This window comes from Elephas maximus, chromosome 11, assembly GCF_024166365.1.
Source record: "Elephas maximus indicus isolate mEleMax1 chromosome 11, mEleMax1 primary haplotype, whole genome shotgun sequence".
NCBI classification, from domain to species: Eukaryota; Metazoa; Chordata; class Mammalia; order Proboscidea; family Elephantidae; genus Elephas; species Elephas maximus.
The window spans coordinates 22,910,194-23,198,551 of record NC_064829.1 but is presented as its reverse complement, the minus strand read 5'-3'; the positions used below and the strand labels follow the sequence as shown (position 1 = coordinate 23,198,551).

Below are 288,358 nucleotides of genomic sequence, written 5' to 3'. Positions count from 1 at the left end.
TGCATCGTTCTCATTCTTGATGTCCTCATGTTTGAATACACTCTGGCACTTTTTTAAAATTGGATTTTTCTTGTATTCTTTTATTCTAGTAATATGTTTTGCCTACTGATATAAACATAAATGACTACTATACACGTGAATCTCCCTGGATGGAATACACAGGGAACACATTAACTACATCTATGGAAAGAATAGATAGGGACCCTCAGTGTCATCAGTCAGAACAAGGCCAGGGCTGACTATGGAAAAGGCCATCAATTGCTCCGATGAGAGTTCAAGATGAAGCTGAAGAAAATTAAAACAAGCCCATTACACCCAAAGTATGAACTTGAGTATACCCCACCTGAATTTAGAGACCATCTCAAGAATAGAGGTGGCACATTGAACACTAATGACCAAAGACCAGGCAAGTTGTAGGATGACATCAAGGACATCATACAAGAAGAAAGCAGAGGGTCGGGGCTAAGATGGCTGACTGGGTAGACGCTACCTTGGATCCCTCTTGCAACAAAGACTCAGAAAAACAAGTGAATCGATCACATACATGACAATCTACGAACCCTGAACAACAAACACAGATTTAAAGAGTTGACCTGAGTGACAGAGACTGAGAACGAACAACTACGGGGAAGCAGCGACTGTTTTCGGAGCCTGGAGCCAGCGTCCCAGTCAGGTAACCTTGGCACCGGGCTTAGGACTGGGCGCAGGGGAGCTGAACACGACATCTGTGACGGCGCAAACACGGGCACAGCCCTAGCCCCCTGAACTGACCCCGGGAGGGGGCCCAGCCAGTCCGCACGGGTGGCACGGCCACATGGCTGGTGGGAGGAGAAGTCCCCGGGAGGCAGTGACTGGTTTTGGAGCCGGGAGTGCAGCGTCCCAGCCGGGGAACCTTGGCGCTGGACTTTGGATTGGGCACAGGGGAGCTGAACGTGGCATCCGGTCACAGGGCAAACACGGGGCGCAGCCCTACTCCCCTGAACTAACACCGGGAGGGGGCCCAGCCGGTCCGTGAGGGCGGTGCGGTGACGCGGCTGGTGGGACGAGAAGTCCCCAGGAGGCAGCGACTGATTTTGGAGCCGGGAGTGCAGCGTCCCAGCAGGGAAACATTGACGCTGGGCTTTGGACTGGCAGCGAAGGATCTGACCGTGGCTTCAGTGGACCAGACCCTCAGGGACAATCTCCACACAGCCAGCACACATAGGTGACACGCCCCTCGGGAATCTCAGATAAAATAGTCATCCCAAGCAAGATAAGCAACTTTTTACTCTCTGCTGTTTTCCTGAACGCTCCCCTCCCCTTCCCAGGCGGCTTCATTAACATTGGAATTTCCTAAGCCAGAGGGAGAACGGCTCCAGCTCCATGGATTTGCTTTCCCCTTTTTTTTTTGGTCTTTTCCTAACCCATTCTTCCGGCCTGAGAGAAGCAATCACAAAAAACCCAGGGACCAAAAATCCTTCCCTAATTGGACTAAAAACACAGAACCAGCTCCAGCCAAGCATATATGACCCAAATCTCAGGCTTTCATCCTTACAGGGAACAAGGTGGCTGTTATAATGCAAAGGCAGTTCTCATAGGGATCTGACTGCATTTTTTTTAGCGGATTTACTGGAAAAACAAGTTCCCCAGGTCTGATATTTCTGTTTATTCAACAGAGCCCTAACTGACCCACAACAGGGAACTGAGGGCTGAAGCTCCCCTCAGACCACCTAGCCTCTTGCCTTAGGGGTCTAAGGAGGGTGACACGTACCAGTCAGTAGAGGTACTTGCATTGGGGGCCTAAGGTACAGCTGCAGAGCCCTCCCACCCAGGTGCTATAGGAATAGAGACACATCTACCTCACTGACACTTGGGGGAAGCCTGTCAGCATCCTGCCCCCCCGGAGTGTGAACCCCAGCTGCTAATAGAATCTGGTGCACACAACTATCACCACTACTTCTTGAGGTGGATAGGTGTTAGGGTGCAGCATACACTTGATGACACAAAATTCGGATTCTACTCAAGAATAGTGAATAGACTCAGGCATATATATCTGGCAACAGCCCAAACCAGCTGGTAATACGTCATAAGTAAGTCAAGGACTACAACAAACAAGACAGCACAATCTAGTAGCCCATCCACGTATATTGAAAGAAAACAAAACAAGACAAGACTCAGTGAGCAAATATAGAATAAATCACTACTATATCAAGAAAATTTTTTTTTTATATGAAGTGATGGCTCGGAGACAGCAGTCGATATCAAACCACATAAAGAAGCAGACCATGACAGCTTCTCCAACCCCCCAAACAAAAGAATCAAAATCTTTCCCAAATGAAGATACACTCCTGGAATTATCAGATACAGAATATAAAAAACTAATTTACAGAATGCTTCAAGACATCAGGGATGACCTCAGAAATGAAATAAGGCAAACTGCAGAAAAAGCCAAGGAACACACTGATAAAACAGTTGAAGAACTCAAAAAGATTATTCAAGAACATAGTGGAAAAATTAATAAGCTGCAAGAATCCAGAGAGAGACAGCATGCAGAAATCCAAAAGATTAACAATAAAATTACAGAATTAGACAACGCAATAGGAAGTCAGAGGAGCAGACTCGAGCAATTAGAATGCAGACTGGGACATCTGGAGGACCAGGGAATTAACACCAACATAGCTGAAAAAAAAAATCAGATAAAAGAATTAAAAAAAATGAAGAAACCCTAAGACTCATGTGGGACTCTATCAAGAAGGATAACTTGCGTGTGATTGGAGTCCCAGAACAGGGAGAGAGGACAGAAAACAGAGAAAATAGTTGAAGATCTGCTGACACAAAACTTCCCTGACATCATGAAAGACAAAAGGATATCTATCCAAGATGCTCATCGAACCCCATTTAAGATTGATCCAAAAAGAAAAACACCAAGACATATTATCATCGAACTTGCCAAAACCAAAGATAAAGAGAAAATTTTAAAAGCAGCCAGGGAGAAAAGAAAGGTTTCCTTCAAGGGAGAATCAATAAGAATAAGTTCAGACTACTCAGCAGAAACCATGCAGGCAAGAAGGCAATGGGATGACATATACAGAACACTGAAGGAGAAAAACTGCCAGCCAAGGATCATATATCCAGCAAAACTCTCTCTGACATATGAAGGAGAAATTAAGATATTTACGGATAAACACAAGCTTAGAGAATTTGCAAAAACCAAACCAAAGCTACAAGAAATACTAAAGGAAATTGTTTGGTCAGAAAACCAATAATATCAGATACCAGCACAACACAAGGTCACAGAACAGAACATCCTGATATCAACTCAAATAGGGAAACCACAAAAACTAATTAAGAGTAATTTAAAAAAAAATGCTCAAAACAGGGAGTCATTGAAGTCAATATGTAAAAGATCACAGTAATCAAAAAGAGGGACTAAATACAGGTGGCATAGAACTGCCATATGGAGAGGGATACAAGGCGACATAGGACAATACAAGTTAGGTTTTTACTTAGAAAAATAGGGGTTAATCCTAAGGTAACCACAAAGAGGTATAACAACTCCATAACTCAAGATAAAAGCCAAGAAAAACGTAACGACTCAACAAACATAAAGTCAAATACTATGAAAATGAGGATCTCACAATTTACAAAGAAAAACGTCTCAGCACAAAAAAGTAACTGGAAAAATGAAATTGTCAACAACACACATAAAAAGGCATCAAAATGACACCACTAAACACTTAAAAAATAATAATTTTTTTTAAACACTTATCTATAATTACACTGAATGTAAATGGACTAAATGCACCAATAAAGAGACAGAGAGTCTCGGACTGGATAAAGAAACACGATCTGGCTATATGCTGCCTACAAGAGACACACCTTAGACTTAGAGACACAAACAAACTAAAACTCAAAGGATGGAAAAAATATATTAAGCAAACAATAAGCAAAAAAGAAGAGGAGTAGCAATATTAATTTCTGACAAAATAGACCTTAAACTTAAATCCACCACAAAGGATAAAGAAGGACACTACATAGTGATAAAAGGGACAATTGATCAGGAAGATATAACCATATTAAATATTTATGCACCCAATGACAGGGCTGCAAGATACATAAATCAAATTTTAACAGAACTGAAAACTGAGATAGAAACCTCCACAATTATAGTAGGAGACTTCAAGACACCACTTTCGGAGAAGGACAGGACATCCAGTAAGAAGCTCAACAGAGAAACGGAAGATCTAATTACAACAATGAACCAACTTGACCTCATTGACTTATACAGAACTCTCCACCCAACTGCTACAAAGTATACTTTTTTTTCTAGCGTACATGGAACATTCTCTAGAATAGAACACATATTAGGTCATAAAACAAACCTTTGCAGAATCCAAAACATCGAAATATTACAAAGCATCTTCTCAGACCACAAGGCAATGAAGCTAGAAATCAATAACAGAAAAACTAGGGAAAAGAAATCAAATACTTGGAAAATGAACAATACCCTCCTGAAAAAAGACTGGGTTATAGAAGACATCAAGGAGGGAATAAGGAAATTCATAGAATGCAACGAGAATGAAAATACTTCCTATCAAAACCTCTGGGACACAGCAAAAGCAGTGCTCAGAGGCCAATTTATATCGATAGATGCACACATACAAAAAGAAGAAAGAGCCAAAATCAGAGAACTGTCCCTACAACTTGAACAAATAGAAAGTGAGCAACAAAAGAATCCATCAGGCACCAGAAGAAAACAAATAATAAAAATTAGAGCTGAACTAAATGAATTAGAGAACAGAAAAACAATTGAAAGAATTAACAAAGCCAAAAGCTGATTCTTTGAAAAACTTAACAAAATCGATAAACCATTGGCTAGACTGACTAAAGAAATACTGGAAAGGAAACAAATAACCCGAATAAGAAACGAGAAGGGCCACATCACAACAGACCCAACTGAAATTAAAAGAATCATATCAGTTTATTATGAAAAATTGTACTCTAACAAATTTGCAAACCTAGAAGAAATGGATGAATTCCTGGAAAAACACTACCTACCTAAACTAACACAATCAGAAGTAGAACAACTAAATAGACCCATAACAAAAAAAGAGATTGAAACGGTAATCAAAAAACTCCCAACAAAAAAAAAGCCCTGGCCTGGATGGCTATCCTGCAGGGTTCTACAAAACTTTCAGAGAAGAGATAACACCACTACTACTAAAGGGATTTCAAAGCATAGAAAATGATGGAATACTACCCAACTCATTCTATGAAGCCACCATCTCCCTGATACCAAAACCAGGTAAAGACACCACAAAAAAAGAAAATTACAGACCTATATCCCTCATGAACATAGATGCAAAAATTCTCAACAAAATTCTAGCCAATAGAATTCAACAACACATCAAAAAAATAATTCACCACGACCAAGTGGGATTTATACCAGGTATGCAAGGCTGGTTTAATATTAGAAAATAATGGAATCCACCATATAAATAAAACAATAGACAAAAACCACATGATCTTATCAATTGATGAAGAAAAGGCATTTGACAAAGTCCAACACCCATTTATGATAAAAACTCTCACCAAAATAGGAATTGAAGGAAAATTCCTCAACATAATAAAGGGCATCTATACAAAGCCAACAGCCAACATCACTCTAAATGGAGAGAGCCTGAAAGCATTTCCCTTGAGAACGGGAACCAGGCAAGGATGCCTTTTATCACTGCTCTTATTCAACATTGTGCTAGAAGTCCTAGCCAGAGCAATTAGGCTAGACAAAGAAATAAAGGGCATCCGGATTGGCAAGGAGGAAGTAAAATTATCTCTATTTGCAGATGACATGATCTTATACACAGAAAACCCCAAGGAATCCTCCAGAAAACTACTAAAACTAATAGAAGAGTTTGGCAGAGTCTCAGGTTATAAGATAAACATACAAAAATCACTTGGATTCCTCTACATCAACAAAAAGAACACCGAAGAGGAAATAACCAAATCAATACCATTCACAGTAGCCCCCAAGAAGATAAAATACTTAGGAATAAATCTTACCAAGGATGTAAAAGACCTATACAAAGAAAACTACAAAGCTCTACTACAAGAAATTCAAAAGGACCTACTTAAGTGGCAAAACATACCTTGCTCATGGATAGGAAGATTTAACATAGTAAAAATGTCTCTTCTACCAAAAGCCATCTATACATACAATGCACTTCTGATCCAAAATCCAATGCCATTTTTTAAGGTGATAGAGAAACAAATCACCAACTTCATATGGAAGGGAAAGAAGCCTCGGATAAGCAAAGCATTACTGAAAAAGAAGAAGAAAGTGGGAGGCCTCACTCTACTTGATTTCAGAACCTATTGTACAGCCACAGTAGTCAAAACAGCCTGGTACTGGTACAACAACAGGCACATAGACCAGTGGAACAGAATTGAGAACCCAGATATAAATCCATCCACATATGAGCAGCTGATATTTGACAAAGGCTCAGTGTCAGTTAATTGGGGAAAAGATAGTCTTTTTAACAAATGGTGCTGGCATAACTGGATATCCATTTGCAAAAAAATGAAACAGGACCATACCTCACACGATGCACAAAAACTAACTCCAAGTGGATCAAAGACCTAAACATAAAGACTAAAACGATAAAGATCATGGAAGAAAAAATAGGGACAACCCTAGGAGCCCTAATACAAGGCATAAACAGAATACAAAACATTACCAAAAATGACAAAGAGAAACCAGATAACTGGGAGCTCCTAAAAATCAAACACCTATGCTCATCTAAAGACTTCACCAAAAGAGTAAAAAGACCACCTACAGACTGGGAAAGAATTTTCAGCTATGACATCTCCGACCAGTGCCTGATCTCTAAAATCTACATGGTTCTGTCAAAACTCAACCACAAAAAGACAAACAACCCAATCAAGAAGTGGGCAAAGGATATGAACATACACTTCACTAAAGAAGATATTCAGGCAGCTAACAGATACACGAGAAAATGCTCTCGATCATTATCCATTAGATAAATGCAAATTAAAACTACAATGAGATTCAATCTCACTCCAACAAGGCTGGCATTAATCCAAAAAACACAAAATAATAAATGTTGGAGAGGCTGCGGAGAGATTGGAACTCTTATACACTGCTGGTGGGAACGTAAAATGGTACAACCACTTTGGAAATCTATCTGGCGTTATCTTAAACAGTTAGAAATAGAACTACCATACAACCCAGAAATCCCACTCCTCGGAATATACCCTAGAGATACAAGAGCCTTCACACAAACAGATATATGCATACCCATGTTTATTGCAGCTCTGTTTACAATAGCAAAAAGCTAGAAGCAACCAAGGTGTCCGTCAACGGATGAATGGTTAAATAAATTGTGGTATATTCACACAATGGAATACTATGCATCGATAAAGAACAGTGGGGAATCTGTGAAACATTTCATAACATGGAGGAACCTGGAAGGCATTATGCTGAGCGAAATTAGTCAGAGGCAAAAGGACAAATATTGTATAAGACCACTATTATAAGATCTTGAGAAATAGTATAAACTGAGAGGAACACATACTTTTGTGGTTACGAGGGGGGGAGGGAGGGAGGGAGGAAGAGGGTTTTTTACTGATTAATTAGTAGATAAGAACTGCTTTAGATGAAGGGAAGGACAATACTCAATACATGGAAGGTCAGCTCAACTGGACTGGACCAAAAGCAAAGAAGTTTCCAGGATAAAATAAATGCTTCAAAGGTCAGCGGAGCAATGGCGGGGGTTTGGGGACCATGGTTTAAGGGGACTTCTAAGTCAGTTGGCAAAATAATTCTATTATGAAAACATTCTGCATCCCACTTTGAAATGTGGGGTCTGGGGTCTTAAATGCTAACAAGCGGCCAACTAAGATGCATCAATTGGTCTCAACCCACCTGGAGCAAAGGAGAATGAAGAACACCAAGGTCACACGATAACTAAGAGCCCAAGAGACAGAAAGGGCCACATGAACCAGAGACCTACATCATCCTGAGACCAGAAGAACTAGTTGGTGCCCGGCCATAACCGATGTCTGCCCTGACAGGGAGCACAACAGAGAACCCCTAAGGGAGCAGGAGATCAGTGGGATGCAGACCCCAAATTCTCATAAAAAGACCAGACTTAGTGGTCTGACTGAGACTAGAGGAATCCCGGCGGTCATGGTCCCCAAACCTTCTGTTGGCCCAGGACAGGAACCATTCCCGAAGACAACTCATCAGACCTGAAAGGGACTGGACAGTGGGTAGGAGAGAGATGCTGATGAAGAGTGAGCTAATTATATCAGGTGGACACTTGAGACTGTGTTGGCATCTCCTGTCTGGAGGGGGGATGGGAGGATAGAGAGAGTTGGAAGCTGGCAAAATTGTCACGAAAGGAGAGACTGGAAGGGCTGACTCATTAGGGGGAGAGCAAGTGGGAGTACGGAGTAAGGTGTATATAAACTTATATATGACAGTCTGACTTGATTTGTAAACGTTCAGTTGAAGCTCAATAAAAGTTAATAAAAAAAAAAAAGAAGAAAGCAAAAGGTCATTAAAATGACAATAAAGAAAAGACCAAAATTGATGTCAGAAGAGACTCAAACTTACTCTTCAATGTAGACTAGCGAATGGAAGAAATGATGAAGTAAAAGAGCTGAACAAAAGATTTCAAAGGATGGCTCAAGAGGACAAAGTAAAGTACTGTAATGAAATGTACAAAGACCTGAAGCTAGAAAACCAAAAGGGAAGAATATGCTTGGCATTTCTCAAGCTAAAAGAACTGAAGAAAATGTTCAAGCCTCAACTTGCAGTATTGAAGGATTCAATGGGCAAAAAATTGAACGACGCAAGAAGCATCAAAAGAATATTTTAAAAAAAGGTGGAAAATTGCCTCCTTTGCCGTGAGACCATAAGAACTGGATGGTGCCCAACTACCATCACTGAACATTTTGATCAAAGATCCCATAGAAGAATCCTGATCTAAAGGGGAGAAATCCAGAACAGAATTTCAAATTCTCATGGACTCCAGATTTTCTGGAGCCATGGAGGCTGGATAAACCTTCAAAACTATTGCCCTGATATTAAAAGTTTGTGAGTGGCCATCTAAGATACTCCACCGGTCTCACCCTGTCTAGAGCAAGGGTGAATGAAGAAAACCAAAGACATAAGGGAAAAATAAGTCCAAATGACTAATGAACCACAAGTAACTACAGCCTCCACTAGCCTGACTCAAACACAACCAAACGGTGCCCAGAAACCACCACTGGCTGCTCTGACAGAGGTCACAATAGAAGTTCCTGGACACAGCTGGTGAAAAATGTAGAACAAAATTCTAACTCACACACACACAAAAAAACAGACTTAGTGGTTTAGCAGAGACTGAGGAAACCTGAAAGTATGGCCCCTGGGGATCCTTTCAGCTCGGTAATGAAGTCACTCCTGAGGTTCACCCTTCAGCCAAAGATTAGACGGGCCCATAAAACAAAATGAGACTAAATGGGTACACCAGCCCAGGGGCAAGGATGAGAAGGCAGGAGGGGACAAGAAATCTGGTAATAGGGAACCCAAGGTCGAGAAGGGGAGAATGTTGACATGTTGTGGGGTTAGCAACCAATGTCACAAAACAATATGTGTACTAATTGTTTAATGAGAAGCTAGTTTGTTCTGTAAACATTCATCTAAAGTACAATAAAAAAGACAGAGAAAAGAAAATGCAAAATGAACTGGAAACAAAACAAAACAAAAAAAAACTATTGCCTTGAGATAACCTTTAAACTTTAAACCAAACATATTCCCTGCAGTCTTCTTAAAACCAAATGATAGTTTAGCTTAACTAGTAAAAAAAGATCTGCCTTGAGCATTATGCTCTTTTAAGAACTATCTATATGAGATGAAATTGACAACAGCAACTTGAAAGATCAGATAGGAACCTTAGGTGGCAGTGAATTTATGCTCATGAGGGAACAAAAACTCAGAAAAGGTGGGTGAGAATGGTTGCACAACTTGAAGAATGTAATCAATGTCACTAAATGTTACGTGTAGAAATGGTTAATTGGTGCTTGTTTTGCTGTGTATATTCTTGACAACAACAACAAAATAAATAGAACTATATATTTTAAAAAAAGAATACGTAGGGCCTAAGGTTAGGGGAAAACAAGTTAATAAGCTGGCTAACGGTCAGTGCTCAAGTAAGCAGTAGTAGATTTTGCCACATAATTACATGCTGCATAGCTAGAAGAGTAATATTCCATTGGTAGGTTTAAAGATGTACGTCATTGGAACCTTTGAGAAGTGCCATGTTTTCAAGCAAATGCTAATAAATATTTTTAGTTCTAAAATAAAAGAAAAAGAAGACAATGGGAAGAATACACAGTCTCTGTACCAAAAAGAATTGGTTGGTGTTCAGCCATTTCAGGAGGTAGCATATGAACAAGAACCAATGGTATTGAAGGAAGAAGTCCAAGCTGCACTGAAAGCATTGGTGAAAAACGAGGCTCCAGGAATTGACAGAATACCAACTGAGATGTTTCAACAAACGGACACAATGCTGGAAGCACTTACTCATCTATGCTAAGAAATTTGGAGGACAGCTACCTGGCCGACTGACTGGAAGAGATCCATATACATGCCCATTTCAAAGAAAGGTGATCCAACAGAATGCAGAAATTATTGAACAATGTCATCAATATCACATGCAAGTAAAATTATGCTGAAGATAATTCAAAAACGATTGCAGCAGTACATCAACAAGGAACGGCCAGAAATTCAAGCTAGATTCAGAAGAGGACATGGAATGAGGGATATTATTGCTGATATCAAATGGGTCTTGGCTGAAAGCAGAGAATACCAGAAAGATGTTTACCTGTGTTTTATTGCTATCCAAAGGCATTCAACAGTGTGGATCATAACAAATTATGGATAACATTGCAAAAAACGGGAATTCCAAAACACTTCATTGTGCTCATGTGGAACCTGTATATAGACCAAGAGGTTGTCGTTCAAACAGAACGAGGGGATACTGCAGTGTTTAAAATTAGAAAAGGTGCTCACCAGGGTTGTATCTTTCCACCAGATTTATTCAGTCTGTAGGCTGAGCAAATAATCACAGAAGCTGGACCATATGAAGAACATGCCATCAGGATTAGAGGAAGGCTCACTAAAAACCTGTGATATGCAGATGACACAACTTCGCTTGCTGAAAGTGAAGAGGACTTGTAGTACTCACTTATGAAGATCAAAGAACACAGTCTTCAGTATGAATTACACCTCATCATAAAGAAAACAAAAATTCTCACAAATTGACCAATAAGCAACATCATGATAAGTGGAGAAAATATTGAAGTTATCAAGGATTTCATTTTACTTGGGTCCACAATCAACGCCCATGGAAGTAGTAGTCAAGAAATCTAAATGACTCATTGCATTGGGCACATCTGCTGCAAAAGACCTCTTAAAAGTGTTAAAAGCAAAGATGTCACTTTAAAGACTAAGTTGGACTGGAGCCATGGTGTTTTCAATCACCTCGTATGCATGCGAAGACTATACAATGAATGAAGAAGATTGAAGAAGAATTGATGCCTTTGAATTATGGTGTTGGCAAAGAATATTGAATATATCATGGACTGCTAGAAGAACGAACATATCTGTCCTAGAAGAAGTACAGCCAGAATGCTTCTTAGAAGTGAGAATGGTGAGACTTGTCTTATTACTTTGGACATGTTAACAGGAGAGACCAGTCCCTGCAGAAGGACATCATGCTTGGTAAACTACAGGGTCGCCAAAAAAGAGGAACATCCTCAATGAGATGGATTGACACAGTAGCTGCAATAATTAGCTCAAGCATAGCAATCACTGTGAGGATGGCGCAGGACTGGGCAACATTTCATCCTGTTGTACACAGGGTCGCTATTAGTCGGAACCGACTTGATGGCACCTAACGCAACTGATATATTTGCCTCAAATGAATAAGTCTAGCTGAGAACGAGAATATTTAGTTGACCGGTAAAAGCACATGTCATATGGGAAAAGTATTAAGTTAATCCATTGCAGTTGATGTATTGATTATGTGGGATTTCCCTGCCTGCTTTTTACTGGAGAGAAATTATAGACCAAATTAACAAAACTGAACTATATTTGCTTTCAAAAATTATGGGCTTGACAAAACATATAACCATAGCTTTTTATCACTGGAAAGCATCTTAGAGCTTATCTAGCCCATATTTCATGCTTTAAACATAGTTAAATGACGTGTCTAGAGGGCACGTCTTTACAAAAATCTCGTAAACCCAGTCTAATCATGAGAAAAACATCAGCCAAACCCAGATTTGGGGAACTCTGTACAGGATATCTGGCCTGAGGTAACCTGATGATACTACTTCTCAAGAATGTCATGGTCTTAAAACTAAGGAAAAGATTGAGAAGCTGTACAGTGCGAAAACTGGGAGACAGGACAACTAAATGCAATGTTTTACCCTGGATTGGATCGTGGATTGGAAAGGAGCCCTGGTGGCACAATGGTTAAGTGCTCAACTGCTAACTGAAAGGTCGGTGGATCAAACCCACCAGCTGCTCTGTGGAATATGTGGCCATCTGCTTGCTTAAAGATTACAGCCTTGGAAACCTATGGGGCAGTTCTACTTCTTCCTATAGGGTCACTATGAGTCACAATCAAGCCAATGGCAGTGGGTTTTGTTTTGTTTTGGACCGTGGAAAGCAGATGTTAATGGAAAAACTGGTGAAATCCAAATAAAGTCTGGAGTTTAGTTAATAATAATGCACCAATGCTAGTCTCTTAGTTTTGCCCAGTGTACCATGGTGATGTAAGATGGGAACGATGGGGGAAATTGGAGGAGGGATATATGGGAACTCTCTGTACTATTTCTGCAACTTTTCTATAAATCTAAATTCATTCCAAAATAAAAATTTATTAAAAAATAGTTATAAACTTCCAATATAAATAATTACCTTTTTTGTGTGGAACACTGCTCTAGTGCTGGCTTACTGTATACACCCTTACATGCTCCAGAGACCAAGTGGACATATTAGTAAATATATATTCCCCCTTGGATGGGAGACTTAACATCAGCATGACTAACTGCTCTACGTTTTTTAAGAATTTATTTCTTATTCACACATTTCTCCTCGAGAATTTGTTTTAATAATTCTATATACAATTTTACAAACAATGGAATGGATACATTAAATGAATTTTTCAAATAGATATTTAATGTTTAAACATAGTGTAGACTTTTTCAGGATTCCCTGGATGGTGCAAACACTTAAGCTACTTATCAAATGGTTGGCGATTTGAGTCTACCAGAGGTGCCTCAGAAGAAAGGCATGGTTATCTACTGCCAAAAAATCAGCCATTGAAAACACTACTGTGACACACACGGAGTCACCGTGAGTTGGAATCAACTCCACAGCAGCTGGTTTAGACGTTTTCAAAATGATCATTTTAGAAATATAATCTCTGTCAGTCTGAAACTGAAGACTTTACATGAAAAGCTGATGACATAGTTTGTCTAATCATTTCCTTTTCTACTTATTTAAAAGGTTTAAATATTAGCTCTGAAAAGATGCATGTGTCTTTATAAATTCCTTAAGCCTTCAGTTGAATTGTTTCTTTTTTAACTGTGAAGATTGAGGCCTTAACTTTTATTAATATCAGATAAGAGAAGCATGGGAAAATATATTAGCCTGTTCCTTAGTCATAAAGATCACCACGCAATATTTAAGGTCACCTGTTACTTTTATTTTACCCTGGTGGTGTAGTGGTTAAGTGCTATGGCTGCTAAGAGGTCAGCAGTTCGAATCCACCAGGTGCTCCTTGGAAACTCTATGGGGGAGTTCTCCTCGGTCCTATAGGGTCGCTATGAGTCGGAATCTACTCAATGGCAATGGGTTTTTTTGTTTCTTTCTTTCTTTCATTGTTCTACATTTTAATAGAGTAGCAGATAACGAATTAACTGGCTTAAATTCATCCTTGGCCTATTCATTCCAAAGGAAAAACTGGAAGTTAGATTCAATATGGCAACTAGTTATTCAGACATATCTGCTTGATTCCCCAAAAAATTATGAGAGAAAACAACTTTTACTTGTTCAACTCAACCTCATCTGTAGTCATATTTGTAATGGAAGGTAAGGAATGGCTACTTCCCAGACAGGACTCTGGGCTGACCATGGATTGTTGGACGAATGTTATCTTGAATGGAGTAAAGAATTCCACTGAGATATTTGTATCAGTTTATTGTTAATTACATCCTGCAGACCTTGTTAGTTGTGCCAGAATTTAAGCATTGGAGGCCAAGGAATGAAGCCAACAGTGGACATTTGTAACAGCTGACAGCATGCCAAGAATTATGCTAATCTCTTAAAGACATCGTTTTGTGTAAACCCCTCAACAACCCTGAATGGCCTCTGAATGCTCCCCTCACCTTTGTGCTTGAAGGTAGTGGTTTTCCACCTTGGTTGTACATTAGAATCACCTGGACAGCTATTAAAATGCCTGGTAACTCAGGCCACACCCCAAACCAATTACTTAATCAGAATTTCTGAGAGTAGACCTCGGTGATCACAATCTGGGGATTATTCCTCCCAGGGGACTGCAGTGTGCAGCCAAGGCGAGAAGGGCCACTCTACTTGAACCTGTTTTCACGCAAGACATGGCTTCCCCTGGATCCCTCTCCAGTCGTGATAGTCTTTACTACTCACTGCCTGGGGTGCAGCAGGAGACCTGCTTTCCTTTCCAAACTTTTGCCCCGCCTTCTCTACAAACGGAGCCCTGGTGGCACAGTGGTAAAGAGCTGAGCTGCTAATCAAAAGGTCAGCAGTTCGAATCCACCAGCCACTCCTCGGAAACCCTATGGGGCAGTACTACTCTGTCCTATAAGGGCTGCCATGAGTCAGAGTCAACTTGACCGCAATGGGTTTTCTTCCTCTGTAAAAGCCCCTAGCTTTGACTCAGACCCTCAGACTCTACAACCCACTACCTCTCCTTGTCTCTGTCACTGTACACCCATTGCCCCCTCCCTACCGCTGTCACTCCTTTTTCTTTAGAGATATTTGTTCCTGGAGCTCTCGTTAAGCCATGCTAGAATTTCCCCAGAAATATAGAAAATCACTGTTAAATTATGGTGTGTTGTACATTTAATGTTCAACAAATCTACACACAATAACTCAGTGGAAAATTGAAACAAAAACTCTCATCTGTCATCTGTCCCTTATAGACTGATGCAGAGTCAAGGATGGGCACGTGTACCTTGTGCTTCCTTGAACAGCACAGGTAGGCTTCAACCACAGGACATTGGTGCTTGCTAGACTTGTCTTCCTTCACGGCTTTTTACCACGGTATTTACTCAACTAGCCCCTCTCCTACTCAGGTCTCTGCTGTAATGTTGCCTTCTCTGTGAGGCTTTTCCGGACCACTTAGTTTGAAATTGCTAGCCCTCATTTCCAGCCTTCCCATTTTCTTCCCTGTGGGATTTGTCCCCATAGCACTTATCACTGGATGACATGATGTGTATTTCAATTACTTATCTGTTTACTGTCTCCCTCCCAGTCACATGTGCTGTTTGATGCTGTTTCCTTCCAGTGCCTACAATACCTGGCACAAAGTGAGCGCTCACAACGATTTACTGCATTAATTAATTAACTCTATAAAAAAATTTTTTTTTTTTTTTATAAGGTCAGTACAGAGAGGTCACTGAATCTGGAACCATAATTTGCCCAAAGTACATTGGCTAATAAATGTTAGGGGTAGGATCCAAATTCAGCACACGCAGCCGGGGCAATGGCTCACTAATTACCCCACGCTGCTTTTCTTCCATGTGTTCCTGGCGGACTTTGTCTTCTAGCTTTGTAAAAAAAAAAAAAAAAAAAAACCTGTTGCGCTCAAGTCAATTCCAACTCATAGTGATCCTATACGGCAGAGCAGGACTGCCCCATAGGGCTTCCTAGGAGCACCTGGTGGATTCAAACTGCCAACCTTTTGGTTAACAGCTGAGCTCTTAATCACTGTGCCACCCACACTTTGTGAAGGAAGGTTGAATTTTCAGGTCAATGAGAAATTAAAGAATCTATATTGACAGGTTTGGACTGTCTCAAATAGCTATTTAACCAACTATCACAGTTTTATTTAGACAATAAGAACATGAAATACACATTAGCACTTCGCCCTGAATATCCTAAAGGTACACAGGGACCTGAGGGGAAACAGGCCTGGTGTGTCTGCGCAAGAACAAAGTATTGGGGGGAGGGAAGCGGTGGTACAAAGATGTACATAAACACTTTGCACATATTTATGAGAACAGATGCCAGTTAGAGAACTTTTCATTTCAATTTGTCACTGAGCTACTTATATGAAGAATGAAGTCTTACGATTGAGAAGACAGCGTAGTTTTTTGATTCAACCAAAGAGGAAACCATAATTTCATCTTATCAGACCTAAGGATAAATGCATTAACATTTCAGCTTCTTTTGAAAATTTTTACTGTGGTAAAATATACATAACACAAATCTTGCCACTCTATTTTTAAGTGTACAATTCAGTGACATTAATAGTATTTACATCGTCGTCTAACCCACCACCACCATCTGCCTTCAAAACATCTTGTCATCTGAAACTCAGTATCCATTAAACCCGTAACTCTCCATTCCTCCCCCCCCCAGCTTCTGCTAATCACCCATCTACTTTTGTCTCTGTACATTTTTCTGTTCATATAAGCAGGATCGTACAATACTTCTCCTTTTGTGTCCAACTTATTTCACTTAATGTAATGTTTTCAAGGTTCATCCATGTATCAGGACTGCACTTCTCTTTATGACGATGCATTGCAGTTTTTGAACTGCAGAAACAATATTTGGCACTATGCTGATAGCTGTGTTATAAATTAAAATATCATATCCTAAACCAAACTGATCAGCTGTTCTATATTTGACAGGTACACTACAACAAAGAGTGACAGGACACCAGAAATAGTGTAACACATAATTTAGATATTATAGGCTGACTATGTCAATATGATAGGAGACCAGTTTCAATAAAGTAGCAGAAAAATGACCATAAGCAGTTCTGGTTGCTGGGAAAGAATTTGCTGTGAGTAGGAATTTGGTACTTATTTCTACTTACTTTTTTTTTTTATTAAGAATAGAAGACTTAACTTGAATTCCGGTTATAAAATTAGCAAACTGTCACTCCTCTGGAGTGCAATGGCTCCAACAGCCTGGAGCATCGTGCATTCTGACACTGTTCCAGAGTGCGGAAAATGATTGGCAGGCATCAGCCCGTGGGATGGATGAAGTGCCATTCCATACTTTGCAAGTGTTCACGTAAAACAAGCCCAGGGCGGACCAGTTGCATCTTTGGGTACAGGCTGGCTCCAAGAGAATAAAATATTTTGGACATAAATATAAGAATACGAGTTTCACTCTAGGGAATTAAGTATGCTTTGCTCAGGGAGAAAAGTCAAATCTTAAGGTTTGTCCTCCAGAGATGAGAAAAACTCTCAGCTGTAGATAGCACCAGTTGATAGATCAATGATCCGCTCTGGTGTAAACCAAGTAACTGAGCTTTGCGACTGACACAAGGTAGAGAAAAGAACGGCAACCAAAATTATTCTGAGTTTTTAGGAATGCAAGAATGTAAGATGATAACAGTATTCCATGGTAATGGGGAAGGCTATAGCAAGGAAGAGAGGGAGTCTTGCCCTTGATGTACTAAACTTAAAATGATGCAAAACATTCCAACAGAGAAACTTTACCAGAGCACAAATCACAGAACTTGAAAAAAGACCAGTATTGGTGTGAAAGAATAAAAAAACAGGTTAAGAAATAAATGACAAATGAACAGCTCCATGACAGCTAAATGCAGTGGGTAATCCTGGATCGGATCCTGGACAAGGAAAGAAAAAAAAAAGCTATAGGCTATAGCAGACCTTGTTGGTACAATTGATGAAATGTGAATACAGACTGTGGATGAAATAATAGCATTGTATCAATGTTGTATACTTGATTTTAATTGCACCATGCTTGTGTAAGAGACTTTCCTTCTTTTTAGGAAATACATACTGAAGTATTTACGGAAACGGGACTTGATATCCACAACCTATTCTTAAAAAATGGTTCAGAAAAAAAAAAAAAAGGGATGTGTACGTGTGTGTATATGTGTGTGTCCATGCAAGGGCGAATGGAGAAGTAGAGAGAGAGAAAAAAAATGATTAAGCAAATGAGGGCAAAATGTTAATGATTGGTAAACAAGGATAAAGGTAAAGGGCATGTAGGAGCTCCTTTTACTATATTCTTGCAAATTTCCTATAAGTTAGAATTATATTAAAATAAAAAGTTATCCAAGTAAATAAATAAAAATTCCCACATAATTGGGAAAAAATAGTATTATCAATCACACTCGGGTTAAAAATGAGTAAATAACACAGGTTAAAAAAGAAGTCATAAAGGAAACTAAGAGATACTACTGAATGCAAATCAAAACTTCATGTAAAAATGTTGGTAAAGCAAAAGTAGTCCCTGAGGAGGAAATTTATTCTTTTTAGGTGCCATTGAGTCAGTTCTGACCCACAGCAACCCTATGAGGTTTCTTATTATATTGTTCAATAATTCCTGCATTCTGTTGGATCACCTTTCTTTGGAATGGGCACAGGTATGGATCTCTTCCAGTCAGTTGGCCAGGTACCTGTCTTCCAAATTTCTTGGCATAGACAAGTGAGCGCTTCCAGCACTGAATCTGTTTGTTGAAACATATCAATTGGTATTCCGTCAATCCCTGGAGCCTTGTTTGTCACCACTGTCTTCAGTGCAGCTTAGACTCCTCCCTTCAGTGCCATCGGTTTCTGATCATACACTACCTCCTGAAATGATTGAATGTCAACCAGTTCTTTTTGGTACAGTGACTCCATGTATCCCTTCCAAATTTATAGCTCTTTAAAATAATGTGTCAGAAAATATGACCACATCTCACTAAACTGGCAGGGAATTTACCAGTTTGCCACTTTTTTTTTTTTTTTTTTCTAGTCCTTCCACCACATGGCTGTAGATGTGGGCAGAACCCTGGAAGTGCACATCTTCCGGGGATTTAGGGAGGTTAAGTAACACCCCAGTTTTCTGGCTGGAGCATTGGAAAAGAAAGCTTCAGGAAGCCACAGAATACCAGTGAAATCATAGAGAAGGAGTAGAAATCCCATAAAGCTGTTTATGAACTCCTGGTCTCACCTTTGAGCTGCAGACTTTATTGTAGAATCTGAACTAAAAAAATCTACGTCGTAGCACTGGGTCACATTTTTGCTGAGTTTTGAACCCTCCTCAGCAGACGCAGGGAGGGTTGGGGGCATGGGTAGGATGGTGCTGGGGCCAGATGGATCACTGTCCAATCACCTCCTCACCAGACAAACTGATGCACCAACTACGAGGCCTCCAAGTCAGAGTGCGAGGGAGAAAATGCCGCTCAGGATGTGAAAGAGTGAGCCTGAGGCCCAAGCGTTGGGAAGAGGATGCTTAAGGAAACCCAAATCCGAAGTCCTCCACTGACCCCTAGAAACCATATAGAGACATACAGAGATCAGGAATCTGTAAGACTACCTGCCCCCCCCCCCGCCTCCCCCCCCCCCCCCCCCCGCCAGCCACCAAAAGGCCAAGAACCGCTGCAATAGTGAAATCCGCATGTGTAAGATAGGGGAAACAGAAGCCCAAAGAAGCGCTGTGATAGCCCTGGACAGGATGCGGTGAAGCCCAGCTATGTGCCTAGTGTGGCACACTGACCGGCTGTACTGGGAGAACGGGTAGAGCAGGGCACCCACATTCTGGTCACTGGGCGTCACTGCCTGCAGACCCATCATGTGGAGTGGAATGGTAGTGCGTGGGGCATAGGAACGGTGGGGCTGGCCCTTCCCGAGCTCCGAGGGAGGCAGGTGCATGTGTGGTCTCCACTCTTCGCTGCGGCTGGGGGCACCATATCACAGGGACCTACTGGCTGCCAGCGGCTGTTCAAGGACCCGCTGCGGCACCTGCATACGTAGGGAAGCAAGCGAGGACCATCGTGGGCCGGAACACCGTGTCACATTGTTCCTGATAGACATTACCAGGGTTAGGGTATACATAAGTCAGACATTTGTAACCCAGGCATTGCCTATGTTGTTAAAATTCTCCAATAAGCAATTATAAACACTCTTCAAACAAATAAAAAGAATTAAAAAGTCCCAGCAAAGAAATAAAAACTATTCAAATAAATCAAATGGAAATATTTGAACTGAAAATAATACTGAAATGAACAAACTCACTGTATGGGTTAAATAGCAGAATGCAGAGGACAAAAGAAGTCAGTGTACTTGAAGATGCCTCAATAGGAATTACTCAATCTGAATGACAGAAGGAAAAAATATCTTTAAAGTGCCCCTGCTCTTAAACCCATTACCTTAGCGTGGACAACTCATATTACACCTCAAGCAAATATTTGAGCTAAGCAATTAGCTGGGTATTGTTTCATTTAATCCTCACAACTGCCATATTAGATGCTTTCCTTATCTCCATTTTAGAGAATAAGACGCTGAGATCTATTTATCCAATGTTTGAACTGGATATGTCTGACTCTAGAATTGATCTATTTTATCTGGCCTCATGCATTAGACCTACTAGCCTCCATGCTTGGGTGAACATCATAACGGATGTGTATGAAAGTTTTTCAGTGGTTGCCAGGGAATGGTGGAAAGGGGAAATGGGGAATTGTTGCTTGAGGAGTACTGGGTTTCTGTTTGGGATGATCAAAAAAAAAAAAAAAGGAAATGGATAGTGGTGACAGTTGTATAGCATGGTGAATGCGATTAATGTCACTGAATTGTACACCTAGGAGTGCTTGAAACAGCAAGTTTTGTGTGTGATACATATTTTACCACAATTAAAGAAAAAAAGGATGTGTATAAAAGCACCTTCTGAAACATTAAACAAATGTCAATGTTACAAAATGAACTGAGGCGGTACAAAGTTTCTTTCAAAAAATTAATACGGCCAAGTGTAACAGCATTGCCTAAATGTTTATTACGTACATGGCACTGCTCTAACTACTTTACAGGCATTATCTCAATCTCCACACAATTCCAGGAAGAAGGCCCTGCTGTAACTTTCAGATATTAAATTACGCATGTTTTTATTACACGCTGTTTTAAAGCACCTAAGCGTCTCTTAGGGATGGGGTATTGCTGACAGGCTTCCTATGTTTAGGTGAGCAGAAAACGCGGGAGCAGGAGGGACTTCCCAGGTCTAGATGCCTGCACAGACCCAGCCACCTCTTCACAGGCAACGCGACATTGTTTCAAAAGCAATGGAGCCATTACTTTGGCTGAGCAGAAATACAGACACAACGCTGGGGTAGCAGAGCTCTCCGAGGGAGCTTCAAATGAAACCGACTTCAGGCTTAAGACTGCCAGAGATGGGCTACCGCCTCCAGCCCCCGTGACATTTCCTTGAAGTGTTCCGGTAAAAGCGAGAATGTGAGGGCGACCTGGGGTCGCCCCTCGCACTCCAAATGTGAAATATCAGCATTACATTATTCTGCAAATGTTTACTTCCCACTGCAGCGCCTACTATTACCCGGACATAATGTTGCGGCAGCGACACCAGCCAAGACCGTGCGCCCGCGAGCGCGCGTCCCAGAATCGGCAGGCGTGCACGAAGAAAGCTGGTACAGGGCGCGCCCGCCCCACGAGCCGCGGCCAAGCCACGCAGCCGCGACGTCCGGCCTGCGCGCGGCCGAGCCCAGCCCCAGCGTGCACATTGGCAGCACCCACGCACACGCACACGCATGGGAGCTCCGGGCCCCGCGTCCCCAGAGCTGGGCCTAGACTGGGTGCGCGAGTCCGCATCTCGAGCTTTCCGCGCCTGGAGCAGGAGGGAGCCAAGGCGGAGAGTGGGAGGCGGGCACTCGCAAGGGGGCGGGTGCCCGCGACAGCGCTCGTGCATCCGCTCGGCTCCCCCTGAAGTCCCGCCCCACCCCGCCCACTTCTTCTCCCGCGCGCGGGCTCCGCGCGCTCCAAGTCGCGCGCGTGCGCGCGCGTGCGCAGGCCAGGGCTCTACGGGGGCGGCCTCTCAGACTTCAACGAAAGCATCGGCAAGGTCCCGGATTAACTCTTCCCCTGCTCGCCCACTTGGAGGCCCGATTGGGTTCCGTGCCTGCGCAAGCCGGCGGCGCGCCTTCCCCCCAGCCCACACCGCGCATGCACGGGAAGGTGGGGGGGTGCCGGTGGGGGTGTTCACAGCCCGCTAGACATTCTGTGCTCGTGCAGGAGGGCTGCTACCATCAGGGACGTGCACGACTCCCCTCACCCCGCCCCCTCCCCAAACTAAAAAAAAAAAAAAAAATCCAAAACACACTGCCACCCACCGTACCCCCGCGCCCCGCGTCCATCCTGCCCCCGGCCTGCATATTAGTGAGCGCGGGGAGCCCACGGGGAGGTCTGTGGCTGTGCCAGGCTGCAGGTAAGCGCGGGCGGGGGTGCGGAAGGGGCCGAGGGCCGTCTGCGAACGGGCGCGGGGGCGGCCGCAGCTGGCGCGGCGGGGCGGCCCGGAGGAAGCGCGTTCTCGCCGCGCTCTGGGGCACCAGCCAGTTCCAGGATGTGCGAGCGGCCGCCGGCGGCGCGGTGCGAGCGCAGGCGGGCGTGGGCCGCCGAAGACGGGCATGGCAGGGCCGGGCGTCCGGGGGCCGCGCAGGCCGGCGGGCGAGCTCGGGGCGCGACGGGCGGCGCCGGCGCGCGCTCTCGCTGAGCCTCTGCGCCGGGGCTCATGGCCGCCCGCTCGCACCGCCGCAATGCGCCGCGGTGGGGTGGGCACGGCCTCGAGCCCGGTGCCGAGCGCGGCCCGCCGGGCGCCGCCCCTCGGTGCCGCGGGATCCGCCGCGCCCGCCCCTACCTGCGGGAAGGAGGGGACCCGGACCTCGCGCACGCACGCCCGGGTGCGCCCGCCGACTCGAGGCGCCAGTCCCCAGGCCGCGCGCCGCCCCCGCCTCCGGCCAGGGCGGGCGGGGGAGGGCCCGGCGCGAGCCGGCGGGGAGTGCGCGGGGCGCGAGCGCGGGGCTCGCGGGCGGCGCGGGGCGCGGCGCGGGGCTGCGGAACCCGGCCGCACGCCCGCTCTCGCTCCCGGCCGGGCCCGCCCTAGCTCACCCGCCCCGAGCCGTGGTGGGACGGTACCAGCGTCCTGCCAGCGTCCAGAAGTCCGATCCTGGAAGGGGACGTAGCCACCTTCCTCTGCCCGGCTGAGGCGCAGCGAGCTATTGTTTCCGAAGGAATCCAAACGGCCTGTCCGCTCCCCCACCATAAAGGTGGCCGAAAAAAATTACAGCGAGGGCCAGATGGCCCTTCAAGGCTCCTGGGGTCATGCCCTGCGTTCCCTGCCTCCTCCCCATTCTGAAGTTGCTGGTTTTCAACAGGGAAGTAGTGCGGCAGCCATGGCTGCTGGCTGAACCGGGTGGGGAAGCTGCTACCGCCTCTTATGTAAGTTTGGCTGTTGCAGGAAACCCCGCTCCTAACCCCCTGCTGTGTAATGACAGCAGTTGTCCCAGCGATCTGAAGAAGAGTTCAGGAGGAGTAGCTTTATTCTGAAGGTGTAATTGGGGCTACTTCTTTCCCTACCCCTACACAGATGCTGGCAACGGGTATCTTCTAGTTTGACTCACCTGAACTTAGCAGTTGGAACCTCACGATAATAAGAAAAATGGGCCGATGGACGTAAGGTCTCTCCTTTCCGGTCCTCAGACATCATGAAGGAGGGGGGATGGCAAAATAAACACTACCTTCCGTCCCGCACCAAATTATTTTAAGCACATTATTTTGTTGCGATGACTATACGGCCGCTACCCTCCCTAGTCCCGTGCACTTCTATGCCATAAGCCCTGGGAGAGTTGCTAACAAAGTTAAGCAGGAGCTGGTAGGAAGATTTTCCCTAGGCCGCCTTTCCTCTCGGGCACTATAGGCTGGGGTGCACTCAGGGAACAGGGAGGCGGAGACACACAAGATATTAAAGTTGGAAGCATCCTTGCAAATAATTTTGCCCAACTCTCACACTGGGCAGATGAGAAGAGCCTTGCCGCTTTAGGCAGATTTGGTGATGGGTTCACTTTTCTGGAGAGGAAATTCTTTTATGGTTTTTCGGATGTTGGTCTCTAGGATTGAGTCTTACACTCCAGTTTTTTTTTTTTTTATAAGACTATTAACAGCCTGGTCGTTTGCTCCTAACCACACCAAACAGCTTATTTGTGGCTACTGTTCAGTAGAGGAAACTTTTTATGTTTTTCAGGATATTGGTCTGCAGGATGGAGTCCCTCTGGTAAGAGTTAAAACTCACACAGAGCTAAAATTCTTTGAGCCTCCGTGTAGGGATAGAGGTAAAAACACCAGGGTCTCTCAAATGCAAGCTTAAAGACCAGTGTGGCTTAACTGACCGGTGTTAGTTGCATTACACAGAGGTGGGGGTTGGGGGGTACTACTATTTCCTTTCCTCCCATGTTAGCAGTTGGGTGTGGGTACATCTACAACTTTATATTTATGAGAATATATAGTCCTAGATGTTTTTGTGAGCCTAGAGAAAAATGTGAAGGCTGCATAAAAACCCGTTGCTATCAGGTTGATTCTGACTCATGTAACCCCATGTGTGTCAGAATAGAACTGTGCCCTGGGTTTTTAGTGGCCGATTGTTTGGAAGTAGATTGCTGGCCTCTGGATTTGAACCTCCAACCTTGCCGGTGTTAACTCTTTGCACCACCCAGGGACTCCAGAGGTTAAATACCCAGCAGTAAATGGTGGGGCAGGGTGTGTTTATTGGGTTTCTTTTAAGCTGTATAGCTGTCAACATCTATACAAATCCTGACATGGGCTTTGGAAGAAGAACTTACTCAGTGGTTCTCCCACCATCCTTTAATTCTCAGTGCACATCCCAAACTGGTCCATGGGAAGCTTCAAGTGCTGTAGCCCTTACCTCTGCTGCTCATATGTGCTCAGAGCGGCCAGCTGCCTCCTCTTTGCTTACAACCTGAAAATGGGTATATGTGCAAATGGCAAGACAAATCAGGAAGGTATTTAAATCTTGAAAACATTCTTGGCTTGGAATTTGGGAGAGAGGAAGAAACTCCCTTACTCTTGTTCTTTTCTCTTGCAGGTCTGGCGTGTGCCTGATCAGAATTATTCTGATCTGAAGAATTTGGTGTTTAAAGCTATAAGATAATAGCCTTCAGTTGTTCATGGTAATTATAACTTTGAATATTAAGCCTTGAGATTATGACTTAGTGTTTGCTTTAAAATATATGTATCAATTCTGATTATGCATTAGCGGTTCTGTTTCTTTGGGGCAAATGTTTGTGTTTCCCAGATTTTTATTTTGTTGAATTAATTCTCATATCTATTCTTTGTTGAATGAAAGGAAAGCAATGTTTTATAAAACACATAGACTACATTATTTTTAAAAGATCATTTCTTTAATATGGTAACATGTCTTTTATGCCAATTCTAAATCTCTTTTGCCTATAAAATACCTGCAGTCTTTGTCAAGTACACCTAATATTGGTGACACTTTTATCTGGAAGGCAGATAGATTGGCATCCAGGGGAATGAAGCCACTCTTTACTGTCTTCCCAGATGTCATTTAATTCTTCGAGGGCCGTATTAAATCTTAACCCTCTCGTTCAGAAGTGGCTGTAAACTGGTGTGGAAAAACTAGAAGACAACTCTGACAGGAATGTTGGCGATAATGTCCCTCTCTAGTGCAGTCACAGTGATTTGTCTCTTCTATCAAGGGGTGATGGTGGTTCAAGAGCAGATGTCCCACCTTCCATACGGGAGCCCCGTGTTTGATTCCCGGCTACCGCGCCTCACGTGCAGTTGCCACTCGTCTGTCAGTAGAGGCTTCCGTGTTGCTGTGATGCTGAACAGGTTTCAGCAGAGCTTCCAGACTAAGATGGACTCGGAAAAAAAGGCTTGGTGACCTGCTTCTGAAAATCAGCCAGTGAAAACCCTGTAGATGACAACAACCTGATCCCCAACTTATGGGGATGACACAGGACCGGGCAGGGTTTTGTTCCCTTGGACATGGGCTTGCCGACTCAATGGCAGTTAACAACAGTGATTAAGGTGGTGTAACTCTGAACAACATTGATATCTTACTTGTCATATATGCCTGCAATTAGAGTAGACACCACAGACAGGACTAGAGAATCCTTGCCATGAACCTGTTTCTTAAACCTTGAAGTTGAGCTATTTGTCGTTATTACCCCTAGCTGTTAGGAAGCAGAGGCCATGGAGCTAGATTGATTGGATTCGAATCCCAGATCCTCCACCCAGTTGAATATTTGACAAGTTTCTGACCTCATCTTTAAAGTAGGGATAGTGATACACCCCCCCCGCCCCCCCAACAAGGCTTAATTAAGACACGTAGAGGATATAGGACAATACCTGGCATGTATTATGAGCTCAGTAAGAGTTGCTACTATTATTATTATCACTACTACTAACCAGTTCCCACTGAATCACTTCTGACTTACGGCAACCCCATGTATGTCTGTAGAACTGTGCTCCATAGGGTTTTCAGTAGCTGATTTTTGGGGGAGTAGATTGGCAAGTCTTTCTTCCGAGACATCTCTGGGTGGACTTAAACCTCCAACCTTTTGGTTAGCAGTCAAGCGCATTGACCGTTTACACCACCCATTAGAGCCTCTGCTACTACTACTGCTGGGCAAATACTTAGTAAACTGAAGATAAAGAGAAGTAACAATATGGAATGCCATAAGTTGGGATCAATCTTTTCTGCTCACAGAGTTGAACCAGACTCTTGACGTTGATTTTCTGAGATATTTAGGTACCAAAAATTGATCAGAAGATGAAAACAAATCTAGCTGTATTTTGTGTATGGGAAAGTATTATGCATAATGACCAAACTTTCTTTTTTAAAAATCTTTGTAGGAGTTTTTCATCAGTATGTCTGAAACCATTAAATATAATGATGATGATCATAAAACTCTGTTTCTGAAAACACTAAATGAACAGCGTCTGGAAGGAGAATTTTGTGATATTGCTATTGTGGTTGAAGATGTAAAATTCCGAGCACACAGATGTGTCCTCGCCGCCTGTAGCACCTACTTTAAAAAGCTCTTCAAGAAGCTTGAGGTTGATAGCTCTTCAGTAATAGAAATAGATTTTCTTCGTTCTGATATATTTGAAGAGGTCCTGAACTACATGTACACAGCAAAGATTTCCGTCAAAAAAGAAGATGTCAACCTAATGATGTCATCGGGTCAGATTCTTGGTATCCGATTTTTGGATAAACTCTGTTCTCAAAAGCGTGATGTATCTAGTCCTGATGAAAATAACGGCCAGTCCAAAAGCAAGTATTGCCTCAAAATAAACCGCCCCATTGGTGATGCTGCTGACACTCAGGATGACGATGTGGAGGAAATTGGAGACCAGGATGACAGCCCTTCTGACGACACAGTAGAAGGCACCCCCCCGAGCCAGGAGGACGGCAAGTCGCCCACAACTACGCTCAGGGTTCAGGAAGCTATTTTGAAAGAGCTGGGGAGCGAGGAAGTTCGCAAAGTAAATTGCTACGGCCAGGAAGTAGAGTCCATGGAGACCCCAGAGTCAAAAGATTTGGGGTCCCAGACCCCTCAAGCCTTAACTTTTAATGATGGAATGAGTGAAGTGAAAGATGAACAAACCCCAGGGTGGACGACAGCCACCAGCGACATGAAGTTTGAGTATTTGCTTTATGGGCACCACCGCGAGCAGATTGCCTGCCAAGCCTGTGGCAAGACATTTTCTGATGAAGGCAGATTGAGGAAGCATGAAAAACTCCACACGGCAGACAGGCCGTTTGTTTGTGAAATGTGTACAAAAGGTTTTACCACACAGGCCCACTTGAAAGAACACCTAAAAATCCACACAGGATACAAGCCCTACAGTTGTGAGGTGTGTGGAAAATCCTTCATTCGTGCTCCAGACCTAAAGAAGCATGAGCGTGTGCACAGTAACGAAAGACCCTTTGCATGCCACATGTGTGACAAAGCCTTCAAACACAAGTCCCACCTCAAGGATCACGAGAGGAGACACAGAGGGGAAAAGCCTTTTGTGTGTGGTTCCTGCACCAAGGCCTTTGCCAAGGCATCCGATCTGAAAAGGCACGAGAACAATATGCACAGTGAAAGGAAGCAGGTGACCCCCAGTGCCATCCAGAGTGAGACAGAACAGTTGCAGGCGGCAGCCATGGCTGCCGAAGCTGAGCAGCAGTTGGAAACAATAGCCTGTAGCTAGAGGTGTTGGAACCAGAGCGCTCTGCCTGGGTGGCAGAGGCTGAGGGGACAGGGAGCCTAATCAGTGAATGCCAGTCCCTGTATTTTTGTGGAAACTTAACGGGGCATTGTACTCACTGGACTCAAGGCAGTGCTTGGTTAGGTATTTTTAAAACTTTTCCAGGAAATACGTTCCTAGGTTCTGACCAAACCGTTTCACTGTCGTGTCCAGTGTTTGGTATTAATGTTGCTAGTAAGTCCCATGCATCCCCACATCCCCTTTTTTATGGTTTTAATTTGAGAACTCCGGTGTCTAGTTTAGAAGTGAGAGACTTCTGTTCCATTTTTAACTCCTCTCTTGCTGCACTGTTGAGTGCACTGTGCAGAATCAGAATTGAGTAAATTGATTTCTTAATCATCACACCGACATGTGACTTACGGTCAAAACAGCAGTTTTAATAACAAAGTTACTTCATGTAGACGTAGAAAGTGTTGCTGGGTGGTTGACACCAGCAACGCTGTGCAAATAAGAAAACAAGTCCTGAAAATCTCGAATGGTATTACTTTTATATTTGGTTTGTTAATTTTATATCACTGTTTTTCACTTGTTTTTTGCAGACAAATAATGGTTGCTTTGCTGAAGTGTTTCTTTCGCCATTTGGATTGCCCTGTACCTACTCCAAAAGATGTAGTCGTATGTACCGGAGCCTGAGCAAACCTCCAGATTTCGGTGATCTTGGGGCCAGGTTCTAATCTTCCTTATCTTTCTGGCATAGCTGCAGACAGGCTGGGTTTATTCAGGAGAGCAGTCTTTAGAGGAATATCAAAGAGTAAATAAGAACCTGGCCCTTAGAGACAAGCTTACCACATTGGCGACAATCCCAAGATTTTACAGATCAAAAAATTGTTAATTGATTTTGAAATTGGATTTTTATTTAGGATCAGAATTAGGACAAGCACAGATATGCTCCTTCAAATACATTTGTATAAATTAACTGAAAGTCATCAAGCTTTTGGGCTCTCTACAGCACCTGCTATACCCATAAGAGAGATGCAATATGCTTAATTAACTTAAAATCTTTTACGTGTGTAAATAGTATAGAACTGTTGGTCTTACGTATTTCAAGTAAAAGTAGACAGCTGCACTCTTTTTTTGCACATTGGATTAAAATAACCTCCATCAGCAACAAACATCAGACTGTCAGACCAAACGTTTGTTTTTGAATTATATTTCACCACAGGAAACAGTTTTAAATAGAAGTTGATTGCCTTTTCCTAGCCGTAAATCAGAATTACCAACTCTGTTACAATTTTGGTGTACTGAATGTTCCTTTTAACTCTTTCTTTGGGAATATATTGAAATGCCAACAATAGTTTGAATTATGTTCTTTAATAAAGTACTAATCCGTTAAATTAGAATATGTACAGTTTTAGAAAAATGTCAACTTTTGATTCATTTTTTTGTTGCTAGGATTTTGTTTTTTAAAAGAAGATACATTAAAGTAATCTCCTATCATAGCTTGTTGCGTTTACAGCTGTAATTACCCTTGTGGGAGAAACTTGGTTTTGTAAATTGATGTGTATGTTATGCCCGGGATTGTAGGATGAAGATGCTACCTTTTAAAGAATTTATTTATTGGTAAAATGTTTAATTTAGTTTAATTTAATTTGTTTTTTCAAAGATTGTCTGTTCTGTACTAAAAGTAGTCCTGTCACTGTGTTTATATGCTGTTAGTAGAAGGGGAACTGGTGGATGTTCCGAGGCTGTTTTAACCAAAGCAAGGGAAAAATAATTTAACATCCTGTCAATAGCTACTTCAACAAACCATTTTTTGGGCCTTCATTTTTGTATATAAAAGAAAATATGCTTATATCATTTCTGTTTCCATTTTTTCGTAGCAGCCTTTCACACATCCATGTTTCTTCAGCACGTAATGTCTAAACTTTCTTCGTCATAGTTTTATAAAGCTCTGAGCTAAGCCTGTAGTATCAACCCTAGTTGAAGTCACATAATCACGGTGGTGCCCTCCCAAAGGAAGCTTGGTTTTCACACTTGTTTTGTATTATGCAGGTATTTATCATTTGGCTCTTTTGCTTGAGAAGTATTTTTGTGTTGTAACTTGTATCCCCACTACTAGGTCCTTGTGTGTGTTAGGGTGTGTCTTTTTTGCTTGTTTGGTGCAAGCAAAGTCGTAACATGGCTGTTCTGCTGCTTGCTGGGCCCTAGTCACCAGGACAGCCTCTCCTGATCCAGCAGCCTTTGATGATTCTGGGATGCTGAAGCAAGCATGGTAGCTTCTTCAAGGGGACCCCTAGCACCATGGGGAGTTACTTCTGGAATGTGCCTACCCTGAATCTGAGGGTGGGGTGGAAGGACGTTTTAAGTGTCGATATTATTACCTTTTCATTATTTACAAATTCTCTACTTCTTTCTGTACAAAGAGAAGGTCCACAAGCTTGATATTGACTTTTATGCCAACTTGCACTGTATTGGAACTGATTGAGGAAGGGCATTTTAGGAAGTCTAAATTTCAGGTAATTTGTTTGCTAATTAACTTGGCCACTAGGTGAGAATTGCTAGAAATTATTGGGGTAGCCACGAGGTGAGCCTGATACTTCCTCTTATTTTGCTGGGGGTGGGGGGAGATTATGATGAGGGAGGGTGATGCAAATTTATGGAGTTTCCAACTTAGTGGCTTATCTTGTGTAAGATCCTCTGTAACTCCGTCCTTTGGAGTTCATTTTCCTGTCGTAGTGCTGTTAGCGGTGGTTAGTTCCCAGGGTAGCCTTGAAAAGCCTACTGCGTAAGTAGTAGAACTAGTATAATAAGGATTATAGTCGTGAATTCAGAGTCACAGGAGTCAGAGCCGTGGCTTTCAGGAGAGAATGGATAGGTCTCTCGCTTTCCTCTCTGCTTTTTACATTTAATATTTCCCTCCGTTTCTCCATTACCCACCTCCACAAATGTATGGGAGATAAATAAGACACCAGACTGGAGGCAGGGTAACCATTTACAGTGATCAGAGATGATGGCCCGAGTAAATTCTCATGCTTCCTTCTAATACGTAACCCAAATCAGCAAGGGCTGTCAGTGATGGGGAGCTCACTCCCTACCACGTTGTGTGTTCCACTTTGAGACAGCTCAAGCTGCTCTACTGTTTTTTGAAGTCGGCCTCCATTTTTGCACACCCCCTTGTAACTGGGAACTTTCTCTCCCTTGGACTTAGAATAAGTGCAGTCTTGCATCCACTTGACAGCACTTCAGATGTGTACAGAGCACATCGCTCGTTCCACAGGTGTTCAGCGTCATGCCCCAGGCACTGGACTGGGCGCTGGAGATACCAAGGCAGAAGAGGTTTAGCTCCTGCCTACCAGAACTTGTGCCTTTTCCCATGCTTCTCTTGGCATTCTTCTTGAAAAATGAGAATGGTATTTGCCCATCCCTGTTATCCGTGATTCCTTAAAGGTTGCAACCTAGATCTCATTCCAAGGTCCCTGAGTCTCATTTATCTGGGTCATGACAGATGCCCTCAGTTGGTGTGTTTTCATGATCTCTTCAAGAGATATTCCCAGTTACCAATATACATTTAAGTCTTTTCAGTATAAGGAGGAAGTGTGGTTTAGTGGAAAGAGTTGGGAGTAAAATGTGGATTTGAATCCTGGTTCTGCTGCTCAATTAACATGTACATTTGGGCAAGTTCTTAACTTCCCTGAGCCTTAGTTTCATCATCTCTAAAGCAGTGGTAGAGATTTCTGCTTGATGGACTCCTGCGGAGACTAAATGTGATAGCCAGTACAAAGCATCAGCTCAGCACCCAGCATTTTTTAGGTGCTCCACAAATACGCGCTTCTTCCTAAACAGCATTCTCAGCAAAGAAGGGAAATTGAAGTTCTGTTTTCATTCAAACATCTGTCAGTTCTATAGTCATTGGCCATGAGCTGTAGACCTTGTTTTGTCTTAACTGAAAATATCTGTAGAAGCTGTTCTTAGCATTTACGTAAGCTTGCATCCCTTTGGGGCTTTTTTCTTAGGAAGCTGAGTAGTCATTTTATGGTTTTCTTTGGTTTGGCCTTGTAATCCCCCACTATTTGTGCACATTTTTAAGTAGGTCACTGAAGTGTAGTCACGTGGAAACACTGGCTTCTGTAGCCGACTCCCTGTTTTTCCTTGGGAATATTTGTGAAGGCAGAATCAGAATTGCAATTTTGAGAGCTGACTTTTTTCCTTGAGTCTCAGGACATGAAATCGTGCATTTTGGGGGGATATTTTTATATTTGGTTTTCTGAAAACTGGCGTGTATTTCAGAAACTTTTGTGGTGCAATGGTTAAAGTGCTTGGTTGCTATCTGAAAGGTCAATGGTTCAAACCCACCAGCAGCTCCACAAGAAAAAGGCGTGGCAGCCTGCGATTTACAGCCTTGGAAAACCCTATGGGACAGTTGTACTCTGCCCTACTGGTCACTGTGAGTCGGAGTCCACTTGATGACAGTGGATTTGGCATGGGTTTGGGAGTGTATTTCAGACTACACTCAGCCTTTCTTTTTCTGGTTTTGTATGAATTCTAGGGTGTCTAGGGTGATCTGTCATCTTCTCCCCAAAGGGACATGGACTACTACCCAAGAACTTGATTTTTCATTTTAGTTCCAAAAATAACAGTTTACTTAATTACTTTGCTGCTCTTTGGAAGATGTTTCCATTTATCTATATAAAAGTATTTTCTATAGAGTGGGATTAATGTATTACCGGTCAGCAAATACATAACAAGTGATTTCTGTGTGCCAGGCATTGGATTACGTGTGAGGGCTGCAACATTTGAAGAAGACATAAACCTTCCTGCCCTCACAGAGCTGCTGGCCCAGGATGGAGCTAAACGATGACCTTCCCAAGGTTTACAAACATTGACACAAGTTTACAAATAATTTTTTTAATCTTCTGTGGTATATATTTTAATTCAGTTCATGAAACATCACTTTAGAACAGAATTAAGGGTTTTTTTTAACTAAATAGTCCCAAATTTAGCGGTAACAAAATAAACATTCTCAAATAATTTTTTGAATGTATACTGAGAAAATGTTTATTAAACATTACATTCCAAAGAGTGATTCTCATTTTCTCTCATTGATCCTGCATTTCAGAAAGAAGAATGGTAATATGAGGCTAAGGTTCTATATATTTATTAAAATCGTAGTTACTGGTATCGAAAAGGGTGCTAATGCAAAGAAAATTAGAGGAGTAAAAGAACGATAACCTGGGCTTCCAGCAGCTATAAACAAGGATATTAATAACCCAGAAGGCTTTAAGGCCAGGACGCAGCATGAGAGAAGATGGGGCACACTCAGCTGTGGTTCAGAAATGACTGAGCTCTTCCTGAGAGGCGGTAAGTGTCCCTTAGCGCCAGCCGACCTGTCAAGGATGGTAATTGATACAGAGTAGGTCTATATAATCTATGTACATCAAGAGATTTGTTTTAAGGAATTGACCCACATGATTATGGGGGCCAACGAATCTGAAATCCCTAGAGCAGAGCCCAGCAAGCTGGAAACTCAACGCGGGAGTTGAGGCCGCAGTCTTGCAGAATTGCTTCTTTGGGAAACCTCAGTTTTTGCCCTTAAGACCTTAAACTTTTTGGGTGGGCCCACCCATATTTTCGAAAGCAGCCTCTTTTATGTAAAGTCATGTAGATGCAGTTCACACCTACAAAATATCTTTACAGCAACACCTAAACTAGTTTTTGACAAAAAACTGGTCTAGCCAAGTCTTGTAAATAAAACTAACCACAGTAGGACAGCAAGTTAGTTAATGAAAACCTGAAAAGAAAATGTAGTTCTTCGGCTGGTTTTAGATTATCTGAGGCTACCTGTCATTTTGATGGAGTTCTGTGAAAGTGTTCTATACTATTAAATTCTCATGTGGAATATAGTCATTTTCTGTTTCCAATTGGAAGCCAGAAGCTTTGTGACTCATACAGGTCATTACTGGCTTTTCTGGCTTTCCTTGTTTCCCCTTCATTCTCACTTTGGACCTCAGTACAAGGAGAGACAGCCAAGAGAATCAGTACTTTTAATAATAATGAAGCCTAGCATATGTTGACGAGGCATGAATCACCATGTATTAAATCTCTTTGTATACTTTATGGCAACCCTGTCAGGCAGGAATTATTACTGATGAAGATACTGAGATTCAAAGAAATTAAATACCCTGCCCAACACCAAGTAGCTATCAGGTAGTCCAGGAGAGCTGGTCCATCTGTCTCCAGAGCCTGTGTCCTTAACCCCTGGGTCTCAAACCAGGAAGGCAGCCACCATGGCCCTGCACACCCTCACTGAGTTCAGCACACTCTTGAGGAGGTGGTGCTGGGGGAGTACCAGAGGCATTCATCTGAGCAGCTGCCCCTATGTTTCTGTAATAAACTGGGCCCAATATTTTGATTTCTTTAAGACATCTCCCATACAGGGGACCAGATACTAAACAAACACTGTATTATTTTGTTCAGGTTTAGAGGCTGCCCCAAAGTAATAAGGAAACTACACATAGAATGTCATTGTCTTAGGCTGGCTTCTCTAGAGAAGCAAAACTAGTGAAGCATATACATACACATATATAGAGAGAGAATTATATCAAGGAAAATGCTCGAGCGGTTACAGAGGCTAGAAAGTCCCAAGTCAGTGGGCCAGGATAGAGGCTTCTCCCGAGTGACGTAGCTGCAGGGGCTGGCGAACCCAAGATTGGCAGGTCAGGGAGCAGGGCTCTTGTTCACAGGCCGTGAAGATCGATGAATCCCAAGATTGGCAGGCAAGACCGCAGGTAAGCTGCTAGCTCAAGTCCCAAGAACTGGAGGTCAGAAGAACAGGAGCCAGCTGCAGGATCCAGAAGAAGCAAAAAGCCTCCAAGCCCTGCCAGGATGTCCACCCACACTCAATGCAGGCCACATGCCTAAGGAAATGCCCTTCAACTAATTGGCTGCTCACAGCAGATCCCGTGATGGGTGTGATCACATATCAAATCTCAACAGGGTAGTGACCACAACATCACACAACTGCCAAAACACTGAGAATCATGGCCCAGCCAAGTTGACACAAAATCTCAACCATCACAGCCATAGACTGCAATGCAACACAAAGCTGCCCCTGGACTTCATTCACATGTCCCATTATATAAGTGGGTCAGGGAAGCCACCCTCCCCTCCAACAAAAAAAAAAAAAAGAAACTAAGGTCGCTTAGTTTGGTGCCAGAATTAACTATGTATGTAAAAATGGTCATGTGTCTGTGTTACCTAGTGCTGCTGTACACAAACACCTTAAGCGGGTGGCTTTAAAAAACAAAAATTTATTTTCTCACAGTTCTGGAGGCTAACATTCCAAATCAGAGTCTCAGCCTTGATACCTTCCATGTGGGCAGCCCCAGGCATCCCTTGGTTCCTTGGCTTATAGATGATCTTCACATGGCATCTGTCTTCCCCCTTGTGTCTATGTGTCTATCCTGGTCTTTTTATAACTGAGAAGTGATTAGCTTTGGGATCCACCCTACGCTGGTATGATCTAATTAACATACCAAAAGAGGCAACCCTCGTTCCAAACAAGATCACATCCACAAGTATGAGGGCCAGGAATTCAACACGTATTTTGGGTGGACACAATTCAATCCATAACATAATGGTTCTCTGTGTTTGGAATCCTCCTTCCCCAACCACATGAAAGGAATTAGAAAATTTGTGTTCAGCTTCCACCTCCACTGCTGTCAATCTGTGCAACCTTGGGCTGGTTGCATCATCTTTCCTAATTTCTTCAACCAAAATGCAAATAATAATCCCTGCCCGGTTTACACCATTCTTGCTTATTATTCCAAAATGTCGTTTTTCTTTTCTAAGTAATAGATAAGAAATTTAGCTTAAAAACATTACTGGCCTCAAACAGGATGACAGATAATGATGAGTAAAAGCTTAAGCATTGGGGGGTTTAACTATACTTCATTCTTAGGCTGTTTACATCTAGTTAAATGAAGGGTATGTGTATGAGTGCTATTTCTCCTAAATTTTGGAGATTTGGCTGTTCTGTTGTTTCTGCAATCTTCAAGTAACCTTTCATTTATTAAGAAACAATATATTAACCAGATTGGAAGGCTACTGGATCAGTTGACAGTGTAAACATGATTATATTTAATAGTCTGGACACCCTGTAATAAAATACGGGGTTGAGAAAAGAGGAATGAAAAAAGGTAGGGATGAATTAATTTTAGGTGCTACATTTCCTAAAATCATTGTTTTCCCTAATTCACTGCTGTGAATTATGAGATCACGAGTTATTTTTTTAGTGGTATGTTTTATGTTAATAGTGCACAGAAAGCAACTTTAACTTTAGTAATAGGCTAGAACTAGAGTGTGTACTAATTAATATGATAACTGATATCTGCACGATGCTCTATGGTTTACGTTATTGCATTAGTCCACAATATTATGAGGTATTATTATTCTTATTTTATGGACAAAAAATAATAGGCTCAACCTAGGATCTTTGATTCTGATAATTGCAATAATATTAATCCTTGATTATAAGCAGCCTGAAATAGAATAATTACATATGTATAGGGCCTATTAGGAAACCCTGGTGGCGTAGTGGTTAAGTGCTACAGCTGCCAACCAAAGTGTTGGCAGTTCAAATCCACCAAGCGCTCCTTGAAAACTCTATGGAGCAGTTCTACTCTGGCCTATAGGGTCCCTATGAGTAGGAATCGACTCGATGGCATTGGGTTTTGGTTTAGGGTCTATTAAGGAGCCCTGGTGGTACAAACAGTTATGCACTTGGCTACTAACCAAAAGGTTGGTGATTCAAGCTCACCCAACAACTCCACAAACAAAGACATCTGGTGATCTGCTCTCGTAAAGATTACAGCCCTTATGGGGCAGTTCTATTCTGTCACATGGGATTGCTATGACTCAGAATCAACTCAATGGCACCTAACAACAGGCGTCTATTTGGTATATATGAAGTTTTGGCACTTTCAAAACTTTCTAATACAACAGATTACAGTTTGAAACATTGAATTTCAAACTCCTGACTTCCAAAGTTTTGTTTTTTTTTTTATTTTTAGTATATATGACTAGATTTATGAGTTATCCTCCAATATTCATTCTACCCTTTTTCTATAGCAGCTGGATTTTTAGCTGGACACTGAACTTCTGACTTTACAAAACCTCTAAAACTAGTTTCCCTCCCCACCCCCCCCACCCCCGGGAAATCTTTAAAAATATTTGTATCAGCGACACAATCAAGTCTAATGATTTAGAGTGTGGGATCTGGGTTTAGACTGCCTGGGTGTGAATTCTGATATCAGCACTAACTGGGTGACCTTGGGCAAGTTATTGAAACTTTTTAGTTTTCAGTTTTGTTGTCTGTAAAATTGAGATAATGTGAGAATTAAGTGAGATGATCTATGGAAAGTTCTTACAAATGGCAAACGCTATAATTTTATTGTTATTTTCTATCAATATCAAAGAAAAGATGGGACTCCTGGATTTCAATCTCTTCGCAGCCATTAACTTATAGTGAGCTTTGAACAACTGATTTGATCTTCCTGAGTCATTTCCTCATTTTAAAGAAGGGACTTGTATTAGATGATCTTTAAATTTATTGCAGGATTCGAGCCTTTTACTCTATTTAATTAGTTGACGTAACAACTTGCAGACATTTTTTAATGCAATTACTTGAAATTTGCCTGTCTTCTAACTTCAAATGTGGCCACGAGATCCAGGCTTCTCTTTATACCTATGAGAGGTAATAGGAGAAGGGTGTTCAGAAGGTGGTGATCATCCTCAAATTTGTGCCATTGTTTAAAATGAAGGAAATGTGGACGATTCCATGAAAACAGTCACAGCTCAGCAAAATAATTCAAGCCACATTTGATGTAACCTGGGCTTTCCTGCTCCTATTTTAAAAGCATTCTCAGACTTTGGAGATGCTTCCAAAAGAACTGTAAATCTTACTCCAAATTGTATGGAAAAATAATATAGATATGGACAAAAGTTCTGTTGAAGAAGTGTCAACAAAGAAGCAGATCACACTGCAACACTTAAAACTTCATTTTACATTTCTTCCCCTTCAAAGACCCATTTCTTTTAGCAGCTTCTCATTTCACCCTTCCATTCTCTCAGCCCCAATCTAAAATGTCCTCTTCTTTCCCTGAGTATGTTTTTACTTCCTTCTTCTTCAACCTTTTCCTCTATCATCATTTTGCATATAAAGTAATTGTATCTATTGTCAGAATCGGCCATTTGCTTCCCTTACCCCTCTTTGGAATTAATTTCAGGATTGTCTTAGTTACCAACTGCTGCCATAACAAAAATTACCATAAGCAGGTAGCTTTAAAGAACAGAAATTTGTTTTCTCACCGTTCAGGATGGTAGACATCAAAATTCAGGGTGTGGCTTTAGGGGGAGGTCTTTCTTTGTCTATTTTGTCTTCTAGTAGCTGGTGGTCCTTGGAGTTCCTGGGCTTGCAGATGTGTTTATGGTGTGTGTCTGTCTTCATACGAAATGATGGGTAAGCTACAAAAGAGAATAGCAACAACCAAAAAAAAAAAAAAAAAAGAGCACTTAACTTTCTTGTACTCTATTTTCTTCTCTGTTGTTATGTATGAACTTAAACCCCTAAAATCACTATCAGAATAATGACACCCTGATGCTACACCCAGTTTTCAGATAAAGTACAGATTGTTGTTGTTGCATTGAGTTGGCTCTGACTCATAGTTACAGAATGAAACACTGCCTTGTCCTGCACCATCTTCACAATTCTTACTATGTTTGAGCCCATTGTGGCAGCCACTGTGTCAATCCATCTCATTGAGGGTTTCCTCTTTTTCACTGACCCTCTACTTTACCAAGCATGATGTCAGCAGCCTGAAAAGATTTACAGCCTTGAAACAGAACCCCCACAGTGCTGTATTCTTTACCTGGCTTCCTCCCCTACCATGTTGTATTACAATATTGTTTTCTTTACTGGGCTCTCCCCTTCCCTCCTCAGCTTTGCATTTGAATCCTGCTTTTGCTTGGAGGTTATATGTAAACCCCATTGCGCCTGTGTAGTGTGATTAAGAATGTTGCTGACTTGTATGAACTCTCTACTTGTAACCCCTTTTAAAAGTAACCTGCCTACACACCCCTGGCAAGCAGTCTTGGCAGCAGTAAGCACCAACTGACTCCACTTTCTTGTACAATGAAATAAAGGTGCCTTTTTGTTCATCCACCTGGGTCTCTTGCTTATTGGCGAACACGAGTCATGCTGAGTAAGAACCTGGGGTTTCCAACTGGTAACAGCCTTAGAAACCTTATGGGGCAGTTCTGGTCCATCCTATAGTGTTTGTATGAGTTGGAATCGACTTGATGGCAGAGGGTTTTGTTTGGGTTTGGAAAAGCTACACATATACTTCCACTTACTGTTCCACTCTGATCTGATCCTCTGCCTTCCTCTTTTCCTTGCTCAAATAAACTCTCAGTTAATCAGTCATTAAACAAGCAAGGCCCTGAGCTTTAGGTACTGGGAAGAAAAAACAATACAAAGTGGAATAAGACACGGTCCCTTATGTCAAGTCTAGAAGGAGAGAAAAATACATATAAGGTATCCAAAGAGTAGTCTGCTCCTGTTAACAACTTAGTTTTTGCACAATGAGCTTCAGCATTGAAAACTGCTGAAATTTTCTCTCTATGGGCCCTTTTTTTTTTATGGGCCCAAACCATTATAACAGTTATAAACTGTTCAATTCTCAGTTATTATCACTGTTAATATTTGGCCTTATTATACCATATTGTTTGGAACTACACTCTCTTTTCTAGGCCTACGTAAGTTTGTTAGAAGGAAACGTTTGTGTCTGTGTTTATGAGTGTTTCTGTTTAGTCCCTTTAAGTATGAAAGCTATGGATCTTCTGAAGGATTGAGGCTAAATCATAATTCAAAATGAAATTGTAGTTAATTCATTAATAAAACTATGATTCTCAAATTTAGGGTTTTACATGGGTAGATATTCACATAAAGAGTTCTAGCAGTGGAATGGTTAAGTACTCAGCTGCTAATCTAAAGATTCCTGGTTAGAACTCACCCAGCAGCTCCATGGGAGAAAAGCCTAGCGAGCTGATTCCATGAAGATTATAGCCTAGAAAATCATACAAGGCAGTTCTACTCTGTCATATGGTGTCACTATGAGTTGAATCGACTTGATGGCACCCAACAAGATGCTCATGTATGTAATAGATTTTCCTAGCATGCCATTCCTGTTCCAGGAAATTATGCACATAAGTGTAGCTCTGATACAAGTCAACAACACTGACCCCTCTTCACCATCCCCAGCAAAGAATTTGGCAAGTATCAGAGTTTCTAAGCAAACCTAGTTGTGTTTCAGAGCAGGGACAGTACCTAGTCTGAGAGGTTGATTTGGGAACTAGGCAGGGTAATCAGATAAGCTGGAGAACGGGGCCTGGTCTTAAGGACAAACTCAGGGAGATGGGGTATCAGAGACTTGGTGCCCTGGTTGCTAAGGGGCCTTTGACGTCAGATCTCACGTCAGTGGAAGTCAGACTAGGCAGACAAAGCTTAGGCGTCTAGGTGGAGCCCTTTAGGGTAGTTTCAGGAGTTTGGGGAGACAGAAGGTGAGACTAAATTCTGTCTGATAAGGCCTTAATGGCCTCATTCAGGCATGTTTTTTTCCTGAGGAAAGTAGAAAATGTGTCAGAATCTGACAATTCATCGTTATATTGTTCAGATTAGTTTAATGAATGTACAAAAAAAAAAAAAACAAAAACCAAACCCATTGCTGTTGAGTCGATTCCAACTCATAGGGACCCTATAGGCTGGAGTAAACTGGCCCATAGAGTTTCCATGGAGCGCCTGGTGGATTCAAGCTGCCGACCTTTTGGTTAGCAGCCATCACTCTTAACCAGGGTTTCCAATGAATGCAAAAGAGGACATGAAAGATCCACAACTTTTACTGTCCTGAGAAATTCACCACAAAAGAGGTGGAGAGGAGTAGTATGATCTTCTCCACATTTCTCTATATTTTACTAAGTTTCTATAGTAAGCATGTATCATCTTATTATAAAAAGTTATTAAATCTCTGTGAAATATTCAAGGGCTGTACTGAAACACAAAGTGAACAAAATGTCATAGATAGTATTTAAACATTATATCTAGGTAATGTTACTTATTTTTAGAAGAGACCTTAGAAATATGCCAATCTAAGTTCTTGTTTAAAAAAGGAGAAGGCTGAAACTCAGAGCAGAGAACTTCACAGCCCTCTCATAGCCAGTGGTGGATCGAGAACCAAGCTTTTCTCACTCACACTGTAGCATGCTTTCCCACATATTGCCAAAATTGTATTTCTCAGATACAAAGTCATATAAATAACTCTATTGGGAATCATTAAATTGTGTCCAAAACTAATTGGATACCAAGTTGTCCTAAAAGAAAATCCTGCAAAAGCTAAATAGATATATATCCTTGAAAGAAATTAGACACCAAAATGTCATTACACTATTTGGAAGGAATCTGTTAACTGCTATCGTCCTAAACAATTAGAAAATAAATTACGCCTGAAAACAAGATACACTGGTGTAAAGATTTTTGTCAGTTTGGAAATTAAAGAGAGATAATGTGTCAGCTACCAAAGTCCTTTCATTGCTGACTAGTGGAAATGAACTTGAGCACTTGTCTTGGATCTTAAAAATCCTTTTGACTGCAGGGTGCTTTTTGACTGAATGTTCAGGTTCACAAAGGGAGCAAAATCAATTAAAAAAAAGGAGATGCTCAAATTAAGTTTTACGCATAATATTTTTGGAAGGGTTATTATTTGTAGCTTAAAGACATTTTTTTCTTTTGCATTCAAAAGTAGCTTATTTTGAAACAAAAAGTAAATGTCACCCATGATGTATCTTGTTTATTTTGGCACAGTATTTTCATTTCAAAATCTCCTTTCAATTTTATTACCCTTCTTTGCCTTGGCTCAGTCTTTCATCTTTTTTCAATTGAACTATTAATAGTTGTTTAAAAAAAAAAAAAACTAATCTGTCTTTAGTATTCTACTACACACATGGGGTTGCCATGGATCAGAATCAGCTGGCAGTGATGGGTTTTGGTACCCTGTATAATCCATTCTCTACACTGTTTCCAGATTTACCTTTCTTTAAAAACATTTACTATAATTATCTTTCTAAAACATAAACCTGATTATCACCTGCCCTGCCTCAGAAACTGTTAATTTCTCACTGTCTGAAGTTCATGGCGTGGTCCTTAAAAGCCTGCCTGGTAATCATGCTGATTCTTTGAGTCCACCACCACCTGATTCTGAAGGTCTGGCCTAGAGTCCAGGAATCTTTTTAGCAAGCCACAGAGGATTATTTTACACACATTTAAGAACTGCTGATCTATAAAATAATTTGGCTAGTATGGAATTAAAGATCTTCATGGCCAGATCATGCAGGCCTTATAAGGTAGAGGCACTGCGAGGAAATACATCTTGGGAGTGAGTCTGGGATGAAGCTGGGCCCAGGACCTAGCCTTTACCATTAGTTGGTAGGGAACCCAACCCATTGCTCCTGAGTTGATTCCAACTCATAGTGACCCTGTAGGACAGGGTAGAACTGCCCCATATTGTTTCCAAGGAGCGTCTGTTGGATTCAGACCACCAGCCAACCTTTTGATTAGCAGCCGTAGCTCTTAACCACTATGCCAACAGGGTTTAAATAAGCCTCAAAATGGTGTTACTTAAGGCTTATTTTCACTTCTTTCCTTAGTCTTAACAGCCATCACATAAACATGCTGCCTAAGAAATTGTTGAAGAGGCTCCAAATTTGCAATGTCCTTAGGTGGGTGGTTTTAGAGGGGCTGTTCCTCTACTCCCAAACAACCCCTTCTCACCCTCCAGTCTCAAGCTCTTTCCTTGAAGCCCATGTTACTATCTTTGTCTAAATCCTGAGACCAATAGACACCCAGTAAAGGATTTTAAGAAAGAAAGTGACAACATTAGAATATACACATCAGTCTGATTGGAATCAGATGCCTGATCCTAATCATTTCCTTACGACCCCATCCAGCCAAGAGTTGTTGTTGTTGGCTGCTGTGGAGTCAGCCCCCAACTCATGGTCACCCCATGAACAATAGGATTGGACCATCATGATCCACAGGGTTTTCATGGGCTGATTTTTGGAGGCCAGCAGCACTTTCTTCCTTGTTTGTCTTAGTCTGGATGCTCTGCTGAAACCTATCAGATCTTTGCTAAATTCAATTTCAAATGGAGGATTTGGGATTTTTTTCTTCATAGGCAATCTGCCAGACCGCTTTTCCCTCATAGTCTATTTCACATTTTGCCGTTCTGTCGATTTATTGCCAGCTAATCGACTTTAATCAGTTACAATATAAAAAATGAGTTAATTTTAAATACATTCTATATTCTTACTTGCTATTGATGACATTTTACAAATCATTCCTTGTTATGTTTTCCAAGCACTCAGAAATTGTAAGATCATCAATAACTCATGAAAATACATTATTTATTTTCAACATGCTTATTAGTCAAGCTTCATATATTTTCTTGGACTTTTTGCTTGTCTTCTTTAATTATCCTGCTCTTTTGGGGCTTGGTATAACTTTAAAGGTCAGGCAATGCATTTTTTATAACTTTAATTAATTTTCTTTTTTAATAAGCCTTTCAAAGATGGAAAATATCTCCATCAACCTATTCTTCTCTGAGTTTTAAAACAGCTCAGTTTCTGTATGGCTTTATTCTTTTTGTTTTTATATTACTTTAGATGAAGGCGTACAGAACAAACCAGCTTTCCGTTAAACAATTAGTACACATATTGCTTTGTAACATTTATTGCCAACTCCACAACATGTCAACACTCTCCCCTTCTCAACCCAGGGTTCCCCACCACGAGTTTTTCTGTCACCCCCTGCCACCCCCATGCCCCTGCCCCATCCCTATTTAGACTTATTTTGTTTCATGGGCCTGTTCAGTCTTTGGCTGAAGGATGAAACTCAGGAGGGACTTCACTACTGAGCTAAAAGGTCATCTGGGACCATACTCTTGGAGTTCCCTCAGTCTCCATCAGACAGCTTTATTCTTTTGATGCAGATATTTATGGGCTTCTAATATTGGGTTGAGAGCAATGGTGGTTGAATGGTAGAATTCTCACTTTCCTTGTGGGAAACCCTGGTCCATATCAATGATCAAATCCCTCTGAGAAGAAAGTGAAGACTCTCTGTTTTATACAGGAATGAGTACCTTGCTTAGCCACACTGGTTGTCTCTCGTTAAGCTCTCTTATCCCCTGTCCTTTGTGTCCCTATCTGTCTTAGGCTGGGCTCTCTATAGCAGCAAACTCAGTGAAGCATATACATAAATATATAGAGAGAGATTTATTTCAAGGAAGTGGCTCATGAAATTGTGGAGGCTGGCAAGTCCCAAATCTGTTGGTCAGACAGCAGACTGGAGGCTTCTCCTGACTCATCTGGTTGCAGGGGCTGATGAACCCAAAGTCTGCAGGTCAGGAGGCAGGCTGTTGGCTCACAGGGCTTGCGGGGGCATGCGAATCCAAAATCTACAGGTCAGATGGCAGGCTGCTGGCTCACATCCTAAGAACTGGAGGTCAGAGGATAATGAATCAAATGTAGGATCAAGAGAGCAAGCAAGTTTGTCAGAACATTTCTATATATTGGATGCAGGCCACACTCTGAAGGAAACTCCTTTTCCAACTGATTGGCTGCTAACATCAAATCACAAAATGGAAGATGATTACATAATATCTGCCAAGCCACTAAGAACCATGGCCTAGCCAAGTTGACACAGAACATTAACCATCACAGACCACCCTTTGTCAACTTGATACCTGTACACATGTTCTTAAACCACACATTATATCTAAAAAAAAAAACCATTATAAAGTCATACTTGTGCCTAACATGATATGACTAGCAGGCATGCAACCGAAAATGCACTAGTCCTTTTTACATCTTATGTGTTATAATAAGTAATGGAATAAGCCCCCACGTGTCTGTCAGTTTGTCATACTGTGGGGGCTTGCATATTGCTGTGATGCTGGAAGTTATGCCACTGGTATTCAAATACCAGCAGGGTCACCCATGGCAGACAAGTTTTCAGCTGAGCTTCCAGACTAAGACAGACTAGGAAGAAGGGCCTGGCAGTCTACTTCTGAAAAGATTTAGCCAGTGAAAGCTTTATGAATAGCAGCAGAATATTGTCTGATACAGTGATTGAAGATGAGTCCCACAGGTTGGAAGGCACTCAAAAGATGACTGGGGAAGAGCTGCCTCCTCAAAGTAGAGTTGACCTTAATGACGTGGATGGAGTCAAGCTTTGCGGACCTTCATTTGCTCATGTAGCAAGTTTCAAAATGAGAAGAAACAGCTGCACATATCCATTAATAATTGGAACATGGGATGTACAAAGTATAAATCTAGGAAAATTGGAAGTCATTAAAAATGAAATGGAACTCATAAACATTGATATCCTAGGCTTTAGTGAGCTGAAATGAGCTAGTATTGGCCATTTTGAATTGGACAATCATGTGGTCTACTGTGCCAGGAACTACAACTTGAAGAGGAATGGTGCTGTATTCATCATCAAAAAGAACATTTCAAGATCTATACTGAAGTACAACACTGTCAGTGATAGAATAATATCCATACACCTGTAAGGAAGGCCAGTTAATACGAATATTATTCAAATTTCTGCACCAACCACTAAGGCCAAAGATGAAGAAATTGAAGATTTTGACCAACGTTTGCAGCCTAAAATTGATCAAACATGCAGTTAGGATGCACTGATAATTACTGGAGATTGGAATGCAAAATTTAAAAATAAAGAAGAAGGATCGGTAGTTGGAAAATATGGCCTTGGTGAGAGAAACAATGCTGGAGATCGAATGATAGAATTTTGCAAGACCAATGACTTCTTCATTGCAAATACCTTTTTTCATGAACATGAACAGCAACTATACACGTGGACCTCACCGGATGGAATACACAGAAATCAAATCGACTACATCTGTGTGAAGACACAATGGAAAAGCTCGATATCATCAGCCAGAACAAGGCCGAGGTTAACTGTGGACCATCAACTGCTCATATGCAAATTCAAGCTGAAACTAAGAAAATTAGAACAAGTTGACAAGAGCCAAAGTACCACCTTGAGTGTATCCCTCCTGAATTTAGAGACCTTCTCAAGAATAGATTTGATATGTTGCATGCTAATAGCTAAAGGCCAGATGAGTTGTGTAATGGCATCAAAGACATCACACATGAAGAAAGCAGGAGGTCATTAAAAAGACAGGAAAGAAAGTAAAGACCAAAATGGACGTCAGAAGAAACTCTGAAACTTGCTCTTGAACATAGAGTAGCTAAAGCTAAAGGAAGAAATGATGAAGTAAAAGAGTTGAACAGAAGATTTCAAAGGGTGGCTCGAGAAGACAAAGTAAAATATAATGACATGTGCAAAGACCTGAAGATGGAAAACCAAAAGGGAAGAACACACTCTACATTTCTCAAGCTGAAAGAACTGAAGAAAAAATTCAAGCCTCAAGTTGTAATATTGAAGGATTTTGTGGGGAAATATTAAAAGACTCAGGAAACATCAAAAGAAGATGGAAGGAATACACAGAGTCACTATACCAAAAAGGATTGGTTGACATTCAACCATTTCAGGAGGTACCATATGAGCAGGAACCAATGATAATAAAGGAAGAAGTCTAAGCTGCACTGAAAACATTGGTGAAAAATGAGGCTCTGGAAATTGATGGAATACCAATTGAGATGTTTCAACAAATGGGTGCAGTGCTGGAAGTACTCACTTGCCTATGCCAACAAATTTGGAGAACAGCTACCTGGCCAACCAACTGGAAGAGATCTATATTTATGCCTATTCCCAAGAAAGGTGATCTCACCAAATTTTGAAAATTATCGAACAATGTCAATACCACATGCAAGTAAAATTTCTCTGAAGTTCGTCCAAAAGCAGCTGCAGTAGTATATCAACAGGGAACTGCCAGAAATTCAAGCCAGATTGAGGAGAGGACAAGGAACCAGGGATATCATTGCTGATGCCAGATGGATCCTGGCTGAAAGCAGAGAATACCAGAAAGATGTTTACCTGTGTTTTATTGACTCTGCACAGGCATTTGACTATGTGGATCATAGCAAATTATGGATAACATTGCAAATAATGGGAATTTCAGAACACTTAATTGGGCTCATGAGGAACCTGTACGTAGATCAAGAGGCAGTTGTTTGAACAGAACAAGTGAATACTGGGTGGTTTAAAATCAGGAATGGTGTGCATGAGGGTTGTATCCTTTCACCAGACCTATTCAATCTGTATGCTGGGCAAATAGTTCGAGAAGCTGGACTATATGAAGAAGAATGGGGCATCAGGATTGGAGGAATTCATTAACAACCTGTGTTATGCAGATGACACAACCTTGCTTGCTGAAAGTGAAGAAGGCTTGAGCCCTTACTGATGAAGATCACAGCCTTCAGTAGGGATTACAACTCAACAAAAAGAAAACAAATATCTTCACAACTGGACCAATAAGCAACATCATGATAAACAGGGAAAAGATTGAAGTTGTCAAGGATTCCATTTTACTTGGATCCACAATCAACACCTATGGAAGCAGCAGTTCAAGAAATCCAAAAAATGCATTGCATTGGGCAAATGTGCTGCAAAAGACCTCCTTAAAGTGTTGAAAAGCCAAAATGTCACCTTGAACACTAAGGTGCCCCTGACTCAAGCTATGGTGTTTTCAGTTGCCTCATATGCATGTGAAAGCTGGACGATGAATAAAGAAGACTGAAGAAGAATTGACGCTTTTGAACTGTGGTGCTGGAGAAGAATATTGAATATACCACGGACTGTCAAAAGAACGAACAAATGCGTCTTGGAAGAAGTACAACCAAAATGCTTCTTAGAAGCAAGGATGGCGAGACTACATCTCACATACTTTGGACATGTCAGGAGGGATCAGTCCCTGGAGAAGGACATAATGCTTGGTAAGGTGGAGGGTCAGTGAAAAAGAGGATGAAAAGATGGATTGACATGGTGGCTGTCACAATGGGCTTAAGCATGACAACGATTTTGAGAATGGTGCAGGACCAGTCAGTGTTTTGTTCTATTGTACATAGGGTCAGTATGAGTTGGAACTGACTCGATGGCACCTAAAAACAACACCAAGAATGGAATAAGGGAGGGAAGAAAATGAAGATATTTACTATACACACACACACACACACACACACAACAAAACAAGGAAAGGAAGAAATACTCATAACAATTGCAGTCCTGCTTTCAGCAACTGGCCACATGGTCGTAGCTGGCATTTAGAGCTACTTCCTTCTACCACCCATTCCACAGTCCCTTTGCTCTCAGCATGCACCTCAGCCAGTCATCATTCTTTCCTGGTAGGGTGATGCAAACCTTTATTCCTGAAGAGTCTGGGCCATTAGTAGTCGTGTTGGAATTGGGTTGCTGTAGTTTTCCATCGACTTTTAATCATAGGGCGTGGTAGAACTACAAGATGTCCTAAGAGAGCTCCTCATTCCAGGCATGTTCTTTACCTCCATTAGGTAATATCGATCCGATTTCCTCTTGGTAATCAGGATCAATAACACAAGCCAATAGCCATGAGGAGCCCAAAGTGGCCAAGTGGCATTCTTAACTTCCAGTTCAATGGAATCAGTGTTGTATTTCGTGGTGGGGGCATTCCTCTCTCTGGAACTAAGAGCTCTAGGGGTTGCAGGAAAAGGAACAAAAATATTGCAAGTGGGTCATTAGGGGTAAAAGTGAGCAGTGCCACTCCCATTTCCACCTCTCGAGTCCTGGAGCCATGAATCCTGGCTATGGGAGAAATAGCACCATACACAGGATGCTGGTTTAGAGAATATAGAACCCTGTGGAGAACACTGGCCCAATCCTACAAGATATTGCCACCTAGCTGGTGCCATAATTGTGTCTTTAGAAGATTATTGCCAAAATGGTACAGCCATTGTAGAAAACAGTGTGGCGGTTCCTGAAAAAACTAAAAATACAATGACCATATGAACCAGCAATTCCACTTCAAGGTATATAACCAAAAGATTTGAAAGCAAAGACTCGTATACCAATGTTCATTGCAGCACTATTCACAATAGCCAAAAGGTAGAAACAACCTAAATATCCACCAATACATGAATAGATAAACAAAATTTGGTACATACGTACAATGGAGTACTACTTAGCCAGTAGGAGAAGCGAAGTCTTGATACATGCTACAATATGAATGGAGCTGTAAGACATTATGCTGAGTGAAATAAGTCAATCACAAAAGGATAAATACCATATGACCTCATTTATATAAAAAGACAAGAAAAGGCAAATGTATAGAGAACAAAGTTTGCTAATGATTACCAGGGGATGGAGGGAGAGGGATAAAGGAGGATGAGAATGAGAATAGTTCCAGAAATTGAAGAATGTAATCAATGTCACTAAGTTGTACGTGGAGAAACTTTTTAATTGATATATGCTTTCCTGTGTATATTCTGAACAACAACAAAGTAAAAAAACTACAAAAAAAAAAAAGGAAAGAGGGAGAGGGTTAACTGTGATGGAAAAATCACATTGATTAAGGATAGAGTTTTACAGTCAATTATTGTAATTGCTGTCAATAAGTTGTACACCCGTAAAAATTTGAATTGTCAAAAGTTGTGTGATATAGTACAACAACGACAGAAAAAAAGTAACTGCTGAGGCTGCTTATGTACAACAAAAAAACCTCATGTGATTTGATTTCTTGGTTTGGAAGATTAGGGTCATGGTTTCATGGTACATCCCAGTTAATTGGCCTAATAACATGTTTAGTGCTTCTCTTTTACCTCTTGGTTCATTGCCTAGTGTCTGGAGTCTTAAAAGCCTGTAAGCAACCATCCATGGCACAATTGGTCTCTATTTGCCTGGAGCAACAGGGGAAGAAGAAGAGTCAAGGATAGAAAGAGGATATAAAATGTGTCTAATAGCTTCCGTGAATAACTGCCTCTTTTGCCATGAGACCAGAAGAAATGGATGGTGCCTAGCTACCATTAATGAACATTTTTATCAAAGATTCCATAAAGGAATCCTGCTCAAAAGGAGGAAAATGCAGACAGAATTTCAAATTCTCATGGACTGCAGAATTTGTAGAGCCAAGGGGGTTGGATGAACCTCTGAAACTATTGCCCTGAGATAATCTTTAAACCCTACACCAAAATATTCCCTGAAGTCTTCTTAAAACCAAGCAATAGTTTAGCCTACCTGGTAAAAAAAAGTCTGCCTTGAGCATTAGGCTCTTTAAGAACTATCTATATGGATCAAATTGACAACAGCAACCCAAAAGATTAGATAGGAACTTTAGGGGACAGTGAATTTATGTTAATGGAGGAGAGACTACAGAGAAAAGGAGGGTGAGAATGAGAATAGTTCCAGAAATTGAAGAATGTAATCAATGTCACTAAGTTGTACGTGGAGAAACCTTTTAATTGATATATGTTTTCCTGTGTATATTCTGAACAACAACAAAGTAAATAAAACTACAAAAAAAAAAAAAAAAAGAAAGACCATTCCATCATTCTATCAAGGCAGCTTCGTCAGGATGATGGGGAACATGGTAAAACCAGTGAATTCCATGAGCATGGTCCCATTGCCACACTTCATTTGCTGGGAAATGAGTTCCTTGATCCAAGACAACGCTGTGTGAGATACCATGATGGTGGATAAGGCATTCTGTAAGCCCATAGATGGTAGTTTTAGCAGAAGCATTGCACATAGGAAAGGCAAATCCAAATTCAGACTAAGTGTCTATCCAAACAAGAGCAAAATGCTGCCCTTTCTACGTTGGAAGTGGTCCGATGTAATCAACCTACCACCAGGTTGCTGCCTGATTGCTTCGAGGAATGGTGCCATATTGGGGACTCAGTGTTGGTCTCTGCTGCTGGCATATTGGTCATTCAGCAGTGATGTAGCCAAGTCAGCCTTGGTGAGTGAAAGTCCATGTTGCTGAGCCCATGCATAATCTCTGTTCCTGCCACCATGGCCACTTTGTTCATGAACTCTTTGGGCAATGACAGGAGTACCTGGAGAAATAAGATGACTGGTTTCCACAGAATGCATCATCCTATCCACTTGGTTGTTAAAATCCTCCTCTGCCGAGGTCACCCTTTGGTGAGCATTCATGTGAGACACAAATATCTTCACTTCTTTGGCCCATTCAGAGAGGTCTATCCACATACCTCTTCCCCATACCTCCTTGTCACCAACTTCCCAATCTTGGTCCTTCAAAGTCCCTGACCATCCAATCAAATCATTGGCCACAGCCTATGAATCAGTATACAATCTCACACCTGGCCATCTCTACTTCCAAGCAAAAGCAACAACCAGGTGCACTACTCAACGTTCTGACCACTGAGATGATTTCCCTTCACCACTGACCTCAAGGAGTTTCCAGAAAGGAGCTGCAGTGCTGCCACTGTCCACTTTCAAGTGGTGCCTGCATATGGTGCAGAACCATCTGTAACCAGGCATGTGTTTTCTCTTCCTCAGTCAATTGATCATTAGAAACTCCCCATGAGGCCATAGGTGCAGACTGAGAGAGGGAAGGTAATATGACAGGAGTGGGGACCATGGACATTTGGGCCACTTCCTCCCTTAACTTATGTCTTCAGGTCCTGCTTGAGCCCAGTCTTGTATATGCCACTTCCATTTAATGGTGGAGTGCTTCTGTGCATATCCAACTTCATGACTCTGTGGGTCAGACAACATCCAGTTCATGATGGGCAGCTCAGGTTGCATGGTGACTTCGTGGCCTGTGGCTAAACATTCAGTCTCTACTAAGGCCCAGTAATAAGCCAAAAGATGTTTCTCAAAAGGAGAGTAGTTATCTGTAGAGGCGAGCAGAGCTTTGCTCCAAAATCCTAAGTGTTTGCACTGTGATTCACCAGTAGCAGCCTGCAAACACTCCAAACAGCATCTCTATCTGCCACTGACACTTTAATCACCATTGGATCAGCTGGATCATATGGCCCCAGTGGCAGAGCGGCTTGCACAGCAGCCCGAACCTGTTGCACAGCTTTCTCTTGTTCTGGGCCACACTGAAAACTAGCAGTTTTTAAGTCACTTGATAAATATGCCTGGGTAGCACTGCCAAATGAGGGATATGCTGCCTCCAGAATCCAAAGAAGCCCACCAGGCATTGGGTCTCCTTTTTAGTTGTAGGAGGGGCCAGATATAACATCTTATCCTTCACTTTAGAAGAAATATCTCAACATACTCCACACCACTGTACCCCTAGAAGAATCACTGAGGTGGAAGGTGGCTAAGTTTTAGTCAATTAGTTTCCCACACTCTAGCACACAAATGTCTTACCAATAAGTCTTGAGTCGTTGATGCTTCTTCCATACTAGCTCCAATCAACATAATGTCATCAATGTAATGGACCAGAGTGATGTCTTGTGGAAGGGAAAGGCCATCAGGTTCCCTGCAGATTAAATCATGAAATTGGGCTGGAGAGTTGTTATGGCAATGAAGGGGTGTTGCTGGCCTTGCCAGCTGAAGGCAGACTGCTTCTGATGGTCCTCATAAAGTGGAATAGAGAAAAAGGCATAGGTCATCTCACAGCTGCATACCAGGTACCTGGAGATGCATTAATATACTTAAGCAATGAAATCACATCTGGAACAGCAGCTACAATTGCAGTCACCATCAGGTTAAGTTTATGATAATCCACTGTCATTCTCCAAGATCCATCTGGTTTTTGCATAGGCCAGATGGGTGGGTTGAATGGGGATGTGATGTGAATCACCATCCCCGCATGCTTCAAGTCCTTGATGGTGGCAGGAATCTCTGCAATCCCTCCAGGAATGTGGTATTGTATTGCCTTTGGTTTACTATTTTCCTAGGTAGGGGCAGTTCTAATGGCTCCCACTTGGCCTTTCCAACCATAATAGCCCTTACTCCACATGTCAGGGATCCAATGTGGGGGTTCCACCAATTGCTGAATCACTACAAGATGGGTTTGGGGACCCACTGGACCCACTGTGAGATGGGCATGAGCTAAGATTCCATTAATAACTTGACCTCCATACACTGCTACTCTGAGTGGTGGGGCACAGTGACATTTTGGATCCCCTGGATTAGTGTCAGTTCAGAGCCAGTGTCCAGTAATCCGTGAAATCTTTGAATATTTCCTTTTCTCCAATGAACAGTTGCTCTCATAGAAGGCCATAGATCCCTTTGGGGAAGGCTGGGAGAAAGACCAACAGCATAAATTTTTGGCAGTGTAGCAGGTTCCTTCCTTAAGGGAACCTCCCTTTCATTAAAGGGGTTGTGGGTCTGAAACTGGCTCAAATATGGGAATTGATTGAGGGGCTGTGACTCTCTATTCTGGCAATTCAAGTTAGACCGCCATTCACTTGACCTAGAACTCTTCCGCTTGCACAGATCAAGTAAATATTTAATACTGCTCCCATCTATTTCACTCCTAGAGACACCATGACCAAATAGCTAATGCCATAAGTCCATACCAGTCAGACTATTCTGATTACTGCTTTGACTCTGCTGTCCATTATGGTAATCATGCACACCATTCTTTGGCAATTAAGTACTGCCACTTAGCCCCTACTACCCTGGGGTCCAGTTAGCCCTATTGTAGCTAGGTGTCTTAATTCAGTTAGGATAGTTCCCACTGTCAAACCTGACTTACATAAAGTAGCAATCACAGCAGTCTTCAGGATGCTGAGGCTGTTTTCACAAATTTGCTCCTCACCGTTGTGGTGAGAGGTATGCCCTTTAATCATACCCTGGTGGTGTAGTGGTTAAATGCTATGGCTGCTAACCAAAAGGTCAGCAGTTTGAATCTACCAGGCGCTCTTTGGAAACTCTTTGGGACAGTTCTCCTCCACCCTACAGAGTTGCTATGAATTGGAATTGACTCGATGGCAATGTTTTTTTTTTTTTTCCTAAGCACTCCATGGGTGGGTCTGTGGGTCCAACCTGATAAATACATTGTAATATGCCAATTTCCCTAAGCCTTTGGACACCTTCTACAGTATACCAAGACAATTCTGGCCCTTCTACTTGATTTAATGTTGGTCACCGCTTAATCCACGGTTCAGTGAATGAACCAAATTAACTATTAAATCCTTTTCTAACCTCTTGAGCTGACACACTGAATGTAGGATCTGTGCTTAGTCAGTCCATACCAATAAACTCAGACTAATCCAACTTTATGTTCCTTGCACATTATCCCACACTCTTAATAGCCATTCCCACACATATTCCCTGGGTTTCTGTTTGTATGTATGTCCAGGCATAGATCAGTAACGTAAAATTTGCCTCTAAAAATGAAGGGTGCTGAGAGACCAATGAAAGAGATGGGCAACTCCAGGGTGGCAGCAAAGGAGTTTATTAGGGAGACTTACATACAAGTCAAGTTCTGGGTGGCTGCAGGAGAAATGCAGATCTCCATGCTCCACAGTGGAAAGGCAGAGGTTTTATAGTGGTGTTGGACAATAGAGGCTACAAGCCAAGGATTTACATAAGAACGACTCAGCAAATTGTAGTGAACTAGCGGACCACATGAGGCGTTCACAGTCAGCCTCATAAAGAACTTGTTTCCCCATTCTGCACATCCTCCAAGGCTGACTTTTACAATCTGATACGTTTTCTGACCCCATTCCCTTCCCACCGGGAACAGATATAGAAGGGAGGTTGGCCAAGTGCTGTGTGGTGCTTGCCCATATGCAAGAGATAGAGATAGTTACTGTGTGCCCAGAACAGGGGGAAGCCTTCTCTGATAACGAGAAGGAACTGGGAGAGAAAGAGTGATCCAATTCCTAGCCTCTTTATCTGAGAATGTTTTGGGCCCAAAGCCTTTCTTAGGCAGCCTGGATGGGAGGCATAAAGGGACACCATTCCCCTAACTGTCTACCCCATGACTCCTGTCAGGGTGCCAAAAAAAGAAGGAAAGCAGTACTAAGTCCTGGTATGCCCATGACCCATTTTGGACATTGAGCTGAATGTCTGTGGTTTGGTGCATAACTCTGGTGGATGTTATACCTGTGTATCATTTGAGGCAACATTTAATGATGGCTGCTAGTAGGACTGTCTCCAGCAGATTTATCAGGCCTACTTAGAGGAGAGATCCCAACCAGCCATCCCAGTTCTGGCTTAATCCAAGCCAATTGAATAGATCGAAGGGCTACATTTGTCCAATCTTATGTCTATATATCATATCCTGATTCGTTTATGTAAAAACAGTGTATTTCTCCCAACATGGCACATTTTATGAACAATACACATTTCAGTATAAGTAATAGAAAAACTCTCTTTCTCAGCACAATTGACCAAGGTGTTAGCACTGCCAGACCAGGCTAATTCAGACTTAGTGCAGTCAGTCAGTGTACATTGGACACCTGGTCATATTCTGTAAGTTCTCCATGTCCAGAGTAATGGCAAACTCAGTCTTAAAAGTACCATTCTCAGTGTTAAACCAGCTAGTCCTGTGCTGTTTACATTTTTAACACACAGAGAGAAATTTCCATCTAAATTTGGAGCATTCCCACAGGCAGCTTTCATACTTCAAAAGATACTTTCCACGAGGAGTGGAGTCAACTGTATTCTTTTATCAGATGATTTCCTAGTATACCAGGTTACACATTCAGTTGTTCTAAGAGGTTTCCTCCTTGTTGACAGGTCAGCTTGAGCAATGTAGGGAGATGACTTGTCATCTTGGTTCAAATGTTGACAGAAGCCAACAGTTAGTCTTACTGGTAGATCAAGCAAAAGCCTGTATCACTGAGGCCCATGGAGGAGGGGCCTATCCATCATAGTGAGATAATCTGTGAAGAAAAAGTTACAACATTAACAATTCTTCCCTCCCCTCTTCTCCCCTATTTCCTGTGGGACTTCAGGTGAGTGTTGCCTGGGTATAGCCACCCAGGCTGTCTGTCTTAGTCTTGAGGCTGTGACCTCTGTGGGAACCCAGATTTTTTGTTGGGAACAGTTGTATACAAAAGAAACACATTTTCTAAAATAGATGGTTTCATCAAAATACAGTGCAAATGAGGAATGCCGTTGCAGGGAACTGCTGCATCGAAACCCCAGACTGCTTGCCTGAGACATACAGTTAAGGCTGGGGTTTCTTTGTCTCTCCCATAGCTTTTAACCTGTCCATTGAACTGCTCAATCATCCCTATGGCTTAGGAGTGATAGCGAGTGTGAAGAGCTCATCCAAGATCCAATGGAAGCCTCTGTCCAGGATAAGAAGACCTGATATGATTTACCTGCTGAGAATGCCCTGGCCTGTTAGCTTGGGAATATGCCCCTGGGCAGGCTTTAGCCTTGGCCAGGGTCTTGCAGGCAGGTCAGGTTTCCTACGCAGATGACAGTGGCAGTCCATGTGTGTAGGCCTAGCCTAGGATGGTGTGTAAATCTTCATGGGCCATCTTCTCTTAAATCCGGGAGGCAGTCGTTTTCCCCTCTTAGCATAGGTGCCTTTCTGGTGACCATCTGCACAAGTAACAAAAGCTTAGTCTCGACAGGTAGGGCCAAGATGGCGGAATAGCCAGATGCTTCTGGTGATCCCTCTTACAACAAAGATCCGAAAAATCAAGTGAAATGATTATATTTTTGACAAGCTAGGAGTCTTGAACACCAAAGGCAAAGTTAGAAAACAGGCTGAGTGGCAGGGGGAGACAGAGATGGTTCAGAAGTGGAGAGGAGTTGCTGGACCTCAGTCACTGGGATCCCTCAGGCACCACTCCCAGGAATGGCTGTGGTGAGCTAGTGGTAGTGTTCAGCCGCAATTTCCTCAGGGAGAAGCAGCCAGCTACACTGCTTACCTACACCTCCAGAACCAAAGAAGAACAGCTCTCTTGGCAAAAGCTAAGTACTGGCGTGTATTTTACCGTGCCTCCTGCCCCCAAGCAAGCTTTAGTGGCTGTTGATTTTTCCGGGCCTGAAATAGGCCCATTTGAGCACTCTGAGCCATGCTCCCAGCCATGGAGAAGGAATAAATTCACAACAGGGGGAAAAGATAATTTTCCAGCTCCACTAACCTGGGGAGCTCAGGACGAAAGCGGCTCCTGTCCAGGCATAAACAGTCTGTGGACTTTGAATACCTTTCCCCCCTGCATGGACCTGTGTGGGCCTATTTCAGGAGGATAGGCCCTTGCTGACAGACTGCAACTGTTTAAGCTGTGCGGTGGAGATGTGGGTGTTTGATATTTGACACCACTTTGCCTACTAAACAGGGTCCTCACCAACCCACCTCAGGGGCCTAAGGACTGGTGGATCCACTCAAGTCTCCCAACCACCCACAACAGGGGTCCAAGGATAACTGGTACCTCCCAGTCCTCACAACCAAAAGAATTGGGTGGCCATGGTCCATCTGCAGAAACCCCCACCTGTACACTCTAGGGAACAGGGACATGCTTTCCTCAGAGACACTTGGGAGACGGTTCTCAGCCCCGCCTTGTTCAGAGTGTGACCCCCTGCTGCAACCAGATACCGGTACCTACACCAAACACCCCTGGCTTTCTAAGACTGTAGAATAGAGCCTGAACCACATACATGATGACCAGCTACCTGGACACCTGAGCTGAATCCACACAAGAAAAGTGAATGGACTCACAGGCTCATATACGTGATAACAGCTCTAGCCATCTGGTAACAGGATGTCAGAACTTGAAAGGCAAAAATAATCAAGCTAGCTGACTCAAACAACTCATCTGGGCATATCAAAACAAAACAAAGCAAAAAACTAGGATACAGTAAGTAAACATAAAGTAAAATAACACAATAACTTACAGATGGCTCGGAGACAACAATCAATAACAAACTACATAAATAAATAAACCATGATCACTTCAACAAGCTCTCAAAACATAGTATCAAAGGATCTTCTGGATGAAGGTGCCTTCCTGGAATTACCAGACACAGAATTCAAAAGATTAATATACAGAACTCTTCAAGACATCAGGAACGAGATCAGGCAATATGCAGAATAAGCCAAGGAACACACAGATAAAGCAGTTGAAGAAATTAAAAAAGGTTATTCAAAAACATAATGAAAAATTTAATAAGCTGCAAGAATCCATACAGAGAAAACAATCAGAAATTCAGAAGATTAATAATAAAATTACAGAATTGGACAACTCAATAGAAAGTCAGAGGAGCAGAATTGAGCAAATGGAAGGCAGAATTGGTGAGATTGAAGATAAAGCATGTGGAACCAACATATTTGAAGAAAAATCAGATAAAAGCATTAAAAAAAATGAAGAAACCTTAAGAATCATGTGGGATTCTATCAAGAGAAATAACCTATGAGTGACTGGAGTACCAGAACAGGGAGGGATAACAGAAAATACAGAGAAAATTGTTGAAGATTTGTTGGCAGAAAACTTCCCTGATATACTGAAGGATGAGACGATATCAGTCCAAGATGTGCATCGAACTCCACATAAAGTAGATTATAAAAGAAAGTCACCAGGACATATTATAATCAAACTTGCCAAAACCAAAGATAGAGAATTTTAAAAGCAGCTAGGGATAATCGAAAAGTCACCTACAAAGGACAGTGAATAAGTGTAAGCTCAGGCTACTCAGCAGAAACCATGCAGGCAAAGAGGCAATGGGATGATTATATAAAGCCAGCCATATACCATATATCCAGCAAAACTGTCCCTCCAATATGAAGGTGAAATTAGGACATTTCCAGATAAAAAGAACTTCAGGGAATTTGTAAAAACCAAACCAAACCCACAAGAGATACTAAAGAAAGATCTTTGGTTAGAAGATAAGTAATATCAGGTATTAACCCAAGATTAGAACACTGGACAGAGCAATCAGATGTTAACCAAGACAGGGAAATCACAAAAATAAATCAAGATAAAAAAAAAATGCTCAAAACAGGGAAACAGCGATGTCATTATGTAAAAGAAGACAACTAAAATAATAAATAGGGCCTAAGAAATGTAATCATAAATCTTTCATACGGAGAGGAAGACAATGCGATACAAAGAAATAAAAGTTAGGTTTTAGCTTAGAAATAAATATTAAGGTAACCACAAAGGAGACTAACAATCCTACTCATCAAAATAAAATACATCAAAAAAATAGACACTCAGCAGAAACAAAATCAACGACAACGAATAAGGGGAAAGGACAATAAACTACTCAGCACAAAAAATTAAGTGGGAAAAAGAAACTGTAAACAATACGCAAAAAAAGACATCAAAATGAAAGCACTAAACTCATACCAATCCATAATTATGCTGAATGTTAATAGACTAAATGCACCAATAAAGAGACAGAGAGTGGCAAAATGGATAAAAAAAACATGATCTGTTTATATGCTGCCTACAAGAAACACACCGTAGACTTAGAGACACAAACAAACTAAACTCAAAGGACGGAAGAAAATACATTCAGCAAATGACAATCAAAAAAGAGCAGGAGTGGCAATATTAATTTCTGACAAATAGACCTTAAAGTTAAATCCACCACAAAGGATAAGGAAGAACACTACATAATGATGAAAGGGAAAATATATCAGGAGGATATAACCATATTAAATACTTATGCACCCAATGACAGGGCTGCAAGATACATAAAACAAACTCTAACATCATTGAAAAGTGAGATAGACAGCTCCACAATTAGACTAGGAGTCTTCAATACACCACTTTCGGTGAAGGACAGGACATCCAGAAAGACGCTCAATAAAGACATGGAAGTTCTAAATGCCACAATCAATCAACACATTATAGACATATACAAAACGCTCCACCCAACAGCATCCAAGTATACTTTCTTTTCTAGTGCATGTGGAACATTCTCTAGAATAGACCATATATTATTAGGTCATAAAGCAAGCCTTAGCAGAATCCAAAACATTGAAGTATTACAAAGCATCTTCTCTGACCATAAGGCCATAAAAGAAGAAATGAACAACATTAAAAGCAGGGAAAAAAAATCAAACACTTGGAAACTGAACAATACCCTCCTCAAAAACGACTGGGTTATAGAAGACATTAAGGATGGAATAAAGAAATTCATAGAATCCAATGAGAATGAAAGCACTTCCTATCAGAATCTTTGGGACACAGTGAAAGCAGTGCTCAGAGGTCAATTTATATCAATAAATGCACACATGCAAAAAGAAGAAAGGGCCAAAATCAAAGAATTATCCCTACAACTTGAACTAATAGAAAGAGAGCAACAAAAGAAAACCTCAGTCACTAGAAGAAAGGAAATAATAAAAATTAGAGCAGAATTAAATGAAACAGAAAACAAAAAAACAATTCAAAGAGTTAACAAGATGAAAAGCTTGTTTCGAAAAAATTGACAAAATTGATAAGCCTTTGGCCAAACCGACAAAAGAAAAACAGGACAGGAAACAAATAACCCGAATAAGAAATGAGATGGTCGATATTACAACAGACCCAACTGAAATTAAAAGAATCATATCAGATTACTATGAAAAAATTTACTCTAACAAATTTGAAAACCTAGAAGAAACGGATGAATTCCTAGAAACACACTACCTACTTAAGCTAACACAAACACAGGTAGAACAACTAAATAGGCCCATAACAAAAGAAGAGATTGAAAAGGTAATCAAAAAACTCCCAACAAAAAAAAAAAAAAGCCCTGGTCCAGACTGCGTCACTGCAGAGTTCTACCAAACTTTCAGAGAAAAATTAACACCACTACCACTAAAGGTATTTCAGAACATAGAAAAGTACGGGATAGTCCCAAACGCACTCTATGAAGCCAGCATATCCCTGATACCAAAACCAGGTAAAGATGTCCCAAAAAAAGAAAACTACGGACCTATATCCCTTATAAACTTAGATGCAAAAATCCTCAACAGAATTCTAGCCAATAGAATTCAACAACATATCGAAAAAATCACTCACCATGACCAAGTGGGATTCATACCAAGTATGCAGAGATGGTTCAACATTAGAAAAACAATCAATGTAATCCATCATATAAATGAAACAAAAGACAAGGACCACATGATCTTATCAATTGATGCAGAAAAGGCATTTAACAAAGTTCAACACCCATTCATAATAAAAACTCTCAGCAAAATGGGAATAGAAGGAAAATTCCTCAACATAATAAAGGGCATCTATACAAAAGCCAACAGCCAACATCACCCTAAATGGAGAGAGTCTGAAAGCATTCCCATTGAGATCGGGAACCAGACAAGAATGCCCTGTATCACCACTCTTGTTCAAAAAATTGTGCTGAAGGTCCTAGCCAGAGCAATTAGGCTAGATAAAGAAACAAAGGGCATCCAGATTGGTAAGGAAGAGGTAAAAGTATCTCTATTTGCAGATGACATGATCTTATACACAGAAAACCCTAAAGAATACTCAAGAAAACCACTGAAACTAACAGAAGAGTTCAGCAGAGGATCATGGTACAAGATAAACATACCCAAATCAGTTGGATTCCCCTATACCAACAAAAAGAACATTGAAGAGGAGATCACCAAATCAATACCATTTACAGTAGCCCCCAAGAAGATAAAATACTTAGGAGTAAATCTTATCAAAGATGTAAAAGACCTATGCATAGAAAACTATAAGACGCTACTGCAAGAAATCAAAAGAGACTTACGTAAGTGGAAAAACATACCTTGCTCATGGATAGGAAGACTTAACATTGTAAAAATGTCTATTCTACCAAAAGCCATCTATAGATACATCGCAATCCTGATTCACATTCCAATGACACTTTTTAAGGATATAGAGATACAAATCACCAACTTCATATGGAAGGGAAAGAGGCCCTGGATAAGTAAAGTATTACTGAAAAAGAAGAACAAAGTAGGAGGCCTCACTCTGATTTTAGAACCTATTATACCACCAGGGTAGTCAAAACAGCCTAGTACTGGTACAACAACAAATACACAGACCAATGGAACAGAATTGAAAATCCAGACATAAATCCATCCACAAAGAGCAGCTGATATTTGACCAAGACCCAAAGTCAGTTAAATGGGGAAAAGATAATTTGTTTAACAAATGGTGCTGACGTAACTGGATATCCATCTGCAAAAAAATGAAAAAAGACCCATACCTCACACCATGTACAAAAACGAACTCTAAATCAAAATAAAATATAAAATCTAAAAAGATAAAGATCATGGAAGAAAAAAGAAGGACAATGCCAGGAGTCCTAATATGTGGCATAAACAGTATACAAAACATTACTAACAATGCAGAAGAGAAACCAAATAACTGGGAGCTCCTAAAAATGAAACACCTATGCTCATCCAAAGACTTCACCAAAAGAGTAAGGACTGGGAACAAGTTTTTAGCTATGACATTTCCGATCAGCATCTGATCTCTAAAATCTACATGATGCTGCAAAAACTCAACTACAAAAAGAGAACCCAATTAAAAAATGGGCAAAGGATATCAATATACACTTCACTAAAGAAGAACTTCAGCTAGCTAACACATACATGAGGAAATGCTCACAATCATTAGCCATTAACCCACTGCTGTCGAGTCGATTCCGACTCATAGCCATTAGAGAAATGCAAATCAAAACTACAATGAGATCCCATCTCTCTCCAACAAGGCTGGCATTACTCCAAAAAACATAAAATAATAAATGTTGGAGAGGTTGTGGAGAGACTGGAACACTTATACACTGCTGGTGGGAATGTAAAATGGTACAACCACTTTGGAAATCAATTTGGCGCTTCCTTGGAATATATCCTAGAGAAATAAGAGCCTTTACACGAACAGATATATGCACACCCATGTTCATTGCAGCACTGTTTACATTAGCAAAAAGATGTAAGCAACCAAGGTGCCCATCAATGGATGAATGGATAAATAAATGATGGTATATTCACGCAGTGGAATATTACATATTAATAAACAATGATGAATCTGTGAAACATTTCATAACATGGAGGAATCTGGAAGGCATTATACTGAGTGAAATTAGTCAGCTGCAAAAGGACAAATATTGTATAAGACTATTATTATAAGAACTCGAGAAATAGTTTAAACAGAGAAAAAAATATTCTTTGATGGTTACAAGAACGGGGAGGAAGGGAGGGAGGGAGAGGGGTTTTCACTAATTAGATGGTAGATAAGAACTATTTTAGATGAAGGGAAAGACAACAGACAATACAAGAGAGATCAGCACGACTGGACTTAACCAAAAGCAAAGAAGTTTCCTGAATAAACTGAAAGCTTCGAAGGCCAGTGTAGCAGGGGTGGGGGTTTGAGGACCATGGTTTCAGGGGACATCTAAGTCAAATTGGCATGATAAAATCCATTAAGAAAACATTCTGCACTCCTCTTTGGAGAGTGGCATCTGGTGTCTTAAACACAAGCAAGCAGCCATCTGGGATGCATCAGTTGGTCTCAACCCACCTGGAGCAAAAGAGAATGTAAGAACACCAAAGACACAAGGTAATTATGTATGAGCCTAAGTGGCAGAAAGGGCCACATAAAACAGAGACTACATCAACCTGAGACCAGAAGAACTAGATGGTGCCCGGCTACAACCAATGACTGTGCTGACAAGGAACACAACAGAGACCTACTGAGGGAGCAGGAGAACAGTGGAATGCAGACCCCAAATTCTCTTGAAAAGACCAGACTTAATGGTTTCAGACTAGAATGGCCCTGGAGTTCATGGTCCCCAGACCTTCTGTTAGCCCAAGATAGGAACCATTCCCAAAGCCTACTCTTCAGACAGGGGTTGGACTGGCCTATTGGATAGACAATGATACTGGTGAAGAATGAGCTTCGTGGATCAAGTACGCATGAGACTATGTTGGCATTTCCTGTCTGAAGGGGAGATGAGAGGGTAGAGGGGATCAAAAGCTGGCCGAATGGACACAAAAAGAGAGAGTGGAGGGAAGGGGTGTGCTGTTTCATTGGGGTGAGAGCAATTAGGAGTATATAGCACGGTGTTTATAAATTTTTGTATGAGACACTGAGTTGATTTGTAAACTTTCACTTAAAGCACAATAAAAATTAAAAAAAAAAAAAAGAAAAGCTTATTTTCTTAGTCATCTATAACAGAAATACCACAAGTGGATAGCTTTAACAAACAGAAATTTATTCATTCCTGGTCTAGTAGGTTACATGTCCAAATTCATGGTGTCAGCTCTGGGGGACAGCTTTCTCTGTCAGCTCCAGAGGAAGATTTTTGTCCTCAATCTTCCCTTGGTCAAGGAGGTTCTCAGGTGCAGGGACCCCAGGTCCAAAGGATGCGCTCTCCTCCCCATGCTGCTTTCTTAGTGGTATGAGTCCCCAACTCTCTGCTTGCTTCCCTTTCTTTTTATCTCTTGAGAGATAAAAGGTGGTGCAGACCACACCACAGGGAAATTTCCTTTATGTTGGATCAGGAATGTGACCCCTGTAAGGGTGTTACAATCCCACCCTAATCCTTTTTAACATAAAATTACAATCACAAAATGGAGGACAACCACACAATACTGGAAATCATGGCTCAGCTAAATTGATACACACATTTTTTGTGGGACATAATTGAATCCATGACACTTATGGATTCTGCTCAGAACTTTTTTTTTTTTTTGGTCCAGATTTCTCATTTCCATGTGGGCTTGCCACATGTCAGTCTGAGGGTTGTCAGTGGCCAGGTTGAATGGCCAGGCTGTTAGCTATAGCCCACATCACAGTTTCCATGTGCTTCACTAAAATAGCCCTAACTGCAACAATTCTCATCAGGACTTGAAGGCAAAAGCTTACAGAAGTGTACATTAATACATTAACATCATCAATACCTCAATCAGGGCTCATAGGAGACCCAAAGAGACTAACCCTTAGTCAGGCTTGGGCAATGGTCTCAATGATGGTGACCTCAGACCCAAAAGTTTCCCTCATTTTGGTACCAGGTGTTATAGAGGTCACAGTCACCTGCACAATGGTGTCTAGAAACCAAAGACATACAATTCTTTTCATTTCCTCATTGAACTTAATTGTAACTTAAGGCCTTTGGGCCTCCCTGGTGATGGAGGGGCTTAGTCTTAATCCTCAGTCTTAATTATTTCTGGAAGTCAGAAGATCTGGGCAAAGTTGGCAAAGCCCTCAGTCATTTGTTGGAGCCATGCCTACACCTTACCAAGCATAAGCATGTTTTCTGCCCAATTGACTGGTAACATGGACGCAATCCCTCCTATTTTAGTTTTCCCCTTACTATTGCAGCTGCAACTGTGTTGTTGCTTGGTTATCTTCGTGGGAGCAGTTATTAACGAATTCCAGAGAGGGCCTCTAAGATCTCTTTAAGGTAACCCAACACAAGCATTCTTGAAGGGCTTTTTACTCCTTTTTTCTGCTGTTTTAATTCTTGTTTTGCAAAGGGTGTTACACGATGTTTTCAGCTCTAGGGACTTGCTTAGCCCCTCCAACTATCTCTGGTCCTGTCATTGGATGTCTTTGAACAATGGCTAGGGGATTGTTCCCCTAGCTCCTGAATCCTCCATCTCTATAAACCTGCAGATGAGCGTTTTTAGTTGCTCATTCGGTTCGTGGATGCAGCTGCTCAATACATCAGTTGTGGCCACACATGACTGCTGCACATTCCTTTCCAACTGTAACTCTTTGCAAAACTGTTATGCGTACTCTAGCAGCTAGCTGGGTTTCGGTGGTCGGCCCAACAGCCCAGAGCAGCAATCATCCCACAGCAGCTAATGTTCTCCTAGCTGCGTTTCCACACTTATGAAGGTGTGCATCTTCCCTCAACCAGGCTATGCCACTAAGCATTTAAGCATCACGCATAGGGGCCTGACCTCCCCACATGGAGGCTGCTGGTCAACTCAGGATTTCCCTTGCAGAGGCCTCACTCCCATTCACCATTTTCTTGGTCTCCTGGCTGGCTAGTCAATTATCCAGACGTGAACCAGTAATGTCAAATTTGCCTCTGAAAATGGAGGGAGGGCGATGAGAGACCGTAGAAAGAGGCAGGCAACCCCAGGGTGACAGCAAAAGAGTTTACTAGGTGACTTACATATGAGGTGAGTCCTGGGTGGCCACAGGACCACAGCAGATCTCCACACCCTCCAGTGGGAGGGCAGAGGTTTTGTAGTGGTGGTTGACAATAGTGCCTACAAGCCAAGGGCTTACATAAAATGCCTCAGCAAATGGTAGTGAACTAGCAGACCGCATGAGGGTGCTCATGTTCAGCCTCACAAAGCTTGTTTCCCCTTTAGTATATTAGAAAAATTACACAATTCTTCTGTAGTGTAGCATACCTCCTCATGGGTCACACTTTGCTCTTCATGTCTTGGGGCTCCATGGGACTTAAGTCTAGTTATAAGTTTAGAAGCAAAAACGGGTGGGTGGTGGGGGTGGGACCTGGGACATTTACCAATGCCTTGTAAGGCATCTGTCTCAGTCAATGCCCTAGGCAATGCCCCAGGCACCACCCCTGGTGATATCTCAAAGACTCTTCTGACACAGCTGGATTAATCTTATCAGATGGGGGTGGAAGGGAGGATGATTTTTACTGGGGAGGGTGCCTTAGCAGACAAAGCTGGAGTAATCTCTTCAGATGGGAGTGAAAGGGCTGGTTCTGTTGGCAGGAGTGATTCAACAGAATTTAGGGGCTTAATGTCTCCAGCTTACATGTCCCCATCCCAAGTTTCAGGATCCCATTTCTTCCCAATCAATGCCCTCAGTTTAACTTAAGACATCATTCAAGGTTAGGAATTTGATTGACCTTGTAATTCAGCCACTGTTAGGATCAGCTCTGTTACTTCAAGAAATAAGGCTTTCTTTCAGGGCACAAGTGGCAACTTTCACATCTTGTATGTCGTGCTTGGGTTGTGACTTTGCAGCCTTGAGCTCATTCCTTTCATTTACCACATTGTTTAGCAAAAGTAGGACGAACCAATGAGCTTCCTTATACTTTTCAGTCTGACAAAATTGTAGAAAAGTATCAAATATGCAATCACCCAGAGCCTTATCTCTCACAAATATTTGATCCAATGGTGGTGATATTTTGTGTATTTCTATTGCCATCTCACACCATGGATTAGCAGTGCCCTCTTTACTACTTTGGAGATGGAATCATCAATGCCTTTAAGACTAGTTAGATTTGAGAATAAATTCAGAAAACTCATCCTTAAGATTTTCCTTCTCTAGAACAACTCTCAGTACCAAACGTCTTAGGCTTGGGTCTCTAGGGGAGCAAAACCAGTGAAGTGTATATATGCCATACACCTTGAGTATATCCCATCTAAATTTAGAGACCTTCTCAAGAATAGGTTTGATCCACTGAACACTAATGACTGAAGAACATATGAATTGTGGAATGACACCAAGGACAACATACCTGAAGAAATCAAAAGGTCATTAAAAAGAGAGGAAAGAAAGGAACAAAATGGATGTCAGAGGAAGAGGCTTTGAAACTTGCCCTTCAATGTAGCGTAGCTAAAGCGAACTGAAGAAATAATAAAGCAAAAGAGCTGAAGAGAAGATTTCAAAGAATGGCTCAAGAAGACAAAGTAAAGTATTATAGTGAAATATGCAAAGACCCGGAGTTAGAAAACCAAAAAGGAAGAACAGGTTCAGCATTTCTCAAGCTGAAAGAGCTGAAGAAAAAAATTCAGCCTTGAGTTGCAATATTGAAGGATTCTACAGGGAAAATATTGAAGGACTCAGAAAGCATCAAAAGAAGATGGAAGGAATACACAGAGTCACTGTACCAAAAAAGAATTGGTCAATGTTCAACCATTTCAGGAGGTACCATATGATCAAGAACTGATGGTACTGAAGGAAGAAGTTCAAGCTGCACTGAAGGGAATGGTGAAAAACAAGGCTCCAGGAATTGATGGAATATCAATTTAGATGTTTCAACAAAAGGATGCAACACTGGAGGTGCTCACTTGTCTATGCAAGACAGATACTTGGGCAACCAACTGGAAGAGATCCATATTTGTGCCCATTCCAAAGAAAGGTGATCCAACAGAACGAGAAAATTATTGAACAATATCATTAATATCACGCACAAGTAAAGTTTTGCTGAAGATCATTGTAAAGTGGTTGCAGCAGTATATTGACAGGGAACTCCCAGAAGTTCAAACTGGATTCAGAAGAGGACATGCATGGAACAATATCATTGCTGATATCAGATGGATCTTGGCTGAAAGCAGAGAATACCAGAAAGATACTTACCTGTGTTTTATTGGCTATGCAAAGGCATTTGCCTGTGTGGATCATAACAAATTACGGATAAATTGAGAAAAATTGGATTTCCAGAACACTTAATTGTGCTCATGCAGAACCTGTACATAGACTAAGAGGCAGTCGTTCAAATAGAACAAGGAGATACTGCATGGTTTAAAGTCCGGAAAGGTGTTCTATCCTTGAGTCAGGGTTGTATCCTTTCACTATACTTATTCAATCTATATGCTGAGCAAATAAATAATCCAAGAAGCTGGACTACACGAAGAAAAATGTGACATCAGGATTGGAGGAAGGTGCATTAACAACCTGTGATATGCAGATGACAGAACTTTCCTTGCTGCAAGTGAAGAAGACTTGAAGCACTTATTGATGAGGATCAGACTACAGACTTCAGTATGGATTGCACCTTAACAAAAAGAAAATAAAAATCCTCACAACTGGACCATTGAGCAACATCATGATAAACAGAAAAAGTATTGAAGTTATCAAGGATTTCATTTTATTTGGATGCATGATCAACATCCATGGAAGCAGCAGTCAAGAAATCAGACAACATATTGCATTGGGTAAATATGCTACAAAAGACCTCTTTAAAGTGTTGAAAAGCAAGGATGTCACTTTGAGGACTAAAGTGCACCTGACCCAAGCCACAGTATTTTCAATTGCCTCATATGCATGCAAAAGCTTGACGATGAATAAGGAAGATGGAAGAAGAATCGGCACCTTTGAATTATGGTTTTGGCAAAGAATACTGAATATACCATGGACTGCCAGAAGAATGATTGAATCTGTTTTGGAAGAAGTAGGGCCAGAGTGCTCCTTAGAAGCACGGGTGGTGAGATTTTGTGTCACATACTTTGGAAATGTTATCAGGAGGAATCAGTTCCTGGAGAAGGACATCATGCTTGGTAAAGTGGCAGGTCAGTGAAAAAGAGGGAGACACTCAACAAGACGGATTTATACAGTGGCTGCAACAATGGGCTCAGGCATAGCAAACATCGTACAGGGCCGGGCAGTGTTTTGTTCTCTTGTATACAGGATCACTATGAGTTGGAAGTGACTTGACGGCACCTAACAACCACATAACAGGGAGATTTATTCCAAATAAATGGATCATACAATTGCGGAGGCTGGCAAGTCTCAAATCTGTGGGTCAGGCAGCAGGCTGGAGGCTTTCCTGACTCACGTGGTTGCCAGGGCTGGCAAATCCAAAATCTGCAGGTCGGTCAGCAGGTTGCCAGCTCACTTCCCAAGAACTGGAGGTCAGAGGATGACGAGCTGAATGCAGGATTAAGAGAGAGCAAGTTTTGCCAGAACATCCATATATATTGGATGTGGGCCATGCTCCTAAGGAAACTCCCTTTCCAGCTGATTGTCTGCTCACATCAGATCACAAAACAGAGGATGATTAAATAATACTTGCCAAACCACTAAGAATCATGGCCTAACTGAGTTGACACATAACCTTGACCATCACACTATCAGTGCTTTCAGGAACATTATTATTTTCCAGGGCTGTGTCTGAAGTGGGCACTGGGTCAGAGGCCCCTTTCTGGCCTTGGGCAGTTTCTGAAGTCCTCTTCCTGTTGGTGTGTGTTTGGGACCTGGGTGGTGTCAGGATTTTGATGGTAACAGTTCCCTTAACATTTAGTAATTTTCTGGTCTATTTCCTTTTTGTTAGTTCCAAGTGTGTTAGTAGGCAAATGTCATATCTAGATAGTTTTTAAGCCCGAAGACTCCGATGTTTTATGAACTGGCATCTAGGTTCTGCTTACTCCACCCTTCCCCCCAACCATGCACCTCACCAAATAATTTTGGCTATCTTGAGATATTCTGAAATAACAGGCAAAACACAATCTGATCATCGCTAATAATTAGGCCCTACTGACCAGCAATTGCTTATTGGAAAATACTTTAGAAAGGCTTGGAGCCTGTGGTATTGTAAATAGATTGATGACCCTGGTTTTTATCTCTTCTCTCTACATCCTTTACCCTGACATATTTCAGTATCCTGGAGAGAGCATTCTGTTCGGTGGTGTACTGGTAAATATTTGAAAACAGATCTAATATATATATACCAAAAACCAAAAAACCAAGCCCATTGCCGTTGAGTCGATTCTGATTCATAGCAACCCTACAGGACACAGCAGAATTGCCCCATAGAGTTTCCAAGGAGTGCCTGGTGGATTTGAACTGCCGACCTTTTAGTTAGCAGCCATAGCACTTAACCACTATGCCACCAGTGTTTCCATATGTGTATACATATATATACATCCATAAGTATATATATATATACAAAAAAAAAATCTCATTGTCGAGTTGATTCCAACTCATAGTGATCCTATGATAGAGTAGAACTGCCCCATAGGGTTTCTAAGGAGCACCTGATGGATTCAAACTGCCTAGCTTTTGATAGCAGCTGAGCTCTTAACCACTGTGCCACCAGGGCTTCTTATATATACACACCTGTCTTAGTTACCCAGTGCTACTGTAACAGAAATATCACAAGTGGATAGCTTTAACAAACAGAAGTTTATTTTCTCACAGTTTAGGGGCTGGAAGTCAGGGTGCCAGCTCCAGGGGAATGCTTTCTCTGTGGTCCCTGGGGGAAGGTCCTTGTTGTCACTCTTCCCCTGGTCTAGCAGCTTCTCAGTGCAGGGACCCTGGGTCCAAAGGATGAGCATGCTCCTGTCTCTTCTTGTTTGGTAATGAGGTCCCTTTCCTCTCTGCTTGATTCTCTTTTATATCTCAAATGAGATTGATTCAACATACAACCTAATCCTGTAGATTCAGTCCTGCCTCATTAACATAACTGCATCTACTCCTGCCTCATTAACATCATAGAGGTACGATTTACAACACATAGGAAAATCCTATCAGATCACAAAATGGTGGAGAACCACACAATACTGAGAATCATGGCCTAGCCAAGTTGACACACATTTTTTGGGGTCACAATTCAATCTATAACAACACCCATATATATAAATGTAAATACACACATATATCATTATATTACACATTTTTCTCAATATAAAGATTTCATGAAGCACACAGTTGACAAATAATAAAAGATATAATACTATATACTGAAAATTCCATATAGCCAACTGATTCTCACAGTATGCTTTTCTGACTTGTTGAACTCTTTTATCAGTACCTACCTATAGTTGTAATTGAGAAACAAGTGGAATTCTGACATGAATGTTAGTTGATATTTTCATTGTTAATGAGTAAAAGGAAAGTGAAAAATGGAGGAAGAAAATTGGAACATCATCTGTTTGTCAATGAGGTGACATTTTTTTGCAAATGGATAATAGTATTCAAATACTGGAAGACTATATATCATCATTTTTGATATTCATGGTGTAATGGCTACACACATATCACACTTTTAAATCTAATCTGCATTAATACCTGTCTCAGCTATCTAGTGCTGCTATAACAGAAATACCACAAGTGGATGACTTTAACAAAGAGAAATTTATTTTCTCACAGTCTAGTAGGCTAGAAGTCTGAATTCAGTGTGCCAGCTTCAGGGGAAGGCGTTCTCTCTGTTGGCTCTGGAGGAAGGTCCTTGTCATCAATCTTCTCTAGGACTAGGAGCTTCTCAGTGTAAGAACCCTGGGCCCAAAGGATGTAATCTGCTCCTGGCACTACTTTCGTGGTGGTGCAAAGTCCCCCGTCTGTCTGCTTTCTTCTCTCTTTTATATCTCAAAGAGATTGATTTAAGACACAACCTAATCGTGTAGATTGAGTCCTGCCTCATTAACATAACTGTCTGTAACCCTGCCTTATTAACATCATACATACCCATACCCATTGCCATTGAGTCGATTCCGACTCATAGCAACCCTATAGGACACAGTAGAACTGCCTCATAGGGTTTCCAAGGAGCACCTAGTGTATTCTAACTGCTGACCTTTTGGTTAGCAGCTGTAGCGCTTAACCACTATGCCACTAGGGTTTCTATTATAGAGGTAGGATTTACAACACATAGGAAAATCACGTCAGATAACAAAATGGCAGACAGTCACACAATACTGGGAAACACGGCCTAGCCAAGTTCACACATATTTTGGGGGACACAATTCAACCCATGACAACACCTTATCAATTTCTTAAGCTAGATAATCAACAAAAGGATAAACTAACCCTTGTCTGTAGTGTTTGTCAATTTCTGTGGTATGAACACTCCCATGAGTGTTGATTTCAACTCGCTAGTGTGACACAAAAGTCCCTGGTTAACATGCTCAGCCGTTAACTGAAAGATTGGAGGTTCAAGTCTATCCAGAGGCTCCTTGGAAAAAAAAAAAGGCCTGGCAATCTATTTCTGAAATATCACTAATTGAAAATTCTGTGGAACATGGTTCTACTCTGACACACACGGTGTTGCCATGAGTCAGAGTTGACTTGACTACAACTGGTTTGGTTTAATGGATTTTTAGTGGCAATGAAGGTTGGGAAAATGGAATCTTTATGGAGGACAATTCCCTGCCCAGCTAAAAATCAGTTCTATTACTAAGGCAGAAAGGAGAATGTATATTGGGGTGGGGCACTCGTTGTCTCTGCCCAGTCTCCATTCTGGTTGCCTCTTTCATTCTCTAATTCCAGAGCAGACACCATGATCTGCTTTTGCCAGTCTCCCTGCCAGGCATGGGAATTTCACCACTCTGATGCCTCGTGTCTACTATTCATGGACATTCCTCACAGCTGTGACTTTCTTGGGGAAATATAGACCTGCTAAACACATTTATCTGCTATTGGTACCCCCCACCTTCTTCCCTTTAGCACTGTTGACAGCTGGTTTGGATTGCATTTTACCTGAACTTGTAAAAAATTCCTAAGGATTTCTTTTAGCAAGGAAAGGATAGGTCAAATGTATAATTATAACAGATGCTATTATGAGGCAGAATTTTTTTTTTTTTTTTGCCATTTTCTCTCATCGAAGAAAATGCTTTTCAAAATGGCAAATGGAAGAAAACCATCACATAGAAGGGATATAAGTCTCATACTGCTGAAGAGAAAGGTGAGTACTTGTTATTGGAAAGAATGAATTTCTGTCTTTCAGCCTAAGAGGAATTCATTCCATTGCACTGACAGAAACTGCTAGTAGTGTAATAGAAATTACAAAGAAAGCAAAACAACAAAAAATTAAACAGCCAGAAGTAAAAAAAAAAATTCCTTAAACACACAAAATTAGCACGCTTGATAAAAATTTACACATTTTTAAGAACAGATTATTATGTAGGTGATTTGTGAGCATTTTGATGAGAAAGTGGTAATTATCAGGAGACAGCATACATTTAATTATGAATAAGCCTATCGAACTACCTCACATGTTTCTGTAGAACTACTGACATGGGAGGTTCTCAATTTTAAGTAAGCAACTTGATCAAGTCATAAGGTATATACAGAGATAAAATGGAGAAACATCCTCCAGATAATGGAATAATTACATGGACTTGTAGGTGGTTGAAATTATACCTTATCATAGTAGTGATGGTCTTTTAGTCTGGCCTCTGCCAATCTCCAACAGCATCTCCAGTCATGCCGCATCTCTCCAAGACTGCTCCAAGGATGCTGAAGTACTTGCAGCTCCCTAAATGTCTCATATTCTCACACCCACAATTTTGCAAATTCTATTTGTTTGTCTGGGCTGGTTTTCTCCCCTTTCACTTTTTCCTACTCATCATTTGAAATTCAACTTTGGGAACTCTCCTAGGAAGCTCTCTCTGGCCTTCCAAGACTGAGGTTACCAGTGTCCTTTTGTCCTACCACAGCAAATTCTTCCTGCGTCATAAATGGCCTGCTGTAAAAATGGCATCATGTTGTCAGACCTCCTCCAACTTCATGAGGGGGAAGGGGAATTACTATCAGCCCAAAGCTGATGCCTATGAGGTGGAGATCAAACATACCTCTACCCTCCCATCTTTTTTACTAATTCTGACACCAACCATCCCTCCCAAGTCACTCTACTTTTCTGCTGGGTTGGATAATCCATTGCAATGGCCACACAGAACTCACAGACCATACTCACAGTGATGGAGTTTATTAGGGAAGCAACAGGTTACAATCCAGGATCAGGAACAGCTCAGGATACAGTTCTTTGGTCAGGACAGCTTCTTCTCAGCTGTGCTTGTGGGCAGGCCTCTCTCACGGCCCTCAGCCTCTTAGCCTAGCCTCTGTTCTGCTCAGGCAAGTGTTACAAAGCTCTTTTGTTTTGCGGATAAGTGCCTGGAGGCACCCCACTCTGCCAGGAAGCCTCCTGCCCGAAGGCACTCAGTTCTCTTGCTCCCTGGGTTGGCATGCCCATTGTAGCTGCCTTGCTCTATGGGCTGGAAAGCCCACCATGCTGCCTCGTGCCGGTTTCCTGGTTCTTGACACTTGTGCCACTGCCGCTCTTCCTGTGCCGTCTCTCATGGCCTTCAGTGTTATAGCTGTCTGTCCCCTGGGTCTGGGAGGTTCTCAGCACAGCGGCCCTGGGTCCAAAGGACACCTTCCTCTCCTGGCTATTCTTAATGGCAGAAAGAGAGGTCCCCTCTTTCTGCCTCTGGGATTGGCTCATTTAGGACCAGCAGGATGGCAAAACTAACCAATCACCTCATTAGGATTCCGTATACCTTATTTGCATGGTCCTATCCCCCTATCAAAAGGGTTCTATGCACCTTATTTGCATTATCAGCAGACTGTCCAATTCCCTTGGTGGGCCACACGCACCTTATTTGCATAGTCCCACTCAATCACTGTGTGGGAGGCATAAGACCATGGCTAGAAAGGTCATATTAAGTAATTCACTGTACCACATCTGCTTATTTCTTTGTATTCTCAGGTGTAAGCTACATGAGTGTTAGGATTGTCTTGTTCATAGAGTATCTCTAGTACCTAGCACAGAACATGATACGGAGTTATCCAAAGACTGATAATGTAAGCATTGTACGTTACAGGGGCTTCACTTGGCTCTTTTCAGGACTTATTAATGATTTGGAAAAGGTCACAGAAAACAAATTCATCAGTTTTGTAAATGAATATACAAGTGGGAGGATGAAGGAATCAAAATTCAAAAAAGTCTATTAAGAAGTTGAAACCAATAAAATAAAATTCTAGAGAAAAATTTAAAGTTCTGCATTTAAGCACATGTTGTACAGTATTTCTCAAAGTGTGGCCCCGATCAATGCTGGAGAAATGTAATTAAAAATCAAATCTCCTGCCAGCCCAGAAAACTTCTCCACAAAGGCAGAAGAGAAAGAAAATGGTTTTGTTATTGAAGAAACATTAAACCAGAATGTGATGTGCTAATCTGCTTGCAAAGAAAGTAACCTGACCCTTTTTTATAACCAAGCAGATGCAACCCATTTCTGACGTAGAGAAAATACATTTTCTGTACTGTTTTAGTATTAATATAAAAGAGAATATATTTTCTAGCTTAGCTGTATAAGCTGTGATTAAAATCTTTAGTCTTTGAAAACGTAGATTATTTGCTCTGGAATCTGTCTCGCGATCATTCCATTGTAGAAAACAAATTCCATCGTAGAAAAGGTAATCAAGATTTTTGTTGTTGATTAAGCCATGTTTCTCTCTGAGGTGACAAAAACAACGAGCAATACCATCAGGAGACGAGATAATTGAGCACAACCCGGACCCATCTTGTGACTGAAACCAGGATGGTGTAAAGAGGCCTGCAAGACGTCAACAATAAGTCACTTCGTCATTACGTTCCCCTCAAAGAAGAATCAACATTCCTGGAAATTTCTAAACCCTGACCCTCTCCCTATAAAGCCCTCTTATAGCCCTCTTGGGGCTGACAGAATCTGGGGGAAACTTTAATAAATATGTCTTATGACAAGAGGTAACTTTGTTACTTGGCGCCATTTGAAGTCAGGCTCTCTCCTCCCAGGAACCTGACAATAGGGATGCTATCTTCCTTGATGATTTTATTTCAAAGGGATGGCTCCCAGGTACTTGAGGAAACAAACATCCCTGGGTTGTAAAACGGCAAGAGGCTTACTTAAGTTTTTAAAAGGCTTTACATACATTTCACAGAGGCAGAGAACGTGGCAAATTTTCTAAACTAAATGCTCAAAAAAAAGGGGGATGAGTGATGGTGGGGAGAAGGTCTCTTTCCCTTTGCACCAGAATTAACTGTATCTCTAATGTATTTACCTTAGTTTCTTAGTGCTGCTGTAATAGAAATACCACAAGTGGTTGGCTTTTTAAAGAACAAATTTATTTTCTCACAGTTTAGGAGGCTAGAATTCTGAACTCAGGGCACTGGCTCTAGGAGAAGGGTCTCTCTGTTGGCTCTGGGGGCAAATCCTTGTTTCAGTGTTCTCCATTCATTGGGGATCTCCATGTGGCATCTATCTTTCCCCGTTTGTGCTTGCTTGTCTCTGTGCCTAATCTGCTGTTTCTAGATCTCAAAAGTGATTAGGTTTAAAACACACACTATACTGATATCGCTTATTACCATAACCAAAAACCTATTCCTGAAGGGAGGGATTATATCCATAGACGTAGGGGTCAGGATTCCAACCCATATTTTGTGGGGACGCAGTCCAATCCATAACATTATCCTCACTCCACAGCATCAGCTAGGAACTTCCAGTTAGAGATGCAAGTTCTCACATACAAACCCAGTCCCAGTGAATCAGAAATTCTGGGGGTGGGGCCCAGCAATCGGTTTTAATAAACCCCAGGTGATGCTGCTGCTCCCTAGATTTGAAGAATCAATGTAGAGGGCTGCTGACAACAGGAAATATGAAGACAATGTGGAGAAAGCAAAAGATTTTATTTTACTTGAATTAATAGTTATCTGCAGTTTGCATCAAGTCACCTGCACTACTAGCACATGACCCTCAATAAAGTAGCAAGAAATTATGCTATCTGAATGAAAGATATTAGATGAATTGTAGTTTAAGCAAGATAGTCAAATCTTAACAACTTGCAAAACAGAAGGGGACCCAGGAAAAAGGTTATAAAAATATTTATGTTCATTTGGCTCTAGAGTGCATTCTCTAATTTAATATTTGAAGAGTTGCCTAATTTCCTGGCAAATCAAAAATATCCAAATCAAGTAAAGTCATAAAAGCCAAACTTAAGAGAAACTGGAAAATTGTGCAATTTTCTCACATGGACCCCTTCTTAAATTCACCTGGGTCTCTGCTGGGGCTTTACCAGTACATCTCAATTTTGGATGTAAATTAGAATTACCTGAGGATATATTTAAAGACAAAATCCCAGTAAAAACTAAGAGCAACGGGTAAGAAGAGAGAAGTCACAGAAGTTAGCTGGTGGAGTGCCAAAAGAGCCAGAACACCCCCTTTCTTAATAGGAGCCAGAGCCGCCATGGACCTCACAGAAGAGCACCTCAGAGACCCTGCTGAAATTCTGTGCTCCGGGGCTGAGATGCATTATTTGGAGCAGTTTGGAAAGTCTTCCTTTAAGGAGTCTGCCTTGAGAAAACAGTCTTTATACCTTGAATTTGACCCACTCCTGAAAGACAGCCCTAATAAATTGGTTCCCGTGGCCACTGAGGCAAACAGCATTGATGATACGCACAAGCCTTCCTCAGGACACCTGCCTGAAGCAAAGCTGGTAGACTTTGATTTCTTAGGTGCTCTGGACGTTCCTGTGACAGACCTTCTCCCATGTGTCCCTGGGCCTGTGGGCCTCCCTCTGCCTGCTGACCCCATGTTGAACATGCTGCAGTACAGTCAGGGGGAGCTAGATGCGGAGGTTAAAGCCACACAAATGAAGAACCTGGAACTGAAAAGCAAGTATGAGGAGCTCCTTGTGAAATGCCTGGAGATGGAGCAAATCATGAATGGGTTTGAACGGACTGTAATCCAGGTGATGGAGGAGGCTCAAAAACAGAAAGAGCTTGCCAAAGCCAAAATCCACAAGGTTCTGAAAGAAAAAGATCAACTTTTAACAGACCTGAATTCCATGAATCAATCTCTCTCTGATCATTATAAAACATGTGAGAAACAGGAGGAGGTGATTGAAGGATGCCGCAAGAATGAAGAATCACTGAAGGCATGTGTTGAGGACTACCTAACAAGAATTGAAAAGGAAGGCCGGAGATACCAAGCATTGAAGACTCACACAGAGGAGAAATATAATCTAGCAAAGGAGGAACTTGCGCAAATCCAGAGGCAGGCCCAAGTACAGCAGCTGAGCTTCCAGGTGAGCCTGATAAAGGAACAGATGTGGATCCACTTGCTGGAGAAAACCCTGCAACAGCTGACTACAGAAAACAATGAACTGATCAGACTCCACAAGGACCTGATCTCCCAGGTGGATAAATCTGGCATCGAAGTCAACGATTAGTGACGACCTCTCCCTCCTCTTGTCTATGTCATGTGTTTGCAAGCAGGTCTTCTGTACTTCCCTATTTTTTCTTTTGGTGGAGATCCAAGTGATCCTCAAAAAAAATGAGATAGCTATATAAAATTAAGTATATTTTGCCTTCTGAATGTTACCTTTTCCTGCTCTATTTCACTTAAATGGTGTAGCTAATTTTTCATTAGAAAGTGTTTGTATCTTATCAATTATGTGATTTTTGTGCTGGTATCCTGTGGATTTTTTAGTTTGAGAAAAACACTGCTTTGAATTTATCAGCCAATAGGACCATGATTCAATTTATTTTGTTCGAACATATGCACTGCAAAAGATTGGTACATAAGCAGTCATGTTGAAGAGCTCAGTCTCCTTAGGAACTGATAACTGGCAATAAAAAAATAACTGCTATAACCTATCTTTAATCACATCCTCAAAAACATAATTAGTGGTTTTTACTAAGGTTCTCAGGTATATAAATTGTCCATGAACGAGGCAGTCATCAATACTTTATAAAGATGCCTGAGAAGGTATCCAAGGAGAAGGTATTTGTTAAGACTTCTTTACTGACCATCAGAATGACAAAACCTACGGAATATATTAAGGCAATTATGGATTTTCCTCCCTAGGGGGTTTCAAGAAACCACTTGCTCAAATACTTCCTTTACTTCCCTTTTAGCTCCTTAAAACAGAATTTCAAAACAAACCTTAATGATCTAGTAATATCTTTAATTACAGAAAGCTGTAGCCCCAAAACACACATGATTTACCCAAAGTGAGGGAGCTGAGCTAAGCCACTTAATATAAGAAAGGCAAATGGATACAGCTCAAACACTGCACAACCCCAGTATTTCTGTGGGTTTTTTTTTTTTTTTTGCAATAAGTACAAATTTAAATATATCTTCATTAGATTCAGCAGCAAACATCACAGTTGCTTAAGTTATGTTTTCTGTCTTCCTTTCTAAGCTGCATATATTTTTAATGTATCTTAAAAAAAAAACAGGAAAAGTAAAAAAGGCCATAAAACCAGAATATGCCATTATTTGATTTACGCATAAAAGTATCATTCTACCAGACATTGCAACATCCACTTACGATTTTTTTTTTCTCAGAACACAGTTTTGCTCCTGAGGGCATGTATTTTGTCTTATCTGTTTCTCCAGCAAGGTATGATATATATTGCAACTTGAAAAGTGTTTTTTCCAGGTAGTGTCAAGTACCTGTATTTTTTTGACCCAAAGGCACAATCTATGAGACTGCTGCGTGTTCCAACAGAAATGATACGTATGTAAAACTAACTAGGTCCTGGGGACGGGGGCAGGATGTCAAAAATTGGCATTTGGATGCTGTCTCTGGGCCTCAGCTATCCAAATTAGTGTCCATCACGGAGTGACAAACTCAAGCACCTCCCTGATTTTCAAAGTTGGTCAGAAGCCCTCTTCAGGCGTGACAGTGGCAGGGATCTGATTCTGGGTGTTTTATTCAATTTATAACCGATCCCCGCCAGTAGCTGGGTTGCAGTGCAGAGTGCAAAGGCCTTCAGGTTGGCCAACAACAGGTGGAGACCAAGCAAAAGTCAGGGCCCAGAAACTGGGCACTGGAGAGCTAGCTGTTTGTGAAGCAAAAGCAAGCAGGACCTGAGCGTGGAGATTGCACTGGCTTGTCCGGCAGCCGGACGCAGGGGCCCCCATGACATCAGGTCCGGCCCGCTGCTTTCTAACCATTCCTCCACAGGCAAGCTTCAGCGCATCCACGAAGCCCTCATAATGAGCCAGAATGGGCCTCTCGCTCTCATGTAGGGAATCACCCACTCTTCCGCCGCCCCAGTGAGGCAGCTGATCCTCACGTTTGGATCAAAAACTCGGGAAGCCAGACCTATTCGCCGTTAAACGTTTCATGAAGAGCCACTGGGCAGGTGGGCGGACGCACCTGGCCAACAGGTTGACTTTCTTGCATAGAGCCTCCGCACGTGGTCCACAAGCGCGCTCCGTTCTCTGTGCAGGGCAAGATTCTGGGTCAGGGGGTCCTGCATCTTGACAGCCAGCGCGTCCACCTCCGGGAACCCGACCGACGACCCGGTCGTCGCGTGAAGCCCAGGCGCAGGAATTTCGTGTCCTCAGGGGCAGCACCGTGAACCAGGCCGGACCCAGGCTCAAGAGCCAGCAGGATTAGTGGCCAGAGTAGCGGCAGCCGCAGGGTCTAGGAGAAGACTTCAGAAAAAACCGAGGTGAAACCCAACACGCCACGGCCGCGCTCCGCGGAGGGATCTGGTATCGTGGCAGGCGAATGAACTTCCGGCGGCTCCCTCTACAGCCGGACTCCCTCCGCAGCCGGTCCGGAGTTTAAAGGGAAAGCTGGCAACAGAGACTGCGCTTCCCAGTTCTCCCGCCAGACGTGACCTAGTCCTGATAGTTGCCGAGTGTCCTCCGTATTCCTAGTTTTTCACCTGTTTTACCCAAGGTTTCACAGCTGCGAAGAGGCATTTCTAGTGAAGCCCTCCAAAATAGACTCCTGTGGGGATTAAGATCCGATAAGATGCCGGGTTTGGATATAAACACAACGGCCAACAGCAGTTGTTCATGGAGAGCCTCTAATGTGCTAGGACACTGTAACCTCATGTAGTCCTCCCGACTCTGCAAAGTCTCCACCAAAAAACCCACTGCCGTCGAGTCTAGTGCAGTTTTTTTCTTATTTATGCGGACCAAACTGCAGCTCTGAGAGTTTACAAACTTACCCCGCTATAAAGCTTGGGGAGCAATGGGAGAAGGCCTACCGTGTGCCTGGCCTTTGAAGGGGGAACTTAAGTTTGTATGCAGGGTCGCTGGATGTGAAAGGACCGTGTTTACATCAACGTTATCCCTGTTTATGAAAGAAATGTAGACCATTTGGTTCGCTGTCCAGTTCAGCCACCATTATCAGGCACTGACTGGAGCCCAACTTCTGTAAAGAGGCTCTGGCGTGGCCTGCTTCCTACCCAGCCGGCCTTGTATTTTGTCCACCAATGTGATTCACTGCCTAAGCTTTGTGTGTGACTGCAACCAGCAATTTGTTAAGTGATGGCCTTGTTGCCTTACTGAACCCACGAACTCTACCAAGAACACTCTCGGGCTTCTGGGACTTCAGGATTTTGTCCCCGTGTTTCCAAATTCGATGCACCCTTAGGGTGACCCGTGGACCTTAGCATGACAGATCACCTCAGGTGCAACCATGGGTAGAAAATCACAGAAGATCTTGATATGTAGCTCAAGGCCTAAGAAACCCAGCATTTCTTAAGTGATAAAATCTGCTTTGAAGAGGATATTTTTGACGTTTTAAAGATGAGAACTAATGCTTTATGCCAGAAGCTTTCCTTCATCGTTTATGTGGATGTGGTAGGTTTTTAAATGGCTTTTATTTGTTTTTATTTTGGTATTTTACTGTGGAGACTATATTAATGAAATTTTTTTTTCTAATGAAATTGCAGGTCATAAGTTGCATTAAAACACTTTCAAAAACAGCACAAAAATAGATGCATTTTGATATCAATTATTTAAAATATGTTTGCCTTTAAAAAGAAAAGTCATACATAAAAAAAGTGGTTTTCTTTGGGTGGTGGATTGTAGAAAACGTTTATATACTTCTGGATTTTTGAAGTGAATATATTGACTATAATTAAGAAAAACAATGAATAATTTAAATGAGAGAAAAATTTAAGAAAATATGAAAGAAATGTTTTCAATTTTTAGCATATTAGTTGCTTAAAGGGAATCTTGGAAACTAGAAAGGATAAAGGCAGAGTTTAACTGAGACTGAATTTCAGATCTCAGATTTAATCTGACGAACATGTAGTGTTCTTCTAGTATAGCTAGAAGTTATTTTCTTTGCTGAGGAAAAAGTGATTATATTCAATTCATCTGAAAAACGGAAGTCATTTACTGAGTCAGTGTAATATATGGCATTTATTTTTTTTTTACAGATAGTACCAAAATGTCATTTCAAGTTTTAAAGCCAAGATGAACTCTTACTTTGTCCTCCATATAAAATACAACATTTATGAACCCAAATACACGAGTGGCCATCATACTCAAAACACTCAGAATGTGCCTGCCATTAACTAATAATAGCCATTAACTAAAAAATACTCAGCTTTGCTAGACACATGCTCAATGATTATATATTATATGTGTTTAAGTGATGAAGCATAATAATAGAACACTCCTTTTCACCTGAATCTGTGACCCAGATTAAGACCTAGATTATGGTGTTTACTGTGCGTGATTCCCCAATTCTACTGTCCCAGAGTTAACTACTATCCTGAAATTTGTGTTAATTATTTATATATGTATATACTGGGAAATAATTACATATAATACATATATTATATGTAAAATATACTGGGAAATAATTACAAGAACTTATAAGTATATATGTATATGTATATATACAAACACATGCATATATATGCATGTATGTATGTGTATATAATATAGTTATATGTATACATTAATTATTGCTTATTTCTGAGCTTTATAAAAATAATATCAGACTATATTAGATTTCTGTAACTTGCTTCGCTAATTCAATTTTATGCTTTTAAAATATCCTCCAAATTGTATCATGTAGCATTAGTTCATTTCCTTTCATTGATGTATAGCATACCACCAGGTAAATATACCATAGTTTATGCACCTATTTTCCTGATAATGGAGAACGGGATTGTCTCCAGTTTTCTGCTATTAGAAACCATGATATGATTATTCTTGTACACGTCTCCTGATGTGAATGTTAAGATTTCATGGATTGCTAGATTAGAGGTCATGTGAACATTAAATTTTACTAGAAAACGCTATATTGTTTTCTAAAATGGTTGTACCAATTTACACTTTCACCAATACTTGGTATTTTTAGACCTCTTAAACTTGCCAATATACTAGGAGTAAAGTTATGTCAAATTTGTTGTTTTAATTTGTATTGTCTTGACTGTGATTAAGGATTTTTTTCATTTGTTTATTGATCGTGTTTCTTTTTCTGTGCCAATCTTATTCACGTATTTTACCCATTTTTGGGGTGCTCTTTTTTTCTTGTCAATTTGTAAGAGTTCTTTTATTCCCTGGACATGAAGTTTTGTCAGTTATATGGACTGAATATATGATCTCAAAGGTTGTGGTTTGAGTTCTTTCTTTTTGTGTCTTTTGATGAGCTGAAGTTATTATTTTAATTAAGCCAACTTAACCCATCTTCTCTTTTGTGTTCAACACATATTAATGTCTTAAAAAATTTTTTCCTAACCCTAAGGTCAGAAAAATAACTCTCCAATACTTTTTTCTAAGTTTTAAAGTTTTGCCTTTCCAATGGCTTTTACTTCATTTGGAATTTAATTTTGTGGTATAGAGATCCAATTTTTTTTTTCTTTATGAATTCTCATTTGTTCCAAGAATATTGATTTTGTAGTCTCTCATTTTCTTATTGATTTGCTATGCTATCTTTCCTGTATATCAAGTTCTATGTATGTATGGGGCCGATTCTGGACCTTCTATTCTGTTCCATTTATCTATTTGTATTTCTAAAAGTAGCAATCTGTCTTAATTGATAGAGCTTTATAGTAAGATTTTGTATGTGTTAGGAAGGTCTTATTCTGTCTTATTTGTCTCTTTCAGGAATGTCTTGGTTATTCTTAGGTCTTTGCTCTTCTATGTGCACTTTAGAATCAGTATATGTTCCTATCAGTCTAATTGTCTCTGGTTTCTTTTAAGATATTCCCTTTGACTTTGGTGATGAGGATTCACTACAAAATATCTAGGGGAGGATTCCTTTCTATTTTGCTTTGTGATACATTTTGTGTTTCCTTTTTCTGTGGGTTCATGAGTTTGGTTCTGAAAATTTACCATTATATCTTCAAGTATTACTTCTCTTTCATTCTTTCTATTTTCTCCTGCTGGGACTCATATTAGCAGTATGTTTAAAAATATGTATACATCTGTTGACTCAGTTCTGACTCACGGCATCCCCATACTTTACAAAGTATAACTGCTCCGTATGGTTTTCTTGGCTGTAATCTTTACAGAAACAGTTTGCCAAGGCTTTCTTCTGTGGAGCCACTGGGTGGGTTTAAACTGCCAAACTTTAGGTAGCAGCTGGTAGAATATCATTTGTGCCATCCAGGGACTTTAGACCTTCTTATTCTAGCCTCTCTCTTAACTTCCCATAGTTACTAGATCATTTCTGTCTCTGCTGCTTTTCAGTAAATTCTTTGAGCTATCTTCCATTTTATGTATTGTCTCTCCAGTTGCTTTAAATCTGCTGTTCAACCAATCTGTTAAATTCTTAATTTCAACAATTTTTTTTATTTCTAGAAATTTAATTGGTTATTCTTTAAATGAATCTAGACATGTCTCCAGACCACACAGAAGCATTCTTGAGTCCATTATTGTGGCCACTGTGCATTTCAGCGCCTTCCAACCTAGGGGGCTCATCTTCTAGCGCCAGATCAGACAATTCTGTTGTGACCAACAGGGTTTTCATAGACTAATTTTCAGAAGTAGATTACCAGGCCTTTCTTCTTAGTCTGTCTTAGTCTGGAAGCTCTGCTGAAACCTGTCCACCATGTGCCTGTTTATTTAGGTCTTTAATTTCTTTCAGCAAAGTTTTGTAGTTTTCAGTGTAAAAGTCTTTTACTTCCTTGGTTAAATTTATTTCTAGATATTTTATTATTTTAGATATTATTGTAAATGGAATTGTGTTCTTAGTTTCCTTTTCATGTTGTTCATTCCTACTGTATAGAAATACAATAGATTTTTGTTTATCGATCTTTTACCTTGAAACTTTGAGATATTTGTTTATTAGATATAGGTTTTTGTGTGTGTGTGTGTGTGTGTGTGTATTCTTTGAAATTCTGTATGTATAAGATCATGTTATCTATGAACAGAGATACTCTTACTTCTTCCTTTCCAATTTGGATTTTTTTTTTCCTTTTGCTTGCCTAATTGCTCTGGCTAAAACTTTGAGTTAAGTGTTGAGTAGGAGTGGTGAAAGTGAGCATCCTTTCCTTCTTTCTGATCTTAGAGGGAACACTTTCAGTCTTTTAACATTAAGTTTGATGTTAGCTGTGTGTTTTTTTTTTTTAATATGCCTTTTATCAGGTTGAGGATGTGTCCTTCTATTCCGAGTTTTGTGAGTTAGCTGATACGGGACCTCCGCACATATGTCTCCGTGCTCTCTGTTCTCTGTCAGATTCTTATTCCACTCAGGGCTTGGCTGAGTTCTTGTCATTTAAAGCTTTCGGTTCCAGGATTGATGTTTGTCTCTGCTTTACCCAGTTTTTTGGGTCTTTGTAGTGGAGGGACAGCGTGGTGCTTCTGTCTATAGCACCATTTTGGCTCCCCAGCTGAAACTACTTTCATTTATTGTTTTAGTTATATGCATTCTCTCTCTCTTTTTTTTATCTGTCTAGCTAAAGTTCTGTGAATGTTTTTTATTTTTTCAAAGAATCCCCTATTGGTTTCATTGATTCTATTGTTTTTCTATTTAATTTATCTCTGCTCTTATATTTATTCCACCACCTATCTGTCAGTTTGTTATTACTGTGGTAACTTGTGTTTTGCTATGATGCTGGAAGTTACGTCACCAATACCTCATATACCCTCCCATGTGTCTGTCAGCTTGTCGTACTGTGGGGGTTTACATGTTGTATGATGCTGGAAGCTATGCCACCGGTATTCGGACACCAGCAGGGTCACCCATGGAAGACAGGTTTCAGCTGAACTTCTGGACTAGGACAGACTAGGAAGAAGGACCTAGCAGTCTACTTCTGAAAAGAATTAGGCAGTGAAAAAGTTATGAATAGCAGGGGAATGTTGTCTGATATAGTGCCAGAAGATGAACCCCCCCAGGTTGAAAGGCACTCAAAAGACGACTGGGGAAGAGCTGCCTCCTTGAGTTGACCTTAATGAAGTGGATGAAATAAAGCTTTCGGGACCTCCATTTGCTGATGCGGCATGACTCAAAATGAGAAGAAACAGCTGCAAATATCTATTAATAATCAGAACGTGGAATGTGTGTACAAAGTATGAATCTAGGAAAATTGGAAATCGTCAAAAATGAAAGGGAATGCATAAACATCAATATCCTAGGCATTAGTGAGTTAAAATGGACTGGTATGGGCCATTTTGAACTGGATAATCATATAGTTTACTATGCCAGGAATGACAGGTTGAGAAGGAATGGGGTTGCATTCATTGTCAAAATGAACATTTCAAGATCTATCTTGTGGTACAACGCTGTCAGTGATTGGATAACATCCATACACCTACAAGGAAGACCAGTTAATACGACTGTTACTCAAATCTATGCACCAACCACTCAGGCCAAAGATGAAGAAATTGAAGATTTTTATCTGCTTCTGCAGTCTGAAATGGACCAAACATGCAATCAGGTTGCATTGATAATTACTGGTGATTGGAATGCAAAAGTTGGAAACAAAGAAGGATCAGTAGTTGAAAAATATAGCCTTGGTGATAGAAACAATGCTGGAGATCGAATGATAGAATTTTGCAAGACCAATGACTTCTTCAGTGCAAATACCTTTTTTCACCAACATAAATGGTGACTATACACAAAATTTAAGTGAATTTTGGCATTTCAAGTGATAAGGATGGCTTTATTGAATTTTAGAGCTTCTAGTGTGAGAAGCAAAGCATTAATGAGGTCATTGAATTTCACAGATTTAATAGCAAAGGGAGTAATATGGCTCACATGACTATCAGTTTAACAAGAGAAATCAATAAATGGATCTTAGAAAGATAGAATTATAAGACTATTTTGCCTTGTTGTATAAAATACTAGTCATGAAAAAAACTCTATCACCCCTTTTATATACCTTCCTTTAAATGGTGGTATTCCTCATCCCAGGTGTTATGGATTGAAATGTGTCCACCCAAAATGTGTGTCAACTTGGCTAGGCCATGGTTCCCAGGACTGTGTAATTGTCCCCCATTTTGTCATCTGATGTGATTTTCCTGTGTGTTATAAATCCTAACCTCTCTGAAGTTTATGAGGCAGAATTAGAGGCAGTTATGTTAATGAGGCAGGAGTCAGTCTACAGGATTAGGTTGTATGTTGAGTCAGCCTCTTTTGAGATATAAAAGAAGCAAGCAAAGAGTCAGGGGGACCTCATGCCACCAAGAATGAAGGATCATGAGGGAAGTGTGTCCTTTGGACCCAGCGTCCCTGTGCTGAGCAGCTCCTAGACCAGGGGAAAATTGATGACAAGGACCTTCCCCCAGAACCGACAGAGAGAGAAAACCTTACCTGGAGCTGACACTTTGAATTTGGACTTCTAGCCTCCTAGACTGTGAGAGAATAAATTTCTGTCTGTTAAAACCATCCACTTCAGTTATTTCTGAAGATGTTAATTTGGTACCAGGAGTGGGGTGCTGTTCTAATAAACTAATGGACACCTAAAATGTGAAAGCGGTTTTGAAACTGTGAATGGATAGAGATTGCAAGAGTTTTAAAGTGCCTAATAGTAAAAGGGAAATCCTGGCTGTGTAGTAGTTCAGAGCTATGGCTGCTAACCAAAAGGTCAGCAGTTTGAATCCACCAGGCGCTCCTTGGAAACTGTATGGGGCAGTTCTGCTCTGACCTATAGGATTGCTATGAGTCAGAATCATCTTGACAGCAACCAAAAACCAAACCTGTTGCTGTTGAATTGACTCTGATTCATAGTGACCCTATAGGACAGAGGAGAACTGCTCCATACAGTTTCCAAGGAGCACCTGGTGGATTCAAACTCCTGACCTTTTGGTTAGCAGCTGTAGCTCTTAACTGCCATGCCACTCAACAGCAACAGGTTTGTTTGTTTTTAAATAGTAAAAGCCTATTTTTTATTAGTAAAAGCCTAAAATTGCCTTGAAGAAACTGTTGGAGAAATTATGTACATCAAAGACAATTCTGGTGAGGACTTAGAAGGAAGTGAGGAGAGCTGTTACACATGAGAACAGCATGAGATAGCGCTGGAGCCAACCCACACGTGGAACGAGAGAGCTGAGTGCCTTTGGCAGGAGGCTTCCTGGTGGAGTGGAGTGCCTCTAGGCACTTATTGGTGGAGGTAGGCTTACCAACCCATGGAGCAAGACAGCTGAGTGCCTTCCAGCTAGTTTACGTCCAGAGTGGGATTCTACCAAGCACTTATTGGTGGAGAGCTTTGCAATACTTGCCCCAGTAGGGGCAGATGTGGGTGGTGAGGCCCAAGGACTGAGAGGCCAAGGAACCAGGAAGCAGAAGCTGAAGAGAAAAGGAACATAGGAAGCAGAGCTGCTTTAGTCTCAAAGGGTAGGGTCATGACCTCTGGGGTCACAAAGGATAGAGCTATGACCTCGCTAGTTCCTAAGGGTGGGACCATAACCTCCTAGGTTTCAAAGAGTCAGATCTTCACCAACTCAGTTCTGGAATGTGGGGCTGCCTTTCATGATTGCCGGGGGATGGGGCCAGATCCACTGCCCAAAGCTGAGGGGGTGAGGCTGCTGTGCCCAAGAGCAGAAGCATGGCGCCTGAGGGGCCAAGGGGGTAGGGTTGTCACTCAGATGGACTATGAGAATAGGGCTGGCCAAAGCTGAGGGAGCAGAGTTGCAGCTCCAGTGGGCCTAGAAGGTGCAGCTGAGGCCCAGGGCCAAGGGACCTCAACCCAGAATCCAGGGAACTGGGGCCAACACCCAGAGTCTGGAGGGCAGGGGCATTGCCTAAATGGCGTCAGAGAACAGAGGATTATTTTCAAACCTTGAGAGCTAATGTAGTGTGTTCTGCTGACTTGCTTGGTGCCCATTATCCCTTCTTTCCCTCCGATTTCTTCCATTTGTATAGAAATGTCTACCTTGTACCTGTTCCACCGTTGTACTTTGGAAGCAGATAACTTGTATTCTAGATTTCACAGATGAAGAGGAAACTTTTGGATTTTGGACTTAGAGTAGATTTAAGACTTCTGCTATTGGGTGAATGTGTTTTACATGTCACAAGGACATGGATTTTTGGGTGGCCAAAGGGTAGAATGTTATGGATTGAATTGTGTCCCCCAAAAATGTGTGTCAACTTGGCTAGGCCATGATTTCCAGTATTGTGTGATTGCCCACCATTTTGTCATCTGATGTGATTTTTCTATGTGTTGTTGATCCTAACCTCTATGATGCTACTAAAGCAGGATTAGAGGCAGTTATGTTAATGAGGCAGGAGTCAACCTATAGGATTAGGTTGTATGTTGAGTCAATCTCTTTTGAGATATAAAACCAAAACCACCCAGTGCCGAGATATTAGAAGAGAGAAGCAAATAGAGAGTCAGTGGGTCCTCATGCAACTAAGAACGAACAACCAGGAAGGGAGTGTGTCCTTTGGATTCAGGGTCCCTGCTCTGAGAAGCTCCTAGACCAGGGAAAGATTGATGACAAGGATCTTCCCCGAGAAATGACAGAAAGAAAAAGCTTTCCCTGGGAGCTGGCACCTTGAATTTGGACTTCTGGCTTCCTTGACTGTGAGGGAATAAATTTCTGTTTGTTAAAGTCATCCACTTGTGGTATTTCTGTTATAGCAGCCCTAGATATCTAAGACACCAGGACTTCATCTTCCTCTATACCCTCTCCCTGTGTTATATCAACCAAGGATCCCTGGTGGTGCAGTGGTTAAACTGCTCAGCTACTAACTAAAAGACCGTTGGTTCAAACTCAGCAGCCACTGTGGCAGGCTGCCTCCGTAAAGATTACAGCCTTGGAAACACTATACGGCAGTTCTTCTCTGTCCCATAGGGTTCCTGTGAGTCAGAATCCCCTCGACTGCAATGAGTTTATATCAGTCAGGACCAGGGCTTTAGTCACTTGTATTTCAGTGACTCCCAAATCTTTGCCTCAGCTCTTTTCTGAGTCTGAGCTACTATTTTCAACTGCTTGTAATTGTTACAAGATCTGAAACTAAACATGGCCTAAATTGAACTCTTTATCTTTACCTCTACATCCGCTTCTGCTTCTGAGTCTCTATCTTGCCTGATGGCAAACCAAAGAAAAATCAAACCTGTTGCCATTGAGTGGATTCTGACTCATAAGACCCTATAGGACAGAGTAGAACTGCCCCATAGGGTTTCCAAGGCTGTAATCTTTATGGAATCAGATTGCCACACCTTTCTTCCACAGAGCTATTGGTGGGTTCTAACCACCAACCTTTTAGTTAGCAGCCGAGAACTTACCCACTGTGCCATCAGGGGCTGCTTTGCCTGATGGCATCACCATTGTATCAGTTAACCCTAGTCCCTAGGTAAATACCAAAATCTTAGTGACTTAACACAGGAGGTTTTTTTTTTTTTTAAAGTGGTGGGAAAGGTATATGGACTCTGCTTCACACAGTCTTTCAGAAACTCAGGCTAATAGAAGCTCTTTCATCACTCTGGGCACTGACATTCAGCTGATAGGGCAAGAAAATGAAAGACTGGGGAAATTTTTATGGTCAGGACTGGAAGTGGTGCTCATCATTTCCACTTATATTCCTTTGGCCATAATTCACATGGCTACACCTAACTGCAGAGGAGGCCAGAGTATGTAATCTGTGCTCAGAAGTAAGAAGGAATAGGCTTGATGGGAATATATCATATCTTCCATAAGCAGTCTTCCTGTTCAAATTAAAAATCTTTTCATCTCTGTGTTTTTTTTTTTTTTTTAGCTATGAAATTCAATACCTAAATGCTACCCCTCAAATCTATTCTCTCCTTTCTATTTTTACTGCCACTCTTCTAGCCGGTATGCTCGTCTTTTCTTCTTAGATTTTGGAATAGATTTTAAATTGGCACTCTTGATTGTGGTCACTCTAATCCATCCTTCATGTTGCCAACATTTTCGTTCTATGATACCTAATTCATAATGTCACTCTAATGCTTAAACATGCTTCGGTAGCCACAGGATGAAACAAAAACTCTGTAGCAAGGTATCAAAGGCCTTCAAATTCTGGCTCCGTGTCTCATCCTTTGCCTGGTGAAAATCTACTCATCACATCTTTTGTGATACATGTCTCTACGATCCCTGCTCCTCAGAAGAATTCATTTTTTCTTCTTGAGTGGTACGAATAATGTATAACGCATGTCTCACAATATTATAAGCTCTGCAAGGGCTTGTTCACAGTTATATTTCTAGGGGCTTGAAATCTTGACCCTTAATAAACACTTAATAAGCATTGGATGAATTGATTATAATTTTTTGTGTACATATTTGTTTGCCATATACAAATTAAAGATAAAGATTGTGCCTGTTAACTTCTGAATCCCCTATGCCTGGAACATGGTACAAACCAAATAAATTTTACTGAATAGAGTAAAATGGCTCTTTGAATGCACGAGATACAATTTATGAGGATGGCTGGCTTAAGATGTAGCAAGATGGTTCTGATCAAAAACAAACAAACATACGCATGCAAATGGCACCATCATTTACTTACGAAAAAATATTATGACTGCCAATTATGTGCCAGGATTATCCTAGGCACCAGAGACACACTGGTCAGTAAAAGCAGGTATAGTTGTTGCTATTCTGAAGCTTATGATCTGCGTACTAAAGCAAACTAGATCAAGCATACTGAAAAAAAAAATAGCATTAAGAGAGCATACAACAAGGGATTCCACCCTATACTGTGGGGTCAGAGCAGCGGCCCTTGAGAAAAGAGCACTTAAGTTGAGATCTGAAGACATTGCCAGGTGAAAGGGAGGAGATGGATGCCTTTCACAAAGGCAGTAGGCGAGGTCCTTCTTGTCAGAGGAAGTATGGCATGTTTGAAGATCCAAAAAAAGACCAACATAGAGAATGAGGAGGAGAGTAGTGCAAGAAAAGTTTAGAGAAACAAGCAGGAGCCTTGTAGGACATGTTAGAAATTTTGGTGTTTATCTTAAGAGCAATAGAACACCACTGAAGTTTTAATTAAATAGGGAGCATAAAAAATTACTAGTTTTGAAAAGATCACTCTGTCCGTAATGAGGACTGGTTAGGGTCAGAGCAGACGTAGAGAGACCAGTTAAAAGGATATTGCGATTTTTCCAAGTAAGGGATGATGGTAGCTTGGCTTAGCAGAGTAATAGAGGAGATAGAAGCTCATGGCTTTGGGAGTCCTGTAAGGGGTCAAATGGACAACATGTTGTGATGAATTGGATGTGGTGAAGCAAAAGCTCTGTAGTTTCTTTACTGAGATAGAGAATATTGGAAGATAATCACAGTTTCATCTCAAGATATTTTGAGCTTGCTATTATCAGTACCTGTAACTCTTTTTTTTTTTTTAATTTTTATTGTACTTTAAGTGAAAGTTTACAAACCAAGTCAGTCTCTCAAAAATTTATATACACCTTGATATATACTCCTAGCTGCTCTCCCCCTAACGAGACAGCCCACTCCTTCTCTCCACTCTCTTTTTGTGTCCATTCGGCTAGCTTCTGACCTGCTCTGCCCTTTCATCTCCCATTCAGACAGGAGCAGCCTGCATAGTCTTATGTGTCTACTTGATCCAAGAAGCTCACGCTTCACCAGTATCATTTTCTATCCCATAGTCCACTCCAATCCCTGTCTGAAGAGTAGGCTTTGGAGTGGTTCCTGTCTTGGAACTTTCTGGGGACCATGACCTCTGAGGTCCTTCTAGTCTCAGTCAGACCATTAAGTCTGGCCTTTTTACGAGAATTTGAGGTCTGCATCCCACTGCACTCCTGCTCCCTCAGGGGTTCTCTGTTGTGTTCCCCTGTCAGGGCAGTCATGGGTTGTAGCCAGGCACCATCTAGTTCTTCTGGTCTCAGGATGATGTAGTCACCGGTTTATGTGGCCCTTTCTGTCTCCTGGGCTCATAATTACCTTGTGTCTTTGGTGTTCTTCATTCTCCTTTGCCCCAGGTGGGTTGAGACCGATTGATGCATCTTAGATGGCTGCATGCTAGAGTTTAAGACCTCAGATGGCACTCTCAAAAGTGGGATGCAGAATGTTTTCTTAATAGATTTTATTATGCCAATTGACTTAGATGTCCCCTGAAACCATGGTCCCCAAAACCCCACCCCTGCTACTCTGGCCTTCGAAGTGTTCAGTTTATTCAGGAAACTTCTTTGCTTTTGGTTTTGTCCAGTTGTGCTGACCTCTCCTGTATTGTGTCTTGTCTTTCCCTTCACCTAAAATAGTTTTTATTTACTACCTAATTAGTGAAAACCCCTCTCCCTCCCTCCCTCCCTCCCTCCCATCTCTCCTAACCATGAAAGAATATTTTCTTCTCTGTTTAAACTATTTTTTGAGTTCTTATAATTGTGATCTCATACAATATTTGTCCTTTTGCAAAAAGGTGACTAATTTCACTGAGTATAATGCCTTCCGGATTCCTCCATGTTATAAAATGTTTCATGGCTTCCTCATTGTTCTTTTTCAATGTGCAGTATTCCACTGTATGAATATACCATAATTTATTTATCCATTCATCCGTTGATGGGCACCTTGGTTGCTTCTATCTTTTTGCTGTTGTAAACAGTACTGCAGTGAACATGGGTGTGCATATATCTGTTTGTGTAAAGGCTCTTATTTCTCTAGGATACATTCCAAGGAGTGGGATTGAAGGATCCTATGGTAGTTCTATTTCTAGTTTTTTAAGGACACACAAAATTAATTTCCAAAGTGGTTGTACCATTTTACATTCCCACCAGCAGTGTGTTAAGTGTTTCAGTCTCTCCACAACCCCTCCAACATTTATTATTTTGTGTTTTTGGATTAATGCCAGCGTTGTTGGAGTGAGATGGAATCTCATTGTAGTTTGATTTGCATTTCTCTCATGGCTAATGATCGTGAGCATTTCCTCATGTATCTGTTAGCTACCTGAATGTCTTCTTTATTGAAGTGCTTGTTCATATCCTTTGCCCATTTTTTAATTGAGTTATTTGTCTTTTTGTAGTTGACTTTTTGCAGTATCATGTAGATTTTAGAGATCAGATGCTGATCAGAAATGTCATAGCTAAAAACTTTTTTCCAGTCTGTAGGTAATCTTTTTATTCTTTTGGCGAGTCTTTGGATGAGCATAGGTGTTTGATTTTTAGGAGCTCCCAGTTATCTGGTTTCTCTTCGGTATTGTTAGTAATGTTTTCTATACTGTTTATGCCATGTATTACGGCTCGTAGCATTGTCCCTGTTTTTTCTTCCACGATCTTTATCGCTTTAGATTTTATATTTAGGTCTTTGATCCATTATGAGTTAGTTTTTGTGCATGGTGTGAGGTATGGGTCTTGTTTCATTTTTTTGCAGATGAATATCCAGCTATGCCACCACCATTTGTTAAAGAGACTGTCTTTCCCTCATTTAACAGACTTTGGGCCTTTGTCAAACATCAGCTACTCATATGTGGATGGATTTATGTCTGGATTCTCAATTCTGTTCCATTGGTCTATGTATCTGTTGTTGTACCAGTACCAGTACCAGGCTGTTTTGACTACCCTGGCGGTATAATAGGTTCTAAAATCGAGTAGAGCGAGGCCTCCCACTTTGTTCTTCTTTTTCAGTAATGCTTTACTTATCTCTTTCCCTTCCATGTGAAGTTGGTGATTTGTTTCTCCATCTCATTAAAGAATGTCATTGGAATTTGGATCGGGATTGTGATGTATCTATAGATGGCTTTTGGTAGAATAGACATTTTTACAATGATAAGTCTTCCTCTCCATGAGAAAGGTATGTTTTTCCACTGTGTAGGTCTCTTTTGGTTTCTTGCAGTACCGTCTTGCAGCTTTCTTTGTATAGGTCTTTTATGTCTCTGGTGAGATTTATTCCTATGTATTTTATCTTCTTGGGGGGGCTACCGTAAATGGTATTGATTTGGTGATTTCCTCTTCAATGTTCTTTTTGTTGGTGTAGAGGAATCCAACCGATTTTTGTATGTTTATCTTGTGCCGTGATACTCTGCTGAACTCTTCTATTAGCTTCAGTAGGTTTCTTGAGGAGTCTTTAGGGTTCTCTGTGTATAAGATCATGTCATCTGCAAATAGAGATACTCTTACTTCTTCGTTACCAATATGGATGCCCTTTATTTCTTCATCTAACCTAATTGCTCTGGCTAGGACCTCCAGCACAATGTTGAACAAGAGTGGTGATACAGGGCATACTTGTCTGGTTCCCGATCTCAATGGGAATGCTTTCAGACTCTCTCCATTTAGGATAATGTTGGCCGTTGGCTTTGTATAAATGCCCTTTATTATGTTGAGGCATTTTCCTTCTATTCCTATTTTGCTGAGAGTTTTTATCATGAATGGGTGTTATGGATTACGTTAATTGTTTTTCTAATGTTGAACCATTCCTGCATACCCGGTATGAATCCCACTTGGTTGTGGAGAATTATTTTTTTGATATGTTGTTGAATTCTATTGGCTAGGATTTTGTTCAGGATTTTTGCATCTGAGTTTGTGAGAGATATAGGTCTGTAATTTTCTTTTTTTGTGGTGTGTTTACCTAGTTTTGGTGTATCAGAGATATGGTGGCTTCATAGGATGAGTCTGGGAGTATTCCGTCCTTTTCTGTGCTCTGAAATACCTTTAGTAGTAGTGGTGGTAACTGTTCTCTGAAAGTTTCATAAAACTGCAGTGAAGCCGTGCGAGCCAGGGCTTTTTTTTTTGTTGGAAGTTTTTAAATTACCTTTCAATCTCTTCTTTTATTACAGGTTTTTTTAGTTTTTCTACCTCTGTTTGTGTTAGTTTAGGTAGGTAACGTGTTTCCAGAAATTCATCCATTTCTACTAGGTTTTCAAATTTGTTAGAATACAATTTTTCATAGTAATTTGATATGATTCTTTTAATTTCAGTTGGGTCTGTTGTGATATTGCCCATCTTATTTCTTATTCGGATTATATGTTTCCTGTCCTGTTTTGCTTTTGTGATTTTGGCCAATGGTTTATCAATTTTGTTAATTTTTTCAAAGAACCAGCTTTTGGTCTTGTTAACTCTTTGAATTGTTTTTCTGTTCTCTATTTCATTTAATTCTGCTCTAATTTTTATTATTTCCTTTCTTCTAGTGACTGAGGTTTTCTTTTTTTGCTCTCTTTCTATTTGTTCAAGTTGTTGGGATAATTCTTTGATTTTGGCTCTTCTCGTTGTATGTGCACACTGATTGATATAAGTTGACCTCTGAGCACTACTTCTGCTGTGTCCCCAAGGCTCTGATAGGAAGTGCTTTCATTCTCAATGGATTCTGTGAATTTCTTAATTCCATCCTTAATGTCATCTAAAACCCAGTCGTTTTTGAGCAGGGTATTGTTCATTTTCCAAGGGTTTGATTTCTTTTCCTTGCTTTTTCTGTTATTTTTTTCTTCTTTTATGGTCTTATGGTCAGAGAAGATGCTTTGTAATATTTTGACATTTTGGATTCTGCTAAGGCTTGCTTTATGACTTAATACATGGTCTATTGTAGAGAATGTTCCATGTGCACTAGAAAAGAAAGTATACTTGGCTGCTGTTGGGTGGAGTGTTCTGTATATGTCTATGAAGTCAAGTTGGTTGATTGTGGCATTTAGATCTTCTGTGTCTTTATTGAACTTCTTTCTGGATATTCTGTCCTTTACCGAAAGTGGTGTGTTGAAGTCTCCTACTATAATTGTGGAGCTGTCTGTCTCAATTTTCAATGCTGTTAGCATTTGTTTTATGTATCTTGCAGCCCTGTCATTGGGTGCATAAATGTTTAAAGTGGTTATATCCTCCTGGTACCTTGTCCCTTTAATCATTATATAGTGTCCTTTATCCTTTGTGGTGGATTTAACTTTAAAGTCTATTTTGTCAGAAATTAATATTGCCACTCCTGTTCTTTTTTGATTGTTGTTTGCTTGTTATGATTTTTTCCATCCTTTGAGTTTTAGTTTGTTTGTGTCTCTAAGTCTAAGGTGTGTCTCTTGTAGGCAGCATATAGACGGATCTTGTTTTTGAATCCATTCTGCCACTCTCTGTCTCTTTATTGGTGCATTTAGTCAATTTACATTCAGCGTAATTATGGATAGGTATGAATTTAGTACTGTCATTTTGATATCTTTTTTTGGGTGTTGTTGACAGTTTCTTTTTTGCACTTAATTTTTTGTGCTGAGTAGCTTATGTATTGTCTTTTCCTCTTACTTGCTGGTGTTGATTTTGTTTGAGTCTCTCTTTTTTCTTGTATTTTATTTTGATGAGTAGGATTGTTAGTCTCCTTAATGGTTACCTTAATATTTACCCCTATTTTTCTGAGTTTAAACCTAACTTTTATTTCTTTGTGTCACCTGTGTTCCTCTCTGCATGAAAGATCTGTGACTACATTTCTTGGTCCCTCTTTATTGTTCTTTTTTTTTTAAGTAATTTTTATTGTGCTTTAAGTGAAAGTTTACATATCAAGTAAGTCTCTCACACAAAAACCCATATACATCTTGCTACACACTCCCAGTTACTCTCCCCTCAATGAGATAGCCTGCTCTCTCCCTCCACTCTCTTTTCATGCCCATTTTGCCAGCTTCTAACCCCCTCCACCCGCTCATCTCCCCTCCAGGCAGGAGATTCCAACATAGTCCACCTGATCCAAGAAGCTCACTCCTCACCAGTACCCCTCTCCAACCCATTGTCCAGTCCAATCCATGTCTGAAGAGTTGGCTTTGGGAATGGTTCCTGTCCTGGGCCAACAGAAGGTCTCGGGGCCATGACCACCGGGGTCCTTCTAGTCAATGACCATTAAGTCTGGTCTTATGAGAATTTGGGGTCTGCATCCCACTTCTCCCCTGCTCCCTCAGGGATTCTCTGTTGTGTTCCCTGTCAGGGCAGTCATCAGTTGTAGCCAGGCACCATCTAGTTCTTCTGGTCTCAGGATGATGTAGTCTCTGGTTCATGTGGCCCTTTCTGAGCCCTAGACATTTTTTTTTAAAATAATTTTTATTGAGCTTTAAGGGAACGTTTACAAATCAAGTCAGACTGTCACATATAAGCTTGTATACACCTTACTCCATACTCCCACTTACTCTCCCCCTAATGAGTCAGCCCTTTCAGTCTCTCCTTTCGTGACAATTTTGCAAGTTTCTAACCCTCTCTTCTCTCCTATCTCCCCTCCAGACAGGAGATGCCAACACAGTCCCAAGTGTCCACCTGATACAAGTAGCTCACTCTTCATCACCATCTCTTTCCAACCCATTGTCCAGTCCCTTCCATGTCTGATGAGTTGTATTCGGGAATGGTTCCTGTCTTGGGCCAACAGAAGGTTTAGGGACCATGACCGCCGGGATTCCTCTAGTCTCAGTCACACCATTAAGTCTGGTCTTTTTATGAGAATTTGGGGTCTGCATTCCACTGATCTTCTGCTCCCTCAGGGGTTCTCTGTTGTGCTCCCTGTCAGGGCAGTCATCGGTTGTGGCCGGGCACCATCTAGTTCTTCTGGTTTCAGGATGATGTAAGTCTCTGGTTCGTGTGGCCCTTTCTGTCTCTTGGGCTCATAGTTGTCGTGTGACCTTGGTGTTCTTCATTCTCCTTTGATCCAGGTGGGTTGAGACCAATTGATGCATCTTAGATGGCCGCTTGTTAGCATTTAAGACCCCAGACGCCACGTTTCAAGGTGGGATGCAGAATGTTTTCATAATAGAATTATTTTGCCAATTGACTTCGAAGTCCCCTTAAGCCATAGTCCCCAGACCCCCGCCCTTGCTCTGCTGACCTTTGAAGCATTCAGTTTATCCTGGAAACTTCTTTGCTTTTGGTCCAGTCCATTTGAGCTGACCTTCCATGTATTGAGTATTGTCCTTCCCTTCACCTAAGGTAGTTCTAATCTACTAACTAATCAGTAAATAACCCTCTCCCACCCTCCCTCCCTCCCTCGTAACCACAAAAGTATGTGTTCTTCTCAGTTTATACTATTTCTCAAGATCTTATAATAGTGGTCTTATACAATATTTGTCCTTTTGCCTCTGACTAATTTCACTCAGCATAATGCCTTCCAGGTTCCTCCATGTTATGAAATGTTTCACAGATTCGTCACTGTTCTTTATCGATGCGTAGTATTCCATTGTGTGAATATACCATAATTTATTTAACCATTCATCAGTTGATGGACATCTTGGTTGCTTCCAGCTTTTTGCTATTGTAAACAGAGCTGCAATAAACATGGGTGTGCATATATCTGTTCGTGCGAAGGCTCTTATTTCTCTAGGGTATATTCCGAGGAGTGGGATTTCTGGGTTGTATGGTAGTTCTATTTCTAACTGTTTAAGAAAACGCCAGATAGATTTCCAAAGTGGTTGTACCATTTTACATTCCCACCAGCAGTGTATAAGAGTTTCAATCTCTTTGCAGCCTCTCCAACATTTATTATTTTGTGTTTTTTGGATTAATGCCAGCCTTGTTGGAGTGAGATGGAATTTCATCGTCGTTTTTAATTTGCATTTCTCTAATGGATAATGATCGAGAGCATTTTCTCATGTATCTGTTAGCTGCCTGAATATCTTCTTTAATGAATGTGTGTTCATATCCTTTGCCCACTTCTTGATTGGGTTGTTTGTCTTTTTGTGGTAGAGTTTTAAGAGAATCACATAGATTTTAGAGATCAGGCGCTGGTCGGAGATGTCATAACTGAAAATTCTTTCCCAATCTGTAGGTGGTCTTTTTACTCTTTTGGTGAAGTCTTTAGATGAGCATAGGTGTTTGATTTTTAGGAGCTCCCAGTTATCTGGTTTCTCTTCGTCATTTTTGGTAATATTTTGTATTCTGTTTATACCTTGAATTAGGGCTCCTAATGTTGTCCCTATTTTTTCTTCCATGATCTTTATTGTTTTAGTCTTTATGTTTAGGCCTTTAATCCACTTGGAGTTAGTTTTTGTGCATGGTGTGAGGTATGGGTCCTGTTTCATTTTTTTGCAAATGGATATCCAGTTATGCCAGCACCATTTGTTAAAAAGACTATCTTTTCCCCAATTAACTGACACTGAGCCTTTGTCAAATATCAGCTGCTCATATGTGGATGGATTTATATCTGGGTTCTCAATTCTGTTCCACTGGTCTATGTGCCTGTTGTTGTACCGGTACCAGGCTGTTTTGACTACTGCGGCTGTATAATAGGTTCTGAAATCAGGTAGAGTGAGGCCTCCCACTTTCTTCTTCTTTTTCAGTAATGCTTTGCTTATCCGAGGCTTCTTTCCCTTCCATATGAAGTTGGTGATTTGTTTCTCCATCACATTAAAAAATGTCATTGGAATTTGAATCGGAAGTGCATTGTATGTATAGATGGCTTTTGGTAGAATAGACATTTTTACTATGTTAAGTCTTCCTATCCATGAGCAAGGTATGTTTTTCCACTTAAGTAGGTCCTTTTTAGTTTCTTGCAGTAGTACTTTGTAGTTTTCTTTGTGTAGGTCTTTTACATCTTTGGTAAGATTTATTCCTAAGTATTTTATCTTCTTGGGGGCTACTGGGAATGGTATTGATTTGGTGACTTCCTCTTCGATGTTCTTTTTGTTGATGTAGAGGAATCCAAGTGATTTTTGTATGTTTATCTTATAACCTGAGACTCTGCCAAACTCTTCTATTAGTTTCAGTAGTTTTATGGAGGATTCCTTAGGGTTTTCTGTGTATAAGATCATGTCATCTGCAAATAGAGATAATTTTACTTCCTCCGTGCCAATCCGGATGCCCTTTATTTCTTTGTCTAGCCTAATTGCTCTGGCTAGGACCTCTTGCACAATGTTGAATAAGAGCGGTGATAAAGGGCATCCTTGTCTGGTTCCAGTTCTCAAGGGAAATGCTTTCAGGCTCTCTCCATTTAGAGTGATGTTGGCTGTTGGCTTTGTATAGATACCTTTATTATGTTGAGGAATTTTCCTTCAATTCCTATTTTGCTGAGAGTTTTTATTATGAATGGGTGTTGGACTTTGTCAAATGCCTTTTCTGCGTGATAAGATCATGTGGTTTTTATCTTTTGTTTTATTTATATGGTGGATTACATTAATGGTTTTTCTAATATTAAACCAGCCCTGCATACCTGGTATAAATCCCATTTGGTCGTGGTGGATTATTTTTTTGATATGTTGTTGAATTCTTTTGGCTAGAATTTTGTTGAGGATTTTTGCATCTATGTTCATGAGGGATATAGGTCTAAAATTTTCTTTTTTTGTGATGTCTTTACCTCGTTTTGGTATCGGGGATATGGTCACTTCATAGAATGAGTTAGGTAGTATTCCATCATTTTCTATGCTTTGAAATACCTTTAGTAGTAGTGGTGTTAACTTTTCTCTGAAACTTTGGTAGAACTCTGCAGTAAAGCCATCTGGGCCAGGGCTTTTTTTTGTTGGGAGTTTTTTGATTACGGTTTCAATCTCTTTTTTTGTTATGGGTCTATTTAGTTGTTCTACTTCTGATTGTGTTAGTTTAGGCAGGTAGTGTTTTTCTAGGAATTCATCCATTTTTTCAAGGTTTGCAAATTTGTTACAGTACAATTTTTCGTAATAATCTGATATGATTCTTTTAATTTCAGTTGGGTCTGTTGTGATGTGGCCCATCTCGTTTCTTCTTTGGGTTATTTGTTTCCTTTCCTGTATTTCTTCAGTCAGTCTGGTCAATGGTTTATTAATTTTGTTAAGTTTTTCAAGGAATCAGCTTTTGGGTTTGTTAATTTTTCAATTGTTTTCCTGTTGTCTAATTCATTTAGTTCAGCTCTAATTTTTATTATTTGTTTTCTTCTGGTGCCTGATGGATTCTTTTGTTGCTCACTTTCTATTTGTTCAAGTTGTAGGGACGGTTCTCTGATTTTGGCTCTTTCTTCTTTTTGTATGTGTGTATTTATCGATATAAATTGACCTCTGAGCACTGCTTTTGCTGTGTCCCAGAGGTTTTGATAGGAAGTATTTTCATTCTAGTTGCATTCTATGAATTTCTTTATTCCCTCCTTAATGTCTTCTATAACCCAGTCTTTTTTCAGCAGGGTATTGTTCAGTTTCCAAGTATTTGATTTATTTTCCCTAATTTTTCTGTTATTGATTTCCACTTTTATGGCCTTATGGTCTGAGAAGATGCTTTGTAATATTTTGATGTTTTGGATTCTGCAGAGGTTTGTTTTATGACCTAATATGTGGTCTATTCTGGAGAATGTTCCATGTGCGCTAGAAAAAAAAGTATACTTTGCAGCAGTTGGGTGGAGAGTTCTGTATAAGTCAATGAGGTCAAGTTGGTTGATTGTAGCAATTAGGTCTTCCGTGTCTCTATTGAGCTTCTTACTGGATGTCCTGTCCTTCCCCGAAAGTGGTGTGTTGAAGTCTCCTACTATAATTGTGGAGGCGTCTATCTCACTTTTCAGTTCTGTTAAAGTTTGTTTTATGTATCTTGCAGCCCTGTCATTGGGTGCATAAATATTTAATGTGGTTATGTCTTCCTGGTCAATTGTCCCTTTAATCATTATGTAGTGTCCTTCTTTATCCTTTGTGGTGCATTTTACTTTAAAGTCTATTTTGTCAGAAATTAATTTTGGTACTCCTCTTCTTTTTTGCTTATTGTTTGCTTGATATATTGTTTTTCATCCTTTGTGTTTTAGTTTGTTTGTGTCTCTAAGTCTAAGGTGTGTCTCTTGTAGGCAGGATATATATGGATTGTATTTCTTTATCCAGTCTGAGACTCTCTGTGTCTTTATTGGTGCATCTAGTCCATTTACATTCAGTGTAATTATAGATAAGTATGTGTTTAGTGCTGTCATTTTGATGCCTTTTTATGTGTGTTGTTGACAATTTCATTTTTCCACTTATTTTTTTGTGCTGAGACGTTTTTCTTTGTAAATTGTGTGTTCCTCATTTTCATAGTATTTGACTTTATGTTTGCTGAGTCGTTATGTTTTTCTTGGTTGTTATTTTGAGTTATGGAGTTGTTATACCTCTTTGTGGTTACCTTAATATTTACCCCTATTTTTCTAAAATATTGTATTGTCCTATATCGCCTTGTATCCCTCTCCGTATGGCAGTTCTGTGCCACCTGTATTTAGTCCCTCTTTTTGATTATTGTGTTCTTTTACATATTGACTTCAATGATTCCCTGTTTTGAGAGTTTTTTTCCTTCTTTAAATTACTCTTAATTTGTTTTTGTGATTTCCCTATTTGAGTTGGTATCAGGATGTTCTGTTCTGTGACCTTGTGTTGTGCTGGTATATGATATTATTGGTTTTCTGACCAAACAATATCCTTTAGTATTTCTTGTAGCTTTGGTTTTTGCAAATTCTCTAAGCTTGTGTTTGTCTGTAAATGTTTTAATTTCGCCTTCATATTTTAGAGAGAGTTTTGCTGGATATATGATCCCTGGCTGGCAGTTTTTCTCCTTCAGTGCTCTGTATATGTCATCGCATTGCCTTCTTGCCTGCATGGTTTCTGCTGAGTAGTCTGAACTTATTCTTATTGATTCTCCCTTGTAGGAGACCTTTCTTTTCTCCCTGGCTGCTTTTAAAATTTTCTCTTTATCTTTGGTTTTGGCAAGTTTGATGATAATATGTCTTGGTGATTTTCTTTTTGGATCAATCTTAAATGGGGTTCGATGAGCATCTTGGATAGATATCTTTTTGTCTTTCATGATGTCAGGGAAGTTTTCTGCCAACAGATCTTCAACTATTCTCTCTGTGTTTTCTGTTGTCCCTCCCTGTTCTGGGACTCCAATCACACACAAGTTATCCTTCTTGATAGAGTCCCACATGATTCTTGGGGTTTCTTCATTTTTTTAAATTCTTTTATCTGATTTTTTTTCAGCTATTTTGGTGTAAATTCCCTAGTCCTCCAGATTTCCCACTCTGCATTCTAATTGCTCGAGTCTGCTCCTCTGACTTCCTATTGCATTGTCTAATTCTGTAATTTTATTGTTAATCTTTTGGATTTCTGAATGTTGTCTCTCTATGGATTCTTGCAACTTATTAATTTTTCCACCATGTTCTTGAATAATCTTTTTGAGTTCTTCAACTGCTTTATCAGTGTGTTCCTTGGCTTTTTCTGTAGATTGCCTTATTTCATTTCTGAGGTCATCCCTGATGTCTTGAAGCATTCTGTAAATTAGTTTTTTATATTCTGCATCTGGCAATTCCAGGATTGTATCTTCATTTGGGAAAGATTTTGAGTCTTTAGTTTGGGGAGTTGTAGAAGCAATCATGATCTGCTTCTTTATGTGGTTTGATATCGACTGCTGTCTCTGAGCCATCACTGAGATATTATAGTGATTTATTCTATATTTGCTCACTGAGTCTTATCTTGTTTTGTTTTCTTTCAATATACGTAGATGGGCTATTAGATTGCGCTGTCTTGATAGTTGTAGCCCTTGAGTCACTTTTGTCCTATTAGCAGCTGGTTTGGGCTGTTACCAGATATATGAGCCTACGATTACATTCAGTATTCTTGAGTAGAATCTGATTTTGGGTCATCAAGTGTGTGGTGCAGACTGTCACCTATCCACCTTGAGAAGTAGTAGTGATAGTTGTGTGCACCAGATTCTAGTAGCAGCAGGGGTTCACACTCTAGGGAGGGCAGGATGCTGACAGGCTTCCCCCAAGTGCCAGTGAGGTAGGTGTGTCTCTATTCCTAAAGCACTTTGGTGGGTGGGCTTTTCAGCTGTACCTTAGGACCCCAATGCAAGTACCTCTACTGAGTGGTAGGTGTCACCCTCCTTAGACCCCTAAGGCAGGAGGCTAGGTGGTCTGGTGGGAGCTTCAGCCCTCATTTCCCTGTTGTGAGTCAATGAGGTCTCTGTTGAATAAGCAGAGATATTATACCTGGGAAACTTGTCTTTCCAGTAATCTGCTAAAACAATGCCAGTCAGATCCCTATCAGAAATGCCTTTGCATTATAATAGCCACCTTGTTCCCTGTAGGGATGAAAGCCCAAGGCTGTGGATGACATATGCTTGGCTAGAGCTGGTTCTGTGTTTTTAGTCCAATTAGGGAAGGATTTTTGGGTTTTTTGTAGCTGCTTCTCTCAGGCCAGGAGAATAGGTTAGGAAAAGACCAAAAAAGAAAGAAAAACCATAGCGCAGTTGTTCACTCTTTGGCTCAGGAAATTCCAGTGTCAATGAAGCTGCCTGGGAAGGGGAGGGGAGGGTTCAGATAAATAGGAGAGAGTAACACCCCGGAATATAGACAAAGTTACTTATCTTGCTTGGGATGACTGTTTTATCTGAGATTCCCGAGGGGCGCGTCCACTATGTGCGCTGGCTGGGTAGAGATTGCCCCTGAGGGTCAGGCCCGCATCCCGTGCTTGCGCTGTCTCAGAAACCGCGATTAGTTCCTCCGCTCCCAGTCCAAAGCCCAGCGCCAAGGTTCCCCGGCTGGGACGCCACACTCCCGGCTCCAAAATCAGTTGATGCCTCCCGGTGACTTCTCCTCCTGTCATCCGCGTCGCTGCGCTGCCAGCGTGCACTGGCTGGGCTTCCCCCAAGGTCAGTTCAGGGGGCTAGGGCTGCTCCCTGTGTTTGTCACGTCTCAGGATGATGTGTTCAGCTCTCCTGCACCCAGTCCAAAGCCTGGCGCCAAGGTTTCCTGACTGGGATGCTGGCTCCAGGCTCCGAACACAGTCGCTGCTTCCCCGTGGTTGTTCGTTGTCCATCTCTGTCACTCAGGTCAACTCTTTAGATCTGTGTTTGATGGTCAGGGTTCGTAGATTGTCATGTATGTGATCGATTCACTTGTTTTTCCGAGTCTTTGTTGCAAGAGGGATCCGAGGTAGCTTCTACCTAGTCAGCCATCTTGGCCCTGCCCTCTCTTTATTGTTGTAATGTTTTCTTCTTTTACATAATGACATTGCTGTTTCCCTGCTTTGAGCATTTTTTTAATCTTGATTTATTTTGGTGATTTCCCCATCTGGGTTGACATCTGATTGCTCTCTCCAGTTTTCTAGTCTTAGGTTGATTATTGATTTTCTAACTGGAGAACTCCCTTTTGTAGTGTTGGTTTGGTTTTTTCGAATTCCCTAAACTTCTGTTCATTTGGAAATGTCCTAATTTCACCTTCGTATTGGAGAGATAGTTTTGCTGGATATACTATTTTTGGCTGGCAGATTTTTCCTCCAATGCTTTATATAAGTCATCCCATTGCCTTCTTGCCTGCATGCTTTCTGCCGAGTAGTCCGAGATTATTCTTATTGACTCTCCTTTGTAGGTCACTTTTTGTTTATCCTCAGCTACTCTTAAAATTCTCTCTTTATCTTTGGTTTCGGCAAGTTTGATTATAATATGTCTTGGTGACTTTCTTTTAAGATCCACTTTATGTGGAGTTCAATGAACATCTTGGATAGGTATCTTCTCATCTTTGACTATATCAGGGAAGTTTTCTGCTGACAAATCTTCACCAGTTCTCTCTATATTTTCTGTTATCTCTTCCTGTTCTGACACTCCAATCACTCACAGGTTATTTCTCTTGATAAAGTCCCACATGATGTTTCCTTCTTTTTTTAAAATTCTTTTATCTGATTTTTCTTCAAATATATAGGTGCCAAGTGCTTTATCTTCAAGTTCACTGATTCTGCCTTCCACTTGCTCAACTATGCTCCTCTGACTTTCTTTCGAGTTTTCTAATTCTGTAATTTTATTGTTTGTCTTCTGAATTTCTGATTGCTGTCTCTCTGTGGATTCTTGCTGCTTGTTTAATTTTTCATTATGTTCTTAAATAACCTTTTTAATTTCTTCAATTCCTTTATCTATGTGTTCCTTGGCTTGTTCTGTGTATTGCTTGATCTCCTTCCTGATCTCATTCCTGATGTTGTGAAGAGGTCTGCATATTAATCTATTGTATTCTGCACCCAGAAATTCTGGGAAAGCACCTTCATCCAGAAGATCCCTTGATTCTTTGTTTTGAGAACTCATTGAAGTGAGCATGGTCTCCTTCTTTATGTCATTTTATATTGACTGTTGTTTCTGAGCCATCTATAAGTTATTGTATTAGTTTATTTTATGTTTCTTACTGTATCCTAGCTTCTTGGTTTGTTTTGTTTTGATATGCCCAAGTAGGGTGCCTCGGTGAGCTGGCTTGATTATTTTTGCCTTTGAAGCTCTAACTTCCTGTCACCAGGTGCCTAGACATATTATCAGGTATATTAACCTAGAAGTCCATTTACTTTTCTTGTATGGATTAAGCTCAGGTGTCCAGTTAGTTGGTCATCAAGTGTGTGGTATAGGCTCTGTTCTACAGTCTTAGAGGGCCAGGGGTGATTGGCGTAGTACCGGTTTCTGGTTGCAGCAGGGGGTCACACTCTGAACAAGGCAGGGGGCTGACAACCATCCCCTGAGTGACTGTGAGGAAAGCACGTCCCTGTTTCCTAGAGCATACAGTTGGGTGGGTTCTGGAGACAGACCATGGATACCCAGTGCTTTTGGTTGTAAAGAATGGATGGTATTAGTTATCCTTAGACCCCTGTTGCAAGTGGCTGGGTGATGTGGGTGGAGCCACGAGTCCCTGATGTGGGTAAGCGAGGACCCTGTTTAATAGGCAAAGCGGTGTCAAACATCAAATACCCACCTTTCCACTGCACAGCTGAAACAGTTGCAGTCTGCCAACAAAGGGCCGTTCTCCTGAACTAGGCCCGCACAGGTCTATGCAGGGGGGAAAGGTATTCAAAGTCCATGGACTATTTATGCCTGGACAGGAGCCACTTCTGTCCTGAGCTCCCCAGGTTAGTGGATCTGGCAGATTAACCTTTTCCCCCTAATTTGAATTTATTCCTTCTCCAAGGCTGGGAGAATGGCTCAGGACACTCAGCAGGATCTGTCTCAGGCCCGGGGAAATCAACACCCACTGAAGCCAGCTTGGGGCTGGGGGTGTGGTAAAACATATGCAAGTTCTTAGCTTTTGCTGAGAGTGCCATTCTTCTCTGGTTCTGACAGTGTGAGTACGCTGTGTGGCTGGCTATTCCTCCCTGAGGAAACTGCGGCCGAATGCTACCATCAGCCTGCCACAATCGTTCCCGGGAATGATGCCTGAGGGTTCCTGGCGATTCAGGTCTGGCAACTCTTCTCCGCTTCTGAACTATCTCTCCCTCCCCCTGCTGCTCATTTCATTTTCTAACTTTGCCTTTGATGTCCAGGGCTCCTGTTGTCGTTGTTGTTGTTAGGTGCCTTCGAGTCAGTTCCAACTCATAGTGACCCTATGCAGAACAGAACGAAACACTGCCCGGTCCTGCGCCATCCTTATAATTGTTGTTTTGCTTGAGCTCATTGTTGCAGCCACTGTGTCAATCCACCTTTTTGAGGGTCTTCCTCCTTTCCGCTGACCCTGTACTGTGCCAAGTATCATGTACTTCTCCAGGGACTGATCCCTCTTGACAACATGTCCAAGGTATGTAAGATGCAGTCTCGCTATCCTTGCCTCTAAGGAGCATTCTGGCCTCACTTTTTCCAAGACAGATTTGTTTGTTCTCTTGGCACTCCATGGTATATTCAATATTCTTCACCAACACCACAATTCAAAGGCGTCAACTCTTCTTTGGTCTTCCTTATTCATTGTCCAGCTTTCACATGCATATGATGTGATTGAAAATACCATGTCTTGGGTCAGGAGCACCTTAGTTTTCAGGGTGACATCTTTGCTCTTCAACACTTTGAAGAGGTCCTTTGAAGCAGATTTGCCCAATGCAATCCATCTTTTGATATCTTGACTGCTGCTTCTATGGCTGTTGATTGTGGATCCAAGTAAAATGAAATCCTTGACAATTTCCATCTTTTCTCTGTTTATCATGATGTTGCTCATTGGTCCAGTGGTGAGGATATTTGTTTATTTTTTTTTTTTATGTTGAGATGTAATCCATACTGAAGGCTGTGGCCTTTGATCTTCATTAGTAAGTGCTTCAAGTCCTCTTCACTTTCAGCAAGCAAAGTTGTGCCATCTGCATAATGCAGGTTGTTAATGAGTCTTCGTCCAATCCTGATGCCCCGTTCTTCTTCATATAGTCCAGCTTCTCGTATTATTTGTTCAACATACAGATTAAATAGGTATGGTGAAAGAATACAACCCTAACACACACCTTTCCTGATTTTGAACCAATCAGTATCCCCTTGTTCTGTGCAAACAACTGCCTCTTGACCTATGTAAAGGTTCCTCATGAGCACAATTAAGTGCTCTGGAATTCCTGTTCTTTGCAGTGTTATCCATAGTTTGTTATGATCCACACAGTCGAATGTCTTTGCATAGTCAATAAAACACAGGTAAACATCCTTCTGGTATTCTCTGCTTTCAAACGAGATCCATCTGACATCAGCAATGATATCCCTGGTTCCACGTCCTCTTCTGAAAGTAGCCTGAATTTCCGGAAGTTCCTTGTTGGTCTACTGCTGTAGCTATTTTTGAATGATCTTCAGCAAAATTTTGCTTGCGTGTGATATTAATGATATTGTTCTATAATTTCCACATTTGGTTGGATCACCTTTCTTGGGAATAGGCATAAATACGGATCTCTTCCAGTCAGTTGGCCAGGAAGCTGTCTTCCATATTTCTTGGCATAGGTAAGTGAGCACCTCCAGCGCTGCATCTGTTTGTTGAAACATCTCAATTGATATTCCATCAATTCCTGGAGCCAGTGCCTTCAGAGCAGCTTGGACTTCTTCCTTCAGTACCATCAGTTCCTGATCATATGCCACCTCTTGAAATGGTTGAATATCGACTAATTCTTTTTTGTATAATGACTCTGTGTATTCCTTTCGTCTTCTTTTGATGATGCTTCCCATGTTATTTAATATTTTCCCCATGGAATCCTTCACTATTGCAACTCAAGGCTTGAATTTTTTCTTCAGTGCTTTCAGCTTGAGAAACGCCGAGCGTATTCTTCCATTTTAGTTTTCCATCTCCAGCTCTTTGCACATGTCATTATAATACTTCACTTTGTCTTCTTGAGAGGCCCTTTGAAATCTTCTGTTCAGTTCTTTTACTTCATCAATTCTTCCTTTTGCTTTAGCTGCTTGACGCTCAAGAGTAAGTTTCAGAGTCTCCTCTGACATCCATCTTGGTCTTTTATTTCTTTCCTGTCTTTTCAGTGACCTCTTGCTTTCTTCATAGATGATGTCCTTGATGTCATTCCGAAACTCATCTGGTCTCTGGTCACTAGTGTTCAATGTGTCAAATGTATTCCTGAGATAGTCTCTAAATTCAGGGAGATATACTAACGGTCATATTTTGGCTCTCGTGGACTTGCTCTGATTTTCTTCAGTTTCAGCTTGAACGTGCATATGAGCAACTGATGATCCATTCCACAGTTGGCCCCTGGCCTTGTTCTTACTGATGATATTGAGCGTTTCCATCGTCTCTTTCCACGGATGTAGTCAGTTTGATTTCTGTGTGTTCCATCTGGCAAGGTCCATGTATATAGTTGCCGTTTATGTTGGTGAAAGAAGGTATTTGCAATGAAGAAGTCATTGGTCTTGCAAAATTCCATCATTCGATCTCCACCATTGTTTCTGTCACCAAGGCCATATTTTCCAACTACTGATCATTCTTCTTTGTTTCTAAATTTCGCTTTCCAATCGCAAGTAATTATCAATGCATCTTGATTGCATGTTCAATCAATTTCAGACTGCAGCAGCTGATAAATATCTTCTATTTCCTCACCTTTGGCCCTAGTGGTTGGTGCGTAAATTTGAATAATAGTCGTATTAACTGGTCTTCCTAGTAGGCGTATGGGTATTATCCTGTCACTGACAGCGTTGTACTTCAGGATAGATCTTGAACCGTTCTTTTTGACGATGGATGCAACACCATTCCTCTTCAAGTTGTCACTCCCAGCATAGTAGACTACTTGATTGTCCAATTCAAAATGGCCAATACCAGTCCATTTCAGCTCACTAATGCCTAGAATATCGATGTTTATGCATTTATTTTCATTTTTCACGATTTCCAATTTTCTTAGATTCATACTTCTTACATTCCAGGTTCCGATTAGTAATGGATGTTTTCAGCTGTTTCTTCTCATTTTGAGTAATGCCACATCAGCAAATAAAGGTCGTGAAAACTTTAATCCACTCACACATTAAGGTCGACTCTACTTTGAGGAGGCAGCTCTTCCCCAGTCATCTTCTGAGTGCCTTCCAACCTGGGGGGCTCATCTTCCAGCAGTATATCAGACAATGTTCTGCTGCTATTCATAACGTTTTCACTGGCTAATGCTTTTCAGAAGTAGACTGCTGGGTCCTTCTTCCTAGTCTGTCTTAGTCTGGAAGCTCAGCTGAAACCTGTCCTCCATGGGTGACCCTACTGGTATCTGAATACCGGTGGCATAGCTTCCAGCATCACAGCAACACACAAGCCCCCAAAGTACAACAAAATGACAGACACGTGGGGCTAGGGCTCCTGGGTTGTCATAAATATAATTGTTTCACTTATTTTCTTTAGGTCTTTGCTTTAAGAGGGACCATTGGATTCATCTAACTACTCCGCCATCTTGGCCCCCCACCTGTTACCCTTCTTTTTTTTTTTAAATTATTTCTATGGTGCTTTAAGTGAAAGTTTATAAATCAAGTCAGTCTCTCACACAAAAACCCAAGTATACCTTGCTACACACTCCCAATTACTCTCCCCCGAATGAGACAGCCTGCTCTCTCCCTCCACTCTGTCTTTTCATGTTCATTTTGCCAGCTTCCAACCGCCTCCACCCTCTCATGTCCCCTCCAGACAGGACATGCCAACATAGTCTCAAGTGTCTACCTGATCCAAGAATCTCACTCCTCACCAGCATCCCTCTCCAACCCATTGTCCAGTCGAATCCACGTCTGAAGAGTTGGCTTCGGGAATGGTTCCTGTCCTGGGTCAACAGAAGGTCTAGGGACCATGACCACTGGGGTCCTTCTAGTCTCAGTCAGACCATTAAGTCTGGTCTTATGAGAATTTGGGGTCTGCCTCCCACTGCACTCCTGCTCCCTCAGGGGTTCTCTGTTGTGTTCCCTGTCAGGGCTGTCATTGGTTGTAGCCAGGCACCATCTAGTTCTTCTGGTGTCAGGATGATGTAGTCACTGGTTCATGTGGCCCTTTTTGTCTCTTGGGCTCATAATCGCCTTGTGTCCTTGGTGTTCTTCATTCTCCTTTGATCCAGGTGGGTTCAGACCAATTGATGCATCTTAGATGGCTGCTTGCTAGTGTTTAAGACCCCAGACGCCACTCTTCAAAGTGGGATGCAGAATGTTTTGTTAATAGATTTTATTATGCCACTTGACTTAGATGTCCTCTGAAACCATGGTCTCCAGACCCCTGCCCGTGCTACGCTGGCCTTCGAAGCACTCAGTTTATTCAGGAAACTGCTTTGCTTTTGGTTTAGTCCAATTGTGCTGACCTCCCCTGTATTGTGTGCTGTCTTTCCCTTCACCTAAAGTAGTTCTTATCTACTATCTGTTTAGTGAATGCCCCTTTCCCACCCTCCCTTCCTCCCTCCTCCCTCTCGTAACCACAAAAGAATGTTTTTTTCTCAGTTTAAACTATTTCTCAAGTTCTTGTAATAGTGGTCTTATACAATATTTGTCCTTTTGCAACTGACTAATTTCACTCAGCATAATGCCTTCCAGGTCCCTCCATGTCATGAAATGTTTCACAGATTCCTCACTGTTCTTTATCAATGCGTAGTATTACATTGTGTGAATACCATAATTTATTTATCCATTCATCCGTTGATGGGCACCTTGGTTGATTCCATCTTTTTGCTGTTGTAGACAGTGCTGAAATAAACATGGGTGTGCATGTATCTGTTTGTGTAAAGGCTCTTATTTCTCTAGGATATATTCCAAGTAGTGGGAGTGCTGGATCTTATGGTAGTTCTATGTCTAGCTTTTTAAGGAAGTGCCAGATCAATTTCCAAAGTGGTTGTATCATTTTACATTCCCACCAGTGGTGTATAAGTGTTCCGATCTTTCCCACCTCTTCAACATTTATTATTTTGTGTTTTTTGGATTAATGCCAGCCTTGTTGGAGTGAGGTGAAATCTCATTGTAGTTTCGATCTGCATTTCTCTAATGGCTAATGATCGTGAACATTTCCTGATATATCTGTTAGCTACTTCAATGTCTTCTTTAGTGAAGTGCTTAGTCATATCTTTTGCCCAATTTTTAATTGGGTTATTTGTCTTTTTGCAGTTGAGTTTTTGCAGTATCATGTAGATTTTAAAGATCAGGCACTGATCAGAAATGTCATAGCTAAAAACTTTTTCCCAGTCTGTAGGTAGTTTTTTTAGTCTTTTGGTGAAGTCTGTTAACCTTCTTAATCTCAATTCCAGCTATCCTCTTGCTACTACTTCATATTTTTCTAGCTCACTTTCGCTAATGCCCTCACTCCAGTGTTGCTTTTCCTACCATTGAGCTCTCACTGTTTCACTGATTCCTACTCCTTTCATGATCACATTGCCTTCTTTATCCAACTTACATTCCTTGCATAACATCAGTACAGTCACTCCCTCACGTACATGCTTGACCTTGACCGTCTCTTGCGTCATTCTCTCTTCTTGGAAAAACCACACGTACGTGCACACATAAACACACACACACAAAAGAAACAAACGAAAAACCAACACATTTCCTTCAAGTCAGTTCCAACTCATAGCAGAACTGCCCCATACGGTTTCCAAGGCTATAATTGTTATGGAAGCAGACGACCACATATTTCCTCCTTGGCGTGGCTTGGGGGTTCAACCACCAGCCTTTCAGCTAACAGCCAAACACTTTTACCATGACAGCAGGTTTTAAGCTCAAATGGGCCATTAGTACCCTCTGGAAATCATACTGGATTTCACGATTACTCATTCTTCAACTCTCCTTGATGACAGTTTCATATTAACCACACCTCAGATCTTTCTTTCCCAGTCCTCACTGTAAGCTGATGAAGTTGCTTCCTATTGTACTGAGAAAATGGAAGCAGTCAGAGAACTCCCACAAACTTCTCTACCACATCTACCTACCAGTATCTTTGTCCATTTACTTTGCCTTTTCTCCTATTTTATATATGAACTAACCTTGCCTCTAGCAAAGGCTAACCTCTCCACTTTTCCCTTTGATCGCATTTCATCTTAAGATGGGCGATACTCAGCAAATTCTTTCCTCTCTTCCCTGTGGCATCAGTCCTCCCCTCCACCCCAATTTTTTCTTTACCTCACTTTTCTTTTTGTCTAATGCCCCTTTCCTTAAGAGTGAATTTCCTCAAAAGAGTTGATTGCACTCACTATCTCTGTTTTATCTCTTCCAGTTCTCTCTTGTGATGCTTTATTCAGGCTTCCATACTTATTACTTTACTTATGCAGAATGTATCAAGGTCAGTACAACCTGTGGGTCATTTTTCAGTCTTCATCTTATATGAGGTGTTAGCACCATTTGACTCTTTCCACCTTGAAACTCTTCTTTTGGTTTCCAAGCATCACATTCTAATGGTTTTACTCCAATTTCTCTGGATACTCCTCTCAGTCTCCTTCAATGGTTTCTCCTTACCTCCCTGACTTCTAACATTGAGTGCTCAGATCTCCTTTCTTGGACTTCTTCTCTATCTTCACTTCCTTAGTTATCTAGGCCCATGGATTTAAATATCGTGTATAAAACTGAAGACTCTTCAGTTCTTGTCTCCATCCTAAATCTCTCCCTGAACTCTCAATTTCTATATCCAGCTGGTTACATGACAGTTCTCCTTGGATGTCTAATGGGTGTCTCAAATTTAACATGTTCCAAAATGATTTTCTGATCCTCATTTCTGAACTTAAAGTCTCCTCCATCAAAGTTAATGGAAACTGCATCTACCTAGTTGTCCTCGCTAAAAACCTGGAAGTCATTCTTGACCTACCTCTTTTATCTCAAACCCTATATCCAGTCCAACAAAAAATTCAGTTGGCTCTATCTTCAAAATTCTATCTTCACGATTCTGACCACTATCCACCACTTTCACTGCTAATACTTTGGTCCAAAAGCCACTGTAATTTCTCAACTGAATCATTGTAGTAGCTTTCTAACTGGCCTCCCTGCTTCTGCCTTTACTCTGCATTCAGTCTACTCTCATCCCTGTACCCAGAGTGACATTTCTAAAGTTTAAGTCAGATCGTGTCATTCTTTTTTTCAAAATCCTCCAATGGCCTCACATTTTATTCAGTAAAAGTCAGTCTTTACAATTGCCTACATGTGATATGGACCTCCTGTTAACTCTCTGATTTTATCTCCCTGCTTTTTTCCTTCCTTCCTCAGCATCACCTGCAGTGCTGTTCCTTTATGCCATGCACACTGCCACTTCAAGGGTTTTGTACTTTTTGTTCCTTCTGCTCAGATGTTCACTTTGATTTATTCCTTACTCTTTTCAGGTCTTTTCTCAAACATCACTTTCTCAAGGAAGCCTTACCTGATCATACTTTTTAAAATTGTAATCTTCCTCCCAATAATCCCGATTTTCTTCCTCCACTTCGCTTTTCTGCAACCATTCCTCATGGTGAAAAGCACATGTTTATATGTATTTATGTTTTTGTTGCTCGCCCCTCAACTATAATGTAAGCTCTGTGAGGGCAGGAGTTTTGTCTGTTTTGTTCAGTGCTGTATCATCAGCTCTTAGAATAATACTTGCCCCATAATAGATACTCAGTATTGTTAAATGAATGAATTAATGAATCCAAGAGCACATATTAAATAGAAAATTAGATTTATGAGCCTGTAGATCAGAGAAGAGGTCTTCACTGGAGAAATGAATTTGGGACTTGTTGGTATATAGATAGAGTGACCTTATATATCCAAGTTGACCCTGAACAGCCTCAGTGTAGTTGCTAATACTCTTCCCTGCCTTTACTCTTAGAAATGTTCTGGTTTGAATGATAAATTGTAGAAAACCCAAACATATTGAGTTTCCAAGGAGTGGCTGATAGATTTGAACTGATGACCTTTTTGGTAGCAGTCAAGCTCTTAACCACTGAGCCACTGGGGCTAGTTTACCTAAAAATACATGGTGATTGAAACCATAGGACTGCATTAGATTGCCCAGGGAGGTGTATAGAGTGAAAACAAAAGAAGACCTAGGGGCAGACCTTAGGTTCTCCAACTTTTGAAATCTGGTGGAGGAGGTAAAATCTGAACATGAGATTGAGAAGGAGCACTCAGAGAAGAGGAAAATCAGAAGAGTGTCACAAAAGCTAAGAGAAAAGAGTGGTTCAAAAAGGGAATATGTCCTCAACAGAGTCAATGTCCATTTGCTTTAGCTCTCTACATTCAAGAGCAAGTTTCAGAGTCTCTTCTGACATCCATTTTGGTCTTTTCTTTCTTTCCTGACCCTTTGCTTTCTTCATGTATGATATCCTTGATCTCATCGTACAACTCGTCTGGTCTTTGGTCATTAATGTTCAGTGTGTCAAATCTGTTCTTGAGATGGTCTCTAAACTCAAAAGGGATATACTCAAGGTTGTGTTTTGCCTCTCTTAGACTTGTTTTAGTTTTCTTCAGCTTCAACTTGAACTTTCATATGAGCAATTGATGATCTATTCTGCAGCTGATCCCTGGCCTTGCTCTGTCTGATGATATTGAGCTTCTCTATCATCTCTTTCCATAGATGTAGTCAGTTTGATTACTGTGTATTCTGTCCAGTGAGGTCCACGTGTATAGCTGCCATTTATATTTTTGAAAGAAGGTATTTGCAATGAATAAGTAGTTAGTCTTGCAAAATTCTATCATGCTTGCTCTTGAACGTAGAGCAGCTAAAGCAAATGGGAGAAATGATCACGTACAAGAGCTGAACAGAAGATTTCAAAGGGTGGCTTGAGAACACAAAGTAAAGTATTATAATGAAATGTCCAAAGACCTGGAGTTAGAAAACCAAAAAGAAAGGACATGTTCAGGATTTCTTAAGCTGAAAGAACTGAGGAAAAAATTCAAGCCTTGAGTTGTAATATTGAAGGATTCTATGGGGAGAATATTGAGTGATGCAGGAAGTATCAAAAGAAGATGGGAGGAATACACACAGTCAATGTACCAGAAATAATTGGTCAACATTCAGCCATCTCAGGAATTAGCTCATGGTCAAGACCTGATGGTATTGAAGGAAGACGTTTAAGCTGCATTGAAGGCATTGGCAAAAAACAAGGCTCCAGGAATTGATAAAATACCAATCGAGATGTTTCAACAAACAAATGTAATTCTGGAAGAGTTCACTTGTCTGTGCAAAGAAATTTGGAAGACAGCTACTTGGTCAATGGACTGGAAGAGATCCGTATTTGTGCCGATTCCAAAGGAAGGTGATCCAGCTATGGTACCTACACACAATGGAATACTGAGCAATGATAAAGAGCGATGAGTCTGCGAAGCATCTCACAACATGGATGAATCTTCTGGAGGGCGTTATGCTGAGTGAAATAAGTGAGTTGAAAAAGGGCAAATATTGTATGAAACTACTGCTATAAAAACTCATGAAAAAGTTTACACACAAAAAGAAACAATCTTTGATGGTTATGACGGGGGGAGTGGTAGAGACGGGAAAACACTAAATAGGCAATAGATAAGTGGAAACTTTGGTGAAGGGTAAAGACAGTACATAGTACTTTGGAAGCCAGCAGAACTTGACTAAACCAAATTCATGGAAGCTCCATAGACACATCCAAACTCCCTGAGGGACCAAATTACCATGCTGAGGGCTGTGGAGACCATGGTCTTGGGGAACATCTAGCTCAATTGGCATAGGATAGCCTATAAAGAAAGTATTCTACATTCTACTTTGGTGAGTAGCATCTGGGGTCTCCAAAGCTTGTAGCCATAGCCATCTAAGATACTCTACTGATCTAACCCTGTTGGGAACAAGGGAGAATAAAGAAAACCAAAGATACAAGGGAAAGATTAGTCCAGAGGACTAACGGAACACAAGTACCATGGCCTCCACCAGACTGAGTCCAGCACAACTAGATGGTTGCTCTGACAGGGATCACAATAGAGGGTCCCAGCCAGAGCTGGAGAGAAATGCAGAGCAAAATTTTAACTCACACACACAAAAATGTCTAGATTTACTGGTCTGACAAAGACTGAAGAAACTCCAAGAGTATAACCCCCACCATTTTAACTCAGTAGTGAAGTCACTCCTGAGTTTCACTCTTCAGCCAAAGATTAGACAGGCCCATAAAACAAAGTGAGATGAAATGGGCACACCAGCCCAGGGGCAAGGATGAGAAGACGTGAGGGAACAGGAAAGCTGGTAATGGGGAAACCAAGGTTGAGGAGGGGAAAGTGTTGACATGTCATGGGGTTGGCAACCAATGTCACAAAACAATATGTGTATTAATTGTTTAATGAGAAGCTAGCTTGATCTGTAAACTTTCACCTAAAGTACAAGAAAAAAAAAAAAGGAAATAAGTAAGAAAGGTGATCCAATGGACTGCAGAAATTATCGAACAGTATCATTAATATCACACGCAAGTAAAATTTTGCTGAAAATAATTAAAAAATGGTTGCAGCAGTACATTGACAGGGAACTGCCAGAAATTTAAGCTGGATTGAGAAGAGGATGTGGAACATGGGATATCATTGTTGATGTCAGATGGATCTTGGCTGAATGCAGAGAATATCAGAAAGATGTTTACCTGTGTTTTGTTGACTATGCAGAGGTATTCACCTGTGTGGATCATAACAAATTATGGGTAAATTAGTTGTTTTAGGCTGGGCTTTCTAGAGAAGCAAAACCACTGAAACGTATACATATACATACATACATACATATATAAAAATATATATATAAAGATTTATATCACAGAAATGGCTCAGGCAGTTATAGAGGCTGGAAAATCCCAAGTCCATAGATCAGGCTGGAGACTTCTGACTAACATAGCTACAGGGGCTGGTGAACCCATAATTGGCAGTCGGACATCAGGCCTCTTGCTCACAGGCTGTGGAGGCTGATTTATCCGAAGATCAGCAGGTAAGCTGGTAGCTCAGGTATGAAGAACTGGAGGTCAGATGAACAGCAGCCAGCCTAGGATCCAGAGTGAGCAAGAGCCTGAGAGCCTTGCCAGAGAGTTTGCATATACTGGATGCAGGCCACACCCCAAGGTAACTCCCTTTCAACAGATTGGCTACTCATAGCAGATACCATCATGGAGCTGATCACATTATATCAGATCTCGTCTTGGACGTGATTACATCATTATACAACTGCCAAACTACATCATAAATGCCAAGCCACTGAGAATCATGGCCCAACCAAGATAATACACAACCTTAATGATCACAATTGCGAAGAATGGTAATTCCAGGACACTTAACTGCACTCATGAAGAACCTGTACGTAGACCAAGAGGCAGTCATTCAAACAGAAGAAGGGCATACTTTGTGGTTTAAAATCAGGAAAGGTAAAATCAGGTTATTCAATTTGAATGCTGTGCAAATAATCTGAAAAGCTGGACTAGGTGAAGAAGAACTCAGCATCAGTATTGGAGGAAGGCTCATTAACAACCTGCAATATGTAGGTGACACAAACCTTGCTGGTGGAAAGCGAAGAGGACTTGAAGTACTTATTGATGAAGATCAGAGACTATAGCCTTCAGTACGGATTACACCTCAACATAAAGAAAACAAAAATCCTCACTACTGGACCAATAAGCAACACTATAATAAACGAACACAGTATTGAAGTTGTCAAGGATTTCATCTTAGTTGGGTTCACAATCAACACTCATGGAAGCAGCAGTCAAGAAATTAAACAATGTATTGCATTGGGCAAATTTGCTGCAAAAGACCCCTTAAAAGTGTTAAAAAGCAATGATGTCACTTTGAGGACTAAGGAGTGCTTGATCCAAGCCATGGTATTTTCATTTGCCTCATATGTATGTGAAATCTGAACAAGGAAAAAGGAAGACCGAAGAAGAATCGATGCCTTTGAATTATGGTGTTGGCAAAGAATATTGAATATACCACGGACTGCCAGAAGAATTAACAAATGTGTCTTGGAAGAAGTACAGCCAGAATGCTTCTTAGAAAAAAGGATGGTGAGACTTCGTGTCCCATACTTTGGTTATGTTATCAGAAGGGACCAGTCCTTTGAAAAGGACATCATACTTGGTAAGTAGATGGTCAGCGAGAGAGAGAAAGGCCCACAATGAGATGAATTGACACATGGCTTCAATGATGAGCAAGGATTGTGAGGATGGTGCAGGACCAGGCAGTGTTTCTTCCTGTTGTACATAGGGTCACTGTGTGTTGAAATCAACTTGCCAGCACCTAACAACAACAGTAGAGTCAAAGTCTACCGAGAGATCAAATAAGATAAACAGTGAAAAATATCTGTTATCTTGAAAATCAGTGATGATAACCTTAGTGATAAGCATCCTCTAATTTTTTTTTGTGTGTGTGTGTTGAGAAGTATATATAGCAAACCATTTCAACCATTTTTACATGTTCAATTAAGTGACATTAATTATATTCACCATGTTGTTCAACAGTCACTACTATCTGCTTCCACATTTTTTATCACCCTTAACAAAAACTGTGTACCCCTTAAGTGAAACCTCCTATTTCTCCCTCCTCTGCTGCCCTGGGTAACCACTAATAAACTTTGGACTCTGCATTTGCCTATTCCGTATATTTCGTATAAGTGGGAAATACAGTATTTGTCCTTTTGTTTCTGAGTTATTTTACTCAGCGTAGTGCTTTCAAGCTCCATCCATGTCACAGCATGTATCAAAATGGAGTGATGAGGGCAGAAGCCGTATTGGTGAAGTAGTGGGAGGAGAAATGAGGAAAAAAGATAACAAGTTATAAAAAATTCAAGTGTTTTGGTTGTGGATATAAGAGAGGATGGATGAATTCTAGATTACCCACTTAATTGAGTATATGCTTGAGGCACAATCATAGCAGAGATATCAAAAACAAAAGAGTTGTTTTAAGAAAAAATTTATATTTAACAATTGAAAAACAAAGCAAACTAAAGGAGTCATCATCAAAAACTCATAATTTCATTAGACTTTCTATCAGTTATTTTAATGTTTGGATTACATATGGGAAAGAGTACCTCAATACTTAGGTCCTCTGAAGTATATCATCTGGCTGTGAATATGTTTATAGCTGGAAGTGGGTGTGACACTGAGAAAGATTGTTTTCTGTTTTTGTTTGGAAGAGATTTGACCTTGTTTAAATGTCGATGGAAAGGATCCAGATGAGAAAAGCCAGCTGAGTAAATTGGAAAGAGTTAATTGATGGTGGCATTCAATCTGAGAAGGTGGGAAGGAATTGAATCTGAGGAGAGATGGAAGGATTGGCTTTAGGTAGGTAGAGGGATATCTCTTCTACTATAACAGGAAGAATAAAGGAGAGGCTGGGTGCATATAGAGATGGCTTTATGGGGTTGGATATGGGAAAGAAATGGCACCAGTAGCTGAGGTCTTCTATTTCCCTGAGAAGTAGGAGGCCATCTGAGAATGGGGGAGGTGTCTGGGTACAGGACTTGAAGTAGTTGAAAGAGAAGAAAGTCACTGACTAAGGAAACAGTATTAAGGGCTCTTTTGAAGGTTGGTAATCATGAATCATCAGTAGACATTTCTTCAGTTACCTATGAATTATAGTTATAGGGAACAGTAGGCTCTTTCTTTGATCAAGGAAAAAGTATTTAAGGGTTGCATTATTCTTAAGTGATTAAATGTCCACTTTTTTTTTTTTCTTTTTTGCTATCTAGTGAGTCAACATATGCATGTGGGGAAATGGTAGGAATAGTTTGGATAAAAACACTCTGGAAGGTACTCAGTCTAGTGTTTTGTTTTGTTTTTCCTCCAGGAAAGGGTGAGATTTTAGTAAGACTAAGGTTTCCTCAGGGATAAAGTTCTTACTGTATTGGGTGGGAGTCAAGAGACCTGAGTCATAGTTCTGATTCTGCCACTAGTAGGCTTCTCCCTCTGGATTTCAGTTTTCTCATCAAAAAAGACTTGAATAGATGATCTTATTTTCCTTCCACTTCTAACATCGATAGGTCTGTAGCATTCTGTTTTCATCTTGGCTTTCAAATGACAGGCAGGGATGTAGATCATGGACTTCTTAGAGTTGAAAAGCGTTCTTGCAGATCATCTGTGTCTGAATTCGTGCTCCAAGATATTGGGTTCTGGGGAGGCCCAATGAATTTTACCCTTCTTATTGGTTAGAGTTTTGAGCCAGTTAGGAGATAAGGCAGAGGATTCAGGCAAGCATGGATTAAAATAATGTCTTTATTACTGGCAAATTTGATATTGGAGAATGTGGCTTGAGATGCAGACAAATAGGCTTCATAATACTGAATTTCAGAATGAGGCAGACTTGAGTCATAAGCCAAACCCAAAACAAGAAAATTTTAGGCTTTTTCACTCTCCCTGGAAAAATTATCACATGGGAAAGCAGAGCAGAACACAGGCTTTCTGCAGGCAGCTAGCTCCTTAAAGGTAAGGGGAGAGGACGGAATGAAGCCACCCATCCCCAGGTTATCTCCAAATCTTACCAATCAAATAAGTTACTCCTCCTCATGGAAGAAATAAGAAAGGGGCAGAGAGAGAGGCCAGAGGTATTAAGCTACTTCTTTGGTTGCTTCTTCTCAGTTTTCTTTGCTGATTTCTTTTCTAAACATTAAAATTTTTTGGCGTCTGGTCCTTAGAATGCTTATCTATCTCATTCTCTTCCCTTTGATCTCTTCCAGTTGTTACTTGTTATATGCTGATGATCTCTAAATTAATATCTCCAGAAGGAAATGCTTCTTTGAACTTCCAAACATCATCCTCTTTAGGTCTTTGCTCAAATGTCCTTTTCTCAATTTAATCTTCCCTGGCTGTCCTATATAAGATATCTGGAACCCTCTACCCAGCACTTTTTACCCCATTATTCTACTTTTTCTCCATAGCATTCATCAATATTTTGTGTAACATATGCTTAGTATTTTATTTATTGTCCATAGACAATGTCTATAAAATGGAAGTTTCATAAAGGCAGGGTCTAGAATGTGCCTAGAATCCAGTAGTCACTCAATAAATATTTGTCAATTCAATAGATTAGTAAATGAATGGTATGGTACTCCTCCTATTGGGAAGGAAACATCAAGAGTAGGGAAGAAAGAATCTCCTCTTCCAACACCAGACCAATAGGTGCCTGAGGTGCAGGACAGTGACTGGAGTCTCATTTGAACTGGGCATTGGGCTGGGGAGAGACTGGTTCCATGGGGGAAGACATTTGAGAGTCAAGTGTCCAAAGGAGAGATTGAAATTGAAAATCAGGTAATCCAAAGGGGCTGCCACTGGGGGTGAATCCAGGTACAAGGCAACAAAACACCTAGAGTTCTCTCTAGTCACCATGTTACAATGGTACCAGTTAAGACATTTTAGGGATTTTTTCTTTCTCCTCATTTTCACTTAAAGGCAAAAGAAAAAAAGAATGGAGTTACCCATGCTTAGGCCCTCTGTGGTGATGAATCACTTTTGTGTGGTCTTTTTTGCCATGATTTTGTAACTCCCAGCAGGTGATTGAGTGGGACTGTGCAGACAGTCTAATTGTGGCCCACCAAAAGGATTGGTCAGTTTTGCCATCCTGCTGGGCTTGAGGTGAGCCATACCAGAGGTGGGAGACAAATGAGGATCCCACCACTACCAAAGAACAGCCAGAAGTGGGATTTGTCCTTTGGACCCAGGATCCCTGCACTGAAAAACTCCTGAAACCAGGAGACAGAGAGAGAGAGAGATGTAACACTGGAGACAGCAAGAAGCAGTGGCAGAGAAACAGTAGCAGGAGAGACTAGTAAAAGTTGGCACAGTGAGCTTCCTGGCCCACAAAATGAGAAAGCTGAGTGCCTTTGGGCCGAGGCTTACTGGCAAAGTGGTGTGCCTCTGGGCACTTATCAGCAGAGCTAAAAAGAGCTTTGTAACACTTGCCTGAGCAGGACAGAGGCTAAGGGCCAGGGATAGTCCTGCCTGCGGCACAGCTGGGAAGAGGCTGTCCTGATTAAAGAACTGTACCTTGAGTGTTCCTAAACTTGAAGTGTAACCTGTTACTTCCCTAATAAACTCCATAGTAGTGAGTATTGTCTGTGAGTTCTTTGTGGCCATTGTAATGAATTATCAAACTTAGCAGAGACATAGAGAGTGCCATGGGAGGGATGGTTGGTGTCAGAATCGGTAAAGATGGCAGAGAGAGGAGGCATGTCTGACCTCTGCCTCATAGGAATAAGCCTTGGGCAGTTGATCTTGATTCTCCTTTCTCGTTGTGAAGTTAGAGGAGGTCAGGTGCCACTGCCATGCCATTTTTACACCCTCACTTAATTTAGCAATCAAATAAGTCATCCCTTTCAATTGTGAAGCCTCTGCCTTTGCACACAGTAGATTATTTTTTTATTGCAGTTATTATGCTGAAATCATTTCTTTAAAGTTGGTTTTCTCTACTACAGGATGAATTTCTTGAATGCAGAGACTGTCTTATTCATGTTAGTGTTTCTAGAGCTTAGTACAGAGACACTCAACAAATACCATTTAAATCAATAAATTTTGAGGATTTTATAAAAAAGGGGGAAGAAAATTAGAGGGTAAGAGTAGCTTAATCTTGGGCTCAAAGTTTATGCAACAAATACCCGAGAGCATAGTAGACTCTAACTTTTAGTGAGAACTTGTGGTTTAAGACTTAGTTAAATTGAAGTGTGGAGCTGTTGAGGAGGACAAAGGTCTGGAGAAGAGTTAAAAGTAAAGTCCCATTTCAAAGATAATATCTCATTTCCCTTATAAAAGAAACATGATTATTCTTTATTTTACCTCAGTAGTAGTTTTGGTAAACAAAGAGGATATCTCGCCTTGATTTGGGGCAAAGACATATCCACCATCTGTCTGTCAGTTTAGCATACTCTGGTGGCTTGTGTGTTGCTGTGATACTAGAAGCTTTGCCACTGGTATCTCAAATACTGGCAGGGTGACCCTTGGTGGACAGATTTCGGCTAAGCTTCCAGACTATGACAGATTAGGAAGAAGGACCTGACAGTCTACTTCTGAGAAAATTGGCCAGTGAAAACCTTTTGAATAGCAGCGGAACGTTGTCTGATATCGTGCTGGAAGATAAGCCCCTCAGATTGGAAGGCACTCAAAATAAGACTGGGGAAGAGCTGCTTCCTCAAAGTAGAGTTGATCTTAATGATATGAATGGAGTAAACCTTTGAAGACCTTCATTTGCTGATGTGGCAAGACTCAAAATGAGAAGAAACAGCTGCAAACATCCATTAATAATTGGAACCTGAAGTGTATGAAGTATGAATCTAGAAAACTGGAAGTTGTCAAAAATGAAATGAAACACATACACATCAATATCCTAGGCATTAGTGAGCTGAAATGGACTGGTACTGGCCATTTTGAATCAGGCAATCATATGGTCTACTATGCCGGCAATGACAAATTGAAGAGGACTGGTGTGAAAAAGAATACTTCAAGATCTATCCTGAAGTACAACACTGTCAGTGATAGGATAATATCCATATGCCTACAAGGAAGACCAGTTAATACGACTATTATTCAAGTTTACACACCAACCACTAAGGCCAAAGATGAAGAAATTGAAGACTTTTACCCACTTCTGCAGTCTGAAATTGATCAAACATGCAATCACGATGCATTGATAATTATTAGTGATTGGAATGTGCAAGTTGGAAACAGAAAGATTGGTAATTGGAAAACATGGCCTTGTTGATACAAATGATGCTGGAGATTGCATGAGAGAATTTTGCAAGACCAATGACTTCTTCATTGCAAATGCTTTTTTCAACAATGTAAACGGTCATTTGTATACATGGACCTTGCCAGATGGAATACACAGTAATCAAATCAGCTATATCTGTGGAAAGAGACGATGGAAAAGGTCAATATCATCAGTCAGAACAAGGCCAGAGGCTGACTCTGGAAAAGATCATCAATTCCTCATATGCAAGTTCAAGTTGAAGAAAATTAGAACAAGTTCATGAGAGCCAAAGTACGACCTTGAGTATATCCCACCTGAATTTAGAGACCATCTCAAAAATAGATTTGATGCATTGAACACTGATGACCAAAGACCAGACAAATTGTGGAATAACATCAAGGGCATCATACATGAAAAAAGCATGAGGTCATTACAAAAGACAGGAAAGAAAGAAAAGACCAAAATGGATGTCAGAATAAACTCTGAAACTTGCTTTTAAACGTAAAGTAGCTAAAGTGAAAGGAAGAAATGGTCAAGTAAGAGAGCTAAACAGATGATTTTAAAGGGGGCTTCAGAAGACAAGTTAAAGTATTGCAATAAGTGTGGAAAAAGGAAGAACACTTGGCATTTCTCAAGCTGAAAGAACTGAAGAATAAATTCAAGCTTTGAGTTGCAATATTGACGGATTTTATGGGGAAAATGTTAAATGACATAGGAAGGATGAAAAGAAGGTGTAAGAGGCACCCTGCAAACATGGCGCTGCATGTGGCATGAAGTTCGAGGGCTGCGGCATCCAGTCTGCATGTGCTTTTGGCTTCCTGAGCCCCCTGCCCACCGAGGGTGCTGGGGGATGGCCCAGCTCTCTTCAGATGCTGTGCAGGGGCCACACTCTGCTCTAGGTGAGTAAATTCACAAACATGAATGGGTAGCAACAGAAAATGGTATTGGAACAGTGAGAATAAGCAATTTTGCATAGGAAGCTTTGGAAGATGTTTATTGTAGTCTCTGAAGTTGGAACAAAATTGAACAAACAAGATAGCTTGGTGCTTTGGAAAATGTGAAAGCTGCTAGTGAACTCTACTCTCCTTTATTAGGGGAAGTAACAGAAATTAATGAAGCTCTTACAGAAAATCCAGTACTTGTTAACAAATCTTGTCATGACAGTGGTTGGCTGATCAAGATGACATCGAGTAATCCTTCAGAACTTGATGAACTAATCAGTGAAGAAGCATATGAGAAATACCTAAAATCTATTGAGGAGGGAAAATGAAACCCCAATGGAAATTAATATGAAACTACTTATTCCAGCATAGTTGTTCTAAATTAGTGGTGGATAGAAGAACTAAAATAGCTTTTAGCAATACCAGTGGAAAACAGAAGCTACTCATTGCAGTTATGCTGGTGGAAGAAAGTACCTTAACTTTCTAATGATTGCAGGTAAACACAATGTACATCTTTTTCACAACACCCTGTTTTAGGTTAAGATCTAGTTGTAACATTCAGTACTCATGAAATTATCTGTGGCAAGAATAGTTATAAAAATTATGTAATTCAAGGGTAACATTGTAGTAAACCTTTAGTAATATTGTAACTATTGCTGACATCCATACCTGAAATTGGGTCAAAATACCTAATGATCCTTCCACTGGAAATAATTGGGAATGGACATAAGTTTTTGTTAGTTGTACAGTATCACATGAGGAACAATACTGCCTTAATTTTGCAATATGCTGCCTTTGCTGGTGCTATTTTTATACAATGAAACAACAACTTTGCAGCAAAATAAGGAACAGTTTAATAATGAAGCATTCGATTTCATCATTAAAAAAAAAAAAAAGGAAACGATGGAAGGAATACACATTCCCGGTAGCAAAAAGAATTGGTTGATGTTCAGCTGTTTCAGGAGGTAGCATATGATCAAGAACCAATGGCAATGAAGGAAGAGGTCCAAGCTGCACTGAATGCACTGGCGAAAAACAAGGCTCAGGAATTGATGGAATACCAATTGAGATATTTCAACAAACAGATGCAGCTCTGGAAGTGCTCACTCACCTATGCCAAGAAATTTGCAAGATAGCTACCTGGCCAACAGACTGGACAAGATCTATATTTGTACCAATTCCAAAGAAAGGTGATCCAACAGAATGCAGAAATTATCCAAGAATATCATTAATATCACACACAAGTAAAATTTTTCTGAAGATCGTGTAAAAGCAGTCGCAGCAGTACATCAACAGGGAACTGCTAGAAATTCAAGCTGGATTCAGGAGAGGACGTGGAATGAGGAATATCATTGCTGATGTCAGATGAATCCTGGCTGAGAGCAGTGAATACCAGAAAGATGTTTACCTGTGTTTCGTTGACTATGCAAAGGCATTCGACTGTGTGGATCATAACAAATTATGGCTACCGTTGCGAAGAATGGGAATTCCAGAACACTTAGTTGTGCTTATGAGAAACCTGTACATAGATTTAGAGGCAGTTGTTCGAACAGTGGTTTAAAATCAGGAAAGGTGTGAATCAGGGTTGTATCCTTTCACCATTCTTCAACCCATATGCTGAGCAAATAATCCAAGAAGCTGGACTGTATGAAGAACACAGCATCAGGACTGGAGGAAGACTCCTTAACAACCTGAGATATGCAGATAACACAACCTTGTTTGCTGTCTTAGGCTGGGATCTCTAGAAAAGCAAAACCAGTAAAGTGTATAAATATGCATAGAGTTTTTTTTTAATTTTTATTATGCTTTAAGTGAAAGTTTACAAATCAAGTTGGACCGTCATACAAAAATTTATAAACACCTTGCTATGTACTCCTAATTGCTCTCTCCCTAATGAGACAGCACACTATTTCCCTCCACTCTCTCCTTTTGTGTCCATTTGGCCAGCTTCTGACCCTCTCATCTCCCCTTCAGACAGGAGATGCCAACATAGTCTCATGTGTTTACTTGATCCAAAAAGCTCGTTCTTCACCAGTATCATTGTCTATCCCATAGTCCAGTCCAATCCCTGTCTGAAGAGTTGGCTTTGGGAATGGTTCCTGTCTTGGACCTGTCTGGGGACCATGACCTCTGGGGTCCTTCTAGTCTCAGTCAGACCATTAAGTCTGGCCTTTTTACGAGAATTTGAGGTCTGCATCCCACTGCTGTCCTGCTCCCTCAGGGGTTCTCTGTTGTGTTTCCTGCCAGGGCAGTGATCGGTTGTAGCCACGCACCATCTAGTTCTTCTGGTCTCAGGCTGATGTAGTGTCTGGTTTATGTGGCCCTTTCTGTCTCCTGGGCTCATAATTACCTTGTGTCTTTGGTGTTCTTCATTCTCCTTTGCTCCAAGTGGGTTGAGACCAATTGATGCATCTTAGATGACCACATGCTAGCGTTTAAGACCTCAGATGGCACTCTCAAAAGTGGGATGCAGAATGTTTTCTTAATAGATTTTATTATGCCAATTGACTTAGATGTCCCCTGAAACCATGGTCCCCAAAACCCCACCCCTGCTACTCTGGCCTTCGAAGTGTTCAGTTTATTCAGGAAACTTCTTTGCTTTTGGTTTAGTCCAATTGTGCTGACCTCTTCTGTATTGTGTGTTGTCTTTCCCTTCACCTAAAATACTTCTTACCTACTATCTAATTAGTGAAAACCACTCTCCTCCCTCCCTGCCTCCCCCCTTTGTAACCATGAAAAAATATTCTCGTATCTGTTTAAACTATTTCTCGAGTTCTTATAATAGTGGTCTCATACAATATTTGTCCTTTTGCGAAAAGCTGACTAATTTTACTCAGCATAATGCCTTCCAGATTCCTCCATGTTGTGAAATGTTTCATGGATTCATCATTGTTCTTTATCAATGCGTAATATTCCACTGTGTGACTATACCATAATTTATATATCCATTCATCCGTTGATGGGTACCTTGGTTGCTTCCATCTTTTTGCTATTGTAAACAGTGCTGAAATAAACATGGGTGTGCATATATCTGTTCATGTAAAGGCTCTTATTTCTCTAGGATATATTCCAAGGAGTGGGATTGCTGGATGGTATGGTAGTTCTATTTCTAACTTTTTAAGGAAGCGCCAAATCGATTTCCAAAGTGGTTGTACCATTTTATATTCCCACTAGCAGTGTATAAGTGTTCCAGTCTCTCCACAACCTCTCCAACATTGATTAGTTTGTGTTTTTTGGATTAATGCCAGCCTTATTGGAGTGAGGTGGAATCTCACTGTAGTTTTGATTTGCATTTCTCTAATGGCTAATGATCGTGAACATTTCCTCATGTATCTGTTAGCTTCCTGAATGTCTTCTTTAGTGAAGTGGCTGTTCATATCTTTTGCCCATTTTTTAATTGGGTTATTTGTCTTTTTGTAGTTGAGTTTTTGCAGTCTCATGTAGATTTTAGAGATCAGGCACTGATTGGAAATGTCATAGCTAAAAACTTTATTCCAGTCTGTAGGTAATCTTTTTACTCTTTTGGTGAAGTCTTTGGATGAGGATAGGTGTTTAATTTTTAGGAGCTCCCAGTTACATAGAGATTTAAAGGAAATGGCTCACTCAGTTGTCCCAAGTCTGTGGATCAAGATAGAGGCTTCTCTTGATTCACGTAGCCACAGGGGCTGGTGAACCCAAGATCAGCAGGTTGGAGAGCAGGGCCCTTTCTCTCAAGCTGTGAAGATTGATGAATCTCAAGATCTGCAGGTAAGCTGATAGCTCAAGTCCCAAGAGCTGGAGATCAGATGAACTGGAGGCAGCCGTAGGATCCAGAGTGAGCAAGAAAACCAGAATGTCTGCTTATATTTGGATGCAGGCCCTACCCACAAGGAAACTCCCTTTCAACTGATTGGGTATTCACAGCAGATTCAATCATGGGAATGATGACTGAGAATCATGGCCTAGCCAAGTTGACACACAATATTAACCATCATACTTGATTAAAGCGAAGAGGACTTGAAGCACTTATTGATGAAGATCAAAGACCACAGCCTTCAGTATGGATTACACTTCGACATAAAGAAAATAAAAATCCTCTTAATTGGACCAATAAACAACATGGTGATAAATGGAGAAAAGATTGAAGTTGTCAACAATTTCATTTTACTTGGATCCATAAGCAGTACCCATGCAAGCAGCAGTCAAGAAATCAAAAGACGCATACATTGCACAAATCTGCTGCAAAAGACTTCTTTAAAGTATTACAAAGCAAAGATGTCACTTTGAGGACTAAGGTGCTCCTGACCTAAGCCATGGTATTTTCAGTTGCTTCATATGCATGTGAAAGCTGAATAAGGAAGACCAAAGAGGAACTGATGCCTTTGAATTATGGTGTTGGTGAAGAATATTGAATATACCATGGACTGCCAAAAGAGCTAACAAATGTGTCTTAGAAAAAATACAGCCAGAATGCTCCTTAGGAGAGAGGATGGCAAGACTTTGTCTCACATATTTTGGACATGTTATCAGGAGGGATCAGTCCCTGGAGAAAGACATCATGCTTGGTAAAATAGAGGGTCAGCAAAAAAGAGGAAGTCCATCAATAAGATGGATTGACACAGTGGCTACAACAATGGGCTCAAGCATAACAGCAATTGTGAAGATGGCACAGGACCAGATAGTGTTTTGTTCTGTTGTACATAGAGTTGCTATGGATAGTAACCAAATTGGTGGGCACCTAACGATAATAAAATATATGTATGTATGTATGGGTTATATATAGATCCAGTGTACAGTAAAGTTATGTTGTGCAAAGATAAATATATAAAAATATTGGTAGTGTTTAGATCTCCCTGTGTGTTAGGGGTACTATTTATTTAAAAATCTGAAAAACTAAATTAGAATTTTGAGATTGTATTATAGACTATGAACCTTTTCTTTTCTTGTTGGCGACAACCACCTACCATTGACGTTCTCATCGCTTCCTAGTGCTTGGGGAGTTGGTTTTCTAGGATTGACAGGGTAACGTTTTTACAAAATGTTAGTATTAATATTTTCTGTCACTTTCTTTCCCACACTTCTTGACTCTTCTCTTTGTCAGACATGACATCCACATGGCCTTATGAGGAGTTAAGATGTTTGTAGAAGGAATGTAAAGAGAATGAAATCATTTCAGTTTGTTTTTAAATTCCAAGCTAAGCACTGGAGAATCAAATGGAAGTGCCCTGAGGATAGTTAAGACGTATAAAAAGATATATAGATATGGGTTATTGACTTAACAAAGAGATTAGAGTGGAAGGATGATTATTATGCTGTCCTTAACTGGAGATACCAGATGTGGATCATCTGGTCTGGAAGAGGCCTAAAGCAAGTTGCAGGCAGATCAGGAGACGGAGACAGATCAGGAGCTGGAAGTAATGGGACTGGAGTTGAGGAAGGGGTGGACCAAAGATAAAGGAGGGAGTTAGTGTTTTGAGATAGATGGTTATCACTACCCTCCTGAGTGTGGAGAGAAAGCTGAGCCAAAACCTGAAGACCACTCCAGGGTGCACGAGTGAGCCCATCATATTGCCCATGCACGAGAGCTGTGTCTGTTCTTCTCAGCATCATCAACCCAAAGCTTCCATCAACAGCTGCTCCATGTCACCTGTGGATTATGTAGAAGGATACGTTTCTATGCCCTGAAACATTGCTGAGTCCCCTCTTTAAGAGTACCATGTGGGGAACCAAAGACACTCCTAAACTATTTCTAACCTCTATGTGTTATTTCTATTTCATGTCCCACACCTAACACTGGAGTGCTTCAGTGCTCAGTCCTTGGAATTGTCTTCATGGCTTTAAATACCACCCATATTCAGATGACCCCCAGATCTGTCTCTCTCATCTGGGCCTTTCCCCCGACCTCTAGACTTGTGTATCCAACTGCATAGTTTTTTTGTGCACTTAAGCTGAAAAGCCATTGCCATCGAGTTGATTGTGACTCATAGTGACCTTATAGGTAGAACTGCCCTATAGGGTTTCCAGGGAGAGGCTGGTGGATTTGAATTGCTGACCTTTTGGTTAGCAGCTGATCTCTTAATTGCTGCGCCACCAGGGCTCCATCTTTACAACACTCCCAATCTTCTTTTCTTGCTCTATATTTCTCCTTGTCATTTATCACCATATAATTTCCTTTACAATTTGCTTATTTATATCATATATTTTCTTCCTTCCCTATTAAATTTCCAGGAGAGAAAGTATTTTTGGTTGGTTTGTTTACTGGTGTATTCAGGGCATAAAATAGTGCCCTGGTACATAATAGGTACTCAGTAACTACTTTATAAATAAATAAGACTCCTAAATCCCTGCCCACCAAATTAGAGGGAGGTCCTTGACACTCAGTGGGGGCAGTGATGATGATATGGAAGGAAAAACGTCAACCAAGAACTTAGATGTGATTACGTTTCATGTGATTAGATAGAACCCATGATTTCTGTCACGAGAGAGAAAGGTAAGAGTAAGAAAATCTCGCCTGAGCTTCCCAACTTTCATATACACACCCCTCAAATAATTGTGCATGCCAGAGTTAGAAGTCATCCTTCCATCATCCGTGCCATAACTCAGGGAGCTGTGCCAGGTCTCAGATTCTGGCATCTACGTCAATTGAATAATCTCTTTTTTAGGCAGAGGTATGAGTGGTGCAGGTTATACCTTGATATATTAGCTTGATATGATTTGGTATTGAATATCATTGAATCTCATAGGCAAAGCTATTATGTCCTCTCTCCTCCTGTAACTTCTATCTCATTTTGAAGTAAAGGATCAAAATACAGTCTAATGTAGAGATAGAATTACTTTGGCCAGATTCCAAAACAATGGCCTTAGCCGTATGGAGAGTAAGTTCATGCTGACACACTTCAGAGCAAACTGACCTGGCTGTGTTGGTGCCCTGTATTATATCTCTGTTGCCTGTGTACTAAGAGATGCTGGAGCACATGTCCAAGGCCTGATTATACCTAGCCTCAGCCTTCCTGTGGTTGTCAGAGCTGCATTGCAGAAACCGATGCTCTTGTTAAGGGTTCTAGTTCAGCTTCTTTTTCCTTTCCCAGCCCCAAGTACACAGAATTACATCTACATATGTATATCAGAAATTCATGAAGACAAACTTGGATTCAGAGAGAGAAGATCTTGTTCTTTGATCTTTTATTCCATTCACTGAACAAACATTAATTGAGCACTGCCATGTGTGAGGCAGGATAGGAGGTGCTTTAAAGATGAGTGAGGCTCATGTTTAAAGGTCATTACTCTCTCTGTAAGGTATATAGGTCTGCTAACTATGCTTTCAAGCTCCCTGCTCCATTAAGCTCAAGGTGAAAAAAATGAAGGCCCGCTATCCAGCCATTACCAAAAGTACGATTGGTAGAAAATGAAATAAAGTAAGTATGCTTTTATGAGGGAACATAGAGATGGCTCCATTTTGATCCATTCACTGCAATTCTCAAGTGGCATTTGTAGATGTATTTTAACAGCAAAGCTTTGAAGGTATTGCCCAGCGGTTAGTTACCTCTGACTCACTGCTGAGTAGCATGGGAGAGGACATAGAATATTACATACAAATGGGGAGGTCGGTGGATGTAGAATGCCCTTGGGGGCCAATTGCCATCCTTTTTACTTTAAATCCCAGCAAATATTATACCACAAGCTGCTCCAACTGAGATCTTAGGACCGGGATCAAAATCAGTGCATTTCCATGGACAGACAGTGCACACATATATGGATATTTGTCTATTAAAGGTGTTCTCTACAATTTTTTTTCTGTAGTCCTCTAATTTTAGCTTTTATAAAACTTATTTTTGTAAAGTCATATCTCCATTATTTGAGTTCTATGGTATTTTCTTACATTGTTTTATGGCATTTAGTCATATTCTGCCTTGTAATTATAGTGATTTATATGTATGTCTCTCTCCTTTATTAGAATATAACCTTCTGGAGGGCAGGGGTCCTGTCGTATTTTTACAGCTCACATAGCAATTAACCCTCTGCTTTGCATATAATATGTACTCAGCAAAGCTGTGTCAACTGAATATTTAATGAGCTTAGAAATTATTTTTCATACCATTTTAAAGGGATTTCGAATTGGTTTCTTTCACTTCATTGCTGTGAGAAGCAGCCTTGTGCAGAGGAAGATATTGCATATTTTTGGACTTAAGTCTACTTATAAAATTTGATAATAAGAAAAACTACTATTACCACCATTACGGTTGCTATTTCTGCTACCTCTAATTGCTGTTCGTTGATCAAGCACTGTACTTTGTCATTTGTTATGTCACTTTATTTTCTTCTAAACCCTATGTGTTAGGTATTAATATCCCCATTTTAGCATTCAGAAAAAGGAGGCTCAGGAATGTGCCCAAATTCTCACAGCTAGGTATCCAGATCTAAATCGGCCTTACACCCCGCTTCCCTTTCTTATGCCATACATGGTCTTTTTCTGTTTTGTCATATGAAGTCAAATTGTATTTTCAATATGCATCCCAATAATGGGATAGAGTGATTGACAAAATGCTTACCCAAAAGGAAATAAGGATATTATTCTAAGGACAGGATAAACCAAGTTTTGGCCTTGGTTGTGGCTTTTCTTAAGCACAAAATCCCACACTGAAAGTGGATGCAAGACAGAGGTCCCCAGGCTTTGGAAAATTCCCCTGCCTCAGGCAGCTTGCTTGATACACCCTATAGCTTTACATTAACATCCTGGTTCCCCTTTCCTTAACTGCTGCCCAGAACTAGATGAAATTGATTGAAACCAACTTAGGTGCCATATAGACATTCTGGGTTACCTTTTACCTCATTAGGTACCTAATACATAGTAACTTCCCCACCTTCTGGGCAGAGACGGGCTGCTGTTTTTGAACATGCAATGTATGAAATTATATGTTACCTTCACAGCATGATTAAGAATGTTGCTGATGTCATTTACATGATCTCCTTGCTTGTAAGCCCTATAAAAGTGACCTCCCTAAACCCTATCCTCAAGCAGTCCTGGAGGCACCAGTTCTGTCCATTCCTTTCCTTGCACAACAAAATAAAACTATCTCTGTCTGCCTTTGATTATGTCTGAAGTTGTTCATAATAAATCGTTTAAATATGTATATATATATATTATTTGTAATGGTCTATCTCTGCACACATGCATGCACACAGGCACATATATAAATATAAAAAAACTCATTGCCGTCAAATCGATTCTGAGTCACAGCGACCTTATTGGACAGTGTTGCATGAACGTGAAACACAAGGCAGGAAGTGGTGAGGAATAAAGTTAGATAGAAGGCAGGGTCCAGATTTAGTAGGTTCAATCTTTTATAGGCAATGTGGTATCATCCAAAGTTTTATTTTTTCTTTGGATGAGAGTAACATAGTTACATGGTTAGAGTTACATGAATAACTGGTAACTACGTGATAAATCAGGGTTTAACCTGGCCCACCACCTGTTTTTATAAATAAAGTTTTATTGAAACACAGCTACACCCATCATTTACATATTATCTGTGACCGCTTTTGCATTCTGAAGATAGGATTGAGTAGTTGTGAAAGAGATGAATATGAAAATAAAGCAGGTGAATTTAAGTATAAATAAGCAGAAGAATACCAAGACGTGAGGCCAGGAGGCCAGTTACAATGCTATTAGAATACTCCAAATGAGAGATAATGAGGGCTTGACTAGGGCAGGTATGATAGGAGTGGAGAGCAGTTGGTAAATTTAAGAAATATTTAGAAAGTAAAAGCAGCAATATTAAGGGTGACTTGTAGGAAGCTTGGATACTGGAAAGCTTGGATGAAAGTTGCTGCCACCAGCTGAGAGAGAGTGAGAATACAGGGGAATGTGAACATGGGAGAAAAGATGATAGCTTCAGTTTTGAATAAGTTTAGATCTTGAGTCTAAGATCCCCATACCTCACCCCACCTGTCACCTCATATATGAGTCTCAGAATCAGGAACCTCTGAGGTATGGGATTGGCACAAGGGTGTTTGTTGCAGTATGGTGATAAAAACAACTGAATATTCAATGGTTGTCTTTTTTTGGACTTTGCTGAAATATCCCTGGGTCAAAAATAGCCTCATCTCATCTTTATTCCATATAGCCTCTCCCCTTGTAGACCCAAAGTGACACCTGAAACCTCCACTCTGTTATCAACAAATTCTTCTTCATCCTTGGATTCAAGAGTTCCCCCATCCATTAACTCTCCAGGAACTGCCTTTCCCCTGGGGATATTGCCTCCTTTGCACCCTTCATAAGTAGAAACAGTTTTTGGTCCCGCATTCCCATGTCTTGGCTTGAGGGTGGTTCATTGGTCATTGTTCTCCTAGACCCACTCTAATGGCCCCCGGCCCACAGCATGGCCTTCTGCATTCATGAAAGAGAAAATGCTATGCAGGGGAGAAAAGAGCGTGCTCTTCAAGTCACCTCCCAGGTGTGTAGGAGTAGAGCTCTGCTCTATAGGCTTTTCAGTGTCTGATTTTTCAGAAGACTGCCAGGCCTTCCTTTCAAAGCACCTCTGGGTAGACTCCAACCTCCAGCCTTTTGGTTAGCAGCCGAGCAATCCCAGGAATACATAGCTGTTTTTTGTTTTTTTCCTCTTCTTACTTGGCTTTAAATTCTCTAAGTTCTACTCTGCCCTATAGGGTCACTAGGAGTTGGAATTGACTCAACAGCAACGGGTTTAATTTTTTATTTTTAAACTACTTATTGGCTGTGGGAAACCCTGGTGGCGTAGTGGTTAAGAGCTATGGCTGCTAACCAAAAGAACAGCAGTTCAAATCTACCAGGCACTCCTTGGAAACTATGGGGCAGTTTTACTCTGTTGTATAGGGTTGCTATGAGTGGGAATTGACTGGATGGCAATGGGTTTGGTTATTGGCTGTGTGATCTTTGCGAAGGTACTTAATCTCTTTGTGTCTCAATTTCCTTGCCTTTAGAATGAGAACAATAACAGCATCTACATCATATAGTTGTGAGGATCAAATAAGATAAATTGAGACAAAGAATTTAGCATAGAGCTTGTCATAGTTTTTCAGCATGTGTTTATTGAATGGCTGCTATGTGGGGAAGACCGTGCTAGGAACTATAAATATTGTAATGATAAAACAGGCGCAGTTTCTGTTCTTTTGGAGCTAACAGTATAGCATTACAAGACAGGCATTAAAGAGGTAATCAGATAAATAACTATGAAATTACCATTTTAGGAATTTCCTCACCAATTGAAGAAAGTGGCATAAAGGACTCAAATCTAGTTCCCTGATAGATGATAAACGGGTGTGTGTATGTGCATGCGTGCATGTGTGTCTGTGTGTGTATGGGGGAGGGTGTTTGAATATACTAAGGTAGAAAAGACAGGAAAAAGCTCTTGAGGACTAATATTTAAACTGAGACTTGAGTGACAAAGAGGCAGCTGTGAAAGGTGGAAGGAACAGCATTTCAGGTAGTCAGCTGTGTGAATGAACTAAGTAAGCACACATAAATGTTAGTGAGTTTGGTAGAATTTCCTCAGATGGGTAAACAAAAAATTTTCTTTATTTTTCTATAACTAAATAATGCTTATCTTTTTATCATTTTGCCTGATAGCAGAAAACTTAATCTGATAGTTTGTAGGTAAATTTAGTCAAAATGCGTGATTACTTAGTCATTTCAGAAACCTCTGAGTAAACCTCAGAATTTTAAACAGCTAATATAGGACTTCTGGAGCCCTGGAGGAACAGTAGTTAAGGGCTTAGCTGCTAACCATAAGGTCAGCAGTTCGAATCCACCAGCTGGCAGTTCTACTCTCCTGTGGGGTCACTGTGAGTTGGAAGTGACTTGACGGCAATAGGTTTGTTTTTGTTTTTCGTAATACAGGATTTCCACTTGGCCCCTTTCCTCTGAGACTGCATCTAAACTCAAGGGGGTGGGGTATCCAATTGGCAGCTACCACCTGTTTTCCTCTGAATTTCTGAGATGTGACATTATCTGTTCTTTGTTTGTGGAACTTGATCCCTGATCCATTCTCTTAGATGGCCATGTCTTATCATGGTCTCTGGTCCCTCTGCAGTCTTCCTTACTCTAATTTCAAGACCCCTATTTTTTACTAGCTATATCCAAGCCATGTCCAAGTCCAGGAACCTGAGAGTTCCCTTCTTGCTGTACTCTGGGGTTGGGGAGGACCAAAGAAGTGGTGCTCAGGTTCATCTGCCCAGACAATTTACTCCACTATTGATATTGTATCCCTCTAGGATCAGCCTAAGGAGCTCTGGTGGTGCAGTGGTTAAGCTTTCAGCTGCTAACCAAAAGGTTGGTGCTTCAAACCCACCAGCCACTCTGCAGGAGAAAGATGTAGCAGTCTGCTTCTGTCAAGATTTGGATACTGGGGCAGCTCTACCCTGTCCTACAGGGTTGCCATGAGTCCGCATTGACTTGTAGGCAGTGGGTTTGGTTTGGGTAGCATCAACCTGGATTTCTCAAGAGGCTAGAGGTCCTTGCAAGCTATATATGCCCTGAAAGATAGATGAAGGTCTGGAATCTCTCCTAATTCATCTGGGCTTTCAGTCATTGCTCTTAAGTCCCCACCTCTCCATGGACTGAACAGGGTTGGGACCTAGTCACAGAACAAAGTCTCCTGCTAACTCTATAGTTTCTTTTCCACCTCTATAAAAAAAATCTTGCTCCAAAACCCAGAAGGAGTTTTTAAATAAAACAAAGCAAATGCAAAACATTTCCTTTGAAGTGTAAAAACTGGTTCAACTTTTACCTGCTCCCCCACCCCCATTTTTTATCTTATGAACTTTGTGCTTTGAGCCCTGATGGCTTGTTGTTGTTAGGTGCTGTCAAGTTGATTCCGACTCGTAGTGACCCTATGCACAACAGAATGAAACACTGCCCAGTCCTGCACCACCCTCATAATTGTTGCTATGCTTGTGACCATTGTTGCAGCCACTGTGTCAGTCCATCTCGTTGAAGGTCTTCCTTGTTTTCCCTGACCTTCTGCTTTACCAAGCATGATGTCTTTCTCCAGGGACTGATCCCTCCTGATAACATGTCCAAAGTATGTGAGACAAAGTCTTGCCATCCTAGCTTCTAAGGAACATTCTGGTTGTACTTCTTCCAAGACATTTGTTTTTTCTTCTGGCAGCCCATGGTATATTTAATATTCTTCCCCAATACCACAGTTCAAAGGTGTCAATTCTTCCTCCGTCTTCCTTCTCCGTTGTGCAGCTTTCCCATGCATATGAGGTAATTGAAAACGCCATGGCTTGGGTCAAGCACGCCTTAGTCCTCAAGGTGACATCTTTGCTTTTCAGCCCTTTAAAGAGGTCTTTTACAGCAGATTTGCCCAACATAATTCATTTTGGATTTCTTGACTGCTGCTTCCATGGGTGTTGATTGTGGATTCAGGTAAAATGAAATCCTGACCACCTCAGTCTTCATTCATCATGATGTTGCTTATGGGTTCAGTTGTGAGGATTTTTGTTTTCTTTATGTTGAGGTGTAACCCATACTGAAGGCCATGTTCCTTGATTTTCATCGGTAAGTGCTTCAAGTCCTCTTCACTTTCAGCAAGCAAGGTTGTGTCATCTGCAAAACTTAGGTTGTTAATTAGTTTCCCTCCAATCCTGATGCCCTGTTCTCTTTCATATAGTCCAGCTTCTTGGGTAATTTGCTCAGCATACAGATTGAATAGGTACGGTGAACAGATACAACCCTAACGCAAACCTTTCCTGACTTTCAACCAAGCAGTATCCCCTTGTTCTGTCTGAACAACTGCCTCTTGATCCATGTAGATTCCTTGCAAGCACGATTAAGCGTTCTGGAATTCCCATTTTCTGTAATGTAATCCATGATTTGTTATGGTCCACACAGTCGAATTCCTTAGCAGTCAGTAAAACACAGGTAAACATCTTTCTGGTATTCTCTGCTTTCAGCCAGGATCCATCTGATGTCAGCAATGGTATCCCTGTTTCCACATCCTCTTCTAAATCTGGCTTGAATATCTGGCAGTTCCCTGTCAATATACTGCTGCAGCCACTTTTGAATGATCTTCAGCAAAATTCTGCTTGCTTGGGTATAATATTAATGATAAAAAAAAAAGATATTGTTTGATGATTTCTGTATTCAGTGGGATCACCTTTCTGGAGAATAGGCATAAATATGGACCTCTTCCAGTTGGTTGGCCAGGTAGCTGTCTTCCAAATTTCTTGGCATAGACAAGTGAGCACTTCCAGTGCTGCATCCAATTGTTAGAACATCTCAATTGGTATTATGTCAATTCCCGGAGCCTTGTTTTTCGCCGGTGCCCTCAGTGCAGCTTGGACTTCTTCCTTCAGTACCATCGGTTCCTGATCATACGTTACGTCCTGAAATGGTTGAACTTTGACCAATTCTTTTTGGTATAGTGACTGTGTATTCCTTCCATCTTCTTTTGATGCTTTCTGAGTCGTTTAATATTTTCCCCAGAGTAGAATCCTTCAGTATTGCAACTCGAGGCTTGAATTTTTTCTTCAATTCTTTCAGCTTGAGAAATGTGAGCGTATTCTTCCCTTTTGGTTCTCTATCTCCAGGTCTTTGCACACGTCATCATAATACTTTGTCTTCTTAAGCTGCCACTTCAAATCTTCTGTTTATCTCTTTTACTTCATCATTTTTTCCTTTTGTTTTAGCTGCTCGATGTTCAAGAGCAAATTGGCTAGGACTCAAAAAACATTTTTTTCCATCTCCTCTGGCAATTGATCAAAAGCCTTGGCTTTTAAGACTTAAGTCTCTGCTCTGCATCTAAGTGCTTATTTTAAAGTTCAAAAGCCAGTAATTTGACTGTTTATTTTCTGAACGCAGTTCAACCTCTTTCTAAGGCAATACGATGCACCCTTAATATCTACTGTTATTATATAAAGTGGTGTAAAAAGGAGTTAGTGACTCTGAAAAATTTCTATTTCCAAACATTATCATGCTACTTAAGCTTTGTTATCTTATTCAAACAGTCTTTAACTTTTTTCTCCTTTTATTTATCTAGCGATACCTCAGTATTTCTAACTATCCTCCCCCCACCCGCTACCACCGTTCATAGAAGCTGTGCTGTGTGGTCCACAGGCTTCTTCTCTGCCTCTACACTCACCCATCATCCAGGATGACTTCAACAGTCCCAACACCTCACTCTTACGGTTATTCTACTTCCTCTCAGCAGATTGCTCACAGCTATGTACAGGGCCACCTTCAGAACCTTGTTATCCAGAATGGCTTGGTGTCTGAATCCTTAAATCAGAAATCCCGTCTCAAGTCCTGCCAGCCTCCTTACTTCCTTGCTCTCATGGATCATTATCTTCCAACCTCACAACTTCTAGTCCAGAATGACTTCTTATTTTCCTTCTCCCTAGATAGTTCCTTCTGGCTTAGCTTTCTTTCCTCCCCCACTTGGATTCCATTGGTTTTGTGGCATTCTCATCTGTACCCTGACTTCATGTGATCCGGTCACTTGATGCTCTATGGATAAATATTTTCTGACCTCAGCTGGTTCTCAGTGTTCTTTTCTCCCTGCTCCTCTCCACTATACCTTTTCCCCTGTCTCTTTTTTCCTCTGGATTCTGGGCTTCTTGAGCATTTATGCCTCTGATTTCTCTGATACTGTTCTTAGAACATTATAGTGAATCAGAGAATGCTTGATAAAGAAACTGATGATTATTCTCAAAATAAATAATACCATTTTATATCCATTTACACATTCTTCAATCATTCATATTGGCTAATTATAATAATTCAAAAGAGTTGAACTGAAAATGTGAAATTATTTTACTCCTAAAACTTATATTTTAAAAAATTAGGATAAGTTGCATTGGTGTCTATTTACAGTTAATGTAAGCTCTCAAACTATTCATTTTTTAGGATATTCTCACCCATAGCTATTTATCAGAAATATTAGATAATTATAAACTTACTTTTAGATCCATTTTATTGTGATAAAATTTATATAGAACAATTTGATGAGTTTCGACATATGTATCCAGCCATGTAACCACTACTACAATCAAGATATAGAATATTTCCATCATCCCCAAAAGTTCCTTTGTCCCCTTTGCAGTCATTCCCAACCCATTTCTCCATGACCCCAAAACCCCAGGCAAACACTGATCTGCTTTCTGTTACTAGAGATTAGCCTTTTCTGTAATTTCATATAAATTGAATCATACATCAAATCATAAATCGAATCATACTCTGTTGTGTCTGGCTTCTGGCATCTTTTGCTGAGCATGTTTTTGAGATTTTTCCATGTACATACCACGATTCGCGTAGCCATCTACATGTTGATGGACTTTTGGGTTGTTTCCTTTTTTTGGCTATGATGAATAATGCTACTGTTAATGTTCATACAAAAGCCTGTGTGCACATAGGTTTTCATTGCTCTTGGTAAACACCTAGCTGTAGAATTGATGGGTCTTATGGCAAGTGTATGTTTAATGTTATAAGAAACTATCACCCTGTTTTCCAAAGAGGTTGTAAAATTTTACATTTCCACCAGCAATGTATAAGAGTTTCAGTTGTTTCACATTTCATCAACACTTGGCATTGTCAGTCTTTTAGCCTCTCTACTGGATGTGTAATGTTACCTCACTGTGGTTTTAATTTATATTTCTGTGATGACTAATAATGTTGAGAACTCTTCATGTGCTTATAGGTTATTTGTATTACATTCCTTTTGTGAAGTGTCTCTTCAAATATTTTGGCAAGTTTTAGTTGGGCTGTTGTCTTATAATTGAGTTGTAAGAGTTATGAATATATATGTCAGATACACATGATGAAAATGTTTTTTCCTAATCTGTAGCTTGCCATTTCGTTTTCTTAGGAGTGTTTTACAAATAGAAAATTTTAATTTTGATGAGGTCTAATTTATCAGTTATTTTCTTTTATGATTCATGCTTTTTGTCTCATCTAGGAAATCTTTGCCTACCCTGGGGTTTCAAAGAATTTCTCTGATGTTAAAAAAAAGATTTTAAAAATAGATGAAAAAGTAACAAATGAGTCCATATTGCTATGATTTTAGCTACCATACTTTATAGAGTAATTCTTCTAAAATACAGAAAGCCCTACGTGGTATACCGTGACACTCCCAGCTCTGAACAGAGCTCTTGGATAGAGATGAAGAGCTTTGAACAATTGTTTAAAAAATTAATAAGTGCTTCCAAATGTAGCGATTAAATTTATTCTCAAACATACAGCCCAAGTGAGCAAGATATGAGAGGAACATTCAGTTTGGACTATATTGATGCTCTCCTCTTTATCATTTTATTTTTTTAAACATTTGTCGTTCTACTTTTTTTTTTTTACATCTTTTCTTTTCTTAAGTTTATTGTCCTTTAAGTGAAAGTTTACAAATCAAGTCAGTCTCTCATATGTAACCCTAGCTGCTCTCCCCCTAATGTGACAGCACACTCCTCTCTACCCTGTATTCCCTGTGTCCATTCAACCAGCTCCTTTCCCCCTCTGCCTTTTCATCTTGCCTCCAGACAGGAGCTGCCCACATAGTCTTATGTGTCTACTTAAGCCAAGAAGCTCACTCCTCACCAGTATCATTTTCTATCTTATAGTCCAGTCCAGTCCCTGTCTGAAGAGTTGGCTTCGGGAATGGTTCCAGTCTTGGGCTAACAGTGGGTCCGGGGGCCATGACTTCTGGGGTCCCTTTAGTCTCAGTCAGACCATTAAGTCTGGTCTTTTCATAAGAATTTGAGGTCTGCATCCCATTGTTTTCTCACTCCATCAGGGATTCTCTGTTGTGTTCCGTGTCAGGGCAGTGATTGGTGGTAGCCAGGCACGATCTAGTTCTTCTGGCCTCAGGCTGATGGAGTCTCTGGTTTATGTGGCCCTTTCTGTTTCCTATGGCTTTGGTATTCTTAATTCTCCTTTGCTTCAGGTACGTTGAGACTAATTGATGCATCTTAGATGGCCGCTTGCTAATGTTTAAGACCCCAGACGCTACTTACCGAAGTGCGATAGAGAAGGTTTTCTTAATACATTTTGTTATGCCAATTAACCTAGATGTCCCCTGAAAACGTGGTCCCCAGACCTCCGTCCCTGCTACTCTGGCCTTCGAAGCATTTGGCTGTATTCAGGAAACTTCTTTGCTTTTGGTTTTGTCCAGTTGTGCTGACCTCCCCTGTATTGTGTGTTGTCTTTCCCTTCACCTAAGATAGTTTTTGTTTACTATCTAATTAGTGAATACCCCTCTCCCTCCCTCCCCACTCTCATAACCATCAAAGAATATTTTCTTGTGTTTAAACTATTGCTTGAGTTCTTATAATAGTGGTCTCATACAATATTTGTCCTTTTGCAGCTGACTGATTTCACTCAGCATAATGCCTTCCAGATTCATCCATGTTATGAGGTGTTTCATGAATTCATCATTGTTCTTAATTGTTGTGTAGTATTCCATTATGGGAATATACCATAACTAGTTTATCCATTCATCTGTTGATGGGCACCTTGGTTGCTTCCATCTTTTTGCTGTTGTAAACAGTGCTGCAGTGAACATGGGTGTGCATATTATCTGTTCATCTGAGGGCTCTTATTTCTGTAGGAAATATTCCCAGGAGTGGGATTGCTGGATTGTATGGTACTTCTATTTCTAGCATTTTAAGGAAGCGCCAAATCGATTCCCAAAGTGGTCGTACCATTTTACATGCCCACCAGCAGTGTATAAGTGTTCCAGTTTCTCCACAACCTCTCCAATATTTATCATTTTGTGTATTTTGGATTAATGCCAGTCTTGTTGAGGTGAGATGGTATCTCATTGTAGTTTTGATTTGCATTTCTCTAATGGCTAATAATCGTGAGTATTTTCTCATGTATCTGTTAGTCGCCTGAATGTCTTCTTTGGTGAAGTACCTGTTCATGTCCTTTGCGCATTTTTTAATTGGGTTATTTGTCTTTTTGTTGTTGAGTTTTTGTAGTATCGTGTAGATTTTAGAGTTCAGACACTGATCAGATTTTTCATAGCTAAAAACTTTTTTCCAGGCTGTAGGCAGTCTTTTTACTCTTTTGGTGAAGTCTTTGGATGAGCATAAGTTATCTAGTTTCTCTTCTGGTGTTTATGCATTGTTAGTAATGTTTTATATACTGTTTATGCCATGTATTAGGGCTCCTAGCATTGTCCCTAATTTTTCTTCCATGATCTTTATCGTTTTAGATTTTATATTTAGGTCTTTGATCCATTTTTAGTTAGTTTTTGTTCGTGGTGTGAGGTATGGGTATTGTTTCCTTTTTTTGCAGATGGACATCCTGTTATGCCTGCACCATTTGTTAAAGAGACTGTCTTTTCCCCGTTTAACTGACTGTGGGCCTTTTTTGTCAAATATTGACTGCTCATATGTGGATGGATTTATGTCTGGATTCTCAATTCTGTTCCATTGGTCTATTTTACACTTTTTTCTCCTGTATTTTGTATCTTTTTTCCTTTATGAATGTTCTTCTTTCTCTCTGTTTCTGTTATTGAGTTTTTTCCTTTCCCTTCCCATACTCCTTTCTCATGTCTTTTTACTTCTCTAACACTTCTCTTTCCAAGTTCTTCTTTTCCTTTGCTTATTCCTCATTTTCTTTTCTAAAGTTGACTTAGTGTGGAATCTACATATAAACAGTTAGATAGACTTTTACCCTCAGTGTTTATCGAATGTAGTTTAATAATCTCTATTCACAATTTTGAAAATGAGTTGAATGTTAAGTGAGTTGAAAGCTTTATGCTTTCTGTTATAGATTGATTTGTGCCCCCCAAGAATGTGTGTCCACTTGACTAGGCCATGATTCCCAGTATTGTGTGATAGTACACCATCACCATTTGTCATCTCCTATGTGTTATAAATCCTACCTCTGTGGTGTTAATGAGGTAGGACTAAAGGCAGTTATGTTAATGGGGCAGGACTCAGTCTACAAGATTAGGTGAATCTTGAGTCAATCTCTTTTGAAATATGAAAGAGAGAAGTGATAGGGGGATCTCATGCCACCAAGAATGAAGAACCTGGAGGGAAGCGTGTCCTTTGGACCTGGGGTCCCTGCACTGAGAAACTCCTAGACCAGGGAAAGATTGATGATGAGCACCTTCCCCCAGAGCTGACAGAGAAAGCCTTCCCCTGGAGCTGGTACCCTGAATTCACACTTCTAGCCTTCTAGACAGTGAAAGAATAAATTTCTCTTTGTTAAAGCCATTCACTTGTGGTATTTCTGTTATAGCAGCACTAGATAACTAAGATAGAATTTGGTACGAGGAGAGTGGGGTGCTGCACTAACCAAAAAAAAAAAAAAACCATTGCCGTCGAGTCAATTCTGACTCCTAGCGACCCTATAGGACAGAGTAGAGCTGCCTCATGGGGTTTCCAGGGAGCACCTGGTAGAGTAGAACTGCCGGCCTTTAGTAGCCATAGCTCTTAACTACTATGCTATCAGGATTTCTTACCTAAAATGTGGAGGTGGTTTTGGAATTGAGTAATGGTAGTGGCTGGAAGAGTTTTCAAGTACCTAATAGTAAATGTCTAGATTGCCTTGAAGAGAATGTTGGTGGGATTATGGACATCAAAGACAATTCTGGTGAGGACTCAGAAGGAACTGTAGACAGCTGTAACACTGGAGATGGCACAGATGGCAAGAAGCAGCAGCAGAGAAATGGCAACAGCAGAACTAGGAGACCAACTTGAGACAGTGCTGGAGCTGACCCATGGAGTGAGAGAGCTGAGTGCCTTTGTGCAGGAGGCTTCTTGGTGGAGTGGGGTGCCTCCAGGGACTTGGTGATAGAGCTGAAGAACTTTGGAGCACTTACCAGAGCAGGGCAGATGCCAGTTGGCCCAAGGGCCTGAGGGGCCAAGAAACCAGGAAGCACAAGCTGAAGGACAAGGAACACAGGAAGCAGAGCTGCCTCGGTGTCAAAGACTGGAGTCATGGCCTCTGGGGATCCAAAGGGTGAGGCCACAGCCTCTTAGGTTTCAAAGAGTCAGATCTTCACCAACTCAGTTCTGGAGTGTGGGGTTTCCTTCCACAAATGCCAGCGAGATGGGGCTAGATCTGCTGCCCAAAGCTGAGGGGGTGGGGCTGCCATGCCCAAGGGGCAGAAGAACGGAGCCCACTGGGGCTGAAGAGGTGGAATTGCCACTCAGATGGACTAGGAGAATGGGGTATCCCAAATCTGAAGGAGCAGAATTGCTATCCCAGTGAGCCTGGAAGGCGGAGCTGAAGCCCAGGGCTGAGGAGCCTCCACCCAGAATCTGGAGAGTGTGGCCAATACCCAGAGTCTGGAGGGCAGGGCCATTGCCTAAATGATGTCAAAGAACAGAGGATTATTTTCAAGCTTTGCGAGCTAATGTTACATGTTCTGCTGACTTGCTTGGTGTCTATCATCCCTTCTTTCCCTCCAGTTTCTCCCATTTGTAATGGAGATGTCTATCTTGTGCCTGTTCCACTATTGTACTTTGGAAGCAGATAACTTGCATTCTGAATTTCACAGATGAAGACAAATTTTGCCCCAGGAGATTTTGGACTTGGAGTTTAAGACTTTTGCAGTGATATTATGGGATGAATGTATTTTACATGTGGCAAGGACATGAATTTGGGGGGCCAAAGGATGGAATGTTATGGATTATGTCCCCCCAAAATGTGTGTCACCTTGGCTAGGCTATGATTACCAGTATTGTGTAATTATACACCATTTCGTCATCTGATTTTCCTATGTGTTGTAAGTCCTACTTCTGTGGTGTTAATGAGGCAGGACTAGAGGCAATTATGTTAATGAGACTGGACTCAATGTACAAGATTAGGTTGTATGTTGAGTCAATCTCTTTTGAGATATAAAAGAGAGAAGCAAACAGAGAAAGAGGGGACCTCATGTCACCAAGAATGAAGGATCAGGAGGGGAGCGTGTCCTTTGGACCTGGGGTCCCTGTGCTGAGAAGCTCCTAGACCAGGGGAAGATCGATGACACGGACCTTCCCCCAGATTTGACAGAGCCAGAAAGACTTCCCCTGGAGCTGGCACCCTGAATTTAGACTTCTAGCCTTCCAGACAGTGAGAGAATAAATTTCTCTTTGTTAAAGCCGTCCACTTGTGGTATTTCTGTTGTAGCAGCACTAGATAATTAAGACACTTTCCTTAACAACTAACCAATTTGACTTTAATTTGAATGTTACCCTTAATTGATTCTTCCTCTCCCTGCCGCCTAGTAGAATTAACAATTTTACTTTGGCAATTTGGGATAATTTTTATCTAAATATAAACATGGCTACATAGCATTTTGATAGGCAAGCCTTCAAACAAAGATAATTTTTTCAGGAAATATTCATTATGTATAAACATCATACAAATTTTTAACAGTATTAATGTACTTTTTTCCAATAAGGAGGTTTTTGCTGATGTTTTCCTTTCAGAAAATATGGCTATTTCGTGTTCCCTTTTAAAGCATCTGACAGGACCCATAAACTGCTTCATAAAATGCAAACCTACAGAGACATTGTCCTGTACTCTTTAAGCTTGCAAAATTCTTTAATATTTCTCATTTCTTTTCTTAATGCATTGCAGTCACTTTCATTCTACCTTCTCATTTATTCCGTCTTCTCTCTTCATTTTTTTTTCCAGTTTATGCCATTTTCCTCTCTCTATATATTTTTACCTGTCTTTAAGTCTTTACAGATTGGATAGCACAAAGATTACTTTTTCACTGTCTTCTTTCTCATTCAGCTTTTCTATTTCTGTGTCTCTTTGTACCACATGCGCTCATTCCCTTTCTTATTTCTACTTTACTTCACCTCTATGCCCTTCCTTGGGTCCAATTCAATGACTTCTAAGAGCTTTTAGAAGAGGAAAAGAGTTCTTTTAAAGTGTTTTATTTCTGTTATCATCCAAAACCTAAAAGCAAGACATTTTGGAAAAAATATGATTTAATGCTGCATAATTAAAATGCTTCTTTAAAATGTTTCTTTTTAACTTATTTCACCTGTCTTCTTGAATGCTAAATTTTTAAAAAGTTAGTTGATTGAATAATGCATATAAAATGAGTAGGGAGTGGGAAGAATCAGAATTACACTGCACTTAATGGGGGCAGTGGTATGTTTCAGAGTTTCTCAGTATTTTCTATTTGTTAAAATTCTAAAGACAGAGTAAAATAAATAAACATTAGTGGAATGAATGGGGATTTGAGGAAGCTTGGGAGTTATAGCCTTAATCTGCCTATGGGCAATTTCTTTGGAGTTTCCAATTTGTTTATAAACCAAAAACCTGTTGCCATTGAGTCTATTCCGACTCATATAGGACTGAGTAGAACTGCCCCCATAGAGTTTCCGAGGAGTGGCTGCTGGATTCGAACCACTGACCTTCTGTTTAGCAGCCAAACTTTTAACCACTGCACCACCAAGGCGATGGCCACATGAATTTTCCATTCTTCTTCATTTTTGTATAGAAAATTCTCCCAAATGTCCAAGTAAAATGGTTTCTTCTCTTAAGTGACTTTTTTTCTTGTGGCTTCTGGTTCATCCAGCTCCTTGTCAAGTATCCCTAGAGATGCTGGCATCCCAGTTTGAGAAGCTTAACACCAAGCAGGAATTTTGGGACATTTAATCCAACTTATTTATTATCTTGCTTTCTAACACTGTTCCCATCATTGACTGGAAATGAAGGTGCTAGAAGTCAGAAGGGTTTAGATATAGTATTCTGCCAGGGATGGTAGTGGTAGTGATGGCAGTGATGGTGGTGGTAGTGGTGCTGGCTGCCTCACTGACAGATGGCTATCTCAGAATGCAATGGGCCCCCCTGAATGGAGGTGTTTAAACAGGGATAGAGTGAGACTTATAGAGAACTTAAGCCCCAGTGTGGGTGGATAAAAAAAAAAGGTGGGTATGACTGGATAAATGCTCTATCAAAGAGCCTGGCTCTTATCATGGTCAAATAAAAGGGACCTTTCATTTCCTATCATGTATTCTAGGAATAAATTGATCATTTATATTAAGTTTTAAAAATAGAAAAATTCTAGTAGCATTATTAGGGTATTAAAATAATACCAATAATAATAATAACCCCAGTAGAAGTAAGGATTGGAGATTTTACTATTGAGTGTTTACTGATGAACTAATTGTAAAAAATAAATTTATTAAATTGCATTGGTTTTATTGGGAATAAAATTAATACTCTGACTAAAATATACACAAGCAAAACAATTTTAGAGGCTTTTTCAGAGTTGGATGAAGAGTATATCGTCTTCTGGCTTGATGTGTTGAGCTGAGAAAAACGAAGAGAGGAGGAGATGAAGGAGAGCAAAGAAGAGCTGAGGATGGGACTAAGAAGAGAGTTTTCTCTTCTGTTCTTGACCTGTTACACTATTTTTCACTGGATCATACTACCCAAGGAGCTCTGGGACCATTTTCAGGCATTCTTTCCTTCTATTACCATCTTGGTGTCTGTCTACCTTGGCAGTCTATGGGAATCCATTTGGTTATCTTTCTTGTTTAACATTTAGAAAGAAAAAAACTCTGAGGTTGCAGGAGATCTAAGTAACTTCTTTCCTTTTAAAATCCTGATATATCTAATAGCTTGTCGCTCCAAATATAATCCATGGACCAGCAGCAACTGCAGCATGGGAGACACCTGGGAGCCTATTAGAAATGCAGAACTGCAGGACTTATCCCTGATTTATAGAATTATAACCTGCACTTTAATAAGATTCCCTGTGGCATTCATATGCACATTAATGTTTGAAAAGCACTGATCTAACATATTTTGCTTGCTTTCCTATGTTGTTGTTGTTGGCTGCCATCAAGTTGATTCAAACTTATAATGACTCCATGTGACAGAGCAGAACTGTCCCATAGGGTTTTCTTGGCTATAATCCTTACAGAAGCAGGTCACCACGTTTTTCTCCCTTGGAGCTGCTGGGTAGGTTCAAATTGCCAACCTTTCAGTTACAATCTGAGTGCTTAACCTGCATTCTCATAGGGTATCATATACTCCCAGGATGTTAGTGATTTCTTGAAATGGGTTTAAGTGGGGCTGGGCCGTCTCTTAATCAATCAGTTATTACATTTAAACTTACAACAAACATTCATGATACCTTAATCTTTATGTTGGCTAAGGTGACAAATAACTTATCCAAGGTCACACAGCCAGTAAATAGTAAAGACATTCTATCTGGATCTGACTGATTTCAAGCCTTTTTTCTGTTCCTGCACCAGATTGCTTTTCTTGAATTTAATCACAGGTAATTGTTTATGCATTAGGAGAATAAAGCCCATTAAAAAATAAGGGTTGTAAAAGAGAGCCCTTTTTGTGTATTAAAAGAAAGAGATCTTTCAGTCACTCAAAGATTATTTTGAATAGTGTCTTACACTTCCCCAGTCGTGAAGCCAAGAGAACAGAGTGAAGCATCATTGGTCTCTGGCTTTTGGTGTATCTCGGGTAGTGAGAGGACTGCATCCTGTCACACACACACTCATCCTGCCCATCAGCTGACTTGCATCTTGTTGCTGCTGAGGCAGGTCCCATCTGTTCAAGCCTGATTGTGTTATGTTGAGGCTGCACATATGCCTCCATGCAAACTGTGGTTCAAGAGCTGTAAAACTATTTGCATTTTCAATCTATCAGATTGCTTTGAACAAAACCAGTGCCAAAAAGGCTATGTGAATGCTTTGTATTTGCCAAGAGTGTAAAACTTATGGCCACCAACCAAATTATTAAGAAATATTGTACTTTCAGAATAGCTATATTTTCCAGGGAAAAGTGCAAGTGAAGAAACTCCATAAAACTTTAGAGATGACCCTGATCACCATTTGTTCTTGGAAAACTCTCTTGAGCTGCAAAACATTGGCAAAAAAAAAAAAGCAACTGACATCTCCTTTGAAGCTGGAGGATCCTCTGTGGTTTTAGCTCCGGCTATAACCCAAATGGACCCGTTTTAAGCTGGGTGACATCTTGTGTGGTTGGTTATGCACTCCGTGCAAGTATTACCTGGGGGAACTAGACAACACCTTAAAATGAGCAAGGTGCGACAGAGTTTTCAGTTGGGTGAGGGCAGGGGAAGCGCTGTTTCTTGATTGGTGTCAAGGCTGTTCTCAGCCTCAGAGGGAACTCTGTAAGCTCATCCTTCTAGAGAGTATGTGAGTTTGTCTGTGGAGGAGACCTGCCTCACTGAGGTCTCTCCTCTGCACTCCTCAGTCCTGCTCTCTCCAAAGCGATGACCTTGAGGACCTCCACAGCCCAGAAGCTTTCAGAGCTGGATTGGCTGAGGGAAACGGGGCCTGCCCGGGCGCCCTCCTCACGCGTTCCACGGTCACCCTATCCTTCCCTCCTGCTCTCTTCCCGACGCAAGAGGAGTTATGGACCCCAAGGACCCATTAACTTGGCGGCCCCACCCCTCTGTTTAGAGCTAGCCCAACTGTGAGAACTCAAAGTCGGCCTCCAGAGTAAAGCTCTTTGAGATTTTTTAAAAGGGCAAACCCATCCGAAATGTCAGTCCAATATCCACGGAGGCAAGCGACAGCAGGTAATTAGAATCAATTAGCCGTCCTCCTGCGGGGAAGCCGGGCAATTACCTTTTTCTTCTTCCTCTCTTTTCCTCTTCCATCCTTCGTCCTCCTGTGGAAGCGGTAGAAGTGCTTTGCTCCCTAAGCAGCAATGTACGCTGAGCTCGCACAGGAATGAGGGATGAACTGAGCGGGGACTGAGTCTCCTTCCGCACAACCGGCAGAGCACTGCATTGTGAAGGCAGAGCGCTCTGAGGCGGCGGAATCTGCAACTGAGACCTCGCGGTGCGGTAGCTGTCCGAAGTGCTGAGCCGGCCCGTCGGCCTCTGCGCCCTGCGCGCCCACCTCCGCTGGATCCCTGCAAGTCCTGGCCTCCCTCCTGTCCTCCCTTCGTCTTTGTCTCTCAACCTAGAGGTGTAGCGGCTGGAGGAAAGAATGGTGTTCGCTCCAGGTACACTCACCCTTTCCTTTTTCACCAAGCGTCCAGTCGGGGAGCGGGGAGCGGGGCAGAGAAGGGAGAAAATAGGGAGAAAAGGCCCATCTGTGCGTTTCGGAGTTAACTGTGAGGGAGGGGCAGGAGAGTGCCCCTGTGCGGTGTCTTCTCCCCTCGCTCCAGTCGCGCCCCATCTGTCCTCTAACAACCTCCAGCCATGCTCCCGCTGATCCTCTTCCCGCCTGGCTCTTCCACGCACCCCATCTGAGCCCGGCACCTTGAGAACTGGACCTTCGTCAGCAACTCGAGCGCCTATATGGGAGGCAGGGTGGAGAGGTCGGGCAAAGAGTAGCAAGCTTGGGCTACTTTGGTGGGAATCTTCTCACTGCCTCTTTCCCCTCAGTAGAAGTGGCAAAGTGACCCAACTCCTCCCAGCCTCCTGAGGAGAGAAGTGGGCGAAGCCAAGGGGCATGGGACGAAGGGAGAGGAGCGATACTCCTTAAGGAATTAGACCTGAAGCTCTGCTGGAGGTTGCAGTACACAGGCTGCTACTGCCGCGCTGCTGGCGGTTGCACTGTGTTTTCGGTGATGGCGTTGAAGGACCTTGGTCCCTTTTACTGCTATCCGTGGCCACAAGTTGAGGAAGAGTCATTTTGGAATGGTGTTGACTGCTTAGCTGCATGTGCGTGTGTGCATTTGAGTGCGCCCCCTTGGAGCGAAAACCTGTGTGTGTCCCATGTGAGGGCAGGCTGAGTTAGGGAGCAGTGGGGAAAGCGTGGTCATCCTTAAAGAAGAAACTTGTCTCTAGGGGTAGATACCAAGTTTTTTTTTTTTTTTTTTTTAATTCCAGGCTCCGCTTTCATTAAAGACAGCAGTGGAGAAAAGAGTAGAGGGGTCTAGACCTCTAAAACTTTTTTTAGAGTCTTTAACTTGAAAGGTTGATTTGCTTTTGCTGTGGTCATAGACCTCAGATAACTGGGGGAGAAAGGTATAATGCATTTTTAAAATGGAAGAATTGAATCTGAGCTACAAAAAATGCAATTAACAGAACTTGAGAGGAGGAAGCCCTTCTCCCCCCTTCAGGATGCTAACTGGGATCTCAGGAAGGAGTTTTGAAGTTCTGACTCTTAGAGAAATGCTGTTTTGGCCCTGGGTGCCCTTCTGCTGCTGCCCATCCCAAATAACCAGGGGGACAGATTGTTCTGTACAGTGAAGGACATTCAATCATCACAGGATCAGTGCAGGTGGAAGACAACAGCTCTTCGTTGCATTTATAAACCACTTACTTTACAAAGCACTTTCATGCTGTTAGCTCATTTATTCTTCAAACGGCCTTGTGAGATAAGCGATATTATCCTTATTTGCCAGCCCCAGGGAGGCTGACTCCCTATAGTTTTTCCAAGCTCAGCTGGAGTTTTCTGACCCCAGATTCTATCTCTTTCTCCTGTACCTCTGAGTCTTTCTTCCTGACAAAAAGTTTCACCAGTTTAAGGAGTAGCTCCTTTGTGGTCTAAGGTCAAATCTAGCCAGAGGAATAGCATGTCCAAGGTGACGGGTGGGGTGGTGTTGACGACAGTTAAGGTTGTTGGGTGATGTTAACTAGGCATTTTCTGAAAGCATGATCCTGGGTGAAGGATTGTGTGATGAGCAGTGGGGGACTTCCAGGGTGGTCTGACTTAATCAGCCTACAATTTGGACAGGACTTTACTTTTCTATTTTACTTCCAGATTTTGTATTAGTTTTTTTCTCTAGGTAGAGTAGAAGTTATTCATAACTGTCAGTGATGGCATAAATTGACCTGCATAGGATAAGTACAGAAGCCAGTGGGGAAATATTTTTAAATTGTTTCTTCAGTTTTTGAAATTCTTTTGAAAAAATCATGAGCAATTTTGGACTATAAGAACATGGTGCTAAAATGTTATGTCAGTTTACCTTCTTGTCTGCTCATTATACATCTTCTAAGATATATAGTGATTATTCTGAAAGAAAACCAGTGCAATGAATTGTTTTTGAACTGCCAGATTTTCAATGTTACAACTTGATTTCTAGGACTATTGCTTTTCTAAATCTCCATAATCTGGGGATCCAGCTGATTTGTACTAGTCTACCAACTCTTTCCTCCAAGCTAATGTAACATTCAGGAAGAGAGGGAATGGAAGCAGTGCCAAGATCACTCCAAAAATTAATAAAAGGGTATTAGATGCACATGACAATAAATTAACAATGAGCTATTCATAAAATTGGGTCAGTGGATATTGTGCTCTTCAAAAAATTTTGTAGGTCTTTGGGTTTTAGCAAAGGGAATCAAGAGCCCTGAGGTCTAGTTCTGGCCTTCCCTCTGCAGGCTGGGCTGCTTTTGAATGGTCTGCTGCCTCTTTGCTTCCTTAAAGGCAAAGGTGAAAGTTGGTAGAAATTCATAAGGCAAATTTCAGTTCAGAGGTACAATGGGATGAGGGAGAAATGGGATGAGACTTGATAACCCTAATTAGGATTCACTCAAATCGTATAGTATAAAATAACCTCACATTTTCTTGTTTTCAGTTAGTTTCAAGATTATAAGGGTAGAGCTTAAATTGGACAGGGACTTTGGGTGTTTTCCAGGTTTGCTTAGGGCAGACAATTCAGCTCCACAACTTTCCTCTGTCTTATATCATTAATAGACTTTATAATTTAGGAGGTTTTAAATTTGTGCCTATCCATTTTTAAACCCCTTACAGGTAGTAGCCATGACTACTGATTATTTAAGAATTTAGGTGCCTGGAGCCTATCGCTCAATTCTTCTTCCCTCTATGGCAACTATAAAAAATTAATAACAGTTAAATGAGGAGGAAAGTATAAATTTACAGAATTTTCTGTAAGTACTTATATCTCTAAATACAGTTTAAACTAAGCTAGGATACACATGACTTAGCCTGGAGGCACTTTGCTCCCTTTTCCTAAATCTCTTATCTATCTCTTCCTTTCCCTTCCCCCAAAACTGAAGATGGAATTTTTCTAGAGCAATATGAGAACAGTTGGAAGCATACCACCAGGATCAAAGGAAAGAGGATGAGACTACCAAAATAGAGACATTTTTTTGCCCCTGTGCATAATACTAAACTGACCCAGGTTATATAGTCTGTGGTTCAATCAAAAGCTTCCATTTGGGTGAAAAAAAGTTCTGGGGATATGACGTCTGGGCTTCTCATATGGTATGGTGCTGTTGATTTTGTGGAGCAATATCAAGGCATTCTTACCCATTCGTAGACAAGGTCAAAGTGCAAGTAGGAAGAAAGACGACTGGGCACTGGTGTTGGAAGTGAAAAAGTAGACAAGAGAATGTCAGACTATTTCTTAGCTTATTCCAGGAAGAGAAAGAGGGTATGGTCACAATTTTAAATCTCTCTCTCTCTTTTTTTTTATTAACTTTTATTGAGCTTCAAGTGATTGTTTACAAATCAAGTCAAACTGTCACATATAAGTTTATATACACCTTACTCCGTACTCCCACTTGCTCTCCCCCTAATGAGTCAGCCCTTCCAGTCTCTCCTTTCGTGACAATTTTGCCAGCTTCCAACTCTCTCTATCCTCCCATTCCCCCTCCAGACAGGAGATGCCAACAGTCTCAAGTGTCCACCTGATACAAATAGCTCACTCTTCATCAGCATCTCTCTCCTACCCACTGTCCAGTCCCTTTCATGTCTGATGAGTTGTCTTCGGGAATGGTTCCTGTCCTGTGCCAACAGAAGGTTTGGGGACCATGACCGCCGGGATCCCTCTAGTCTCAGTCAGACCATTAAGTATGGTCTTTTTGTGAGAATTTGGGGTCCGCATCCCACTGATCTCCTGCTCCCTCCGGGGTTCTCTCTTGTGCTCCCTGTCAGGGCAGACATCGGTTATGGCCGGGCACCAACTAGTTTTTCTGGTCTCAGGATGATGTAGGTCTCTGGTTCGTGTGGCCCTTTCTGTCTCTTGGGCTCTTAGTTATCGTGTGACCTTGGTGTTCTTCATTCTCCTTTGATCCAGGTGGGTTGAGACCAATTGATGCATCTTAGATGGCCGCTTGTTAGCATTTAAGACCCCAGATGCCACATTTCAAAGTGGGATGCAGAATGTTTTCATAATAGAATTATTTTGCCAATTGACTTAGAAGTCCTCTTAAACCATGGTCCCCAAACCCCCGCCCTTGTTCCGCTGACCTTTGAAGCACTCAGTTTATCCTGGAAACTTCTTTGCTTTTGGTCCAGTCCAGTTGAGCTGACCTTCCATGTTTAAATCTCTTTTTAAGACATGGTTTCACCCAAAGAATTGCAGACTCTGAAAATTAGATTTCCAACTCCTCCTCCCTTGAGGAAGAGCTAATAAGGAATAGAGGGTGACACGGAAAGTGAGGACAAAAGTTTCCCTATCACTGAGCCATTGCCCACTTCCTCCAGTGATTAGTGTACACTCAGGGATTATGCAAATCTGCCATAAAAGACTTCTTTCAAGTTTTTAAAAGCAAAGATATCGCTTTAATGACTAAGGTGCTCCTGACCCAAGCCATGATCTTTTCAGTTGCCTCATATGCATGTAAAAGCTGGACAGTGAAAAGGAAGACTGAAGAAGAATTGATGCATTTGAATTGTGGTGTTGGTGAAGAATATTGAATAGGCCATGGACTACCAAGAATAAACAAATTAGTTTCATAAGAAATACAATCAGAATGCATCTTAGCTAGGATGGTGAGACTTCAGCTTGCTTACTTTGGACATATCATCAGGAAAGACCAAGCACTGGAAAAGGACATTATGTTTGGTAAAGTAGAGAATCAGCAAAAGCAAGGAAACCCTCAATGAAGCGGATTGACACTATAGTGGCAACAATGGACTCACGCATACCAGTGATCATGAAGATGGAGCAGAACTGGTCAGCGTTTCGTTCTGCTATTCATGGCAACTTACAACTGTGGATGGGCCTAAAATGTACTGCACTTCTTGACTTCTTTGGATTGCCTTCAAATCTGATGTATTGTCAACAGAAAAACCTTTTTCTCTTGCACATAAAATAGGCAAACTAAAGCAACAAGGACTTCATGACAGAATAAAAATGGTGTACTTGTAAGCAGTTAGGCAGCCAGCCCTTTGGCTTCTAAGCTTAGATTTAAGAACATTTTGTATCAGTTGTTCTAGAAAGAGCTATCAAAGATATTTAAGAAAATATTTATTGCTAAACAGATGTAGCTTTTATTTATTTATGTAAACTTCCTGTCAATTCTTGAGTTGGAGCTCTGGTGGCATAATGGTTCAGCACTTGGTTGTTAACTGAAAGGTTGATGGTGTGAACCCACCCAGCTGCAGGAGAAAGACCTGGCGATATGCTTCCATAAAGATTACGGCCCCATAGGGTTTCCAGGGAGCAGCTGGCAGATTCCAACTGCAGACCTTTTGGTTAGAAGCCTGAGCTCTTAACCACTGTGCCACCAGAGCTTCTATGAATCAGGATCAATTCCACAATACCGCACAACAACGACATCGATTCTCGAGCAATCGCTAAATAGATCGCACAACTGACTGCCTTAACTGTAAGATTTATAATGTCAACCAAATAAATTCTCTTCTGTTAGCCTAGAGGTTTTATTTTCAAAAGTTTTATTCATTTAATATCTTTAAAATTTATATACAGTAACATTGACTTTTTGATGTGCAGTTCTATGAGCTTTAATGCATGTATAGATTTGTGTAATGACCACCATAATCAAGGTATGGAACAGTTCCATTGTGTCAAAAAATTTCCTAATACTGCTCCTTTGTAGTCAAACCTTTCCCCCCCTTCAACCCCTAAACCCTGGTGACCACTGATATGTTCCTCATCCCCATAGTTTTGCCCTTTCCAGAATATCATATAAATGGAATCATACAATATATAACCTATTGAGACAGGCTTATTCCACTTAGCATAATGCCATTGAGATTCATCCATGTTGTTGCATGCATTGAGAGTTCTTCTCTTTTTCTTGTTGAGTAATATTCCATTGTATGGATGTACCCTTACACAGGATAAACCGTAGTTGTTTATCCCTTCCCTCATTAAAAGACAATTAGATTGTTTCCAGTTTTTGGTGATTATGGATAAGACTGCCATAAAAATTTGTGTACCTATCTGTTGAACACATGCTTTCATTTGTCTAGGGTAAATACCTAGGAGTGGGACTGCTGGGTCATATAGTAATTGTATGCTTCACTGTACTCCAGGATGGCTGTGCCATTTTGCATTACCAGCAGCAATATATGAAAATTCCAGTTGCTGTACATCCTTGTCATTTTAATAGATGTGTGGTGTTATTCAGTGTGGTTTCAATTTGCATTTCCTTAGTAAATAATGATTTAGAGCATTTTTTTCATGATGTTATTTGCCATATGGATAGCTTCTTTGATGAAGTGTGTGTTCAAATCTTTTGCCCTTTTTTTCCTGGGACGGGGGAAATGTTTGTTTTCTTAGTGTTGAATTTTGAGAATTCTTTATATATTCTGGATACAAATTTATTGTTAGATATGTGATTTGAGAATATTTTCTCTCAGTTTGTGGCATGTCTTTTCATTCTTTTAACACTGTCTTTTTCAGACCAAAAGTTTTTAATTTTGATGAAGCCTAATTCATCATTTTTTTAATCGATTGTGCTTATGATGTCATATCTAAGCACAAGGTCATGAACATTTTTCACCTATGTTTCCTCTAAAAGTTTTATAATTTAACATTTAAAAGATCTATGAATTACTTTGAGTTGACGTTTGGATATTGTGTGAAGTGTATAGGTCAGGGTTCATTTTTTTTGCATATGAATGTCCGATTGTTATAATACCATTTGTTGAAAAGACACATTTATTCATTTTGCAACTTGTCAAAATCAATTGGCTGTGTTTGTGCGAGTCTGTTTTTGGATTCTATTCTATTTCACTGATGTATGTACATATATATATTTATCTTTCCACTAAGACCACACTATCTTGATTACTATAGCTTTGTGGTAAGTCTTAAAAATAAGTAATGTGAGTCTTCTAACTTTGTTCTTTTTCAAAATTGTTTCGGCTATTTTAGTCCCTTTGCTTTTCCATATAAATTTTACAACCAGTTTGCCTATATCTACATAAAATCCTTCTGAGGTTCTAGAATTCCTTGAAACATCTAGATAAGTTTGGGGAGAATTGATAACTATGCTGAGTTTTCAGTTCATGAACATGGTATCTCCCCATTTATTTAGGTCTTCTTTGATTTCTTTCATTAGCATTTTATAGTTTTCAGCATACAGATCCTGCACATATTTTGTTAGATTTCTACCTGTCTTTTTTTCTGTTGTTGTTGGGGGTGGAGGGGGTGGGCTACTGTGAATGGTATTTAAAAGCAATTTGGTTTCCATTCATTGCTAGTATAGAAATATGATTGATTTTTCCAGGTTGATCCTGTTTTCTGTGACCTTGCTTAGCTCTCTTACTAGTTGTAGAAGCTATTTTAGGAGTTTCTACATAGGCGGTGGGTTTTTTTGTAAATAGGGACTGTTTTATTTCTTCTTTTCCAATTTGATGCTTGTTTGAACTGACTAGGGCTTCTAGTGCAATGTTGAATAAAAGTAGTGAGAGTGGATAGATATCATTTCCTTGTTTCCATTCTTAGAGGAAAGCATTCCATCTTTACATTAAGTATTATATTGAGGAACTTTCCTTCTATTACTAGTTTGCTGAGTGTTTTTATCAATAGATACTGAATATTGTCAAATGCCTTTCTGCTTCTGGAGATATGATCACGTGGGTTTTGTTCTTTAGACTGTTAATTTCCTTGATTTCCAAATGTCAAACCAAGCTTACATTCCCCAGATAACATTTACTTTGTCATGATACATTATTCTTTTTATGTATTGAAGGATTTACTTTTCTTATATTTGGCTGAGGATTTTTTTGTATACCAGAATACTGGCCTGTAGTTTGCTTTTCCTGCATTATCTTCGTCTGGTTTTGGTATCAGCGTAATGCTGGCTCAGAAGTGAGATGAGAAGTAGTCCTCCCTCTTCTATTTTCTGGAAGATATGGTGTAGAATGGTATTATTTCTTCTTTAACTGTTTGGCAGACTTCACCAGTGAATCCATTTGAACCTAGAGTTTCCTTTGTGGGGATATTTTAAACCATGAATTTAATTTCTTTAATAGATACAGGACTATTCTTGTTATCTTAAGTAGTTTTCAAGTTTTCAAGAAATTAGTCTATTTAAGGTAATTTCTTGAATTTATGTGACTAGAGTTGTTTGTAATTTTATCCATTGTGGGGATCTATAGTTTTATCCCTCTTCTGTTCCTGATATTGGTAATTTGTGCTTCTAACTTTTTTTTTTTGTCTACAAGTTTATTCATAATTTTTATCTTTCCAAAGAAAGACCTTTTTGGACTTATTGGTTTTCTCTAATTTTTTTCTTTGATCAATTTCATTGATTTTTGCTCTTTATTATTTCCTTCTTTCTGCTTGCTGTGAATTTGCTTTGTTCTTCTTTTACTACATTCAAGATGAGAATTTAGATTCTTTATTTGAAATTTATTTCTTTTCTAGTATAAGCATTTAATGCTATACATTTCCATCTAACCATCGCTTTAGTGATATCCTACAATTTTGATATGTTGTATTTTCATTTCAGTCAATTCAAAATATTTTCTAATTTCACTAGAAACTTCCTGTTTGTTCTATGGATTATTTAGAAGTGTGCAGTTTAATTTCCAATTATTTGAAAAATTTTGAGGAATCTTACTGTTATTGATTCCTACTTTAATTCCACTATAGTCAGAGAATATACTATCTATAGCTTTAATTGTTTTACCTTTGGTAAGGTATGCTTATGACTCAGAATATGATCTATACTGGTGAATGTTTCATGTGCACTCAAAAGGAAAATGTATTCTGATCTTGTTGTGTGGAGTGTTCTATAAATGTCAATTTGATACAGTTGGTTGATACAGTTGATTGTGTATTTTTCCATTTCTCCTTTCAGTTTTATCAGTTTTTGCTTCATGTATTTTGAGGGTCTCTTATTAGGTGCATATGCATTTAAGATTGTCGTGTCTTCTTGGTAAATTGACCCTTTTATCATTATGTAGTGCCTCCCTTCCTCCCTGGGAATTTCCCTTGCTCGGAAGTCTGCTTTGTCTTGTAATAATATAGCCACTCCAACTTTCTTTTGGTTAGTATATAGCATGGTATATAGTTTTTCATCCTTTTACTCTTAACCTACGTTTATCACTATATTTAATGTGGGTTTCTTATAGACAGTGTACTGTTAGGTCTTGCTATTTAATCATATTATCAAATTTTAAAGGTGGTTTAAATTAGCTACTGACTGCCTAGATACCTCTCTTCTATAATTGTATTTTATAATTCCCTATTATCACTTAAAATTAAATAATGTTTTGTTATTTGAAAATTTTTATTGTTACAATTTTAGAAGTTTTAGAAAACGCAGTTAATCAAAAAGATGAAAATAAAAATCAGGCACAATATCATCCGGCAGTAACCACTGTTAATATTTTGTATGTAACTTGCCAGCTCTCATCTCTATGGATATATTTCCCCCCTTTTTAAACAAAAGGGTATCCTCACATCATATTAATTTTTGTGACTGTGTTTTATACCATGCGCTGTTCTCTTTTCATGCCATCAGCAGCCTTCTAGATAGCATATTAAAAAAAGGCATAGAGCAGGAGGCATCATCATTCTTACTCTTTAAGATAGTACAACTGAGGCTCAGAATGGCTACTAATTTTAGGTCACAGCCAAGATTTGAAATTGGGTCTACTTATTTTTAATCCACAACGCAGTTATTAAATAAATAGTAAGCAACAAACGATTTGGCACACCAGAATTAGAAACAAAGAAAAAGATACGTGCCCTTGATAAAATTATTCTCCTTTAGAGAGAATCTTCTGTACAGTAAGCGTATGTTCTTCCATGTTAGAATGTACAAGATGCTCTCCTCTCAGACCACAGAGAAATGGACTCTGTTCAGGCACACGTCCTAGACTGTCTACTCCAGGTGCTGCCATCAGTGATGGAGAGTAAAACAGTGGCCCTCCAGGACTGCCAAAAGTTGACCAGGAAGATAAAAAGATCCACTAAATTTACACAGAGCTTTATAGTTTTCAGAGGGTTTGTATTAATTAACTGTCACATGCAAGATCTTTCTTGGGTTGAGAATAAATGATATTGGACTAAGTATAGTCTCTCCTCTATAAAACGGACAAGAATATTTAAGTCATACCATAGCAATTCAAATGTGAGGCATATTAGGTTGCTAAAGAAGCTTGGGTTTGGGGACAGATAGGCCTGGGTTCAAACAGTTCACTTCTGCCATCTCTGTACTTAGTGGCATTGGGTAAATCATTGAACTTTGCTGATTTGGTCATTTATGTATAGAAGAATCTTTGAGATTTTTTTGAGATTGATAATGAAGATAAAGATGAAGTGCCTGGCCTGTAGTAGGTTAAATGGTAGCTATAACTAATAAAAGGAAATGACTAATAATGAGTGTTTTATGTAATATGCACATCTGTGATGGCAAGATTGGCCCACCAGTCTTGGGGAGCTATACAGCTAACTCTTTCTGTGAATGAAGACTGCCTTTCTGGTTCAGTCTGTTATCTGGAAAGAGTTAGGAAACTTTAAAGCAAAATGCCCTGACAATCTGAATTGATGATAAAGCAGATGTCTGAGTACATCCTGGGATGAATAAGTTATGAATCATGGAAAGTTGCTGTTTAAAGGCTAGCAGCTGCATGCTTGAAAGCAGATGGCTGTCTTGCTGATCTGAATAATTCTGATGTTGTCTAAATTTAAAAGCTGAATACATTAAGGTATAAGGATGAATGTGTAAGAACACCCAGTAGCCATGAATGATAATTCTCTAGAGAGAGTATAACGCGTTATGTTTTAAATACTTAACTGTTTAGTTAGGGTAAATTTGAATTATGAGACAGTGTTTCGCATTCCCTATGCTCTTCTTTTTTGAGACATTAAGTTCCCATTCTGTGGTTTTATGTCAGTGCCACACACACATACTTAGATACCAGTCTTTGAACATGATTGTCTTAGTCATCTAGTGCTGCTATAACAGAAATGCCACACGTGGATGGCTTTAACAAAGAGAAATTTATTTTCTCACAGGCTAGAAGTGCAAATTCAGGGTGCCAGCTCCAGGGGAAGGCTTTTTCTCTTTGTTGGTTCTGGAGGAAGGTCTTTGTCATCAGTCTTCCCCTGGACTAGGAGCTTCTCCACACAGGAACCCCAGGTTCAAAGGATGTGCTCTACTCCTGGCGCTGCTTTCTTGGTGGTGTAAAATTCCCTTGTCTCTCTGCTCGCTTCTCTCTTCTATATCTCAAAAGAGATTGGCTCAAGACACAATCCAATCTTGTAGATTGAATCCTGCCTCATTAACATAACTGCTGTCTATCCCACCTCGTTAACATCATAGAGGTAGGATTTACAACACACAGGAAAATCACATCAGATGGCAAAATGGTGGACAATCATATAATACTGGGAATTATGGCCCAGCCAAATTGATATGTGTATTTTTGGGGACACAATGCAATCCATAGCAATGATCTTTAGTCCAAAGAATATAGGTGCTAGGGATGAGGAGAAGGGTTGGTATTTTCCTTTTAAAAACACCGATTTGCTGTGTAACTTTGAGTAAGTTTGTATCTCCTGAGTTTCTTTCCCTAATATTTAAGGAATGATCACCCTTAGCATTCTTAAAGGTTTAGCGGCTTTCATTTCGGTAGGCTTTTACTGAGCACACATGTTCATGCACTCAGATGTAAGAGATGGATGTAAGAAAAGGAGCTCATGTTTCCAGAATACCTATTATGTACCAGGTATGTCTTATACATTTTTTTTTTTAAGCAAAGAAAACTTTAACTTGTGGCTAAAATGCCATTCCATGTTCCAAACAGTCACAGCTGACTTATTTGCTGAAACTAGCAGAAAAAAGTGAAATGCCTTCTCCCATTCCCTTAAAAAAAATTGAATTCTTTTTTTAAACTGACTGAGGTAGTGATTATGGTACTCAAGAACTACCACTCAAATTATTAATGCAATGCTTCAGTTCTGGACACCTCTGGCAAACCAGGCACTATGGGTCTGCTTGGTATTTAGACAGGAGACCTCTGTGGAATCTGCATTCATGTTGGCTGACAGTGGTTGCTAATTTTTATCTCCATGGGATTTGTTTCTAACATTCTTGTGCACTTATTTCTGCATTTACATTTAAATTTTACACTTTTATGGGAATAAAAAATGAAATTATATGTTTATTGCGGTCCTGTGGATGAGATTTTCATCACCTCTAACCAGGGAGTTTAGAATGAAGTTCCTTATAGCCTTACTTGCAATCTGATTCATGCTTCAGAATATTTTACCACATGATTAGGCCATCCTATCCAAAAAAAAAAAAAACAAACCCAGTGCCGTCGAGTGGATTCTGACTCCTAGCGAACCTACAGGACAGAGTAGAACTGCCCCACAGAGTTTCCAAGGAGCGCCTGGCAGATTCAAACTGCCAACCCTTTGGTTAGCAGCTGTAGAACTTAATCACTACGCCACCAGGGTTTCCAGGCCATGCTATACAAGCCAATAAATAACAGTTGTTTTACTCTAAAAATAACTTATGCTAAGAAGTACAACATTTAAGACTTCACTTAGCTTGCCATTCTTTTTTGTGCTGCAGGGCAATGCTAGTTGGGTGGAGCTGTTGGCCATTAGAATGGAACTTAGTAAAAAGAGTAACTATGACCAGTCCTCCACCCACCCTCCTTCCAAAAAACCCAAACCCATTGCCATCAAGTCCTGACTCATAGCGACCCTATAGAACAGGCTGTAATTCTTTGTGGAAGCATACTGCCACATTTTTCTCCTATTTAAACCATTGACCTTTAGATTAGCAGCAAGGCGCTTAACCACTGCACCAAAAGGGTCCTTCCTCACCCACCTTACACTAGAGGAAATCTCTTAGTGAAGATTACTTGTAGCCAGGCCTGGGGAAAGAGGCATTATCAGAGAAGGCCCTGATAAATTCATTTACTGATTCATTTATATTCATTCATTCAACAAACGTTTCATGCATATCGTATTGGAGCCAGGAGCTCTGCTAGGTAGTGGGCGCTAGGACTTTCATATGAAGAAGGGCGCTAAATGGCTAGAGCTCTGAGCCAGAAGTCCAGAGGGTAATGAGTGCATGCAGAGGAGGGACTGGTCAGTTTTGTCTGGGGGAGAGTGACTGTCTTGCCCTGGGCCGCATTCTTCTGGGCTGCTTGCACTGGGGAATGGTAAAGCCCTGCTCTGGTAGAGAAACACTCTTCTACCATCCTCTTCTGTTTCTGGGCTGTACATGAGGGCCAGGTTTGTGAGTGCTGGAGTATGTGGTGGGGAGGGAGGGACTATCAAGGGAGAGAGACATTGTCTCTCTTGTCCTATCTTTTTAGATGCATAAAGGTACCTGTAAGGAAATGATCTCGAATGCCTTTAAATGATGTCAACCCTGGGTTTGCACTGGGGACCTCGGGGACAGTGTGGGTCTCGATCGGCTTACATGCATGGTCTCAGATGTATGCGGAGTGATGGTTGAGGAAGGCAGAACCTACCACATACATGCTAAGGGGTTCCTCCAGGCAGTATCGACTCTATAGCCTCACCAGTGCCTTTCTAAGGTGCTTTTTGTTCCTTCAGATAGTAATGTAGGTCAAATTGAGAAATGGGGACAGTTTTCTTGGCTCTAGGTGTGGGTATGTTCTGAAGGGCATATAATTGCAAATTTCAAACACAGAAGAATCGAGGTAAATATATTATCAAATCAGTTTTCCTTTAGGCTTGAGGCATATATTTTTCTCATATAATTTAACTTAGAATCAATTTATGTATGATAAAATAAAAACAATATATGTATTATTTATGGAGTATTACATATGGTGAATGAGTCTGAAAATAAATATTTAATGCTATTTCATATGCTAACTGTCCCACTCTGTATTGGGAATCCTGGGATTGAACTGCCTAAGTGTTTTGTTATACTGCCCTAAGGAGCGATATTATATGTATTGATATAGAAAATCAAAGAAAGTATAATTTTTATGTTATTCAGTCTTCAAATATTTTAAAAAATATAAATTAAAAAATATAAAATACATATTTCATGGCATAGGAAAACACTACTTGAATTGGAATTAGAAATTTGGTTTTAATACCAGGTGTCATGGATTGAATTATGTCCCCCCAAAATATCTGTCAGCTTGTCTAGGTCATGATTCCCTTGTATGATTGTCTACCATTTTATCTTCTGATGTGATTTCCCTGTGTGTCGTAAATCCTATCACTACGATGTAATAAGGTGAATCAGTGGCAGTTGTATTGATGAGGTCTACGAGACTAGATAGTGTCTTAAGCCAATCTCTTTTGAGTTATAAAAGAGAGAAGCAAGCAGAGAGACATGGAAACCTCGTACCACCAAAAAAGCAATGCTGTGAGCAGAGCGTGTCCTTTGGACCTAAGGGTCCTGCATTGAGATTATCCCAGACCAAGGAATATTAATGACATGGAATCTTCCTCCATAGCCAACAGAGGAAAAAGCCTTCCCCTGGAGCTGACGCTAATTCTTATCATGTAGGGCTGTGATAACGATTTAAAGAGAAAAGTACTTTAAGTGTACTTAATAGACTATACCTCACATATAACTTTGAGTTGTAGGTTATATAATTTGCACAATTTAGAAATGATTTGTTTAGATTCAGCTTGCATGAATCTATAAAAAGAAAGCCCCATGATATCCTGACACATTTCCTACCTATTTTGAACCCACTCCTCCCCCTGAACTAACTGTGGTTGTGACTCTATTTGAGCACTGGCCTTTGGGAATTGCTGCGTCGTCGCATCTCTAAGACCAACAGCCCCTGTGGCCACACCTGGTCCCTGAATTGAACTATGTGAACCCCTGGGAGTACATGAAGATTTTTCAAGGGGTGTGTGTATACAGGGAGAGTTTTAAGGGAATTAGATTATCTGTTGTTATTTTTAGTATGTGTTCTTTCTTAACATTGATTTGCTTGAGAAACCACCTGTGGTCTGCAGGTTCTGTTATTCAACCACCACTCTTGGAATTGCCCTTTTCTCTTCTTACAAAAGAAAGAGCAAGATCTCACCCTTCCCTAATCTCACCATGTCCTGCAGTGGGAACACCTCGGCATCACCAACCATTCAGGAAAGAACCTTACATTTGAGCATCTTGTCATAGCACTGAAATCCTCTACAGAATTTAGATACTTGGCTTTCACATGTCCTCCAGGATAGTGTTTCCCAACCAGGGGAATTTTGTTCCCCTCCTGCTTCTCCACAGGACATTTAGCAATGCCTGGATACATTCCTACTTGTCACTGCACCCACTCCTTACTTATCAATATGGTTAGGTTCCAAAGACCAGGTCATTATGCAAAAATTGGCATTATGTAAAAATGGAGGATGAATACATCATTACATAACTGCCAAATCACATCATTACATAACTGCCAAACTGCTGAGAATCATGGTGCAGCCAAGTTGACACATAACCTTAACCATCATAGCCAGTGTTACTCTCACCTCACACCTTGACATTTGTTACTACCCGACATGCGTCATTAATGCGCAACCAGTTGGATACTAGATTTTTTACTATTTTCATAAATGTAAAATATTGGATGATGAGGTAATTGATAAGTAAGGAGTAGGTGTCCTGAGGGAGTGCTATTGACGGGACCAGCTACATAATTTGCAGGGTCCAGTGCAAAGTGAAAATGTGGGGACCTTTGTTTAAAAAGTAGGAAAAAAATGCCATTAAACCAAACCAAACCCATTGCTTTGAGTCAATTCTGACCCATAGCGACCCTACAGGACAGAATAGAACTGCCCCAAAGAGTTTCCAAGGAGCCCCTGGTGGATTTGAACTGCCAACCTTTTGGTTAGCAAGCATAACACTTAACCACTATGCCACCAGGGATACTAAAATATAAAGTTTTTTCCTTCTGTTGGGCTTCTCTCTCTTCCTTACTTTCAATATAGACTCGGCATGGTGTTTTTGATTTGCTACTTATTGTTGCTCTTAGTAAAGAAAAGTTAAAAATTTAAATTATTAGCATGAATTTTTATCCTTGTTCTTAATATTTTGTAATACCAGTTTTAAATGCAAATATGTAGCATTTAACTCGTATGTAGAATCCACAAAATGCAAAATTTGAATCTTGTAGTTCCTACGTGCATGTGTATTTCTTCCCAGAACAGTGGAAACACCACACAAAACTATCCCTACTGTTTTTATTTCGCTTCTTTATATGCACTTTTTTTTTTTTTAATTATGTTTAGGTGAAAGTTTACAGCTCAAGCTAGTTTCTCAGACAAAAATTTTTACACACACTGTCATATGACCCTAGTTGCTATCCCTATAACGTAACTGTACATTCCTCCTTTCCACCCCAGATTTCCCATGTCCATTCAACCAGCTCCTATCCCTTTCTGCCTTCTATCTCACCTCCAGACTGGAGCTGCCCATTTAGTCTTGGTATCTACTTAAACAGAGACGCACACTCTCCAAGAGTATCATTTTATGTCTTATAGTCCAGTATGTTCTTTGTCTGAAGAGTTGGCTTTGGGAGTGGTTTTAGTTCTGGGTTAACAGAGAGTCTGGGGGCCATGTCTTCTGGGGTTCCTCCAGGCTCAGTCAGACCATTAAGTCTGGTCTTTTTTACTAGAATTTGAGCTCTGCACCCCACTTTTCTTCTGCTCTGTCAGGGACTCTCTGTTGTGTTCCCTGTCAGGGCGGTCATTGGCCCTAGCTGGGCACCATCTAGTGCTTCTGGTCCCAGGCTGATGGCGTTTCTGGTTTATGTGGCCCCTTTTGTCTCTTGGGTAATATTTTCCTTGCGTCTTTGGTGTTCATTCTTCCTTGTTCCAGGTGGATTGGGACCAATTGATGCATCTTAGATGACCGCTTGCTAGCTTTTAAGATCCCAGACGCCACTCACCAAAATGGGAGGCAGAATATTTTCTTAATAAACTTTGTTATGCCAACTGACCTAGATGTACCCTGAAACCATGGTCCCCAGACCCCTGCCCGTGTTACACTGTCCCTCAAAGTGTTTGGTTGTGTTTAGGAAACTTCTTAGTTTTTGGCTTAGTCCAGTGATGCTGACTTTTCCTGTATTGTGTGTTGTCCTTCCCTTTACCTAAGATAATTCTTGTCTATTATCTAATTAATGAATTCCCCTTTCCCTCCCTCTGCACCCTCGTAACCATCCAAGAATGTTTTCTTCTGTGTTTAAGCCTTTTCTTGAGTTCTGATAACAGTGGTCTCATGCAATATTTGTCCTTTTGCAATTGACTGATTTCACTCAACATAATGCCTTCGAGATTCATCCGTGTTATGAGATGTTTTGTGGATTCATTGTTGTTCTTTATTGTTGTGTAGTATTCCATTGTGTGCATGTACCGTAGTTTGTTTATCCTTTCATCTGTTGATGGGCACTTAGGTTGTTTCATCTGTTGATGGGCACGTAGGTTGTTTCCATCTTTTTGCTACTGTGACCAGTGCTGCAGTGAACATGGGTGTGCATATATCTATTCATGTGACAGCTCTTAGTTCTCTAGGGTATATTCCAAGGAGTGAGATTGGTGAATCATATGGTACTTCTATTTCTAGCTTTCAAATGAAGCGCCAAATCGATTTCTGAAGTGACTGTACCATTTTACATTCCCGCCAGCAGTGTGTAAGTATTCCAGTCTCTCCACGACCTCTCCAACATTTATTATTTTATGTTTTTTTGATTAATGTTAGCCTTTTGTTGGGGTAAGATGGTATCTCATTGTAGTTTTGATTTGCTGTTACACATGTTTTTATGGATTGAATTATGCCCTCCAAAAGTGCACGTCAACTTTGCTAGGCCATGATTCCCAGTTTTGTGTGGTTGTGGAGCATTTTGTGATCTGATGTGATTATCCTATGTGTTGGAAACCCTGGTGGTGTAGTGGTTAAGAGTTCGGCTGCTAACCAAAAGGTTGACTGTTCAAATCCACCACGTGCTCCTTGGAAACCCTATGGGGCAGTTCTACTCTGTCCTGTAGGGTCGCTATGAGTCAGAATCGGCTCAAAGGCAATGGGTTTAGTTGGTTATGACGTTAATGAAGCAGGATTAGAGGCAGTTATATTAATGAGGCAGGACTCAATCTACAGGATTAGGTTGTATTTTGAGTCAATCTTTTTGAGATATAAAAGATACAATTTAGCAGAGAGAAGAGGGACCTCATTACTGCCAAGCAAGAAGAGCCAGGAGTGGAGTGTGCCCTTTGGTTTGGGGCCCCTGTGCTGAGAAGCTCCTAGACCAGGGGAAGATTGATGACAAGGATCTTCCCCTAGAACTGACAGACGGAGAAACCTTTCCCTGGGAGCTGGCACCCTGAATTCAGACCTCTAGCTTCCTAGACAGTGAGAGAATAAGTTGCTCTTTGTTAAGGCCATCCACTTGTGATATTTCTGTTATACTCGCGGTGGATAATTAAGATAGGAATTTGGGTACCAGATACCTAAAATGTGGAAGTTGTTTTGAAACAATGAAGGGGTAAAGGCTGAAAAGGTTTTAAAGTGCCTAATAGTAAAAGTCTAGATTGCCTGGAAGAGACTGTTGGTGGAATTATGACATCAAAGACGATGCTGGGGAGGGCTGAGAAGTGAGGAGAACTGTAATGCTGAAGACACTGCAGCTGGTGAGAAGCAGGAGCAGAGAAACGGCAGCAGCAGACCAGGAGACCAGTTCAAGGTGGATAGGAGCAACCCACAGAGTGAAAGAACTGAGTGCGTTTGGGCAGGAGGCTTGCTGGTGGAGTGCCTCTGGGCACTTACTGGTGGAGCTAGCCTTGCTGACCCACATAATGAGTGCCTTCAGGCCCAGCTACTAGCAGAGTAGGGTACCTCCAGGCACTTATTGGTAAAGCCAAAGAGCTTTGGAACACTTGCCCAAACAGGGCAGATGCCAGACTGGCCAAAGAGGGCTCAAGGGGCTGAGAGGCCAAGGAACCAGGAAGCAGAAGCTAAAGAGACAAGGATCCCAGGAGGCAGAGCTGCTTTAGTCTCAAAATGAGTGGCACAACATCTGGGGTCTCGAAGGGTGGAACCACAGCCTGGTGAGGTCTCAAAAGGTAGGGCCATGGCCTCCTAGGTTTCAAAGAGTTAGATCTTCAGCAACTCAGTTCCAGAGTGTAGGACTGCCTTTCATGAGTGCCAGGGAGTTGGGGCTGCTGCCCAAAGATTGGTGGGTAGGGCCGCCATGTCCAAGAGGCAGATGAATGGGTTCTGCTGGACTGAGGGGATAGAGTCACCACTCAGATGGACTGGGAGAGTGGGGCAACCCAAATCCGAAGGAGCAGAGTTGCCATCCCAGTGGGCCTGGAAGGCTGAGCTGAAGCTCAGGGCCAAGGAGCCTCCACCCAGAACCTGGAGAGTGTGGCCAACATCCAGAGTCTTGAGGGCAGGGTCATTGCCTAAATGGTCTCAGAGAACAGATGATTATTTTCAAGGCTTGAGAGCTAATATAATGTGTTCTGCTGACTTGTTTGGTACCTACTATCCCTTCTTTCCCTCCAGTTTCTCCCATTTGTAATGGAAATGTCTGTCTTGTACCTGTTCTACCATTGTACTTTGTATTTTAGATTTCAGAGATGAAGAGGAATTTAGCCCCAGAAGATTTTGGACTTGGGGTTGATTTAAGACTTCTGCTATGATAGGGTGAATGTGTTTTGTGTGTGGCAAGGACAAGAATTTTAGGGAGCCAAAGGGTGGAATGTTATGGATTGAATTGTGTCCCCTCAAAATGTGTGTCAACGTAGCTAGCCATGATTCCCAGTACTGTGTGGTTATCCACCATTTTATGATCTGATGTGATTATTCCATGTGTTGTAAATCTTAACCTCTATGGTGTTAATGAAGCAGTATTAGATGCAGTTATGTTAACGAATCAGGACTCAATATACAGGATTAGGTTGTCTTTTGAGTCAATCTCTTTTGAGATATAAAAAAGAGAAGCGAGCAGAGAGGAGAGGGACCTTATTACTACCAAGCAAGACGAGCCAGGAGTGGAATGCGTCCTTTTGACTTGGGTTCCCTGTGCAGAGAAGCTCCTAGACTAGTGGAGATTGATGACAAGGGCCTTTCCCCAGAGCTGACAGAGAGAGAAAGCCTTACCTTGGAGCTGGCACCCTGGATTTGGACTTCTAGCCTCCTTGACTGTGAGAGAACAAATTTCTGTTTGTTAAAGCCATTCACTTGTGGTATTTTTGTTATAGCAGCGCTGGATAACTAAGACACACATATTCTACTAACATGCACTACCTTCAGCTCACTGATGAGTCAGAAAGGACTGAAAGGAAAAGGAGATAAGGGTTGCCCTATCTTTCCCTTTCCTTCTTGTCATCATTTTCACCATTAAGTGATTGGCTAATACAGGGAGCAACAAGTAAGAAAGAACATGACAGGGATCCTTGGTTGCTCATGTCTCTCAGACAGACATTGTTTACTTTCTGGTTTGAACCCATCACTCACTTGTAGATGTACCACCCTCCCCTTTTGCTCTCCACATCTGACATCGTGGGTCTACTTGAATTCTGTGCTTATGGGGCATTGGAATGGAGAAACAAGAACAACTGTGGACACAGGGTGTGTACGTGTTCTGTCACATGCATCCTCCATTATCCCATTAGACTTCACTTATAAAACACAAATTCAAGGCTAAAATTATTAAGAATTTTAAGACGACTCTAGCAGAGCATTGAATCAAGTGCGGGCCCTTTTGAGCGTGGAGTGCTGTACATGTCACAGGCCCATGGGCCAGCCTAGCTCTACTCCAGTCTTTCCCAACCCAGATTTGATTTTGGACTGGTAAATTATCCAGATTCTATGCCAAAAATGCAGGCAAGGTGGGAGGGTGGGGTGGGGTGGGAAGTAATAGAAGATCCAGGCTGTGATCAGTGTTGCTAAGGGCAACATTGGGTGACAAGACTGAAAGGAAAAGGAACTATGGGCTACCCTATCTTTCCCTTGCCTTCTATAGCATTGTTTTCAGCATAAGTGGCTGGCTGGGAGTAAAAAGAGCAAGAAAGAATATGACAAGGTTGCTTGGTCATTTGCATTCCTTAGAATTTTGTTGCCTTCTTTCTGCGTTCTAAGCAAGTTCTGGTTGTAACAGGAAGCATGGCCTCTGGGTCTGTCAGCGTCCTCCAGCCTCCACCCAGTTGTAGACCTAACACATTTACCTTATGCTCGCTTTGAGTCTTGCTGAGCTCCCACTGTGGCCCACAGGGGTTCTACATTCATGGGGCATTGCTAAGGCTATATGTAAATGGGGCCACAAGGAATGATATGTTGCGTGTATATCCTCTTAGGCTCCGTTGTCCCATTGAACTTCACTTTATAAAACATAAGTTCAAAGGCAAACTTAAAAGACTTTGAAGATGGCAACAGCAGAGCATGAAATCAAGCACTGGGCCCTTCTGAGTGTAGGACCCTGTGTGACTGCGCAGTCACACGCCCATAAGGTCTGCCCTGGCTACTGACATCTAGTCAGTAAAGGCCAGGGATGCCCCTAAACATCCTGCAGAACACAGGGCAGTCCCCACATTAAAGAATTATCCAGCCCTAAACATCAGTAGTATCAAGGTTGAGACATCCTGTGCTGGAGCATGCTCCCCTCTCTAAAACCACTCTGTTCACAGGGAGTATTCTCTGCTCCTGTGAGAGAGGCACCTTGTAGGGTGTGAATTGTTCCTTCTGCCACTGTGGTCTCTGTTGGAAAGATTTGTATTCTCTCTCTGAAAGGTGTCTGAGGGCTGTTCTCTCCTTTTAGGCGGAGTTGTTCTGGCACTGGGGAGGGCATGTCTGCCTTCTACTCCACAGTATCATGGCTGCTCCTTCCAAGACAACTGCTGCCTGCTCTTTGAGGGACTGTTTACCCTGCAGCAGTCAATGTTAGCCCCTACAGGGCTTGGTCTGGGGGGGCAGTTTTGCTTAGTACTCGTTGCTGTCAATTTGTTGATGAGGCCAGACAAGGCGGCCCTGCCCTCCACGGTGGACTTTGGCTGTTCCTGGATGTGTTTGATGGGCTCAGGATCACTCTAGCCGGTGAGAGGGAGTTGCTTGTGAACACCACCTCTCAAACAGGGCAAACATTGGGAGCGGCAACCTCCAACTGCTTGGCCCTCCTTATACAACGGTTCTTGGGGTTGTCCTGGCCAGACTGGACCACCTCTAACAGCTGTAACTGGAAAAGAACTACATGCTCACGTGCACACACACACACACGCACACACACACACACAATGTATTTATGTAGAGAAAGAAACAAAACACATGTGGCAAAGTGCGACCATTCTTGTATCTAGGTGGGGTACATCTGACTCCACAGCACTATTGTGGGCATTTTGTGAACTTACCTGCAAGTAACTTCACTTATTGTGGACTTACCTGCCAATGAGAACTTTTTAAAGGAAAAAAAGAAATATCTCTGGGCACAAGGCTGGCTTAGGAAGCCAGTAAGCCTTGCTGGAGGAGTGAAGAGCAGGTGTGCAATGAGTGTTTGGGACTGGGGGGAGGGTGTCATGCAATGGTGTTCCCCAAAAATGCATGTATCAACTTGGTTAGGCCATGATTCCCAGTACTGTGTGGTTGTCCTCCATTTGTGATTGTGGTTTTATGTGTTTTAAGAGGATTAGGGTGGGATTGTAACACCCTTACCAGGGCATATCCCTGATCCAATATGAAGAGAATTTTCCTGGGGTGTGATGTGACCTGTACCACCTTTTATCTCTCAAGAGATAAAAAGGAAACAGAAGCAAGCAGAGATTTGGGGACCTCATACCACCAAGAAAGCAGCACCAGGAGCAGAGTGGGTCCTTGGGACCCAGAGTTCCTGCGCAGAGAAGTTCCCAGTCCAGGGGAAGATTGATGAGAAGGACTTTCCTCCAGAGGTGACAGAGAGAGAAAGCCTTTCCCTGGAGCCAAATCCCTGAATTTGGATTTCTAGCTACTAGACTATGAGAAAATAAATTTCTCTTTGTTAAGGCCATCCACTTGCACTATTTCTGTTATGGCAGCACTAGATGACTAAGACCAGGGGGTGTTCAGGGCATGTGCTCAGAGCTTCTTCCTCTGATTTTGGTCTTCATGACAGGAAGGCGGTGGGGAGTGGGGAACAAAGATCTCAGGCATCCTAGATTTAACACCCCCCCCCCACACCCCTTTTGGCTGTAATTCCAGTTCTAGGTCTCTAGCCATGCACAGCAGATGGCAGAGGGAAGGAGCCTGCCAAAGAAGGCGCAGGCAGGGTGGGTACTTTCATACTGCTGTATGGGGCTGCTTCTCACTATTGATGATTAATGGTTAATGATAAGCACCCCCTTCGTGCCACACTTTAGTACTCCTAGAGTTTAAGATTATTCCTTGAACCTCATCTGAATTCCAGCATCTGAAACAGAGGTTGATTCATATGAATTAGACAAAAATTCTGCGCCAGACCTGGCCTAGTGCTAAACAGACATGACCCCTGCCCTCAGAGGGCTTGGAATATGCGTGCACAAAGCCTGGAAAAACCAACACCAGTTGTTTTGGCTGCATTTCCTCCTCTAAGGAGTGTACATGGTTTTATGCCACCTGGAATATAACACAGCTCAACTTGTCTCTGCTTTGGCTCACAATAGCATTGCCAGCTGCCATTGTTGGGCCCTCATGTCACTGACGGCTGTTCTTCTTTTTGGACTTGGAGAAAATGTCATTATTTTGAAGCAGCAGCTTGGAAAACAAAAACTAAACAGAAATTTGGAATGCTACAAAATATAACACAGCATACGTGCAAACTACCTATAATGTGCCATGATTTGATACCTTGGAATTTGCTTAATTCTACAAAAGTCTTTCAGCAATTGTGTTTGATGAGTCCTGAGGAAACCCACATGTATTATGCAGCAGTGTTATGGTCAGTAAAAACATTCCCCCCCGGGAAAGGAGCTGAGCGTTTTCATGATCACGAGTAATTACAATGGTTTATTAAGCTCTTTATTTTGCGCTTTATAATATCAACTCAGGATTTTAATGCTTAAGTAATTTTTAATCAGTTGAAAAATGAAATATTTCTCACTTATTGTAATACAATGTTTAAATAAGACTTTTCACCAAATCATTTATCTTGCTTCAAAATATCTAATTATGTTATAAACTTAAAAACAAACAAAAATGTGTAATTTAGATGCTACCCCTGTCTTCTTCCATCATAATTCCTTTCTTCATTGGCAGGACCCTGATCTTTGTAATCTGAATATGTTCCTTAGAGGGGGAATTATGGATATGGTATAAATGAATACAGCCAGACTGTTTAGGAATTGCATCTCCCAGCAGTAAACCTGCAATTTCTTATATTGGCAAATATAAATAGAAGAGGCCAAGAAATGAATGCTTTTCTGTTACAAGGATTTTTTTCTCTTTTTTAAAAAATGTTCTTTTCAATCATTTTAGCCTTTGGGGCCCTGAAATTTTAGAGGGAAAATACATATAATTATATAAAACATGAAATAATTTGGTTAGATAAGATGCTTTGTGAAGTAATCACTAGGAATAAATAGGGAGATAAATCAATGTCTAACCTTTCTTTCAATGAATACTTATTAATTGGAAGTATAGCATCATGTTTAAGAACTCCGTCTGTTGAGTCCGACCACCTGGGTTCAAACTCCACTTACAAGCTGTGTGGGCTTGGGCAATTTACTTAGCCTTTCTGTGTTTTAATTTACGCATGTGTAAAACAAGGACCACAGTACTCCTGACCTTGTTCTAGTTATCTATGACCACAAAAGAAACCACCACAAAACGTAGTGGCTCAACAAAATGGCACCATTTATTTTGGTCATGAATATTTGATTTGGATGGAGGGCTTGGCAGGGATAGCTTGTCTCTGCTCCACTTGGCATCAGCTAGGATGACTTGAAGGTTGGGGGCTGGAATCATGCAAAGGCTCACTCACTTCCTTGTCTGTTGGCTGTTGCTGGCTGTTAGCTAAGACTATAGTTGGGCTCTGTTAGTTGGAACACCTGTATGGTGGCCTCTCCATGTGTCCTGCGTTTCATAGCTTGGTGGTTGGTCTCCCAGTGTGAGCATCCCAAGAGAGAAAAAGTCAGGTGGAAGCTGTATTGCATTTTATGATCTGTCTTTGGAAGTCATGCCATGCCCCTCTACCATATTATGTTAATTAAGGCAGTTACAAATGCCCACACAACTTCAAAGGGAGGAAAAATAGAGTCCATACCTTGATTAGGTTGGCAAGGTTCTGAAAAGTATAGGGACCTAAAATATTGCTGTGGTCATTTTTTGAAAATACAATCTTGCATTTATCTAATCTGGTCTAGCACATAGTAAGCTGTGAATAAGGGCTTGCTGTTGTTATTACTGAAGGCCCCTGGGTGGTGCAAACAGTTTGTGCTCTTCTACTAACCTAAAGGTTGGTGGCGTGAATCTACCCAGTAGTGCCAAAGAAGAAAGGCCAGGCAATCTGCTTCCATAGACATCACAGACAAGAAAGGCTTATGGAGCAGTTCTAGTCTGTAACACACGGGTTCTCAATGAGTTAGAATCAACTCGATGACAGCGGGTTTGGCTTTTTTGGTTATCGTTATTACTGAGCATGTACAATGTGCTAGGGGACTGTAAAAAGTCTTTGATTAGCAGAGACCCAGAATTCTGTAGTTGTCCCTTCAACCCCCTTAAACTTAAGGGAACTGAAGCCCAGAGATTAACTTGCTCAGACATCTAGTGAAAGAACCACAACCATGAGACCTTGCTGTTTACTACTTAAGGTCAGACTATGGAGTATGGAAATGTACAGAGTTGACCGTTACAGAAATAGACTTCTAAATAGTTAACTAAGACAAGTTAAAAGTGCCCCGTGTCTGGAGATCCTTAGAATCTGATTAGAATATTGACCAGATTATGAAAAGGATCAGGTCTCTTTAATTTGTAATATACTTGTGTTCAGTTGCAAAGTTGCTTTTTGCCTTTGTTTTGTAATTAATATGATCGGATGAATCTGCCAAAATTACTAGTACCACATACTTTGCCACATACTGCATACTAGGCAGTATTTTTGTTAAAAATCAGAATATTTTTAATATCCCAAATGTGTGAATTAGTAATGCAGAATGCGTGCCAGTCCTATTCACAAGTGTAATTGTTCTCCGTGTAATGTTTCAAATGGTTACAGTTGTTAAGACTTTAGGCTATGAGGATGAAAGGCTACAGGTGAAGAGTAACTATAACCTGCTGTAATCTGCTGGGAGCTGGCTACAATTGTAGCTGGTTAGTATAAATTTTTTTTTCAGTTTGTGTTTTTTTAAAAGAAATTATTGTGCTTTAGGTAAAAGCTTATAGTGCAAATTAATTTCTCTTTCAAAAATTTATACACAGATTGTTTTGTGACATTGGTTGTTTTCCCCACAATGTGTCAGCACTCTCCTCCTTTCCACCCTGGGTTTCCTGTGCCCAGTATAAATTGTTTTAATAAGGTAGTGCTCATTTCTTTCCTAGAGAATTATGTGTGTAGCTTATTATAAGCTTTATCTTTTTTTTCCCCAGGAATATATACATTGGGAGAATGTGCTTCTCTAAATCTGTTGGTTAGACCCTCTGGGGACCTCAGGAGACTGGAGTTGCCTACCTAAAAAAAAAAAAAAAAATCTGTTGGTTAGACCCTCTGGGGACCTCAGGAGACTGGAGTTGCCTACTTAGTTATTGGCAATCACATCCTATGTGATCCACGCTCATGGTGCTGGTGTGGGGATGTGGTCGTTGGATGACTGATAGGTTTCATCTCATATTCAAACTGAGTCTGGCTGCCTGGGTCTGAGTAGTATAGAGCTCACTGGGGAAGAGACCTTGGCTGACTAGTGCTGTCTGTCATGGCCTGGAGCAGAGCGATTGCTGTACGTGCAAGCCAAGTATTTGCTGTCCCTGCTGTACATTTCACCTAGCCTTTCTTTAGGTCCCTTATGTAGGGTTCCCCCCCGCCCCCCAACCTTTTTAAAAAATTACTTCATGTTGATAGAAAGCAAAAAAGCAGGCATTACCAAGAAGAGATGAGCACCAGTTTATCAGTGTAATCCAAACGTTCTAGGGTATCTAGATTTGGAGGCAGGATCCACAAGGAAGGATTTACATTATGACAAAAGATAAAAAGAAATTGGGAATAGGTTTCAAAATAAAACAGCATTTAAAAATATAGGATATAGAAATATGGAGGTAGTGTGGTGTGTAGGGGAAGAAGCTTGGGTTTTGGAATTGAGCTGCTTGGAATTGAAATGTGATCTGCACCTTGCTGAAGTACGACCATCGGAAAGTTACTTAAGCTTTCTGAGCTCCAGATTTCCTCATCTTGTTCAGACATCCAGTACAAGAACCGAGACCATGAGCCCATATGTGCTTATGACTTAAGATCAAACTATGGAGTATGGAAATGGACTTCTTTTGGGAGTAGTAGATAATGTTTGGAATTGACTTGATGGCACATACAGTAACAACAGGAGATAATAGTTGATTAACATGGTGCCTAGAACTTAGTAGGTGCTCAATCAGTGGTAGCTACTTGGGCTGTTTTGCTTATTAAGAAATAGGGCTATGGGAAACATAATGAGGTAGATTATGGTTTCTTTTTTTATTGCTTCCTCTGCTCTGCTAAATAAGGTTCCTTCAAGTTGACCTCCTCACTCTACTTTTCTCACCCCGACTTGCAGACTGTTCATTCATGTCAAGATATAAGTAATGAATCAGAGCAATGATAATGAGAGAGAATAGACATCATTTTGCTATTTCTACTGATTTCTTTTTGTCTGGAGGTGCATGCACACTGTCCTGTTTTTATTCTGGATGGGACAGGATGGAGGATGGGATGCATACTGGTGTTGTCTTCCAACAATCCCCCTGTGTTGAATCCACTTCTAACTTCTGCTGCCATAATACTGCTGATTCTGATCCCAGAGTCTCAGTTCTCTCAGGTTGACTGAGTCCACTCATAGTATATTACAGGCTGTGGTTTTTACCGACAGTTTCCTATGTCTGCTGAGTCGCGTATGGTTTCCTTCTTCCAGAGAGAGACCTCTTCATTCAACAAACAGACCTCTGTTCTGTTCACCCTTCTTTTCATTGTTGTAAGTTTATTCTTTTTTGTTTCATATTTTTCTATATTGGAAGGTGCACAGGCTAATGCTTGTACTTAGTTGGCCAGTATACTATTTCTTTTGTAAATTGTGTAATTAACTCACATTTCTATTGGAATTTTTATCAATATTCAAGAACTATTTATATATTAATGTATCAATTCCTTTTCACATATATTTAGTCCCTGGGTGGCGCATATTGTTAAATGCTTGAATACTAGCTGAAAAATTGGAGGTTTGAACCCACCCAGAAGTGCTTCAGAGGAAGGGGCCTGGAGATCTGCAGCCTTAAAAATCCTATAGAGAGCACAGTTCTCCTCTGCAATGTGGGGTCATCATGAGTCAGAATGGATTTGATGGCAACTGTTTCTGTTGTTGTTTCATATATATATATATATCAAATTAGTTTCCTAATATGTTTTCTTTTAAAAATCATTATTTTTGTTTTCCTTGACATACAGGAGATTTTAGCTGTAATGTAGTAAAATTTATGAATTTTTCTCCTTTGTAGTTTCTTTCTTTGTTTTTATTCTTAGAAGGACTTTTTTTGACCCCACATCAGATACATTTTCACTATGTACTCTTGATCCTTATTTTCTCTCTTTCTTCTTCCCTTTTGACCTTAAATGTTCTGAATTAAACTCACCATGTTCCTCGATTTATGGTGCACCATCATCTTTGGCCCACGTGGAGTCCCTGTTTTATATTTTATGTTATTATTTTTCTTTCATCCTCCATCCGCAATGCCATTCCCCTTCCCAATCACACACATCTACTCTAGTGTTATCTAATGTGTATTCTTCATACTATGTTTTTTCCTTCTAGATTTTATTTGTTTCTTGTTGAGAATATACACAGCAAATGTACACCAATTCAGCTGTATCTACATGTACAATTTAGTGATGTCAGTTACATTCTTTGAGTTGTTGCAACTGTTCTCAGCCTCCTTTTCCGAGTTGTTCCTCCCTCATTAACATAAACTCGCTGCTCTTTAAGGTTCCTTTCTAATCTTTTGAGTTGCTGTTGTCAGTTTGATCCCATATAGTTCTTAAAAGAGCATCATGCTCAATGCAGACATTTTTTACTAGTTAAGCTAAACTGTTGTTTGATTTTAAGAAGACTTCAGGGGATATTTTTGATTGAAGGTTTAAAGGTTATCTCAGGGCAATTGTTTGAAGGGTTCAACCAGCCTCCATGACTCCAGAAAGTCTGGAGATGATGAGAATTTGAAAATCTGTTCTACATTTTCCCCCTTTTGGCCAGGATTCTTCTCTGGAAGCTTTGATCAAAAGGTTCAGTACTGGTAGCCAGGCACCATCCAGTTCTTCTGATCTTATAGCAAAGGAGATAGTTGTTTATGGACGCAATTAGCCACACATTCCATATCCTCCTATTTCTGACTCTCCTCCTTCCTCTGTTGCTCCAGGTGAATACAGACCAGTTGTTGTGCCCTGGATGGTTTCTTGCAAGCTTTTAGGATTCCAGGCACTATGCAATGAACTAGGAGAATAGAAGCACTAAACATGTCATTAGGCCAGTTAACTGGGATATCCCATGAAACATTGACCGTAAACCTCCAAACCTAGGAATCGAATCCCATGAGGTGTTTGGTTGTACATAATCATACCTTTTTATTTTTAACATTTCACCATTTCTCTCTCCACCTCACATTTGGATTTAGAGATTTAACAATTTTTAAAAACATGTATTCAATTCCTTCATGTATGATTTAATTATCTTGTCACTTTTTTAATGAAATGGAGAAGGGAGGCCCTTCTTTAATAACTAGCAAATCTATGTATGTGAGCCTGGGAAATTGCTAGTCACTATCACCTAAACAATCAGGTACTAAATTTTGCAGACGGTGAAAAACATTATGGATTTTCTGACTTTAGGAGCAGAAACATTAAAAGTAATGCCTGCAACTGATTCACAAGTCAACAGAAGCTTGTATGTTTTTGTGAACTCTGATTTGGAGTTATTTAAGATATCTACTGTGATTAACATTCCTGTAACCTTAAATAATGCTTTGTCAACTTCTAAGAAAAGAGTTTCTGATGCCATTTTGAGCAACAATGAAATAGAGAACTAAGAACCTAATCAGACTCTGACCTTTTTCTCTATGTCGAGCAGATTCTTATATCCGAGATTAGTTTTTATGAACAATTTTAATCTTTTATGTTTGTCGTTGAAACGTGCTTTAAATAGGGTTCTGTTGCCATGAAGTGCGTATAGCTTCCTTGAGAGCTGAATTTTCTGCTTTTTGACGCAAAACGATGCCTGGTTCTGGGAGACAGCACTAAAGGGTGGTTCTAAATTTCAGATGTGGGGAGGAAAGAAAGGAAAAGAGAGAGCACATCAAAGAAGTTTTCTCTGCCTCCTAGGGCACAGTATGAGGGAGGTGGTTGGCAACTCACTGGTGAATTTCAGGTGGCCTGAAGAATCAAACCAGAGCTTCGAACTGGTTCATTCTGATTTGAACCTCTGCTGATAATTTTCATTTCTAACAAGTTCCCAGGAAGTTATACGTAAGAATCACCTGTGCACCTTGTTAAAATGTAGATTCTGATTCAGTATCTCTGCAGCAGAAATGCAAATTCTCAGCAGGGAACTTGTTAGAAATGAAAATTATTGGCAGGGGGTTGAACCAAAATGAACTGGTTCTAAGCCCTGAGCCAAACAGAAAAATTCAGAAAAATAAAAACATTAGCATTTAGAGGGTATGGCACCAAGAGCAAAAACCAAATGCATTGCTATAGACTCAAGCATTTTAATTCCTACCAGTAATCAGTAATATAATAATGAGTCAGAGGAGGGCTTTATAATTGCATAGTACATTTTAGAACATTGAGTATTAGGGGCATTTTCCTTTCTAGAAAAGAAAGCTTGAACCCAGATAGGTCAAGTGGGTTTTTCAAGTCACTTAGTAGGTAGTGGTAAAGCTGGATGAAATGCAGACCTTCGTTTTCAGCCCAGTGCTTGTTACACCACCCCGGGAACTGCAGGCTGCTTTCAAGTGTGATCACGTGGCAAAGCCTGTGTGGAGCATTGTGTGGAGAAAGATCATAACGATGTAGCCAAGCTCGCTTTTAACAGGCAACCTGATGGATTAGCAGTATCTGCCTTGGAAATAGGAGTGGTGATACATGAAGTATACACCACTATTCCTATATGCTTCATGTACTCGAGCAGACAAGCTAAAGTATTATACTGAAATGTGCAAGGACCTGGAGTTAGACAACCTAAAGGGAGGAACACTTGGTATTTCTCAAGCAGAAAGAATTGAGGAAAAGATTTGAGCCTTTTCTTTACTTCATGGTTTTAGTTTGTAGATGTTCTTACTTCCTCTATGAAGAATTTCACTTGTGCCGTATTGGACTTGTGACTTAAGCTCCCTATTACCTGATTTTAGGACAGGATGTGAAGGTAGAACAAATGTTTGGAACAGAACCCTTAGCACCCTGTTTTAGAAAACTTGCATCTGTTGGATTACACCTCAACATAAAGACAACAAAAATCTTCACAACTGGGCCAGTAAGCAATATCATGATAAACAGAGCAAATATTGAACTTGTCGAGGATTTCATCTTACTTGGATCCACAATCAATGCCCATGGAAACAGCAGTCAAGAAATCAAATGATGTATTGCATTGGGTAAATCTGCTGCAAAGGATCTCTTTAAAGTACCAAGATCTCACCTTGAGGACTAGGGTGCACCTGACCTAAGCCATGGTATTTTTAGTCGTCTCATATGCCGGTGAAAGCTGGACAATGAATAAGAAAGATGGAAAAAGAATTGATGTCTTTAAATTATGGCATTGGTGAAGAATATTGAATAATACTGTGAACTGCCAGAAGAATGAAAAGGCCTGTCTTGGAAGAAGTACAGACAGAATACTCCTTAGAAATGAGGATGGTGAGACTTTGTCTCACGTACTTTGGACATGTTATCATAAGGGACCACTCCCTGGAGGAAGACATCATGCTTGGTAAAATAGAAGGAAGACCCTCAATGAGATGGACTGACACAGTGGCTGCAACAATGGGTTCAAGGCACAGGAGTGGGCAGTGTTTCATTCTGTCGTACATAGGGTTGCTGTGGGTCAGAACTGACTCGAGGGTAGTACCCGACAACAACAACCGTCTGTGGTGTATCTGAAAACTGGGTATAGCACCAGGGTGTCATTATTCTGACACTTACTTTAGGGGTTTAAGTTCATATATAATAACAGAGAAGAAAATAGAGCACAAGGAAGTATAATACTCTCTTTTTGGTTGTTGCCAATCTTTCTTGTAGCTTACTCATCATTTCCTACCACCCTTGGGGTTTTGACAATTATCTTCCAAGTATACCTAGCCACTGTCCAGGTTTGAGCCAAGCATGGAGTAGAGCCAGTAGCCAAAGGACCATTTATCTGCTTTTAAAAGCTACCAATTAAAGGAGGGAATGACAATCTCCCCTTGATAAGCAGAACACACATGTTGAAACATTTCAATAGAATATTTTGGTGGGCTCATCTTTCTCTTTTAATGGGCTCTTGTACTGATCCATATTCCCTCAGTTAGTTAGTTATCATGCTCTACAACCTACTTTGGCTGGCTGATTGACATAAACATAAGAGAGACATCAGCTGTATTATAATTGGAAGTGAAACGATGAGTTGAAAATTATTTTATTAATGGACTGGAAGTGTAAAAATCAGTTCAAATTATTCAGGACAATGATTTTCTTGTAAATTTTGTTATCTTTAGATATAATTGAATAAGAAATAATGGTGTTTACTCCTAACTGTTTAATATTAATTAAAAAAGACCAGTGATGTGATGATTTCCCTTATCTATCACCACCAGAAATGCATTGTGGAGATCACCACCAGAAAAGCATTATCTGCACCAATTTATTTTTGTGTTATATCTGGGTAGTATGAATGTTATGAGCTGACCTTTATATAAAGGATGACACTAATGTACTAATTACTTGTTACTTGTAAGGCAGGTGTTGTAAATGTTTCCAAAATATGGTGATGAATTTTTGTGAAGCTACTAACCTTTAGCCACTCTTTCCCCCATGGCCACTGGGGGATACATTGGCCCAGTGATGGAGAAAATCTGTATTCCAGGAAGGAACCTAGGCCTTCTGGTTCTTCTCAGATTGCAGGTATGACCTGTAAAACAATTGAGTTCACTGGTTTAGAGATAACAAAGTGGAACTTGTTGTTGTTGTTGTTAGGTGCTGTCAAGTTGGTTCTGACTCATAGCAACCGTGTGCACGATAGAATGAAATGCTGCCCAGTCCTGCGCCATCCTCACAATCCTTATTATGCTTGAGCCCGTTGTTGCAGCTACTGTGTCAATCCATCTCGCTGAGGGTCTTCCTCTTTTTTGCTGACCAAGTATGATGTCCTTGTTGAACTTAGATAATTTTTTTTTACTTGATTTTCCAGAGGTAATTTTGTTTTTCAGTGAATGAAAAATTCTATTGTTAAATAACTACAAGATTATCAGGTATCCACAATCCACTTGTGGTTCTAAATTATGTTAACCTTACCCAAAATCACAGGAAGTTAATTGCTTACTCCTTGTCTTAGCTTATTTCTCTTCTTTCCTTTTAAAAAATATTTTATTGTGTTTTTGGTGAAGCTTTACACAGAAGTTTGAGTTCCCATTCAACAGTTTCTACACAAGTTCTTCAGTGACATTGGTTACATTCTTCACAATGTATGAACATTCTCACTATTTCCGATCTGGTTGTTCTGTTTTCATTAATCTAGTTTCCCTGCCTCCTTACACTCTCATCTTTGTTTTAAAGTAACTGTTGACTGTTTGGCCTCATATAGGTGATTTCTAAAGGAGCACATTACTTATGGGTGATATTATTTTCTTGAGTCAATTTGTTATTTAGCTGAAAGGTGATCTCAGGGGTTAGTTTTAATTCAAGGCTTGAATAGTCTTTGGGAGTCCTCCGGTCTCAACCAGTCTAGTAGGTCTGTTTTTGTTTTTTTTTTTTAAGGAATTTGAGGTTGTGTTAAACATTTTTCTCCCAGTCTATCTCGGTCTGTCTATTTGTGGCCCTGGTTACAATTGTTGGTAGTGGTAACTGGGCACCATCTAGTTCCTCTGGTCTCAGGGTAAATGAGGCCATGGTTCATGCAGACTATTTGTCCTGCAGACTAGTTTCTCCTTTGAGTCTTTGGTTTCTTTTTTTCTCTTTTGCTGTGGATGAGTTATATCTTAGATGGCCACTCACAGGCTTTTAAGATCCCAGACACTACTCACCAAACTAGGATATAGAACATAACTTTATGAACTATATTTATGCCAAATGACTGAAATGTTTCATGAAACTACAGTTCCAATTCTTCATATGAATTCCATGAGGTGTTTGGTTATGTCTAAAAAGTATCTGTAACTGTACCTCCTATGTGCTTTGTTATATATAAGAATATATGTGCATATAGTTACATAGATGCATATACATATGCATACACCTATATATACACACATATATACATACCTATAAACGTATATGGAAACCCTGGTAGCCTAGTGGTTAAGTGCTATGGTGGCTAACCAGAAGGTCAGCAGTTTGAATCCACCAGGCATTACTTGGAAACTCTGGTTGGCAGTTCTACTCTATCCTATAGGGTCTCTATGAGTAGGAATTGACTCGATGGCAACAGGTTTGGTTTGGTTTTGGATACACATATATGCCTACATACATACATAAATATATATATATACACACACACACCCACACCCACGTATATATTTTTTATTGTTTTTGCTGTTGTTTCAAAATTATATATGCCATAGCAGTTACCAACAAGTCCTTTTATCGTGTGTACTTTTTAGTGACATCCTTTACCTTTCTGAAGCTGTGTACGCTTCACCCTCATTTAGTGTTAGCTTTCGCATCAACAAAAATAACAAGTGTCTACTGTCTAGACAGTGAATGCCTCTCTGCCCTCTCAGTTTCTTGTTGTTAGGTGCTGTCGAGTTGGTTCCGTCTCATAGCGATCCTATGTACAACAAAACAAAACACTGCCTGGTCCTGTGCCATGCTCACAATCATTGTTATGTTTGAGCACATTGTTACAGCCACTGTGTCAATTCATGTTGTTGAGGTTCTTCTTCTTTTTCACTGACCCTCTACTTTACCAAGCATGATGTCCTTCTCCAGGAGCTGGTCACCCCTGATAACATATCTGAAGTATGTGAGATTAAGTCTTGCCATCCTTGCTTCTAGTGAGCATTCTGGTTGTACTTCTTCCAAGACATATTTTTTTGTTCTTCTGGCAGTCCATAGTATATTTGGTATTCTTCACCAGCACCATAACTCAAAGACATCAATGCTTCTGTCTTCCTTATTCATTTTCCATCTTTCACATGCTTATGAGGCAATTGAAAATACCGTGGCTTGGGTCAGGTGCACCTTAGTACTTAAAGTGACATCTTTGCTTTTTAATGCTTTAAAGAGGTCTTTTGCAGCAGATTTGTGTCATTTGATTTCTTGACTATTCCTTCCATGCTCATTGAACATGGATCCAGGTAAAATGAAATACTTTACAACTTCAACCTTTCCTTTGTTTGTTGGTCCAGTTGTGAGGATTTTTCTTTTCTTTTTGTTGAGGTATAATCCATAATGAAGGCTGTCGTCTTTGAACTTCATCAGGAAATGCTTCAAGTCTTCTTTCAGCAAGAAAGGCTGTGTCATCTGCATATCACAGGTTGTTAATGTGTCTTTCTCCAATCCTGATGCCGTGTTCTTCTTCATATAGTCCAGCTTCTTCCATTAATTTCTCTGTGTACAGATTGAATAAGTATGATGGAAGGATACAACACTGACACATACCTTTCTTAACTTTAAGTGACACAGATCCCATTGTTCTGTTTGAAAGACTGCCTCTTGGTTTAAGTACAGGTTCCTCATGAGCACAATTAAGTGTTCTGAAATTCCCATTCTTCGCAATGTTATCCATAATTTGTTATCATCCACACAGTCGAATGCTTTTGCGTATTTCAGTAAAACACAGGTAAACATCTTTCAGGTATTCTTTGCTTTTAGCCATGATCCACCTGATATCAGCAATGATATCCTTCACTACATGTCATCTTCGGAATCTGGCTTGAATTTCTGGCAGTTCCCTGTCGATGTGCTGCTGCAACCCATATTAATGATATTGTTTGATAATTTCTGCATTCTGTTGGCTCAACTTTCTTTGGTACAAATATGGATCTCTTCTAGTCCATTGACCAGGTAGCTGTCTTCCAAATTTGTTAGCACAGACAAGTGAGCACTTCTACCATTTGTCAAAACATCTCAATTCCTGGAGCCTTGTTTTTCATCAGTGCTTTCAGTGTGGCTTGGACCTCTTCCTTCAGTACCATTGGTTCTTGATCATAGGCTACCTTCTGAAATGGCTGAATGTTGATCAGTTCTTTTTGGTACAATGATTCTGTGTATTCCTTCCATCTTATTTTGATGCTTCCTGCATCTTTTAGTATTTTCCCTGTAGAATCCTTCAATATTGCAACTCAAGTCTTGAATTTTTTCTTCAGTTCTTTCAGCTTGAGAAATGCCAAATGTGTTCTTACTTTTGGTTTTCTATCTCCAGGTCTTTGCACATTTCATTATAATATTTTGTCTTCTTGGGTCACCCTTTGAATTCTTCTGTTCAGCTCTTTTACTTCATCATTTCTTCTTTTTGCTTTAGCTACCTGTGTTCAAGAGCAACTTTCAGAGTCTCTTCTGACATCTATTTTCGTCTTTTCTGTCTTAATGACCTCTTGTTTTCTTCATGTATGATGTCATTCCACAACTCTTCTGGCCTTCAGTCATTAGTGTTCAATGCATCAAATCAATTCTTGAGATGGTCTCTAAATTCAGGTGGCATAGTCCAGGTAGTACTTTGGTTCTCAGGGACTTGTTCTGATTTTCTTCAACTCCAACTTGAAATTGGATATGAGGAGCTGATGGTCTGTTCCACTGTCAGTCCCTGGCCTTGTTCTGACAGATGATATTTAGCTTTTCCATCATTTCTTTCCACAGATATAGTCTATTTGATTCCTGTGTATTCCATCTGGTGAGGTCCACATGTATATTTTTATAGATGCTGTTTATGTTGTTGAAAAAAGGTATTTGCATTGAACAAGTCGTTGGTCTTGCAAAATTCTATCATGTGATCTCTGGCATCATTTCTGTCACCAAGGCCATATTTTCCAACTGCTGATCCTTCTTCTTTGTTTCCAATTTTCTGATTCCAATTGCCAGTAATTATCAATGAGCCTTAATTGCATGTTTGATAAATTTCCAACTGCAGAAGTTGGTAAAAATCTTTAGTTTCTTCATCTTTGGCCTTAGTGGTTTGTGTGTAAGTTTGAATAATAGTCGTAGTAACCGATCTCTCTTGTAGGTGCACGGATATCATCCTATCACTGACAGTGTTGAACATTAGAACAGATCTTGAAATTTTCTTTTTGATGATGAACATGTCGCCATTCCTCTTCAAGGTGTCATTCCCGGCATAGTGGACCATATGACTGTTTGATTCAGAATAGCCAATTTCCACTCACTAATTTTTTTTTTTAATGCCTAGTATATCAATGTTTATGTGTTCCATTTCATTTTTGATGGCTTCCAATTTTCCTGAATTCATACCTTGTACATTCCACATTTAGATTATTAATGGATGTTTGCAGCTGTTCCTTTCCATTTTGAGTCATGCCACGTCAGCAAATGAAGGTCCTGAAAGCTTGACCCCATTAACGTTATTAAGGTCGACTATTTTTTTTTTATACTTTGAGGAGGCAGATTTTCCCCAGTCATATTCTGAGTGCCTTCCAATCTAAGGGACTTATCTTCCGGCACTGTATCAGACAATGTTCCACTGCTATTCATAAGGTTTTCACTGGCCAGTTTTTCAGTAGAATGCCAGGTCCTTCTTCCTTCTCTTTATTAGTCTGGAAGCTCAGCTGAAACCTATCCACCAAGGGTGGCCCTGCTGGTGTTTGAAATACCAGTGACAAAGCTTCCATTATAACAGCAACTGGCAGACACGTGGTGGCTTAGTTTCTTTGTGCTGTTATAACAGAAATACCATGATGGGTGGCCATAAGGACCAGAAATTTATTTTTCAGTTTAGGAGGTTAGAAGTCCGAATTCATGGCACTGGCTCTAGGAGAAAGCTTTCTCTCTGTGTGGCTTCTGGGGGAAAGATCCTTATCTCTTTTCAGCTTCTGTTCCTGGGTTCCTTGGTAATCAACATGTGGCATCAGTCTTTCCCCATTGGTGCTTTCTGCTTCTGTGCCTATTCTACTCTTTTTATATTTCCAAAGTGATTGGTTTAAGACACACTCTACAATGATATGGCCCCATTAACATAGCAAAGGAAACCCTCTTCCCAAATGGGATCATATCCTCAATTAACAAGTTAAGATTTACAACACTAATTTTTGTGGGGCACAATTCAATCCATAACAGTACTTAACGCAATTCTGGCTTATTAAAGTCAAAATAACTTTGTAGTAAGTGGAGTCACAAATAGAATATATTTTTCATTCTATCATCTTCCTGTGAATTAACTTATCTTTCTCCCTGGGGTAATGTGATTTTATATGAAATCACTTCCATATGCATTTTAAATTATAAAATATGAGTTGATTTTTTCCACAATCCTTTTTTTTTTTTTTTTTTTTACTTTAGCTTTTCTGTAGACAGAGAATCATGTTTTCCAAATACGGGTGCTATATCTGCATATAATGTATATTCCAATGTGTAACAGTGTTTTCTGTTCATCTGATAGTTAGAATTACAACCCTCCCTTCCCCAGTTTTCTAAAATTGTTTAATTGTTGTACTATCGGATTTTTTTTTTTTTTTTTTTAAGAAACTGCCTGGTACATTATGTGATTCACATAAGTGTACCAGATGGATCCAAAAGATACTGAATCATAGTTTCCAGCCTTCAAAGCACACATGTTGATAGCATTATCTGCCAGCAGTTTTTTTTTTTTAACCATTTCAAAATGTTCTGTGTTGATTCACCTGTTAATTTTTCATGAGTTGTAAAACTGCTTATTCTAATTTTCTTCTTGGAAACCATTTTAATTTGTTCCTATTAGCTCCAATCAAGTATTGAAATAAATGGCTTGAATGCTGCCAAGAAAACAACGTGACTCTAATTTAGCATACAAAGAATTTAAAGCATATATATGAGTGGAAATCTTCCTTCAGAGAAGAGTTCTAATTTGAATATTTTCCACCTGATTTATTTCCATCTCTCAATGACCCCAAAATTATCATAGAATCAGTCCCATTTCCTCTCAACAAATTTTTTTTCTTGTGTTGTCCATGGATCTGGGTGCTTTGACAAATGTAACTGTAATCAAAGAGGAAGACCCTGAAAATGACAACCTCCATAACCCTGATTTGAGACCGAGAGAGGGGATAGATGAAGTAACAGTCAGTGTTTTGAAAGTAATGGTTAAAAACTTATTGAAGATGGCTATTTGATTATTCTGTCCATAACCTGAAGTGCAGCACGAACCAAACCCACTGCTACTGAGTTGATTCTGACTCATAGTGACACTACAGGATAGAGTAGAACTGCCCCACAGGGTTTCCAAAGCTGTAAATCTTTATAGAAGCAGACTGCCGCATCTTTCTCCCAGGGAACTGCTGGTGGGTTCAAACTGCTGGCCTTTTGGTTAGCAACCAAGCACTTTAACCACTGCACCACCAGTGGCTGTGTAGCACAAACTTGGCAGTTTGCTAATTTAACAACTGGAAAACGCACACCTTGCACTTTGGGGATGCAATCACCCACTGGCCACCCGTGTTAATTAACCCAGTATCATGTAATATGGTCAGTCTGAGGTGGTTCTCATGGGTAGCAAATTTTGAGAACAATAGGATACCCAGAGCCTCAACGACCTGTCTGAGGCCCATCTCTTGGACCTGACCTTTCCTGTAACAGGCCATCCTCTTGATCACTTTCCCTTTAGCCTCTGCTTCTACCACCTGTGCCTTGCCCAGAGGGCTCTTTCTTTGCTAGGCCCAGGGTAATGCTTACTTTAAGTCTTTCTAAAGAGAAATCAATGCAAAATGAGAATTTGTAACTCATTTTGAAGAAGCCAACAGCCTCGTTTGATATATGACAATAACCCTCACCAACCCTTGAAAAAATTATTAAATTCTTTAGAGTATTTGATTATTCATCATAAATTTCTAGCCTCATTTCATCCTATGGAATATACCTGGGGAGACATTTACAGTGTGTTGAAAGACTGGTTAAACTAGGCTAGGTGGCTATGAGGCTTGCTCACAGAACCAGATTGTCTTCTGTGAACATCTTGAGGACCAGGAAATGTGGATTATCTCAAATATCCTCAATGCCTAGTGCATTGCCTGGCACATAGTAGATGCTCAATAAAGGCTTGAATGAGTCCAGGTACTGTTCCTCCCCTCTGACAAGCCAACCCTCCAGGGCAAGGCCAAGGAAAGCCATCAGAGTGGTGGTGGTTGGGGGGCAATTGCTCTGAATACTTCTACAGAGTACCAGGAGAGTGAGACCCACTGTTTTCAGCTCTGGGCTCCTAATTTCTGGGATTGCTTTACTAGAGAGGATGCTGGTAAATAGACCAGGAGAGACAATCTGACCATGAAACTGCATAATTTAATATCTTCACTGAGTTCTTAAAATCTCTTTAGAGTAAATAGGCTCAAGGTAGCCTTTCATATATGAATCTTCTTATCGATCATAACATCATATTTCTTGTCTGTGATACAAACTCCTCCCTGGCTTTCCCTAGTCCTTATTATTATTTTCTTCATTTGCATGTGATTCTCATTATATCATGATATCATTTCTGATGTAATGTGGATCCTGGTTGAAAGCAGAGAATACCAGAAAGATGTTTACCTGTGTTTTATGAAATATTCAAAGGCATTTGACTGTGTGGATCACAACAAATTATGGATAACATTGCAAAGAATGGGAATTTCAGAACACTTAATTGTGCTCATGAGGAACCTGTACTTAAACCAAGAGGCAGTCTTTCAAACAGAACAAGGGGATACTGTGTGGTTTAGTCAGGAAAAGTAAGCATCAGGGTTGTATCCTTTCACCATCTTATTCAATCTGCATGCTGAGCAGATAATCAGAGAAGCTGGACTGTATGAGGAATGTGGCATCAGGATTGGAGGAAGACTCATTAACAACATACCTTATGCACATGACACAACCTTGCTTGCTGAATGTAAAGAGGGCTTGAAGCACTTGCTGATGAAGATCAAAGACCACAGCCTCCATTATGCATTATACCTTGTCTTAGTTACCTAGAGTTGCTATAACAGAAATACCACAAGTGGATGGCTTTAACAAACAGAAGGTTATTCTCTCGTAGCCTAGTAGGCTAGAGTCCAAATTCAGGGTGCCAGCTCCAGAGGAAGGCTTTCTCTCTCTGTTGGTTCTGGAGGAAAGTCCTTGTCGTCAGTCTTCTCCTAGACTAGGAGCTTCTCTGCCCAGGAGCCCTGAGTCCAAAGGATGTGCTCTTCTCCCAGCACTACTTTCTTGGCGCTATGAGCTCCCCCTGTCTCTCTGCTCGCTTCTTTTATATCTTAAAAGAGATTGGCTTAAGACACAATCTAATCTTGTAGATTGAGTCCTGCCTCATTAACATAACTTTCACTAATCCCACCTCATTAACGTCATAGAGGTAGGATTTACAACACACAGGAAAATCACATCAGATGACAAAATGATGGACATTCACACAATACTGGGAATCATTGACTAGCCAAGTTAACACACATTTTTGGGGGACACAATTCAATCCATAGCATTCCTCCCTTTGGCTCCCTAAAATTCATGTACTTGCCACATGTAAAACACATTTGCTCCATTATATCATAACAAAAGTCTTAATTCAAGTCCAAGTCCAAAATTCAAAAATTCCTTTTCATCTGTGAAACCTAGAATACAGGTTATCTGCTTCCAAAGTACAATGGTGGAATAGGCACAAGCTAGACATTTCCATTACAAATGTGAGAAATTGAAGGGAAAGAAGGAATAACAGGCACGAAGCAAGTCAGCAGAACACGTTACATTAGCCCTCAAGGCTTGAACATAATCCTCTGTTCTCTGAGACCATTTAGACAATGGCCCTGCACTCCAGGTTATAGGTATTGGCCATACTCTCCGAATCCTGAGAGGTGGCCTCTCCACTCTGGGCTTCAGCTCCGCCTTCTAGGCCCTCTGGAATGGTAATTCTGCTCCCTTGGCTTTAGGTGTACCATTTTTCTACTCCATCTGAGTGTCGACTCCACCCTTAGAAACACCAGAGGCCATGGCTCCACAATTTGAAACTCCAGAGGTCATGGCCATACCTTTTGAGGCTGCTTGGCTTCCTGTGTTCCTTGTCTTTTCAGCTTCTGCTTCCTGGTTTCTTGGCCTGTTGGCCCTTTGGGCAGTGTCTGCCCTGCTGGGGCAAGTGTTCCAAAGCTCTTTAGCTCTACTGTTAAGTGTGTGGAGGCACCCCACTCTGCCAGGAGGGCTCCTGCCAAAGGCACCCAGCTGTCTTGCTCTGTGGGTTGGCTCCAGTGCTGTCTTGTACTGGTCTTCTAAGTCTGTTGCTGTGTTTTCTGTGTTGCTGCCATTTCTCTCCCCACTTCCTTGAGTCCTCACCATAATTGTCTCACGTCCATAATTCCACCAACAGTCTCTTCAACAACTGCTTCCACATTTTAGTTATCTGTTAGAGCAGCACCCCACTCCTGGTACCAAATTCTGTCTTAGTTATCTAGTGCTGCTTTGGTGTAGTGGTTAAGAACTACAGCTGCTAACCAAAAGGTTGGCAGTTCAAATCCACCAGGCGCTTCTTGGAAACTCTATGAGGCAGTTCTACTCTGTCCTATAGGGTCGCTATGAGTCAGAATTGACTTGACAGCAGTGGGTTTTTGGTTGGCTATAACAGAAATACCACAAGTGGATGAATTTAACGCACCACAACATAAAGAAAACAAAAATCCTCACAACTGAACCAATAAACAAGGTCATGATAAATGAAGAAAGGATTGAAGTTGTCAAGGATTTCGTTTTGCTTGGCTCCACAGTCAACACCCATAGAAGCAGCAGTTCAAGAAATCAAAAGACACATTGCATTGGGCAAATCTGGTGCAAAAAACCTCCTTAAAGTGTTAAAGAGTAAAGGTGTCACCTTGAATACTGAGGTGGGCCTGACCCAAGCTGTGGTGTTTTCAATTGCCTCACATGCATATGAAAGCTGAACAATGAATAAGGAAGACTGAAGAAGAACTGATGTCTTTGAATTATGGTATTGGCCAAGAATATTGAATATACCGTGAACTCCAAAAGAATGAACAAATCTGTCTTGGAAGAAGTACAGTCAGAATGCTCCTTAGAAGCAGGAACAGAGAGTCTGCATCTCACATACTTTGGACGTGTTGTCAGGAGGGATCAGTACCTGGAGAAGGACATCATGCTTAGTAGTCAGTGAAAAAGAGGAAGGCCGTCAACGAGATGGATTGACACAGACGCTGCAACAATGGGTTCAAGCGTAACAACGATTGTGAGGGTGGCACAGGACAGGATAGTGTTTCATTCCGTTGTACATAGGGTCACTATGAGTCAGAAACAGCTCGACAGCTTTTAACAATGGTAACAACATTTTCATTATGAGAAGCCCTGGTGATGCAGTGGTTAAAGTGCTTGGCTGATAACCCAAAGGTCAAGGTTCAAATCTACCAGCCCCTCTGTGGGAGAAAGATATGGCAGTCTGCTTCCATAAAGATTACAGCCTAGGAAATTCTATGGGACAGGACTATGAATCGGAATCTACACATCGGCTATGGTTTTTTTTTTTTTAATTCTCATAATTTTGTCACTATAAATTGGTTTCCATTGCTAAGGCTATAAGTGTGGTCTGCTCTGAATGTTCTACTCTGCTTTGTTGGATTCCTTTTGGGTTCCTGATTACTGTCACCCTGTGGTTAAATGAATATTAACCAATCCATAGTTCTGTCTACTTTCTCACCTGTTTTTTCACCATAAAGTTTGGCTCACTTTCACAGCACAGCTGAATGGCACAATTTCTTCAGAGTTTCTTTCTTATGTTTTCCTTTATCCTATATTCGAATCCCATTCTGATTAGTAAGCCACACTAAACAGAATGGACAAAATGTTTGTGCCTTCTACCCTCTAATGCAATAATAAAAACTGAATACTTTTTTTTTTAAACTGGCTTTTCAGCCATGCTTCCCCTTCAGCAAGATAATTTTATTTGTCTTCTCTGCCAAAAATCACACTTGTATTTTAATCTGAAAATCTCTGCCAAAAATCACACTTATATTTTAACCTGAAAATCTCCAATTTTTCAGACTTTACTTGTAAGTAGAGGATATTAATCTAATAATGAGACAATCCAAATCCTTGACAAAACTCAGCAGATTACTTTGGACAAGTAACTGCCTTTTTTGGGCTTCTAGTAAATGACAAACTGGAGTAGATGTTCTCTACAATGTTTTTGCTCTTCATTTCCAAGACTGTTTCCCTCATCTCAACAACTGAAGAGAAAACATATGCAATGTGTTTCAAATTCTGCTAACTACGTGCTTATGTAAGATTAACCTTAATTAACACTGGAAGATTAAAATTCATTTGCAATGCGTTGGCTTTCTACTAAGTGTCGAGACTGTGTTAGAACACTTTTTTATTGTACTTTAGATGAAGGTTTACAGAACCAACTAGTTTCTCATCAAAGAGTTTAGTATGCACATTGTTCTATGACACTGGTTAACAACCCTATGGCATGTCGACACTCTCCCTTCTCAACCCTGGTTTCCCTATTACCACCTTTTCTGTGCACTCCTGCCTTCTAGTCCTTGCCCCTGGGCTGGTGTGCCCCTTTAGTCTTTTTTTTTTCCCACAGGTCTGTTCAGTCTCTGGCTGAAGGATGAACCTCAGGAGTGACCTCATTACTGAGCTGAAGGGGTGTCTGGGGGCCACACTCTCAGGGTTTCTCCAGCCTCAGTCAGGCCTGTAAGTCTGGACTTTCTTTCTGAGTTAGAATTTTGTTCTACATTTTTTTCCAGCTCTGGCCAAGACCCTCTATTGTGATCCCTGTCAGAGCAGTCAGAGCAGTCAGAGCAGTAGCTGGGCACCATCTAGTTTTACTGGACTCAGTCTCATGGGGGCCGTGGTAGATATGGTCCATTAGTCCTTTGGACTGATCTTTCCCTTGCATCTTTAGTTTTTTTCATTTTTTCTTATTCTTGAAGGGGTGAGACCAGCAGAGTATCCTAGATGACCACTCATAGGCTTTTAAGAGCCCAGACCCTACTCACCAAAGTAGAATGTAGAATATATTCTTTATAAACTGTTATGCCAATTGAACTAGATGTTCCCCAAGACCGTGGTCCCCACAGCCCTCAGCCCAGCAATTTGGTCCTTCAGGAAGTTTGGATGTATCTTTGGAACTTCCATGACCTTGTCTTGTACAAGTTGTGCTGGCTTCCCCAGTATTGTGTACTGTCTTACCCTTCACCAAAGTTACCTCTTATCCATTGTCTATTAAGTGTTTTTCCAACCTCACCCCCTCCCTAGTAACCATCAAAGATTGTTCCTTTTCATGTGTAAACCTTTTCATGAGTTTTTACAATAGTGGTCTCATACAATATTTGTCCTTTTTGCTCTCCAGATTCACCCATGTTATGAGATGCTTCACAGATTCATCACTGATCTTTATCGTTGGGTAATACTCCATTGTGTGTATGTACCACAGTTTGTTTATCCATTCATCTGTTGATGGGCATCTACGTTGTTTCCATCTTTTTGGTATTGTGAACAATGCTGCAATGAACATGGGTGTGCATATGTCTATTCGTGTGATGACTCTTGTTTTTCTAGGATATATTCCTAGGAGTGGGATTGCTGGATCATATGGTATTTCTATTTCTAGCTTTTTAAGGAACTGCCATATCATTTTCTGCAATTGTTGTATCAATTTGCATTCCCACCAGCAGTGCATAAGAGTTCCAATCTCCCCGCAGTCTCTCCAACATTTGTTATTTCTTGTTTTATTGATTCACGGCAGTAATGCCGGGGTGAGATGGTATCTCATTGTGGTTTTGATTTGCATTTCTCTAATGGCTAAGAGATCATGAGCATTTCCTCATGTGTCTGTTGGCTGCTTGAATGTCTTCTTTGGTGAAGTGTCTGTTCATTTCTTTTGCCCATTTTTGAATGGGATCATTTGTCTTTTTGTTGTAAAGGTGTTGGATTTTCTTGAAGATTTTACAGATTAGACTTTTGTCTGATTTGTAATAGCCAAAGTTTTTTTCCCCAGTCTGTAGGCTCTCTTTTTACTCTTTTGGTGAAGTCTTTTGATGAGCAGAAGTGTTTACTTTCTAGACGATCCCAGTTATCTAGCTTACCCAGAGGGAGCTTGTGTGTTGTTGGTTGTGGTTTATATCCTGTTAATGCTGTATATTAGGTCCTCTAGTGTTGATCCTATTTTTTCTTCTATGAACTTCATGGTTTTTGGCCTTATATTTAGGTCTTTGATCCATTTTGAGTTAGTTTTTGTATATGGTGTGAGGTATGGGTCCTGTTTCATATTTTGCAGATGGAGGTCCAGTTTTGCTAGCACCATTTGTTAAAAAGGCTGTCTTTTCCTCATTTGATGGACATTGGGCCCTTGTTGAAGATCAGGTGACCATAGGTGAATGGATTTACATCTGGTTTCTCAATTCTGTTCCGTTGGTCAATGTATCGTCGTCGTACCTGTACCAGGGTGTTTTGACCACCGTAGCTGTATAGTAGGTTCTGAGGTCAGGTAGTGCGAGTCCTCCTACTTTATTCTTCTTCAACAATGCTTGACTTATCTGGGGCTTCTTCCCTTTCCATATAAAGTTAGTGATAAGTTTTCCCATCTCTTTAAAGAATGCTGTTGGTATTTGGATCAGTATTGTATTGTATTTGTAAATCACGTTGGGTAGAATTGTCATTTTCACAATGTTGATTCTACCTATCCATGACCATGGTATGTTTTTCCATTTATGTAGATCTTTTTTGGTTTCTTGCAGCAGTGTTTTGTAATTTTCTTTGTATAGGTCTTTTACATTCCTGGTTAGATTTATTCCCAAGTATTTTATTTTTTTAGGGGCAATTATAAATGGTATTGTTTTCCTGATTTCCTTTTCATCATTATTTTTATTGGTGTATAGGAATCCAACTGATTTTTGGATGTTTATTGTGTTAGTTGTTGTTGTTAGGTGCCGTCGAGTCAGTTCTAACTCACGGCAACCTTATACACAACAGAAAAAAAACACTGCCAGGTCCTGCGCCATCCTTACAATTGTTGTTCTGCTTGAACTCATTGTTGCAGCCACTGTCAATCCACATTGTTGAGGGTCTTCCTCTTTTCTGCTGATCCTGTACTTTGCCAAGCATGATGTTCTTCTCCAGGGACTGATCCCTCTTGACAGCGTGTCCAAAGTAGGTAAGACGCAGTCTCACCATCATTGCTTCTGAGGAGCATTCTGGTTGTACTTCTTCCAAGACAGATTTGTTTGTTCTTTTGGCAGTCCATGGTATATGCAATATTCTTCACCAACACCACAATTCAAAGATGTCAATTCTTCTTCGGTCTTCCTTATTTGTTGTCCAGCTTTCACATGCATAAGATGCAATTGAAAATACCATGGCTTGGGTCAGGCACATCTTAGTCTTCAAGGTGACATCTTTGCTCTTCGACACTTTAAAGAGGTCCTTTGCAGCAGATTTACCCAATGCAATGTGTCGTTTGATTCCTTGACTGCTGCTTCCATGGCTGTTGATTATGGATCCAAGTAAAATGAAATCCTTGACAACTTCAAGCTTTTCTCCGTTTATTATGATGTTGCTCATTGGTCCAGTTGTGAGGACTTTCGTTTTCTTTATGTTGAGGTGCAATCCATACTGAAGGCTGTGGTCTTTGATTTTCATTAGTAAGTGCTTCAAGTCCTTTTCACTTTCAGCAAGCAAGGTTGTATCATCTGCATAACACAGGTCATTAATGAGTCTTCCTCTAATCCTGATGCCCTGTTCTTCTTCATATAGTCCAGCTTCTCGGAATATTTGCTCAGCATACGGATTGAATAGGTATGGTGAAAATATACAATCCTGACGTACACCTTTCCTGACTTTAAACCAATCAGTATCCCCTTGTTCTGTCCGAACAACTGCCTCTTGATCTATGTAAAGGTTCCTCATGAGCACAATTAAGTGCTCTGGAATTCTCATTCTTTGCAGTGTTATCCATAGTTTGTTATGATCCACACAGTCGAATGCCTTTGCATAGTCAATAAAACACAGGTAAACATCCTTCTGGTATTCTCTGCTTTCAAACGAGATCCATCTGACATCAGCAATGATATCCCTGGTTCCACGTCCTCTTCTGAAACCAGCCTGAATTTCTGGCAGTTCCTTGTTGGTATACTGCTGTAGCCACTTTTGAATGATCTTCAGCAAAATTTTGCTTGCGTGAGATATTAATGATATTGTTCTATAATTTCTGCATTTGGTTGGGTCACCTTTCTTGGGAATAGGCATAAGTATGGATCTCTTCCAGTCAGTTGGCCAGGAAGCTGTCTTCAATTTTTCTTGACATAGACGAGTGAGCACCTCCAGCGCTGCATCCGTTTGTTGAAACATCTCAGTTGATATTCCATCAATTCCTGGAGCCTTGTTTTTTGCCAGTGCCTTCAGAACAGGTTAGATTTCTTCCTTCAGTACCATCGGCTCCTGATTATATGCTACCTCTTGAAATGGTTGAACATCAAATAATTCTTTTTGGTATAATGATTCTGTGTATTCCTTCCATCTTCTTTTGATGCTTCCTGCGTCATTTAATATTTTCCCTATAGAATCCTTCAGTATTGCAACTCAAGGTTTGAATTTTTTCTTCAGTTTTTTCCTCTTGAGAAACACCAAGCATGTTCTTCCCTTTTGGTTTTCTATCTCCAGCTCTTTGCACATGTCATTATAATACTGTCTTCTCGAGCTGCCCTTTGAAGTCTCCTGTTCGGTTCTTTTACTTCATCATTTCTTCCTTTTTCCTTTAGCTGCTCGACATTAGTGACCAAGTTTCAGAGTCTCCTCTGACATCCATCTTGGTCTTTTCTTTCTTTCCTGTCTTATCAATGACCTCTTGTTTTCTTCATGTATGATGTCCTTGATGTCATTCCACAACTCTCCTGGTCTTCAGTCACTAGTGTTCAATGTGCGAAATCTATTCTTCAGATGGCCTCTAAATTCAGGTGGGGTATACTCAAGGTCATATTTTGGCTCTCATGGACTTGCTCTGATTTTCTTCAGTTTCAGCGTGAACTTGTGTATGAGCAATTGATAACCTGTTCCATAGTCCGCCCCTGGCCTTGTTCTGACATGATGTTGAGCTTTTCCATCGTCTCTTTCCACAGATGTAGCCAGTTTTATTCCTGTGTGTTACATCTGGCGAGGTCCATGTGTATAGTCACTGTTTATGTTGGTGAAAGAAGGTATTTGCAATGAAGAAGTCATTGGTCTTGCAAAATTCTATCATTCGATCTCCAGCACTGTTTCTATCACCAAGGCCATATTTTCTAACTCCTGATCCTTCTTTTTTTCCAACTTTCGCATTCCAATCACCAGTAATTATCAATGCATCTTGATTACATGTTCGATCAATTTCAGACTGCAGAAGCTGATAAAATTGAAAATCTTCAATTTCTTCATCTTTGGCCTTAGTGGTTGGTACGTAAATTTGAATAATGGTTATATTAACTTGTCTTCCTTGTACGCGTATGGATATTATCGTATCACTGACAGCGTTGTACTTCAGGATAGATCTGGAAATGTTCTTTTTTTTTTTTTAATTAACTTTTATTAAGCTTCAAGTGAACGTTTACAAATCCAATCAGTCTGTCACATATAAGTTTACATACATCTCACTCCCTACTCCCACTTGCTCTCCCCTTCTTGAGTCAGCCCTTTCAGTCTCTCCTTTCGTGACAATTTTGCCGGCTTCTCTCTCTATCCTCCCATCCCCCCTCCAGACAAGAGTTGCCAACACAATCTCAAGTGTCCACCTGATATAATTAGCTCACTCTTCATCAGCGTCTCTCTCCCACCCGCTGACCAGTCCCTTTCATGTCTGATGAGTTGTCTTCAGGGAAGGTTCCTGTCCTGTGCCAACAGAAGTTCTGGGGACCATGGCCGCCGGGATTCCTCTAGTCTCAGTCAGACCATTAAGTTTGGTCTTTTTATGAGAATTTGGGGTCTGTATCCCACTGATCTCCTGCTCCCTCAGGGGTCCTCTGCTGTGCTCCCTGTCAGGGCAGTCATCAATTGTGGCCGGGCACCAACTAGTTCTTCTGGTCTCAGGATGATGTAGGTCTCTGGTTCATGTGGCCCTTTCTGTCTCTTGGGCTCTTAGTTGTCGTGTGGCCTTGGTGTTCTTCATTTTCCTTTGCTCTATGTGGGTTGAGACCAACTGATGCATCTTAGATGGCCGCTTGTTAGCATTTAAGACCCCAGATGCCACATTTCAAAGTGGGATGCAGAATGATTTCATGATAGAATTATTTTGCCAATTGACTTAGAAGTCCCCGCAAACCATGTTCCCCAGACCCCTGCCCTTGCTCTGCTGACCTTTGAAGCATTCATTTTATCCCGGAAACTTCTTTGCTTTTGGTCCAGTCCAATTCAGCTGACCTTCCATGTATTGAGTGTTGTCTTTCCCTTCACCGAAAGCATTTCTTATCTACTGATTAATCAATAAAAAACCCTCTCCCACCCTCCCTCCCTCCCCGCCTCGTAACCACAAAAGTACGTGTTCTTCTCAGGTTTACTATTACTCAAGATCTTATAATAGTGGTCTTATACAATATTTGTCCTTTTGCCTCTGACTAATTTCGCTCAGCATAATGCCTTCCAGGTTCCTCCATGTTATGAAATGTTTCAGAGATTCGTCACTGTTCTTTATCAATGCGTAGTATTCCATTGTGTGAATATACCACAAGTTATTTACCCATTCATCTGTTGATGGACACCTTGGTTGCTTCCAACTTTTTACTATTGTAAACAGAGCTGTAATAAACATGGGTGTACATATATCTGTTTGTATGAAGGCTCTTGTATCTCTAGGGTATATTCCCAGGAGTGGGATTTCTGGATTGTATGGTAGTTCTATTTCTAACTGTTTAAGATAACGCCAGATAGATTTCCAAAGTGGTTGTACCATTTTACATTCCCACCAGCAGTGTATAAGAGTTCCAATCTCTCCGCAGCCTCTCCAATATTTATTATTTTGTGTTTTTTGGATTAATGCCAGCCTTGTTGGAGTGAGATGGAATCTCATCGTAGTTTTAATTTGCATTTCTCTAATGGCTAATGATCGTGAGCACTTTCTCATGTATCTGTTGGCTGCCTGAATATCTTCTTTAGTGAAATGTGTGTTCATATCCTTTGCCCACTTCTTGATTGGGTTGTTTGTCTTTTTGTGGTTGAGTTTTGACAGAATCATATAGATTTTAGAGATCAGGCGCTGGTCGGAGATGTGATAGCTGAAAATTCTTTCCCAGTCTGTAGGTGGTCTTTTTACTCTTTTGGTGAAGTCTTTAGATGAGCATAGGTGTTTGATTTTTAGGAGCTCCCAGTTATCTGGTTTCTCTTCGTCATTTTTGGTAATGTTTTGTATTCTGTTTATGCCTTGTATTAGGGCTCCTAGGGTTGTCCCAATTTTTTCTTCCATGATCTTTATCGTTTTAGTCTTTATGTTTAGGTCTTTGATCCACTTGGAGTTAGTTTTTGTGCATGGTGTAAGGTATGGGTCCTGTTTCATTTTTTTGCAAATGAATATCCAGTTATGCCAGCACCATTTGTTAAAAAGGCTTTCTTTTCCCCAATTAATTGACACTGGTCCTTTGTCAAATATCAGCTGCTCATACGTGGATGGATCTATGTCTGGGTTCTCAATTCTGTTCCATTGGTCTATGTGCCTGTTGTTGTACCAGTACCAGGCTGTTTTGACTACTGTGGCTGTATAATAGGTTCTGAAATCAGGTAAAGTGAGGCCTCCCACTTTCTTCTTCTTTTTCAGTAGTGCTTTGCTTATCCGGGGCTTCTTTCCCTTCCATATGAAATTGGTGATTTGTTTCTCTATCCCCTTAAAATATGACATTGGAATTTGGATCGGAAGTGCGTTAAATGTATAGATGGCTTTTGGTAGAATAGACATTTTTATTATGTTAAGTCTTCCTATCCATGAGCAAGGTATGTTTTTCCACTTAAGTATGTCCTTTTGAATTTCTTGTAGTAGAGCTTTGTATTTTCTTTGTATAGGTCTTTTACATCCTTGGTAAGATTTATTCCTAAGTATCTTATCTTCTTGTGGGCTACTGTGAATGGTATTGATTTGGTTATTTCCTCTTCGGTGTTCTTTTTGTTGATGTAGAGGAATCCAAGTGATTTTTGTATGTTTATCTTATAACCTGAGACTCTGCCAAACTCTTCTATTAGTTTCAGTAGTTTTCTGGAGGATTCCTTAGGGTTTTCTGTGTATATAATCATGTCATCTGCAAATAGTGATAACTTTACTTCTTCCTTGCCAATCCGGATACCCTTTATTTCTTTGTCTAGCCTAATTGCTCTGGCTAGGACTTCCAGCACGATGTTGAATAAGAGCAGTGATAAAGGGCATCCTTGTCTGGTTCCCGTTCTCAAGGGAAATGCTTTCAGGTTCTCTCCATTTAGAGTGATATTGGCTGTTGGCTTCGCATAGATGCCCTTTATTATGTTGAGGAATTTTCCTTCAATTCCTATTTTGGTAAGAGTTTTTATCATGAATGGGTGTTGGACTTTGTCAAATGCCTTTTCTGCATCAACCGATAAGATCATGTGGTTTTTGTCTTTTGTTTTATCTATGTGATGGATTACATTAATGGTTTTTCTGATATTAAACCAGCCTTGCATACCTGGTATAAATCCCACTTGATCAGGGTGAATTATTTTTTTGATGTGTTGTTGGATTCTATTGGCTAGAATTTTGTTGAGGATTTTTGCATCTATGTTCATGAGGGATATAGGTCTATAATTTTCTTTTTTTGCAATGTCTTTACCTGGTTTTGGTATCAGGGAGATGGTAGCTTCATAGAATGAGTTGGGTAGTATTCCGTCATTTTCTATGTTTTGGAATACCTTCAGTAGTAGTGGTGTTAACTCTTCTCTGAAAGTTTGGTAGAACTCTGCAGTGAAGCCATCCGGGCCAGGGCTTTTTTTTGTTGGGAGTTTTTTGATTACCGTTTCAATCTCTTTTTTTGTTATGGGTCTATTTAGTTGTTCTACTTCTGAATGTGTTAGTTTAGGTAGGTAGTGTTTTTCCAGGAATTCATCCATTTCTTCTAGGTTTTCAGATTTGTTAGAGTACAATTTTTCATAATAATCTGAAAGGATTCTTTTAATTTCTTTTGGTTCTGTTGTGATGTGGTCCTTCTCGTTTCTTATTCAGGTTATTTGTTTCCTTTCCTGTATTTCTTTAGTCAGTCTAGCCAGTGGTTTATCAATTTTGTTAATTTTTTCAAAGAACCAGCTTCTGGCTTTGTTAATTCTTTCAATTGTTTTTCTGTTCTCTAATTCATTTAGTTCAGCTCTAATTTTTATTATTTGTTTTCTTCTGGTGCCTGATGGATTCTTTTGTTGCTCACTTTCTATTTGTTCAAGTTGTAGGGACAGTTCTCTGATTTTGGCTCTTTCTTCTTTTTGTATGTGTGCATTTATCGATATAAATTGGCCTCTGAGCACTGCTTTTGCTGTGTCCCAGAGGTTTTGATAGGAAGTATTTTCATTCTCGTTGCTTTCTAAGAATTTCCTTATTCCCTCCTTGATGTCTTCTATAACCCAGTCTTTTTTCAGGAGGGTATTGTTCATTTTCCAAGTATTTGATTTCTTTTCCCTAGTTTTTCTGTTATTGATCTCTAGTTTTATTGCCTTGTGGTCTGAGAAGATGCTTTGTAATATTTCGATGTTTTGGATTCTGCAAAGGTTTGTTTTATGACCTAATATGTGGTCTATTCCAGAGAATGTTCTATGTGCACTAGAAAAAAAAGTATATTTTGCAGCAGTTGGGTGGAGAGTTCTGTATAAGTCAATGAGGTCAAGTTGGTTGATTGTTGTAATTAGATCTTCCGTGTCTCTATTGAGTTTCTTACTGGATGTCCTGTCCTTCTCCGAAAGTGGTGTGTTGAAGTCTCCTACTATAATTGTGGAGGTGTCTATCTCACTTTTCAATTCTGTTAAAATTTGATTTATGTATCTTGTAGCCCTGTCATTTGGTGCATAAATATTTAATATGGTTATGTCTTCCTGATCAATTGTCCCTTTTATCATTATATAGTGTCCTTCTTTATCCTTTGTGGTGGATTTAAGTCTAAAGTCTATTTTGTCGGAAATTAATATCGCTACTCCTCTTCTTTTTTGCTTATTGTTTGCTTGGTATATTTTTTTCCATCCTTTGAGTTTTAGTTTGTGTCTCTAAGTCTAAGGTGTGTCTCTTGTAGGCAGCATATAGATGGATCGTGTTTCTTTATCCAGTCCGTGACTCTCTGTCTCTTTATTGGTGCATTTAGTCCGTTTACATTCAGCATAATTACAGATAAATAAGTTTTTAGTGGTGTCATTTTGATGCCTTTTTATGTGTGTTGTTGACAATTTCATTTTTCCACATACTTTTTTGTGCTGAGGCGTTTTTCTTAGTAAATTGTGAGATCCTCATCTTCATAGTGTTTGATTTTATGTTAGTTGAGTCGTTACATTTTTCTTGGCTTTTATCTTGAGTTATGGAGTTGTTATACCTCTTTGTGGTTACCTTATTATTTACCCCTATTTTTCTAAGTAAAAACCTAACTTGTATTGTTCTATATCGCCTTGTATCACTCTCCATATGGCAGTTCAATGCCTCCTGTATTTAGTCCCTCTTTTTGATTATTGTGATCTTTTACCTATTGACTTCCATGATTCCCTGTTGTGTGTATTTTTTTTTAATTAATCTTAATTTGTTTGTTTTTGTGATTTCCCTATTTGAGTTGATATCAGGAGGTTCTGTTTTGTGACCTTGTGTTGTGCTGATATCTGATATTATTGGTTCTCTGACCAAACAATATCCTTTAGTATTTCTTGTAGCTTTGGTTTGGTTTTTGCAAATTCTCTAAACTTGTGTTTGTCTGTAAATATCTTAATTTCGCCTTCATATTTCAGAGAGAGTTTTGCTGGATATATGATCCTTGGCTGGCAGTTTTTCTCCTTCAGTGTTCTATATATGTCGTCCCATTCCCTTCTTGCCTGCATGGTTTCTGCTGAGTAGTCTGAACTTATTGATTCTCCCTTGAAGGAAACCTTTCTTTTCTCCCTGGCTGCTTTTAAAATTTTCTGTTTATCTTTGGTTTTGGTGAGTTTGATGACAATATGTCTTGGTGTTTTTCTTTTTGGATCAATATTAAATGGGGTTCGATGAGCATCTTGGATAGATATCCTTTCGTCTTTCATGATGTCAGGGAAGTTTTGTGTCAGGAGTTCTTCAACTATTTTCTCTGTGTTTTCTGTCCCCCCTCCCTGTTCTGGGACTCCAGTCACCCGCAGGTTATCCTTCTTGATTGAGTCCCACATAATTCTTAGGGTTTCTTCATTTTTTTTAATTCTTTTATCTGATTTTTTTTCAGCTATGTTGGTGTTGATTCCCTGGTCCTCCAGATGTCCCAGTCTGCATTCTAATTGCTCGAGTCTGCTCCTCTGACTTCCTATTGCATTGTCTAATTCTGTAATTTTATTGTTAATCTTTTGGATTTCTACATGTTGTCTCTCTATGGATTCTTGCAACTTATTAATTTTTCCACTATGTTCTTGAATAATCTTTTTGAGTTCTTCAACAGTTTTATCGGTGTGTTCCTTGGCTTTTTCTGCAGTTATCCTAATTTCATTTGTGATATCTTTAAGCATTCTGTAAATTAGTTTTTTATATTCTGTATCTGATAATTCCAGGATTGTATCTTCATTTGGGAAAGATTTTGATTCTTTTGTTTGGGGGGTTGGAGAAGCTGTCATGGTCTGCTTCTTTAAGTGGTTTGATATGGATTGTTGTCTTCGAGCCATCACTGGGAAACTAGTTTTTCCAGAAAATCTGCTGCGTCCAGTCCAAATCCTGGCGGGATGGTTCCCTGGCTGGGACGTTGCTCTCCCCGTTCCAAGACCAGTCACTGCCTCCCGGGGACTTCCTCTACCGGCTGCGTCCCACGCCGCCCGCGGAACCGGCTGGTCCCCCTCCTGGGGTTGGTTCAGGGGGGTGGAGCAGCTTTCTGTGCTTGTGCCGTACCTGACTGGTACACTGGCTCCAGGCTCTGAAAACAATCGCTGCTTCCCCGTATTAGTTCGTTCTCCGTCTCTAAAGCTGTGTTTGTTGTTCAGGGTTCGTAGATTGTTATGTATGTGATCGATTGACTTGTTTTTCCATGTCTTTGTTGTAAGAGGGATCCGAGGTAGCGTCTGCCTAGTCCGCCATCTTGGCTCCGCCCCTGGAAATGTTCTTTTTGATGATGAATGCAACACCATTCCTCTTCAAGTTGTCATTTCCCGTGTAGTAGACTGTATGATTGTCAGATTCAAAATGGCCAGTACCAGTCCATTTCAGCTCACTAATGCCTAGGATATTGATGTTTATGCGTTCCATTTCATTTTTGATGATTTCCAATTTTCCTAGATTCATACTTTGTTTATTCCAGGCTTCGAGTATTCATGGATGCTTGCAGCTGTTTCTTCTCATTTTGAGTCATACCACATCAGCAAATGAAGGTCCCAAAAGCTTTTCTCCATCCACATCATTAAGTTCTACTCTACTTTGAGGAGGCAGCTCTTCCCCAGTTGTCTTTTGAGTGCCTTCGAAACTGGGGGGCTCATATCCCAGCACTACATCAGACAGTGTTCCGCTGCTATTCATAGGGTTTGCACTGGCTAATGCTTTTCAGACGTAGACTGCTGGGTCCTTCTTCATAGTCTGTCTTAGTCTGGAAGCTCAGCTGAAACCTGTCCTCCATGGATGACCCTGCTGGTATCTGAATACCAGTGGCATAGCTTCTAGCATCACAGCAATATGCTGTCAGTTTGTTGTACTGTGGGGGCTTGCATGTTGCTATTGTGTTAGAACATTTTATATGTTAACATACACTTGTATGGTATTTATTTTTAATTTAAGCCTCACAGTAATTTCATGATTCACGTTCAATAGTTGATAATTCTCTTCTAGCCACGATGAATATATTTCTAAGATCCCCATATGAGTAATTAGGACAAGTAGCCCAGTAAAAAATCAGTACGGATTCATGATATTTGAAAACATAATGAAAGAATTTAACCAATGGACTTAGGTATATATAACACTGTGCCCAAGAATTGTAAAATACAAATTCTTTAAAGTGTGCATAGAACATTTATAAAAATGGCACCTAGACAGTAAAACAAATATCAGAACATTAAAATCATATACATCTCTTTGCTGATGAAAATAAAATTCAGCTAGAAATTGAAATAAGCTATAAAACCACATATACTGAAAATTACAGGTCAAAGAAGAAAATATTTGATAAAATTTGACACGCATTCCTCATAAAAATTCTTAGCCCACTAGAAATAAAAGGGGAATTCTTTGCACTGATAAATGGTACCTACGAAAACTTGCAGTGATTATCGCACAATATCGAATAGCAAAATCTTTTGCTTTGAGATTGGAAACGGTACAAAAATCACCACTTTCATTTAGCCTTTTACCACAGGCTTCAACCAGCATAGAAAAGTAGATAAACAAATAAGTAAGCAAGTGTGTAAATAAATAAATAGAAGACAGAAGGATTTGAAAGGAAGACAGAAAACTGTCATTATTTAGAGATGCTTCGATATTGTACAGAAGATCAACAGATTAATTATTAGAATTAGTAAGAAATTGACAAGTTTTCTAAACTAAATCAACATAAAAACTTCTATTTCATTAGTTTCATTTCTATAAATCCCCAACAGTAGGGAAAATAAAATTTAAGGAAAAAAAAAAAGTATTTACTGGTGGTGTAAATGGTTAAGTGCTCAACTACTAACAGTAAGGTCAGTGGTTCAAACCCACTCAGAGGTGCCTCAGAAGAAAACCTCAGCAATCTGCGTCCAAAAGGTCACAGCCTTGAAGAATAACTAAGGCCTTACTTAATTAAAGGAACAAGATGGGGAGACCTGCTCTTCCAAATATTAAGGCTTATAAAGTGGTAGTATTTAAGGCTGAGAAGCTGGTGAAAGTCAAATAGTCCAATAGAAAAGCATAGTTTAAAACAGGTCCCCAAATTTGTGGGCACTTGATTTGTGATGGAGGTGCCATGGCTGGCCGGTAGGAAAATACTTTTCAAAGTGTAATTCTGTGGCAATTCACTGCCCAAGTGGAAATACAGGAAATCACATCCTTACCTCACATCACGGACCAAAGTCAATTTCCAGTGGATTCAAGTCTTAAATATAAGCAATATTATAAAACTATATAAAGACAATATAGGAGAATGGCTTCCTGAGCTCAGAGGAGGGAACTCCAGAGCCAACCACACACTAACCAGAAATGAAAAAAGTATGATAGATTTGACTACATTAAAATAAACAACTCCACTCATTAAAAAACCACAGAATTAAAAAATGTCATAGAGAGGGAAAAGATATTAGCTGCCCATATAACTGACAGAGATTGCAGAATATCTATAAAACAATAAAGAAAGGGAGAGCAGCTCAGTAGAAAAATGGGCAAATGATTTGAACAGGTGCTTTGTGAAAAAGGAAGTTGTAATAATCACATGCTTACCAGGTTGGACATTTAAAAGCCCTGACACAAACTAGGTACTAAGATTTTTAACAATGAGAACTCTCCTTGCTCTTGGGAGTGTAAATTTATACAACTCCTTTGAATAACAAGTTAGAAAGACCTAGTGTATTTGAGCAGGCTCATTCTCTATGACCCAGGAATCTACACTACCCCTACATTCTGGAATCTCCTACACACAGGCCTGTGTAGGCAAGGCCAATGACTTTTTTGCAGCAGCATGGTGAATAGTAGCTAAAAACAGGAATTGGGCCAAATGTCCATTAATAGTAGAATGGATTTAAAATCCTGATGGATTCATTAAATGGGATGAATGCTATCCAGCAGTGAAAATAATCAACCTACAGCTACAGGCAACGATATAGATGTGTGGCCAAATAAAACAAAGCAAGGGAGTGACTGTGAGACAATCTGGGAGATTATTTATCTTTAGCAGGAAGGAGAGGGTACAACTGGAGAGGCGAGCCCTCAGGTCATGTCACTTCTAAGATCCTGGCAAAGTTTAGTTCTTATAGTGAGTGGTGGTTAAACAAACAAACAAATTATGGTAGAAGAATTTGTGGCTGAGGAACTTAAGATTTCATGAAAAACTAAGATGAACTGTAGGCCATAGATCTATTCTGTGAAAACCCATGCAAATATATTATTTTTACTAAATAAAGCAAAAAATGACAACACATTAAGGAGAATCTCAGTGTAAGCTCTTGGATCTTAAGCTGGTTTTAATGGGTCTTGCTCAATTAATTTCTGTTTATCAGGTTGCCTACTAGAAGCTTTTAAAGCACCATCTCTGGTTTCAATCAGATGCATGTATTTTAATTTAATTTGAGGTAGCTAATTTGCATCCTCAGAGATAATGTTTCTCATTCGTCCCTGCCTCTGTTTCTCTGTCCCCCCCCCCGCCCACCACCAGTATCTGGTTCTCTGACCAAATACTTAGCACACTTGCTATGCTATGACCCTGGCAGCCAAGGCTCCCTGAGACACAGGCTGAAACCCAGGACACCACCCTCCATCACAAAGCTCTAACATATACTTCTGAAGTCTGGATTTATTTCCTCTAGCATTCTTTTTTCTTTTGAAATATCACTGGAAAAAAAAAAAAAGACTTAAAAACATCTAACCATGTTCCTTACTTCCTCTTCTATTCCCAGCCACCTGTTCTGTTTTTCTGATTAACCCCAACACAGTAAAGGGAGCCAACATTTTCATGGTTATATAAAAAAAGTTATAATACAAGAAAAGCCACATATACTAGTATTTGGCCCAAAGGAAACTCATGGTTGAAACAGCATTTTTGTATTCTTTGTCCAACTTGTAGAAAAAGCAATGGTAACTTGTTTTCTCATTCTTCTGCTTCAAAAAACTCATAACAGTATGTTCACATCGTGGTGTGATTTACAGGTGAGAAAGCTGAGGCTGGCCCAGGACTCAGAAGGCCCAGAAATGGGATTTGAGCTGGGTCCCTGAGGCACAGGGCCTGTGTGCTGAGCCTCAGAGATTCAGAAGCCTGCCTGATTACGTATCCATGTGTGCAGGGTTCAGAGAGTATCTTGAACATGTGGACAGTGTTTGCAGGGCAAACACTTGGCTAGGAGGGACAAAGTCATCTGGGGACATCACTGCACCCAGGTGAAGAGGGTTTGTCTTCACAATGCCTTGTTCTGAAAAGCATTTGAAGCGAATGCAGGAAGGCTAGAACTGACTCTTCAGGGGCTTATGGAGATGCAAAGGAGATGAGAAAGATACACTTGGTGTAAAATTCCAAAAATGGTAATTGGCCTAGTTATATGTGACCTGGAAACTGAAGCAGCCTTTCTTTCTTCTGTTTTCAATTGTGCTTTAGGTGAAAGTTTACAGAGCAAATTGGTTTCTCATTAAACAATTAATACACAAAGTGTTTTTTGATATTGGTTGCCAACCTTGCGCAGTGTCAGCACTCACCCTTTCTTGACCTCGGGTTCCCCATTTTCATTTGTCCAGTTTTCCTGTCCCTTCCTGCCTTCTTGTCTTTGCTTTTGGGCTGGTCTCATACATGGTGAACTGTGAGTGTTATTTTTTGTTTTATATGCCTGTCTAATCTTTGGCTGAAGGGAGAACTTCAGGAGTGACTTCAGTACCGAGTAAAAAGGGTGTTTGGGGACTGTACTGTTGGGGTTTCCCCAGTTTCTGTTAGACCAGTAAGTCTGGTCTTTTTTGTGAGTTAGAATTTTGCTGTATATTTTTCTCCAACTTTGTCCGGGACCCTCTATTGTGATCCCTGTCATAGCAGTCAGTGATGGTAGTAGCCAGGCACCATCTAGTTGTTCTGGACTCAGTCAGGTAGAGGCTGTGGTAGTAGTTGTGGTCCATTAGTCCTTTGGACTAATCTTTCCCTTATGTCTTTGGTTTCCTTCATTCTCTTTTGCTCCAGCTGGAATGGGACTGATAGATGTATCTTAGATGGATGCTCACAAACTTTTGAGACCCCAGACGCTACTCACCAAAGTAGGTTGTAGACCATTTTCTTTATAAGCTACGTTATGCCAAATGAGCTAAATGTCACCTGAGACCATGGTCTCCTGCCCTCAGCCCGGTAAGCCTGCCCCTCACAGAGTTTGGATGTGTCTATGAGGCTTTTATAACTTTGCCTTGGTCAAGATGTGCTGACTTCCTCAGTACCCTTGTACCCTTCACCGAAGTTACTACTTATCTATCATCTATTAGTGTTTTGCCCTCTCCAACCCTCCCCGCTCGCCCTCTTAACCATCAAAAATTATTTCTTTTTGTGTGTAAATCTTTCATGAGTTTTTATAATAGTGGTCTCATACAGTATTTGTCCTTTTGTGATTGACTTATTTCATTTAGCATAATGCCCTCCAGGTTCATCCATGTTGTGGAAGTTTCAGAGATTCATCATTGTTCTTTATTGTTTATAGTATTCCATTGTGTGTATGTACCATTGTTTATCCATTTATCTGTTGATGGGCACTTAGGTTGTTTCCATTTTTTGCTATTGTGAATAATGCTGCAATGAACGTGGGTGTGCATATGTCTATTCATGTGACAGCTCTTATTCTATAGGATATATTCCTAGGAAGCAGCCTTTCCAGTATTCTTCTCCAGTGGGCTTCCTGTACTATTTTTCAGGAGGAGGGCCAGAGCTGGTGCCTAAAGCTAGTCCCTTCAGCCATTTCCTCTGGGGCTTTAACTGCAGGGAAGCACCAAAACATAGCAAAGGAAGCCAAGAGCAGAAAATTAGTGGGAGCAGAGAGAGAGAGAGGGAGGAAGAAAGAAAGAACAAACTATAAAAATAAAAACTAGTGCAACCATTGTTGGTTCAACAAATATTTACTGAGCCAGGTGTGCTAGGCACAGATGTGATCCTCCCCACTCAAGAGTTGTATACCTAAAACTTTTATTCTCAGTAGTAGTGTCAAAAGCTAAGTGCAGTATTACTACTAGTGGTTGGATGTTCATACAAACATTCCCAGATATTTCTGCACTGTGTCAGGGTTTTGCATTTTAGACAAAGGCAGACTGCTTGAATCCATGTAGATAAAAACTTTTATTTTCACTTATTTAACAGACACCATGCTTTCTATGTTGAGGCCACAGTTGTAAGCACTTTACAAATATCGACTAGTTTAATCTTTGAAACTACCTATGTTGTTTTGTTAGCTGCCAACGAGTTGGTCCCGACTCATGGCAACGCCATGCACGACAGAATGAAATGCTGCCTGGTCCTGCACCATCCCCATGATCGGTTGCGACTGGATGATTGTGATCCATAGGGTTTTCACTGGCTGATTTTTGGAAGTACATCACCAGGGCTTCATTCCTGGTTTGTCTTAGTCTGGAAGCTCCACTGAAACCTGTTCAGTATCACAGCAACATACAAGCCTCCACTGGTGGATGGGTGGTGGCTGCATATAAGGTGCATTGGCCAGGAATTGAACCCCACTCTCTCCTACATGAAAGGCAAGAATTCTTCCACTGAACCACTACTGCCCCATAATAATCTATGACTGAAAAAACCCAAACCCATTGCCTTTGAGTTGATTCCGACTCATAGTGGCCCTACAGGACAGAGTACAACTGGCCCATAGGGTTTCCAAGGAGTGACTGGTGGATTCGAACTGCTGAACTTTTGGTTAGCAGCCACTAGCTCTTAACCACTGCACCATCAGGGCTCCAACAATCAACGAGGGAGGTGCTATTATTATGCCCTTTTTATAGGTGAGGAAACTGGCTTGGCCACGGCCCTGTAGTGAATGGTAACAGGCTAGTCATACATTCTAAACTAGATCTTATCTGTGGTGGATTGAATAAAAACCATAGAAAAGTCCATAGCAGCTGAGTGAGAGAGGGGTGAGAGCCTGAGGTTGGTCCAGGTGCCTGGTTAAGCAGGGCCTAAACCCTGGTCACATAGTGGTTAAGTGCTATGGCTGCTAACCAAAGGGTCGGCAGTTTGAATCCACCAGGTGCTCCTTGGAAACTGGGGCAGTTCTACTCTGTCCTATAGGGTCGCTATGAGTCGGAATCGACTCGATGGCACTGGGTTTGTTTTTTTTTTTTGTTTAAAGCGCATGTTGAAAAGTTGATTGTTTATTGCAGGTGCAATGGGGGGCCATGGAGGGGTTTTGAGAGGTTAGTGACATCACTGGATTCACATTCATAAAGGTTACTCAGTCTGCTGTTTGAGCACCAGGAGAGTGGAAAGACAAATAGAAGGTGTGATAACAGTACACTGACTTGTTATGGAGAAAAAGAAATTAAAAGTGAACGGGTGGATGTGTTTCTGTGTTTGTGCTTTTGTGCAAAGAAGGAAATAGCCTTTGGACTGTGTTACGGACTGCCAGCTCCTTTTTTCTTTCCCTTTCCTGAAGGTGAGGAAGCCAGCAGTAAGGGACCAGGGAAGGGACCCTGGGCCAAGGATCTGGAGTGTGCAGTTTTAATCTCAGCTCCAGGATTTACCAGAAGTGTGACCCCAAGCATCTAAGAGTTGATGTTGCAATCTTGAGTCCAAAATCTGTAGGGCAGGCCAGCAGGCTGGGTGTTTATGTTGCCGCCTTGAGCCAGAATTCCTTCCTTCTTCAAGAAACCTCAGTTTTTGCTTTTAAAACCTTCAACTGCTTAAAAAGGACCATCTACATTATGAAGGGTAATTAAGGTCAACTGATTGTAAATGTTACCATACGTGTACCCATCGTAGTTGAGTTGATTCCGACTCCCGACTCACAGTAACCCTATAGGACAGAGTAGAACTGCCCCATACGGTTGCCACGGAGCAGCTGGTAGATTCAAACTGCCAGCCTTTGGATTGGCAGCCATAGCCCTTAACCACTGTGCCACCAGGGCTCCCAATTGTAAATGTAAATCATATCTAAACTGAACACCATAGCCTAGCTAAGTTGACACATAAAATTCACCATCACACATGATAGTTAATTTTTCAAGGATATGTGAAGGCTGCTGTGGATAATAAAATTCATGCCAAAACAGTACTGAATTCATAACCTCTTTTTGTCATTGTTTCATGAGGGGACAGGTGAAATATTTTGACATTAAAAAGAAATCATCTTTAAAAGGCTGGGAGTGGCTCCTTCAGGGACAGTAGAGAAGACTTTACCTCACGTCAGAGCATAATCTTCCTCCGGTTAGTCTCCTGAGATTCTTGCTAGGTGCTTAGTTCCTCCAGGGACCGGGAATTACTTCTGAGAGATTATTTAGTTAAATTCTAGATTTAGACATTCTAATGACATGTCACAGCTGGGAATTTAATTCCTTCTTTAGCAGAAAAGTGATGACCGTGAGGGCTATGCAGTTCCTTTTAGGAAGGACAGCATGAGAGAGGCTTTTTTTTAAGGATTCCTTTAAAATCTCTCATGAAGCTAATATCCATCTCTCCCCCTAGCCCCCACATGGCGGGTGGGAAGGGCGAGCATAGGGCTAGTTCTGTTGGGAACTCAGGACCTTTTGTTAAATGTTTTAAAAAAAAAAAATGTTTAAGAGATCTGATAATTCAGTCAAGTAATTTTCATCTGAATGAGGGCAGGAAACCTCTGCGTTTTCAGCCACTTCAGAAATCTTTGGAGGGTGAATCTATAAATGGGCTAGTAAGAGTTTTTATGGCTAGAAAGTACCACCTATGTGCTAGTTCCTCTAAGTGTAAACTAAAACCGGGCCTTTGTTTCATGAATCAAGGATTTCTCCTAGCCCTCTTACCCCCAGCACTCTCACACACAGTCACATACACCCACTCACACACAGTCACATACACACACAGACACAGACACAGACACAGACACAGACACAGACACAGACACAGACACAGACACACACACACACACACACACACACGCACAAGATATTCGGGAAACTGCCATACACAGGAACCTGCCGAATGACTCCTCTGGAGCCTGCGGGTCTGAGGTAACCACAGGAGCCACCACCGAGGGGCAGCAGAGGCTGGGAAACTAGGAGGGTCCAGGCCAGAGAGGAGTGTGGACTCACGGTGGTCTGTGAGGGGAGGAGGTATGCGCAGGTATGGGTCTAGAGGCAAATACTGGGGCCCTGATTTGGGCCTCAGCATTGTTGCTTCCTCTAATGCACAGGCTCATGTGGGGCCTGCTTTTCCAGTGCCCTAAATCTCTGCCTTCTCAGGCTGGCTCCCCTCAGTGATGCTCCCCCACCTCCTCTCCCTTTTGGACTGACCCATGGGGAGAGAGCACAGAGGGCCAGAGACAATGAGGCGGACAGAATTTGGAGCAGCTGGGCTAGTTTTTCAGCTCAGGGGGGAGGACAAGTGCTGGATGACTTGTCCTCTGTGGGGTTAGGGAAGGGGAACAGCACAGGCACGGGGGGAGAGCTCTAGCCCTTCCATTGCTGGCGTGACTCTTTGATATGCAAAACTGATATTTTATCAGTCCTGTGTAAAAGCTGTGGAAACCTCCGTGGCATAGTGGTTAAGTGCTACGGCTGCTAATCAAGAGGTCGGCAGTTTGAATCCACCAGATGCTCCTTGGAAACTCTATGGGGCAGTTCTACTCTGTCCTAGGGGGTCACTATGAGTTGGAATCGACTTGACAGCAGAGGGTTTGGTGTTTTTTGGTATAAAGCTCTATGTACACCCTGGCTTTGGGACAAATTCTGGCTTTCCCTTTCGTCTGGGTTGCCATTCCTAAATCCTTCCCTTATTCCTTTACAGAAATTCTAGAGCTGCTTTTGACCATAAGATACCAGGAGCTTGGGAGAAGTTTGATTTCCTGAGTGTCTTGGGTGTGAGGACTGAAACCCGTAGCTAAATCTTGCAGAAATCTGTGTGGCAGAGAGAATAGCCTCTTGGCAAGGCTGACCTTCATCTCCCTGACTCATAACCCAGTCTTGGTTAAGTCATTTGTTAACGAAGTGCTCAGAAAATTAAATCACCTATTTGATCGTTCCAGGGACTTAAAACATTTCCAAGATGACATTCTCACAAGCATTTCCCCAGCCTCGGCTTCCTCAAATAAAAAGTCCTTCTCCACGTGTGTGTTTCCATGACAGAAACCACTTAGCTTTAATGTAGTTCAATTTATCCCTTTTTCCTTCATGTTGTTTTTTTTGTGTCTCATTTCAGAAATCTTGTTTACTCTAAGGTCACAAAGGTATTCGTCTATGTTCTATTCTAAAAGCTTGCTAGTTTTACTCTCCGATAGATATGAAGTCCACCTGGATCTGATTTTTCATGTACAGTGTGAGGGAGTCAATGTACAGAGTCCCTGTGTGGTGAGAACAGTTACGGGCTCAGCTGCTAACCAAAAGGTTGGAGGTTTGAGTCCACACACAGGTGCCTTGGAAGGAAGGCCTACTGATCTACTTCTAAAAGATCAGCCATTGAAAATCTTATGCAGTGCAGTTCTACTTTGACACACATAGGGTCACTATGAGCTGAAACTGGTTTAGTCAAAATGCATTAATTTCCTGTCTGAACCAGAAATTGTCCCCATTTAGTTGTCCCCACTGCGTTTCAGTGTCGTGTGTTTTCATAAATCTGGTTGCATATATATGTGGACTGTTTCTGGGCCCTTTATTCTTTTTAATTGGTCAAATTTTCTATCCTGACATTGGTATCACACTTTCTTAATTACTATAGCTTTGTAAGTGGGGTTGATATCTGATGGTGCAGTGGTAAAGTGCTCAACTGCTAACCGCAGTCACTAACCACCAGCCGCTCTGTGGGAGAAAGATGAGGAAGTCTGCTTCCGCAGAGATTACAGCTTTGGAAACTCTATGGGGCAGTTCTACTCTGTCCTATAGGGTCACTATGAGTCAGAATTGACACGATGGCAGTGAGTTTGGTTTTGGGTTTTGGTCTTGCTCTTTTTCAAAATTACCTTTACTATTCTTGGCTAAAATATTCAGGTTTGATTTATAGATTAAAATTGTCTTTTCTTCTTCAGTTTTACTGGCATTCTTCCTTATGGCTTCCCTAAGAATCACACACTGCAGCCCAGTGGTATAGTATAAATTAAATTCTATGCCCTGCAGACACTGCCAGCCAGTGAGGCACATGTCTATTCTGCCCTCTTAGGCAAGAGAAAGGGTTCCTTTTCTTTTCCCCTTGGCCTTCCCAAATAGCATCTGTCTTTCAAAGCCTGCTCTCAGTCCTGCATGTTCCTGCCTCAATCCCACAACTCTCCCTGGACATCTACAGCTTGGCTGTGTGGCACAGATATGGTGATATGCTGCTGCTTTACTCTTAGAAAAGGACCTGGACACCTTGCAAGGAGGACCAGGGCCTGCACCGCCGAGGCCAGACCTACTTTCTGCACTGCCTGCTCCTGTTTCCCGTCTCCCCCGGTGGGCCTCCCAGCCCCTCAGGCTACCTTCGGTGTCCTCCCCATGGTGCTCCTACACTCTCAGGGATTTGGGGTTTGCCCTTCCTGCCTGGCATGCTCTTCTGTTTCTCCTGTCCTGCACCCACCCCCTTCCTTTGACTGGTTAATGCCTCGTCCATCATCTCAGCACCTGTCAGCTGTCTTTCCCTGATACCGCAAACTAGATGACTCCCTTGTAATGTGCTCCTTAGGCCCCCTGACTTTCCCTTCATAGCATGTATCAGAGTTCACAATTGCAAAGTTGATTGGCTATTTGATTGGCACTGGGCACCTTAATCTCCAATACCTAACTGAGTGTTTGGAATATAGTAAATGCTCTGTAATTCTTTCATGAATGAATGGATGAATGAAATACTTTGGCCTAGTGACCCATGCTATTCTCCATAGTGCTATGCATATATTGTTGTTGTTGCTGCTGTCAAGTCACTCGTGGTGACCCCGGGCACAAGGGGATTGGACTATTGTGATCCATAGGATTTTCAGTGGCTGATTTTCAGAAATTGATCACTAGGCCTTTTTTCCTCATCTGTCTTAGTCTGGAAGCACTACTGAAAACTGTTCCGAATTCATAACAACACAGAATCCGCCACAGACAGATGGGCGGTGGCTGCACATGGGGTGTATTGGCTGGAAATGGAACCTGGGTCTCTAGCGTGGAACGTGAGAATTCTACCACTGAACCACCACTGCCCTCTCCATGCATGCGGGCGCCCAATAAATACCTTTCTGATTCATCTCACCTTGTTCTATGGTTTTGTTTTTCAGTATCTTTTACTAAAAAAAAAAAAAAAAAAAAAAAAAACTTTTTAGTTTTTTTTTTACTAAAATTTAAGTATTTTTTTCAGTAATATTTTATTGTATTTTTGGTGAAGATTTACACGGCAATTTAGGTTCCCGTTCAACAATTTCCACACAAGTTCTTCAGTGACATTGGTTACATTCTTCACAATGTGTGGACATTCTTATTATTTCTGTTCTGGTCGTTCTGTTTCCATTAATCTATTTTTCCTGCCTCCTTACATTCTCATCTTTGTTTTACAGAAATTGTTGACTGTTTGGTCTCATATAGGTGATTTTTAAAAGGAGCATAGTACTCTCGGGTAATATTCTTTATTTTTTGAGCTAATCTGTTATTTAACTACAGGTGACCTCAGGGGCTAGTTTCAGTTCAAGGTTTAAAGAGTATCTCAAGGCAGTAGTCTAGGGAAGTCCTCCAGTCTCAACCAGTCCATTAAGTCCTTTTTTTTCCCCCCACATTTTTCTCCCATTCTACCAGGATCCATCTACTGTGGCCCTGATCAGAATGGTTGATAGTGGTAGCCAAGCACCATCTAGTTCTTCTGGTCTTAGGGTAGATGAGGCTGTGGATCCTGTAGGCTATTAGCTCTATAGACTAGTTCCTTCTTTGAGTCTTTGGTTTCCTTCTCTTTTGCTCTAGGTGAGTTCTGTCTTAGATGAGCTCTTGCAAGCTTTTAAGACCCCAGACACTACTCACCAAACTAGGATGTAGAACATAAACTTTATGAACTATATTATGCCAATTTACTGAAATGTCCCAGGAGACTATGGTTTGAAGCCTTCAAACCCAGAAAACCAACCCTGCAAGGTGTTCAGTTATGTGTATAGGAGATTTTAATGAGGAACACTATATACAGGTAGTCCCCGACTTATGACAGGGTTCTGTTCTAACAAATCCATGATAAGTTGGTTCTGACATAAGTCAGATACCTCTTTTTTTTTTTTTTTTCATTATTACTGCCTTTTAGTATCTTTATAAACCTAATCTTTGGGAGTTGGAAACTTTACATATAAATTTACAGATATATTTTAATACATATGTACAGAAGAAATCCACAAATCATAACAATTTACTCCGATGATGAAGAAGAGTTGGAGAAGGTTGCCATTTTGTCAGTTGTGGTAATAACTCCACTTGTGGAAGGTTGTGGATCACATCTGGGTTTTCCCTGGGAATGGGGATAGTGTTTATAGTCATAAAATTAGTGAGAGTTGCCTGTATGGTCCTTTTCTTTTTTTCGTCATATATTTCACAGTAACATCTCACTGCTTCTAGAATCTGCCTGTCGACTTTAGAAAAGTGATCAGTGTTTGGGTTCATGCTTTTAAGCAACTGAAGCTGCTGATTTAGTTTAGAAAAAACTTAAGCTAATCCTTTCACTTAAAATTTCTTGACAACTTCTTTTCATCATTATTTCTTTTTTCTTCAGCACTTCTTTGCTCTTCAAAATCCTTTAAGTCATCGTTTGTCAGTTCTCCTTTGTAATCCACGAGCTGTTCCACCTCAGTGACATTAAGTTCTAAATTCAGCGTTCTTGCCATATTACGAGTTTTCCACTGATTTCTTTCATTATATTATCCTGATCAAATGCTTGCAGTATGTTCACATAACTCAGCAATTTTCTCCAAATTCCCTGCATGCATTTTCCTGTAACTTCCTCCCGGAAGATGCAACATTCTGGATACACTGAAGAATACCATAGTTCTTCCAGAAATCATGTAATGTCACCGTACTTCCATCTGTTGCAGCTATTGCCTGAGCAAACAGTCTGTAGGTAGTATGCCTTGAAAGTGGTGATTACACCTTGAAGCTGTCGTAGGAAAAAAAAAAAAAAAAACAGATGGTCATAAATGCGGTTTTTTGAAATGCGAATATATTGTAAGTCAGAGAGGACATTATTTCAGCATGTGGCAACCTTGTAAGAGTACCTTGCCACATTCTGAAGTAATGTGGCTGGCTGTTGTGGGCAGAGTTGGGGTGATTCTTAATGGCCTGCACCTGACTTGGTAGGAGTGGTGGAAATAATAGTGGAACATCACTCAAATATGACCTAGAAGTGTCCTTTACCAGCCAGTACCTGTCTTCCCTTTCACATCTGAAGCGTACCTTTGGAAACCCTAAAATACTGCTTTGGGTTGGTGATAATGCATGGGGAAGCAGCAGGGCTTGGTGGGTTTAGCGACAGGCTGGAAATGCAGGGGCTGTGACTTTCCACCACTACACCATCTCTGGGAAGTCATGCAACTGTAGCTCATTCAGAAGTGAAATAGGCAGCCAGAACAGCTCCAGAAGCAGTTGGCAGAGAGAAATGCCATCTGACATCTGGTCCTTTGTGGAAAATTACTGTAGTTAGAGAGCTGAAAAAAGGATGGTCATACCATTAATAGAGGGGCCAGAATTAGTTCTTGTTGCCTGTGTTCCATGTGGCAGTCACTGATGGATGGTAGTACTGCCTTTACCCATCTCAGGCAATGAGGAGGGAAGATGAAAACACATACTAGATGGTTAGTGTTATAAATTAAGGAGAGACCAGAGATAGATACCTGTTTATGGTACAACTTCTACTGCCCTGTCTGCATGACCTAGGAAAAATCACTAACTGGAATATAATAAGGTTAATATAAAGGAGGTAAATTTCCACTGGGCAAGTGAGAATGGGATATGGAACAGTAAGCTCTGAAGAGAGGGAGGAGAGGTGTGGGCACTGGGTTGTCCATGGAAGGCTGGAACCTCATTGAGTGGGGTCTGGGCAGCCACAGGGAGGCACAGTGATGGGGGTGCCTGAATGGGGAGTGGGAGGGGAGACTACTAAAGACAAATTTAGCTTACATCATATTCTCGACTTCAATGTATTTATATTAAATTGATTCACCATCTTTAGTGAAATACAGAAATGATTTTGTAAATGCTAATTAGGTTAGCAGACATTTGCATCAATAGGCCGCCTATAAGACTGTGTGGGTGATTCATTATATTCAAGTAAATCAAATGCATGTCAGTAAATGGCGAGATTCTCTAATGCCTATCAGTAAATGGTGAGATTCTGAGGATTTTTGTGGCTGGCTCTGCCTTCTCTGGGGTTATGATGTACTTCGTCAGATTGTACGTATATTAAGGCTCTCCACCAGGATTTTTCTGAGTACTCTGTCCTTTCAAGTGAATGCCCTAGGGTCACCAGACAGTTATTGTACTGGACAAAGCCAAACTTGTGGATGTCTTCTCTACCCACAATGCCGTGCCAAGGCAAGGGGCTCTAGGTTGTTCCTTCCTCATGAGTAGCTATGTTCTCACCTCTTGATTCAACCTCCCAGGCCACAGCTGATGGGGCCAGAGTTAAGTACAATCCATCTATGGCTTACAAGGTGGCCTGACATAAAAGCCTGATTTACAGGGATAATGGTGATGTGCTGAGCCTATCAGGTTCTTACAGGAATTTGAACTTAAGACATGGCAAAAGCCAGTCAGTTGCCAGAAGAACCTTAGCTGAAATACCTTCAGAGAGAAGGTAGTATGTAACATCATGAAGCACTTGAAGTCACGAATAAGCAGAAACAACGGTAAGTAGATACCATGAAGTTCGGGGGACTCCAGAGGAAGGGAGAGTTTGTTTGTTGGTAGCAACGAATGGATGGTTGTGACCTTCTAATGGCAGAGGAAAATCTGGATAATCCAATAACTAGAGCTGTATTAAATTCCTCCAATTTGTAGATGGTAATGTGAGGCTCAGCTAAATATTTCCGTGATGGCCTCATAGTAATTGCTCTTGGTCCCCACCCTCAATTCCTATAACTTAAGGCCACTGGAGAAGCTATCTTTCCTTGCATGCCAAAAAGTCTAACACACAAGAATGTGTCTGTGGTTTGTATAACTTTTTGTTTTGCTTTTATGTCTGTTAGTGCTCCGGGTGACTTTTCTGCTCATCTTCATTCCTCTCTTTCCAGTCACCCTCTCTGTCCCATAGCTTCCACTGCAGATAGATATTTGTGACCCAAAGTCAAGTGGTAATAAGGGCAGTGAGGGCTAACCTGACCTTGCCAGTCCACTCACCAGAGAGCCTTCCTGACACAGCCTGGCACACACTGCCTTTGACTTTTTAATCAATTTATCTTCATAATGAATGGATGAGGACATATCAATTTAGCTCAAATATTAGGTCATGGCTAAATTTAGAGTAGATTTCTCTCTCTCTATTTTTAAAGGTCAGATTATTCTTGTTCCTAGATTCTTCTTTCCTCCATCTAAAGACAGAAGGATAGTTACACAGCAGGGGCATTTTAGTGTTAACATACTTTTAATTTGGCTAAGATACTCTTTCCAGGAGCAGGCAAGGATCTTCAGGACTTTTTTTTTTTTTTTTCAACACCCTTATGCTGTACAGTAGTAGTAGACAGAGCTTCTCACGTGTCAGATCTGACTTGCTACAAGTATATACTCTCCCTTTTCAATGTAGTCTTGGCCCTTACATGGCAATGACTAAAAAATCAATCCTCAATTGCTTCTTCATTTTAGCACAAGAACTCCCTGAGTTTTAGCCAGGCATATGGCTATCCAGGTTAAGACTCTATTTCCTAGACTTTCTTATAGCTAGGTGTAGCCATGTTGATTAAGTTTTCCTCAGTAGATGTTTGCAACTTTTCTGACAATTCTTTAAAAGGAAATTGCTTGCCCTTCTTTTCTCTTTTTCTACATTCTAGTGGGCTTTAATGCAGAAAGGATTAACCAGCTTCATTCATGCAGATGAATGCAGTGTAGTAGGAAATGGCAGAGCAACAAAGTAGAAGGAGGGAGACTCCTCAGATAATCTGTGGAACAGAGCAGAGTGAAACTCTGTCTGGTCCTGTGCCATCCTCACAATCGTTGTTATGCTTGAGCCCATTGTTGCAGCCACTGTGTCAATCCATCTTATTGAGGGTCCTCCTCTTTTTCACTGACCCTCTACTTCACCAGACATGATGTCCTTCTCTAGGGACTGATCCCTCCTGATAACATGTCCCAACATATCTGGACTGCAACATGACAGAGCAATAAATATCTCTCCCTGCATGAGCTATTCTATTTTGGGGTTTCTGTGTTCCAACAGCTTAGTCTATGCCCTAACTAATACATAATCATGAATATTTTCTAGGTGTTTACTCTGTCAGGAACCACACTAAATGCTAAATATGTGTTACATCATTTAATTCTTTAGTAACCTTCCTAAAAGAGATAGTACTGCCCATTTTACAAATTCAAGAGAAATGACACGCCTTGCCCAAGATCACATGGCTGTAATTGGCTGAAAGAAATTGAACTCTGAGATACTTCAAAAACATATTCCTAATAACTGTGCCCTAGAGTCTCTTCATATTGCTGTTTGCTACTCTTCACTCCTTCTACAGAGAATATTCAGTGTTATTCTCTGCCTCTTTAAAGTTTCAATTTCTTGTGCATCTTAGCTCTGGAATCCTGCTCTGCTTGATTTGGTGTAGATTGCACATTTTAACTTACATTTCATTTTTGGAACTGTTCTTTAGTTTGGAATAGGTTAATTTTGAAATGTTCACTAGATTGTAGATATTGTAAGGGATGGTGCTAGTAACACAAATGCTGAATAAGTGACAATTATATGTGTGAGGTGTGGAATCACCTTGCTGAAAGCCATTTGGCCTTTGGGCTTGGTTCCTGAGAGCTGGACTGCCTTGGGGCCTGATGCTGACCAAGCCTCATAAGGCATGATATAATCTATCATGGTCATGTGGTTAGGCCAGTAAAGCGTTTGGAAGATGAATGCTTAGGGAGCTTCTTAGGTGGTGACCATGTACGGGAGAAGGCAGCACTTACCTCTCTGGAACATGGAATATCTGTGCTATAACCACTCCCAGACTTTGCTCCATGCTTTCTTTTCTTGTTATATTAAAGCTGTTATCGCAGGTATGGTGTTTCCCATAAGCTCAGTGAGTCATTCCAGTGAATTATAGAACCCAAAATAGTAGTGGGGGTCAACTGAACTGAAGTAGAGGGAGTCAAGGTGGACTCCTGAGTTTATGGCTGGTACCCTGAGGGAGTAGAGGAAATCCCCAAATTTGGGACTGACTGGTCTGAAGTGGAGAGAGGGAGTCACATGGACCCTTGAGCTTGTACCTGGTACCCACTGATACCCCAGGGTGGGTAGGGAGAAGGACTGCATGGGCAGCTGGGGTCCAAATTGAACAGGGAAGGGGACTTAAGATTTCTACGGGATGCAGTTGGCATGTGGAATGGGATTTGTTATCCATCACAAAATTTGGTGTTCAGAAATGGGTGATCTCACTCTTCCTGGACTGGTCAGCTCAACATGTCTAGAGGGATAGGTGCTTTCTCATCTATTGGAAGTACTCAATATTCTTTTATGTGATTCCTTTTTCTGAAGGGTGTATAAATTCTGGTATTAATGAATCAAACTTTGTGAAAACCATCCCCACTTTAAATGCATTTTTATGATAGTAGCATATGTGAATAGAGGAAACATCTGAAAAATAATTTTAAATAAGGAATAATGCCCATCCTAGTTATCACTAAAAAAATATAATAAGCAGGTGGAATTTAAAATTTTCAAGATTGCTCTTTAGTCAAATGTTAGATTCATGATCATTTTACCACAATAAAAGAAAGTTTGCTGCATAATAAAAGAAAATCCAAAACATGCCTTAACAACAACAACAAAAAACCCCAAACCTGTTGCTGTCGGGTTGATTCCAACTCATAGCGACCCTATAGGACAGAGTAGAACTGCCCCATAGGGTATTCAAGGAGGGACTGGTGGATTCAAACTGCTGACCTTTTGGGTAGCAGCAGAGCTTTTAACCATTATGCTCCAAAATATGCCTCAAATAATATATATTATTTTTTCTAACCTGAAATAAGCCTAGAGGTGGATAAATAAGGACTGATATGGTGGCTTCTTGGTTATTGAGATTTCAGAATCCTTCTAAATTGTTTCTTCCAAAATCCCCCCAAATGGTTTCCATTCTAAAGCTTCTCTCATAGTAACTGTTAGCCCTTGTAATGACAGCCATCATGTCAAAGTTGTAGGATGTAGGATATGGAGAGAACAAAATATCTATATTTGCCTGTTCACTTTTGTAAGCCTTTTCCAGATTTTCACTAAACAAACATCCATTACATCTCATTGATCAGAACTTAACTGTTCAAACAAAATCAGGGTTTGGTTTTGTTTTAAAATGAGAAAGAAGAGAAGAAGCAATGTTGGGTAGACTACTTTGTCTTTTAATTAGAAAATTTTTATCTCTAAGTCAGGAATTGACAAACTATGCCTGTGGGCCAAATCTGGCTTGCAGCCTTTTTTTTTTCATAAATAAAATTTTATGGTAACAAAGCCACACCTATTCAATTACATAATGTGTATAGCCGAGTTCATTCTACAAGAGCAGAGCAGAGCAGTTGTTAAAGAACTGTGTGGCTCACAAACCTGAACTATTTATTATCTGGCCCTCTAAAGAAAAAGTGTGCCAACGCCTGTTCTAGATCACTTAGGACAGCTTCTCATGAATGGCTTAATTCCTTATAATGCTCTTATAGGAGCAGGATTGAGCTTGGTATGGATTCAGTGATAATCTGTTCTCCAGTCCCAGTGAAGTTATATATCTGTTAGGCTTGTGTTTGGCTGCAAGTAACATAAAACTTGAGCAATGGTGGATTTTAAAAAAAGAGGTTTATTTTTTCATGTACACGGAAGTCTAGAAGCTGTTCTAGGGCTGTTGCAGAGATGCTCAATGATGCCTTTAAGTCTGGGCTCTTCCTTTCTCCCCAGCCATACCGGGAAGGTTGGCTTTCTTCTCCATGTGTATCATAAAATGGTTACAGCACCTAAAGGCATTATGTTTGCATTCCACATAGGAAGAAGAGTGCAGAAGGTCAAAGGGGCATGTGTCTGTCCTTTCCAGGAATTCCTCATTACCCAGAACTATGTCTCATGGCTACCTACCTTTAGCAGCAGAGGATTCTGGGGTGGTGAGAACATTAAGTGGGCACATTATTTAAGTGAGGATATTAACCTGGGCACATTACTGGGATGAACAAAGGACAGACAAAAGCACTGTGTTCTGTGGAGTGCTCCTCACAGTTTACCTGGGCCACTATAGATGTTCTTATACTTTTACCCTTCCCTCCCACTGTATTCCCCTACCCCTCCCTGTTACTGTTTCTGAAATTAATGTCTCTTCTTTCATGTACGTTTCCTATTTTTCACTAGGTGAGAAAGCTGGAAATGAGCCTGAAGAGGTGAAGCTGCAGAATGCCAGCAAACAGATCGTGCAGAATGCCATCCTGCAAGCTGTGCAGCAAGTCTCCCAGGAGAGTCGGCAGAAGGAAGACAGAACCGGGGACAACCGCAGCAGCTTCCAGCTGGGTGTGGGGGAATTGACCAAGAAGCATGAGAAGAAGTAACATTGTGAATTTGGTTCTTGTCATGTGCTTGGTTTCTAGCCTTCCTCTTAGTGTAGGATACATTGCCAAAATGTTGCCAATAATGCAAACCAAAGTGCCACCGGCACCTAGCAGTAGAATGAATCCGCACTAGTCCTTGGCTGAGAAGCACTGTGTTGAGGAAGTGCTTTAGATGATTCTGTTGATGTTGCGTAGTGCCTCTTAAACACAGAGGGGCCAAACATGACACTAGAATCGCAAAAGTAGTTTTACAGCACAATGTATTTTTAGTTTTTTAAAAAATAATCCTTGTTTATTTACTTCTGCCTTTTATGCATTATTTCTGTGAATTTAACCAGCAATATCTTTTTTTTTTTTTTTCTGAAATACTGAGTGCAGTACTGTGTTCTTAATGATATTTTTAAAAGACATGCTGAACAGGTGAAGGTTTTTAGAAAGTGGACTCAGGTCCAACATCAAATTAAGCGAAGGCAAATTCCAAGACTGAGTCCCTAGGATCTCAGTAAAGTGTGTATTTATATTGCTTCAAAGACAGGAGGAGTTAGGCTTTTCAAGAACTGAGTCATAATTCTCAGAATTGATTGATAGTTGGTGTTTACCCTCTGCACAGAAATCCACTGGGAATATTATGGATTTCTTTTATCCTTTCAAGATTAAAATAGGACATAGTCAGTCTACATGCATGAGTTGCCAATGACTCAAATCTCTAGGAGCCTCATAAGGAACAGCTAGTTTTGCAGATTCCTTAAACACTGGCCATCCTGGAAGAAACTACTCTAGGATCTGATTATGGTGTATGGCATCAATGGAAGGAGTGCTGGGGCCCTATAAATGCTATGCTGTCATCAGCATTCATACTAGTACCTGACTAGTAGGAACCATTTTTTCTCCATCGACAAATAAGTATCAGTTTTGTTTTTTTTTTTAATTTTCTAAGTCGTACAGATCGGGAATGAATTACACTTAAAGTAGAAAAATCATTTTTTGGGGAAACTCTCTGAAGCTTGAAAATACAGTGGGAACAGCACAAGGACAGAGTTTTGAGGGCAGTTACTGAGATACATATGCCTGTGTCTGGATAAAGTCATTTCTATTGGAACAGGAAGACTTCCTGCCCAACTCCCACGTGGATAATGTACATCTTTCTGGAGTCCTTAGAGTGCCATTTACTGGACTTCATAATAGTTATAGAGTTGGTGCTATTGGGGAGAGAAGAAAAATGTGACCAGTATTAAAATCGTTTTTTTTTTCAGGGTTATCAGTGTCTACATTTGATAGTTTTTTTTAAAAAAGCAAAAGATTAGCACATATAATGTGACTGTCATTAGGCTATGCTTCTAAAGTTCCCGTGTGTCACACTCTCCAGAATGGATAGGTTGATAACAGCAGACAAAGAAAACAAGTTCTCAGCTCTGTTAGACTACCTCACACAGTGCACAGGTGGAATACATTCACGGGGGGTGGACGGGAAAAGAAGTGGAGGGGATTAGAATTTAAATCTGGTTTAACAGGGAAATTTTTTTAGTGGAACTTGTGACAATTGAAGAATGAGTTTAAATTGACCGAAAGTAAGATGGACAATACAATTGCACTGCATAGGTGGTGAGAATGAAGGCACTAGGGGAAATTATTCGGGAGTGTATGCACACACACCTAAATAAATAAACCCAATGCTTGTCATTTGCAGCTGACCAGGCACTCTGTCCATCAGGATGTCTGGATATAACTTGCCTCAGTTTTCTGTCAAATGGACAGAAACACATAAATGCGCTCTCTTTACTCTCTGGTGTTTCTGTGCTAATACATTAGGGATGTTTAGGAACATCTTATTAACCTCTGTACTTAAATGTTATTTATAAATAAAATATATCCAGCTTGAAATAAATATGCTGTCATTTTAAGCAAACTTTTCTATGTCCTAGTATTTTGGCTCATTTTATATATGTCACCATGAGGCTATCCAAGACTGTTTTCCTAAACACTAGCTCTCGTGACAAGAAGTGCTTCTTTAAGGGGTCTTCACTGTACCTGTTTGAGGGCAGCTAAAGAAGGTGGTTCCCAAGGCTTGAATGGAAAAGGACGCATGCTAAGGAGTGGGCTTTTCGCCTTAGGAAGTAAAGGTGAGTGGATCTGGAATGTCGAATGTCTTTTATGATCTTCTGAGATGGAAAGTGTACAGTAAGGAACAGAAATATTAATAAATTCTTGGAAGGGTAGAGGAGATTAAACAGCCCCTGCACTCAAGAAGTAGGTGCCATATTGGTAGACTCATAAGAGAGGTCAGTGATAAAAATAAATGTATTTGTTAAACTCTGACCTACGTCTCTTAGTGTAAAGAAGCAGTAATGTATAAGGCCCTACAGAAGTTCATTCGGCATAGGACCAAGGTGGGTTGCCATTTGGTTATTATCATAAGCCAGCGCACAATTTTTAATTTTGAGAATAAGCAGGGACATTTATTTAATGTTATTTATCTTCGTGATTTACTCCATGGTAAAGTATACGTAGCAGCCTGGTGATGCAGTGGTTAAGTGCTCGGCTGCTAACTGAAAGGTCCGCGGTTTGGACCCACCAGCTGCTCTGCGGGAGAAAGATGTAGCAGTCTGTTTCCGTAAAGATTTACAGCCTCAGAAACCCTTTGGGGCAATTCTGCTTTGTCCTATAGGGTCATTATGAATCGGAATAGACTTGATGGCAATGGGTTTGTTTTTTTTTGGGTTGAAGTATACATGGGCTTACCAGTTCTATGTGTTCAGCTGTTCATTTTTCGATTTGCCTGTCTCTGGGGTAGAACTGAAGAATTCTATAATGTTACTTTGTGTTTCTGTAATCACCTCTCCAGTGAAAACAGTGTTGTAAATAGATACTAAACAGTTTACTGGTTTCTGAGCTTTATTCCTTTTTTTAGCTACGATATCTTTCTTTTCGGTGGGATTTTCTTATGGTGGGATTTCAGGTAACAAATGAATCAGTCATTTAAAAATGATCATTGATTTTATGACATTTAATGATCGATAACTGACTATTTCTGAGACTATTTTAAGGTCTCTGAAAAAACAGTATGAAAAAGGATTTTTAAATTTATCCACTGTAACAGCTATTTCAGTAAAATACAGAAGAAAATGAAGTCTCTGAGAAATCTGGTATCTAGTTTGGCAGCTATAGTACCCAAACAGGCATAAAGACTAAATACTTGAGCAAATTCTTCATGTAAGAAGAAAGTAGAAACTACTGTAACAATGTCTTCCCTCTCTCACATGTGTAAACGTTTTCTGAAATCTATTAGCATGTATCATCTCATTTATCTCACTGCCACAATCTCACAATGAGGGGTAGCCAGGGCCGATCTTGTTGCTGCAGATAGTCACGCTGAGCCTCAGGATGAGTAAGTATAATTCAGGTGGTGAAAAGTTGGTGCTCTTGGGCACAGGGGTACATGAATCCCCAATCTCACACTTTGTGAGCGTATGAACTAGCTACGGAGCTGGAGTAGGCAACTTCCAGGGATAGCTACGTTAAAGTAAAAGAACAAAGCTGCCTTACAGAATTTCCTTTCTGAATACCTAAGAAATTTAACAAAAGTAGTAAAAGACCAGCAAAAATATCCTTCAATAGACAAAGCTCAATGTCATCAACCTTAAAAAGTGATAGCTAAGGAAAGAGACAGGAAACAAAGTAGAAGATCACAATAGAACCTGGTAAAGGCCACTTGCTTTCCCCCCACTCCTCAGAAGCCACATTAAAAAAAAACAAAACATTGCTGTCGATTCGATTCTGACTTAAAGCAACCCTATAGGACAGAGTAGAACTACCCCATATGGTTTGCAAGGAGCAGCTGGTAGATTTGAACTGCTGACCTTTTGGTTAGCAGCCAGTGCTCTTACCCTGTGTGCCACCAGTACAAAAAATCCTGGCAGGCACGGGAAGACAGCAAACAAAGTGGGTGATATCATCTTTTTTCTTCTGGCTACAGCTGTTGGGGGGAGGTAGTTGAACATTCATTTATATCATGAATGCAGGCCACGCCTCCCAAGGAAACTCCTCCTCTTCCAACTGATTGGCTGCTCACATCAGCTCACAAAATGGGAGGTGACACACAGTGTCTGCAAACCACTGAGAATTATAGCCTAGCCAAGGTGGTATGTAGCAGTAACCATCACATGCAGCATTTGCTCTTCTTTTGGTCTCTTTTCCTCAACATTTTGTCTGTAAGATTCAATAGTGTTGATGCAAGTAGTGGTTATCTGCTCTTTTATTTTCTCCCAAATGTTAGCTATTATTCGTAAAGCTGCTGTAAATATTCTTGGCTGCATCTTGGGTGGGTGCAAGTCTTTTCCCCTGGGTCAGTTACTCAGCTGTAGAATTGCAGAATTATATTGTATATGTGGAGTCCCTGGGCGATGCAGACAGATAAAACTTTTGGCTACTAATCAGAAAGTTGGGGGTTTGTGTCCACCCAGAGGCACCTTACCATTGAAACCATATGGAGTAATCCGACTCTGACACACATGGGGTTGCCATGAGTCAGAATCACCATGATGGCAACTTTTTTTTTTTAGTTTTTTTTAATTATTAGCATATACGTACCTTTACTAGATTCCGCCAAAGAGGTTTCCAATGCAGTAATACTAATTTATTCTCCTACTAGCAATGTATCAGAGTTCTAATTGCTTCCTTTGCTTGAGGCAGACCTCATCTTTCTAAAGGGACTTTGTCTCCTAAGCATTATGAAATTATGGGAAATTTCACTCTGCCTTTCAAATTCTTTTCCTCCCCAGCCTCCCATGTATAACACCAGAATTCAGCAACAGTTCTTTGGGAGGAAACTGGCCGAATTCTGTGTACCCCAGTTCCCATTTAGTCCATCTAATTGTCAGAATCCTTGCTGATTTCATTTTTCCTCCAGTCCTCACCCAGAACCAGCAAAGACCCTTCCACCCTCCCCCTCATAGGAAAACAGCTGGTGATAGCTCACCTTGGAAGGTCTTCCCCTAATCTGGAATTCCAGCTCATCTAGTCCCCATTGCATCCACACTACTCTGCTTTACTTATTATTGTTAGTATTTGTCATCTATCCAGTCTTTTTTCTAGTTGCTGCAATAGGAGCATTGGGTTACTGTGACCTACTCCATCCTTCCCAGAAGCAGAAACTGTCCGATTCTATGAGTTATCTATCCAGACACATTGGTGCCAGTGATACATATCATATTTATGATATTGGGATCAAATATAAGAGGCAAAACCCAGTTTTAACTTGGCTATGTTTTAGAGTCAACATTGGAGTCAACTCTTGAGTAACTGCTTACCCCAAAGTGGCCTGTGAAGAGATTTTGTGAGGATTTTAATCATGTAAAATTATGCTTGAAGTGGTTAGTAAAGGAATCTAGTGCTATTAGGTAGCAGCTCCTTTCATCTCTTATCTTTTCCCTCCAACTTTCTGCAAACACCCTCTTGTCCCCCTATAACTCTCTTTCTACCACCACCATGCTTCTCCTCATCACCATCCCTTATCAACTTTGAATCCAACTACATAAAGAGGAGTGGTGAGAGAGAGAGGAGGGGAAAGAGGGAGAGAAGGCTAAAATAAGCCAGGACAGGAGTAAGTTTTATGCTCAGTGAAACCTCCTGTGCATGTGTGTGCGTGTCTGCATATTGGTGCGTGTGTGAGAGAGGGCGTATTTGTTTCCTAAGTCCAAACATACATGTTTAGGATGAAATTAAGTGAATTATTTTTTGTCTTGGTTTTAAGCAAAAAGTAGGCTTATTTTATAACAATGACTCACATAAACATTATTAAACAGAAATCATTTGCATAAAAAGTAGACTTTGAATTCCTTCCTTTGAATAGAGTGATGAATTCAGAGTCTTGCTATTGTTTTAGGAAAACAAAAACAAAAGCACACTCAGTAAAAATACCTTCCAACATCTTTGTAAACTGGATTTTCTTTTGGAATATCTTGATATACTGATTCGTCTCAAATCATTTTTTTAAAATTAAATTAGAAGTTTATTGAAGATTAGATTTCATGTTGAAATAGTATAATTATTAAACTGTTATAAATCACTCTGATGCTGACAATTGTTCAAAACTAAGATTTGTGACCTTAAGCAAATGAGTTTACCTTTTTGGTGCTTGGTTCCCTTATTTCAGGAAAAGAGGATCATTATACCAGCTCCATTTGTTATTAGTAATATGAGTGTGTGATCGGTATCAGAATGCTAAACCCAAATGCAACCCTGTTGCCGTCCAGTCAGTTCTGTCTCATGCTGACCCTCTAGGACGGAGTAGAACTGTGCTGTAGGGTTTCCAAAGAGGAGCTGGTAGATTTGAATTGCCAGCCTTCTGATTAGCAGTCAAGCTCTTAATCACTGCGCCGCCAGGGCTCCCATCAGAATGCTGGTATCATTAAATTCAGCCCTGTAGGGTCCCAAGAACTGAATGAATGAGAAGCTCTATTAAGAATGAATGCATTCTTAATACCAGGTAAACATCAGGACCAAGACCTTTCCATGGTTTCTCAAACTGGTGAAACAAGCAGGATAAGGCTTTTCACCTAGACTAGTAGAAGGCCTAAGTCTGCTGCTTCACACCTGCGTCTTATTTTTTTCTTAGGCCCTCCTTCATTCTTTCCCGGCTTCCAAGGACAGGGGCATCTCCAGGCAAGGTCTTTTCATACCATGTGCGTGAGAGGGTGTGAACCACCAAAAGATTGGTCCCTTGCATAAAAGGAGTTCCAGGAAATACAATTTTTTCTCAAATGTAATTTTATTCATACTACTTCCCGTAAAAGCTACACCCTATCTCTTAAAAGCTACATCCCTTAAAGACCTAATTATATGAGTATTTCCCTTTGCCCTTGACCCACAAAAAAAAAAAACAGCTCCTTAGAGATGGAGTGAGAGGAAGTAACTTACGCTCCCTCTAGAGGGTAAATCGTGTCATTGACATTATTTCAGGGAATTACCCAAATTTTTTTTTTTTTTTTTGCTGTAGAGTGGATTCCGACTCATAGCAACCCTATAGGACAGAGTAGAAACTGCCCCATAGGGTTTCCAAGGAGCAGCTGGTGGATTTTAACTGCCGACCTTTGGTTAGCAGTTGTGGCTTTAACTACTACACCACCAGGGATTAGATCAAGAAAATAAGTTGCCCTGAGATCATCTTTAAGCCTTAAATCTTAAACCAAAAATATCCCTTGAAGTTTTCTTTAAACCAAACAACAGTTCAGCTTAATTAGTAAAGACTGTCTGCCTTGAGCATTGTGCTCTTTTAAAGAACTATCTTTATGGGATCAAATTCACAACAACCAGGGTTTAGATAGGAAGTTTAGGGGGCAATGAGCTTATATTAATGGGGGAGGAACAACTCAGAAATGGAGAGTGAGAATAGTTGTGTGACAAGAATGTATTTAATGCCACTTGTACATGTAAAAATTGCTGAACTGCTGTGTGTTCTGTTGTGTATATTTTCAACAAAACCAACAAAAAAATATTAAAAGTGTGGATGAACATGCTTAGAGAAGTCCAAGGTACCATACAAATTCATTAAGTTGAGAACCTCTGATGTCCTGTCTCAATACTAGGCACTCTGTGAAAAATCCTCATTTTCAAGAGGATTTTACACTCTAGGGAAAGGAAAAGAGATAAAATATTATTTATGCAAATACATATAATATAAAACAGAAATGAAAAGGCTCACTAAAATAGTACAAAAAGATGAAGGTGAGCAGGGAAGTTTCCATGGAGGAACTGATATTTAAATTGAATCTTCATGAACTACAGAAATGGAAGAAAAGGAAAGTTACTGTTTAAATAAGGTTTCTAGATTACTATCTTTAATTTTTTTAGGTTTCAATAAATATATTTTTCATGTATCAAGAACACTTTGTAAATTGGAGCTTCCCTTTACCTGTCTAGCTTCACCATTGTCTACCTGAGGCTTCGCTCTAACAGTTCTAAAATACTTAGTTTCTCTTTGATTTAACACCTTTGTGAATGTGGTCATGCAGGCCCCTTATCTTCCTGGAAGTATTTCTCTCACATCTTCATTTCATTCATTTCGTTCAACCAGCTGGATTGGTCTAAACAGCCTTCTGCGTGCCTAAAACTTCCAAGATGCCTCTGTCTTAGTGTCTACCACATATTCTTGCAGTTGTGTGCTGAAGTGTCTGTCTTCCCTCTTAGATTATAAATACTTCCATGGCAGGTGCCACGACTTAGTCATTTTTTGTACTCACGTAGTATAGCCCAGTGCCTTGAATATGGTTTGTACTCAGAAAATGTGGAATAGCGTAGTACTTTTAAACTTTCCAATGTATATTCTAGCTGCACTGCATTTTGTGTTGGGCACAGATGAAGGAGAATCCCTTTCAGTCTGATCCTTCTTTGAGTAAGGGATAAAATGGGTGAGGGAATTTTATTACCTTGTTTTTTGGTTTGAATTATAATAAACCTTGGCAGCTACTAAGCTGTATACAAGGACTAAGATTTACATTATCTCGTGATCCCATTTAACCCTTTGCCATTGAGTTGATTTGACTCATAGCAACTATATAGGACAGAGTAGAACTGCCCCATACGGTTTCCAAGGAGTGGCTGGTGGATTTGAACTGCTGACATTTTGGTTAGCAGCATGTCTTAGTTATCCAGTGCTGCTATAACAGAAATCCCACAAGTGAATGACTTTAACAAACTGAAATTTATTTCTTCACAGTGAAGAAGCGTAAAAGTCCAAATTCAGGATGTCAGTTCCAGGGGAAATCTTTGTCTGTCTTTGGCCTTCTCATTAATCTTCCCCCAGATCAGAAGCTTCTCTGTGCAGGGACCCCAGGTCCAAAGGATGTGCTCTGCTCCTGGCACTTCTTTCTTGGTGATATGAGGTCCCCTCTCTCTGCTCACTTCCCTTTCCTTTTTATCTCTTAAGAGATAAAAGGTGGTGCAGGCCACATTCCAGGGAAACTCCCTTTACATTGGATCAGGGATGTGACCTGGGCCAAGGTGTTACAATCCCACCCTAATCCTCTTTAACATAAAATTACAATCACAAAATGGAGGACAACCACACAGTACTGGGAATCATGGTCAAGCCAAACTGATATACACGTATTTGGGAAGACGTAATTCAATCTATGACACAGCTGTAGCTCTTAACAACTGCATAACCAGGCTCGAATAGGAATTATTTATGTCCAAGGGTATTCAGTAGCAGCCCATACCTCAAGTCAATGAATCTTGAGAACTTTCAGACAAAATGGCAATATTTATACCTGTTATAAAGAAAAATAATCACTTTGCACATTATTACAGTTGAGAGTTTTCTGCCTCCAACTGGTCAGCATTCATGTAGAGAGGTTTAAAGAGATCCTCAGATCTTAAAAGGATTCCAATTCTTTGTATCAATCTCAGTAATGTCAGCCCTCACTATATGGCTCATGCTGATCCCCATATCTTCCGCCATCATTAAAAATCATGCTTCAAGTGTCCCGGCAGCTTTACCAAACCAACGAGAAGAACACAAGTGCTCAGGAGGCATAGTCCCAAATGTGTCTTATAATAAAACCCCCAAGAAGCCAGCCAAAGGCTGAATTAAAAATGAGTTCTGTTGGATCCTTCAGGAAAATTCTATCTGCACATCCAAGACCTAAAGACAACTTTTCATTTCCAATGATGTTTTCTCAGCTTTTGGGTAGTCCTTGAATTTCTTCTCTATCTACCTGAGAATTTAAGCTAATGGTTTAAGAAACTTATTTTTTAAAACCTAAGTGGTATGATAGAAATTCTGCTACCAAGAAATCAGTTTGAAGGGATGGTATGAAGTTTTGGAAAACAGAGGCATAATTCTGTTAGAAAAAAAATGTTAATAAACTTTATACTTATTTTTTTTTAACATATTTTACATTTTTTACATACTCTTACTTCTAGTTTATACCTTTGGTCTTCAGTTTTCTGGGCTTTTCATCTCTTAAGTGCTCACGTAAATTATAATCATAGTTATAATAGTAAAAATAATTACATGATCCATGAGGGCAGTGACTGTAACTCCCTTGCCTGGCACATAGTAGGTGCTCAAAATATATTTGTTGGATGAATAAACTAGTTAAGTAATTAATAGAATATGTACTTAATTTATTAATTAATTAACATTTATTATGCATCAAAATCTATGGCTTTTTCTAGCACACACTAGCCCATTTAATCCTATCTCTGTATGAAGTGTGTGCCACAGTATCCTCATTTTATAATTTTGGAAACTGAGATATAAAGAAGCTAAGCAACCTGCCCAAAGTCATCCTTCTAATAAGTGACAAGGTCAAAGTATAAAGGAGAGCCTACGACTCTTCACAACTTGGGACCACAACCTTATTGTGAACTTTGTAGTGGAGAAGAAAGAACCACAGGAGCAGGCAGGAGTCAAGGTCCCAGTTCTCCCATTGACTGGCTGTCTGACCCTTCTCAGCCTGCATGCCCTTGTCTGTGAATGTAGACAGTAACAAATTCTCTTTCTTGACAGGTTATTGTGAGGATTACATTTGAAAGTAAGCTGTAACATTTAAAGTACTATATATATAAAAAAATGTGACGTAAGTATTGAGACCAATGTGATTACCTAATATCTGGTAAAGAAGTAAGAGTAATTTTTTTTTTTTAATTTTTATTGTGCTTAAAGTGGAAGTTTACGAATCAAGTCAGTCTCTCATACAAAATTTGTATACACTTTGCTATATACTCCTAGTTGCTCTCGCCCTAATGAGACAGCACACTCCTTCTGTCTACCGTCTATTTCCTTGTCCATTCAGCCAGCTTCTGTCCCCCTCTGCCTTTTCATCTCTCCTGCAGACAGGAGCTGCCCGCATAGTCTCATGTGTCTACTTGATCCAAGAAGCCCACTCCTCACTAGTATCATTTTTTATCTTCTAGTCCAGTCCAATAACTGTCTGAAGAGTTGGCTTTAAGAATGGTTCCTGTTTTGGGCTAACAGAAGTTCTGGGGACCATGACTTCTGGGGTACTTCTAGTCTCAGTCAGACCATTAAGTCTGGCCTTTTTATAAGAATTTGAGGTCTGCATGCCAGGGCTCTCCTGCTCCCTCAGGGATTCTCTTTTGTGTTCCCTGTCAGGGCAGTCATCAGTTATAGCCAGGCACCATCTAGTTCTGCTCTCAGGCTGATGTAGTCTCTGGTTTATGTGGCCCTTTCTGTCTCTTGGGCTCATAATTACCTTGTGTCTTTGGTGTTCTTCATTCTCCTTTGCCCCAGGTGGGTTTAGACCAATTGATGCATCTTAGATGGCTGCATGCTAGCATTTAAGACCCCAGATGCCACTCTCCAAAGTGGGATGCAGAATGTTTTCTTAATAGATTTTACTATGCCAATTGACTTAGATGTCCCCTGAAACCATGGCCCCCAAACCTCTGTCCCTGCTACTTTGGCCTTTGAAGCATTCGATTTATTCAGGAAACTGCTTTGCTTTTGTTTAGTCCAGTTGTGCTGACCTCTCCTGTATTGTGTGTTGTCTTTCCCTTCACCTAAAATAGTTCTTATCTACTATTTATTTAGGGAAAACCCCTCTCCCTCTCTCTCTCTTGACTCCTGTAACCATCAAAGAATATTTTCTCTGTTTAAACTATTTTTCAAGTTCTTATAATAGTGGTCTCATACAATATTTGTTGTTTTGCAACTGACTGATTTCACTGATTCCTCCATGTTATGAAATGTTTCACGGATTCATCATTGTTCTTTATCCATGTGTAGTATTCCATTATGTGAGTATACCATAATTTATTCATCCATTCATCGTTGATGGGCACCTTGTTTGCTTCCATCTTTTTGCTATTGTAAACAGTGCTGCAATGAACATGGGTGTGCATATATCTGTTCGTGTAAAGGCTCTTATTTCTCCAGAATATATTCCAAGGAGTGGGATGGCTGGGTTGTATGGTAGTTCTATTTCTAGTTTTTTAAGGAAGCACCAAATCGATTTCCAAAGTAGTTGTACCATTTTACATTTAAGTGTTTCAATCTTGCCACAACCTCTCCAACATTTATTATTTTTGTGTTTTTTGGATTAATGCCAGCCTTGTTGGAGTGAGATGGAATCTCGTTGTAGTTTTGATTTGCATTTCTCTAATGGCTAATGATCATGAGCATTTCCTCATGTATCTGTTAGCTGCCTGAATGTCTTCTTTAGTGAAGTGCCTGTTCATATCCTTTGCCCATTTTTTAATTGGGTTTTTAGTCTTTTTGTAGTTGAGTTTTTGCAGTGTCATATAGATTTTAGAGATCAGACACTGATCGGAAATGTCATAGCTGAAAACTTTTTCCCAGCCTGTAGGTAATCTTTTTACTCTTTTGGTGAAGTCTTTGAATGAGCATAGGTGTTTGATTTTTAGGAGCTCCCAGTTATCTAGTTTTTCTTCTGCACTGTTAGTAATGTGTTGTATACTGTTCATGCATGTATTAAGTTCCTAGCATTGTCCCTATTTTTTCTTTCATGATCTTTATCTTTTTAGTTTTTATATTTAGGTCTTTGACCCATTTTGAGTTAGTTTTTTTGCATGGTGTGAGGTATGGGTCTTGTTTCATTTTTTTGCAGATGGATATCCAGTTATGCCAGCACCATTTGTTAAAGAGACTGTCTTTTCCCCATTTAACTGACTTTGGGCCTTTGTCAAATATCAGCTGCTCATATGTAGGTAGATTTATGTCTGGATTCTCAATTCTGTTCCATTGGTCTATGTAAGTGTTGTTGTACCAGTACCAGGCTGTTTTGACTACTGTGGCAGTATGATAGTTTCTAAAATTAGGTAGAGTGAGGCCTCTCATTTTGTTCCTTTTCAGTAATGCTTCACTTATCCAGGGCCTCTGTCCCTTCCATATGAATTTGGTGATTTGTTTCTCCATCTCATTAAAAAATGTCGTTGGAATTTGGATTGGAATTGCATTGTATCTATAGATGGCTTTTGGTAGAATAGACATTTTTACAATGTTAAGTCTTCCTATCCACAAGCCAGGTATGTTTTTCCACTTATGTAGGTCTCTTTCGGTTTCTTGCAGTAGTGTCTTGTAGTTTTCTTCATATAGGTCTTTTACATCTCTGGTAAGATTTATTCCTAAATATTTTATCTTCTTTGGGACTACTGTAAATGGTATTGATTTGGTGATTTCCTCTTTGATGTTCTTTTTGTTGGTGTGGAGGAATCCAACTGATTTATGTATGTCGATCTTATATCCTGACACTCTGCTGAATTCTTCTATTAGTTTCAGTAGTTTTCTTGAGGATTCTTTACGGTTTTCTGTGTGTAAGATCATGTCATCTTCAGATAGAGATACTTTTACTAGTAAGAGTATTTTTGAAATGGTAGGTAAACACAGATATTGGCAATGTGTGTATGTGTGTGTGTGTGTGTGGTTGTAAGTTTATGCAGTGTAAGGATGGAAATGTTATTTTCTCCAAAGTATACTGACCTCAGGAACGTGAGGGCTTGGGGGAGCTTCAGATTTACCTGGAAATCTTGGGCAAAGGCAAGGGCACTAAGAGTTGGATCTGGGAAGAGGAGAATTTTTAAACAGAGATTGGTACTTACAGAATCTATATATATATATGATATATATATCATAAATGTTAATTGACCTTAGAAGATGTAGATCAATACTATACCCAGCATTTAGTTAATAAGGCTTAAAGTACATATTAGTAATTTAAATGCTGGTTGAAGGATGTTTATAGTTATAGAATGGTACTGTCTGTTTGCTAAAGCCTATTCCTTTTCTACTGTATCTGGAACATCTCTCAGTGTTGCTTTCAAATATGGGATAAAGTTAAAAGGTTTTTCTCATGTAATTAAGGATGCAAGATTAGTTAACTGGATTATAAAGGGGCTGATCTCTCTGCATCCCCTACTCCTGTCCTCTTGCTCCTTTTTATAAGTGAATTAATATGCAACTTAAATGGAATGAATTGTAGTACTTTAATAGCTCCTTGAACAAAAACGAATGGAAAAACAAACAACTGAAGCTAAAGGGTACAATCTGCAACGATCATAGGGATGGTGCAGGACTGGACAGCATTTTTTTTTGTTGTGCATGAGATTCCCATGAGTTGGAGGCCAACTAAAGGCAGATAACAACAACAAAATTGCTCAATACTTAGTCGGAAATAGGATTTTGAATCATTTAACTTAGTATATAAGTCCCAGAATTTAAAAATATGATTTTTTAAATTGCTTTTGTGTTCTTTGTGTGAAAATTTGACACACTATTTCTAAACTATGTAATTTAGTTGTAGTAATAACAACTATATTAATTGTTTGTAATTAACTATATTCATGAGCTACTAGAACTGGAGGGGACTTTCACCACAGCGTTTCTCAGAGTTCTATAGAAGGCTAGTCCTTTGAGATGCTCTGAAAAAAAAAATCACTCCACGGGCAACCAAGTTGGACAACACTGCACACCACAACCTACTCTTGACAATTTACAACACACACAAACTTATTAAAGATTGAGAATTTGTGCACTAATGAAACCTACCAGTCTGTTTAATCTACTGTTTCTCAGTATATTTCAGTATAGAACCCTTCTAGCCATGCAGCTACTAGTGACTTGTAGGGAAAACGCTCTGGGATATTTAATCTCAAAGAGGTCAAATGGCTTGTCCATGAGACACAAACTCAGAGATCTTGATTCCCAATCTACTCCAGCTAGCTGATGTGCTTACCAAAAACAGAAAAAGCAAGTGGTTTTTGTGACCTATTTTTAGAGAATACATACTTCCTAGTAATGATCACTTAAAAAAAATTCATAAACCATCTCTAACAACCTGTTCTCAACTGTTGCTGATATCAAGCTCATTAATCTGTAGTTTTTACTTTTGAAACTTGAAATATTTGTCAATTTTTAGTCCTCTGATCTCTTCTTTATTTGCTAATTTTTCCCAAATATTATTGATAATGGTTCTGTAAACACATGTTCAAGTCCCATATGATAGAATTCTTTTGGTTTGGATATTTAAAATCTTTCGAAACAACAAGTTAATCTCATACCTTATATATCTTCTTTTTTCTTTCTTTAACCTTTTTTTTTTACCTTTTCCAATTCTTCTTAAAGTGAAAAAAAGAAGGAATATTACTTTAATTTCTGCTTATTACTAGTTCTGTAACAACAAAATTCAAACCCATTGCCATTGAGTCGATTCCAACTTATAACAACACTATAGGATGAAGTAGAACTGCCTCATAGAGTTTCCAAGGCTGTAATCTTTATAGAAGCAGACTGCCACATCTTTCTCTCCAGGAGCGTCTAGTGGGTACAAAGCACCCACCTTTCAGTTAGCAGCAGCGTGCTTAACCACTATGCCGCCAGGGCTGTTTCCAAATGACTAATGGTGTATAATTTCATCTAATATATATTACACTTGTGTATTTGGAGTTTTAGATAATAAAACATTATATATATATTTTTTAATTTTTGCTCATCATATGCCCATAATCTGAATTTAACCTTGTAGTATGTCTAGACTTCGCTCGGAAAAATTAATTCATATACAGTTGATATTAACTATTTGTGGATTCCATATATGTGAATTCACCTACTTGCTAAAATGTATTTGTAACTCCAAAGCCAACACTTGTGTTGTTTTCAGTCATTCACAGACATGTGCAGAGAGAAAAACTTTAAGTTGCCTCTCACACACGTTCCCAGCTGAGGTTGTTTCAGCTCTCATACTGTAAACAAGGACCCTTGTTTTGACAGTCTATTTAGTGCCATGTTTTTGCATTTTTGTGTCTTTTGTTGGTGATTTTGCTGTTTAAAATGGCTCTGAAGCATAATGCCGAAGTGATGTCTAGTGTTTCTAAGTGCAAGAAGGGTGTGATGTACTTATGGAGAAAACGCGTGTATTACATAAGCTTTGTTCAGCGTGAGTTACAGTGCTGTTGGCCATGAATTCAATGTTAATCAAAAATAGATATTAAATCAGGTGTCTTTAAAAGAAACACACATACAATAAGTTATGTAGTGATTGGTTATAAAAAAATTATGACCAGAGGCTTGCAAGAAACTAACCCTGTATTTCCTCTAAAAGGAATGGTTCAGTATTCACTAATTCTGTGTTTACTGTGACTTTATAGAACAGAATTATCACAAATAGCAAGAATCTACTATATTTAGATTAATTTCTGATTAATTTAACACATTAGTACCTCTCCCAAACAAAAAGAAAATTGACACATACTTTATATCACCTGGAGCCCTGGTGGAGCAGTGGTTAAGAACTCGGCTGCCGACCAAAAGGTCTTCAGTTTGAATCCACCAGATTCTCCTTGGGGCAGTTCTACTCTGTCTTATTGGTCGCATTGAGTCAGAATTGATGCGATGGCGGTGAGTTTGGCATAATACCTGGTTTAAAAACAGAAAAGATCCCCTGTATAAATGGTAGTGGGTCCATACCTGGCATACTTGTGAAAAGTGTAAGGTACAGCCTCTCTGGGGCACACCAGAGCTGTGAGAGCCCACAGGCTGCCGTATAAAATAGAGGATATTGGAGGGACCAGCTTCAAGTGCCACTTATTAGAGAGAACACATGAAGCCTGAAGCCTGGAGGGAAATAGGATTCAAGGTTATGCAGCTTTGAGTAAATACAACGCAGATAACAGATCCAGAATATTCACCCTGAGTAGTGGAACTACTGCTGTACAAATTATTGATTGATAGTTAGCCATTGAGAAAACTTTTCTCAGGAAAGTTAAGAACTTGACATCGTGGTGGGTTCCTGTCTCTGAAATGGTGAGGACTGGAATCGTGGGGCAGCAGAGCTATAAATAATTAAATAAACATAATATGTGATTTTAAGGAGTTCTGAGTCTATACTGTCGCTATAGTTTGGAATTGACTCAACAGCAACATGTTTGGTTCAGTTTTGGCTTCTGAGTCTAGTGTCTGGCATTTGGATAGCAGGAAAGAAGGCATTAAATTATTTGCACTCGAAGACTGTCTGATAAAGCATGCGTTTTTCAGATCACCACAGCCTTCACCACTTTCTACAGTGCTTTGATTCACCCCTGAAGACATTTGAGTTGGTAACTTTTTCCCAGAATTTACTGCACAGAGGAGCAAAGGGGGCAGTGTTTAAGTAGATCTAGTTGTAGTGAGTTGATGAATATATGAGTAGGAAATAAAGTGACTGTCATGGTTTGAATTGTTTCCCCAAAAAATATGTGTATCCATTTGGCTAGGCCATGATTCCCAGTATTGTGTGACTGTCCACCATTTTGTCATCTGATGTGATTTTCCTATATGTTGTAAATCCTACCTTTATAATGTTAATGAAGTGGGACAGGCATCAGTTATGTTAATGAAGCAGGACTCAATCTACAAGATTGGATTGTGTCTTGAGCCAATCTCTTTTGAGATATAAAAGAGAGACAGGGAACCTCATACCGAGAAAGCAGTGCCTGGAGCAGAGCTCTTCCTTTGGACGTGGGGTTCCTGCATGAAGAAGATTCTAGTCCAGAGGAAGATTGACGATAAGAACCTTCCTCCAGAGCCAACAGAGAAAGCCTTCTCCTGGAGCTGATCCCCTGAATTTGGACTTCTAGCCAACCAGACTGTGAGAGAATAAACTTCTGTTTGTTACAGCCATCCACTTGTGATATTTCTGTTACGGCAGCAATAGATGACTAAGACAGTGACTTGTAGACAGGTGACATATTTTATCAATTTCATATTTATGAATATTTTCTCCCCCACCAGTTTTATGTATATTTTTTCTGATTTTACCAAAAGTTAGCATGCCCTTATTTAACTAATTTGACAACTTAGCATCTCAGTTTTCTTGTTTAGATTTATGCCTCATGTAAATAATTTTAGGTTATATTTATTATAAAAGTAATACAAATTTACAATAAAGCGAAAAGAAAAAAAAATCACCGTATATTCTATTGCTCTTAGGAAAACACTACTACTGTTAAATTGGTCTACATCTTTCTAGGGTTTTATGTACGTGTATTTATTTTTTTAACAAAATTGGGACATTCTCTCTATGATGTTTTATAACTCATCTTTTACCACTTAACAGAATATTATATGTTTTATTTATTTATTAGTTTTGTTTTTAATTGTAATCTAGATGAAGGTTTACAGAAAAACCTAGCTTCTCATTAAACAATTACTACACATATTGTTTTATGACATTGTTTAACTACCCCACAACATCTCGACACTCTCTCTTCTTGACATTGGGTTCCGTATTACCAGCTTTCCTGTCCCCTCATGCCTTCTAGTCCTTGCCCCTGTGCTGGTGTTCCCATTTAGTCTTGTTTTGTTCTATGGGCCTCTCTAATCTAAGGCCAAAGATGAAGAAATTGAAGATTTTTACCAACTTTTGCCATCTGAAATTGATCAAACATGCAATCAGGATGCACTAATAATTACTGGTGATTAGAAAGCAAAAGTTGGAAACAAAGAAGGATTGGTAATTGGAAAATATGGCCATGGTGATAGAAACCATGCCAGAGATCATGACTGAATTTTGCAAGACCAATGACTTCTTTATTGCAAACACCTTTTTTCACCAACATAAATGGCAACTATACATATGGACCTCACCAGATGGAACACACAGGAATCAAATCAACTACATCTGTGGGAAGAGACAATAGAAAATCTCTATATCATAAGCCAGAACAAGACCATGGGCTGACTACAGATCAGACCATCAATTACTCATATGCAAACTCAAGTTAAAACTGAAGAAATTAGAACACATTGACAAGAGCCAAAGTACTACTTTGAATATATCCCACCTGAATTTAGAGATCATCTGAAGAATAGATTTGACGTGTTGAACACTAATGACCAAATACCAGGCAAGTTGTGGAATGATGTCAAGGACATCATACATGAAGAAACCAAGAGGTGGGATGGTTCAACATTAGAAAAACAATCAACGTAATCCATCACATAAATAAAACAAGAACCACATGATCTTATCAATTGATGCAGAAAACGCATTTGACAAAGTTCAACAAACATTCATGATAAAAACTTTCAGCAAAATAGGAATAGAAGGGAAATTCCTCAACATAATAAAGGGCATTCATCCAAAGCCAACAGCCAACATCATGCTAAATGGAGGGAGTCTGAAAGCATTTCCTTTGAGAACAGGAACCAGACAAGGATGCCCTTTATCACCACTCTTATTCAACATTGTGGTGGAGGCCCTAGCCAGAGCAATTAGGCTAGAAAATGAAATAAAGCACATCCAAACTGGTAAGAAAGAAGTAAAAATACCACTATTTGCAGATGATATGATCTTATACACAGACAACTCCAAAGAATCCACAAGAAAACTGCTGGAGCTAATAGAAGATTTCAGCAAAGTATCAGGATACAAGACAAACATACAAAAATCAGTTGGATTTTTCTACACGAAAAAAGAGAACTTCAAAGAGGAAATCACCAAATGAATATCTTTTACAATAGCCCCCAAGAAGATAAAATACTTAGGAATAAATCTAACCAGAGATGTAAAAGACTTATACAAAGAAAACTACAAGACACTACAGCAAGAAATCAAAGGAAACCTACATAAGTGGAAAAACATACCTTACTCATGGGTAGGAAGACTCAACATTGTGAAGATGTCAATTCTACCCAAAGCGATCTACAGATATAATGCAATCCAGATCCAAATTGCAACAGTATTTTTTAATGAGATGGAGAAACAAATCACCAACTTCATATGGAACGGGAACAGGCTCCAGATAAGTAAAGCATTACTGAAGAAGAAGGACAAAGTGGGAGGCCTCACACTACCTGATTTTAGAAACTATTTTATCCCCATGGTAGCCAAAACAGCCTGGTACTGGTACAACAACAGATACATAGACCAATGGAGCAGAATTGAGAATCCAGACGTAAATTCATCCACCTGTAAGCAGCTGATATTTGACAAAGGCCCAAAGTCTGTTAACTGGGGAAAAGACAGCCTCTTTAAGAAATGGTGCTGGCATAACTGGATAACCATCTGCAAAAAAATGAAACAAGACTCATACCTCACATCATGCACAAAAACTGACTCAAAATGGATCAAAGGCCTAAATATAAAATAGAAAACGATAATGATCATGGAAGAAAAAGTAGGGACAAGGCTAGGAGCCCTAATACATGGCATAAACAGAATACAAAACATTACTAACAATGCACAAAAGCCAGAAAAGAAACTAGATAACTGGGAGCTTCTAAAAATCAAACACTTATGCTCATCAAAAGACCTCATCAAAAGAGTAAAAACACACCTTACAGACTGGGAAAACATTTTTGGCTACAAATCAGATCAGTGTCTAATCTTTAAAATTCTACAAGATACGGCAAAACATCAACAACAAAAAGACAACTCAAAAAACAAGCAAGGGATATGAACAGGCACTTTACAAAAGAAGACATTCAGGCAGCTAATAGATACATGAGGAAATGCGATCATTAGCCATTAGAGAAATGCAAATCAAAACTACAATGAGACACCATCTCACCTCAACAAGGCTTGCATTATTCCAAAACACACAAAATAATAAATGTTCGAGAGGTTGTGGAGAGACTAGAACACTTATACACTACTGGTTGGAATGTAAAATGGTACAACCACTTTGGAAATAGATTTGGCACTTCCTTAAAAAGCTAGAAATAGAACTACCATACCATCCAGCAATCTCACTCCTGGGAATATAACCTAGAGAAATAAGAGCCCTCACATGGATAGATATATGCACAACTATGTTCATTACAGCACTGTTTACAATAGCAAAAAGATGGAAACAACCTAGGTGCCCATCAATGGATGAATGAATAAACAAATTATGGTATATTTACACAATGGAATACTACACAATGATAAAGAATAATGATGAATCCTCAAAGCATCTCATAACATGGATGAATCTGGAAGGCATTATGCTGAGTGAAATTAGTCAGAAAAGGACAAATGCTTTATGAGACCACTATTATAGGAACTCAAGAAAAGGTTTAAACACAGAAGAAAACATTCTTTGATGGTTACGAGGGTGGAGAGCGAGGGAGAGGGATATTCACTAACTAGATAGTAGACAAGAATTATGTGAAGGGAAGGACAACACACAATACAGGGGAAGTCAGCACAACTGGACTAAGCCAAAAGCTGAGAAGTTTCCTGAATACAACCAACACTTTGAGGGACAGAGTAGCAGGGGCAGGGGCCTGGGGACTGCGGTTTCAGGGGACTTTTGGTCAATTGGCATAACAAAATTTATTAAGAAAATGTTCTGCATCCCACTTTGGTGAGTGACATCTGGGTCTTAAAAGCTAGTGAGCAGCTATCTAAGATGCATCAGTTGGTCCCAAACCACCTGGAGCAAAGGAGAATGAAGAACACCAAAGACACGAGGAAAAGATTAGCCCAAGAGACAGAAAGGGCCACATAAACCAGAGACTCCATCAGCCTAAGACAAGAAGAATTAGATGGTGCCTGGCTACCACCAATGACTGCCCTGATGGGGAACACAACAGAGAGTCCCTGACAGAGCAGGAGAAAAGTGGGGTGCAGAACTCAAATTCACATAAAAAGAACACACTTAATGGTCTGACTGAGGCTGGAGGGACCCCAAAAGACATGGCCCCCAGACTCTCTGTTAGCCCAGAACTGAAACCATTCCTGAAGCCAATGCTTCAGAAAAAGATTAGACTGGACCATAAGAAGTAAAATGATACTCATGAAGAGAGTTCTTCTTAGCTAAAGTAGATATATGAAACTAGATGGATAGCTCCTTTCTGGAGGTGAGATGAGAAGGTAAAAAGGGACAGGATCTGGTTGAATGGATATGGGAAATCTGGGGTAGAAGGAGGAGTGTGCTTGTCCATTATAGGGCGAGCAACTAGAGTCACATAACAATGCATGTATAAATTTTTGTATGAGAAACTAACTTGAGCTGTAAATTTTCACTTAAAGTACAATTTTAAAAAAAAAGGTCATTAAAAGGACAGGAGAAAAAGAAAAGACCTAATGGATGTCAGAAGAGATTCTGAAACTTGCTCTTGAACATTGAGTAGCTAAAGCAAAAGGAAAAAAGGATGAAGTAGAAGAGCTGAACAGATGATTTCAAAGGGCAGCTCGAGAAACAAAGTAAAGTATTATGATGACATGTGCAAAGACCTGGCGATAGAAAACCAAAAGGGAAGAATACACTCAGAATTTCTCAAGCTGAAAGAACCAAGAAAAAAAAATTCAAGGCACAAGTTACAATACGGAAGGATTCTACAGGGAAAATATTAAACGAAAAAGGAAGCACTGAAAGAAGATGGAAGGAATACACAGAGTCACTATACCAAAAAGAATTGGTCCATGTTCAACCATTTCAGAAGGTATCATATGAGCAGGAACTGATGATACTGCAGGGAGAAGTCCAAGCTGCGCTGAAGGCATTGGTGAAAAACAAGGCTCCAGGAATTGATGGAATACCAACTGAGATGTTTCAACAAATGGATGCAGCCCTGGAAGAGCTTACTCATCTATGTGAAGAAATTTGGAAAACAGCTACCTGGCCAACTGACTTGAAGAGACCCATATTTATGCCTATTCCCAAGAAAGGCGATCCCACCAAATGTGAAAATTATCAAGCAAACATCATTAATATCATATGCAAGCAAAATTTTGCTGAAGATTGTACAAAAGTGGCTGCAGTAGTATATCGACAGGGAACTGCCAGAAATTCAAGTTGGATTTAGAGGAGGACATGGAACCAAGGATATCATTGCTGATGTCAGATGGATCCTGGCTGAAGGCAGAGAATACCAGAAAGATGTTTTACCTGTGTTTTATTGACTATGCTAAGACATTCAACTGAGTGGAACATAACAAATTATGGATAACATTGTGGAGAATGGGAATTCCAGAACGCTTAATTGTGCTCATGAAGAATCTGTACTTGGATCAAGAGGTGGTAGTTCAAACAGAACAAGGGGTTACTGTGTGGTTTAAAGTCCGGAAGGGCATGTGTCAGGGTTGTATCCTTTCACCATACCTATTCAATCCGTACGCTGGGCAAATAATCTGAGAAACTAGACTACATGAAGAAGGGGGCATCAGGATTGGAGGAAGACTCACTAACAGCTTGTGTTATGCAGATGACACAACCTTCCTTGCTGAAAGTGAAGAGGACTTGAAGCACTTACTGATGAAGAACAAAGACCACAACCTTCAGCATGGATTACACCTCAACATAAAGAAAACAAAACTCCTCACAACTGGGCCAATAAGCAACATGAGGATAAATGGAGAAAAGATTGAGGTTGTCAAGGATTTCATTTTACTTGGATCCACAATCAACACCCATGGAAGCAGCAGTCAAGAGGTCAAAAGATGCATTGCATTGGGCAAATTGGCTGCAAAAGATCTCTTTAAAGTGTTAAAAAGCAAAGATATCACCCTGAGGATTAAGGTCCACCTGACCGAAGACATAGTGTTTTCAATTGCCTCATATGCATGTGAAATCTGGACAATGAATAAGGAAGCCTGAAAATGAATTGATACCTTTGAATTGTGGTGTTGGCAAAGAATATTGAACATACTACCATGGACTACCAAAAGAACAAACCAATTTGTCTTGGAAGTACAACCAGAATGCTCTTTGGAAGCAAGGATGGTGAGACTGTATCTCACATAATTTGGACATGTTGTTAGGAGAGATCAGACCCTGCAGAAGGACATCATGCCTGGTAAAGTAGAGAGTCAACAAAGGAGAGGAAGACCCTCAACGAGATGGGCTGGAACAGTCCTGCAACAATGGGCTCAAACATAGCAACAGTTGTAAGAATGGCCCAGGACCAGGCAGTGTCGTTATGTTGTGCATAGGGTCATTATGACTTGGAACTGACTCCACAGCACCTAAAACAATGACCTTTGGCTGAAAGGTGAATCTCTGGAGTGACTTCATTCCTGAGCTAAAAGGGTGTCCAGAGGCCATAGTTTGGGGTTTCTCCAGTCTCTATCAGGCCAGTAAGTCTGGTTTTTTTTTTTTTTTTCCCTTGAACTTTAGATGGTTTACAGAACAAACTAGTTTCTCATCAAGCAGTCAGTACACACATCGTATGACATTGGTTAACAAACCCACGACTTGTCAATACTCTCCCTTCTCAACCCTGGGTTCCCTATTACCAGCTTTCCTGTTCCTACTGCCATCCAGTCACTGTCCCAGGGCTGGTGTGCCCCTTTAGTCTTGTTTTGTTCCATGGGCCTGTTCAATCTTTAGCTGAAGGGTGAAGCTCAGGAGTGACCTCATTACTGAGCTGAAAGGGTGTCTGGGGGCCATACTCTCAGGGTTTTTCCCGTCTCTATCAGCCCAGCAAGTCTGGTCTTTTTTTGTGAGATACGCTTTTCTCCAGCTCTGCCCAGGACCCTCTACTGTGATCCTTATCAGAGCAGTCAGTGGTGGTAGCCAGGCACCATCTAGTTGTACTGGGGTCACTCTGGTGGATGCTGTGGTACATTAGTCCTTTGGACAAATCTTTCCCTTGGGTCTTTGGTTTTCTTCATTCTCCCCTGCTCCTGACAGGGAGAGACCAGCGGAGTATATTAGATGGCGGTTCACAAGCTTCTCACCAAAGTAGACTGTGGAACATTTTCTTTATAAACCATGTTATGCCAGTTCAGCTAGATGTTCCCTGAGACTGCGGTCCCCACAGCCCTCAGCCCAGTAATTCGTTCCCTCAGGGAGCTTGGATGTGTCTATGGAGCTTCCATGACCTTGCCTTGTACAAGTTGTGTTGGATTCCCCAGTAGTGTGTACTGTCTTACGATTTACCAAAGATAACTTTCTACCAGAGTTAACACTCATCTATTGTCTACTTAATGTTTTTCCATCCCTACCCCTCTCCTCCCTCATAACCATAAAAAATTGTTTCTTTTTTGTGTAAGCCTTTTCATGAATTTTTAGAGTACTGGTCTCATACAATATTTGTCCTTTTGTGATTGACTTATTTCACTCAGCATAACGCTCTCCAGATTCATTCAAGTTGTGAGATTCTTTGCAGATTCATCACTGTTCTTCATCATGCATAGTAAGTACTCCATTGTGTATATGTACCATAGTTTATCTGTTGATGTTCATCTAGGTTGTTTCCATCTTTTTGCTGTTGTGAGCAATGCTGCAATGAACATGGGTGTGCATATGTCTATTTGTGTGACGACTCAGTCCTCTAGGCTGTATTGCTTGAAGTGGGATTGCTGGATCATATGGTAGTTCTCTAGGCTATATTGCTTGAAGTATGATTGCTGGATCATATGTATTTCTATTTCTATCTTTCTAAGGAAGCGCCATATCATTTTCCAGAATGGTTGTACCATTTTGCATCCTACCAGCAGTGCATAAGAGTTCCCATCTCCCCGCAAGCTCTCCAACATTTGTTATTTTCTGCTTTTTTGAGTCGTGCCAGTAATGCCAGGGTGAGACAGTATCTCATTATAGTTTTGATTTGCATTTCTCTAATTTAAAAAAAAAAAAAAATTTATTTATTTATTTTTTAATGGCTAGTGGTCTTCAGCATTTCCTCATGTGTCCCTTAGCTGCTTGAATGTCTTCTTTGGTGAAGTGTCTGTTCATAGGCTTTGCCCATTTCTTAATTGGATTATTTGTCTTTTTGTTGTACAGGTGTTGGATTTTCCTGTAGATTTTAGAGATCAGACCTTTGTTGGATTTGTCATAGCCAAAAGGTTTTTTTTTTGGCAGCCTGTAGGTTCTCTTTTAACTCTTTTGGTGAATTATTTTGATGAGCATAAGTGTTTAAATTTTAGAAGATCCTAGTTACCTGGCTTATCTTCTGGAGTTTGTGTATTGTTAGTTATGGTTTGTATCCTGTTAATGCCATGTATTAGGGCCTATAGTCTTGATTCTGTTTTTTTCTTCTATTATCTTTACAGTTTTTGATATCATGTTTAGGTCTTTGATTCATTTTGAATTAGTTTTTGTGTATGGTGTGAGGTATGGGTCCTGTTTCATTTTTGCAGATGGACATCCAGTTTTGCCAGCGCTTTATTTGTTAAAGAAGTTGTTTTTTCCCCATTTTTTTGTACTTTGGGCCCTTGTCAAAGATCAGATGACTGTAGGTGGATGGATTTACATCTGAGCTCTCAATTCTGTTCCATTGGTTAATGTATCTGTTGTCGTATACCAGTACCAGGCTGTTTGGACTACTATAGCTATATCGTAGGTCCTGAGGTCAGGTAGTGCCAGCCCTCCTACTTTCTTCTACTTTTTCCATAGTGCGTTACCTATCTGGGACCTCTTCCCTTTTGGTATAAAGTTAATGATTAGTTTTTCCATCTCTTTAAATAATACTGTTGGTATTTGGAGCGGAATTGCACTGTATTTTTACATTGCTTTGGGTTTTTTTTTTTTGGGTAGAATTGACATTTTCACAGTGTTGAGTCTATCTATCCATGAGCATCGTGTGTTTTTCCATTTATGTAGATGTCCTTTGGTTTCTTGCAGCAGTGATTTGTCGTTTTCTTTGTGTAGGTCTTTTACATCCCTGGTTAGATTTATTCCTAAGTATTTTATTTTTTTAGGGGCTCTTATAAGCAGTATTGTTTTCCTGATTTCCTTTTTCTAGTTCTCTTTATTTGTGTGTGGGAATCCAACTGATTTTTTGGTTTATCTTGTATTCTGCTTCTATGCTGAATCTTTGTATTAGTTTCAGTAGTGTTCTTGTGGAGTCTTTTGGGTTTTCTATGTATAGTATCATATCATCTGCAAAGAGGGACAGTTTTACTTTTTCCTTACCAATTTGGATGCCCTTTCTTTCTTTTTTTTTTTGCCTTATTGCTCTAGCTAGAACTTCCAGCACAATGTTAAATAGAAGTGGTGATAAAGGGCATCCTTGCCTTGTTCCTTTTCTCAGGGAGAATGTTTTCAGCCTCTCTCCATTAAGCAAGATGTTTGATGTTGGTTTTGTATAGATAGCTTTTATTGTGTTGAGGAATTTTTCTTCTATACCTATTTTATTGAGAGTGTTCATCAGAAATGGGTGCTGGACTTTGTCGAATGCCTTTCCTGCATTGATTGAGATGATCATGTGGTTCTTTTATTTATGTGGTGGATTATGTTGATTGATTTTCTAATGTTGAACTATCCTCACATACCTGGTATGAATCCTACTTGGTTGTGGTGTATTATTTTTTTGATATGATGTTGAATTCTATTGGCTAGGATTTTGTTGAGAATTTTTGCATCTATATTCATGAGAGATACTGGTCTGTAATTTTCTTTTTTTGTGGTGTCTTTGCCTGGCTTGGGATCAGGGTTATGCTGGCTCCATAGAATGAATTTGGAAGTATCCCCTCCTTTTCTATGTTCTGAAATAGTTTGAGTAGTGCTGGCATAAGGCCTTCTCTGAATGTTTGTTAGAATTCTCCAGTGAAGCCATCCGGACCAGGGCTTTTTTTGTTTATTATTATTGGGAGGTTTTTTAATTACCTTTTCAGTCTCTTCTCTTGTTATGGATCTGTTCAGATTTTCAACATAATTTTGTGTTACTTTGGGTAGGTAGTGTCTTTCTAAAAATTTATCCATTTCTTCTAGGCTTTCAAATTTGTTGGAGTATAGTTTCTCATAGTACTCTGTTATGATCCTTTTTATTTCAATTGGTTCTGTCATAATGTCCCTCATTTTATTTCTTATTTGGGTTATTTACTTCCTCTGCTATTTTTCTTTTGTCAAGTTGGTCAGTGGTTTGTATATTTTGTTGGTCCTTTCAAAGAACCAACTTTTGGTTTTGTTGATTCTTTCTGTTGTTTTCCTATTCTCTATTTCATTTATTTCTGCTCTGATCTTTGTTATTTCCTTTCTTCTTGTGGCTGTGGGCTTCTTTTGCTGTTCTCTTTTTCTTTGCTCAAATTGTGTAGCTAATGTTTTGATTTTGTCCCTTTCTTCTTTTTTTGATGTGTGCATGTATTGATATAAATTGACCTCTGAGCACTGCCTTTGCTGTGTCCCAAAGGTTTTGTTTTGATTTGTTTTCATTCTTATTTGATTCTGGGAGGTTTTTGATTCCATCTTTGATTTCTTCTATTACCATTGGTTTTTTAAGCAGTGCGTTATTCAGTTTCCAAGTAATTGATTTTTTTTTCCTTGCTCTTCCTGTTGTTAATTTCTACTTTGATGGCACTGTGGTCAGAGAAGGTACTTTGCATGATCTTCGTGTTTTGGATTTTGTTGAGAGTTGCTTTGTGGCCTAAAACGTGGCCTATTCTTGAGAACATTCCTTGTGTGTTGGAAAAGAATGCAACTTTGCAGCTATTGGGAGGAGTGTTCTGTATATATCTATGAGGTCAAGCTGGCTGATTGTGTCTTTCAGATCTTGTGTACCTTTGTTGAGTTTCTTTTTAGATGTTCTGCCCTTTATAGAGAGTTCTCTTTCCAGTGCTGTTAAAGTGTATTTTATGTATTTTGGAGACTTTCATTGTGTGTGTAGATATTTATTATGGTTATGTCTTCATGAGGGATCATCCCTTTTATGATTATATAATGCCCTTGTTTGTTTTTTATGGAAACCCTGGTGGCGTAGTGGTTAAGTGCTACGGCTACTAACCAAAGGGTTGGCAGTTCAAATCCGCCAGGTGCTCCTTGGAAACTCTATGGGGCAGTTCTACTCTGCCCTATAGGGTCGCCATGAGTTGGAATTGACTTGACGGCACTGCATTTTTGGTTGTTTGTTATGGTGGATTTTGTGTTAAAGTCTATTTTATCTGAGATTAGTATTGCCACTCCTGCTTTTTTTATTGGTAGCTGTTTGCTTGATGTATTTTTTCCATCCTTTGATTTTTAATAACTTTACATCTTTGTTTCTAAGGTGTGTCTCTCGTAGACAGCATATGGATGTCCTTTTTTTAATCCATTTTGTCACTGTCTATACTATAGTGTTGCTGTGAGTTGGAATTGACGGTACTGGGTTTCTTTTTTGGGGGATTTGGTCTCTTTATGGGTACATTTAGGCCATTTACATTTAGTGTAGTTATTGAAAGGTGTGAGTTTATTTCTGTCATTTTGCAGTGTTTATTTTTGAGGTGCTGATGTTTTCTTTTATTCTTCTTACTCTCCTGTGCTGAATTGCTTTTGTTTGTGGGTTTTTTTTTTTTAATTTCTTTTGTTTTTATAGGTTTTGTGTTTACTCATACTTCATGTTTTTCTTCTTTATTTTGATGAGTAGGTTTGTTAAGTCTCTTTGTGATTGCCTTGAAATTTACCCTCATCTTCCAAAGTCTGAGGAAGTCTTTTATTACTTGGTATTGCCTTGCCTTCCTCTCCACTTGAAAGTTTTATACCTACACCATTTATTCCCTCTTTTATTTTTCTGACTTTGTTGACATTTACAGATTAACCTCTCTGATTCCCTTTTGTAAATCTTTTAGTTTTGATTAATTCTTGAAAGCTCATTGCCTAGGTTGTTATCTGGCTGATGTGGTGTTGTGTTCTAGATTCAGGCTGTCATCTGATGTTGTTTGTTCTCAAACCAAAGGACTGTCTTTAATATTTCTTGTAAGTTTGGTTTGGTTTTTACATATCCTGGAATTTCTGTTTATCTAGAAATTTCCTAATTTCACCATCATATTTGAGTAAGAGTTTTGCTATATATAATTCTTGTTGGCAATTTTTTTCTTTCAAGGTTTTATATTTATCGTCATATTACTTTCTTGCCTCCATGGTTTCTGCTGAGTAGTCAGAACTCAGTTTTATTGTTTTCTCTGTGCATATGACTTTTCATTTTTCTTGAGCTGCTGTCAGAATTCTTTCTTTGTCTTTGGTTTTTAGTGAGTGTGATTATGATATGCCTTGGTGATTTTCTTTTGAGGTCTATCCTATATGGTAATGGTTGAGCTTCTTGGATGGTCAGTGTCATGGATTTAATTGTGTCCCCTCAAAATATGTGTCAACTTGGTTAGGCCATGATTCCCAGTACTGTGTGGTTATCCTCCATTTTGTGATTGATATTTAGGGTGGGATTGTAACACCCTTACTGGGTCTCATCCCTGATCCAATGTAAAAGGAGTTTCCCTGAGGTGTGGAAGGAAGTAGAGAGTTGGGAACCTCATACCACCAAGAATACAGCACTGGGAGCAAAGTGTGTCCTTTGGACTTGAGCTTCCTGCACTCAGATGCTCCTAGACCAAGAGAAGGGTGATGACAAGGATCTTCCACTAGAGTCGACAGAGAGAGAAAGCCTTCCCCTGGAGCTGGCACCCTGAATTCAGACTTCTAGCCTACTGGACTGTGAGAGAATAAAATTCTCTTTGTTAAAACCACCCACTTGTGGTATTTCTGTTATAGCAGCTATAGATAACTAAGACAGTCAGCATTTCATCTTTCATGATATTAGGGAAATTTTCTGTCAGCAATTCTTCAGCAATCCTCTCTGTTTTCTCCCCTTGTTTTGGAACTCTGATCACTTCCAAATTTTTGCTTTTGATTTTATTGCACATCGTTCTCAGGATTTTTTCATTTTTCTTCATTCTTTTCTCTGATTTTTCCTCACACTAAGTGTTATCCAAGTATTTGTCTTTAATTTTGCTGATTTCGTCTTCCATTGTTTCAAAACTGCTCCTCAGACCTTCTATGACATCATCCATTTCTGAAATCTTGTTGTTTATCTTTTGGTTTTCTATTTGCTGTTTTTGTATGATTTCTAGTTGTGAATTTATTTTTACATTTTGTTCCTGTGTTATTTTTCCTGAATTCTTCCATTGTTTTGTGTGTCTTTTTCATGACTTTGTCTTCCTTTTCCATGAATTTGTCTATTTTTCCTCGTTTTTGCCTGCTTCTCCCTTCAACTCTTTGATAGCTCTGAATATTAGAGATTTGAATTCCCTATCAGGTAGTTCCAGAGCCTTTTCTTATACTGAAAGGTCATCTGGTATTTTATTTGGACACCTACTGGAACCATCCTGTCCCTTTTTTTTATGTGTTGGTATTGTCTGCTGTCTTCCAGACAGTCAGTAGTTATTTTCTTCATTTACTGATTGTTGATTTGTTTGTTTCATCCTCCTTTTTTGTTTTATTTGGTTGTGTTTGAGCAGGCAGACTGGGCATTCTTTGTTGTTTGCTTGTCTCTGGGAATGATACTTCTCATTACCTTGTGCCAGGTGGTTGGGAGGATGGAAAGGCAGGGAAGTAGAGAGAGACAAGAAAGTGAGAAAAGAAGAAAGAAGAAAAAAAAGTCCCAAGGAAGCTCACTGGAAGTGAGTGCCCAGCTGAGTGGCACTGGACAGCCTGTCCAAAAGGAGCAGAGATAGCACATGGCATCTTGTGTTCAGGAGAAGGGTAAAGAAGGGAGGTAGAGATAGACAAGAAACTGAGAAGAAAATGAAGAAAGTTGGAAAAGAAAAGTACCCCAAATTAACCCACTGGAAGCAGGTCACCAGCTGAGTGGTGTTGCACAGCCCATCAAGAAGGAGCAGAGGTGGCACATGGCACCAGGTGTTCAAGAGAAGGGTAAGGAAGGAAGGTAGAGAGAGACAAGAATCTGAGAAAAAAAGTAAAAGGGTGAAAAAATACCCTAAGGAAGCCCACCAGAAGTAGGCCCCCAGCCGAGTGGCACTGCACAGTCCATCAGGAAGGAGCAGAGATGGCACACAGTGCCAGGTGTTCAGAAGTGTAAGAAAGGAAGGTAGAGGGATACAAGAAATAAAGAAAAGAAAAAGCGAGGGAAAGAAAAAGAAAAGATGCCCCAAAAGAACCTACTGATGTGGTGTGGACTGACCGCACAGCCAGCCTAGAAGGGGTGGGGATGGCACATAGCACCAGTTATTTGGAAGACAGAAAAAGAAGGTTAATGGAGAAAAATGACAAACCGAGAAATAAAGAAAAACAAAAAGGAAAAAAAGAAAAAAAAACTAAAAAAAGAAATATCCCCAGGAATCCCATCAGTGTGGTGGTGAGGACTGAAGAAGTGGCTCCCCAGCTGCTTGGCACTGCACAGCCCATGTAGAAGCAGAGATGGCCATGGCTCCCTGTGTTCAGGAGAAAAGAAAGGAAAGACGGTAGAGACAAAAAATTGAGAAAAGAAAAATTTCCAAGGGAGCCCACTGGCTTCGTGGCATGGACTGGGGAAATAGCTCTCAAACCACTAGCACTGCAAAGCATGTCTAGAAGGGAAAGAGACAGCACACGGTGCCAGGTATTCACGAGATAGGAAAAGAAGTAAAGTAGAGAGAGATGAAGAACTGAGAAAAGAAGAAAAACAAAGGAAAAAATAATAACAAAAAGAAATAAAAAGAAATGCCCCCGGGGATTCCACCAGCACGGTGGTGAGGACCAGAGAAGTGGCTCCCAGGCCACGCAGCACCTTGTCTAGAAAGGGTAGATATAGTACACAGTGCCAGATATTCAGGAGACAGGAAAAGAAGGAAAGTAGAGAGAGAGAAGAAAACGAGAAACGAAGAAAAAGAAAAAAAAATGCCCCCAAGGATCCCACCAGCATGGTGGCATAGACCAGGGAAGTGGTTCCCCAGCTGAGTGGTGCTTCACAGCCTGTCAAAAAGAAGTGGAGATGGCACATGGATCCAGTGTTCAAGAGAATGGAAAGGAAGCAGGTGTGAGAGAGAGAAGAAACCAAAAGAAGGTTAAAAAAAAAACAGCAACAAGAAAATGGCACTGAAGTAGCTGGCCGGTGTGGGCAGGGTGAATCCAAGCAGCACTGAGCTAGGACCTCCCCAGCATAGTGACTGCAGCCCTCCAGGTAGCAGCGGAGGCCAACCAGGGGGAAGAAGGGTGGAGGAATGGGAAAGTGTGTATCACCAGTTACTGGATGCTCTGTCTCTTGCTAGGAGCTCCATGAAGCTGCCTTCCAGTACTCATACTGGTGGGTGAGGAGTCCAAGATGGCTTATCCATGCTCATTAGCTGATAGGGGACCTCCATTCCATATCTCTCCTTGCTATCTGTTCTGTCAATTTCTTAGTCCACCCAGTGCTTGATTGAGTTCTTTATCTCTTCATTTGACATTAGGATTTCAGGATTGAAATTTGTATCCATTTTACTTAGTTTTTTGGCTCTTTGCTGTGGAGGGATGGCATGATGCTTCTGTCTATAGCACCATGTTGGCTCTGCCTCCTGAAATCATAACGTTTTAGATGTTTTTCCCAGATTATTAAAATTTTTCAACTTTTGAGTTACATGGAATTTTTCGAAAGGATATGTCATAATTTATTTAATCAATCTTCTTGTTGTCGTTAGGTGCCGTTGAGTCGGTTCCAACTCATAGCGACCCTATGCACAGCAGAACGAAACACTGCCCTGTCCCGTTCCATCCTTACAATCATTGTTATCCTTGAGCTCATTGTTGCAGCCACTATGTCAATCCACCTAGTTGAGGGTCTTCCTCTTTTCCGCTGACCCTATACTCTGCCAAGCATGATGTCCTTCTCCAGGGACTAATCCCTCCTGACAACATGTCCAAAGTATGTAAGACGCAGTCTCACTATCCTTGCTTCTAAGGAGCATTCTGGTTGTACTTCTTCTAAGACAGATTTGTTCGTTCTTTTGGCAGTCCATGGTGTATATTCAATATTCTTTGCCAACACCACAATTCAAAGGCATCAACTCTTCTTCGGTCTTCCTTATTCATTGTCCCACTTTCATATGCATATGATGCAATTGAAAATACCATGGCTTGGGTCAGGCACACCTTAGTCTTCAGGGTGACATCTTTGCTCTTCAACACTTTAAAGAGGTCCTTTGCAGCAGATTTGCCCAATGCAATGAGTCTTTTGATTTCTTGACTGCTGCTTCCATGGCTGTTGATTGTGGAACCAAACATTTCTTGACCTTTATCTTAATGGTTATTGTCTATTTCCTACCTGAACTAAAAAATGAATATCCAATGGACATTGTCTGATTGTTAAGAAAGGGTTAAATTCCTTTATGATTCTTAATGTTGTGAGTGCTACTGGCTTAAACAGCTCTACTATCAACTTCCTGTTAATGTTTCTGATATGAAAGGAACCAAACGGTCTAACTTCACTAACCCTTAATGGAAGGGCCATAGCATGTGGAGAAATGTTCCAGTGACTTTTAATTTGAGGGCAGATTCACTTCTGTTGCCTGACATAGGTGTCACTTTAGCTGTTGAAAAGGAATTATCAGGCGATCTTTAGAAGTGGAAATTTTTCAGAATAGACATTTAGGCTTAATTTCTGCCTAGGCTTTTCAGTGATGATTGCTTACATTTTTATACTCTTTTTGAGTTTTCCCTGTAGCAGCACCATCAGTCTGACTATCCTGTAGATAACCCTGTAGCAGCATCATTAATCCTATTTACTCAGATGACTACATTTTTGCTTTATTTTGCCTAAGATTCTTTTTTTAAAACCTCCAAAATATTAGTTTTTTTCTCCCTCTTACATTGTTAATTTGAACTAAAAAGCAAAAATGAAACCAAAAGCAAACACATGAAAACCAACTAACTAAGCAAAGAAACAACAACAACAAAAACTGGACTGAAAGTACTATAGGATCTTAAGTTTGAGGAGCCTCAATTTAGTTGTAACATGAGCATAAATAAATGAAACTTTCATTTAGTTTTCCATCAAATCATAGAACAAGGACTTTCAAAAACTATGCTTGTAAATTATCCATGTGTCGATGATTTGTGAATCTTGGCTGAAATGTTTGGTCACCATCTTAAGTGCCCTTCCTCTGGGGTGGGTATGTGTATGGAGAAGAAAGCTTCATTCAGGGAACAATAAAAACACACAATACTTCATAAACTCCTTTTGATTGCCACAAGTGGTTAAAATCTTGGATTATCAGATGATGGCATTAAGTCTCCTTTATAAAAGGGCAGACTATTGGGAATTGACCTATACATTAGTTAGCTTAAGTTTGACATTGATGGACATACAAATTCCCCATACAACCTGCTAGCCTGTCTTATTGGGACAACTAGATTAATTCCAATTTTTCAGGGAATTGATTGTCTTTGTCCTTAAAGTTTTTACTTTTTTTATAATCCAGCCTTTTTCCTAAGGATAAAAAAAAACCCTATAAATGGAATTACCAGATCAAAAGGTATGAACATTTTTAAAGCTCTTAATACATATTATCAAATTGATTTTGAAACTAGTCAACTGATTTTTTTCCCTGAATTTTATTTATTTTGTTGTTGTTGTTGAGAATATACACTGCAAAACATATACTACTTCAACAGTTTCTACATGTACAATTTAGTGACATTGATTACATTCTTCGAGTTGTGCAACCATTCTCCAATGGTTTTCTTTTCTGAGCTGTTCCTCCTCCATTAACATAAACTCACCACCCCCCAAGTTTTCCATCTAATCTTTCAAGTAGCTGTTGTCAATTTGATCCCACTTAGATGGTTCTTAAAAGAGAGTAACATTCAAGGCAGCCTTTTTTTTTTTTACTAGTTAAGCTAAACTATTGTTTGGTTTTAGATCAACTGACTTTTTAATGCCAAGATTTGCTCTCTTGGGGTAAATTATTGATTTAATTACTCACGACATCATCATTTTGGAGATATTGGAAGATTTTTCTTTTTCAGTACAAATTTGTGGTATATTCTCCTTTCTTTTGGAGAAAATTAGACCTCTTTTGTGTTTGCAACTCATCTTATTACATTCAGTGTGATTGTTTGTAATAAATTATAAAGACTTTGGTAGACCCACTTGCTAGTCCCCTTATGTATTGTAAGATATAAAATTTCATGTGCTGCTTTAACATCTTCTAGCCTTAGTTATAGTGCCTCAAGGTCCTAGCTATGAGTTCCCCTGCTCTCAGTAGATATGCCCCTAGGAAAGTTGCCCCAACCTGCTAGTTCCCCCATTAGCTGGACCAGCTGCACTCTACTCGTTCTTCAACCTAACATGTTTCACTTTCCTCCCAGCCCATGGAATTATTCAAACAAGCCAATAATATCTTCCTGTAGGAACCTGGGAGCACCCTTTCTTCTTGTTACTACAAAGGTTGCCTCCCACAGCCCCTACAGCTTCACTCCGCTCCAAGTGTGACCCCTGTGTGGCCCTGCATGGTATGCAGTGTCCTCCTCCCCTGGGCTGTGAGTATATGTGGCTAATAAACTGTTGCCTATCTCATCATCTCTATAGTGCCGGATGTCATGTGTTTGGTCATCTTGTATTAGTTATGGCAAGGGATCTTTCCTTCACCAATGAGGTGAATAGGAGATGTCAGAATATCTTGTTACCTTGAGATTTGTGTCATATGGACCTAGTGCTTTTATGGTTGTATCATATTTCCCAAACATCCTGGTAGACTTTTTTTTGCAAGTTTTTTTCAGCCTTGTGTTCTGTGAGTTAAAGCAGACTTAAAATATTAGTACAAGATGAAATTTTTAAATTAACTTAGTCTGTTTTCCTTTTTTATTTAATTTGTAGAAATTGAGACAGACATTATTCTTGGCTTTCTGAGAATAGTTCTGGATAAGCTCTGGGGCTGACATCTGTGATACCTGAAAAAACCTACCTCTTCACAGGACTGCAAGGCTGGGAGGGTCCAGGCAACCTCTTAGACTTTGCAAGTCATATGCCAGAGGGCTCTTTGACCTACAGTCAAAGTTATGTAACATTCCTGTCTGCTTGGGAAATCTGGTTTATTTCTTTGATCCTTTTGAACCACTTATAAAAGATGTACTAACAGAATGTTATTTACCAGAAGTAAGAAATAGATGTAAGATACTAGTCAGAATACTTTAACAATTAGTAGTACTCTAACCAGAATTTTAGACCTGCCTCTGTAATTATCCTAAAAAATGAGCTATTAATATCTGATTACTAAAGCAAAATATATTTAAGATAAACATTTGGGAAATGAACAAAAACTAAAAAAAAAGATGCCTTAGTCAGGAATCTTTTGGTATCAAGTGACAGAAACCCATCCAAACTGATATGAAGACAAGAGAAATTTTATTGCTCACATAAATAGAAAGTCAAGAGGTTCGTGAAGTTTTGGAGAAATCTGGATCTAACAGCAAAAATGATGATATTCTCTCTAGAGAGAGTATTTCTTGAGAGACTATCTCTCTGTTTATCTTCCTATTTTGTTTGTACTTTCCTATGTCTTTTTTTTTTTTGTCTTGGCTTCATATCAAAAGGCTGTCTTAATATGATGCCCCCACCCCCCCAAAAAAAAAGCCTCGCTGGCAGCTCTAGCTTAACAGTGGATTTTCAGCTGCTGGTGCTCCTAGCAAGCAGCCTCTTTCGTGATGGCCCCACGGAAGGTGCTGATTGGCTGAGATTCTTTGTGCATCCCTCAAATAATTATTGTGACTACAGGTATCCAGGTGATCTCTGGTGGCCTGGGCCACATGCCAACCACCATACCCAGTGCTGAGAGGGTTCAAGCTACCCAAAGCTCATAGAATGGATTACTCATAAAGAGAAGGGTTGTGCTACATGTTGTTGTTTGGTGACGTTGAGTCGGTTCCAACTCATAGTGGCCCTATGCACAAAACAAGCAAACATTGCCTGATCCTGCACCATCCTCACGCTTGCTGCTATGTCTGGGCTTATTGTTGAAGCTACTGTGTCAATCCATCTTATTGCGGGTCTTCCTCTTTTTCATAGACCCTCTGCTTTACCAAGCATGATGACATGTCCACAGTAAGTGACATGAAGTATCATCATCCTTGTTTCTAAGGAGCATTTGGCTGTACTTCTTCCAAGACAGATTTGTTTGTTCTTCTGGCAGTCTGTAGTATGTGTATTCAATATTCTTTGCCAACACCATGATTCAAATGCATCAATTTTTCTAGCTTCCTTATTCATTGTCCTACTTTGAATGTGTATGAGGCAATTGAAAAGATCATGGCTTGGGTCAGACACATCTTAGTCCTCAAAGTGTAGTCTTTATTTTTTAACACTTTAAAGAGGTCTTTTGCAGCAGATTAGCCCAATGCAACATGTCGTTTGATTTCTTGTCTGCTGCTTCTATTTTGTTGATCCAAGCAAAATGAAATCCTTGACAACTTCAAACTTTTCCCTGTTTATCATGATGCTGCTTATTGGCCCAGTTGTGAAGATTTTTGTTTTCTTTATGTTGAAGTATAATCTATACTGAAGGCTGTAGTCTTTGATCTTCATCAGTAAGTGCTTCAAGTCCTGTTCACTTTCAACAAGCAAGGTTGTGTCATCTGCATATCTCAGGTTGCTAATGAATTTTTCTCCAGTCCTGAAGCCACATTCTTCTTCATATAGTCCAGCTTTTCAGAACCTTTACTCAGTATACAGATTGAATAAGTGTGGTGAAAGGATACAACCCTGACACACATCTTTCCTGATTTTAAACCACGCGGTATATCCTTGTTCTGTTGGAACAACTGCCTCTTGGTCTATGTACAGTTTCTGCATCAGCACAATTAAGTGCTCTGGAATTCCCATTCTTAGCAATATTATCGATAATTTGTTTTGATCCACACAGTCGAATGCCTTTGCATGGTGAATAAAACCCAGGTAAACATCTTTCTGATATTCTCTGCTTTCAGCCAAGATTCATCTGACATCAGCAATGATAGTCCTCATTCCACATCCTCTTCTGATTCCAGCTTGAATTTTTGGCAGTTCCCTGTCAATATACTGCTGCAACCATTTTTGAATTACTTTTAGCAAAATTTTATTCACGTGTGATATTAATGAAATTGTGTGATAATTTTGGCATTCACTTGGATCACCTTTCTTTGGAAAGGGCATAAATATGAATCCCTTCCAGTCAGTTGGCCAGGTAGCTGTCTTTCAAATTTCTTGGCATAGATGAGTGAGCACATTCAACGTTGTATTTGTTTGTTGAAACATCTCGATTGGTATTTCATCAATTCCTGGAGCCTTGTTTTTCACCAATGCTTTCAGTGCAGCTTGGACCTCTTCCTTCAGGTCCATTAGTTCTTGATCATATGTTACCTTGTGAAATGGCTGAACATTGACCAATTCTTTTTGGTACAGTGACTGTGTGTATTCCATCCATCTTCTTTTGATGCTTCCTGTGTTGTTCAATATTTTGGCCAGAGAATTCTTCAGTATTGCAACTTGAGGCTTGAATGTTTTCTTCAGACTTTTTTAGCTTGAGAAATGCTGAGTGTGCGCTTCCCTTTTGGTTTTCTAACTCCAGGTCTTTGCACATTTTATTTTAATACTTTGTTTTCTCAGGCTGCCCTTCGAAATCTCTGTTCAGCTCTTTTACTTCATCATTTCTTCTGTTTGCTACTCCATGTTCAAGAACCAGTTTCACTAGCAAGAGCTATAAGACAAGAAAAAGAAATGAAAGGTATCCAGATTGGAAAAGAAGTAAAATTATCTCTATTTGCAGATGATATGATCATATATAAGAAAATTCCAAACAGTCCACAAAAAATCTCCTAGAGATAATAGAGAAATTTATCAAAATTGCAGGGCACAATGTCAACAAACAAAAATAAGTTGGGTTTCTATACACCAGCAATGAGAAATCTGAAAAGGAAATTAGGGAAACAATTCCATTTATAATAGCATCTAAGAGAATAAAATACCTAAATCTAACCAGTGATGTGAAGTATTTATACAATGAAAACTATAAAACACTACTGAAAGAGATTAAAGAAGGTTTACATAAACTGAAAAATGTTACAAGTTTGTGGCTAGGAAAATATTGTTAATATGTCAATCCTACTCAAAACTATGTATAAAAAAACAACAACAAAAAAACACCTTTTTTATACTTAGTAAAAAACCAAAAAAAGACTTAATATTGTTAATATGTCAATACTATGCAAAACTACGTATAAAAAACCAAAAAAAAAAAAAACAACCTTTTTTTTTGGTTTTTTTATACGTAGTTTTGCGTAGTATTGACATATTAACAATATTAAGTCTTCCTAGCCACAAACTTGTAACATCTTTTAGTTTATGTAAGCCTTTAATCTCTTTCAGCAATGTTTTATAGTTTTCATTGCATAAATACTTCACATCAAAGCTATGTATAGATTCAAGCAATTCTGATCCAAATTCCGACAGTCTTCTTTACAGAAATAGAAAAACCAAACCTCAACTTTATATGCAAAGGCAAGAGGCCCTGAATAGCTAAAACAAAGATGAAAGAGAAGAATGAAATAGGACTCACACTTCCTGATTTGAAAGCATAGCATACAGCTACAGTAATCAAAACATCCTGGTACTGGTGTAACAATAGACACATAGACCAATGAAATAAAATTGAGAGTTCAGAAATAAACCCACACATCTATTGTCAACTGATTTTTGACAAGCGTGCTAAGCCTATTCAATGAGTAAAGAAAAGTCTCCTCAATAAATGGTGCTGGAAAAACTGGATTTCCACATGCAGAAAAGTGAAACAGGATCCTTGCCTCACACCATACACAAAAACAAATTCAAAATGGATTGAGGACCTAAATGTGCAAATTAAAACCATAAAATTCTTAGAAGAACAAGCAGGGGCAATGCTGTCAGGCCTAGCTTTCAACAATGGATTATCTAATATAATAACAACAGCACAAACAGCAAAAGACAAAATAAATAAATGGGACCTCATAAAAATTAAAAAAAAAATAAAAACTTTTGCTTATCAAAAGACTTTACCAAAAGAGTGAAAAGACAAGCTATTGACTGGGAGAATATCTTTGGAAACTATATATCTGACAAGAATCTAACCAAAAAATATATAAAACTTTCACAACTTGATAACGAAAAGACAAGTAACCTAGTCATAAAGTGGGCAAAGGACTTGAATAGACATTTCACAAAAGAGAACATTTGAATGGCCATGAAACACATGAAAAGGTGCTCAGCATCATTAACCATCAGAGAGACACAAATCAAAAGTAAAATGAGATACCATTACACTCACAGTAAGATGGCTAGGATAAAAAAAAAAAAAAAAAACAGGAAATAACAAATGTTGGTGAAGGTGTGGAGATATTGAAACCCTTATCCATCGCTGGTGGGAATGCAAAATGGTACAGCAACTGTGGAAGACAGTGTGGAGGTTCTTCAAAAAACTAAAACTACCATATGTGGCAGCAATTCCACTCCTAGGTATATATCCAAAAGACTTGAAAGCAGAGACTCAAAAAGAGATTTGTACACAAAGTTCATTGCAGCGTTATTCTCCATAGCCAAAACGTGGGAACAACCTAAGTGCCCATCAACAGATGAATGGATAAACAAAATTGTGGTACATATATACAATGGAATACTACTCAGCTGGCTGGAGAAATGAAGTCTTGATACACGCTATGGTATGGATGGAACTTGAAGACATTATGCTGATTGAAAAAAAAATTACAAAAGGACAAATGTTGTATGACCTCATTTATATAAAAAGACAAGAAAAGTCAAATGTATGGAAACCGAATTTAATTAGTCGTTACCAGGGGTGGGAAGGGAAGGGAAAAAAGGAGTTAACGGTGATAGAAAAATTGCATTGATTAAGGGTAGGTTTGCACATCCAGTTATTTCAAGTTCTGTCAATAAGTTTTATACTTGTAAATAGCTGAATTGGCAAAGTTGTGTGATAGAGATATTTAAAAACAATGACAGAAAAAAAAAAAAAGAGTAGCTGCTGGGGCTGCTTATGTACAATCAAACACCTCATGGAATTTAGTTTCTAGGTTTGGAGATTTAGGGAGATACCTTTATGGGACATCCCAGTTAATTGGCCTAAAAATGTGTTTAGTACTTCTGTCCTACTTCGTATTTCATTGCACAGTGCCTGAAATCTTAAAAGCTTGCAAGCAGCCATCCAAGTCACAACAATTTGTCTCTATTCACCCGGAACAACAGAGGAAGAAGGAGAATCAAGAATAGGAGGAGAATATGGAATGTGTGGCTACTTTCCTCCATGAACAACTGCTGCCTTTGCCAGGAGATCAGAAGAACTAGATGGTGCCCAGATACCATTACTGAACATTTTAATCAAAGATTCTATAGGAAAATCCTGATCAAAAGGGGGAAAATGCAGAGCAAAATTTCAAATTCTCATGAACTGTAGGCTTTCTGGAGCCATGGAGGGTAGATGAACCCCTGAAGCTATTTCCCCGAGATAATCTTTAAACCTTAAACCAAAAATACTCCCCTGAAGTTGTCTTAAAATTGAACAATAAAGTTTAGCTTAATTAGTAAAAAAAGTCTGCCTTGAGCATTATGCTCTTTTAAAAACTACCTACATGGGATTAGGAGCCCTGGTGGTGCAGTGGCTAAGAACTCCTCTGCTAATCAAAACGACGCCACTTTGAATCCACCAGCTGCTCCTTGGAAACTCTATGGGGCAGTTAGAAGTTCTACTCTGTCCTATAGGGTCACTATGAGTTGGAATCGACTCGATGGCAACGAGTTTGGTTTTTAGTTATATGGGATCAAGTTGACAACAGCATCTCGAAAGATTAGTTAGGAACCTTAAGGGGCAGCGAGGTTATGTTATCTTGAGAGAGGAACTACTCAGAAAAGGAGGGTAAGAATGGTTGCCCAACTCAAAGAGTGTTATCAATGTTACTAAATTCTATGTGTAGAAACAGTTGAATTGGTGTATATTTTGCTGTGTATATTCTCAACAATGATTAAAAAAAAGACAATTTTAAGAAAAAAAAAGAGCAAGTTTCAGAGTGTCTTCTGACATCCATTTTGGTCTTTTATTTCCTGTCTTTTTAAGAATCTTTTGTTTTCTTCATCTGTAATATCCTTGATGTCATCCCTCAGGTCATTGGGTCTTTGGTCATTAGTGTTAAATGCATCATATCTACTCTTGAAATGGTCTTTAAATTCAGGTGGACTATACCCAAGGTTGTACTTTGACTTTTGTGGACTTGTAATTTTTTCATCTTCAACTTGAACTTGCATATGAGCAGTTGGCCTCTGGCCTTGTTCTGACTGATGATATTGAATGTCTCCATCGTTTCTTTCCACAGATGCAGGCTATTTGATTTCTGTGTATTCCATCTAGCAAGGCCTACGTGTATAGTCGCTGTTATGTTATTGAAAAAAGTTATTTCCAATGAACATGTCATTGATCTACCAGAATTCTATCATCTGATTTCAGGTGTTGTTTCTATCACGAAGGCCATATTTTCCAAGTGTGGATCTTTTTTCTTTGTTTACAACTTTCATATTCCAATCACTAGTAATTATTGATGTATCTTGAATTACGTTTTATCAATTTCAGACTGCAAAAGCTGGTAAAAATCTTCATTTTCTTCCTCTTTGGCGTCAGTGGTTGGTGTGTAAATAATAGGCGTAATAACTGGTCTTCTTTGTAAGCTTATGGATATTATCCTATGACTGACAGCATTGTGCTTCAGGACAGATCTTGAAATGTTCATTTTGATAATGAATGTGACACCTTTCTTCTTTCAATCTGTCATTCTCAGCATAGTAGACCATATGATTGTCCAATTCAAAATGGCCAATACCAGTCCCTTTAAGCTCACTAATGCCTAGGATATCGATTTTTAAGCACTCCACTTCACTTTTGCCAACTTCCAATTTTCCTAGATTCATACTTTGTACATTCCACATTTCAATTACTAATGGATGTTTTTGGCTGTTTCTTCTTTTTTTGAGTTGTGCCACATCAACAAATGAAAGTGCTGAAAGCTTGACTCCATCCACGTCATTAAGGTTGACTCTACTTTGGGGAGGCAGATCTTCCCCACTAGTATTTAGAGTACTTCCCAACCTGAGGGGCTCATCTTCCAGTGCTGTAGCGGACAATGTTGTGCTGCAACATAGAGAAGTGGAAAAGAGGTTGTGTTCTGGGCAGAGATAACAATACTCCAGTTATCTACAGAAGAAAATAAAGTCTCCTATAATGACACCACTCAGTCATAATTTTAGGTATATTCTTCCCATCTTAAAACATACATATTTTAAACAAAATTAAGCTCATCCTATACTGTACATGCTGTTCTGTTACATTTTCTTTTCACTTAACAACTTACTGTCAACTTTCTCAGTATTATCTACTTGTACATTTCAAACACTTTTAACACCAGCTAATTCATCCAAGAGTAATTTTTGCACCTTGAACAGGCTGCTATATCTCTACTCTATTGTTTAATATTCAATAATTTTTTTAATGGAGGACATATATGTACTGTTTCATAGCTATCCCACAACCCCTCCCTCAAATTAGAATTCTACAATGTTGTTTCCAGTGTTTCATCATTGCATTATCATCATTATAACTGGCCTTTGTGTTTATCAGCTGGTTCATTTCTCATCATCTCTCTGGTTTATTGACCAGTCCCGGCCCCCCCCTCAATGAGATCCATGGCCAAGTCCAGGGTAAGGCAAGGAAATACTTGCCTCAGCCCCAAAAGTTAAGAGGGTGTCAAAAAACTCAGTAATCAAAATAAGTAGTATTTTAATGAAATATAGTTTAAAACTAAAATTAATGGAAAAAATCCATGTTGAACAAAATATCAAAAATTTTAAATAAATACAGGCTCAGTATTATCAATTTTTCCTTTTGCCTCCAGTATGGTTCAGTGTGATACTGTTGTTGACTATCATGGCTACCAAAAACACCCACTGCCGTGGAGTTGATTCCGACTCATAGCAACCCTAGAGGATAGAGTAGAACTGCGTCAAAGGGTTTCCAAGGAGCAGACGGGGGATTCAAACTGCCAACTTTTTTTGGGGGGGTGGTTAGCAGCCCAGCACTTAGCCGCTCTGCCACCAGGGCTCCAATGCACTGTCCAATACATCCTCCTTCCTACGCAGTAATGCAGGTTGTGGGGGTGGGGGAGTCCCTCACCCTCGCTGACCACACTGATAGGAGTGGGGTTTCTTTATTACCCATGATGAATTTTTATATGCATAATTTATGTTTATGATACATAATTAGAAAATGCAGCCAAGAAAAATGTAAAGAAAATCACATATGATACTAAAAAAAAAAAAAAATGCTACCACCCAGCAATTACCACTGCTCACGTTTTGGAATACTCTTTCAGAATGTTTCCTATGTATATAGAAAATGTATATAATGTGTATTTACAGAATTGGATTTATGCTACATATATTAAAGAATACTATTGTACCCATAAATGCTTTTCTTATTTATAAATATGAAATGAACATATTTTCATGTTAATAAGTACAAACCTACACCAACATTTTAAATTCTCCCTGTATCTTAAAACATTGCTTTTATACCCCCCTCCCTTCAGCCAATGCAAATTTTTTTTGTGATAAAGGTCATACTAATCTCAATTCCAACAAAAACCAATTCTTCATGGGTGGGGTGGAGAGGGCCGGAATGAGGTAGGGACATTTTTGCAAGGGCAGAGGATGTCTCAACCTCAAAATCTGTCTTTGAAAATCTCTCAAAGTATGTGTGGGTTATATGTAATTAAGAGGCAATAGGGAGAAAATGGCTCTTTAGACCTGAGACATTCACCCTATCCTTCCCACCTTCATCCATTTTATAGGTCCTTGAATCATATTGTTGCCCTGGGCATATGGTAGATTACATTTTCCAGCCAATTGGCAGTTAGGTGGAGCCATATAACAAGTTTTAGTCACTGAAAATATGGGTGGAAGTTCTCTGGATCATGTCTGGGCTAAGGTAGTGAAAATACCTACACAATCCTCCAGTCTTTCTCTTCTTCTGAGAAGGGGAAATGAAGTTCTCCTGTTAAGAGAACAAAGTCACAAAAGTGGTCTTGTCTGAAGAACAACTGCACACTGCATGAGTGAGAAATACACATTTATTGGTTAAGTCACTGAGATTTTGAGGGTGATTTTCATCTCAGTATAGTCTATCCTACCATGAACTAATACTCTGACCTTGATGGTAGCATCTTAAATAACAGTTCTTGGCCTCGAAGGGAAATCAGATCCAAGGCCGATTTTTGTAAATTTACTAGTCCAGGAGCTTAGAGAGCCTTTGAGAAGATCCATAGGTTCTTCAAGCCCATGACTGGCTTGGAAAACTGTTTCTGACATGATTCTTCAATTTTGAAACCCATGAGGAAGAAAAAGGAGTCAAGAAATACTTATTTCTTCTGGCCAGTTCCATATCTGGTAAGAAAAGGACCTTACAGAAGAATAGACATACGAACCTGTTATGGATTGAATTATGTCCCTCCAAAAGTGAAGTTGATTAATCCCCACACCTATGAATGTGACCCTATTTGGAAATAAAGCTTTTGCTATGTTAATGAGGTTGTATTGGAGTAGAGTAGGTCCTAACCCTAATCACTTCTGAATGGTGTCTTATAAAAAAGGAAAACAGACAGACATGGAGAAACACATATGGGGAAAGACACCGTGTGAAGATCAAATGCCAAGAAACACCCAGGGCTACAGGACCTTACAGAGACAAGGAATGATCTTCTCCTAGAGCTAACAGAGAGAAAGAGAGCCTAGCCCCACTGATGCCCTGAATTTGTCTAGTTTCCAAAACTGTGAGAGAATACATTCCTGTTCTTTAAAACCACCCACTCATAATATTTTTGCTACTACAATCCTAAGAAAGTAAGACAGACTTAAAGAAAACTCTCTTTCATATGATGTGTCTGGAGTATGTGAAATGGGCAGCAGGGGTATAGTGGTCTGCAGGTCCTAGGCGCTCTCACTGGCAAACAGAGCTTGGGCATCACCATTAACGTGTGCTCTTCTCCTTGCCTCTAAAAGACCAAGGGTCAGATTTTAGGGGAAAAAATCTAAAAGTTCTCCATGTTGGAAGAACTTTAAACCTAGAAGTATATGATGCAATTGGGTCTAGCAAAATGAATGGGAAGCATTGCTCTGGTTCCACTGGCCTTCACCTCACATTCTGACATTTTAAACTGTGCTTATCATCTAGGACATGAGCTACTGAAGGAAAACAATTTCGCTTATTTTGATTGACATTATAGATATTTGAGTCTAGAACTTTTTGCCACTATTATACCATAAGTTTTTTCAGGGCAGGAACCTGAATACCTTGTTTCATCATTGAGTTTATACACCACTTGACATAATGACTGGTACATTGTAGGTGCAGCTTAAAAAGTAGGATGGATTTCAGTAATTCTTGCTAGATACCTACCACTGGAGGATCCAAGATGTCAACTGTTCCTCAGAGATTAATGACCCACAGATGTTCCTGCTGCTTTCAGCAAGGAAACAGCTTCCTACCACATGAAATCTTGGGCATTCCTCTGTGACTCCTGCCCAGGGAACACAGGGACAGAGATGCTCCAGAAACTGAAGGCTGAATGTCACCTGCTCCGCCATCCCAGCCATTAGAATATAACCTATTTTAGTGAGTAGATAATATGGGTGAAATTTTTGCTCTGGATTTAGTAATGGAACATCTGTTGATACACTTTTCTGTTTGGGTGGTGTTTGTGGGCAAGAGAGGGTTTAGGAATTGAGGTAGGAGATGTGTGTAGAAATGAAGGAAGAAAAGAATGAAGGAAGGAGGGAGGGAGGAATGAAGGAAAAAGGAGGGATCTTGCACATTGCATATGCAAATATCAGCTTATGTGTATATGTCAGTAGCAATGCAGTCAAGTGATATCTCCAACCATTATTACAATTTTTGTCTGGGTTTCTATGGCCCAATTTGGGAAGGGGATGGGAGAAGACTTGAAATAATAGTGACTCCAACATATACTCTTTATCGAGTTCTCATTGCTTTTATAGAAAGTTTGCAAACAATTCTTCCTTTTCCAGCACAGATTTTAAAACATAAATGTGTTCTGCTTTGAGAAATTTGTGCGCGATTAATCACCAAAGACAGAATGAGTCATCACTTAGAAAAATGAATCTTCTTTTTGGGGCCCTGAGATAGTTATTTGTTTAAACTTGTAGAGATTTTGAAAGCGTTTAAGCTTTAAAGCAAAGAACCAATTCTCAAGAGTTGGATTTCTGGCTTAATAAAAGTTGTTTTTTTACTTTGATATTTTCGGAGGGCCTTGTATTAATACCCTAAAGACAGAAAACCTCATTATAAACTTATATGTATACTTCTAGCCCTGGTGGAGTTGCTGTGGATATTGATATTTTTGAAGAATGAAAATTATATAAACCACAGTACTTAAGCTGACAATCTACCTGCAGTAGCAATTTACCTCCAAATGTCTCAATTGATTTTGATTTAGTAACAAAACTATATGAAAACTGTGTTTTATTGGTTTGCAATACACACCACAGGAAAACTCATGCAAGACTCTATGCCCTGTAAGGTCACTTCAAGTATGTCTGTGAGTCCCCAGAGGGTGTCCAAGTATTCACCAACAGGACAGTCAACAACCACAAGGAGACTGCTGGTGACCACTGTTTGCAGCAGGCATTATGGCTGGTGCTGGGTAAAAATTTAGTAGTTCTTTGGTAATATTTTATTTAATTCTGAATGTAGATTGATAAGAATTAAAATGTGAAAAATTTTTTTTGTAAATAAGCCGGTACCAGTTGCTGCCTAATTGACTGTGATTCATAGCGACCCCATATGTGTCATAGTAAAACTATGCTGCATAGGGTTTTCAATGGCCGATTTTTCATAGGTAGACCACCAGGTGGTGTGAGTGTACTTGAACCTTCAAACTTTTAGTTAGCAGTACAGCGTGCTGTTTGCAACATGAAGGCACTAAAACAAAGTTTTAAATGAGCTACCCAGTGCTGAACCCTCAAAACAAAAAACCAAACCCAGGGCCGTCGTGTTGATTCTGACTCATAGTGACCCTATTGGTTTTCCTCATCTGTATCATTTTCGGCTGCAGGCCCATCTCCCAGTTCCATGCTGAAACTAACTGCACTCTTTGAGCTCAAGCAAATGATGAGTGAACTGCTCTCTTTCATACTGCAAAGAAAACCCCCTTATTAGTGTTCCTAAGTCTTCCCTGTCCAGATCAATTCTATGAGAGGATTTTCCCCTTAATCTCTTAGTTTTATTAAATTACACTATTTAAAACCCCTTTTGGTCACTTTTCTTTTTATTGAATTAATGTCCTGCTAGATGTCCCTTTCCTAAGCCTGTTGCTCACCATACAGCCCTCTCAAGCATGTGTTTATTTGCTTCACTCAGATTCGGTCCTTACTGCTCTGCCAGCCAACACGGAGGCTGTCATAAAATTTTGATATGCACATTTCCGTCAACTCCCTTCAGATAAACTTGCGATTTTTAATGGAAAGAAGGAATAACTGAACATATTACTGAAGAAATATAACTTTTTCATGACAGGTACACATAAGTAGGATAAATTTAAGTTTGTGGATTAAGGGCTGTCGATACAGAGGTTAAATTGTAAATGGATTTTATTTTAAAGGCCACTTGTATTTAGTCATTTGGCATTTGATTAAAAAAAATAAAAAAGGTGGCTAATTATCCAGCAAGAAGCCCTGGTGACGCAGTGGTTAAGAACTCTGCTGCTAACCCAAAGGTCAGAGGTTGAAACCCACCAGCCACTCCACAGGAGAAAGCTGTGGCAGTCTGCTTCCGTAAAGATTTACAGCCTTGGAAACTCAATGGGGCAGTTCACTCTGCTCTATAGGGTCGTTATGAGTTGGAATTGACCTCGTGGCAGCGGGTTAATTATTCAGCTCTCAAGAAAACATGTAATTCATAGTGTATCTGATGTAGAGTATTGTTCTGATAGCGCAATAGAATACATCCACAGTAACAATAATGTTTCAATGGACAAATACATTTGGAATGGGAGCTCTGAATGGGCTACTTCATAGAAAAAAAAAAACAACTTCATAGACACACTGTAAATCTCACATTAGATTGTAAGCATTATGAGGGTAGAGCCCATGTTTTCTTCATTCGTATTTCTCCAGTGCTCCCATAGTGTCTAGCACAAAGTAGGTATTCAATGTATATTAATGGTGTAAATGGCATCAAGGCATGTATATCTCTTACTTTCCTTTCTCAGTATATCCTTGCAAATAGGATAAGGGATCAGGAGGGAGGGAGGGAAAGACTCAACCAGATAACATTCTTAATCATGGCTCCCAGGGTAGTGAATAGTGTCAGGTAAGGCCAGGTAACAGGGATAGAACCTCCAGGGTCCACAGTGAGAAGCCTAGGGGCTGCACCTCTTGCCAACATGGCATTTCCAAGACCAGCCTCCACATTGAATTTGAGGAAATAAAATACAATGAAAACAGGTAAAATGCTTTCACTTCAGCTGTTTCTACATCAGCATATTTTCACCTAGAATATGATCCAGGACATACAGATCTAAGTAAAACTTTAAATCATGAACTATGTCCTTAGGACTGGACTTAAAATAAGTCCCTCTATGTCAGACCACAGTTCTGTTTAGAATCTAGAATCTGGAGTGTGAAAGTTCCACATTCACCCTACATTCTGTTTTTTCTTATCCCTTTACTCCTTATTTACTCTCTTGTTCTATTTTGTGCACATTTCTCTCATTTAGATATAAGCTTCTTTGAGGCTAGGACTGCAATTTATTTACTCAGAAAAGGTTCTAGGACAAAGGTTCTCTCTCTCTCCTTTTTTTGATTCATCCAAGATTTTCCCCCTTTTATTTATTTATTTTGTTGTTGTTGAGAATATACGCAGCAAAACATACACTAATTCAACAGTTTCTACATGTACAATTCAGTGGCATTGATTATACTCTGAGTTGCACAACCGTTCTCACCCTCTCTTTCTGAGTTGCTCCTCCTCTGTTAACATAAACTCACTGCCATAGAGGTTCCTATGTAATCTTTCAAGTTGCTGTTGTCACTTTCATCCCATATAGATAGTGCTTTGAAAAGCATAATGCTCAAGGCAGACTTTTTTTACTAGTTAAGCTAGACTGTCGTTTAGTTTTAAGAAGACTTCAGGGGATATTTTTGGTTTAAGGTTTAAAGATTATCTTAGGACAATAGTTTCAGGGGTTCATCCAGCCTCCATGGCTCCAGAAAGCATGTAGTCCCTTAAAATTTGAAACTCTGTCCTGCATTTTCCCCCTTTTAATCAGAATTCTTCTATAGAATTTTTAATCAAAATGTTCAGTAATGGTATCTAGGCACCATCAAGTTCTTCTGGTCTCATGGCAAAGGAGGCAGTTGTTCATGGAGGCAATTAGCCACACGTTCCACGTCCTCCTCCTATTCCCCTTTTCCTTCTTCCTGTGTTGCTCCAAGTGGATAGGGACCAATTGTTGTGCCTTGGATGGCCATTTGAAAGATTTTAAGACCTCAGGCACTATGAAATGAACCAGGAGGTACAACAGAAGCACTAAACACATTATTAGGCTAATTAACTGGGATAGGACAACGCTTCTTAATAAATGTTAAATACTAATGTTGAAATAAGCCTTTAAGTAAAAGGAAAACATCCATAGGTGATGTAGTTGTTGACTGCCTGCTCAACAGCCATCCCTCCATTTTCCTTGCTGAAAGAACCCTAATTTTTAAAGGGCTTGTGCGGTAATAGGTTCAGTGAAGACAGGCTTATCTCCAGGGGAAAATTATGATTGGCTTAAACCCTCTTTGCCAGTGATTGGTTTAGAGGTGGCATATGATTTAGTTCTGGGCAATGAAGCATAGTGAAAAGACAGCTAGTATTTCTGGGAATGATCTCCTATCAAAAAGTGAAGCAGGGGAAATTCTCTTTCCTTCTTGCCTTTGAACCTCCTTCTATGAGGATGTGGTGCTTGGAGCTGCTGCAGTCATCTTATGACCATGATGGGAATTCAAGCTGATACTGGAAAGCATTCAAGTACATTTTGTAGTACAAACACAAATATCACCTAGAACATGGCTCCTGTGGGCAATCACATTCCAAAATCCCCACGGGGGATTCTAAGTGCATTTTCCCCAGAAACGCTTTATCATTTCTGCCTGTTCATTTGGCCTTATTGCCCCACTAGATTGCAAACTTCATAAGGAAGCTGCTTCTTATCTTGATAGAATGGGAAAGTCTCAGAATTTGGAATATGGCAAAAATCTGAAGGTCATTCAAACACTTTTAGAATCACTTAACATTTTCTTAGGTGAAAAGATAATCTTAGATTTCTTGGTATTAATATGTGTTCTGGGTGGATTCCTTAATAGGCAGCCTGTGAGAGGAAATCTAGAAATTAACAACAATTCTTTAAAAGCAAAGTCTTGTACTGTACAAGAACATTCAGTGTTTGAGATAGAGAAGGAGTCCTCTGGATTTGACTTCATCGATATTATTACTTTTTTTAAAAAATAGAACCTAGTGCTTCAAAGAGTTACATGCCAAATTGTTTAAGGAAATGGAAAAATTGAATCACTGAAACCAATGTCTTCAACTGGCATCTGTTTATCCCACTTTTAACTTTGCTCCTTTTCCCTACCACTTAAGTGCAGCAACTCTTACTGATTGGTTCAATTATTTTTTTCCTCTTTCTGTTCAATGTAATGATTCTTTTACTCCTTTAGGTTTTATGCTTTCCAGTATGCTCTTGCATATGTCCCCATTTCTCTAATATCTTGAATCTCTGGCTGTTCCAAGCACACTGTCCCCTAGAGTCACACCCACTCTTCTCATCCACCTCCAAGTTAGCTCCAGAATAAACAAGAGTGGGCACAAGTTATTTAGGGGGCACATATTCAAGGCAAATGCATTTACCTTGGGAGTCACCTTGAAAGTAGCTTTTTTCCTTTCCTTCCTATCGGTAGAAATTAATGAACTGGATGCCTCAGAACACTAAAGATGGTTGATTTCAAGCTTTGTTTAGAGTTAGAAAGAGACAAATCATGTGATTACCAATTATGAGAACTCTATTTTAGTTCTAGGTCTACTGGCTGTGCATCATAGATAAATTATTGACTCTTACCTCTCAGTTCCCTCAGCTATAGTCATGGAAGCCTGTTCTTTCTATAGTTTCTTTCTCTACACCAATTTCATCATTCACCCCCCCACCAAAAATTAAGTTTATTATTTGCCCTGACTATGACTAAAGATAGCTGAGATACAAATCTGTTGCATCCAAAAAATTCCTGAACTTTAGGGCATAGCTTAAGTTTCATGGTGTACACATATCCCTAACCATTCTACACATGACATCATGCTATGTCTGTGGCACCAGCTCCTTCACAAACTCCTCCCCAGAACTATCCCCAGAGTGGAGCTAGCATAAACAATGTTTTGCTTTACCTTTATAGGTCTTTACTTTATATACATTATGCCTTGTTCCTTATAGTGTTATTAATATGCTATGAGGATCATTCCCGAATAATGAGGTATGTATACTTGCCCCTTATGAAGAACTCGACTCCATTGATTACAGCTCAGTTGTGACCTTAACTTGCCTCACTTTTATGATCACAAGAATAAAAAATCTGTTTTGGAAGATGTACAACCAGAATGCTCCTAAGAAGCAAGAATGGTGAGACTATGTCTCACATACTTTGGATGCGTTATCGGGGGGATCAGTCCCTAGAGAAGGACATCATGCTTAGTAAAGTGGAGCATGAGTGAAAAGGAGGAAGACCCTCAACTAGATGGATTGACACAGTGGCTGCAACAATGGGTTCGAGCACAGCAATGATTGTGAGTATAGCGCAGGACTGGGCAGTATTTTGTTCTGCTGTACGTAGGGTTTGCTATGAGTCAGAACCAACCCGTTGGCACTGAACACCAACAGCAAAGAATAAAAACCATTCTGGGTTCTGCACTCTCTCCTTATTGTGTCTATTTCTCCACGAGGTCTCATTGACTTGTATGATTTTCTAAAATAAATTTACCTGTGTAATTAATTATATTTCTATTAACTTATCTTTCCTGTTTTCAATGAAATAGATACCATTTCTGATAAAAATTATCCTCTTTATTGGAGCAATGATATTTTCCTTATGTGTCCTAGGACCTTAATAAAGATTAATAACAACAATAACAGTTGCCATCAAGTTGATTCCAAATCATGGGAACTAGATGTGTGTCAGAGTATAGCTGTGCTCCATAGTGTTTTCAGTGGCTGATTTTTCAGAAGTAGGTAGTCAGACCTTTCTTTTGAGATGCATCTGAGTGGACTCAAAAGAAGGTCATGCCTGATGGCCTCTATGTTTTCTATGAAGTTGGAAGCAAGGTTATTTTCTGGCAGTAAGGACTTGAAGTAGAGGAAGGTACTTGAGAATGATGCCAATTTGCAACAGTAGATGATAGAGACAGAGAAAGAAGATGACCAAGGACCACTAAAAGATGTATCAGAAGGAGCCAAAGCTCCCTGTTACATTCAAAGACAAGAATATCTAGTTGAACCAATCTGCATGGTTGCAAATTTCAACAGTGCTCAGGTGTCTGAATGCAATAAAATGAAAGTAGTTTCAGAGTTTAAATTTTGCTAGGAAGATGAGGAAAAAAGTGTATGTAAAGAATGGAGTACTGATGAGTGTTGTTCAGATAATCAATTGTAGGTTTCAGATTAAGAAAGGAAAAGTCCTCACAGGTGAGAAGAAAATAGACAGATGGAGATAAACATGCTGAAATGAGAAAGTGATTCAGTATCCAAAAAGTGAGGTAAATGAAAAAAAAAAAACATATATGGTAAATTAGTATATTCACCCATCAACCCAGTAGCACTCAACAATAACTGCTTGAGTTTAGAGAAGGGAAGATAATTATGAGTGAGAGTTCTCAAAGAACCCTTCCTACTAGGGTCAGGATAGTACAAGCAGATTTATATTTGAGAAAGAAGAGGGACTAGAATAGTCCGATGGTAGTGGAGGGTGCAAGCAGAAGGGTGGTGAAAGAGAAAGTTGGAGAGTTAAAATGAAGCTAGGACTTCTGGGTTTTTGGCGAAATTGCATAATTTAAGGAATTCAGACTTTATTCCACAGCCCATGGCAAGCCACTGAGATTTTCAAGCAGTGAAGGGTATCCAAAGACTTACTAATTTCAAGATCACACTTTGCCAAGTGTGAAAGATAGATTAAAAGGGAGACCAGCTACAGAAAAAGAGAGTAGATGGAATATTTTTTCATGTGATATAAAAAGGATTTGAACTAGGAGATGGCAATAGTGAAGAAAAGAGACAGGTGAAAGCTTCGTGAAGGTTGACTTAATTATCCAGTGTTCTGGGTGGGCTTTGACAGAAATACCACAAGTGGATGGCTTTAACAAAGAGAAATTTATTCTCTCACAGCCTAGTAGGCTACAAGTTCAAATTCAGGGCTTCAGCTCCAGGGGAAGGCTTTCCCTGTGAGCTCTGGAGTAAGGTTCTTGTCGTCAATCTTCCCCTGGACTAGGGAGTTTATCCACGCAGGGACCCCAGGTCCAAAGAATGCACTCTGCTTCCAGTGCTGATTTCTTGGTGGTTTGAGTTTCTCCACTCTCTGCTCACTTCCATTTTTTTTTTTTTAATTTTTATTGTGCTTTAAGTGAAAGTTTAAAAATCAAGTCAGTCTCTCTCACAAAAACTTATATACACCTTTCTACATACTCCCAATTGCTCTCTTCCTAATGAGACAGTCTGCTCCCTCCCTCCACTCTCTCTTTTTGTGTCCATTCCACCAGCTTCTAACCCCACCCGCCCACCCTCTCATCTCCCCTCCAGACAGGAGATGCCAACATAGCCTCAAGTGTCCACCTGATCCAAGAAGCTCACTCCTCACCAACATACCTCTCCATCCTTGTCAGAAGAGTTGGCTTTGGGAATGGTTCCTGTCTTGGGCCAACAGAAGGTCTGGGGCCCATGACCACTGGGGTCCTTCTAGTCTCAGTCAGACCATTAAGTCTGGTCTTTTATGAGAATTTGGGGTCTGCATCCCACTGCTTTCCTGCTCCCTCAGGGGTTCTCTGTTGCATTCCCTGTCAGGGCAGTCATTGGTTGTAGCCAGGCACCATCTAGTTCTTCTGGTCTCAGGCTGATGTAGTCACTGGTTCATGTGGCCCTTTCTGTCTCTTGGGCTTGTAATCACCTTGTGTCCTTGGTGTTCTTCATTCCCCTTTGATCCAGGTAGGTTGAGACCAATTGATGCATCTTAGATGGCTGCTTGCTAGCACTTAAGACCCCAGATGCCACTCCAAAGTGGGATCCAGAATGTTTTCTTAATAGATTTTATTATGCCAATTGACTTAGATGTCCCCTGAGACCATGGTCCCCAAACCCCTGCCCCTGCTACGCTGGCCTTTGAAGCATTCAGTTTATTCAGGAAGTTTCTTTGCTTTTCGTTGAGTCCAGCTGTGCTGAACTTGCCTGTATTCTGTGTCGTTGTTCCCTTTACCTAAAGTAGTTCTTATCTACTATCTAATTAGGGAATAGCCCTCTCTCACCCTCCCTCTCCCCCTGTTCTCATAGCCATCAAGGAATATTTTCTTCTCTGTTTAAACTATTTCTCAAGTTCTTATAATAGTGGTCTTATACAATATTTGTCCTTTTGCAACTGACTAATTTCACTCAGCATAACGCCTTCCAGATTTCTCCATGTTATGAAATGTTTACAGATTCATCACTGTTCTTTATTGTTGCATAATATTCCACTGTGTGAATATACCATAATTTATTTATCCATTCTTCTGTTGATGTGTACCTTGGTTGATTCCATTTTTTGCTGTTGTAAACAGTGCTCCAGTGAACATAGGTGTGCATATGTCTGTTTCTATAAAGGCTCTTATTTCTCTAGGATATATTCCAAAGAGTGAAATTGCTGGAATCTACGGTAGTTCTAATTCTAGCTGTTCAAGGAAGTGTCAAATTGATTTCCAAAGTGGTTGTACCATTTGACATTCCCACCAGCAGTGTATAAGTGTTCCAGTCTCTCTACAACTTCTCCAACATTTATTGTTTTATGTTTTTTGGATTAATGGAGCCTTGTTGGACGGAATCTCATTGTAGTTTTGATTTGCATTTCTCTAATGAATAATGATCGTGAACATTTCCTCCTGTATCTGTTAGCTTCCTGAATGTCTTCTTTAG

The 288,358-nt window shown here is 40.2% G+C and overlaps 2 protein-coding genes across 13 annotated transcripts; both read left to right on the top strand.

Moving 5' to 3' along the window:
• Nucleotides 1-22,401: 22,401 nt before the first annotated feature.
• On the top strand, nt 22,402-28,766 carry ZBTB14 (zinc finger and BTB domain containing 14). 12 transcript variants are annotated; one of them, XM_049900358.1, is made up of 5 exons: nt 22,402-22,486; nt 24,299-24,328; nt 24,927-25,073; nt 25,157-25,241; nt 26,953-28,766. In XM_049900358.1, the coding sequence occupies exons 4-5, from the start codon at nt 25,239-25,241 to the stop codon at nt 28,297-28,299; spliced, it is 1,350 nt and encodes a 449-aa protein (XP_049756315.1). In that variant the 5' UTR covers nt 22,402-22,486; nt 24,299-24,328; nt 24,927-25,073; nt 25,157-25,238; the 3' UTR covers nt 28,300-28,766. The 12 variants fall into 12 exon arrangements, with proteins under 12 accessions (XP_049756315.1, XP_049756322.1, XP_049756318.1 ...); XM_049900357.1 differs by lacking the exon at nt 22,402-22,486 and adding an exon at nt 23,091-23,496; XM_049900365.1 differs by lacking the exon at nt 24,927-25,073.
• A 52,976-nt stretch (nt 28,767-81,742) lies between these two features.
• AKAIN1 (A-kinase anchor inhibitor 1) lies at nt 81,743-231,805 on the top strand. The gene is made up of 2 exons (XM_049900367.1): nt 81,743-82,238; nt 231,303-231,805. Exons 1-2 carry the CDS (start codon nt 82,202-82,204, stop codon nt 231,494-231,496), a joined length of 231 nt encoding a protein of 76 aa, XP_049756324.1. The 5' UTR covers nt 81,743-82,201; the 3' UTR covers nt 231,497-231,805.
• Nucleotides 231,806-288,358: the final 56,553 nt, after the last annotated feature.

What these genes read in the sequence shown, in the direction of transcription:
- AKAIN1 (XM_049900367.1), top strand. Translation starts at nt 82,202, where the DNA reads ATGCCAGAAGCTTTCCTTCATCGTTTATGTGGATGTG. An exon ending in TCATCGTTTATGTGGATGTG is followed by an intron (nt 82,239 to 231,302) that starts GTAGGTTTTTAA and finishes ATTTTTCACTAG; the next exon opens with GTGAGAAAGCTGGAAATGAG.